At 46.9% G+C, this 276,801-nt stretch overlaps 10 protein-coding genes across 32 annotated transcripts; 5 read left to right on the top strand and 5 right to left on the bottom strand.

Moving 5' to 3' along the window:
* The first annotated feature begins 2,923 nt into the window (after positions 1-2,923).
* NTMT1 (N-terminal Xaa-Pro-Lys N-methyltransferase 1) lies at positions 2,924-6,735 on the top strand. The gene is made up of 5 exons (XM_069873198.1): positions 2,924-3,021; positions 3,952-4,016; positions 4,770-4,965; positions 5,185-5,437; positions 6,242-6,735. Exons 3-5 carry the CDS (start codon positions 4,804-4,806, stop codon positions 6,496-6,498), a joined length of 672 nt encoding a protein of 223 aa, XP_069729299.1. The 5' UTR covers positions 2,924-3,021; positions 3,952-4,016; positions 4,770-4,803; the 3' UTR covers positions 6,499-6,735.
* Positions 6,736-7,331: 596 nt separating this feature from the next.
* ASB6 (ankyrin repeat and SOCS box containing 6) lies at positions 7,332-13,222 on the bottom strand. The gene is made up of 7 exons (XM_069873197.1): positions 13,184-13,222; positions 11,648-11,881; positions 11,033-11,214; positions 10,580-10,686; positions 10,105-10,213; positions 9,521-9,607; positions 7,332-9,345 (listed from the first exon to the last, which is right to left on the bottom strand). Exons 2-7 carry the CDS (start codon positions 11,758-11,760, stop codon positions 8,669-8,671), a joined length of 1,275 nt encoding a protein of 424 aa, XP_069729298.1. The 5' UTR covers positions 11,761-11,881; positions 13,184-13,222; the 3' UTR covers positions 7,332-8,668.
* Positions 13,223-20,142: 6,920 nt separating this feature from the next.
* PRRX2 (paired related homeobox 2) lies at positions 20,143-44,370 on the top strand. The gene is made up of 4 exons (XM_069873357.1): positions 20,143-20,395; positions 42,584-42,768; positions 42,934-43,112; positions 43,660-44,370. The coding sequence occupies exons 1-4, from the start codon at positions 20,149-20,151 to the stop codon at positions 43,793-43,795; spliced, it is 747 nt and encodes a 248-aa protein (XP_069729458.1). The 5' UTR covers positions 20,143-20,148; the 3' UTR covers positions 43,796-44,370.
* Positions 44,371-52,117: 7,747 nt separating this feature from the next.
* Positions 52,118-59,302, bottom strand: PTGES (prostaglandin E synthase). Its single transcript, XM_069873235.1, has 4 exons — positions 59,204-59,302; positions 58,568-58,749; positions 57,063-57,145; positions 52,118-53,919 (listed from the first exon to the last, which is right to left on the bottom strand). The coding sequence occupies exons 2-4, from the start codon at positions 58,673-58,675 to the stop codon at positions 53,670-53,672; spliced, it is 441 nt and encodes a 146-aa protein (XP_069729336.1). The 5' UTR covers positions 58,676-58,749; positions 59,204-59,302; the 3' UTR covers positions 52,118-53,669.
* Positions 59,303-76,434: 17,132 nt separating this feature from the next.
* On the top strand, positions 76,435-81,538 carry TOR1B (torsin family 1 member B). The gene is made up of 5 exons (XM_069873276.1): positions 76,435-76,628; positions 77,428-77,693; positions 78,598-78,773; positions 79,297-79,424; positions 79,527-81,538. Exons 1-5 carry the CDS (start codon positions 76,448-76,450, stop codon positions 79,802-79,804), a joined length of 1,029 nt encoding a protein of 342 aa, XP_069729377.1. The 5' UTR covers positions 76,435-76,447; the 3' UTR covers positions 79,805-81,538.
* Positions 81,539-83,561: 2,023 nt separating this feature from the next.
* Positions 83,562-88,114, bottom strand: LOC138729256 (torsin-1A-like). The gene is made up of 5 exons (XM_069873316.1): positions 87,874-88,114; positions 87,050-87,315; positions 86,338-86,513; positions 86,119-86,246; positions 83,562-84,912 (listed from the first exon to the last, which is right to left on the bottom strand). The coding sequence occupies exons 1-5, from the start codon at positions 88,073-88,075 to the stop codon at positions 84,662-84,664; spliced, it is 1,023 nt and encodes a 340-aa protein (XP_069729417.1). The 5' UTR covers positions 88,076-88,114; the 3' UTR covers positions 83,562-84,661.
* A 2,007-nt stretch (positions 88,115-90,121) lies between these two features.
* Positions 90,122-96,096, bottom strand: C20H9orf78 (chromosome 20 C9orf78 homolog). The gene is made up of 9 exons (XM_069873355.1): positions 95,958-96,096; positions 94,560-94,619; positions 93,863-93,914; positions 93,597-93,667; positions 93,323-93,400; positions 92,719-92,916; positions 92,198-92,334; positions 91,358-91,456; positions 90,122-91,117 (listed from the first exon to the last, which is right to left on the bottom strand). The coding sequence occupies exons 1-9, from the start codon at positions 96,038-96,040 to the stop codon at positions 91,026-91,028; spliced, it is 870 nt and encodes a 289-aa protein (XP_069729456.1). The 5' UTR covers positions 96,041-96,096; the 3' UTR covers positions 90,122-91,025.
* A 4,499-nt stretch (positions 96,097-100,595) lies between these two features.
* Positions 100,596-117,941, top strand: USP20 (ubiquitin specific peptidase 20). 3 transcript variants are annotated; one of them, XM_069872965.1, is made up of 24 exons: positions 100,596-100,714; positions 101,105-101,158; positions 101,763-101,825; positions 101,970-102,101; positions 102,971-103,067; positions 103,258-103,327; positions 103,919-104,032; positions 104,992-105,070; positions 106,380-106,821; positions 107,743-107,880; positions 109,136-109,248; positions 109,701-109,873; positions 110,315-110,409; positions 110,813-110,846; positions 111,307-111,352; positions 111,622-111,802; positions 112,229-112,355; positions 112,456-112,625; positions 113,252-113,333; positions 114,016-114,124; positions 114,492-114,594; positions 114,857-114,928; positions 115,939-116,123; positions 116,477-117,941. In XM_069872965.1, the coding sequence occupies exons 1-23, from the start codon at positions 100,634-100,636 to the stop codon at positions 116,097-116,099; spliced, it is 2,736 nt and encodes a 911-aa protein (XP_069729066.1). In that variant the 5' UTR covers positions 100,596-100,633; the 3' UTR covers positions 116,100-116,123; positions 116,477-117,941. The 3 variants fall into 3 exon arrangements, with proteins under 3 accessions (XP_069729066.1, XP_069729067.1, XP_069729065.1); XM_069872966.1 differs by having other exon boundaries at positions 116,709-117,941; XM_069872964.1 differs by having other exon boundaries at positions 115,939-117,941.
* Positions 117,942-125,328: 7,387 nt separating this feature from the next.
* On the bottom strand, positions 125,329-220,077 carry FNBP1 (formin binding protein 1). Of its 20 annotated transcripts, none has more exons than XM_069873217.1 (19): positions 219,867-220,077; positions 187,562-187,677; positions 182,968-183,024; positions 180,369-180,516; positions 167,892-167,954; positions 166,994-167,098; positions 154,553-154,681; positions 152,698-152,844; positions 147,541-147,738; positions 146,003-146,185; positions 140,808-140,894; positions 137,621-137,635; positions 137,433-137,468; positions 133,652-133,761; positions 130,750-130,882; positions 129,574-129,695; positions 128,974-129,113; positions 128,396-128,554; positions 125,329-125,674 (listed from the first exon to the last, which is right to left on the bottom strand). In XM_069873217.1, exons 1-19 carry the CDS (start codon positions 219,888-219,890, stop codon positions 125,640-125,642), a joined length of 2,007 nt encoding a protein of 668 aa, XP_069729318.1. In that variant the 5' UTR covers positions 219,891-220,077; the 3' UTR covers positions 125,329-125,639. The 20 variants fall into 20 exon arrangements, 13 of the variants coding, with proteins under 13 accessions (XP_069729318.1, XP_069729317.1, XP_069729316.1 ...); XM_069873216.1 differs by lacking the exon at positions 219,867-220,077 and adding an exon at positions 193,788-193,877; XM_069873215.1 differs by lacking the exons at positions 137,433-137,468; positions 219,867-220,077 and adding an exon at positions 190,217-190,342.
* Positions 220,078-226,604: 6,527 nt separating this feature from the next.
* GPR107 (G protein-coupled receptor 107) lies at positions 226,605-266,045 on the top strand. 2 transcript variants are annotated; one of them, XM_069873582.1, is made up of 18 exons: positions 226,605-226,721; positions 232,304-232,429; positions 233,253-233,303; positions 233,552-233,640; positions 235,218-235,381; positions 237,028-237,062; positions 237,266-237,322; positions 237,942-238,052; positions 239,535-239,668; positions 240,539-240,614; positions 241,581-241,654; positions 242,222-242,339; positions 243,285-243,415; positions 245,276-245,319; positions 252,192-252,241; positions 252,937-253,020; positions 253,875-253,999; positions 260,417-266,045. In XM_069873582.1, exons 1-18 carry the CDS (start codon positions 226,611-226,613, stop codon positions 260,511-260,513), a joined length of 1,677 nt encoding a protein of 558 aa, XP_069729683.1. In that variant the 5' UTR covers positions 226,605-226,610; the 3' UTR covers positions 260,514-266,045. The 2 variants fall into 2 exon arrangements, with proteins under 2 accessions (XP_069729683.1, XP_069729684.1); XM_069873583.1 differs by lacking the exon at positions 260,417-266,045 and having other exon boundaries at positions 253,875-254,003.
* Positions 266,046-276,801: the final 10,756 nt, after the last annotated feature.

Genomic DNA, 276,801 nt, shown 5'->3' on the forward strand with positions numbered 1-276,801 from the left:
CCCTCCCGGCCACCACCAAGGACTTGGGCAGCAGGGAAGGATGGAGAGGCTGAAGCTTAATGGAAAGGGTCTGCAGGAACCCCAGTGCAGTGTAGTGAAAAGAGGATTAAAATGTCTTTTTTGGGGGGAAGGAGGGAGGAAACACTTCAGGGTCCTGCAGGGAAGAGGTGATGCAGATGGGATGTGGATGCTCCTTGGCCTGCTTGAAAATGCGGGCGATGCCCAGAGCAATGCAATGGCCACTGGTGGCTTCAGGGAGAGAAAAACTATTGGGTTTTGATCATTAAGGTACCTGTGCACGGGGGGCATTCAGCATCACCCCATCCCGGGAGCAGCTGCGTGCCGCTGCCCTGCGCTCAGCATCCCCTCCCAGGGATGACAGCCTCATTTCTTTAAAATTTAGAAAGCAAAATGGGGTAAAAGCAGTGCTGCCTGTGCTTAGAGGTGCTCTTGCTGCATCCCCAACTCCACAGCCAACTAATCACGTGCTCCCGGCTCCCCAGCATCATCCCCCCCACCTTGGAATGCTGCTGGTCCCAGTATTCTTGGATCTTTTGCAGGAATTGGGGGGACTCGGATGCCCTAAAGCTGCCCCGGGGTGACAGCTTCTTACCCAAGAGTGGGGTTTGCTTTCCACAACGGCACTGTAGAAGGACGGCGAGGGGCTCAGGCACTGAGGCCACATCCTGGTCATGCCATGGATCTTTGGATGGCTCTGGGATTCCTACAGGTTTATTATTAATGCTTCCCCCAAGCATTATTCCAAGCAAGATAATGCTTGGGGGAAGGTAAGGGAGGGAGTAATGCCTTGCTGAGGGAACGACTCATCCTCTATTAGACACCAGAGAGTCCACACTGTCCTCCTTTTCCCCAGGGTCCCTGCAGCGATTCCTTCCTGAACACCTCGGGCACTGCTGGTCCCTGTCCATGGAGACGAGGGGGTATCAACCCGGTCCTGTTGGGGCTGGGGCACAGACAGGAGGAGGTGGTGGGGAGGGACGGTCGCCCTTGAGCAGAGACCATCACAGGGAGAGAGTGAGAGGGAAGGAGCTTCCCAAAGGGGCAAAGCTCAGCTGCATCATGGGCTGCCAGGGCACCGTGGGGGTGGGAACAGCTGCAATGAGCACGTCAGGTCTCAGCTCCTCGCGTTGGTGCCGCAGGACAGGATGGGACAGGGCAGAACAGGGCACGGGAGAGTCGGGGCGAGGGGCAGGAGCGATGTCCCCGCCGGGGTGGAGCGGCAGTGATGGGAACGTGTGGGGTGGGCACAGGGCTGGTACCCGGTGCGGGTTGGGTTTGGAGCAGTGCCGGGTGCGGGATGCAGGTGGGTTTGGGGCAGGTACCTGATGCAGGGTGGGTTTGGGGTAGGTACCCAATGCAGGATGGGTTTGGGGCAGTGCCCTGTGTGGGATGCAGGTGGGTTTGGGGCAGTGGCTGGTGTGGGATGCAGGATGTGGGATGCGGGATGTGGGATGCGGGATGCTGGGCAGGTTTGGGGCAGTGCCCAGTGCGGGATACAGGCAGGTTTGGGGCAGGTACCTGCTGTGGGATGCGGGGTGTGTTTGGGGCAGGTACCAGATGCAGGGTGGGTTTGGGGCAGTGCCCAGTGCGGGATGCAGGCAAATTTGGGGCAGTGACCGGTGCGGGATGCGGGATGCTGGGCGGGTTTGGGGCAGGTACCCAGTGCAGGATGGGTTTGGGGCAGTGCCCAGTGCGGGATGCAGGTGGGTTTGGGGCAGTGGCTGGTGTGGGATGTAGGGTGCAGGATGCGGGATGCAGGGCAGGTTTGGGACAGGTACCCAGCGTGCGGTGGGTTTGGGGCAGTGGCCGGTGCGGGATGCGGGATGCAGGTGGGTTTGGGGCAGTGCCCGCTGCGGGATGTGGGATGTGGGATGGGTTTGGGGCAGTGCCCAGTGCAGGATGCGGGATGCAGGGTGGGTTTGGGGCAGTGCCCGCTGCGGGATGTGGGATGTGGGATGGGTTTGGGGCAGTGCCCAGTGCGGGATGCGGGATGCAGGTGGGTTTGGAGCAGGTACCAGGTGCGGGATGGGTTTGGGACGGTGCCTGGTGCGGGATGCAGGCGGGTTTGGGGCAGTGCCCGGTGCGGGACGGGTCTGGGGCAGTGCCCAGTGCGGGCTGCGGGCTGCCGGGGGGTCTGTGTCAGTGCCCGGTGCGGGCTGCAGCCCGGCGGTGCCGGTGCCGGGAGGAGCGGGGTCCGGCCGCCGCTCCCCCTCCCCGCAGGACGCGGCCGAGTCCCCGCGGCGGCGGAACGGCGGGACAACAGCGCCCCCGCGTGTTCGCGGCGGGACGGACCCCGACACCCCCCCCTTCCCGTGCCCCAACCGGGCTCCCCAACCCGTTCCCCAGGACCCCAGCGCCGTGACGGGACCCCCACCGGGTACGACCCCCCCCCGGGGGCCGCTCGAGACGAGCTGTGGGCTCGGGACGGGGCCGCTCCCGCCGCGACCCCGTGTCCCAGTTCACCCCAGTCTGTCCCAGTGCCCTCCACATCGAACACCTCCCTCCTCCCCACCCCCCCCAGTGGGGTACCCGGTGGGACAGCGCGGGGCCACGCCCCCTTATAGGCCACGCCCCCTTACAGGCCACGCCCCCTCGTATAGAGCCTCTATGGACATAGAGAGGCTCCGCCCACTCCATAAGCCCCGCCCCCGTTGAGACCACGCCCCCCCTCGGGGGTCGCGACAATCCTCTGCAATGGCCACGCCCACCCGGCCCCGCTCGCGAGAGACCACGCCCACTATGAGCCACGAGCCAATCAGGGCCCCGCCCGCCGCCGTAGCCACGCCCACACGTAGACCACGCCCCCTAAGACATGCTCGCGCTGTGGCCACGCCCACACCCAGCCATGCCCATATATGGACCACGCCCATTATGAGGACGGCGCGAACCGCCGGGCCACGCCCACCTCTTGGCTCCGCCCACCGCGTGACGTCACGGCGCCGGCGCCGCCGGGCTGGCTGTGGAGGTGCCGGTGCGGGGAGGGGGCGCCGCGCGGCGCAGGTAACGGCGGGGCCCGCGGGCAGCACCGGGCCCCCACCCGGCCCCTCCCGTGGTGAGGAGAGGGAGGACGGGCCGCGATGGGCCGGGGGGACCCGGTACGGAGCCACCGGCAGGCAGGGCTGCGGCCTGCGGGGCGCCCCACGGAGCAGGCCTCGAGCGGGGGCGGCAGCGGGGTAACGGCCGGGTTGGGCCTGGGGGCGCCCCGCAGCCCACGGGCCGCGGTGCCCCCTCTCACACTCCTCCTGGGGACCCTCTACCCCCTTCTCCTTCCCAGTGGCCCCCGTGGGGGTGACCCCTGCCCTGCTCATCATTGGGACCCCTCCGGCCCCTCGAGGATGGGACCCCAGTGCCCCCCTGCCACCCCCACCCTGAGGGGATGGCACCCCAGTGCCCCCCCGCAATCCCCTGCCTGAGGGGATGGCACCCCAGTGCTGCCCTGCCACCCCCTGCCTGCGTGGATGGGACCCCACTACCTCCCTGCCTCACTCATCCTTGGGGACTCCTTCCCCCCAAGAGGATGAGGCCCCAGTGCCCCCGTGGTGGTTCCCCCCTCTCCCACTTCTCCTGGGTTCCCCTTTTCTCCCCGGGAATAAGACCCTAGTGCCCCCCATAGTGGAGTCCCACTCCTCCTAGAGAGGAGTCCCACTCCTCCAACTGAACCTGGGGATAAAGAGGGGGCTACACTGCCAGGAGGGTGAACAAGAGTGCCAGGCCAGGAGATCAAAGCTGAGCCTAACCGTCCACACATCCACTGCCCCCATTAAGGCTCAGATTCCCACCAGCTCTTGCCCCCCAGCAGTCCCAGGATGGTGTCTGTGGGGTTGAGGTGGCTCTTACCTCTGGCTCCTTAGAGCTGTGGTTGGCCTCAGTCACATTGGTGGGACTAAAAGGGTGATTTGGAGCTAGAATCCTTATCTTTTCTTCTTCGAGATCGCAGCACAGACTGGCTCCTGGCACCACTGAGCCAAACTGGATTTCAACTGGTGATCTGTAAGGTGAGATGCTGCGTCCTCTGCTCCATCTTCAGGCTCTTCAAGACCACGCGGGGCCACTGAAGCTGCCTAAGCTGTGATAAAAAAGGCTTTGTGTCTAATAGGATATTTGCCAGGAAATTCCAGCCACGAACACTGTATATTCCTTTATTTGTAAAGGTGTTTGAAGTCCTTCAATTTACCCTTTGCCCACCTTAAATCCAGTTTCTTATCCCCAGCACGGTTAATCAAATCCTTAGTGGTTTGAATTATGAGATGTCTTCGGGGGATTTATAGCTTGTATTGCTGATTATACCTTGACTTTATTATATTGCAAACACCTAACTTATGGTCACGGCTGAGATTTACAATCCTCAGGTAGGTGCTTAGGGTAACTTTTAACAACTCCACATGTAATTAGAGGTGACTGATGGTCTCCACAGATAAATGTGTAATCTGTAAAATGTTGAGATGAGGAAAGAAGAGGCAGGATAGGTGAACAGGGTGGATCAGCCTTAAAAAAATATATATAATTGTGTGTAATGCTGAGCAGGGCTGGGGGATGCTGTGGCTTCCCTGCCTGAGAGGGGGTTTGGGGCTTGTTGGTACCAGGATTTAGATCTTGGCTCCTTGCTGAAGGTTTTTAAAGTTGGAAGTAGCCCTAGGGAAGGAGTGATGAAGAGAAACTGGGGTGCTCAGAGCTGCCTACCTGGTTTGGAGGGGCCTCTGTGCCCACGGCTCTTCCAAACCTGACCAGCGGTTTCTACCCTCTCTCAGAGGAGCAGCGAGTCCTGCATGCCCCTCCGCCAGCATGACGAGCGAGGTGGTGGAGAACGAGTTTGAGTTTTACTCCAAGGCAGAGAAGTACTGGAAGGATGTGCCTGCCACGGTGGACGGCATGCTTGGGGGCTACGGCCACATCTCCAGCATAGACATCAACAGCTCCAGGAAGTTCCTGCAGAGGTTTCTCCGGGTAGGTAGCACAGTCTGTCATGCTCCCAAAGCCCCATCCTTCTCCCAGCACTGAGCTGGGCTCTTGCCTCCAAGTTGCTCTGTGGGATCCTCCATTTCATTTGTGCTGGGAGGGTTTTGCTCTGTAATAGGTCCCTTTACTCCATCCCACGTGGTTGCTCCGTTTCTTCTCCGTGGATACCTCATGGTGGGATTCAGTTCTTTCTGGTGGTTGTTTCAGGATGGCCCAAATCGGACTGGGACGACCCGTGCTTTGGACTGCGGGGCAGGCATCGGCCGGATCACCAAGCGACTGCTGCTCCCTCTCTTCAAGACAGTAGACATGGTGGATGTGACTGAGGACTTCCTCACCAAGGCCAAGAGCTACCTAGGAGAGGAGGGCAGGCGGGTGCGCAACTACTTCTGCTGTGGCCTCCAGGACTTCAGCCCTGAGCCCAACTCCTACGATGTCATCTGGATCCAGTGGGTCATTGGTGAGGGTCGCTCAGCTTCGGGGGGTCTCACCAGCCTGTCCTCCATCCAACTTTCCCTGCCAAGGTCCCCCACGCACTGCATAGAGCTTTGGGCAGGAGAGCTCAAGGTCGGCCTTAAGGGCTGGAAACCTGATCTCTGGGGGTGGGATCTTTTCTCCCAAGCCCTTGGAGGCCAGGGGAGAGGTGTGGGTTGGACAGAGTTGGGTACAGCCTATGGAACACAAGTCAGACATCCCCAAGCTAAAGCTTTCACCTGCAAGTGGCTCAAGTATTTGGTTTCTGGATCAGGAGGGATCCCAACCACAGCTCCCTGTCTTCTCCTCTCCGCCAGAGTGTCCAGAGAAGAGCAACAAAGCTGGTGAAGGGGCTGGAGAACAGGCCTTATGAGGAACAGCTGAGAGAGCTGGGGGTGTTTAGCCTGGAGGAGGCTGAGGGGAGACCTCATTGCTCTCTACAACTACCTGAAAGGAAGTTGTGGGGAGGTGGGGGGTGCTGGCTTCTTCTTCCAAGTGACAGGATGAGAGGGAATGGCCTCAAGCTCCACCAGGGGAGGGTCAGGCTGAACTATAGGAAAAACTTTTTCATGGAAAGGGTCATTGGGCACTGGCAGAGGCTGCCCAGGGAGGGGGTTGAGTCACCTTCCCTGGAGGTTTTTAAGGGACGGGTGGACAAGGTGCTGAGGGACATGGTTTAGTGATTGATGGGAATGGTTGGACTAGATGATTCGGTGGGTCTTTTCCAACCTGGTGATTCTGTAATTCCCCTGCCCTGCTCACCCCATGCCCTCTAATCCTGCCTTTCCAGGACATCTCACCGACAACCACCTCTCCGACTTCCTCAAGCGGTGCCGCGCTGGTCTGCGGCCCAACGGCATCGTGGTCATCAAGGACAACATGGCTCAGGAGGGCGTGATCATGGACGATGTGGACAGCAGCGTCTGCCGGGACCTGGATGTGGTCCGCAAGATCATCCACCGGGCTGGGCTCCACCTCCTGGCTGAGGAGCGCCAGGAGAATTTCCCTGATGAGATCTACCACGTCTACACCTTTGCCATGAGATGAGGACGGCCAGCAGCGGGAGGTCTCTCCAAGGCCAGCTCAGAGCACAGGGCAGCACGGTTGGTTCCTGCCAGGGCCAGGAGGGGTGAGGACCGTGCCTTCACCAGGGGGTGGTGGACAGTGGCGAGGGCGTCACAACTCTCTCTCTCCAGGGCTGGTGGCGAGGACGGGGCTTTGTCTTCCAAGTTGCTGCTGTTTGTGAGAAGAGGTGTTTGCCAAATACATTTTCCTGCTGTAGCACTTCTGCACGTGGGCTTTGTTGGACACAGCGTTGGCTTGATGCCACCTTTGGGGGCTCTGTACATGAGCACTAGGGTCTGCCCTGCCAGAGTTATCCTCTGTGGGCACCAGCAGGTTGCTGACTGCAGTTGCACGGAGCTCCTGTTGGTGAACAGGAGCTCAGAGCACCCGTGACAGTCTGGGCTCTGTTCCTTGCTTGCAGGTTTGACCCTTTCCCCATTCTTGAACTTCTTGTTCACTGCAGCAAGCTGGGTAAGGCAGGTGGGAGAAACCTCTCCTGTTCCCCTCTGGTGGGCTGGAGAGGCAACACCACGTTGTGGGCTTTGCAGGGCCTCTCCATTAAACCCCCAAACAGGTCTCCCACACGTGCAGCAGAAGTGGATGGGGAGAAGGGTAACCAAGAGAAAGCCTTGCAACCCGCTCTGAGCTCCTTCCAGACTCACCCTAACGCAATACAACTCTGCAACACTGGCCCAGCAGCTTGCCAGGAGGGTGAGAAGAGCCCAGAGGCAGCAGGTCCCTCCAGCCAGGCTCATCCGATACTCCCCCGCAATGCCACAGAACCCTCTCCTCCACCCCATCTCTTCCCCAGAAGAAATGATCCCCTCGTCATTATTATAAAAGGCCTCATTTAATTGCTCGTTCCCCATTCCAGATGACTCCAAGGGAGTATTTGATGACATTAATATTCTTCCTTAAGCATCAAGTCATCATGGTGCACAGCTCCAGTTCCACAGGGTGGGAGAAGGGAAAACACAGCTCCTGCCAGGAGGGCAATGGGGGCAGACAACTCTTCTGCAGCCAAACTGCCCATGAATCCCAAATCCACCTGCCATAAACTGTACCAGCTCCAAAACAGATTTTTCCTCTTTTCATCCTCTTCTGCATGTCACTCACAACAAACAAAAACCAAACTATAGGGGGGCTCAGCACCACAACCTGTTGTTGGCATGTCAGGAGGAAGCAGATGCCTAGAAAGGGGAGCCAAATGACTGTGGCGAGGCTGGAACATGGGACCTCCACGTGCAGCCTCAGGGTTTGGAGCTTCCAGTAACAGGTTGGGAAGGAACCCATGAGTCCTGCTGCAACTTCTTGTCCTGGGAGCTGCGGGCAAGGGAAAGAGCCAAAAAATGGGGAGGGAGGCACAAAGCATTCAGCTGCCTGTTCCTTGTCCTTGCACAGGGAACACAACACAGAGTCAAGAAACATCCATTTGTCCGGTTTGGAGCCCAAGATTCCTTAGTGGACAATCCTCTGTACTGGGAGGATGGGGCACTCCCAGCAGAACCTCAGAGGGTGCCGAGCAGCCGGCTACTGCTGCCAGCCCTGCTTCCCCTCACCCTGCCCCACTCCTGTTTCAGGAGCAAGCAAGGAAGTCATCCACATCCACAGGGAGATGCCAGACCTGCCTCCACCACAGCTGCTCCCACCACCAGAGCCCAGAGGCAGGAAACCAAGACACTGATATCAGCACTCTCCTGGTGCAGGGAACACCTCCCAGCACGCCAAGGCATCTTACTGCTCACCTAAGGCACTGCTTCACCCACCCCAGACCCCACAGGGCTGGAAAGAGAGGAGACAGGCTGCCTCTCCCCTCACACCACCCCAACCATCTCATGGTCCTGCCCACCAGGCCTTTCTTTAAAAATCCATACCCAGTATCCAGTTCCTGGATGCTCCCCTGGGGAGCCCCAGGGCTTCGCCCACCTCCCCACGACGTGCCCTGAAGTGACAAGGCCTCCACAGACACACGAGTGGCATCATGTCCCTAAAAGCACACGCAGAGGGGACACTGTGGGCAGCACCGGCCAAGCCCTGGGCACTCGGACAGCAACACCGCTTGCTGTGGAGCAAACTGGCCCAGAGCAGAGGTCTGGTGGCTGCAGGCACACGACGACCACGGAGAGGGAAGAAGCAGAGGCATTAGTCAGGCTCAAGGGTCCTCGTGCCCGGCAGCAGCGTGGTCAATGAGGAGGTACCATTTCAGCCTGTCTGGAAGAGGTAGAGCCTTGATTTTGACATCTACGGGCCATGGTTTAAGGCGCTGCCGGATAAACACCCTGCAGAGATGTTTCAATGCCTGTGGGGAACGCTCCAGCTGCTTCAGAGAGGAGAAGAGAGTCCTGATCTTCTCCCCGTGGTACCTGCAGCTGCTGGTGTTGACCTCAAAGTTGCTGGGAAGCTGGATGGCCTGTGAACTGGCCATCATGAGCTCCAGCAGAGTCTGACCCTTCTGGATGAGGTCTGTAGAGAAGCCATCATCTTCGGAGACACTGAGGTGTGAGCAGAGGCACTCAAAGACGATGTGGAAGCCTGACCAGCAGGAAGGACCGTGGAGGGAACAGTTGTAGGCAGCACCTGACTCCAGCAAGAAACGCAGCAGTGGGAAGTGGCATTTGAAGCTTTTGAAGCAGAGGTGGGTGAGGGACTCGGGGGCCGGGCACTCGCTGGGGTCAGCACCATGAGCCAGCAGCAGCTGTGTGACACGAAAGCAGAAGCAACTGATCACCTGTGCCTCCTCAGTGTTGCTGCACACCATCTCTCCCAGTAAGAAGATGATGTAGGTGAAGACGGTGTCACCATCTTTGGTGGTGGCTCTGACATCTGCACCTGGAGGAAGGGACATGGCAGACAATGAGGTTAGGACAACACTAACTCTAGCATCACCAGGCTTTATGTGGGAACAGAAAAGAGTTCCGAGGGCAGCACCTGGTTTTGTACAAAGAATCAGCCAACACTAGGCCTGGTGGGACTGTGCACGGAGTGGGGAGAAGTTCATCCTCACCTCCTTCCAACAGGAGACGGATGCTCTCAGTGTTGCAGATCTGGACACCGTCACTGCTGGCCAGGGCGTGCAACAGTGCTGTCTTCCCTGCAATAGAGCCATTGGTCAAAGGAAAACAGGGCAACACCCCAAAATGCAGGAAGGAAAACAAATCAACCCTTTCAACCAAATCACCAAACATGAGGAGAAACAGCCCTTCCCCCTCCTGCTGTCCCCATCATGCGGCACTGCCGTGGGGACAGGGTTACAGGCCAAACATGCAAGGCTGGTGATGTCCCCAGAGAGAGAGCACATGTGCCATGGCAGATTGGGTATTAGAGCACATGAGCACCCAGGGCTATGAGGTAACACCACCATCCCCTCTCCTGTGGGCCGCACAGAGCTGGTTTCAGCCTCTTTGTGCATCTGATATAGCCAAGATGCCAGGAGAAAACACAGAGTGCCAGGAAAGTTCTGCAGCCTGCACCCAACTTCCAAACCAGTTGGTAATCAGAGAGATGGAGGGACACAGAGTCTGTGCCCTGCTCGTGTGGGCTAAGTGCTGGAGACACCTGGGCTGAGGGAACCAGACAGGGCACACAGACCATTTTTGTCAGCTGCGTTGACATCAGCTCCCAGCTGAAGCAGCCGCTGGAGGCACGGCAGCCGCTCAGGCTCCTCGCTGGCCAGATCGAGGGGACTGCTCTCATGGATCTGCACAGAGCAAGAGAAAAAAAAACTCTATTAAAGACTTTGAGCCTCTGAAGAGTCGCTACTGGGACTTCGGCACGGCCAGCGTAAGATTGTATTTCATCCCATCCTCCAAAATCAGAGTGAACCTTCCCTGGTGCGTCCACAGGGAAAGGTTTGTCTCCCCCAGCCTCCTCTCACCCATCACTCCATGACAGAAGCAGGTTTGCTCAGCCAAAGGCAACAGCATCAGGAGGTTGCTGAGGGGAAGCAGCACACAGCAAGGCCCGGGAGGTGGCAAGCAGGGAGGGCTGCCTCCCCATGACTCTCTATCACAATTAAGTCCCACGGGGGCTCAGCTTGGCTGTGTTCAGGCAGCTAAACGCGTACCCGGTCTCTCCGGTTGATGTCAGCCCCGTGGTGCACCAGGAGCTCCACCATATCTGGCTGGTTGCGGAGCACTGCGATGTGCAGGGGAGTGTAGTAGGTGACTGGATCTGAGGACAAAAAAAAACAGAGTCAGAGACAAGCAAGGGTTTCCCCATAATGGCCCAAACACCCACCAAAAGCAGGAAGGGGCAGCTGGGTGGGCCCTGAGAACAAAGCAATCTCCATAAAAACCCACGTCCTGCTTTAGCAATAGCTCCACCTCTGGCAAAAATCCTCAGAGGTTCAAAACAGCCCCCAGGCCCCTGGCCACCCCACAGCCCATCCCTGCAGCTGCATCTGGACAGGAGCTGCCACAAAGCAGATCCATGCTGCCCCAGCAGAGCGGGGGCTGAACAGGCAGCACCCCATCCTCCTGCCCCAACTATAACCATCTCCCAGGGCCACCAGCCTTACCCTCAAAGCCAAGGTCAGCTCCAAACTCCAGGAGAATTTCTGCAGCAGGGACAAGCCCCAGCTCGATGACCTTCAGCAGAGCATAGCTCACACCTTCCTGATAAAACGGGGAGTGGGTCTCCCTCTCCAAGACTCGTCTCACAGCGGAGAGCTGGCTCCTGTTGCCACCCAGACAGGCAGGGCTTAATACAGAGAAATGGCCAGTTACTCATGTGAACGGCACACATCTCAGGTGTTTGCAAGGGTCAAAGTAGCCCCAGGGAGGAAAGAAAAATGTCCCAGGGTCTCCTCTTGTCTCTAACATGTTGACTGTGGGATTATGCACCAGCAGGTCACAGCTTAACCCCAGTTCAGGTTTTAGTGCCATAGATCAGCCAGAAAGGGCTGTTCCTGGGGAGCACATGCAGACTGTGTTTGCTCTGCTCCACCTCCATCTTCCCAAAAAACAGCACCAAGAAGAGGGACAGGGACCATGGGACAAGCTGCTCCCCGGGAACAGGGTTTGCTCCCAGCCAGCGCTATGTCTGGCCTCAGTTGCATCGCTGAGCTCCAGCTCTGACCCCTCAAACACCAAAGCAGAGTCCCAGAGCTCCGCTCGCAGCCTTGTCTCATTACCTCTCAAGGGTACTCTGCTCTTCTGTGTCCTGTATCGCCAGCAGCCCCAAGATCTCGTCTACCAGGGGCTGATACTCGAAGATGATCCTGCGGAAGCCGTGCAGGAAAGGCATCGTGCTCTGTTGTGCACACAGACCATCCAGGGGCCTCCAGCATGGCAGTGGTGTCTTCTCCCACACAGGGTTCCAGCAGGCAGACCCTGGCGCCGCCTGGTTTCTAAACGACTCTTCCCTCCTGTTAAAACAAACAAGCCCTTCTAGCAGTTTTATACTTCGAAAAAGCACAGCCTTCTTTCTACCTTCCTTGTGTGTTTCTAAACAGCAATGAAGACCAAAACAGGGACCTCCTCCCATGCACCACAGGGCATTCAGATTATCTCCTGCACACAGAGCCACAAATTGGAGTTATCTGTGTGCAGGAAGAAAACACACCAGGCAGAGCCCAGGCTCAGGGCACACCCCATTTTCAGAGGCTCTGCCACAAGGACCCACACACTGGGGGAACTGAGGGAGTACCTTCAAATTGGAGAGGGGCTTGAGTGCTCCAGGGTGCCTGCAGCCAGCAAGGGGCTACCTGCTCTTTCAGGAGGTAGCAGGGCGGAAGCAGCCTCCACAGGGCTGGGAGCCCCGTAACACCCTGTGACCCACAGAAACCAGCCCGGGGCCACCAGCCTCCCCCTGCAACACACAGAAACAATTTGGGGCCACCAGTCCCTGCCACTGTTACCCACAGGAGCCAGGTGGAGAAACACCAAAACCCCCTCTGTGACACACAGAAACCAGCCCGGGGAACAGCAGCCCCCGCTGTGACCCACAGGAGCCAGCCCAGGCACCACCAACACCCCATGTGACCCACAGAAAGAATATAGGGCCATCAGCCTTCCCTCTAACCCACAGAAACCAGACCAGGGCCACCAGCCCTCCCTGTGACCCACAGAAACCGGCCCAGGGGCCACTAGTCCTCCCTGTGACCCACAGAAACCGGCCCAGGGGCCACTAGTCCTCCCTGTGACCCACAGAAACCGGCCCAGGGGCCACTAGCCCTCCCTGTGACCCACAGAAACTGGCCCAGGGGCCAGCAGCCCTCCCTGTGACCCACAGAAACCGGCCCAGGGGCCAGCAGCCCTCCCTGTGACCCACAGAAACCGGCCCAGGGGCCAGCAGCCCTCCCTGGGACCCACTGAAACCGGCCCAGGGGCCAGCAGCCCTCCCTGGGACCCACTGAAACCAGCCCAGGGGCCAGCAGCCCTCCCTGGGACCCACTGAAACCGGCCCAGGGGCCACCACGCCCCACTGCACAGGGTTACAAGCCCGGGGGGGCCGAGAGGCCCATAAGCCTCACTGCAGCCCACAGGGACGAGCGCGGAGGCCGATGAGCACCCTAGCAGTCTGAGGGGGAACAACGCCAGGAGCCCCCAGGCCCTTATCACGACGGCCTCAGAGGCCTCAGCGCCCCCACGCAGGGGTCCCTCAGCCCGGGGCGCCCGCGGTAGCCACGGGGAAAGACGCGGAGGCCGCCAGCACGCCCGCCCCTCACCTGTGCCGGCGCCGCGGCCGGAAGCGGAAGTGCCGGGACCGGATGTGCCGGGCGGGGGCTCTCGTATGGGCGTGGCTTAGTAATGGACGACGCGCTCTTCCTTATGGGCGTGGCTTCCTGCGGTGGGCGTGGCGTGTCCAAATATGGTCGTGGGGCGGGGCCTCAGCGCTCCCGGCAGGGGGCAGCACGTGGCTGGCGAGCGGCGCGCCGGGAGCGCGCGGGGGCGGGGCGATCGCTGCTGGGCATCCCGGGGACCCCCGGTACAGCGGGGATGGGCACCCCCGGGCACAGGGACCCCCGGTACAGTGGGTGTGGGCACCCCCGGGGCACGGGGACCCCCGGTACAGCGGGGATAGGCACCCCCGGGGCACGGGGACCCCCGGTACAGCGGGTGTGGGCACCCCTGGGGCACGGGGACCCCCGGTACAGCGGGTGTGGGCACCACCAGGGCACCAGCATCCCCCATACAGCGGGCATGGGCACCCCTGGAGCACGAGGATGCCCAGTACAGTGGACGTGGGCATCCCCAGGGTATAGGCATCCCTGGTACAGCGGGTATGGGCACCCCCAGAGCATGGGTATCCCTGGTACAATGGGCTTGGGCATCCCCGGGGCATGGGGAGCCCCGGTACAGCGGGCATGAGCTCTCCCTGGGCATAGGCATCCCTGGTACAGCGGGTGTGAGCATCCCTGGGGCACGGGGACCCCCGGTACAGTGGGTATGGGCTCTCCCGGGGCACGGGCATCCCTGGTACAGCAGGTATGGGTACCCTTGGGTCATGGGTATCCTTGGGTCATGGGTATCCTTGGGTCAGGGGCATCCCCAAGGCACAGGCATCCCTGGTACAGTGGTTATGGGCATCCCCGGGACTCGGGAAGTCCCGGTACAGTGGTTATGGGCACCCCCAGGGCACGGGGACCCCCCGGTACAGTGGGGATGGACACCCCCAGTGTGTGGGCATCCCCAGTGTGTGGGCTGGGCATCTACAATGTGAAACCCCAGAGTGTGGGCATCCCTGATGCATGGAATAGTTTGGGGTGGGAGGGACCTCAAAACCCATCTAGTTTGACCCCCCCTGCCATGGGCAGGGACACCTCCCAGTGCATCAGGTTGTTCCAAGCCCCATTCAACCTGGCCTTGAACACCTCCAGGGATGGGGCAACCAGGCTGCTCCCACCCACACAGGGTGGGTTGAGGGTGCTGGGGGGTGGCTCCCCGTGGCTGTCCCCTCCCCAGGTCTCCAGGGGTTGTGGGGCTCAGGGCATCAGGAGGCTCAGATGGTGCTGCCCACGGCACACCCGGACCCTTCCCTGCTGAAAGAGCCACTGGGGAAGTGTTAGCCCTGGATTTATTGATACCATTATCACCATCATCATCATTATTATTATTACGGTGGAATTTCCAGACGCGGGGAGCTCCGGGGAACCGGCAATAGCTGAAGCCGCCTTGGGTTTCCTATTTACGTATTTATTTTATTCTGGTGGAGCGCTTCCAGATTTCAGAGGCAGCCGTGGCCCGGGGGCAGAGGGGGCGAGGAGACCGTGCTGGCTGGGCATTTTTCTGACGTGCCATCACATTTTCCCCTATTTCCCACCTTCCATTCCCTACACAAAGTGAGGTGTCCTGGTGAGGGACCCCAATGCCCACAGCCCCCCTGGTTCCAAATCCGCCTCCACATCAGGGCAGGGGGTCCCAAGCCCTTTGCTTTTGGGGACTTCATGGCATCTTGGTGGGCAGCTGGTTGGGGTCTCCCTTGAAACCTGGTGGCCCCCGTGGGTAGGATTTGAGGGGCATCATCCTTGTGTTGTCTTGAGAGGGAGGGGTAAAAATCCTGTCCATGCACCCTGGGCAGGGACCGGAGGGGAATGGAATCATGGAATCATAGAATCACCAGGTCGGGAAAGACCCACCGGATCATCGAGTCCAACCGTTCCTATCAAATACTAAACCATGTCCCTCAGCGCCTCGTCCACCTGTCCCTTAAACCCCTCCAGGGACGGTGACTCAACCCCTTCCCTGGGCAGCCTGTATGATCCTCCTGATCTGGGTAAAGCCCAAACCCTCCATGGTCCAGGAAAACCCTGGACCCTCCACAGCTGGGGCGGCAGCGCCAGACACAGCCACTTTCCCCAGGTGCTTGGCACTGCTGGAGTTTGTGTGGCTCCAGCCCTCCATCAGATACTGTTTTGGGGACAGTCCCCCCTGCATTCCCCACTGTTGGCAGGGAAAGGAGGGCTGGCGAGTGTGGGTCACCCCATTGCCACCTCCAGCCCCTGTTGCCTCAAAACGCCCCACCAGCCCCAAAGCAGAGGCTTTGCCCCCATCCCAGTCATCCCCTCGGCTGGAAAGGGTGCAGCGTGGGGCCAAACCTGGCTCAAAACCAGCCCTGGGAGGTGTCAAGTCCTGAGACCCCAAGACTTGGCTTTCTCTCCCTTGGCTTGGGTCTCTCTTGACTCCTCCGTGGCCATCAGCGCGGTGAGGCTGGCGAGGAACGAGGCTCGTGGGGTCCTGTCCCCAGAGCATCCCTGCCATGACCTCGCTGTGAGCCGTGGCCTCCGGGGAGGTGACTCCTCATCCATGCATTTTTGGGGTGAAAAAGTCCATTTTGGAAGCGAGGATGTCGCTGGTGCGGTCGGCTAAAATAACAGCCTGGGGATCTGCCCCTTCCTCCCCGTGGCCTTGGCGGGGAGGACTAGGAAGAATGTGAGTTGGCGATCCATCAGGGAGACAGAGCAAGAGCCAGCCGAAGAAAGAGGGGCATTTTAGGAGGAAAGCCAGGGAAATTTGATCATTAAGAAATCCTCCTGGCTGTCTGGGGGAATTTAATTAAATTGCTGGAAAGGGCTGTAAGCACATCTGGATCCAATATGTGCAGCTTTGATTTTTTTTTTTCTTTCTTTCTCTTTTTTTTTTTTTTTTCAGTTCACTCTTTTCCCATCTCGCTGTGGAAGGGGAGGGGGGGGAATAAAAGGGAAATAGCTGAGCCACGGAGTATTGGTTCATCTGGGACTGGGATTCCTGGCAGGGAAAGAAAGAGAGGGAGAGAAAGAAAGAGCAAAAGAAAGAGGCAGGAACAGAGGGAATAAGAAAGCTGGGAGAAAAACCTTCTCCAAGAGGCTGGCTGGGGTGTTTTATAAATGCCACCGGCCACAGAGACGACGAGCTTGGAGGGAACGGGGGTAGCTGGGAGAGGAGCTAGGACAGAGCTGGAGGGAGAAAGAGGAATACCAGCGGATAGAGAAATACCATTCCTGTTGGGAGCAGCAGGGCTGGGCACGGGGAGGGCTCCTCCAGCGAGAGCTCCGGGCTGGAATCCCTGCGGGAAATGCTGCGCTGACCCCTGTCCAGCCTGATGCCCTCAGTGCCAGGGGCAGGACGGGCATGGACCCAAGCAGAGCTGGCGATGCTCTGGTCACCGGACCCGAGCAGAGCTGGGGATGCTCTTGTCCCTGGACCCAAGCAGAGCTGGGCACGGCTCACATTTAATCAGGCAGCCCTCTTACCCCAGCGCTGGGGAAGATATTGACCCAAGAGTGGTTGCTGAGTCCTGGCAGGGCACCATCAACCCCCATCATCTCCCATAGTCTTACTCCTTACATCCTCCTTGAGGGTTAGTGCATCTCCGTGTTAAGAAGACCCCTTCCACTCATGGGGTTGTGGGCAAGCCAGCCGTGTTTCTCTGCACGAGAATACACCCAAGGCAAGATTTGGAGAGTATCAAGGAGAAGAAGAACCTGGGAACCAAAGGGAGCAGCACCAGCCCAAGCAGAGCTCCAAGGACACTGCACAATCCCATCCCAACCACCACCATCGACGTCTGGGGCAGGGATATCCAGATCTGTGCCGCAACGAGAGCTCTGGAAGCGCGAGATGTTATCACAGCATGAGAGGAATAGCAGGAAACCTTTAGGACACAAAGCGAGATTACAAAAATAAATATATATATATATAAATAATTTTTTTTAAATTCTTTTTTTTAAGAGAGGAAGATGAAAGGCTGGCAAACACAAATACGTTCATCTCAAAAGTTTCAAGCTGCAAAGCTGACGGGCTCTGGCTGGTCTGATCCTCGCTCTGAAGAGCCTGGCACAGCCCTTCCAGTTTGATGCTGCTCTGGGTCATCAGCCCAACAGCTCTGGCTCAGCAAAGCCAGACCCCGAGCACCCACCCAGCTCAGCAAAACCCACGCGCTTGGTGTCAGGCAAACAAACCCCTTTGGTTTCCCCTCCAAACCATCCATATTTTACCCTAAGCATGGCCGAGAGTCACCTTGCCAGCCCCCAAATCCATTTTTAATCACTTAAAACATAATTTTTACCAAAAAAATAAAAAGGGAAGCGCTCAGAAACACCAGGAGGGTGGGTTTCAAACAACCGGGTCTCGCATCGTGTGGCTGGTGGAGTTAAAAAAAAAACATGCTAAAAAAAAAAAAGGGCAAATCCTAGAGCTAAAAAGGAAATTGCATTAATACAGATTGTTTTATTTAAAAAAAGCAAACCCTGACCTCTACTTCAAAAAAGTCATTAGGCATTCTCCTTCTGAAAGGCCGACAGGGGATATTACTGAAAGGCCAGTTAATTTCTCAATGACTTACTGTTCTTGCTCTGCTCATGGAAACGTGTAAAGAGTCGGAGGGTAATTTAAGGCACCCTGCAGAAAGGTGTGTAAATCTTTGCATGTCTAAAGAAACTTTACCAGACCGCTAGGATTGGGAAAAAAAGAAAATGCTTGCCCTCTTTTTTTTTTTTTTCCAAATGTTTTTTTCTTTTTTCTTTCTTTTTTTTTTTTTTTTACTTTCCTTTGGAACTCTGATCCCCTTTGATCATAAAAAAGGTCATATTTCACCCAAAAAAATATCAGCAATCACAGGGCCCGAGGAAGTGCGAACCCAAGGGGGTTTCGCCGATGATTATTCCCTCCATTTAATTATTTAATGCTGCGAAGTGAAGGGAAGCCGTCTCCCCTGGAAAAGCCAGACAGTTCAAGAAGAAGGTCTGGCTGTGAACGAGGAGGAGGGAGAAGTTTATAAAAGGGACCAGGGCTGCTCCGTCCTCCCTCCCACCCTCGCTTCTTCATGGATTGAGACCAGCTCCCCCAAAATAATCACAGCAAGATGTTCCCAGGGGCCAAAGGGGAGATGCTGTCGGGGAGGATGAGGGGGTCTCACCACTCCAGTCCCACCACCAGCCCCAGCTGGCCAGGGAGCATCTCCATGGGTCACTGTCCTCCAAGGGGAATTCTCCATCCCCCGGGCTGTTCCTTGAGTGTTTTCTCCAGGATGTGGTGTCATCTCCATCTGGGAAGGGACAAAAAGGTGGGAAAAAAAGCAGGATGAAGCAGGTAGCTGGATAAGGAGAGGTGGCACAGGGCTGTGCTGGGTCCTGCAGGGTCTGGTGGTCCCGGGGATGATGCAGGCATCTCCTTGCCAAGAGCACGGGGCTGATGGCGAGGTGGATAATCTATATTCTAATGCCCAGCATCGCCCTGGCACCACGCGCTCATCCAGCTGGGTGCTGGAAGGAGGCTAAACACTGATCCAACAAGAGTGGAAAGCGGTTTGACACCAACCCACGATTTACATGGCCAAGGGTGGCAGGACCAGACTCCGAAGCTGAATCTTGAAGTTCTCCGGGGTCAATAAATCGGAGCGGAAGGACCAATAAATGAACCCCCCAAGAAAAGAAAGGGGGAAGGGAGGTTGGGCTGGCTCGTTGAGCCCCCCGCAGGGTTGGAGAGAGCCAAAATCTGCCTTCAGCTACACCCCTTCCAAGCTGGAGAGCTCTGGGAAGCTGCTTCCCCGTCAGGAAGATCGGATTTGGCAGCGCTGGCTGGCTCCAAAATCCGCACGCCTCCGACGCGAAGGGGAAGAGAGCGCAAGAAAAGCTTTTGACAAATGTTAAAATAACTCAGCCAGGGGTTTGCCTCCCTCGGCCGCGCTGGATGTTTATGAGCTCAGAGCTAGGGTAGCAGCGGCCGAGCTCGCTCCCTCGGAGGTTTCGCGTGGAAGCCTGCGTGTGCAGGAGAGCACACTGGAATCACGGGGAAGAAATCATAACTGTTAACCTCTTCCATTTCTGCTCATCACCCCACTCTCAGCCCTCGCCGGACACCGCCACCGGCCCCAACCACCAGCTTTACCCCCCTCCCTCCCATCGCCTCCTCCCCGCATCTGTGCGTCTCTCTACATAAATATATATCTAATTTTTAAAGAGGAAAAACTCCCTTTTTTTCCTCTCCCGGTGGCTGGTTTTCATTAGGGAGGTTTCTTTCTAACCCCAAGGGAAACAGCCTATGAGTTTTTAACTGTGGTGCAGGACGTAATTATCTCATTAAGGCGAGAGAGCCAGGCTTTTCCCAGGAGAGGTGACCTTGCTCCGGGGTAGATGGGGACCGGGATGGGGGGGTCTGGAGGTGGAGGGGGGGCCGTGTCCCCCTCTAACCTTCGGGTCACCTCTCCCTCCAGCCCCCTTCGGGCTGGAAATCTCCTCCCCACGGGGCGCAGCCACTTACACTTGTTGATAGAAGCACTTAAAGGTTTGGGGCGGGGTGGGGGGGATGCGGATGGGGGTGAGGGGTTGGGGGGAAAGCGGGTCCCCTTCCCTCTCTGCCCCCCCCCACCTCTTTTCCAGCTTGGCAGGGGGGCAGCTCCCCGAGCCGGGGGGGGTGGATAGAGGGGCCGCCCCGCTCTGCTCGGAGCAGGGGCGTTTGTTTGAACAGCTCCAGAGCAAAGAGCAGGGGAAGAAAGTTTGGGCTGGGAGCGTGGTTTTTTTCCCCAGACGTCAGCATAAGGCGGAACAGGGGCTGGGGAGGGAGCCGGACTCACAGGGCAGCCCTGATTTTTTTTTTTTTCTTTCCCCTATTTTTTTTTTAATAGTATTATATTTTATTTTTTTTTTTTAGAGGGTGGTGGGATAGGGGAAGGGGTCCGGGAAGCGTCCCGGCACCTCGGGGTGGGCTGGGAGCTATGGACTCGCCTCCAGCCTTCGCGATGGACAAACCCTTCGCCCCCAGCGCCGCCGCGCGGGGTGCGGAGCCCCCCGAAAACCCTCAGAGCCGGAAAAACTTCAGCGTGAGCCACCTCCTCGACCTGGAGGAGGTAGCGGCCGGGATGAACGGGACCCCCCCGGCCGGTCCCCAGCCCGCGGGGGGAGCCAAGGCCACAGCGGAGCCGTCGGGAGGCAGCAGCGGCAGCGAAGCGGCGCCCCAGGACGGTGAGTGACCCCCGGCCCGGGGAGGGACAAGTTGGGGGGGGGGGGGCACAAAGGGGACCACGTCGGGGAGGTCTGAGGGGGTGCCGGCACCCCGACTGCTGGGGGAGAGGGATGGAGCAGCGGGGATGCGGAGAGGGACATGGCACTGGGGGGACTGGGGTGTCGCACCAGGGGAGAGGGACATCCCACCGGAGACAGGGATGTTGCACTAGGGGAGAGGGACATGGCACTGGGGGGACTGGGGTGTCGCACCAGGGGAGAGGGACATCCCACCGGAGACAGGGATGTCGCACTGGGGGAGAGGGACATCGCCCTGGGGGGACTGGGGTGTCACACTAGGAGAGAGGGACATTGTACTGGAGACAGGGATGTTGCACTAGGGGTGAGGGACATCGCACTGGGGGACTGGGATGTCGCACTGGAGGAGAGGGACATGGCACTGGGCGGACTGGGATGTCGCACTGGGGGAGAGGGACATGGCACTGGGGGAACTGGGATGTCGCACTGGGGGACAGGAATGTCGCACCGGGTGAGAGGGACATCGCGCCAGAGACAGGGATGTTACACTAGGGGTGAGGGACATGGCTCTGGGGGGACTGGGATGTCGCACGGGGGAGAGACATCCCACCGGAGACAGGGATGTCGCACTGGGGGAGAGGGACATCGCGCTGGAGGGACTGGAATGCGGCACCAGGGGAGAGGGACATCGTACTGGGAGGACTGGGATGTCGCGCTGGGGTGAGGGATGTCGCGCTGGGGGGACTGGGATGTCACAGCGGGAAACAGGGATGTCCCACCGGAGACTGGGACGTCGCACCCAGGGAGGGGACTGGGATGTCGCACCGTCTGTCCCCCCCCTCGCTTCCCTCGGGGCTCCCCGGCTTGGTTTGCTGGGAGAAGGACCGGGATGCAGCGGGTCCTCTCGGGGCCGGTGGCACCGGCAGCACCGGGGCCGGGAGAGGGGACAGTCACCTTGTGGCTCTCGGTGCTGGCAGGAGACGCGTTTTTAACGGGAAAACCCTCCCTCCCCGGAGGATCCGCGGCGGCCCCGGTGCGCGCATCCCTCCCCGGCGCATCCCTGCTCCGGGGCCGGGAGGATTCGCCCCCTCCCTGCGGAAAAAAAGAATATTCCGGAGGTAGCCGGGGATCCCCAGAGCTGAGTGTCCCCTCGGGGCACAGAGGCGGAGGGGAGATGGGGATGGAGAAATGGAGAAGGAGGAGGAGGGGGCAGAGCGCAGGGCGGAGATGCCCACCCCGAGGGGACCCTGGGGGTGGCAGCCCCCAAACCTGCCTCTGGCTGAGCTTTGGTCCCCCAGCTTGTCCTCTGAGCCCCAAAGTGTGTCCTGCGGGGGACCTGAGCCGTGCCCTGGGTGCCCAGGCTCCCAGTGGGAGCCCCCCCTGCGCACTGGGTGCTCTCTCTGTCCCTTCCCATGGCTCCTGCAATGAGCACAGGTCTGAAGACTCTTTCTTCCTCCCACCTCTCGCTCCCTGCACAACCTCCTTTCTCCATGGAGAAGCCCCCCCGAGCCCCCAGTCTGGCCCTGCTTGGGATGCTGAGGGCTGGGTGAGGCTGGGCGTTGCTTTCCGGGATGGTATCTAGTATTTTTGGCGTTGTTTTCCATCCTCCCTCCCCTTCCCTTGGGTTTTGTCTGCGCTCACATTGCCTTTGGGACAGCGTGCCGTGTAGAACCAGAGTTTGCGGAGAGCCAGCTCATCTCCCAGGGCTGTTCACAAAACAGCAGAGAAATTACCACCTAATGCACCCCAAAGAGACTCAGTGGGGACCAGGGGTGTTACAAGTACCAGAAGGAGAGGCAAGGGGGCTGGCTGATCCCAACAAACTCATTTTTCACCCTAAAAGCCCATTCGCTGTGTGGTTTGACCCGCTGATCCCAGCACCGCTGGACCAAAGGGATTTTTCCCGTTAGCACTTGTTTCTGTGAGGCTGCAGGGATGAAGACACTGTCAGCATCAGAGATGCTCCAACGACACATCCAGGAGTGGAAGCATTTCCCCCATGACCCTCCCTGGAGAAAGCAAGAGGATCTGAGAGCAGCGAGCAAGAAGACAACAAGGAAACAGAGAAGAAAACCCGTGTGCATAAAAACATCGTCTTGGGAGACCCGTTAACCACTGCCACTGCCTAAATTGGCACGCAATTTTCTAAATTGGGATGGAGAGGCTTGAAATACCAGGCAAACACCCTGCTAGTGCCAGCATCAGCCTTTTGCTACACATCTGCAAGGCTTTCAGCATCAGTGTGATGACAGCAGAGGAACTTTTACTGGGAACGCTATCTTTTATTGGCATCCTGAAGTAAAACAGCCTCTCAGCATTTCCTCATCTTCCCCTTTACTATTGTAATTATTCTTTTTTTTCTGCCAGATGCGACTTCAGAGCCCCACAAGTCACTGGCAGCGGGTTTATTATCAATGCCACCAGCCCCTGGTACCCAAGTGTTGCTCTGCGGGATGCAGCTCTGTCCTCTGGCTGGGAAGCAATTAACAGGGTCATCACTCCAGCACGCTGGAGCAAAAGCAGCCCTGTGCCTGCTGCGAAGCTGCTGGCACCCCCTCCACCAGCCAGGGTTCACTGTGGTCCGAGCTGATACAGGGATGCTTTAGGCAGCCCCAGGCTGTGCTCAGCAAACTGTGACCCCCACAAAATCCTCTCCCTTTCCCCAGGGAGCTGCAGCAGGAGGCAGCTTCTGTTCCCGGGGCTGGCAGAGCCCGAGAAGCTCAGAGCAGGGCATTATTCTTTGCAGAGAGGGATTCAACCCCCTCCTACCCTCAGTCACCACCCCCGCCCCTCAGCTTTCTCTGATGGGGAGGGATGCTGGGGTAGTTCCATATCCAGCCCCTGAGCACAGCTCTCCTCCAGGAGCTCCAATAGTCCCTCGCACATCCCTTCTGCTGGCACCGAGGATCACAGCCATCCCCTCTTCCCTCTCCAGCCCCAAACTGGCCCAGCCTGTCCTCACTGGGGACAGTTGCAAACATCGGCTCTGCCACACATCGCTCCCATGGCACCCAAAAATGAAGAAGCAGAAATCCCACAAGCCAAGCAAACAGCAAGGAAACACCCCCAGGGTGGCAAGGGCTCATCCCCATCCTCATCTTCACCTTCCTCCTCCCCCGGAGCCGTGCAACTGCCTCTCATGCAAACCTTCCGCACAACTTCTGAGGTCTTGAAAGCTCGTTCACCTCCTTTCATTAGACTAACAAATAACGTGTAACGTGAAACATCTGTTAACAACAGCCCTTAATGTTCTCAAGATGATAAAGCAGGAGGGTAATTTTAGCCAGCAAGTCTTGACTGATGGTTTTTCAAACAATGAACTTACTTTTGGTGCCGCCTGGGGATGGGAGAGGGAGCCAGGCGCTGGCTTTGGCAGCTGCTTCTGGGCTGAAAAACTCAGAAAGAGCAACTTTTGTCATGGCTGGGCTGAGAGGAAGACCTGTGGCTCCTCCAAGGGTATCTTCCAGCATGGAGCAGGCACTCATTGCCCCTTCAGCTGCAACCAGCAGGACTGGGTGATGGGATGGAGAGAGGTGGTGGCTCCTGGATATTCTATTTGCAGGAGAGCTCCTGGGCCCCCTTCCTCACCTCCAGGGTGGCTGGGACCCTCCGACCTGCACTAGGGCTGTGTGGATGCTGAGAAGTGATGAGGAGAGGAGCAGCTGCACCAGAGGGGGCAGAGGGATTAGGATGATGTTACTGCAAATTGGTTTTAATTGCTTAAATGATGACAGTTGAAAAAAAAAAAAAAAAAAAGGAGAGGTGAGGTGGGGCAGGGGAGGAAAAGGGGAAGGAATTTGCTTTGAGGACAAGTGGTGGCTGGTTGCCCCAGGCAGCCCAGAGCTGCTCCCAGGGCTTGGGCACCTTCCTTAGACAGAGCCTTTCCTTGGTGAGCTGCAGTGATGCCCATCAGACACTTCTCAAAGCCTCTTCTCCCTCTGCGGCTGAGCTGGGGTGCTGACATCCCCATCCCTCCCCAGGAGGCCACCCAGAAATTGCATCCTTGATGTCCCCATGTGGTCCAGCCCAAGGGCTGTGCTGGTTCTGGCTCTCAGGACACCTTCTGGCTCACAGGGCACACTCTGGCTGTGCTTCTCTGCCTCCCCACATCCCACTCATCCCAACCAGACGGGAAACACGACTTGGGGACACCTCAGCCCCTCAGGCTAAGCAGGCAGAAGGCTGTCCTGTAAGACAACACCACTGGAAAAGGGCTGGAATGTGCCCATGAGGATCTATCTGCCTTCCCTGGGACATCCATGCCGGTATGTGGCTCAGCTGTAATTAAACCTAGCATCATTAACTCATGTACTTGGCTCAGGACAACACAGACCCGCTGAGCCGTGGCTATGGGTAGCCAGATGGGGTCCCCAGAACCACCAGACCCCTCTCCCCAGCACCCATATGCTTTCTGTGGCCCAAAAGTGATGCAATTCCCCTGAGTCCCTCTGCCCAGGAGCCTTTCTGCAATTTCTGGGTGGCCTCCTGGGGAGGGATGGGGCTGTCAGCGCCCCAGCTCAGCTCCCAGAGGGAGAAGAGGCTTTGAGAAGTGTCTGATGGGCATCACTGCAGCTCACCAAGGAAAGGCTCTGGTGCTTTTGTCCCGCAAAGGAGGGGACAGCTGCTTGGGTCCCAGCTGCTCGGGGTGGCCTCAGGATCTGCTCGTCCCAGCCTGGGGAAAGAGGTTGGGCTGCACCAGGGTGCGAGGTCGAAGTGCGGGGTTCACAGCACCCGTGGTCCCTCTCCATTCCCCAAAACTGCAGCAGCTGAGGGTGCCTGGGTGGAGGAGTCTGCATCCATGGGATCCTCCTGGGCTGGTAACCTCCCTCCTGGAGGGCTTTGAGGGCTGCAGACCCCAACACGAGGGGGTTTTCTCCATGCAGGGACAGCACCCATGGGGCTGCTGGAGTGGGACTGTCCCCAGGATTAGGGGGACAGCACAGCTGGGCCTTGTGCCCAAGACCAGTATTTTCCCAGTGCCCGATGCCGGCGGGTCCCCGGTGCAGCATCCATCAGCGCGTCTTGAGAAAGCACCAATTAATCCAGGCGGGAGCTCCCCGCCCCTCACCACCTCCCGGCCTCCACATTTGTTTGCACTTTAGTGCAAGGCTGGTGACAGGCAAGGGATAGATGAGGAGCCTGACGTGTCCCGGCTCACCCAGACGCTTTCCAGCCGCTCGCGGGGAGCCCAGTGTATCCCAGTCAGGAAAAAAAGGGACTGCAGGGAGAGGCTCACGCTGCACCCCTACAGACTGTCCCAGGGGACAGCCCCAACCTGCAGCCTGAACCCTCCAGCCAGGCTTCCCCTCCCTAACTGTCTCTGTCATAGAATCATAGAATCATAGAATCACCAGGTTGGAAAAGACCCACTGGATCATCGAGTCCAACCATGGAACCTGCTGTCCTGCATGTGGGGTGTCCCATCCCATGGATGGGACAAACTGGTTCGTTAGGTCTCACCCATCTGAAAACCACAGGATGAATGGGAGCGATGCTTTTCCGATGGTGCAGGTGAGGCAAGAGGCTGAGTTAGCTCACAGCCCTGCCAAAACGAGACAGGGAGGGACCCTGGGGTGGTGGTCACGGCTGGGAGACCCCAGGTCTAATGGGGCTTCAGGCATGGGGACCACCCTGGTCCTGCTGCTCTGTGCTTCCCTGTCCCCTCCAGCCCTGAAGGGTGACACCTGCTCACCATCCTGCTATTCCTGAAGGGTGACACCTACTCACCATCCTGCTCCTCCCGTGGTGACTCCTGCTCACCATCCCACACCTCCCTGTGCACCAGGAGGATGCTCTCCACCGATGGTCACAGACTGAGAGCACCTCAGCTCCAATTTGGGGAAGATTTACCCCCATGATGGGCTGAACACCCCAACCTGGGCTCCAGGCTCCCCCCCAACCCCAGCTTGGGGGGCTCTGGGTTGGAGCAGGGGCTTTTGCAGCCACGGAAAGCAGCCCTGCTCGCTTGGAGCCTTCCCCAGGACTAGAGGGAAAGAAATACCAGCACGTATTGTGCTCTGCGGGGTCCCTGCACACACTCTCAGCTGTGCTGGGAGAGCTGCTGCCAGAAGGTAAAAGGAGAAAAAAAAAACAAAACCAGGGTCTGGGGATGAGTCCCCACTTTCTGGGGGAGACTTACCTGCGCCAGGAGGGCAGGAAATTTTTTCTCCCCTTGGTGCCCCCAGCAAACCAGGTTTCTGGAAGGTATTTCTGCAGGGGATGCTTGTTTCCACCCCGTCTTTCCAGCAGGGAAAGGGCACAGGAGCTGCAAAAGTCACCCCTTGACTGAGTCTGGAGGGGATAATGTGGGGGTTCCACATGCACTGAGGCCATGGGGCTTTGTTCTATTCCCGTGGGAGCCCCAGCAGCACCCACTCATGAGCTTTAAGCCCCAGCAGCAGCTCCAAACACCTCGTGCCCAGCCCTGGAGGGTGCCAGGGCACAGGGACACCTTGCCCAGCCCTCCCTGGGGCTGTTATGTCTAGCTGAACCAGGAACAGCTCAGTGCAAGACTATTTCCCCTCTTCTTTTGGGCTGTTATTTGAGGGAACAGGGCTGATTCACAGGAAAAATATGAAATTTTGACTCCGTGCAGCCAAGATGGGTGAATTTCAACGAATCAGCATTTTAAGAGAGCCTGGGCGTGTGTCTGTAGCTGGGAGGCTGATGAAATGATTTGGGGCTTTGAGGCTGCCTTGTTAGAAACCCTCCTCTCTCCCAGGGAGCGGGGCTGATCACCCCTTCTGCTGGGGCTGATTTCCTCCGGCCACAGGGAATTGTCCCCCCTCCAGAGCTGTAAAATTATTGACACGGAGGGATGAGGTTTGAAGCAGGATGGGATCTTTGGGGCTTGCAGAGGCTTGGTGTCCCCCGGCTGGCACCTCATCCCCTCCCTGTGGCATGAGGAGCAGCTGGAAGGAGTTATCCTCCCAGGATGAGATCCCTCAGCTACTAGGCAGGCTCAGAGCATCCTTTAAAACGTCGGGGCAGCGTGTTGTGGCCAGGCTGAGCCAGAACTGGGCAAGGGTTTAGATAAGGGTTAATGCAGGATAGTTTTTTCCCAGCTGGAAAAAGTGACTGGGAAGAGGGTAAAAGTGTGATGGGCAGAGACAACCACCCAGTGCCAGGTCCCAGTGCCTGTGCGGGGCCAGCCGGGGCAGGGAGGATGGGGAAAGCAACTCATTGTGGTATGGAAGGACTGATTTTGGGTTTCGAAGTAGTTTTCCAGCTGCTGTTGGCCAGGGCTGCCCCAGCACCGCAGAACCGGACGCCCCGAAATTTCTGAGAATTTATAAAAATATCCCACCCTTATCCTTGAGGCATTCCCAGCGTTTGTGTTCACCCGAGGGACACACGGCTGTGGGCAATGATTTCCAGCGTAACGAAACACCCTGTCCATGCTCAGCATCCCGCGCTGGATGCTTCCCTGCCCTGTGCTTCTCCTGAGAAAACCAGTCCCAGTGCTGGGACCTGCTGGGGGCATCACAATGAGGATGGGGAGGGGGCGTGGGGCGATGGAACCAGCCTGTGGGGCAGCCCCTTGCCCCTGGGCTCTAGCTGCAGGTCCCATCGCAGGGGGTAAATCATAGAATCGTAGAATTCTATGATGCTGATGTTGGAGAATCGTCCCAACTCAGGGACACCCCCCTCCGCATCTTTCTGAGGATGTTAAGGGGGCATATGGGGACCACTTGCCGCCCCCCACATCCCTTGCAGCTCTGCTGGGGACTCCAGCTGGTGGGTGCAAACAGCATCTTGGGCGATAGGAGTTAATTGAGCAGGAGGTGTAACGAGGCCGCGGCATTTCTCCTTCTCCCAGGGTTGGGGGGCAAACAGCTCCTAGGAGCCAGAGCAGAGCTGGGGGGCAACTCAGGTCCCCCAGGCTACGAGCCTTCAGAGAGAGGCAGCCACCAGCCCCCTCCCCTTCCCTCCTCATCCCCCTTTGGAGCGCGTATAATAAAGCAGCTTTTTAGCTGCGGCTGCAGTGATAGATCAGGAAGAATTGTATGAGTCTATTAAAGTCTGTGTGTCTCTGAATGGAGACTGTGGCTAAGCCAGGCGCCAGGCTCGCGCATTGAACCAGATGTGGAGAGGCGCCATCCTTTCCAGCCACTGAATCTGAGAGGCTGCAGGCTTCACACGCAAGGAAACTGGAGTGCACATGGCAGGGGAGCCGGGGGAGAGCCAGGGAGCACATGGCAGCGCGGGCGCAAGCGGGTGCTGGGGAGGGGGCACAGCCTGGGCACTGGGGGGGGGAAAGCCCAGGGACAGAGCTGGAGCAGAGCTGGTGGCTGTTTGGCACCCCAAAATGTGTGTATTGGGGGGCTGCATTAATCCCCAGGCTGTACAGGGCAATGCAATGTGTGTATGGGGGTTGCATTGCACGCCAAGATGTGTGTGGGGGAGGCTGCATTGATCCACAGGCTGTACAGGGCGATACTGTGCGTATATAGGGGGGCTGCATTGCACCCCAGGCTGTACAGAGCAATGCAATGTGTGTATGGGGGGGTTGCATTGCACCCCAAGATGTGTGTATGGGGGGGCTGCATTAATCCACAAGCTGTACAGGGCAATGCAGTGCATGTATGGGGGGGTTGCATTGCACCCCAAGCTGTACAGGGCAATGCAATGTGTGTATAGACGGTTGCATTGCACCCCAAGATGCGTGTATAGAGGGGCTGTATTGATCCCCAGGCTGTACAGAGCAATACAATGTGTGTATGGGGGGTTGCATTGCACCCCAAGATGCGTGTATAGAGGGGCTGTATTGATCCCCAGGCTGTACAGAGCAATGCAATGTGTGTATGGGGGGTTGCATTGCACCCCAAGATGTGTGTATGAGGGGCTGGATTAATCCACAGGCTTTACAAGACAATAAAATGTGCATATAGGGGGGTTGCATTGCACCCCAAGCTGTACAGGGCAATACAATGTGTGTATACAGGGTTGCACTGCACCCCAGGCTGTACAGGGTGTTTCGTGTGTGTATTGGTGATGGGGTGGGGGATTGTTGCATTACACCCTCAATTATGGAGGAAGGGTTCTGTTGTACCCCTGTTTCATGCAGCGCATTGGTTGGGTGGGGATTTCATTGCACCCCGAGCTGTACAGGGCATCACGATATGTGTTTGGGGGGGTTTGCATCGCACCCTGAGCTGTACAGGGCATCACAGTGTGTTTTGTGGGGGGGTTACATTGCACCCCGAGTCATGCAGGGGTGCTGTGTTGTCCCCCAGGTCAGGCAGGGCACGGGATGCTGTGGAGGGGACACGGGTGACGCGGGGCTCAGGCTGGAGCCGCCACGCTCCGATCTCACCGATTTCACTTTCTCCGCTGGGCCAGCCACATGGCTGTAATTTGGGGGTTGTAAATACCTCAGGGGAATTTTTCGATTAAAAAAATAACTGTTTTCATTTAAATTAGAAGACGCTGAAGCATTTCTATTAGTATTAGAAGAGGTTTATAAAAACCTAAAACAAATGTCAAAACTAAACTACCAGGCACCGTCCGCTTGGCAAAGCCCTTTGCGTGTTCAGCACAACCTGGTTACCCGTCGGGGGTTAAGTTTTGATGGGATTTGTATGAGAATGCCTGGAAGCCCCCAACCCACAGCCCAGGACCCCAAATATCGGTGCCCCCACTTTGCTCCTGGGTGGCTTTGGGGACCTCAGCCAGTCGGGTGCTGGGGTCACGGTCTCCAAGACTGGGCTCTCTAGGGACCTGGAGAGGATGAAGGCTCAGGGTGATGAGGGTGAGGGTCTCAGCTCTGTTGGGTTTTGTAGAAGTAGGAGCTAGATGCAGCTGCTCCCACCCTGACACCTCCGTTGTGTCCCCTGGTGCCCTCCCCACGGCTGGTACTTGTTCCCATCCGTGCTGCCTCTGCTGCCCCTGCCACCCCCACCCTCCCCGTGCACATCTCTGCTCTAACCTGGAAACAGTTAACCAGGCTAGGTTGAAGGAAAAAAAAAAAAAAAACCGAAAAGATACAAGCCACTTATTAAAATGAATGTTTTACAATAAATTTGGCAAGAGGCCACCGACCTCAAATGAAAACCAGACCGGAGGGCAGCGAAGCTGCTCGCTGGCGAGGGTTTCTGGGATGTCTGTGCATACATGCACCCACGAAGGTGCTCAGAGCTGCGGTGGGATGGGGGCCTGGCCAGGGGCTCGTACACCAAATATCCTGGTGTTCCTGGCGCAGGGATGCTGGATGCAGCCACGGGATGGGCTCTCGGCAGGTGGCGGAGCTCGCTGACAAGATGGGCACTCGGTGGCATCTCATCCTGGGTGTGAAAACCACCCAGTTGGCCTCAGAAAGGAGAGGGGAGTCGGGTCAGTGGAAGGAGGGGACACCACGGGCGATGCCACTGTCCCCTTTGGTCCCTGCGCATCCTCCACTCTTCCCTTTGGCAATGACCCCGATGCCATAGGGTCTGTGCTTTAACCTGGAGGGCTGGGTTTCAGCGCCAGACACCACCAGGGCTGGCTTCCTATGTGCTCTTGCTTATTAAATTTCAAGAAACCACCTTGTTTGGGTGGTGAGGGTGGGGAGAGGAAGGCTGGGATTGCCACGCCAGGGGTCCCTGGCTAGGAGCCATCCCTCTAGGTGGCATTCTTGCTCTGCAGCCCTGGCTGATCAGTTTTATTTCTAAACACCGTGCAAAAGTCAGTGAGCTCTGAACACCGTGATGGTCCAAGGCACCCGCTATCCCGTCCCCAACCCTCCGTGGAAAAACACTTTGCAGTTAAAGCTGAGTTTTTGGTAGAGCTCGGTGAGCGCAGGCGGGTGCTGCACTCAGGGCCGGCGCTTGCCCAAGGCTCATTAGCGCTAATTAATTACATATGCCCCGTGTCCTGCTGGGAAACTGTGTAACCTGTTCTGTCAGGCAGCTGTGTGTGAGCAACTCTGGCACCGCGGATGCACCAAATGGTGCTGAAAACATTTGCGGGATGGGGAGAGAAGCAGCATCTGCCGTGCTCAGCCCTGACGCGGGATGGTGGGGTCCGTCCATCCAAACATCCATCCATCCATCCATCCTGGCATCGTTCATTCCCGCATCCCCTCTGCCTGGACACCCTTGCTCAGGGCTGACCCAAACCCCAGAATTTTAGCACCAGAGGCTGGACCAGCCATTTATGGTTGGACTCGATGATCCGATGGGTCTTTTCCAACCTGGTGATTCTATGATTCTATGATTTCCCCGCGCCGCAGCAGCCCCTTCACACATCTGTTACCCATCACCACACTGCACTCAGCTATTTTAATGCATGGCAGAACCAGGGAGGCTGCTCTCAGGTGGATGCCCAGGGACTTCATCCCCAGGAGCATCTCGGGGTGCTACAGCCTGAGAACTGGTCTCATCCCACCTTGAGAAGGTCTCCTGGCTGGGAGATGAAAGCAAACCCCCTCGGCGAATGCCTCCTCGCCGGGGAGGCTCCGGGCTGCTGGCAGCTGGGGGAGAGCCAGCGCCTTTTGTTGGTCCCCAGGCCCCCACGGCGGGGCTGGCAGATACGCGGGAGAACAAAATTAAAATTCCTGCTCCCCCATCGGTCGGTGCTGCTCTGGGCTTGGCCCTGCTCTGCGCTTCAAACCCACCACGGTGCCTTTTCCCGAGGCGCTTGGCTGTGCCGTGAGGGCTTCCCAACCGAATGACTCCTACCACCCCACAGCCACAAGCATCTGCCTGAGGAGCCTTCTGGTCTGACACAGGCTCTCTGAGCATCCCTGGGCAATGCTGGGAGCCACGGCACAACACCCACCACGTTCCTACATCCATCCTGTCTTCCTCTCTCACTTTTTGGCATTGGCAGGGAACATCCAGAGGGCTGGAGCCCCTCTGCTAGGAGAAAAGGCTGAGAGGGCTGGGATTTTTCAGCGTGGAGGAGAGAAGGCTCTGGGGAGAACTTAGAGCAGCTTTCAGCACTGAAAGGGGCTGCAGGAAAGCTGGGGAGGGGCTTTTTACAAGGACATGGAGTGATAGGATGGGAGTGAATGGCTTTAAATGGGAAGGGTGAACATTTAGATTAGACATTAGGAAGAAATTCTTCACAATGAGGGTGGTGAGACACTGGTTGCCCAGGGAGGTCATGGCTGCCCCATCCCTGGAGGTGTTCAAGGCCAGGTCGGATGGGGCTTTGAACCCCTGATCCAGTGGGAGGTGTCCCTGCCCATGGCAGGGGTGGAACTGGATGGGTTTTAAAGTCCCTTCCAACCCAAACCATTCTATGATTCTATGATTCTATGATTCAATGATTCCAGACTGGCAACATCGGAGGTGAGTTTTTAGAGGCTTGGTCCTCATTTAAGCAAAGGGTGACCCTAGAGGAGGTGAATCCTTTGAGTTTCGTGCTTCCCATGGTGACCGGGGATGATGCCAAACCCTGGCCAGACCCCAACCACACCAAGCCAAGTGGTGACCACCGCGGTGCCACTGTTCCAGGCAAACTTGTGCAGACCTTTCCTGGGAATCTTTTTTCCCTCACCCTGGTTTAGTCAGTGAGGAGCAGCAGCCCAGCTTGTTCCCAGCTTGGCTCCTCAGCAGCTCCATCCCCACGAAGACACAATGGAGGCAACGGCAGCGCTGGAGCCGGGACAACCCATTGTGTCAGGCTGTGGTTGCAGCCTCCCTCCGAGCACATGGGATGCTCTTGGCAGCTCCTGAAAGCCCTCTCCCAGCCTGGGGTCACACGCTGTCCCTTGCAAACACAGCCCTGGGAGGGAATTCTTCACTTGCAAGTCACCCAGCCCAAGGGATGCGCTCGGTACCCTGCGTCCCGGGCTGGATGCCCTGGGCTGGTGCCACCCGTCGGCAGGCGCAGCCAAGCTGTCTGAGCCCTGCAGCCCTGCACAATGGTCCTGGTCCTGTCTCCCAGGGCTTGTAGGAGCCAGGTGGGTGGGAAAGTGCAAAAAGAGGCTTTCTTGAGCCCCGCGCCAGGCGCCAACACCATTGCATGGCTTTAAAGGCTGCTTCTGGAGCAGTCGTTTCAGGGGATGCTGATGGTGCCAGGCTCAGCAGCCTGGATCCTGCTGCAGGTTCAGGATTCTGGGATCCATCCTGGAGCTGGTGAGCCTGGCAGCAGGGTTTGTCCATGTCGCCTTTTCCAAGTCTTTGCCCACAGGAGGTGGTTCCCACCCCGTGTAAGAGGTTGAGTGATGGCACCATCTCCCCCAGCTGCCTGGGAGAGCAGAGGGGAGTTTCTTGTGCTGCTCAGCCCTTTCCCACTGGAGCTTTGTGGCTAAAGATGTTTCCCAGCTCCTTCCCAAGGTTTGACAGCATCCCATCAACCATGCCTCCTCCTTCAGGGAACACGGCTGCAATTAATTAATTAAACACTTCCGCTGACGCAGGAGCCGGCTGTGCCAAAACACCATTCCCAGGGCCTGGCCTCAGCAAGGCGAACACGCTCCTGGGCTACTCATGAGCCTCAGGATGGGGCAGGAGGCTCTGGCATGGTGGGAAGGGCTATGAAAAGTTCAGGGAATGCTGGGCATGTCAAAGCCTCTGGGCTTCACCTGCAGCAAACGACTACGACCCTGTGAATTTTACCAGCTTTCAACTTTCAGGGCATCTCTCTAAATCACAGATCACAGCACATGACTCAGCTGGCCTGGTCCTCACCTGGCTCCTCCAGCATCTGATTCCCCTCTCTTCACCTCTTTCTTCCTTCATCCCCTTCATCTGAAAGGAGGTTGTGGAGAGGAGGGAGCTGGGCTCTTCTCCCCAGTGACATGGGACAGGACGAGAGGGAATGGCCTCAAGCTCCGCCAGGGGAGGTTCAGGCTGGACACTAGGAAAAAATTTTTCGCAGAAAGGGTCATTGGGCACTGGCAGAGGCTGCCCAGGGAGGGGGTTGAGTCACCTTCCCTGGAGGGGTTTAAGGGACGGGTGGACGAGGTGCTGAGGGACATGGGTTAGTGTTTGATAGGAATGGTTGGACTCGATGATCCGGTGGGTCTCTTCCAACCTGGTGATTCTATGATTCTATGATTCTATCTGTGCTCTTCCTGCCCTCCTCACTGTGACCTCCTGATCTTGTCCTTCTCGCATTCTTGGGTTTTGCAGCAGATAAATCTTTGCTGCCCTTGCAGGAAAGCCGGTTTTGAATCTGCTTGCGGCTCTCGACAGTGAATTTGGTGGCTGCTGCTGGGCTGGGACTGTCCCTAAGAGAGGCAGCATCCTGCAACACAGGGCTCCACCCTTCCAGGTTCCTTCTGGTTCTGAAACCCAGCTAAGCATCACATTCCCACTGCATTTACTGCACTAAAGATGGGGACCAGCCAAAAAAAAAGGGTTTCAGTGCCACCATTGGGTTGCAAGCATGGGTTGCTCAGATTCAGGGATGATGCCAGCTTGTCCGGCTCTCCAGGACCTTCCCAGCTTGCTCAGGCTTTCAGTCAGACATGCCACAATGCTCACCTGGACACCTCACACCATCCCTAGCATCACTGCTGAGCAGTGATTGCAGATCCTGGGGGTGCAAGAGGAAAAGCTGTTTGGGTTCAGGGGGTGCAGGCTAGAGCATCCCCATGGTCCTAGCACCGCTGGGCAGGATCCTCGCAAAAACTGGCCATCCACAGGGCCAGGGGCAGCAAACCGCAGCGCTGGGTGGTTTCTGGCTGGTGCAGCAGCAGCTCTATAACCATAAAACAGTCTGCTGCTGCCTGTCAGTGAGCGCAGGCTAAGGCCCTCCCGGGACAGCCTTGGCCTCTTTCTTGGTCCAGGCTTTAGCTGCTCCTTTTAACAGAGACACTTTTCCCCCAGCGAAACTGGCAGCCTGTAAAAACGTGTCAGCGTTTCAGTTTTTTCACAATTAATGAGGTGAAACATCCTCGGAAACATTTTGCTGTAATGTTTCTCCAGTAGCTGAGGCTTGCCCCTCTCTTAAATTTTTCATGTACGCCACTTGAGCTGAGAAAGTTTCCTTCGGACTCAGCACATTTGGACCCCCCCAGGTTCAATCCCTCCTTCTCGGAGCCTCTGGCCTTCCCGGGGTCTTTGGAAGGCTGGGGATGGGTTAGGGAGAGGGGAGAGGGAGTGGTGGTGGCTCACAGCAAGGAAATCGGAGCCCGCTCCCGGCAGTGGGGAAGCCTGGAGAAGGGCTCCAGCCCCCGTTCCCCCAGGGTACCCCGATTCCCATGCCTGTGGGTTGTTATTGGGATGGGATTGGACCTCACAGCATCGTGGGACCAGCACCCTGTGGGCAGGGGTTGGTGGCTCCAAGAGGTGAAACCGAATAGCGGGGTGAAAACACCCAGAAAATGCAGTTCATAGAATCATAGAAGATGGTGAAGGGGGTGGAGAACAGGCCTTATGAGGAACGGCTGAGAGAGCTGGGGGTGTTTAGCCTGGAGAAGAGGAGGCTGAGGGGAGACCTCATTGCTCTCTGCAACTACCTGCAAGGAGGTTGTGGAGAGGAGGGAGCTGGGCTCTTCTCCCAAGGGACAGGGGACAGGACGAGAGGGAATGGCCTCAAGCTCCACCAGGGGAGGTTCAGGCTGAACATCAGGAAAAAATTTTTCATGGAAGGGGTCATTAGGCACTGGCAGAGGCTGCCCAGAGAGGGGGTTGAGTCCCCTTCCCTGGAGGGGTTTAAGGGACGGGTGGACGAGGTGCTGAGGGACATGGTTTAGTGTTTGATAGGAATGGTTGGACTCAATTATACATTGGGTCTCTTCCAACCTGGTGATTCTATGATTCTATAGAAAATGGAGTTGTGCTGATGTGGTTTTGCCCCTGAGCTGTGAGGCTGTGTTGATCCCCTGCCCCTTGGCTGGGCTCACTGCGCAGGCACCACAGTTAGGTGGCACAGCTTCCCAGCTGCTTCTCAGCCCCTCAGGCTAATGATCTGGGAAGATTAAAGACCTGCAAGAGCATAGGTGGCTCCCACCATCACTTCTGTAACAAACCCTGTGCCACCTGTGACCACAAGCCCCATTTTGGCACGTAGAGCATCCATCCCTCCTTGCTGTAAAGGCCCAATGTGAGCAGATTAAAACCTCCCTGCTCCCTCAAATCACTCCCGGCTTTGGGTGTCTCAGCTCAAGGTCATGAGACAAAAAAGGGCTGGAGCAGGCAGACATCATGGAGGGGCCGTTCCCAAACCCCAAAGTTTTGCTCCGGCGCTGCTCCGAAGGGAAACGCTTCCTCCCCATCGCATGATTTAGAGCGACGAGCTAAACAATTGCACATGAAACTCTAGTGGACGTCATTGCCGGAGCTCTCCTCGCTTCCCCTGAGTATAGAAAGGGATGAAGGGAGTCCACATGTTTACTGAGAGAGACCATGGGAGAAACGAAAGACATTGTTTTTCCAAAGGATTTCTTGGCTGTAAAAGGCCTCCACCACCCTGCGGCTTCCCTGATGAAGGCTCAGCGTTAATTTGTTAAATCCACATCAAGTGCCCGGAGAACCCGTTGTTTATTTTTGCTAATTCAGCTGGCCGAGATCAAATTGGGGTTTTATTTGTTAAGGATAAACCTTAATTAATAAAAGCTATTTATTTGGTTAGAGCCGGCCGCAGCCTGAGGGTCAGATATGCCACGATCATTATTTCAAGTAAAACAAACCCAAAACGTCTCTCAACAGTTTGAAAAACGTAGAAACTTAGAGGGCTGAATTTATTTGTCTTAGGAAGAATTTACAGCTAATTCCCTCCAGGCTATTTCAACCCCTAAATTATACCCGAGAAGAAGAAAGGGGGGGGGGGAAAAAGTGCTGTTCCAGGCAGAGAAGGGAAGTAAACGGTGCAGCAGATTTGATCATTTGGCTGGGGAGGGGGTGAAGAATTTAAAGCTTAAAAGGTCTTTGGCAAACTGCTCGCAAATAAATGGAACGCGTGAAATAATTTAACAGCAGAAAACTGTTTGGGGCTCAGAGGTCCGTGGCGCAATGGAAAATGAAACACTTTGGAGATGTAGCCGGGGGGGGGGGTTTGCAGCAGAGGGTTGAACTCGCTCCCCTCTGTCATGACACCCCAAAGGAGGGGGGTATTTGCACCCCAAAGCTCAGTGGCAGCAAAACCTACCCCAGGACATAGAATCATAGAATCACCAGGTTGGAAGAGACCCACCGGATCATCGAGTCCAACCATTCCTATCAAACACTAAACCATGTCCCTCAGCACCTCGTCCACCCGTCCCTTAAACCCCTCCAGGGAAGGGGACTCAACCACCTCCCTGGGCAGCCTCTGCCAGGGACCAATGACCCTTTCTGTGAAAATTTTTTTCCTAATGTTCAGCCTAAACCTCCCCTGGAGGAGCTTGAGGCCATGATAGTGCACACCTGGGATTTGCAGCATCAGCTGGAGGTAGATGATCTTGCAGCCACCTGAGGTGGCTTGCAGGGACAGTGCAGGGCGAACACCGAGCTCTGGAATGAGCTAGAGAAAAGGAGGCTGAGGGGAGACCTTATCACTATCTACAACTGCCTGAAAGCAGGTTGTAGCGAGGTGGGTGTTGGTCACTTCTCCCAAGTAACAAGTGATAAATCAAGAAGAAATGGCTTCAAGTTGCGCCAGAGGAGATTTAGGAAAAAATTCTTCACCAGAAGGGTTCTCAGGCTCTGGAACAACTGCCCAGGGAGGTGGTTGAATCACCATCCCTAGAGGTGTTTAAAAGATGGGTAGACAAGGTGCTCAGGGATCTGAGTAATGGACAGGTGTGGTTGGACTTGATGATCTCAAAGGTCTTTCCCAACCTAGTGACCCTATGATTTTGCAAAGAGGCACCCCCAAACCAGGCATGCAAAGGGGAGCCACCCCCGCATCACAGTTGGTGATGGAGCCCACCAGCAAAAGCCATCCCATGGGATGAGCCACCTCGCTCGAGCATCCCTGCCCGGGGACATCGCGCTTCCCTGGGATCAGACGTGGGAGCAGCTGGGATTTTAGATGCTGGTTAGGTCTGGATGGCAGCTGCACGGAGGTCGTTTCTCGCTCGCTAATGGAGGTTGCAAGTCAAAGCCGAAGCCTCGGTGGAAATCTAGTGAAAATTACCTCTTTACAGCACTTGGCGTCTGCTGCGTGGGAGGCTGGGGGCCCTGCCAGCACGGGGCCCCCCCTTGGCAAGCCCCACACCCGGGCTTCAGCAGCCGAAACCCCTCTGAGTCCTTCCTACTAATGGAAGCACAGCGGGAAAGGGCAAGAGCCGGAACAGCGGGCTCGGTGGCTGCTCAGCTGAACCTGCACGGCTCTGACCCAGCCGTGCGGGGACTGTTGCCTTTGCAAATGGGGCAGGACCAGTCGCTCCCCAGTTCCTGGTGGCGAGGCAAGCCCCAGGTTTCCCAGCGTTGGTGCTCCCAGATGGAGAAAGGGTTTGGAGTTGACCCTCAGCATCCCTGAGCATCCCTAGGGCAGCGCTCAGGCAGGCAGCATCGCCCGAGGCTGGAGGTCACCCAGGCTGCATTCAGCACCCCAAAACTCATCCACGTCATGGGTGGAAAGATTTGTGTCTTTTCTAACACACTGGGGCAATTTAAGGCTTTTTAAATGAAGCACACTGGGCCCATCCTGCTCTGCACAAAGCCCCAGCGCCTCCCTCTCCCCATCCTCCCCCCATGTCACCTTTCATTATTCAGTAACGTTATCCTTCACGTTTTCCCCCTTCCCCTGCAATTTTTTTTTTCCCTTTAGCGGAAATTGTAATCAGTGGAAGATAAATACGCTGAAGGCGGCTGAGGGAACGGCTCAGGAGTCCCCTCTGACCTCAGGCTTGGACAATCCAGCCGATGCCTCCAGCCACACCTCAAATGAGCCCCTAAGATTCAAACTGACAAAGGGAGGGGTTTGCCTTTCTCCGTAACCTCCCCGAGAACGGCTTTAGGGCAGAAGAAACACAGCAGCAACCAGTTTTAACTTTGCACGAGCACAAACTCTCATTCCTGGAAGCCTACGACTGCTCGCCCCGTTGAAGTGCCAGCGAATCCAGGTCGATCCCATTCCCATGGATGGGTGCAGGGAGATGTCAGGGAGTTCTTTGGGTTTGATGGCGCCAGTGGCACAGGGACATGGACCCAACTCATCTCCTTCAGGTACCGCAGAGTGCTTAGCGAGGCTTGGTTTGGTAAAGCTGATTAAAGCTGTTATTAAAGCATCTTTGATAGAAGCCATCCAGCCCGACTTTGCACGCTGTAAACCTGTCAGATGCACGCCACCAGCAATTAGGGTGGCATTTATCTGGTCCCATAAGCCTGTGATGCCGGAGCTAATTTGGAAAATATGTTGATCCGTTACTAAAATTTGTCTTTGAGCAGAGCAGAGGATCCAGGCAAGCTCCCCAGGCATGGAGCTGCCTCTCTCAAGTATGGAGATGGAGTGGAAATTGGGGCGGGAAACGAACATAGTGGACAATTGAGTTGAAAACAAAAGGTTTCTCAGGGGAACTGGGGACCTCTGGGCTATGCTAGGGTGCAGCGTGTTTTAGGGGAGGTTTGAACATGTGGGGAAGGGGTTTTGATCATATACATCCTCCAAAAAGCTCCCTGGAGCTTCTCAGGGGGGTTGTGATGCAGGAGAAGGTCCCTCCGTTAAAACCAGTAACAGGGGCTAAACAAAATGCCCCAACCCAGGCACTACCCAGGGCTTGCAGCTCCCCAACCACCAAGAAAAAACAGCACGTGGATGCATCGTGACCCAGTTCTGGTCTTAAATCTCAAGAGCTGCCAGCTCTGTACAGGAACCAGCTCTGGTGGCCATTTAGCTGTTGACTCTGCAGGTCTGGAGAGATGGAAACGAGCCAGAAACAGAGCCAGATCCTAGGGAGGTGGGCTGAGAGTTAACTTAAGAAACCTTTCCTCCTCGCTTTCAGCCAAATTAGAAAGGGTAAGAGAAGCCCTCACTTATGGAAAAGTCCTATGGCCAGAATTTAAATTGGGGATGAAACCAAAGGAGGTTTATAAATTTTATTTATACATTTACTAGAGTTCTGCTCAAATCATTGCCAGTTCGGTGGGGGGCAGCGGGTGCCCTTGGTGATGGCACTTTTTGAACAAAGCCCCAGTCTATAATTTCCCCATAAACCCCTACAGGGTGGCCATAAATCTGCAAGGAAACATCTCTCACCCTGTTACATCCTGTAGCTCCTTCCCAGCCTGATGGTTCCCATTTTGGTCCTCGGCTCCTGGAAAACCCAGGGACAACTGTGGCTGGACTTCATGTATTTTAATCCAGCGGCTCGTTAGCTTGCTGAAGGAAAACAGGACCAAAAAAGGAGTTTAAGTAAAAGGGACAACTGGAAAGCAGAGACTGGCAGAACATTTGAAGCTGCAGGAACAAGGGCTGGAGAGAATCTGGAGAATTTTATTTGTGAGCCTTTAAATACGAACAGCGGCAAAGGGCAGCCTGAGATTTCCTGGCCGGGGAAAGGGCTTCAAACCCACATGTATTCAGGGAAGGCGCCGTCCATCCTGTCTTTACCCTACCAAGAAGGCCGTGTCCCAAATACAGCAGCACGGGCTGTTTCCAGCCCAAGGAATGGTCAACAAAGGTCCAAATGCATCTACAACACAATAAAAGACCCAGAGAAAAGCCGACAGCTGCAGCGAGGTCCTGGGAGATAGACGGAGCTTGTTTTCCTTCCCTTCCCATCCAGGGATGCTCTCCTCCCACCAAGGTCCCATCCTTGTTACAATGATGAAGCATCTTTGCATGTGCCTGGGAGATGGGGAACGGGGCCAGTGGTGGCACCCAGGTCCCAGCTCTGCAGTAGCTCTAAGTTCGGACCCTGCTTTGGGTAGAAGGCATCTAGTCTCAGGGACAACCTGCCAGCAGATACTGGGATTTCTCTGGTCCTCACGGCTCATTTCAGGATGGGAAAACCCTTGAGAACGGTATATTCAGGCACAAAGGGACCTTAGGAGCTTGATGGAAGACTTGCTGGTGGAGGTTTCATGGCTTGAATTACTCAGAATTAAGGTCCAAGGAGGTTTTTCTGGCCTTAAAGATCTTGGAACCTGTAGTTACCTCCTGCTCAACAGCTTGGTGGCATCTTGAAGCAGAAGAGTTAATATCTTTTCCAGTAGATTTTGTTTCTTGCTCAAGTATAATCTGAAAACACTGCACGTCTATTTAATAAGTATCAAGATAGCTTATTAGCAAGTATTTATTTCTTGACCATATTCAGGGAGTGGTAAGTCCTGCCGTCGCGGCTTCTGCAGTGATACAGAGCAGAAAACCCCAATATAACCCCGCTAGGAATCAGAATGTCATAAAACTATTAACATTTCAAATCATTCCAAAATACTTTCCCACCAGTAGGTACAGATTAGATCCAGATGCTTTATTAACGGAAAGAATAATTAACCAATACCTCCATAAGGAAGAACGACAGCGAGATGCGTTCCCCGTGAAGCCTTTGCAGGCAGCTGACGACGTATCTCAAAAAAAAAGACTTCATAAACTTGCCTAAACCTGATGATATTAGTGACAAAGAGGAGATTAATCTCAGCCTGGCTGAAAGCCCAAGATCAATACTGAGAAACCAAGCTACACCCTCAGCTTCATGTTTCCATGAGCCAGCAAAGCCAGAAATAAACACTGCAGAGGCTGAGCTCTGCAAGACGCAGAGTCGTTCATTCCTAGCTCTGAAGACCAGAGCTGGATGAGCAGATGCTTGGCTGCAGCGCTCTGTCACCTCGGGGACACGCCACAGCCAGGGACGTGGGATCCGAGACCCGCATCTCAGAGATGCTTTGGTCTTGAATTTCATAGAATCGTAGAATCACCAGGTTGGAAAAGACCCACCAGATCATCGAGTCCAACCGTTCCTATCAACCATTAAACCATACCCCTCAAATTTCCATCGCTGTCCATGAAAACGTGACCTAAACCCTTAGCAAGAGCCAAGTCAAAGACACCCTGTGGATGTGTCCCTGTTGGGGGGGTGCGAGACACAGTCCCAGCAGTTTGTGCCAAGTGCTGCCCCAGAACGGTATTTAAAATCGGGTCCAGGTGGTTTTAGCCAGACACAAAACCCCCAAAGGTCTTTGTAAATATTTGGTTTAACCCTAAGCTCCAGCAGGTCCTGAAAGAGGTTTTCATCCTCATGGACCCCACAGGGTTGCCGGGATGCTGCTCCCTACCGAGAGCCCCAGGAGGGTTCGAGCCCTACTGGGACCCCACGTGGGGTCTCGCGTGAATCTGGCTCATGTGGTCTCCTCTGTGCTTTCCTCTCAGGTGAGAGCCTGAGCCCGAGCCGCGGGACAGCCAAGAGGAAGAAGAAGCAGAGGAGGAACCGCACCACGTTCAACAGCAGCCAGCTGCAGGCGCTGGAGAGGGTCTTCGAGAGGACGCACTACCCTGATGCCTTCGTGCGGGAGGAGCTGGCAAGGAGGGTCAACCTCAGCGAGGCAAGAGTCCAGGTGAGCAAAGGTTTGTGTGGGAGACAACTACACCCTCTGCCTTGTCTCCAGGACTGTCCCCTCTCTCCCTTCACCCCGTACATGACCACGATGGGTAGGACAGGAGGTTGGGACATCCCTGCTCGCATCGGGTCCCCACTGACCGCCTTCCCTCCCCATGCACAGGTCTGGTTTCAGAACCGGAGAGCCAAGTTTCGCCGCAATGAGAGGGCTATGCTGGCCAACAGATCAGCATCGCTCCTCAAATCCTACAGCCAGGAAGCAGCCATTGAGCAGCCCATGGCACCACGACCCACCGCGTTGACCCCAGAATATCTCTCCTGGACCAGCACCTCCCCGTACAGGTAGGTGCAGGCGCTGGAGGAGCTGGGGAGGTGGTGGCCGTGGGACAGGCTGCCTAGCTACAGCCCCACAACCACAGCAGCACAGCCCTGTGCTGAGGACACAGGGAGTTCAAAAGGAGGGTCCAAAAGGAGCTTGGCCGGCTTTGCTTTGGGAACCCATTTCAGCCCTAAGCATCCCCTGCCTGCTGCTGAGCAGGATTCTCTGTCTCCATGGAGAGAGGGCCTCAGGGCTGGAGCAGGGTCCTCGTATGAGATTCTCTTGGCCTTGTGCTGACCCTTCCCACATCTTGGCATGGGAGGTGGCATGGGTTCCTTTTGGATCCCAGCCCTCTTGTCTGACAGCTCAAGGCAGGGCCCTCTGGTGCATTGTTTGAGGGGTTCCCACATGCATCCAACCACACAAAAATACCGAAGCCTTGACTGCTCTTGTGGGAGATGCGTTAAGAGGGAACGGCCAGTCTGGCCTGGGAAGCCAGCAGGACTGTGCAGGGCATGAGGACTCCTCCGTGGGCCGTGCCTCACTCCTCCACTGCTCCCCTCCCTGCAGCACCGTGCCCTCCTACAGCTCCAGCGGGACTGCGACGCCCACCCAAGGGGTGAACATGGCCAACAGCATCGCCAGCCTGCGCCTCAAAGCCAAAGAGTTCAGCCTCCATCAGAACCAAGTGCCGACTGTGAACTGACCAGGGCAAAGCCCACCCCATGGCCTCATCCAGGATACAGCGTGGAGCTCCTGTGCCCGTCCAGGACGAACCCACTGCCCACCCAACCCATATGCCACTCATCCAATGTCTCAGCACTTCTCCTCTCCTCTTCCCTTTTGAAGGTAGAGTCGGTCCCAGGTCGAAGTGGCGCACAATTATAGCCACATATGGAGCAAACTCGGTTAGAACTTGCTTTTCCGTGCACCCTTATAATAAAGGCTATATATACACACACATACCCCCCACGCGCTCGTCAAGGACAAACAGACTTGCCAAGGGAACAAGAATTTGCTTCCAAACATGGAAGGATCTTGGACCATTGGATTTGACCAATTTGGGTATCGCGCCCAGAGAGCCAAAGAGTTATTGGGTCTCCTCCTCCTGCAGGGACCGTACGCAGCGGTGGGAGGATCATGAACCCCCTTTCTGTTGGGCTGCGACTCGTGGCACTCAACCCCGCATGCCGAAGCCGACCCACACTTTGGCTTCTTTGTGCATCGCCAGCCACGGTTCTTGAGAAAGACTTTGGGAAGCTGACAGGGGGCTGCACGGACAGCCCTCAGCAGCCTCCTGTACTACACCGCCTGCCTTTAGGAATTGCCTATGTCAATGGCATCAGGTTTTGTTCCTTCCCAGAGGGGTGAGGAGGGCTGGAGCATCTCAACAGGCTTGCTTGAAGGCTGTGAGCTCTCCCATGAGCCCGGCGGGAGCAATGCTGGTCCCCAAACAGGCACCGCTGCCCTGCCTCAGTGGTCTTGCCAGCAATTCTGCAGAGCCCCAGGTCATTGAACCATCCCAGGGAAAGAGAAAATTGGAAAAAGCTGTTGGATTTCAGCTGAGTAGGCGGCTCCCAGTGCTTTGTGCCAACGGCAAAGCAGGCTTCGCCTTCCGGAGGCACAGCCTCCCCATCAGCAGCTCCACAGATGTGTGTGGGGATCCGGGGCTGGCGACTCCGTAGGGGTGGGCTTTTTTGGTTTTGCAGAAAGGAAGTGGTTTCCCCCTCATCCCACCCTGCCGTGCAGCCTAATGAGGTTGCAAAGCGGAATGTTCAGGGGATGGATGCAGGGTAGGCAATCTTGCCTCAGGCTTACACCACCCCAGTCCTTCGCCCGTGGGGCTGAGCCCGAGACAGACGCACCCTCCACCTTCCCCTGCTGATGCTGCAGCAGTGGGAGACGAGCCAGAGCGATGGAGGTTTGACCTGTGGATAAAGTCCTGTGGAAACCAGACCACCCTTTCCTACCCGCTGCAAAGATCCACCAGCCAAGCGTGGGGACACCACCAGCTCAGACAAGTGGCTTGGACAGAGGAGGCACCGGCCCTGCTTGCCTAAAAGGGCTTAGCCTCGCCAGGGATTGTAGTGGCAGAACCAAGGACAGACACAGCAATTGCTAAGGTGCTGCCTCCAGATGAACACCCTCCAATGTGTGATGCCAAGGCTGAAAGTGCCCACCAGAGTCCTTCCTGCTCCCAGAAGCATCCTCTCCCTCTCCCAGCAGGGCTCTCGCTGCAGCAGCACGTGGTACCCAGAGGCTGCAATGACACCAGGACCCTTGGATTCACCCACTGCCTGGAGCTGAAGACTCAACGGAAGGACCAGGAGAGGAGCGAGTGACTTCTCCAGCTGGGGGTGAACCGGCCCCTCCATCCTTCCCCAGATTTCTCTGCTCTACTTCACACAGCCCCCAGTCAGAAACACCTTCCTCCTCCTCTCCAAGCATGGAGAGGGAACAGCCCAACCTCACCCAGGGAGCACAGTCACCCTAAACACCCATCCTGTGCTCCCCAACCCTATTTCCAGCCCTGTTTTCCACCCCCATTTGCCAGGAGGGGAGCACACAGATCCCCAGACTGCAGCGAGACACCGCACAGACACCTGATAAAGGTTGAGACATACCAGGCTAGGGGGAGAAGACAGATTCACTGTGGATCAAATCATCCACCATGAGAAACGCCGCTTGGAGTGGGAAGACGGGGCTGGGGGGGTCCTATTCCCATGGAAAGCACAGGGCTCTTTCAGTTATACAAGAAGAAACCACAGGGATATAAATGTCGCTGCCTCTTTGAGAGCATTAATGAAAATAAACCCATTTAATAGTTTGCAGATGCCGTTTCTGCAAACCTAAAAAAAGCAGGGAATAAATATTTCTTCACTAAATATCTATATGTGTATATATATTTGAAAACATTCGCTCCTAATCTTAGGGCCCCTCCTTTGCTGTGCTCTTGGCAGCTCATCGCAGCTTGTCAGTCAACACTGAAGCTGCACCGAGACGAGATGCAAATTGCACCCAGGGAGGGGTAGAAGGACAGAGGGATTATTGTAATCCAAGCTCCCTCTCACCCTTTCTATTTGTACATTTCAATTACTTGTAACAAGATCCACGGTGGATTTTTTTTTTGTTTTGTTTTCTCTTCTGCATGTCTCTGTTTTGGAAATTTTTTGTAAGGTTTTTGTAAAAACAACTCTTGTGAAATAATGGAGGAATAAATATTTTACTGAGTAGAGATGTGTTCGTGCATGTGACAAGGACGTGGCTCTGCCTGGTGGGTTCCCCACCTGCCCTGGACAAGCAGCATGGGCAGGGGACGGACTGCGCTGGGCAACGGGATGAGAGACCACCCTCTTCTCACCCACTGCAAAAATCCATCAGCCAAGCCCGGGGACACCACCAGCTCAGAGGGTTGGCTGGACAGAGGAGGCACCAGCTGTTGGTGCAGCTACAGCCACTTCAGTGCTGCACCCAGCAGAAAGGGAGCAAATCCCTGTGGTTGACATTATCCTGAGTTTTCGTCTCTTCCCACCCTGTTTTCAGCTCTAGGAGAGGGAGAATCATAGAATCACCAGGTTGGAAAAGACTCGTCGGATCATTGGGTCCAACCATTCCCATCAATCACTAAACCATGTCCCTCAGCACCTCATCCACCCAGCCCTTAAACCCCTCCAGGGAAGGTGACTCAACCCCCTCCCTGGGCAGCCTGTTCCAGTGCCCAATCACCCTTTCCATGAAAAATTTTTTCCTTATGTCCAGCCTAAATCTCCCCTGGTGGAGCTTGAGGCCATTCCCTCTCGTCCTGTCCCCTGTCACTTGGGAGAAGAGCCCAGCTCCCTCCTCTCCACAACCTCCTTTCAGGGAGTTGTAGAGAGCAATGAGGTCTCCCCTCAGCCTCCTCTTCTCCAGGCTAAACACCCCCAGCTCTCTCAGCCGCTCCTCATAAGGGGGTAGCAACAAAATGAAAGGCTTGATAGGATCGTGAATCCTCCACAATGCAGCCAGAGCTCCTCGTGTCATCCCTGAGGCAGTGAGTAAATTCACAGACACCAAGATCTTGCCTCAGAACTTTGAGCCAAGCTGGTGCCCAGGACTGTGACTGGGTGCTGGGACTCAGGGCATCCCACACACGATTTATAGATCTGATCTGTGGGACGTGCAGCCCACTGACACGTGTTGACCCACTCCAGCAGCCACGGTCCCACACACCAACAGCTTAACCATGCCCATTGTTCTGCTCCACTACTGCTCTGTAAACATTTATTCATTCAATAAGGGAATTGTAGGTTATTAAGGTCATTTGCCCACCCTTCTGCCTAGCCACAGGCAGAGAATATCACCAAGCAGCATCCTCATGTCCTCAGCATGTGGCCAACGCAGAGCATCCCTTTGGAGGTCATCCAGCCCAGAGTCAAAAGATCCCTGGAAGTGAAAAGCTTGTAGATCCTCAGGCAGATTCTTCCAGTGACTCATTACTGTTAACCGCTGGAAATATGTCACTTATTTCCTGCCTGAACCGTCCCAGCTTCAGTTCAGCTCCCACTGGAGCAGAAGTTCTCAACCCATGGTCCAGCAGCTCCCAGGAGTTGATGGGCTCGTTCTGCGAGCCAGAAGGAAGCCCCGAGAGCTGCAGCTCACCTGGCAGGGTCTGCACTTCACAGGGGAGGGATGTGCCGGGGGAAGGATGCCAGCAAAGAGCTCAAAGGCACTGTGCTACCTCTTCTCCTCCTCCAGCACGGGGGAATTTTTCCTCCTAGGAAGCAGTCTATCACGGACACATCCATCATCGGAACAGATTTCTGTAGGAGAGCTGCTCGCCCTCTACACACCACGACTTCAGGTGGTTGGGGGAGATTGTAAGAACATCCTCAGTGAGTTGCGCTTCCTTTCTCGAAGCAGCAGGACTTCAAGCAAAGGGCAAGTCTCAGCTGACGGAAGGACCTCCCTGTACCCCGTTTCCATGTTTCTGACCCCACAGCCCAACACTCGTGCGCGGGTTTCTGACTGATGAAAACAGAAGTTTGGCCCTTGCAATATTTTAATGAGAATGTAGTTTTTTTATTGTCATCACTGTGAGCTGCCACAGCAGTGAGATGAAGCAGCGCTCACATTTCCCAGCTCGCAGGGATGCCAGCCTGGTTATCCCTGTCCAGAATGAACTGTACAGACACCCAGCGGTTACTGCAGCCTCCTCTCCCGCTACCCTTGCGCTGAGCCCTTCTCCCTCTGGTGGCAAGAGGAAGGTCTGGAGACCCTCCAAGCCTTGCTGTCACCACCTCCGATCTGCAGAAATGTATCTACATATGACAGCAACATGTCACCTCCCGGCAGCTGATCCCCTCCTGTCCTGGTCACTCCAAACTCTGCACTTCATCAGGAAGGAGCATCTCCTCCCTGCGGCTGATACAGCATTTTACTCACTGCTGCTTCTTTCCAAACCCCAAAAGGAATTAACCCAAGGGCGCAGCAAAGCATTGGAGAAGCTGGCTGCTGGGGTGAAGTGCTCTGCAGTAATTTGGGAAGCAGGGAGGAAGCAAAGTTCACTTTGTAGTGGGTGTTAAAAGCCAAGGGAGAGTTATTGCACACAGATGCACAGCGTGGCCAGGAGAGAGGCAGAGCGTTGTGTCTGCCTGCTCCTGAGAGGCTGACGGGCACAGGAGCAGATATGATCCCCTCAAGGAATCATAGAATCGCCAGGTTGGAAAAGACGCATCAGATCATCGAGTCCAACCATTCCCATCAAACACTAACCCATGTCCCTCAGTGCCTCGCCCACCCGTCCCTTAAACCCCTCCAGGGAAGGGGAATCAACCCCCTCCCTGGGCAGCCTCTGTCAGGGACCAATGACCCTTTCCATGAAAACTTTTTTTCCTAATGTCCAGCCTGAACCTCCCCTGGTGGAGCTTGAGGCCATTCCCTCTCGTCTTGTCCCCTGCCACTTGGAAGAAGAGCCCAGCTCCCTCCTCTCCACAACCTCCTTTCAGGTAGTTGTAGAGAGCAATGAGGTCTCCCCTCAGCCTCCTCTTCTCCAGGCTAAACACCCCCAGCTCTTGGAAAAAGAGCTCTAAGTTCATTGAGTCCAATCATTAACACAACACCATTAAACCATGTGCTGAAGTGCCACGTCTACACGTTTTTTAAGCCCCTCCAGGGATGGTGACTCCACCACTTCCCTGGGCAGCCTGCTCTGATGCTTCATCACTATTTCAGTAAAGAATTTTTTCCCTAATATCCAGCCTAAACCTCCCCTGGAGCAACTTGAGGCCATTCCCTCTTGTCTTAGCGCCTGTTACTTGGGAGAAGAGACCAGCACCCACCTCTCCGCCCCCTCCTCGCGGAGCATCCCTGCCTCCACCGCCCCAACCCCGGGGCTGGGGGCTCTAGGGACAACCTGGGGACAACCAGGGGACAGCCTGGTCCCCCCGCAGCCACACGAGGGAGCTGCAGCCCCGCTCAGCGCAGCCCTGGAACCCCGGCTGGGTCTGGGGTGCAGAACTGAGCTCCCTGCATCATCCTGCTCTGCTCCACATCCTTCCCCGAGCCTGGGACCCCCCCGTCCCGCTCCCTCTTCCCTGCCTGGAGCTGGGTCTGGCATCCGCGTCACCTCATAGCTCAGCTCCGGAGCCAGGAAGGGAAAAATCAGGTGGATAAAGTTTTCCCCGTGCCACCTTCATCCTTGCTGATGCCACAGAGGAGCTAGGGGCAGGGGGCTTATCCAGGTTATCTTTTCCAGGGGACTAATCGCTGCGTTGCCTGTGCCTGTAGAGCTGGTTCTTCTCGCTTTTCTCCCTCTGGGAATCCCAATTCCTCAAGAGGAAAAAGGGATTTTTGTAGCAAAACCTTACAGCACAGAATGGATGAGCCCTACACCTGCTAGAAGAAGTGGGAGATTTGGGGAAGGCAGAGTGACTTTTGTCAGAGGGAAGACGCTCGAGTGTGGATCTTCATCCCAGACCCCACAAAAGGAAAAATTTGGATGAAGACAAGACCCCCAGGAAGCAGCATAGGAAGGTTAGGAAGGGGTAAGCCCAAAACTCAGGGGTAGAGGCGATCCTGGGGTTGAACTGGCTGGAAGCGCGTGGGAGGGAAAGTGGCTTGTGGTGGGTCTCCGCTCACTCTCCTCCCACCTCCAGACACCTTGGGCTCAGCAGAAGACAGGAACCAGCAGTGTGAATGAATCGTATTCAAATATCGGAGCACCAGCCTCTGAGCTCTTCAGCCCCAGGTGGGTTTTGCAGCGTTACCACCTCAGCTCTGAGCCAGGTGTGAAAACCAAATACATAACAGACCTCAGACACATCTCCCCCGTGTTCCGAGGCCGGAGGAGGAAACTGGGAGCTCTGGGCTTTAGGATATTGCTTGGGAAAGGGAAGGGGATGCTGTAGCTCATCAGTTGTCCTGCACACAGCAAACACTCCTGGCAGTCCCACCAGCCTTGGTCCTGGGAGAACCCTGATGGGGCTCGGACTGGCCACGCAGCGCAGAGCGAGCTCCCTCCTGCCGCTCTCCAACCTCCGCAGCGCTTCAAATTAAGCACAATGCTTGGGCCTCTCTGAAGTTTGCCTCGTGGGATTTTTCTGTTTGTTTTTCTGAAGTTCACATTCCCAAGCTTTTCCCTGCAGCCAGTACAGCAGGTTTGTTTTTTTTTTAATAAAAAAGAAGAAAGCGGAGCTCTGCACATAACCTTGGCTTCCCTGAGCAGGGAACCAGCCCCAGGCACCAATCAGGCTGAAGGAGCTGGCAGAAACAGGGGCTGGGGGGTTCTGCAGCCCCATTTCTTCCTTTCCATGCCAATATCTCAATCCAAGCTCCATCCCTAACCACAGCAAAATGTATTAAATATATTGGAGAGAGTCCCTTTAGTCTCTACCTTTCTTATTTGAAAGCAGAAAGCATGAAAGAAAGAAAAAAACCTACCAAATGGAGCTATTTTGTCCATCTCAACCAGCTAACACAGACAATAACAGGGCAGCATCACCTAAACACCAGCAGTTTCAGGAAACAGGGCAAAACCAGAGAAATTAAGCTTTTGCTCCCCAGAGAGCTACCAGGTAAAGGAGGGGACTGCTGAGCTTGAAAAACACAGGCTTCTTTGCAAGTCATAACCACAGAAATGAGAGCAACCACATCTTACCTGAACTTTTCCAGCCCTCCAGGATTTAAGCGCAAGCTTGACCTCTTGGGGAAGAAGCACCTGGCTGAGCACAAGGAGGGTGTGAAGAAAGCTTGTGAGGACAAAGCATGTCAGACCTGCTTTGCATAAACTGGGATAGAGGAGGAATAATTGGACACCAAGCTTCGTAGCAACCTGCTACCTTAGGAAGGAAAGGAGCACAACTACTTCATTAGCTCCAGTTCTGCTGAATTTAAAGGATTAGCACAAACAATGCACACCTGGGAAAGAGCTTCCTCTTCAGGGTACATAGACCAAGAAGAAAGGGACATCTCTTTAGGAGTTGTGGGGCACTCCAGGCTCTGCAATGGGGCTTAGCGAAGCGCTTCGCAGCTGGAGAGCCGTCCTGCTGGGGCTGGAGCCAGCTGCTACCCAGCTGCATCTGCTGCTCCCGAAGGAAGGATGTATCAGAGAACAATGATTTGTTTTTATTGGGAATATTTGCTTCCTGTCACCAGGATGCATGTGCAGCAGCAGCAAAATGTACAGGAGTTCGGGACCTGCACCATGTGAGGCAGAAAAGGCTTGTTAAGAGGGGAATTTATTAGCCAGACATCTGTTAAGGCTCTGTTGGCCAAAAGCAAACTGCAGAACCTGCAGTCCTGCTCACTTTCCATACACAGTGGGCCCTGCATCCCCCATCGGAGAGCTGCGCACTCTGCTCCAAACCTCACCAAAGAGCTTAGCCTAAGGCTGGGGTCAGGAGTTCCTGGTACAGGAGCTGCTACCCAAGCCGGGCACGGGCTCAGAGCATCGGTATGTGCTGATGTCTCACCTCACGCTTTGTGCACACAGGTGTTAAGTGAGTTAAAAACACCTCTGAGAACAGCAGAGTTAAAGGAACAGCTTTCGTGCTTCGGACACGTGGAAAGGGAATTTATTTTCTGCTCATTTTGGTTTCCTCCTGTGATTTTAGCAAACTCTGTGTCGTTTTTAGAGGAGAGAGGAGGCACTAAACAGCAGAGCCTTCTTCCTGCCTTGTCCTCCAAAGGGGTTGCCTGGACCAGCCCTCAGCTCTTCATTACAGCTACACAACAGGAGCTCAGGAGGGTTTGTCATCCTGCGATACTCTTGTCCCAGCCTCTCATCTCCATCCTGACGGCTTTCAGAGCAGTGGTATCCTCCTCCTGCCAGGAGGTTCAAAGCCACTCTGCTCCTTTCCAGAGCTTTCTGCAAACACCAGCTAATCCAGGCTGCGCATGGCTTGGCAGCAGCGGAGACCAGGAAAGAGCTGAAAGAAAACACCCCCAAAGTGGTCACGGCACATTCCCCAAATTGCAACGGGCTGTTCTGCGGCCAGAAAAAGGCTACAAACAGAGCGAGAGAAATTCAGTCTGCTGCCCTGGGAGTGTTTTTAGGCACCAGCAGCATGTGAACGCGGACACCGCCCCTGGGAGAAAGCTCTGTCTGCAAACAGCAAACCCTCTGTTTTGTGTGAGCATCTCAGTCTTTCCAGAAGTCCCAGAGCTTTGTGTCCGACTCTGTACGCAGGGTAAGCGATTCCTGACGGCTGCTCCAGGCACATCCCTCTGCATCTTGCCACGGCGAGGCTGAGATGGAAAAGCCACAGCTGCTGCTGGCTGGGAGCTGCTGAACACTGGCCAAGGGGTGTTCTTGCTGGGACAGACCAGCTCGTGCCTGCAGTGAGGCTCCCAGCAAGGAGCTGTGTCGTGTGGCGTGAGCTGAGGCAATGCTGGGAGCACTGAACCGCACCAGTGGCTTTGCAGCATCACCCCGGAGATTTTGACTTGCACGTCACGCTGCCTGGCAGGCACCTGCCTCCTGTCCTCCTCATCATGGGGAGAGGGAATGGTTTAGAGTTTGATAGGAATGGTGGGACTCGATGATCCAGCGGGTCTCTTCCAACCTGGTGGTTCTATGATTCTATAACCAAGGGACCCTCCCCTCTCCACAGACCCACACAGCCAGGCAGGAGGAGGCTGGATGTTTTATAACCCCCCTCTGCCATCACCCACCAAGAGATTCTATGGGGCCCTCGTGGCTTTCTCTTCCTGATTCACAGGGTGAGTGACCAAGGGGAAAGGGCACATCTTCCCCTTCCCAGTTCCAAATGCATTTGGGCCAGAAAACATTCTTTTCTTCAAGGAATCCCTTCCTCGAGGGGCAGTCTGAGTGCTTAGTCCCACTATCCTTAGCAGAAGCAAGAGAAACCTGCCTCCTCATCCCTTCCCCGCTCCATGAGGAGACACGTCCTTTCTCTTTGGTGACTTCCTTGCTTGGTTTCAATAGCACAGGGACTTTATCAGGGCTGCACTGAGCATCCCTGGGGTGCAGGTGGCCTCCCTGGCAACCTACCACATGCCCGCACACATGGACCACCCGGTCCAGCCAGGGAAACCGGCTGAGCGCAGCACGAGGGGGTTTGGAAGGCTGGTTTCTTTGGGTGTTACCAGTACGGGGTGGTGGCCAGGAGAATCTGCAGAGCCATGGAGAAGCAGGGCAGCTGTGCCACGCTGTAAGCTACCGAGCGCGTGGGCGCCTTCAGCTGCAGGAGGTAGGCGATGGTGTGGACGATTCGCCCCGCGCAGAAGATGAAGAAGTGGATCCTGGCCACTGCAGGACTGGGATCCAGCAGGGAGTAGACAGCTCCAAGGAAGAGGAAGGGAAAGATGTTCTCCATGTCATTGCGGTGGGCCCTGAAAAGGGAAATAAGATTGCTCCTTTTCACCAGGCTTCTAGCCAGAGCACCAGCCAAGGGTGCGGCTCCATCAGACAGGGTGGATGCAACCCCCAAAGGAGTCAGATCCCCTAAAACATGCAGGCAGCGGGATTTCACACCCGTTGTCTCTCGCTTGGGATGCCGTGCTACCAAAGGTTACCCTCCATGACTGGGACACCTTTGCCATAACGGATGACATGACAGCTCCAAAGTTACTGCTTTTAAATAAACAAAGTGAAAAAAGACCCTGCAAAGCTATGAAAAGCTCAAAGCTGGTGCGGTGCCAGCATGGCACAGCCCCAAAACCGACCACGTTAAACAATAACGAGGCGGTTTCCAGGCTGTGATTTCTCCAGAGGAGAAATTCCCAGGATGAAAGGGGTCATGGCTCTGCTCCAAGGGACTGGGGAGGAGCACCCCAGACACCCGCTGCACCATGCCAGCACCTAATTGCACCAGAGCCAGGCGGAAGGGATGGCAGTGGCCATGCGATGACACACTGACGGGGCCAAACCTTGTGCTCTCTCTAAACGTGCACCTGCCTGGATGTCACAGCATCACCTGCTACTGCCCACACCACAACCGCTACAAAAGCAGGAGTGGATCGTGCCATGAGCACAGGCTGTGTCCTTCCTCCCCCAGGTACAGTCACAGAATCACCAGGTTGAAGAGACCCACCGGATCATTGAGTCCAACCATTCCCATCAATCACTAAACCATGTCCCTCAGCACCTCGTCCACCCGTGCCTTAAACCCCTCCAGGGAAGGGGAATCAACCCCCTCCCTGGGCAGCCTCTGCCAGTGCCCAATGACCCTTTCTGTGAAAAATTTTTTCCTGATGTTCAGCCTGAACCTCCCCTGGTGGAGCTTGAGGCCATTCCCTCTCATCCTGTCCCCTGTCACTTGGGAGAAGAGCCCAGCTCCATCCTCTCCACCATCTCCTTTCAGGTAGTTGTAGAGAGCAATGAGGTCTCCCCTCAGCCTCCTCTTCTCGTCCTTCGAAGGAGGAAAACTGCTCTCCAAAGCAGTGAGGCTGCCCTCGCTTTCCCACCACTTCCATGTCTCCTTCTTTTTCTCCAAGAGCTGCTTTCTGCAGCACAGACCCTGGCCCCGTGCTTTGGTGAGGGGGACTCTTGGCTTGTGTCCTGGCTGGTGGGTTCAGATCTGGGCTGGAGAGTGACCCAGGCATGAGACTCAGTTGCCTTTTCACTGTTATCTCTGAAGGTCTGAGAGGCAGAGATGAAGCCTTGGTAAGAACTGCAGCTGCTTCCCCATTCCTGCGCCCCAGGACATTTAAATCTTCACAAAGCCCAGAGAAAACCGTAAGCTATTTTCTCCCTGAAGCAAAGGCCAAGATGCCTGCGCTGCTCTTCTGCACAAGCTGAGAAGTGGCCAGAAAGTTTTAGAACGTTCAGTTACAGCTCGTTAGTGCAGACACAGGCTGGGACAGCCCTGGCTGAAAACTGACTTTGGAAAAGAAAGAGGGCTGTGTTTTAACTGCCCCACCAAACACTGGTTTCTTCAGGCCAAAAGCTTCTGCGTCAGAAATTTCCAACACCGAGTGCCCTGTTCTTTTTGAGGGTGACTCTTGTCCCCAGGCAGGATCCGTCTCTGTGTGACGGAGCAGGAGCTGCAGGGAAGGGCTCCAGTCTCCCAGGTTGTGCCAAACTACTCGTCCTCGCTGTCTAGCCTGGGGATGGGGACATGAACAAGGCTCCAGGTCCAGCAGCTGATTCACATCACCATGTCACACAAAATGACCCGTGTGCTGAACTCCAGCATCCCTTGCTGCCCCCTCCTCACACCAAAGCCCAGGCCAAGGCACCTGCTGCTAAATATTGTACCTCAGCTCGTTCCATCCCCAGCTTTGCTGAAACACGAAGGGAATGCACAGGCTGTTGTACCCCCCAAAAAAGCTACTCCGAGGGCTTTCAGCACCCCACCATCCCCACAACAAGGGGCTTTCTCCTACCTGCTCTTTCACCTCCACGGGGAACAGTCCCTAGCTTAAAAGCCACATCCCCAAGCAAGGGGATGAACATGGCAAGGAACATTCTTAAAACCCTATTTCACTTGCTCTCTGGGTGTGATTTTGGGACAGCACAGAGGAATTGACCTGGAGAAGACATTAAAATGAGTCCTGCTGCTGTAGGAGGACTTAGTGGGAATGAGCTGATCAGAACCCAGGCTGTGAACAGGCCAACAGGGACTGTCCCCGAGTGCTTTAACTGCACAAATCACATCCCAGATTTCCCCAGGTCTTTAATGCAGCTCTGGTTATTTATTTTTACAGAAAGTTTTTCTTCTCTGACTAGTCAAAGTAAGTTCATGATTATTATTACTACTATTATTATCTTTTTCTTCACAAGGGAACAGCTTGTTTCTCCTTTTCCTCCCTCTGCAAGCCCACAGATTAGGTGGCACTGGATGTTTTCTAAAGCAAATCTTGCAAGCAGTGAGAAGTGAGCAGCGTGGTCCCCCACCTACAGCAGAGCTGGCAGCTGAGGGTTCAGTGCCAGCAGGGGACGGCTCCAACCCCTTTTCCCACACATCACCAGCCCGTGGAGATCCAGCCCAACCTCCTGGGGAAAGGGGACAGCAAAGCAAGCCCAGGGCTGAATACCTGATATAAGGTTTGCCCCATTAGGGAGACAAAAGTTATTGCCATGGTGTCCAGCCTCTTCCCAGACCCCTAAATGGAGGACTGTGACTAGTCACATACTTCCAGTGATGGCCTGGTTCTCCTGTCCAAGCTGTGCAGAGATCTGGGAGGGTTCAGGGTCCTTCTGGAGCAGGGCACGAAGAGCCTGTGGATGTGGGTATGGGACAAGCTCCCTGAGGCTTGCGGGATTTTGCCTATCTAGGAGGGAGTTTCATAGCGTCCGAGTCAGATTCCAAACCCAGCTCCTTCCACATATCCTCACTCCAGCACACACCATGCTTCCATACATTAAATACACCATACATTAAATATTAAGCTGCCACAGTGTGCAGGGTCCTGCAGCCGAGCTCCAAGCATCCAACCCATCGAGGTAATTACTTCACTAATGAGCCCTTTAGCTTCCCACTGCTGCTTTGCCAGCAGCTACCAGGGAAATGCCAGCCCCGCTGCGTACTCGCCTGCGGCACCGCTCCACATCGGGGTCCTCACGGTAGTACTGCAGCCCCCCGTTCCGCAGCGCGTCCTCCGGGTTTGCAAACACCTGCAAGAGAGAATCCCTGTAATAGATGTGCTCGTAAAGTTCTCAGGAGCTTTACAGGTAGAAGCTTTGCCCCAAGACCAGTGGGGATTTCTTCCTGCCCAAGGAGACCTTCCAGCACCTGTTTCTCACCACTCTTCACAAACACAAGAGCAACTTCACTTCCATGTGTATGGTCCTAGAGGTTAAACTCCACAGGGTTTCTCTTATTCTCTGAAAAACCCAATTCTGCCTGCTGAGCAGATCCCAAATCAGGGGCTTCAAAGGAGATCCAGCCTCACCCCAGTCTGCTTCTCCCCATGAAACCCATCAAAAGGAGACTTTGCTAGCCACCAAGTGAGATTGTTGCCAGCACCAAACACCAAACGAGGCATCCAAAAGATAACGAGACTGACAGATTACTTCACCCTATAGAGAAAGAATATTCCCCAGCTGGCTTTTTAGCAGTGATGCTGTGCAACTGAAACCAGCCCTGGGGAAATCGGATCCTACACTAACAAACCTAGAAGTGAAAATAATTTATACAAGCTCCCCATCTATGCTCAGAAGATACCACAGGGACCGGGTTACATGCAACAGCTTCACTCTGCAGCCTGGCAAGGATCCTGGTGCTTTCTTTAATCCCAGGGCCGGAGCATCACTCAGATACACAAAGGGAGAAGCCAAATCATCCGTTACAACGATGCTGCAGCACAGGAATAGCTCTTTGTATTTTATCTGAGAGCAGAAACCTCTCCCTCTATTTCATTGATGCAGTCAGAAACTCCTCAACTACCTTAAAACAGATTTTACAGACAGCTGAATTTTGCCATGAGTTCAATTTGGGTTGCGGGCAATAAAAGGTCTGGTTAGCCCCGTTTCCAGACGGCATCTAGAGCTCCTGGTCCTCCCTGTATTTCCCCTTTGCGCCCCAGAAGTATTTCCTCCAGCTATGTTTTTATTCTCCATAACTTCCCGCTCTCCTGGAGCATTGACACAGCGATTCAGCCTCTGGAAGCACAAAAACTTTCTGCTACATTGCAAGAAAAAAAAACGACCATTGCAATAATTTGTTCTTAAACCTTTTTTTTCTTTCCTCCTTTTCTTCCCGACATGGCAAACTGACTGTAAACAGTCTCTTGCCAGAAGCAACTCACCTGAGTGGCATTTTAGATCTGAAATTACTATTTAGATTAGGATACTGAAATTATAAACATCAAGCTACAGATGGTAGAAACAAACAAAAAGAACCAAAGAGGAGCGAGATATTTATCTGCCACAGAAATGAAACAAGTTTTGCTTTCAACTTAAGTCAAAGAAAACTCAACTGCCTTCTGGAAAAGTTTGTTGGCCTTTAAAGCGAGGAAAAAAAAAAGGAAAGAAAAACCACAGGAAGCTAAGGAAAATGCCAGAAAGGGAGAAAAAGGTAAAGGAAACAGAACTTACCTTCTTTCTGAGTCTCACTTGTCCCGTAATGATAGCAACCACATACATTTTTAAAATCAAGATCGTGCTGTAGAATGTAAATGACATAAAGACTGTGTTTTCCATCATTTTCGAGGGAAGGTGCCGCTCGGTCGCCTGCAGAACTTAGGCAGTGGAGATCTTGCTTGGGCTGCGAGAAGGCTCTGTGGGAGAGGGGGCAGGAACATGGCTAAAGACAACACAAGCCACCACTGTTTCCTCAGCAAAAGCCCAAGCCCTACAGACCCTTTCGTGCTGGACAAGAGTAAATGATGCGGTAAAACTGCTGGTGAGTGAATCCCAGATGGGGACACGGAGCAGGCTGCTCCCGCTCCTCACTCCTTGCACCCACCAGCTCCGCAGGGATGCAGTCCCCAAGCTGGGATACAACCCCCTTGACTGTGCAGACCCCAGCAAGGCTCAGTCTGGCTACAGCTGGAATTCTTGCCTCCCTAAACCAGCTCCTCAGAATTCCCCTGCCTCAGCTCCCCTCCAGTCTGTGCCCATGGGACGGAGCTGCACAGAGCATCCCTCGCTCAGCCACCCACTGCTCGCCCAGGGGCACAAGCCACCCTGCCGTGGGAGAAAGGAAGAGTTAGGAAGAAGGTAAGCACCTACCTCAGCACCTCCAGCCCTAGTGCTCCCTCTGTCCCAGATCCCTCAGCCCACTCCTCTGTGGCAGCACTCCCAGTACTCCCCAGTCCCGCCCAGTGCAGGCTGCGCCCTCCCCTGCACAGCCACCTGCTGAGGGACGAGGCAGAGGGGACAGAGCTGTCCCTCGCCCCACCAGCACCCAGCAGGCTGGCCCAGGAGCTCCCAGAGTGACCAGTCTGGAAGCACAAGCAGGCAAGTCACAGACCACAACCCCAAACCTGCAAAGAGAAATAAACACCAGCCTTGTCCAGCCCCAAAGGCTCCTCCTGGTTTCCTCGGAGAGAGTGAATCAGGGCAGTTGGGGCGTAATTCCGTCCTGGGTCTAGGAAGCAGTGTTTGAATTTGGAGCTGCCTTTTCCATAGCCATCAAACCCTGGTGAAGGAGTGGGATCTAAGCCTCTGCAGGCAGCTGAGCTGCTCTTCAAACGCAAAACCTTAACTCCTTCTTCCCCAACCCTGGCCCCAGCGCTGCCAGCAGCAAACCTACGGGGAGCCGGCAGCTTGGAGCTCTCCAAATTTATTAGAGTTGAAGGGCTGGATTTGGTTCCTTTACACAGAAAAAAAACCAGCCCACGCTTATTTCAGACAAATGGAAGCTGTCGGAGATTGAGTGGAAAATTAATGCTTTGAAGATGCAAACAGTTTTTTAATTCACCGACATGTTGGAGTAAAAACTTTCATTTCAAGCCACAAAAAAAAGCCCCCAAAACCCAAAGAATGGAGTATGAGGGTTTGTCATTTACAAAAGAATCCATTGAAGGGTTGATGCTTCTAGGACTGGTTTTGTTTTTCAGGGCTTTTGAACTTTTTAACAGTCATTGAGCAAAATTAGCCCTGTCTTTTCCAAGAGAGTCCATGGTAACCCAAGAGGAGGGGGTCCAGTCGTGTTGCTATAGACCCTGCTGCACAAGGACAGGTTTGTCCCCAGCAACGGGAGGCTGGTGGCACCTCACTCCCCAGGGAGAACAAGCTAGAGGAGCAATTTTCTGGGGTGCTGCTGTGGGTTCCTGCTCTGGGCACAGCAGCCCTTGGCCCAGCTCATACAGAGAAGCCATCGATGTGAGCGTGAGTCCAGTCATATGGGTAGATCCGGAAGGTCAACTCATGCTTGGGGAGTTAGCCAAGAAGGAAAAGAGTCACTCTCCATCTGGGTAGCATTATCCCACCAGTCCTGACCAGAAAGACCCTTCAAGCACACGATTTCCCTTCTGGCATGGAGAGCTGCAAATTCTTTGCATTTGCCTCTGAATCTCCCTCGCCACGGCTGTTCTGCTCGGATGCTGCAAACCCAGAGATGCTGCACTGCTCATTGCTCAGCCCCATGATGTCTGAGTGTGCAGAGAGCCTTTGGGAACCCTGAACACATGGCTTCAAGGTGGAGATGCCTGTAGCTGGTCACCACCACCTTGGCATCAGGGAGGCTGCAGAACAAGCCCCAGTGGAGCTCTGCAGGGAACGCTTCCATCGGGCTTCTACCACAGAGGTGGGAATGGGGATACCAGGACACACAGCAGCCACATGGATTCAAACACTGCAGTAAGCGCTGGGGTGTTCACCCTGGATCCCAGTCCTGTGCTGCCACCAAACTGCATCCCTGGAGCTCAGCAATTACAAATGCCATAATGCCCAGCATCAGCAGCTGATGGCAGAGCTGTAGGCATAACACCTCTCCAAACATGATAGGGAGCAAACTCACACTGAGGAGGACTGGGGTGATGTAAGGGCCAGACCAGCCCCACAATGAATCACAGAATCACCAGGCTGGAAGAGACCATCGAGTCCAACCATTCCTATCAAACACTAAACCATGTCCCTCAGCACCTCATCCACCCATCCCTTAAACCCCTCCAGGGAAGGTGACTCAACCCCCTCCCTGGGCAGCCTCTGCCACTGCCCAATGACCCTTTCTGTGAAAAATTTTTTCCTGATGTCCAGCCTGAACCTCCCCTGGCGGAGCTTGAGGCCATTCCCTCTTGTCCTGTCCCCTGTCACTTGGGAGAAGAGCCCAGCTCCCTCCTCTCCACAACCTCCTTTCAGGTAGTTCACAGAATAACCAGGTTGGAAGAGACCCACCGGATGATCGAGTCCAACCGTTCCTATCAAACACTAAACCATATCCCTCAGCACCTCATCCACCCGTGCCTTAAACACCTCCAGGGAAGGTGACTCAACCACCTCCCTGGGCAGCCTGTTCCAGTGCCCAATGACCCTTTCTGTAAAGAATTTTTTCCTAATGTCTAGCCTAAACCTCCCCTGGCGGAGCTTGAGTCCATTCCCTCTTGTCCTGTCCCCTGTCACTTGGAAAAAGAGGCCAGCACCCTCCTCTCTACAACCCCCTTTCAGGTAGTTGTAGAGAGCAATGAGGTCTCCCCTCAGCCTCCTCTTCTCCAGGCTAAACACCCCCAGCTCTCTCAGCCGCTCCTCATAAGGCCTGTAATGGGGATGATCCTTTCTCCAGCAGCCCCTTCCCCAGCTCTTCCAAGAGCCAGGACGAGCAGCCAGACCCTTCACCAACATATCACACCCTGCATGGAGTCGCTCCCAGGTTTACCAGCTAAGGATCCAGCCTGCAGGCTTTTCAGCAGGGAGACCTTTTTCTTTTGAGCACCTTCTTCTCCTCCCGAGGCAGCCAGCACACCTCACTAGGCAGCAGGAATACACATAATCTCGATACCACCTGCAGACAAGCCAGGACTTCTGCTACCCAAACAGACTTTCTCTTCCTCAGCACTTTTCAAGCTCGGGCAGGAAGCCCTAGACAATTTGCACCAGCAACTGGCAGACACTTAAACTAAATGAAGTGATCAAGAAGCACAGTTTATTTAGGCATAAGCCCCTGGGACAGATCCAGGCATAGGTGCTGTATGTGCTGGGCGGGCTCCACGGTCTATGAAAACCACATGAGCAAAGAAAGTTGCTTTTTCCCCATGTTTATGCATTTCAGACCTTTTCACCATTACTCAGAGCTGAATCCCAGTGGGGAGGATCAGCATCTACATGGACGGGGTTAAGGGACAGAAGCTGCCTGTGAAGGCAGGTGTGATGCTCCTGGCATCCCAGCTTCAAGTTTACGGGTCTTGCGCTAGGTAGGACACATCCACAGCTGCATCTTCCTGGAGTTCCTGACCCAGCTGCCAGAAGCTTCTTCAACCATCCCATTAATCTGAGCGGAAACAGACTGATATTAATGGTTTCATCCTCCTCCACGGATCATATCCTGTTAGGACAGAGTCATTGCTTGAATGAGACCAGGTCCCAAGGGCAGCATGTCTTTAAACTAAAGCCCACGCCCTAAACCTTAAGCACAAGAGGTCTCAATTTAGGATAAAACCTACCCTAAACCAACACTGCTAACAAAAAAAATACTGGTGTTTTTTTTTTCAGAAAAGATTAATAAGAATCAGGATCAGGCTTTGAAAGATTTAGTCCACAGGTCAGGTTGACCCTAGGAGCTGAGGGGAAAAGGCAGAGGGTTTTGTTGGAGGAGGAACTGAACTGCAGCAGGCAGAAGGAATGACAAATTCATGGGAGACGCTTGAGAAAAGTACTTAAGAATAGAAGCCTCTAATAACAATTCTGCTTTGGAAAGATTATGGACTAAAAATCACTCTCTGTTCCTACATGGGTTATTTATTTGAACAGCTGAGTTACACTACAGTATTATAACTGCATGTTTTCCACTATTGCTATGCTGGGGAATTTCCTGGTGGCAGCGAGATGAGAAGGTTGGTTGTGTAATAAATCCTTGCCAGCGGAGCACAGGCATGTTTGCTGGGGTGGCACAGCCTGGGCTCCAATGTGATCTCAAAGAGCAGCAGGCATTTTGGGCATTTACAGCTCAGATTCCCCCAAATTTTCCCAAACAGGCAATTACATCCCACAGCCCGAGCTGAGCAAAGAGCCCAAGGGGACTTGCTCCAGCCTGGAGGAGACAAGCAGACGGGTGGCACTTCTCCAGAGTGCTCCCACGTGCAGGTGGAGAAGGCGCAGAACCCAGCTGGGATTTTGCCTGCCCTGGTGGACCTGCAGCTCAGCCCACAGCTCCAAGCAACGCTGAGCCGCTTTCCCAGTTTGTTCCGATACCGCCGTAGGCGCCGGTGCCCTCTTTTCCTGCCATTTCTACCTGCTGTTGCCAGCACAAAGCCTTGGAGCCTGCAGACATGCCCTGCCCCAGTGATCACTTGCTCTTGGCTGCACCCAGCCCTGGGAAATCCAGCTGCTCACGGGAGACTGCGCTGGCTCAAACACAGCTATGTAGTCAAGTAAAGGCATGAGCAGTTTAGCTATTTATTAAAGAGAAAGACGTTCCACCTGCATTCACTCCTTAGCCTGCATGAAATCACATTACCATGACACACCTTCTCCCCGAGATGAATGAAATCCCACTGCTCCACCTGCAGCTCCCCATCCTCCAGCTCCTGGGCTCCTCACTGCTCTTTGCAGGGTACAGGACAGCAGAAGATACAGCAAAGTCCTCCAGCAGCAAAACCACCAGCATTAGCATCTCCTGAAACAAATGGGATGCTTCAGCCTTTGGCAAACTCGGGCAGATTTTGTCTGGTTTGCATTTTAAAGTGACTGCCCTGGCTGAGCTATCCGAGAGGCCTCAGGCATGAGGAATGTAGAATCAGACTCTCCCAAGCAGTCCTTCACACTCAGGATCACCAGATGCAGCAGGAGAGGCCCCAGGAAGGGGCAGGACTGTGGCAGCTCCAGGTCTAAGGCAAAGAGGAGCAGAGCGAGCTGCTGCTCCTCAGACAGCCCTGGGACAGGGACCAGGACCAGGGCCAAGTGAGAGACAGTGGCATCTCCTCCTGCCTTCTCCCCCCAGCTCCATTCACCACCCTTCCCTGCTCCTGGGCTGCTGCCCTGCTCTCAATCTCCACACCCACTCTGGTTGCAAGGGAGTCACTGTGTTCCCTGCGACAGCAAGGAGGTGCTGGAAAAGCATCATATCAGGCAGTGAGCATGTGGGAGACAGATTATTTTCTCTTATTCTGAGCATCACATGGATTCACGCCTGGGCTTTCTCTAAAGAGGAAAGAATTCCTTGGCTACACTACTCTGTGCCTTCAGGGATGCAGCCCAGCTGGAAGAGAGGCTGAGGAAAGTCATTTCTCCTCTCTTCTGCTTTCTCCCTCTGACCCAGCTGGTGTAAACAGTGGCTTTAGGCAGAGCTGCACCTGCCACTGTTGCCACGGGGCAAAGGTGGGAAAGAGGGATCAGGGCTTGGGGTGTGGCAGAAACCAGCATCTCTCTCACTTAGCCACGCCACAGCAGCTTGTGATGTGTTTCTTTTCCCAAGAACCAAGATTCCATCTGTAAACAACAGCAAAACTCACTTCTGTTATTGCCCAAAAAAACGGACTTTCCTCGCCAAACTGGGAGAGAAGAGAAACAAATCCTGCTGCCAAAGAAATGTCAGAATTGGGAAATATTTCCTAGGCTCCAAGCATTTGCAAAACTACAGAGTAAATACAGGTTCCTTAGTGGGATGCTCTTGAACAAGAGCAAAGGTAAAGGATGCTGCATGATCCTGTCTCCATGTGCTGGAGGAACGGGAACCAGGGAATGTTTTACAGCATTAAGAGCTGGTCCTGGGAGCAAAGGGGATGTGGTCCTAGATTTCAGTCTTATAGAGATCTGACATTTAACAGCAAATGAGCAGCTTCAAGGAGAAAAGTAGAAAACAAGCCAAGACGAGCTTTCCTTTATGCCTTATCTTAAAGCTTCACCTACCACAAAGCTTTCTAAAACACAGAGCTTATTTTTGAAACCCTGCGTTCTCTGCATCCTCCCCACCACCCCTAGACTAAACAGCAGCAATTCCTCCCACCCTTCCTTGTAGGTCACCGTTGTCTAAATCTCTTTATCACACATGCTGATCTCTTAAATGCTCTCACTTCTCAGAGCGACATCGTCAGCAGCAGGAGGGTGGCTGGGCTTCCTAGAACAGCAGATCAGGGCCTCCTTCTCACAAAACCTGACACAGGCAGAAGTCAGAGCTTCTCAGCAGTGACGTTTTTGGAGTTGAGTCACTTCTCAGCCTGTAGCTATGCTCCAGATGCATGTTAGAACTTTCTTTTCCCTGCACTGGGTGACGCACAAAGCATCTTTTGGACTTGCTTTAGCATCTCATTAGCCAGGAGAAAGGTGGGCCAGGTCTCAACTCTGACGTTAATAATAAACAGCTTCCCCATAATTAGCCTGGAATGTAGGGAGTAATTTACTTGCATTATTTACAGCCCCCGTTGCCTTGAAGCTTTTTATGGTGTCATTATCTCAGGTGCCCGCATGCTCATGGCAGTGGGAGCACTCAGAGCATGACCCAGGATGGAGTCACACCCCAAGGCAGCAGAGAAGGAGATAAAGAGAAGGGAATGAAGCTCAGAGGCCCTTGCCTGGATGTCAGATCAGGGATAACATACCCTGTGCAATGCCACGTCTACTACACTTGAAAGTTAGAAGTCAGGGCACATTTCCTAAACCCATAGGGAGGAAAGGGAAGGGGATGAAGGACCATAAAACTTCCCAGAATTAGTTTATCAACACCAAAACCTGGCCTGAGTGATGCAAAGTAGAGAAGCCTCTTCATGCTACTCCACAGGCAGTGATTTGAACTAAGACTTCTTGCCCTCCTGAATGATCCATCAGCAGGACTCTTCAGGAACCTGCCTGCTCCCCATGCTTTGATTACTCTCCTGATTTGCAGGTTATGTCCTCACATCCATGATGTGTGCCCAGAAATGTGTTCCACTCCGTGTTTATCCAACCCTGACTGCTCCACACAGCCCTCCAGGAGGAAATAAGTGCTCGTTACAAATATTTACAAAGCAACAGAACACATCTGTCTAGCACAGCACGTTTCTGATGACAGTGCCACCAACTTAGCCAAAACTGAACAAGAAGTGTTCTCCCATTAGCAGGGAAGAGGCTAGATCCTGGTGGGAAGGCAGCTGTGGAATGGGTGTAGGGATGGGAGGCTACCAGATGTTAGGGCCACATTAGAAGAGCTAAAACTGGCCCACAAGGAGAGTCAGGCAGCAGAAAAGGGGAGGGAGATGCCCCAGACCACACTGGGGGAAGTTTGTGTGTGTGTTCTCTGGTGGAAGGGAGCTGCTGCTCTTCAACAGGAGCAAGAACCTTGCTGGGCTGTACCAGCGCTGAGGCTCACTGTGATTTCAAGGTAGGACAAGCCTCTGAGGTAGCTAGCAATGGACTGAGGCTCTCTGACCCTATACACCCTGGTTCATCCAGTCTTCAAGAGTTAGAAGTTAATTTAAGCCCTGGATCACAAGGTTTAATTCTCTTTCTTGCGGACTTATTGTCATACATGACAGTAATGCTTGATAATTGCATGCATCAAGTCACTGTCCTGAGACAATAAATTCCACAGTGAAATAATATTTAAATTAAGATGACAATAGTAATAGTAATCTTCTTATTGGATCTCCAGCCCCTGTTGTTCACATCACAGAGAAGTTTAGGAAGGACAGCAGTTCTTGCTCAGCTTTGTCTGACTTACTCCTTTGAGACGTGCCTGTGAAACCACCTCTTACTCAGCTTTACCACAGCCCCATCCACTTTCATCTCTCTTCAAAGGAGATTCATCCAAGCTTTTGATTATCCCAGTCATACTTTCTCATTTCGTCCAACACCAAAGGAAGCAGATGACCAACACATGACTGCCAACTCCTTTCACCCCTTGCACTCCAACCATCCTTTCACCTCCTAACAGCTCATTTTTCTTTTAAACGCCCCTGAGACCTCACTGAGGGGTCTAGGATGACTCCACATCAAATTATTACATACTCTGGAGGGACTACTCCCAAACCGAAGGAATTCCAGCTATGTTTTTATAGAAGACAGATCTGGGACACTCAATCTGCAGCCATCTGGCAATAGATCTGGGTTGTTCATCTCTGTTCCTTCAGGGCCTTTCCTCCAGCACGGTCTCCTCTATTAGCATGGACTTAACATTGTTCTTTGTAGAGCACACCCATTCTCCTGTTTTCAGCTCACTCCAGCTCGCTGTTCATAGAATCATAGAATAACCAGGTTGGAAGAGACCCACCGGATCATCGAGTCCAACCATTCCCATCAATCACTAACCCATGTCCCTTAGCACCTCGTCCACCCGTGCCTTAAACCCCTCCAGGGAAGGTGAATCAACCACCTCCCTGGGCAGCCTGTTCCAGTGCCCAATGACCCTTTCTGTGAAGATTTGTTGACCAGCAAGAGCTGGTTCCCAGCTCTCAAACACCCATTTTAACAATAGCTGGAAACTAAAGTCCTGCACACAACCATTTATTTTAGAGGAGTACATTTTATTTCCTGTTAGATAACATATCTCCTGGAAAAAGAACCTAACATTTTCAGATCCCTTCCTGTTCCTCCAGCCTTATTTAACATCAATTAATCTGTCTCCATATCTAATGTACGAGAATGACACTTTCCAAGTCATTCAGAGTAAGAGGCATTAACAGATCCTCGTGGAGCACTTCAGCTGGACGCTGCAAAAATGAAAGGATTCAATAGCTCTCATCTGGTTCCACATGAATAGAAGGACTCATTTCTGAACACTGAGACCTAATGACAACCGCTTATTGTCCCGTTTTCAGGAAATGTCACCTAACCCCCTGCAGGAGCAAATACAGACATGCCTCCTCCAGTGCACTCGTACGTGGCCAGCCAAGCCTGGGAGTGAGGACCTGGCCTGTCAGAATACATGCAGGAACTACCACAGCAGTAGTTGCTTTCTCCCAGTAAACCTACTCGTTCCTCAATGCTGGAGCTGGTCAAAAGCAGGCAGAGGTCTTTATTCAAGCATGAGTTGGAGCAGGAATAAGAGAGGCGCCAGTCAGAATAGCTACCTTGCAAGGCTAATTTTAGTGACCTGTATTTATGGCACTTCCATAGTAGGCGGGTGAAAGAGCAACGTGTTTAGTTCTGCAAACCCCAAGCCAAGCGCAGCCTCCAGTTCCAGTCCAGCCAAAACCTACTGAGCACTTCTAAGTCCTCTTTCACCAAAGGGTCCCAAAGCATTGGATGGGGATGTCTGCCTAATAACATCACCATTGTATGTAGGTTGGATGAAATACAAGCCACTCGCCACATCAGAGCCCATGACTGGAGCAAGGGCACAGCGTTACTCATGCCCTATAAACCTCTTCCCTGCCCACAATGCAAGGATAGTGTTTTCTGATTTCATCAGATTCAGGTTTCATCTCGTTCACACGGCTTTTATCCCTAAATTATTATTTACAACTGAATTGAAGTTTTAAGATAGAACATGAGCTAAAGTTTCCTATTATTTCTTGCTCTCTTCGTGAAATCTATTGCTACATACAAACAGGCTCACACGAGAGCTACTCCATTCCAGCTGCTTCCAAGCCAGCCTGAAGAACAAAACCAGAAAGCAGATCCCAGACCTAGACTGGAGCCCAGTCAAAGCCAAACAGGAACACTATCCAGTTTCATATTCTGGACTCAATTTTAAAATGAAGGGGGAAAAAAAAATCCAAGAGCAGGATTGAAGCCAGTGGAAGCCAAGTCTCACAGCATCCGCATTTTACCAATGAGGAACCTACAGCACAGATACTGTGACTTAGCCCATGTGGCTCAGAGCTGGGTGACGGCACCTTGGCTTGACCCCTGGAGTCCAAATGAGTCCCCAGATCTAATCACTAAACCACAGAGAACGTCTGCACTGTGACTGTTTAGTTTACAAGTCAAAACAGAGTCTAACCGCCAGCATCCAAGTGCAACCTGATAGCCCATCCACTGGCTCTATCACTACCACTTCATAGTAACTTTATCTCGATCTTGCACAACACAGACCCTGAAATCAGAACCCAGAGGCAATTAGGAAGGAGCAGAGCCAGCTCTGTGGCAGCAGCACTGAGGAGTGAAAAGGCGAGGCGGGTGGAACACCAGTCCCCACATCCTGCTTTGCTTTCCTCAGTTCCTGCCCCAAGGGTGCCTCTCTCTGCTGCCAGCCCAGGTGGATTTGCATGGTCCAGAGGTGCCTGCTGCTTATTTGCACCTGGCTTTGGGTGGTACCATTAGACCCTGAGCTACTGTATCCTCTCGCCCTGCAACAAGAGCCACCCAAGCCACCACATAAAACATACACCTGAGCCCAAGTCTCTTTGCAGCACTTGGTATTTTCTTTATACCATAACATCTTCACTCCTGGCACAAAACCTACACAGCTTGGAGTGTGTCTATGCCATAAAAATCCATTTTAGAAATGGACACCTGTTAAGACCATCCAGTTACAGATGAAAAAAACCTGTTCTCCAAGCCTGTCACTATGGCAGCCCTGGCATCTCCCGTTCAGATGAACAGGATCCTCTCATTTTTTCCAAAGCCAAAGGGCTGCCTCTCTCCATCCCTTCTCCCTCCATTATTGCTTGAGGAGTGGGTATGGCAGAAAGATTAAACAGGTTTCAGCACCAGGTCTCACCATATAAAAAGCAAAGCAGTTCCCAGCCAGCTTGTCACCTTGCACTTTTATAGATAAAACATTAACTTTCAAGGAAGTTCTCACAGGAGGCAAGAAATGTGAGACAACCGCTTCCCTAACCCACATTGATGCTGTTGATCAAGCATGGTTTTAAACACCTCCTCTTCTCCACCTTTCTCCTATCCCTACCAGGTAACATGACCTGGGTAGTTCCACCTGCTGAAAACCACGTGATATCAGATTAAAAATCACATTTTTCTCCCTCTGCAGAGACTGTCAGAGTTCACCATGGCCAAAGGGCATCAGCAGCACTGATAAACCTTGCCTGATGTTTGGCTGCTGTATGTTGCTCTGGGTAGGGGCTGTGCCAGTGTAAAGCAGGCAAAGCTCTAGTCTGGACCCCTGTTGGATCCAAATGCTGTGAAGTCCTTAGAGCTCATTATTCATTCTGTTTCTACAGCACAGTGAGACTCTAGCCTCTGACTGCAATACAGGTTCAGGAAAAAGGACTTTATTGTTGGGCATCTTGGATGGGAAATCCTTCTGTTCTGTTCTGTTGCAGGCAACAACTTCTCAATTGTTTTTTCTAAAGACAGCATCCAGACCAAAAAAAAATTTTAAAAAGTAACCTACCGATATATCAGAATTTCACAAGGGTTCAGACATGCTTAAAAGAATTATTTCACATGGTCAGATTTATTTGAATGTGTGTGTGGTGTTTCACTTCACCCAGATCCCAAGCTCATCCATGGTTTTCCTTGTTGGCGTCCCTTTTCACACACCACAGGCTGACACCAAAAACTCCAGTTTCAGAAATCAGACAAGGATTCTTAAGTCTGTCCAGGTTAAATAATGCTCAAGCACTTGAGTAAAGATTTTAAAGACACAACAGAATTGCCAAACCTTTTGTTATGAACTAACAGGTTAAAAAGAACTTGCATCATCTATAAACCTCAATTTTCCTACCTGCAAGAGAAGGATGACAGTCTTTTGACTCCCTGGGTGTTGCTAGGATTAGACAGTGTTTGCTCAACATTAATGTGGATTGCGGTGTCTTGTTATTGCTACTGTCACATTATAGAAAGGTCGACGAATGCATTCCAGTGAGTCACAGCCTTCCCACAGCGTTAATGTCCTCCTCAGAGCTTAACCAGGCGCTCTATTTGGATAAAACCCATCACAATCCTACCCCGAAAAGATCCCAGTATACGTCAGAGTGGCAGCCCTTTCCTGTCACTGTCTCATCTCTATGTTCAGGATAAGGAGCACTTGGAAAATGATGCTGAAATTGAAGCAGGGAAAGAAAACAAACCAAACCACGTACGGGGGAGGGCAAAAATAAACTGAACTCCCCTCACAAAAACTCTGAACGTTATAGAACAACTAGCCAGAGTCAGAAGGCAGGGAGAGAAGAGATGCGGACAGAGACATATTCAGATGGAAATTATACTGAACATTGGGAAAAGAGTGTCTCCCACTTCTCCAGTTAGAAACCTTCAGTGAGAACCTCTTGCCAGCCCAGCACCTTGTGTAAAACAGCAGTCATTACCATTCTTTCATAGAATGGTTTGTGTTGGAAGGGACCTCAAAGACCATCCAGTTCCAAGCACTTGGAAATATTGAGGAGCTTAAACGTTCTCCAACAAAAATACAGACTTTTTCTGGGAAAAGCACTCTCTGACCCTACAATTTTTACCTGGAAACCTCTTGCACTCTGTGAATTCAAGGCACAGCTGCAGCATTGATTCCTAGCACCCCGTCCCCTGGCTGGAGGCTTTATATTTCTTGGCTCCTCAGCCAGCTGTGAGGTATGCTGCCTCGTGATCAGAAAGCCATGCTAACCAACCATATCCCAAATTCTCTAGGCTCTCTGCCATGGAGCTGCAAGCCCTGAGAACGTGGACTTTAAACCAACAACGTAAAAATCAGACTGTGGGTGGGTGACAGACTATTTCAACACACCAAAAGCAGAGCAAGGCCAGGCAAAGCTCTCATCTGGGACTTTCTTCTCTCCTCACCCTTGGCCGCAATTACTCCATCTCTGCATCCCTTCTCATAGAATCATAGCATGGTTTGGCTTGGAAGGGACCTTTAAAGGTCATCTAGTCCAAAATCCCTCCAGTGAGCAGGGACATCTTCCACTTATTTCTCCCTTTGCTACACACCCACCCCATATCCACTACCTCTCCTATCACAATAGCTTTATCACCCACTCATTGCAAACAGCCCCTGTGCCCCAGCGCATACTGCTGCTCCCCAAATCCGCACCTTCTCTCTTCCTATAATCCCCCCTCACCTTCTCATCACACCGCTTCCACTGCTCATCAGCATCACAAATCACAGACACCCTGAACCAACTACTGCAGGCTGATTGCTTTTTGAAAGTTCTCTGTTGCAAATTTTCAGTTACCTTCAGCTCGTGGTAGTTGATTCAGGATGACCCACTGCTGGCTGACTGCCACCACCCCACGTGCTGGTCAGGGGGACCGGTGTGAATACATAAGAGGATGTCCACTCTGTGCCCAGGGCACAGGAGGGCAGTGAGACCAGAAGAGCAACTCGCTCATCAGCACAACACGACAGGCAACAAGACATTGCTCTGTGGAGTGTGTGTTGCAGGGTCTGTGCTCCACTTGGAGCTTCCAGACAGCTGTTCAAGGAAATTGCCATCAATGTCAGCCTCACCACTGCTATTAGACATCTCAGCTGTGTCCAGGCGCAGCTTGAACCCATTTAACTTGTAAGGGATAATGAGATAACAGCATGACATGTTGCAGCTGAAGGTTATTTAAACACCCATCTGGTACCTGTTATGCAGCATACATCCTATTGTTGTATAGGAAATATATGCCACCTCCCTCCCACATGGAAAGATGATCTATAGATGTGTCCCATGCTACCCCTTCTTTTTGCATAGATGAAGTAGTTCTCCTTCTCTGTGTTGCTTCTAGCATATCACCTTGCATTTCCAGTCTGCATTTTGGAAGATGCAATCCCTTCCAGGCTGGTGAGACCTTGTGAAAGGATAAAGAACACAATGAAAAATTTAATAGGGACATCTCATCATTCCCTTGACATATTAGTCAGAAGAGGCTCCACAGCAGATGGGTTTGAAAGGGTGGATGATAAACTGTGAAAGTGATTCATTCTTTGTAAGGTACAACGTGGCACAACACTTTATCCTAGGGAGATTCCTGCTGACAATCCATTTCAGCATTCATGGGACAACACTCTGTTTCTACAGAGGAATGGTGAAATATCCACTGAAGTCTGAGGTGAGCAACACAACCTGCTTGCAGCTTTCATTCAGATGCATAGCGAAGAAAATCTACAGATCTCAGCTAAACAGCCTCAATTCTTTATTCAAACTCTCCATCTTCCTTTGTAAGGTAGCTTTGGCTGCTCCCTGCCCCTGCTGAAACTGCTCTGTGAAGCCTGAGCAGCCAGTAGCCTGGGTTCTGTGCTGTCCCAAGGAATCCTGTTTCATAACAAAAGTGCTCAGTTCTGCAGATACATACGCTCCTGTTTTACTCAGCTATGACTGACTAGCTTTTCAGCAGAAGATTTTTTAGCCTGCAAATCCTGGACCAAACCCTTTGCCTGAAACCCCATCTAGTGTTGGGCAAAGACAAACGCAGAGGAAATCAAGGAAACAGAGTTGACTGGAAATATCCCAGCATTTTTTTTTCAGTGGTATTAAACCACCTTTGTAAAAATATCACTTGAGTTGACTTCAGGAGAGCTCTGACAAGAGTCCAGGCAACATGTAAACCTGCATAGACCACTGTTAATTCCTTCCTCTGGCTACAACGCAGCTTCCACATCTCCCAGTGGAGAGATGGCAGCAGGAAAGCTCAACAAGCTCAGGTGTTAGTTCCTCAGCAGTCCAAACCCTGGGGCTTTGAGGACACCCCTCAGTATGTGAGTCATCTGGAATAATGAGCCAAGAGTCCAAGCTGTGTGCACTGCAAGACTCAGTGGCAGCTGACAGTGAGGACTCTCTCAAAACAGGGAACAACGGAGCTTCCCAGGTGCTTAGCAGTTGGCAGCACACGTGCTTGTTTCAAGAGAGACACCAAATCTTGAGCATGTATTCTGAATCTTAAATAATGCTGTTGGTGGTTTTCCAATGAGATTTTAAAAATCAAATGAGAATTACTTAAAAGTGCTTCTTCATAGTTTGTAAACAGTGAATAATATGGGGGGGTCCCGATGCTGCCAAGCCATGACTAAACCATGTCCCTAAGTACCACATCCACATGTTTTTTAAACCCCTCCAGGGATGGTGACTCCACTGCTGCCCTGGGCAGACTGTTCCAATCCTTGACAACCCTTTTGGTGAGGAAATGTTGCCTAATACCCAATCTAAACCTCCCCTGGCATAATTTGAGGCCATTTTCTCTCATCCTATCACTCATTTCTTGTGAGAAAAGACCAACACCCCTCGCTACACCCTCCTTTCCCAGAGCTGCAGACACGGATGAGGTCTCCCCTCAGACTCCATTTCTCCAGACTAAACAGCCCCAGGTCCCTCAGCTGCTCCCCATAACCCTTGTGCTCCAGACCCTTCCCCAGCTCCATTCCTTTCTCTGGGCACACTCCAGCCCCTCAATTTATTTTTTGTAGTAAGAGACCCAAAACTGAATGAAATATTCAAAGCACAGCCTCACCAGCTCCAAGTACAGGGGGACTGGTCCTGCTGGCCACACTGTGGCTGATACAAGCCATGATGCTGTTGACCTTCTTGGCCACCTGGGCACACTGCCGGCTCACGTTCACCCAGTGTTGACCAACACGCCCAGGTCCTGTTCCACCAGGCAGCTTTCCAGCCATTCATCCCAAGCCTGGAGTGTGGCATGGGGTTGCTGTGACCCAAGTGCACGACCCGACACAAAGCATTGCTTAACCTCGTACAATTGGCCTTGGCCTATCGATCCAGCCTTTCCAGAAGGATTTTTCATTTAAAAAAATGAGAACTTGGTTTTAATAACACAGCTTTCTGGCACGTTCAGTCCTGTGAGTTGCTGAGCTCCAGCCACTGCTATGGAAATCTTTGGGCTCTGAGATGCGAGGTGCAGAACCCACTCTGAACTAAGTCCAAACCAAGCATCGCTATGGTCTTAGTTAATCACCAGACCAATTAGCATCTTGGTTAAGATGCAGTGAGGTTCCAGTCCTGCTTCGCTCAGCACTGGCATTGTTCTGATGAAACTCTCACTCTATGATGATACCCTGTTCACAACACTTTCAGTTCTCAAGGAGGAGCGTGATAAGCCTGTTAAATCATTAACACCTCCAGCTTACAGGAGACTTCCCTCCTGTTTAATAGCCTCAGGCCTCATGCGACAGAAGTTATTCTGCAATTTCTGTTTCGCTTTCCATTCATGCTGAGCCAGGCTGGCTTTTGGTTCCCACTATGAAGCTTCTGAATCCTCTTTATTCTTCTCCCCGCTTTGACCCCTGCTTTGGACCCTCTCAGCACTGCAGTCTTCGTGGGCAGTGCTGCTGTCGCTTGGCAGCTCTTCTCCCCTCACTCCTGGCTCAAGTGCAGTCTCCCGGCGTGTTGCAGCGTGAAGGACACGCTGAATTTATCAGGTGAGGCAGTGTCAGTGAGACCAGCTGATGGTCCTTCCCAGGGTGGTGAGATCCAGGGTGACCGCCAGCACTTTTTAAGGCCATCCTAATAGCACTCATCCCACAGGTGGGATAACCTGCTTCTTCATGACAGCACTGGAGCATTTTTCTTGCTGGCATCTTGCTTTATCATAGAATCACCAGGTTGGAAAAGACCCACAGGATCATCAAGTCCAACCATTCCTATTTATGTTGGCAGACGCAGGAAAATTCTGGAAGCGATTTGAAATAAAAACCATTAATAAGTACCATTCTCACTAACCATTCTCATCCAGTCACCCTGGATCTCACAGAAACCACACAGAAGTTCAGCATCACCATTCCTGCCTTACGGGTGTGGAATCCCAAGCACAAGGGAGGAGTCTGGGCTCTTCTCCCAAGTGACAAGAGACAAGACAAGGGGGAATGGCCTCAAGCTGCGCCAGGGAGGGTCAGACTGGATATCAGGAAGAAATTTTTCACAGAAAGGGTCATTGGGCACTGGCAGAGGCTGCCCAGGGAGGTGGTGGAGTCCCCATCCCTGGAGGGGTTTAAAAGACGGGTAGACGAGGCGCTCAGGGCTGTGGTGCTGGAGCACGTCCCCTATGAGGACAGGCTGAGGGAGTTGGGCTTGTTCAGCCTGGAGAAGAAAAGGCTCCGAGGAGATCTTGTAGCGACCTTCCAGCACCTGAAGGGGCCACAGGGAAGCTGGAGAGGGACTGTTCATATAGGCTTGTGGTGATAGGATGAGGGGGATTGGATATAAACTGGAGAGGGGCAGCTTTAGGCTTGATATAAGGAAGAATTTCTTCACCAGGAGAGTGGCGAGACACTGGACCGGGCTGCCCAGGGAAGTGGTGGCTGCCCCTTCCCTGGAGGTGTTTAAAAGACGGGTGGACGAGGTGCTGAGGGGCATGGTTTAGTGTTTGATAGGAATGGTTGGACTTGATGACTCGATGCGTCTTTTCCAACCTCGCCTCTCTGCGAGGGCAGCGAGGGCGGCCCCCGGGGCTGTGACGTCATCAGCCGGGCAGCGCCGCCATGTTTGCCCTTCCCAAAGATGGCGGCGGCGGCGCCCGCGCGGGCGGAAGCAGCGGGGGGGGGGGGCGGGGGGCGCGGGAGGCGCCATGCGGCGGGCGGCGTTGCTGCTGTGGCCGCTGCTGCCGGGGCTGGCGGCGCTGGAGCCGCTCAGCGTGGGCCTGGCCATCGGCGTCGCCTCGGCGCTCACCGGCTACCTGTCCCACCCCCGCTTCTACTGCCGATACGTGGAGTGCTGCCCCGCCGCCGGCCAGCGCCTCAACGCCACCGGTACGGCCGGCCGCGACCATCACGGGGACCGCGCCGAGCCCAGCCGGTGCGTGGCTAGTGACCAGCACCCATGGGTGGCCGTGCCGAGCCCAGCCGGTGCGTGGCTAGTGACCAGCACCCATGGGTGGCCGTGCTGAGCTCATCGGTGCGTGGCTAGTGACCAGCACCCCTGGGTGGCCGTGCCGAGCCCAGCCGGTGCGTGGCTAGTGGCCAGCACCCATGGGTGGCCATGCCGAGCCCAGCCGGTGCGTGGCTAGTGACCAGCACCCATGGGTGGCCGTGCCGAGCCCAGCCGGTGCGTGGCTAGTGACCAGCACCCATGGGTGGCCGTGCCGAGCTCACCCGGTGCGTGGCTAGTGACCAGCACCCATTGGGTGGCCATGCTGAGCTCACCCTGTGACTGGCACCCATGGGTGGCCATGCTGAACTCGCCTGGTGTGTGGCCAGTGACCAGCACCCACAAGTGGCCACGCTGAGCTGGCCCATAGTGAGGCTGATGACAGCACCCATGGGTGTCCATTCTGAGCTTGCCTGGTGCATGGTGGGTGACGGGCACCCAGCAGTGGCCTTGCCAAGCTCACCTGGCATGTGGCAAATAATCACCACCCGTTGGTGGCCATACCTAGCCTGCCTAGTGCTTTGCTGGTGACTGACGCTCACCAGTGGCCGTGCTAAGCTTGCCTGGTGCATAACCAGTGACCAGAATCCTTTGGTGGCCGTGCCAGGCTTGCCTAGTGCGTGGCCGCTGACCGGCTCCTGTTGGTGGCCACGCGATGCTGAGCTCTCCCTGTCCCCGCAGCACTGAAGGCGCAGTTGGACACCAAGCTCTTCGGACAACACTTGGCCAAGGATGTGGTGCTGAAGGCAGTGATGGGTTTCCAGAACAACCCCAGCCCCAAGAAGCCACTGACGCTCTCGCTCCACGGCTGGGCCGGCACCGGCAAGAACTTCCTTAGCCAGATCCTGGCGGAGCACATCCACTCTGCCGGCTTGCGCAGCAAGTTTGTCCACCTCTTCTTGGCCACCCTGCACTTCCCACACCACAACCAACTCCAGCTCTACCAGGTGAGGAGGGATACGAGGTAATCCAGTTACCCCAACTCCCCTAGGATGGGGGTTTGGCTCTCTGTGCTCCACGTGTCCCCTGGAAGCCTGAAGTGGATGCGTACTGCTGGGTATTTCCAGCATTGGTGCTTAGGAGAGATGGAGGGGGGAATGCATTCCAGAAGTGAAAGAGAAAGGCAGCAAAGTGAGAGTAATTCCCTTATGTGGTTCTCACCCAACGCCATCCGCTAGACTTCCGCAGTGCTTCCTGCTAGGAAAGAAGCCGGTCACTAAAACTGTGTGTGTGAGTTGGCTGGGATGGAGGTAATTTTCTCCAAAGCAGCCCCGTGCAGCGTTTTGTATTTGGGGCCATTAATTTTCTTATTTTTATACTTTGTCCTCTCTCCCCTGTCCTGCTGGGGTGCTTGGCTGCTGGCTGGGTCAACCCACCACGCACTGTGTGATGAGGCGTAGCCTGCATGAGAGATTTTTCAAGTCACTTCATTCATTGTAGAATTCTGGTCTTTGTGTTTTAATGTTTGAAGGTACCTAGAACTGATGTTCTGATAGATGTCGTTTCTGTATGGAAGAGGAAACACTGATTCTTCTTTTTAAACAAACAGAAAGAAGCTTTCTCTTCTCCAGGACTTCCCATCCCAGACTGGGTTTTGGGCCTTATCCATACACTGAGCAGAAGGAATGAGAAAGTCTTTCTGTGAGCAGAAGAATTCACATTTAACTTCAGTTCATGTGTTAAAGGGATCAATTGCAGTTTATGGTCCTCTCTTCAGAAGAAAGTACAACCCAGGAGTCTGTGGGATGCTGACATCTGAAAGGGTGTCCCCAGGGTCTGTCACATACAGGCGTGTTGCAGTACATCCCCTAAAGACCTTGTTTTTCAATGTTCTTCATCCTCTTGTTCCAGGAACAACTGCAGAACTGGATTCGGGGCAACGTCAGTGCCTGTCCCCAGTCTGTCTTCATTTTTGATGAGATGGACAAAATGCATCTAGGTCTCATAGATGCCATCAAGCCGTTCCTAGACTATTACGAGGAGGTTGATGGGGTGTCCTACAGGAAAGCCATCTTCATCTTCCTCAGGTCTGTAGTACCTATGTCAGTGGTTTCAAGATACTGAGAGAAATCTGCATTGATGATGGCCAGGGGAATATTGAGTACCATATAATGTCATGCTTAGCAATAAAAACTGGGGTAGAGAAAGGAGGAGTTTTATTTTCCAAGGTGATGGTTCTTCAGGTGTTGGTCTGATTGGGGATGAGTGAGTGTTTTCGCCCTTAGCTTTCCTTGGCGTTTTTTTCCTCTACCTATTAAACTGCTGTTATATTGACCCACGAGTCTTCTCACTTTTGTTCTTCCCCTTTTCTTCTTCTGTCCTGCTGAGGCAGGAGGGAGGAAACATGCTGTGGAGATGCTTGGCTTCTGGCCAGGATCAACCCACCACACGTAAGAACTGGAGACTTTCCTTCAGTTTTGCCCTATGGGTTTCTGTTTTGGCGATGGGTTTGACATCAAGAAGACAAGCAATACATGTAACTGGCTATAAAAGAAATTCTTGTTCAGTTGTGTCTGTATTCACTGCTGTACATTTTTCTTTTGTGAACAGCAATGCAGGCGGAGACTTGATTAATAAAGCAGCTTTTGACTTCTGGACAATGGGAAAGCAGAGGGAAGAGATTCAGCTGAAAGACCTGGAACCCATGCTATCTGTAGGAGTTTTCAATAACAAAAATAGTAAGTCACTTCCCCCTGAAAATGGGAAATTCCTCTTACTTCATAACATGAGGTTCATCCCTTGACGCTGCCCTGCTTTTCCCTGTCCTCCAACTCCTCCAGGTGGACTGTGGCACAGCAGCCTCATTGACAAGAACCTCATTGACTACTTTGTCCCCTTCCTGCCCCTGGAGTACAAGCACGTGAAGATGTGCGTCAGGGCTGAAATGGTAGCCCGTGGCTACGCTGTGGATGAGAAGGTGGTTCAAGCGGTGGCTGACGAGATGACGTTCTTCCCAAAGGAACAGAAAATCTACTCTGATAAAGGCTGCAAGACCGTCCAGGCCAAGCTGGATATTCACGAAGACATTGCCATGAGATATACAAAAGCCAAGTACTGACTATCCTTCAGGTCTCCAAAGCACTTTCAGAGCTTTTGGAAATCTGTATATTTGCACTTTAGCGTTTTTACTTGTTACAGGGAGTTTGGTGAAAATACCAGTGAGGTGTGTGCTTTTAAACTTCTTTTTTTTTTAATATCCTACTGTTCTCTGAACTAGCTGGTATCCACACGCTGCCCCCTTTATTTTTTCTAACCTACAGAGAATTTCTGAGCATAACACATTTATAGCACTGGATACACCCTCTCCTGGGGTTATGAAGTATTCAATTCTTTTTTCCACAGAAAACTAGACTAGAGCAAAGGAGAACAGAGGAATTCTTCCAGGCAGTCATATTCCCCTCCTTGCACACAGTCTTGTTTGTGGGCTGGTGAAATGAAGGGATGTGTGGTGTGTTCGGGACCACGATAAGTGTCTGCAAGGGTGAATACCTTGATGTGTTGTGGTATGAAAATGGTATGATGGAAGATTTACCGTCCCTCACAGCAGAGTGCGAGATGAGCATCAGCTGTTCAGGGACAGAAGTGTGTGATTATAGTTGAAGTCTGAGCTGTGGCATCGTATCACATCTGCTACAGGAATATGGAAGGTCACGGTGAGCTCAGCAAAATCCGTTACTCTATAGTAGAGAAGGGGGTAGAGGGAAGTAACTTCTTGTCCCTGGGCTGCTTTGGGGACAAAGAAATTGCCAAAGGAAGTTTATATTCCTCTAAGGGGGTAAATGAGTTTCTGTGGTTACTCCAGGGTGTTTGCCTAAGCAGCAGCCTGAGCGATCTGACTGTTACAACACACTGGGCCAGTCTCCTGTTCTTAATCATGAAAGTCTCATGAGGATTCGACTGTTGCAGCTTTCAGGTTTGTCTGTGCACAGGCCCCTGTGCCTGAAGGCTCCAAGACCTGTAGCAGTCCCTCCAGCTGCACTCAGTAGCCTAGGAGTGGGCAACACTACTCTTACCTTGCTTGGAAGACGTTTTCATGGCAGAAGTTATTTTTAATAGTGTATTTTTATACTGAAGCATAAAGAACAGCAACACAAAGCTCTTCCTAGAGAGCCACGGAGAAGGGAGTATACCATACTCGCTAGATAAGTATGTTTTATAGTAGCTTTTAACATTGAAGAATGTCTGTGTGGAAGGGTGAGCGAGTCAGGGAGCTGGGAAAGACTCATTTTTTTAACCTTCACCCAGTTGGTAAGGCTGGGGTTTAAAACTCTTGCAAGCTTTAACTTCTTCATCCATCACTTGTGGATCAAGTATTATAGCGCAAGACAGAAGTGCCTCTCACTTGGTTGATTGTAGTGTGTTTTTTTAAACGGGTATGAAGGATTGGGCTGTTCTTGGGCTGCAGCATCTACTCCCCCACTTACGTACTTTAAGATGAGATGCGAAACTTGTAGATCTCAACACCGCTACGTTAATTCAAATCACAACAGGAAGCTTGGCATTTATGTGAAGCTCTAAACTGGAAGTGTCAACTGCCTTTCACAACCCCTCCTGGAGTTTGGCAAACCACTCACACTGATGCAATCGCCAGAGCCAAACGCTGGCAAGCCGTTAACCTTGGGACATTGGACTGTTGCTTTTCACATATAATGTTTTGCCTGTTAACCAACTTATTCATAGTTGTAAATGCTGCATCCAGTTTGAGTTATTCTGAGTACAAAATACTTGTGCAGTTTCAAAACACTAAGTATTACCACTGTACTGAAGTTGGAATAAATCTTAGCTCACTTTTTTCTCTCCGTTTAATCATTTTCAGCCATAGGAAGGTAGTAGCTTATGTAGTTTTATGCATAAGCTGCGCTGCAGCTTTCTGTTAAACTTCCTTTGCTCTTAAAATTTTGACTATGACAATAGATAAGCAGATTAAATAGCCTGTTGATATTAAAGCATGTTGAATCATCCAACAACAGAGTAAGGTATTCAGCTGTTAAAATACAGCTCAGTAGAAACAAAACACCTATGAAAAAGTCTTACAGTGTCTGCCTGCTCTGCTTCATAGCTATTAAAAGGTATCTCCTACCATGCTGCCAGGCAGCGCAGGACAAATAAGCCTCGGGTAGCTTATTTAACTACTCTTCCTCTCTGTGCTGTCTGGAAAGCTGTCATTCGAGGCAGCTCTTCACCTCTCCTCTAGCTGGCAAAGGCTTTCATCCTGTCTCCATGGGCCAGAGCATCTGCAGCCTCTCCAGCCCTAGAAAAAAAAAGCCAGTGTGAAAATAACAGCCTGATTCAAGCGAGGTGCAGCTGTTGGCAAGAACCCACACCTCACTGAAGAGTCCATTGTTCACACTGTTGTGAACCATGTGTTGTGCTCTAACGATGCACAAGGAAACTCATTAGCGAGCATATACAGGAAGTGTAAGCTGCCTTGTTCATCAGGACTTTGCACTGTGCCTGTGCAGCACTGCACACACGACAGCTTGAATGTTTGGCCCCAGACAGCAGGCGGGTGAAGGGCCAGACTGTCTCTGTCTCAAGCAGCACTTACTACATCGCTGTATTTTAACCACGGCCTCTAATTTTATGAGGATGGCCTGAAATCCTGGAATATTCCCCACAGAAGGCAGCTGAATGAAAGTAGCTTGTACTGGACTTTATGAAGAAACACAGCTCGGTCTCAGCTACTCTCCAATGGACTGTGCCTCTGTATATAAGATCTCTCCCCCAAACTGACATGTTCTCTTATGTTGTCTGACCCAGTTCCCAGTGTCCTGTTAAAAACAATAACGGCCAGTTAACCAGTTACAGCAAGAAAGTCAAAGTGAGGATCTGAGCTCTGAAACTGTGCAGCCTAAAGGGGAGGGATAATGACAGGATCGGGGCTGGGAGTGATTTCAAGCATACGTTTTTCCTTTACCCAGATACAGGAGATGCTCCCAGCCACATCTGCTGTTTTCAAGGACAGGAGAGATTAAACAGAGGCTGTCTCCACTCTGTCAGCATAATTTCTGCACCCTCTAGAGGAAGTTCCATCCATTCTAAGCCATCTAGGGCTACACTAACATTAAATACTTGCTACCAATGCACGTCAAATGCTAGTATTGATGCTGCAACAGTACATAAAGCAGAACTGAGAGTGTAGTGAACACTAAAGAAGCCCCAGTACTGCTTGGGTGAACAGTTTCTTTTGATGAGAAGGTATTGGACAGTAGTAAGAGTTAATCAGTTTTACATCTGATTTTTCCATTAGCCATTCATTTGCTATAGTCAGGAGATCAAAGAAATAGATAAATACCTGAGTCCAAAGCACTTATTTGCTTATTTAATGATAAATACTAGGGCTGGTAATTTGCATATTACACAACTTCAGAGCAGAACTGGACCCCGGAAGTCTGACTCTTTTTTTTCTCCCTCTTGCAGAGAAAACTTCAAGATGCTCCCAGTGAAAACATGAGTGGCTTAAGTCAAAGCCTGCAGGGTGTTCAGGCAGTGGTACCACACTGAGAGGAGACAAGAAGCAGGGTTTTAACTAGGCTCTGGAATACAAGTTTATCTTCATGATACTGTTCAGCACATACACGTGTAGAATGTCTGCCTCTACAAAAGCCACGGGAGCATTATTAGTACTGACAATCTAGAAAGACTGTTTCCATTATAAATCTCATTTGTTTCCCTTTCACCAGGTAGCAGAATTGCAGCTCCTCCCAGTTATCTATTCCCTTTGAACTCAAGAAGGGAGATACTGCGTACACGCAGCGCTGAACACTTCAGCCAGAAATGCAGTGTGCAAAGAATACCAGAAGGTAGCTGAGAAATAGATTTCTCATGAAAAAAGTTTATTTTTAATAGAAACTGGAGTGAAAAAAAAAAGCCTCTGCAGTGCTCACGTGGAGAAACAAGTCTGACACTCCTCGCAGGAACTTCAGTTGACACATTTCACAGTTTTTCTCAAATGCCTTTGGCTCTGTCTTCACCCCTGACTTGAAGGCACATGGCATTGTGAGAACAGGAAAAAGGAAGAACCCTAAAATCTGATCCCTAGATTCCACAGGTAGGGGAAGAGCAAAATCCTCTTTTCCATTTCCTTGGTTTAAAACTTAACCTGTATGTGTTTCCTAAGTCACACTCCTTCCACAAAGCTGACTCACCAGTCAGCACACTTTCTCCTTCCTGAGATCACTCCCTGGAGAGCACCCCAAGGGCAACTTTCTATGTAAAAAATTACTAAAAATAGGAACCACCTACACCAAAGTGGTATTCAAGAATTTAAACTCGTTTCCTCATAGTATTAAGTCTGCCCTTTGAACACTGTTCCCACCAGAGAGTTTAATATTCCTGGTTTGACACATATGAGGCCAATTAATATAACTGTTTTGAGAAAGACAACGGTACATCACAACATTGGAGAGAAGACTCTGGATTAATCACAGAATCCCCTCCTTATCTTTACTGGAACCAAGCTGTTGATGGGGAAGAGACATATCCTGCTTTTAATGGAGTTACAGGAATATTCAGCCCCATGGAGGCTTTCACAGACACAGGAACTTTGATTAAAATTCTCAACATTATCTAGAGATCACCCACATCAAACCAACATCCAATTAAAACAAGGTCATAGTCTCAGTCCTTCTACACGTGCCAACAGTCTGCCAAACGGTTCTGATGATCAACACACGATCTGAGAGGAATCTTCAGCACTGCAGACACAGACCCCCACATTCGCAATCCAGTTCTTTCTTACCTTGGCAGCACAAGCCCGAAGTGCTGGGGAACCGTGACCAGTGACAGAATATTTACACACCAGCTAAAAAACAACGTTCCTTCCTTTAAAAAGTGCTTAAAATTGAAATGTCTTGGGTTCTCCACTTTGGAATTAAATTAAATTAGCTTCTTTGCAGATTGTACCAATAAAGCATTAGAAGTCATAGTAATAATCCAGCTTTGCATCCACAGTTTTACATCCTTTATCTGAATAAATTCTCTCTTCTCTAGGGAAGTAGGTCATTTCGTCGGCTACTCTGGTTAAAATGTCTTCATCCACATCATAGCCACGTGATTCAATCTCAACCCTGACACACATTTTCACATGTTTATATTCCAGAGGCAGGAAGGGAACGAAGTAGTCGATGAGATTTTTGTCAATCAAGGTGCTGTGCCAGAATCCACCTGCAAAGGGAAAGAGAAAGGGCTTGTTTAACTTTTGTAGTTAAACACTACCCGAGATAGAATGAGAGCAAGAGGTGTATCGTAGCTCTCTGAGTGACAGTCTCACACCAGTGAGAGTTCACTTGTGGTTTTTGGGCACTATAATGGATAAGTAAGTTTTTAGGACAAGAGGAAATGGCCTCAAGTTGCACCAAGGAGGTTCAGATTGGATATCAAGAAATATTTCTTCACTGAAATGGTTCTCAGGCACTGGCTGCCCAGGAATGTGGTTGAGTACCCATCCCTGGGGGTGTTTAAAAGACAGATAGATGAGGTGCTTGTGGATGTGGTTTTGTAGTGGACAGGAACGGTTGGAATCCATCTCAAAGGTCAAACCAAATGATTCTATGATTCCAAGTCCAACTACAAGCTCTTTCTCATGGTACTTTGTGCATGAAGTTTTAGAGAGATGTGGTCCACAGGAGCTCAAGGAATGAGTTCTGATTGAGCACACTTAAGCCTTGTTCCCAAAGCGTTAGCCTCATAGCTTCCCCTCTCTCCTCCAGAGAACAGATTTTCTAGGTATTATCAGCTCTCCCAGACCAGCATGTCCTGCTCCTTTTCTCAGGGACTGCATCTAATCTAAAAACAGCAGGAAGTTGTCTTCCAATGCTAATTTTGGACCGTAATGGTGTTAAAAATCCTTTTCAACAGAAGTTCTGTGCGAGGAAACCTAGAAGCACTGGGCTGCCCACAGCAGGGCTGGCATGTCAGCTTGTTCCCCATAAACTAAATAACTGCATGAAGGCTTTTAACAGACTGAGGAAGACAGGGTAAGCGCCCTGGGGGTGAAGGAAGTGGTTTCCCCATTACAAAACGTTTTATTGGTCCAAGATTTTTGAGCTGCTGCAGTATTTAGCTCTACTGTCAGGATTTCTGTTTGCTTTCCTGGTAGCCCATCAGTACATCAATAAAAGCACAGCGCAGACTTCCCCGAACAAGTGTGATCTAATGGAAAGCAAACATGCCGGTAGCCACGGTGCACACAGAACCTTCATTTCATCTCAAGAGCTCTCTGCAGGTCCTAAACCTGCTTTGTGGCTCCTTGCTAGCCAAAACCCAGAGGCCACATCAAGTAGGAGCCACAGCTGTAAAAAGGCAGCAAAACGCAGCCCATCCCTTTTGTGGAACATTCACCACCTCAAAAGCAATCAGGGTTTTACTCACTATTCTTGTTATTGAAGACTGACACAGACAGAGCATTTTGCATATCCGTGAGCTGTATATCTTCCCTTCTCCTCCCACTTCTCCAGAAATCCAGCGCCACTTCCGTTATCTTTTCAGCTCCTGCATTGCTAAGGAAAGAGAAGCCAAAGATTGTAGCTGGAAGTAGTTTTAAAAAGCATCGAACATACAGAATAGCAAACCTAAAAGATCGCTTCTTACCTGAGGAATAAGAAGATGGCTTGTCGGTAAGACACCCCATCCAGAAACTCGTAGTAGTCCAGGAATGGCTTGATGGAGTCAATGAGTCCTGCGTGCATTTTATCCATCTCATCAAAGATGAAGAGCGATCTGGGACAGATGCTCACATTTCCCCGAATCCACGACTGCAACTGGTCCTGAGTGACATGGAAATAAAAGATGCTGAAAGAGTTCAAGCTGAAAGAGTTCAAGCTGAAAGAGTTCAAGCTGAAAGAGTTCAAGCTGAAAGAGTTCAAGCTGAATTGACAGTTTATCACCTAAGCAAGGAAGCCTGCTGAATCATGCTTATCTTTCAGTCACATGCTTAAGCAAAGCGTAAACTAACAACAATTAATCATATAATTCTTCCCTAAAGGAAGGTTTTTTGATTTTGATAGGAATGGTTGGACTCGATGATCCGGTGGGTCTCTTCCAACCTGGTTATTCCATAATTCTATGATTCTATGATAAAGAGAGGCTCAAAACACACACAAAAAACCTTTACATTCACAAGAAAACCAGTCCTAATAGATGTTAGGGTTTACCCAGCTAAGATTCCAAAACTGGCACAGGCTACATTTTACAGCATAAAACAACACTGAGGTTTCTAGCACCAAACGTGCTGTAACATTTACAAACCAACAGTGCAGCCAAGCTGTGCCCCACAGCCACGGGTTCCCCAGCACACTCTTACCTTGTAAACATTGATGTTGTGAGCGTGGGGGAAGTGTAAAGTTGCCACAAACTGGTGGACATATTTACTCTGCAAACCTCTATTATAAATGCTTTCAGCGATGATCCTACTGACAAAATTTTTGCCTGTTCCAGTCCACCCATGCAAGGAAAGGGCAAGAGGCTTTTTGGAGTTGCTGTTGTTCAAGAAGCCCTTCACGGCTTTCACGACCACCTTGTTCACCAGATGCTGGCCGAACAGTCTCTGGTCCAAATTCTCCTGCAGAACTGGAGGGAGAGAACACACTGTCAGTGGGAAGAGGGAGATGGGTGTGAGGTCCTGCTGGCTTCTGCCTCGGATCCCACCTGGGTGTGAAGGCTGCCAGCGTTAGGATGGGGTGAAGGGCTGGCTGAAATGGAGCTGCAGTCCATGCAGGACCCACGAGGAGGGTCTCACGGGGAAGGGGCCCACACAGGACCCACGAGGAGGGTCTCACGGGGAAGGGGCCCACGCAGGACCCACGAGGAGGGTCTCACGGGGAAGGGGCTCACGCAGGACCCGCGGGGGAGGGGCCCGCGGGGAAGGACTCCCATAGGGAAAGGCCCCACGGGCAGGTGGCCACAAGCGAGGCCCACGGGGAGAGCCCCACAGGCAGAGAACCCCACAGGAGGGACCCCGCGGAAAAGGGACCCCCAGGAGAGGCCTCAGGGGGAGGTGCCCATGGGGAGAGCCCTCGAGCAAGGCCCACGGGGAGGGTCCCCAAGGGGCGGCGGCTCACGGGCAAGGGCCTCACTAGGGGAATCGAGGGAGGGAGCTCGGAGCCCAGCCCGGTCCCAGTCCCGCACCGGCGGCGGCGCGCTGGCCGTGGCTCTGGAGGCAGCACTCTTTGAAGTAGCAGTAGAGGCGCGGGTAGGAGATGATGCCGGTAAGGGCCGAGGCGGCGGCGCCCGCGATCGCCAGCCCCAGGGTGATGGGCTCCACGGCGCCGGCCGGGCCCAGCAGCGGCAACAGCGGCAGCAGCGCCAGCGCCGCCCGCAGCCCCTTCATGGCCCGCCCGGCCCCGCAGCCCCCGCGCCGCTTCCGCTTCCGCTTCCGGCTCCGCCATCACGGGTGCGGGCAGACGCGGGGAGGCGCCATTTTGGGCGCGGGCAGAGCGGAACCGTAGGTGCTGGCAGCGATGGGGCCGCCATCTTAAGTGTGGGCAGAGACAGCGAAGTTGGCTCAATGGCGGCCCCGTGTGACCCCCGGAGCAACCAGGGCCCTGGCTGTCAGAGACGAGGGCGATGAGAATTGTTAGTTTAGGATCTTACTGAACTGAGGGGAGACCTCATTGCTCTCTATAACTGCCTGAAAGGAGGTTGTGGAGAGGAGGGAGCTGGGCTCTTCTCCCAAGGGACAGGGGACAGGACGAGAGGGAATGGCCTCAAGCTCCACCAGGGGAGGTTCAGGCTGGACATCAGGAAAAAATTCTTCACAGAAAGGGTCATTGGGCACTGGCAGAGGCTGCCCAGGGAGGGGGTCGAGTCACCTTCCCTGGAGGGGTTTAAGGGATGGGTGGATGAGGTGCTGAGGGACATGGTTTAGTGTTTCATGGGAATGGTTGGACTCAATCATAGAATCATAGAATAACCAGGTTGGAAGAGACCCACCGGATCACTGAGTCCAACCGTTCCTATCAAATACTAAACCATGTCCCTCAGCACCTCATCCACCCATGCCTTAAACACCTCTAGGGAAGGGGACTCAACCCCCTCCCTGGGCAGCCTCTGCCAGGGACCAATGACCCTTTCTGTGAAGAATTTTCTCCTAATGTCCAGCCTAAACCTCCCCTGGTGGACCTTGAGGCCATTCCCTCTCGTCCTGTCCCCTGTCCCTTGGGAGAAGAGCCCAGCTCCCTCCTCTCCACAACCTCCTTTCAGGTAGTTGTGGAGAGCAATGAGGTCTCCCCTCAGCCTCCTCTTCTCCAGGCTAAACACCCCCAGCTCTCTCAGCCACTCCTCGTAAGGCCTGTTCTCCAGCCCCCTCACCAGCTTTGTTGCTCTTCTCAATGATCCAGTGAGTCTCTTCCAACCTGGTTATTCTATGACTTCTACTGAGACGTGGAAGGGTTTGCATTTCTTTAAACCCTTATGCAGGGGTGAATCAATAAGCCGTCGCTATTACAAAACATGGAGAATTTTAGGTTCGAGCTAAAGCAGAGTCAGGTTTCATTGAAGTAATCATGGTTTTTGGAAGTTAGAGAGAAAGTGCCTCTGAGAGCGTGTTTTATTTCTGTTTTTCTATTTGCTGCTCGTTCTTTGGCAATGATAACGCCTCCTGCTCAGCGTGATCTGTGCTGAACAGAGGTGGCTGCTGGAATTCCTGTTTGCAGCCCTTCCCCAGCTCAAAGGCGAGGTCAGGCACAGCTGGAGCCAAAGCTCCAAAATAAGAGATCTAAGAGTTGTGAAGTTCATAACAACATTAAAATGAGCCCTTGGAAGCAAGAGAATATGTACAAGATTTCTGGGGAGATTTATCCATATGCATGGAAGTGGGAAATAGATCCTGTCCCAGCTCATGTCTCGCTGCACAGGATCGATGGGGATCACTCCCTCACCTGGCCCAGGCCTGAGAAAGGGTACTTGCTTTCTGAAACACCAAAACAAAGCTTACAGAGAGAGATTTCTTTGCCAGCATTTTCAGTGTCAGTATCATAAAAGTGCTGAAAGAACTTTGCAGTTCCTGAACTGTTCATGGCAGGGTGGGTGGAACTGGGTATCTTTTAGGTCCATTCCCACCCAAACTATTCCACAATTCTATTCTATGATTCAGACCCAGAGGCAAACCCGTGCAGTTTCCTGGCTTAGAGGTTTTTCCCCTTTTCTGGAAGGAAAAAAAGTAAATCCTGGACTATCCCACCCCCTCCCTGGAGTCTCCACTCCAGAGCAAGGGGACAGACACCAGCACAGCCAGTTCCACCCCATGCCACAGGCAGGGACGCTTCCCACTGGATCAGGATGCTCAAAGACCCATCCAGCCTGGCCTTGAACACCTCCAGGGATGGACCACTCATCACCAGTTTCCACTTGGACATTAAGCAGTTGACCACAACACTAAATGACAAAAATGTGTTTTACTATCACTTAAAAAACACTTTTTATTATTTTCAAGTTCCAAATCTTGCCTTCAAGTTCCCACACATCACACCTCCCAGGAAGGTGTGGCCAACGCTGGCAGTGAGGCCTCTGGCTTCTTCACCAGCTCCCACACCGACCCTGTCCCTGGAGCTGAAAATCAGATTTTCCTCCAGTTCAACTGTTACAGCCTGATCCAATTTTCTTCTTCTTCTGAGCTAAAATAAAATGCAGTGAACTGCTACAGAAATAAGCCTGTGGGGGCAGGGGAGGGGAAAGATACAAAACAACACAGCACATGATATAAAATCCCCAGCGCTGCACACCTTTCATTTCTTGCCCTGATGATAGACTCAGTGAGGCAGCTCTAGGCACAGCCACCACACCGTGGTTCCTCCCAGAGCACTTCTAATCCAGGCTGAGGAACAGCAGCACTGGATAAACTACACAGCAAAGGCTCTTGGGAACAAATAAGAAACCTCTTACAAATTATATTCAAGCAAACAGACTTTAAGCCTTCCTTTTGTAGTCAGAAGGCAAACAGCACTGCTGCTTTTAAAGGATCTCTTTTTTCATACTTTTCAAGAGGTTGAAGGAATCTGTAAAAGCAAGTCTGTTTTCTCACTAAAGAATGCCAACCATGAAAGCCCATGTTCTCATAAAATAAGTTTTATAACTGAAAATAAGTTATATACAAGATTTTACCGGCCACAGAGTTCACAATCACCTGCAAACTGATTCACTACAGGATCACAAGAGAAGCTTTGTAGGTAACACCAGCACGTGAGGGTAGTGACTCTCCCCGACTCCGCTTCAGGTCACGGACACAAAATCCCTTAATCCTGGGGAACACGAACAACTGCAGAGACTTTGGTTCACATCCATCAGTATCGCCTGTTCATCTTCTTGAATTTCTCATAGTGATAATCATCTGTTGCTTTTTCATTGAGGGGCCGTTTGCGATTTGGAGGAGACCCTTCAAAAGGAAGGGAAGGAAATATTATTTCTCTGTTCTTCCACAGGAGACAGTTAACAGAGGGCTTCATGTGTGACCTAGCAGATGCAACAGCCTCTCACAGACCCAGATTGCTCCCGCCTCCCACCATCTCTGGGCTCCCAGGGAAGAGAAGGTAGGAAGAGCTGGATCATGTATCTGTGCAAGACCCCTTAGGAGTTTTGGTGTCTCTCCTTGTAACGTTTCAGATTAGGAACTCACGCTCAGGTTCTGGCCTCTCTGTATCCCCCACTCTCAGCGGACGAGGCTTTGGCTCCTCCTTGTTCCTTCGCACTGGTGCATTGAGCTCCTCGTGATAAACTGAAAGAAGGAAAACATCAGATAAGGAGTATTACGTTGAGCAGCGTTATTCAAATGGACGTATTTCCGTGGCATTTATTACAACTGATCTTTAGGAGAAAAAAACAGAACCTCAGAACAAGCATTCCTGCAATCAGTTTCTACAGATAATCAATACATACAATACAGCAAATTTCAGTAGCGTTATTTCATCAGAAGAGGCCCAAAGACTCATAATTTCCTTCAGAATACACAAATCCGACTCCAAACCATCCCTGCAAGCGTGGTTAGAGACAGCAGAAGGCTGCCTTTCCTCCAGATGGCTGCAGTATGAAAGCTTCTCCCGGAAATTAATTCCCATCTCCTGTCTAGGAAGGTCTATGTCTGCATGACCACCTGTCTGCTTTGGCAGCCTACAAAATGGATTCTCTCAATGATAAACCATCATTTATAATCACAGGCCAGGCGGGCATTTCCAGCACACGCTGAAAAAGTCTTGGAATTTATGAGGCAGCATCAGCTGGGAGCTGAAGAGCAGAAAGTTAAGCCACAAGTAATATGTCCTTCTCCTTGCTAATGGATGGGAGAAAAAGACCAAGCCAGATGGGGTCTATATAGAGTCCAGAAAAAGGAACGAGGCAGCTTTTCATGCCGATCCATGAACTTATTTCTCCCGCTTCAGACTCTGAGCTGACAGAAAAGCTGACTGCTTTTCTTCAGCAGAGTTGAGAATCACACCTGAGTCAAGAGAGCAAGACTTACATCTGTTGTGCTGGACATAGTTAACAGCCATGTTTGTGGGAACAAAGGAAGTTTCGCTGTCTTTCTTTTTGTTCTGCTGCTCTGCCAGCAGCTTGGCCTTGGCCTCTTCAGTTGAGATGATATTTTTTATTTTTGCACTAGAAGAAAAACAAAGAAAAAAAGTATTCATATTTAGTAAGGGTAATAAGCCTAGAAGTGCTAAGTGGGTGGGTTTGGGGCAGAGTAATAGCACTGCTATGGTATTTGATGTGGTTTTTTTGAAAGAGGGGGCATAAACCAATCCTCCAGAAAGCTGCTAGAGTTGAGTCACAGAAATTAAAAGCCTTTTCCCAGAAGTCGTAGGATGGAGCTGCACTGGAGTCCTATCCCTGTGCGGAACATGCTGTGCTAATCCAAAACAAGGCTCAATCCCATCACAGAGACAAACAGGGGCTTTATAATCCCACCACACTGCTCTGCCAACCAACAGCTGCTCATCCTGGCAGTTCGGGCCATCACCAACAGATCCAAGAACCACATACTCAATTCCTAGGTCCACTTCAGGAATGCCGCTCAGCATCTGGTTGGACAACATCTCCTCGGTCTTCTTGGCAGAAGAGACACGGATGTTCTCTGGCAGCTCGTACAGGGAGTCCTCGGCGTTCTTAAGCTTCACCTTCTGCTCCTCATTCTCCACGATCCCCTTTCTCTTCTTCAGCTCCGTCTCAATGTACTTCATCCTAAACAGCAGCACACCAGAGACACACTGTATTTAATTCTGTTTTCTGCACCCTGTCCCACCACTGCTGGGCACAGCTAGGAGAGAGGAACGAATAATCTCTCCGAAACAATTCAGCTAACATCAATTGCAAGAAGCAGTTCTCCAAAAACTGATCCTTCAAGCTCTTTCACAACCCGCAGGGAAGGCTCCCACTGGCATTTAATGTCAAGTTAGCCAGCTGGAACCTCCTATCTCTGTCCATGAAAAAACCTTCTCAAGACTAGCAGCCAAAAGGTGAAAAGCAAGCGAAAAGTTCAGCGAGAATTGGGAAAATGTTCTGGGACTCCTTGGTACCCAAGACAGAGAGAAATAAATTGTGAGAGAACCAGAATTCAACATCCCAGACATGCTACAGCACAACTTACATGTCAGCATCTTCATCCCGCCTGTTCGTTTCAGCTGAGAAAGATGTTCCCAAGTTTAGATCTTCCTCTTCATTAATCCTAAATGGAAACCACAATGTTTACTATCTGGGGGCTGTTTGGTTTTTTTAATTAATTTTACAAGTTCAGGTAAGAGTAACTGGCCAAACTGCACTACATTAAACCCCTCAAAGCAACACAAGATCTAGTTACTTCATTACTAACGGTCACTCAATACCAGTCCAGGGAGGGATCTTCAGAGTTCATATGCACCCACCTGTCCTTGCCTCTTTCTTTCAGCTTCTTCATGTCCACCATTCCCCCAGATTTTATCTTAAAAGGGTCATCCTGGAAAATAAGATATAATGAGAAACGCCGAACCTTCCTTCTAGTTCAACACCAGTCTTTGAGATCTGGATAAAAACACTGAAGTGTTGAGCTGTGACCTCAGTCCTACACCAGGCCAGGCTCCTGCAGTGACATCAGAGGGATGTTTGCACATTATATTTTAGTGCTGAGGTGATGAAAGTGCCTAGTACTTACCACAAGTGTTGCTTCTTCTTGCAACTTCTCTCCCACAAGCAGAGCTACAGCGCTGGTCAAGCAGAGGAAGAAAGTAAATAAAATTCAGTGGAAGGAACCGTATTACCAACAACACTGTATTGCTTTATCCTTCTCTAAATCCAGCTCTCAAACGCTAAATTTTCAGCCTTCCTAATCCCTCCCCAAGGATAGAGGAACTGTTATTGTTTTGGGGAGATAAGAGGTTAAGGCAGAGCGTACTTCCTTACAGTAAATCACTAAAAATAAGGAACAAAGTTCATTGAATGTGAACATTTCAACTAGCTCATGAGCTAATTGACCACACCAGATGTGAGGGCAGAGGGCAATCAGGATGAAGCAGGTGTGAAATATCTATTTAAACCATGTGGGCAGTACAACAATCTGCTGAATAAAAAATACATTTCATGGTAAATCCCAATCTTAAATCTTTTCCTTCGTGGCTGGGACACAGAACAGACATTGGTTGCTGTAAACTGATGCTGTGCAGGTGCCTGTATCAAACTCCTCCCCTTTTCCATCCTCAGGCTTTAAGGCAGAAACTCTCTCAAGAAGGTGCTTTTGGCACTATCCAACAGGTAACAGTTTCTACTGAAAGGAGGCGCATGATAGAAATTTACTGTTACGTTGCACCATCAGGCAAAACACAACTTTACATCCTTGGTGCTGCAGCCCTTACCTCACCCCATTGGGTCGCTTCCTGAGGCTCTGGACTTCTTTGGCTTCTTCAAGTTTTAACCTGAAGAAAAAAACATTTGACTTAGTATCTGATGCTTTGGTTTTAATTATGAAGTTAACACAGCTTTGCCCTAAACTTCTGTGTATTAGCGTTTATTTTAACAACTTTCCAGTACTGAAAGGGGCTGCAGGGAAACGGCTCTTGATCAGGGAGCGCAGGGATAGGATGAAGGCATCGAGTGCACCCTTAGCAAGTTTGCGGACGACACTAAGCTGGGTAGAAGTGTTGATCTGCTGCAGGGTAGGGAGGCTCCAAAGGGATCTGAACAGGCTGGACTGCTGGGCAGAGTCCAATGGGATGAGGTTTAACAAGGCCAAATGCCGGGTCCTGCACTTGGGGCACAACAACCCTGAGCAGCTACAGACTAGGAGAAGCCTGGCTGGAAACTGCCTGGAGGAGAGGGACCTGGGGGTGTTGGTTGACAGCGACTGAACAGGAGCCAGCAGTGGCCCAGGTGGCCAAGAAGGCCAATGGCATCTTGGCTTGGATCAGAAACAGTGTGACCAGCAGGTCCAGGGAAGTTCTTCTCCCTCTGGACTCGGCACTGGTGAGACCGCTCCTCGAATCCTGTGTTCAGTTCTGGGCCCCTCACCACAAGAAGGATGTTGAGGCTCTGGAGCGAGTCCAGAGAAGAGCAACGAAGCTGGTGAGGGGGCTGGAGAACAGGCCTTATGAGGAACGGCTGAGAGAGCTGGGGGTGTTTAGCCTGGAGAAGAGGAGGCTGAGGGGAGACCTCATTGCTCTCTACAACTACCTGAAAGGAGGTTGTGGAGAGGAGGGAGCTGGGCTCTTCTCCCAAGTGACAGGGGACAGGACGAGAGGGAATGGCCTCAAGCTCCACCAGGGGAGGTTTAGGCTGAACATTAGGAAAAAATTCTTCACAGAAAGGGTCACTGGGCACTGGAACAGGCTGCCCAGGGAGGGGGTTGAGTCACCTTCCCTGGAGGGGTTTAAGGGACGGGTGGACGAGGTGTTGAGGGACATGGTTTAGTGTTTGATAGAAATGGTTGGACTCGATGATCCGGTGGGTCTCTTCCAACCTGGTTATTCTATGATTCTATGAGGAGGAACGGTTTGAAGCAGAAGGGGGGGAGATTGAGATGCGATATGAGGGAGAAACGTTTTCCTGTGAGGGTGGGGAGGCCCTGGCCCAGGTTGCCCAGAGCACTGGTGGCTGCCCCATCCCTGGAGGGGTTCAAGGCCAGGTTGGATGGGGTTTGGAGCCCCTGATCCAGCGGGAGGTGCCCGGGGCAGGGGCTGGAACCGGCTGCAATAGCACAGGGGTGACAGGACCCCGCTGCTGCGCTCACGCAGGCCCGAGGCCGCCTCCCGACCCACCTGACCTCCTCAGCGAGCTGCTCGTCCTCCTCCTCCTCCTCCGAGTCCTCCCTCCGCCGCCGGAACGACTTTTGAGCCGGCATCACCCCCCAGCTCCGCCGCGGCCTCCTCGCCGTCCACAGCCCCCGCGCGTCCCGCCTTGATGACGTCACAGCACCGCGCCGAAGCCACGTCCGCCAGCACCTTGGCCTGGCACAGCCCGCGTCACTGCTTTTTTCCTCCCCTCCGTCGCGTGTCGATGACGTCACCTCGCCGCGCCGAAGCCGGGCGGCGCCCCACGTCCGCCAGCACCTTGTCTGGGCAGGAGCCACCCGCGACCCCTCGGTGCCTTCTGCTCCTCCGGGACCGCCGCCCCCTCCGCGGGGCTCGTCTCCCCACCGACGGCCCCGACAGGTGTGTGCGATGCCGGGTGCAGTGGGAGGGGGGGCTGCCGCGCCCGGGGCGCCGCCGCCTGCTCTGGCGGGGGTGCTGGGGGGTGGGGCGGCAGCCCCAGCGAGGAGCCCCTCTGCTCGGGGAACCCCTGGGGAGACCCAACCTGGGGCCCCTCTGCTTGGGATGACTCTGGGGAGACCCAACCTAGTGTCCCTCTGCTCGGGGGGACCCTGGAGAGATCCAAGCTGGGGCCCCTCTGCTCGGGGAGCCCCAACCTAGGGCCTCTCTGCTCGGGGAACCTTTGGGGAGACCCAGCCTAGGGCCTCTCTGCTCGGGGAGACCCTGGAGAGACCCAACCTAGGGCCCCTCTGCTTGGGGAACCCTTGGGGAGACCCAACCTAGGGCCTCTCTGCTCGGGGAGACCCTGAAGAGACCCAACCTAGGGTCCCTCTGCTCGGGGAATGCTGCTCCTTCGCTCTGGGGAGCCCAGCCTGAGGTGCCCCTGCTTGGGAAGCCCAAGGGGGTCCCACCCTGAGGTCATTCTGCCTGAGTAGCCCCTGCCTGGGGATCCTCAATCCAAGATCCCTCTGCTTGGGGAGCCCCCAGGGCACCCCTGCTTGGATGGAATCATAGAACGGTTTGGGTTGGAAGAGACCTCCAAGCCCATCTAGTTCTATCCCTGCCATGGGCAGGGACACCTCCCACTGGATCAGGGCTCCAAGCCCCATCCAACCTGGCCTTGAACCCCTCCAGGGATGGGGCAGCCCCCACTGCTCTGGACAACCTGGGCCAGCACCTCCCTGCCCTCATCAGGATTAAATTCCTCCTTATGTCCAGTCAAATCTTCCCCTCTCCAGTTTATCCCCATTGCCTCTTGTCCTATCACCACAAGCCTTTGTAAACAGCCCCTCCTCAGCTTTCTTTTCCTCAAGGCCAGGTTGGATGGGGCTTTAAACATCCTGCTCCAGTGGCAGCTGCCCGTGGAGCAGGGGCGGGGTTGGAACTGGATCGACTTTAAGGTCCTTTCCACCCCAAACCATTCTGTGATTCTATGATTAACATCGAACTCCACTTGCAGCCACAGCATCTTGTGGGTTTTTTTTAGGGGGTGCTACTGCCCTGGGGAGCAAGGGGGGTGTTCCCAAAGGTGTTTTTTTGCTTAAAAGCTAAATCTCTGGGTGTGCTGATGTGTTGCGACCTCCAGTAATAAATCTGTGTTAAAACCTTGTCTGTTCTACATAAAACGCCTGGCTTTCCCGTACGTGACGTGGTGCAAGCATTCAGGTAAAAGCCAGAAGTGCCTGGTTCCTGGTTCTTGTCAGTAAATATTTCTTTCTTCGATCTCTCAAGTATAAAATGTCGCCAAGAGCAGCTGCAGAGACTCCTTTATGTCGGGAGGTTATGCAAGATGAGCGAGCAGACCTGGTATTGTGTGGATGAGCAGTGCTAGGATTTCTTTTATTCATCCAAACAGCTTCTCCACAGACGGTGAATCTTGTGGCTGACGTTCCTGGCAGCTGGATGTAGCTTTGGTAGAAACCACACAAGTTGTTTCAAGCAAAAAAAAAAAAAAAAAAAACCCTTGAGAAGTGTGTTGCTGTAGCAGGCAGAGGCAGCGGGTTTGGCAGCGGTTTAAGCGACTGGAAGTAGGTTGCAGTTACAGCTGAATTGTTCTGACATGTCCGCGTGCTGTTTTCCCACAGCGGTGTGCTTGGAAAAGACAGGCTGAAGGACTGGTTTTAAGGTAACTTCTTTTCCTGTCATACCCAGTGCGTTTTGACAAGTGCAGTTCAGTTTTCTGGCAGTGCTTCCACTGAATTCCTGGTTTCCCGAGCTGCGTGTGCTTTGATTGGATTCTTGGTTTCCTGAGCAGCCTTAGAGAGCCGAGTGTGCCAGCTAAAGCTCTTCGGGCAGGGTCGTGGGGAGGCAGGGATTGAATACTTCCTTCTCAATGCTTACAACTCAAACCTTTTCTGATGCGTTCAGTCCAGGCTGAGGGGTGAAAATGAGTTTTTTGCTTGCTTTGTAAGAAAAGAGAAGATCAGTATCCCAGCAGTGGAAAGTTGAAAGGCACGGGTTTGATTTTGAGTGGAAGGGTGGTCCTGTGGAATGCGTTAAAACCACCCACAATCACCTGGCTGTGCTTAACACCGCGTGCTCCAAAACCCGTTCCCGGTTAGCTTAAGCTGGTGAAGATTAAGGGGTCGGGAGTTAATTTTGAAACAATATTTTGTTCATTAGGTTTGCTGGCAAAGGGATGAGAAATCGAGGAAGGTGGATGAGCAAGCATGGCATGGATGATTTTTTTTAACTGGACTAGCTGATGCATTTGGGAAAAGGGGTCGGCTTTGAGGAACTCTAAGCCTGGAAGTATTATATGTTAGTCAAAGACACTGCGGTCTTGTGACTTGTCTTCTAAATCAACATAGAATCACCAGGTTGGAAAAGACCCACTGGCTCGTCGAGTCCAACCATTCCTATCAAAAACATTTGTTACATGATGCTATTTTCCTTCTCTGTGAAGCTGCATGAAGTCTCCCCATTCTTTGTTAAGCATCTCTTCAGAAGTTACTGAGATCCTGGTTACAACCACTGCTGTGTTTTCTAGTATGAACATATGATTCCTTCCCAATCTGGTTTTGCTTTGCTCCTCCAGTTTAGTTTATTCAGTTCCAAAGAATGCTGGAAAAACACTGTTACGGAATTATCCTTGAGGTTTGTCTTCTGCCAAGCAAGGTGCTAGGCAAGCTTTTCAGCTCCCAAGATAAGTGTTGCTGATATGGCTTATTTGTTTATCCAATTTCCCCCCCTTTTCTCCTCGCTGTCAGTGATTCAGACCAGATAACACTGGGAATTCTTTCAAATGTCCTCAAAATGTGAAAGCAACAGAGAGCAGCAGCCGTGCTGCTGGAGCTATTAACGTCATCGGATTTTTCCATTTCTTTTTTGTAATGATGTGGGCTTTTCATATCTGCTTCATTTCCAGCCAACAGTAATATTGTGGAGCCTGGTCTGTGTTGTTCGTATCACTTGTCTTCTTTTTTTTCCTTTAACTGCCACAAATGAGGCTGCTTAAACTATGCTTAAGAAACACAGATTCTTTTAATCTCCTTTTTTTTATAGCTCCATGTTACTGAGACATGTTTAAAGTCTTATATATATCCAGGGACCACCATGAAAGTGTTTATTGTTCTCAGAAGCACGCAGCTATGAAATCCTCTATGCTTGTGGTGTTTGGATGAACGAACTGGATGGAGCAGCGTGGTTATGTTTTATACAGTCTTCGAGAGCGATGTGGCTCATGTTGTTCAAATCTGTCATCATACGTTAAATTTCTCAGAGAGTGAAGACTGTTTATCAGTGTTACAGATCATTTAAGTCTAGTTCCCTCTCACCCAGTTTCATTTACAACAGCAATTGTATTTTTAATGTTTGATAAGGCAATGTGATAGCTAAATGTTAGATTCAGGTCAGCACACTATGGGTAACGTGAAGCCACTGAACACCATAAACTAAATTCTGGTGTCCTGGGCTCAGTGCCCTTTTGCTTTTGATCCAAGTTTTATGCCAACAAGCTAATTAGATTTCTATCTGTCCATGCTGTGCGCGTGTTGGCAAGGGGAAGTTGGTTCCAGACCACCACGTTTGTTTTCCCACCCTACCTGCAGAGCCAGCCCAGAACATCCAGTTTCCAGGGGGCAAAGCATAGCTCATCGGTCAAGTTGGGTTCCTGGAGGGTTGGTGGTGTTGCAGACCAGTTAAGTTACGTATGTAAGGCATGTGTGAGTTAATGGCAGTGTTTATTGCATTATTTGGAGGTGCTACATGGTCCAGACAGTCAAGGATTAAGAAGAGAGTGTCGGTGGGTCACTGAACCGCTGTGTTCATTTGGAGGCTACTGCAAATCCCTTTCCTGACCCTGAGCTGACAGCCGAGCTGCTGAAGCTGTGCCTGTGTACCGAGCACCTCCCTGCCTTTCCAAACACACATTCTGCACTGTAGGAATTATTAGCTCTATTTATGTTTCCTTCTCCTCCCCCTCGCCTCGCTCGCTTACCTTCGATACCACAATGCAGCCACTCAGCCGTGGGTCAGAGCTGTGCTTGTTAACAGGACTGACTCCAGATTTTACGTTTGTTCTGATCACTGAACGTTAAAGATGGATATCATAGTCTCTAATACACAGAACATTCTGATTTATCCTCTTGCCGTCTGTGAGAACGGATCTGACACGTGACTGAAAGGAACTATCTGTTCTTGTCCTAGGGAAACACCCCCAGCCCCGCAGGTGAACGCTGGTGAAAATGGGGGATACAAGAGACATCTGTCCTCACCTGGATTCCATAGGAGAGGTGACCAGGGACGATCTGGTGCTCAAATCCAAGGTACAGGTTGTCCTGGTTGTCAGTGCTTTCCCTTTTTGCTATTGTGCATGGGTTTGCACGTTTGCTTTCTGAAGAAAATGCTGCCTATCTCCATAGCGGAAGGGCAGAAACTCTTCTTCCAGTGCTGAGGAACCCTGCGTATGTCCCATAACATAAAACTTTGTCGTCCCCATCTGATCTATTTCTCACTGTCATTTTATCCTGCTCAGATGTGTCGCTTTGCTAAGATGCTGCAAAGCATATATTTAATTGGCAGCGTAGTGTTAAGAAATAAAATACTGTGAGCTGCAGGTTGGCGAGGCCTGTCTTATAGAGCTTTCCACTCTTGAAGGACTAGGTTACTTAAAAACCAACCAAGCAAACAAACTTTCTTTTATCATGAACACACAGGGAACTTGCCAGTCTTGTGGAGCTGTGGGACCAAATCTCTGGGCTTGTCTTCAGGTAAAAATGACTTGCTCTTTGTCTGCATGATATGGGAAGCAAAGAGGGGGTTCACAGTGGAACTATCCACCGCTTTTTGATGGATTCCAAGGAAAAGACTCCCTAGATTAAAGGCTGTCACTGTCAGAATGTGCCAAGATGGAACAGTTCACTCCTCATAAGTGGTTGCCCCCTGGTAGTCCCAACAGGAATCAGTAAAATTCCCAACGGTGGCTGTTGGCTGGATCCTGCCTGTGCTGGCAGCTGGGTCCTCAAAGATGTTGCTCAGGGCAGTGAGGTGGGAAGGAACGACAAGGGGCATGCAGGCAGGCAGGGACAGTTTCTTTACACTGGAACATCCAGGTGTTTTGAGTCCACACAGCTGGCTGCCCGTTGCAGCAATTGCCTTGGAGTGGAGCCTTTATCCGAGCACAAATCTGGCTCCAGATCTTCTTTCTTAAATCAAACCATTCCCATTTTTTTTTCATATTATTCTGGGCCCTGAATAAAAAGCAGGTTTGGAAACTGGCAAGATCAATTCTGAAGTTGCAGTCGCTGGTGAGATTGGAGACTGTTTTGCGAAGGGTCTGATTGCCTGAGCCTCTTTTCTCTCTTCTCTCACTAGGTTGGGTGTCCTTATGTTGGTTGTGGAGAGTCCTTTGCTGACCACAGCACGCTTCATGCACAGGTGAGCTTATCTCTGTTGTCCACCTTAAGACAGAGGTGGATTCTTCCCATTTCCTAATCCTGCTTTGCTTTGTTCTGGTAGCCCCGGGTTTCAGCATGAGCCAACTGTCAAATGAGACTCGTTGTTTCACCTTTGAATTTTTAGGCCAAGAAGCACAACCTGACGGTGAACCTGACCACTTTCCGCATCTGGTGTTACGCGTGTGAGAAGGAGGTGTTCTTGGAGCAGCGGCTGGCGACGCACACGCCGTCACCGCCAGTCAAGTTCACTGAGCTGGTGGGTCGGTGTCAGGGTTAAACGCTTGACCGGGGGTTCGTTTATCTGTTGCAAAATTAGCCAAGAGGTTTCTGCTATTGTCCAGGCTTTTGTTGGGATAAGAACCCATTCACTGAAAGTGGCTACCTGTAGTCAGAGGATCTTGTCTTACTGGATCTCCCAGCAAGACTCCAGGGAGACCCAACAGCAGCTTTCCAGTACTTTAACCCCCTTTAAGTATAGGAAAGCTGGGGAGCTGTTTATCAGAGAGTGCAGGGATAGGACAAGGGGGAATGGTTTTAAGCTGAAAGAAGGGAGATTTCGATGAGATATTAGGAAGAAATTTGCTACTGTGAGGGTGGTGAGGCACTGGCACAGGTTGCCCAGAGAAGTCGTGGCTGCCCCATCCCTGGAGGCACTGAAGGCGCTTTGAGTAACCTGAACTGGATGGGCTTTAAGGTCCCTTCCAACCCAAACCATTCTAAGAGTCTAAGACTTCAGATGACTTGAATATCCATTTCTGCTCTCTTTTTTAGCCTTTCCTAGCCTCTTCATTGGGGCATCTGTTCCTGGCAGGAACTACACCAGCTGTCACATCTTAATTTTCAATGCATCGGCCATGGAAATTTTAGCTGTTGGACCAGAAACACATGTACTTGTGACACTGCTGCGTGTTCTTGATGGCTCTTTTATCGTGTATACTGGAAGTAATGGTACTATTTCCACTCCCTTCTTGCATTAATGAGAAGAGTAGACAGTGCAACTGGTTCTTTCTCTCCAGAGTGCTTTTCTTAAAGGGTGGCTTGATTTGTGTGTAAGATAATCTCTCTCACAACTCCTCCTTTAAAGCTGGCCTCTCAGTGATGCTTATTTCTCTGTCTTTAATCTAGGATTCTCCATTGCCTGCTCACCCTTTGAAAGCTGTCCCAATTGCAGTGGCTGATGAAGGCGAATCTGAATCAGAGGATGACGATTTGAAACCAAGAGGTAACTCTGCATTGAGTTGATGAAAGGGCTGTGAAAGTAACTCTGCAGTCTGTAGGACCTGCACTGAGAGGTTCCTAGGAGCAGAGTGTGGAGATGGCCTAGGAGGGGCTGAATTCCCTCTCCACTGGGGAGGAATGTAGAATGCAGCACGTCTGGAAAGTGTTTCATGCCTCTCTTGTTTGTGCTTTAGGCCTTACTGGAATGAAAAATCTTGGGAACTCCTGCTACATGAATGCAGCACTTCAGGCTCTCTCTAACTGGTAGGCATTAGGGCCTTTCAGTAGAGTCTTTGCGAGACTTCACTAAACATCAAAAGTGACGCCTCTGATCTGAGATCTTCATGAGTCGTGCAGAGAGAAATCAGCCAGGCTAGGTGCAGAAAGAGGAATATGAAACATTGAGTGTTTGTTTAGGGCGGCAGCAGTTTTACAGTAGGAAACTGAGTGACCAACCAGCCAGCTTAGGGCTAAATTCATGTTTAGATGAGTGCTGGGAGTAAAACTTCATCATTTCTTTTGCAACAGAAATGTATTTATTGCACGCGAAGCCATGTCACGTCTCACTCTTCTCCTCAGCAATACCTAACAACTTAGGTCCTAAAATATTCTCTAGCCATCCTGCTGAGAAGTAATTCCAGGATTTCTTCTCCATACTGGGAACAGATTCAGATCAGCCTTTTTCATTTATTTCAAGTTAGGAGTCAAGTCTGCACTTGGAATCACTTCTCTTGATTTAAAAGCAGGTGCTGAAGCATGGTTTCTAAAAGGCACGCGTTTCAGTTTTGATAAACCGTGAAACAGAAGCAGAGGAGAAATTTCTGCGTACTGAATTCTTCTCTTTTCTTCTTGTAGCCCACCTCTCACACAGTTTTTTCTGGAATGTGGTGGACTGGTCCGTACGGATAAGAAACCAGCACTGTGCAAAAGTTACCAGAAGTTGGTATCTGAGGTTTGGCACAAGAAACGGTGAGTGCTCACTCCCAAATCTAATTGGGACAGGTTTCACGCTTATGTTAGTTCTGAAGTTCAGCATCAGCAAAGAGGAAATTTGATCTTTAGGGATAAGAGCATTGTCTAAGCCAGTTCAAACTGGCTTAGAGTGGCTATGGAGATGGGCATGTGAGGATTTCCCCGTATATAGAAGATCCCATGTTCTGATGATGATGATAAAGTAGCATTTAATTGCACTGCTGTCAATTAGCACAGGGATTTTGGATGGGAAAAACGATTCAGACATTTTTACCAAAGAGAGAATGCAGGTGATGTTTTAGGAAAGGTTTGGTATTGGTTCAGATTCCAGACCAGTTCAAAGGGCAGTGTGAATGCAGCTCTGCATAAATCTGAGGATGTCTGCTCTGTGCAATCAATTGGAAAAAATCAAACTAGGAATTTAAGTGGCATTGCATGTTCTTTTTGTGCTAGTTATTAACAAAGGATGAGTAAGATACACAGCAGAAGTGAACTGTGCCTTTCTGGAAGAGAAGACTGTAGATTTTGAAGCAATACAGTGTCATTTGAATATTGGTTTTGATTTACCTCAATTACTGTGTGGCCAGCTCACCCAGATTTTGAGACAGATGATGCTGCAAAATCAAACCAAGTAACTAATTTTAAAACTCTGCTCTGGAAAGAATCATTTGAGACAATTCAAAGTGTGGACAGAGCTTTAAGTTAAATGTGCCCTAGGGAGGAGTCTCTCTGGTAGGACAGGCTGAAATGGCTGAGAGGTGCTTTCTGTATCTTAATTTGTGTGTCATCCAGCTAATAGAGAAATACATGCCCAAGCTTTTCAAGTGCATAATTATCTTTTGTCTTTTTTAACTCATTACCACACCCTGCTCTATGGCTTATTAGACAAACTGCCTCCAGGCCTCATAAGCAAACTAACGTCTTCTCTTTTTTTTTTTTTTCCCATATCAAAACAGCCCGAGTTATGTTGTTCCCAGCAGTCTATCCCATGGAATTAAACTGGTCAACCCCATGTTCCGAGGCTACGCACAGCAGGTGGGGCCTCAATAAACCCAAACCATTATTCCAAAGATGGTGGGATTTTTCTTCCTGCAGCGGTGGTGCTTGCTTTGAGAAGGAAGAGCTTGAGCTCAGGGGTCGGGTCATTCCTGTTTTGTGTCAGTGTTAGTGATCTGACAGAGCACTTGGGACCCAGGAGACCTGGATTCTGCCTCTGGCTTGCTGGTACCAAATCAGTGTGTTTTCCTCTGTCGGCTTTCTCACCTCTGAAATTATGAAGGTTATGTCCACTACAAAGGGCTTTGAGATGCTGTATGAGAGCTGCATAATATTTCTTCACATCAGAGCTGAGAAACCTGGATAAATCTATTACCAAAAAGTTAAAAGATATGACTGTTCCATATTCTTTTTCTGGGGAATTACAGCAAACTAAATCTTATTTAAAGGTATCATCCTTTCTTTTCTTTGAAGTTTTTATCAGCATATCTCTTGTGTTTATTCTTTAGAATAAAATGTAAACATCAAACTATGATTAGAAAACTTACAATGGAAGTGACAGTGCGATACTGACAGGAAATCAGAACAGAGGGTAGAAATAATGATTAGTGAAAGAACTTCCATATTTATCTTTGATGTGAAGTACGTTGGATTGGAAAGCTCTAAGCTGTAAAGAGATAAAGTTGAAAGGAAGACAGGGCAGGCTAAAAGCCAGACTTCCATAAAATAACAGAAACATCATAATTAGCTTCCTGCAGTTGTCAAAAAATCAAGTTGCTTTCCAGCAGGTCCTTTGAAGCCAAATGTATCAGCTCTTTTACTATGTATTTTGAATGAAGGAGCTTGCACCTTGACTCAGTCGTCTTTGGTTTCTGGTTACATCCCCTATTTATTAAAGATTTCGATCTGCTCTCCCTAAGAAGGTTTGCGATGAGCAGAAGTCAGTGTTCATGAAATTTCCTTTGTGGGCAAGAGTCTGTTCTCTACGACTTGCTGTCTTTATTTGGTTTCTCCTTGTCTCTCGCCTGTTATCAGTGGTTAAAACCCCTGATAAATGAGCTCATGGGTTGCATGCTGCGGCTGCTCTCTGGCTCTTCAGTGTCTTTTGAGTTGAAGATGTTCTGATAAAAATAGAGCCTTTTATCATTTAGGAGTTAAAAACATTTATGGAGCAGAGAAGCCTCCTGGTACATCACCATGGTGCTCTCTGGTGTGGTTGAGTCTCCTGGTGTTGCAGAGGTGGCTACAGCTCGTGGGCAGCATTTTTTGAGAGGCTGTGAGTGCAGCTATTTCCCCTCTTGCCCCATTTCTGGTTAGATACTAACGTGGAATCGCTCCTGGTTTTCAGGACACTCAGGAGTTCCTGCGGTGCCTGATGGATCAGCTTCATGAAGAACTGAAGGAACCAGTCGTTGCAGAGACGAGGGATTTGGATATCAGTGACCAGGATGACAAGCGAGAGGGAGACCGAAGTCCTTCGGAGGACGAGTTCCTCTCGTGTGACTCGAGCAGTGACAGGGGGGAAGGAGATGGCCAAAGCCGGACAACAGGGAGCATGGGCAGCAGCTCCCTGGCAGAGACAGAGTTGTTGATCCAGGATGAAGCAGGGAGGAGCATCTCTGAGAAGGAGAGGATGAAGGACAGGAAGTTCTCCTGTGGCCATCGGCGCAGCAACTCGGAACAGGTGGATGAGGATGCAGATGTTGATACTACTATGATGCCAGTTGATGGCAGAGCCTCACCTGAGATGCTGCCAGCTCCCCGTCCTGCCAGCCCGTGTCGGACACCAGGTATAAACCTCTTATAGTTGAGTTATTTCTGAGAAGATGTTATTATCTTACACAAGGACAGTGTTGTAAATCAGTGGGGCAAACAACACATAATGTGACTTTTCCTTCTATGGGTTTCAAAAGGTTTTGCATACAAGATTTTCCTCAGTGTCCCTGGCAGCAGTTCTGCTTTTGTGCACAATTGCTTCTGTATGGAAGTGAGCCAGAGGGGCGCTTAGCCAGGCTAAAGTGCTGTGGAGCTGAGGAAAGGCTGCATCCTGAAGGCTGAAATAGCTGCCTCTGCCTAACTTATAAATTCTGTATTTATACCATTTCCTAATGTAAGAAAAAGGCTTTATATGTGTGTGTGGCTCTATCTGATAGGCTGGCCTGGGGAAATACCTGCTGTGGAAAAAGCATGGAAGAAGGTATTTGTTAATGTTGGACTGTGGGCTTTGTGGAGAGAAAAGGGAGATGCACAGTGTGTGCGTTTCTGTGTCTTAGGGGAAAGAAAAGAGCAGCAGTTTAGACGTAGGAGTGGAGTCACCTCAAACTGAACATATCCAATCTTTCAACACTTCTTTATGTAAGAGTCTTACTCTGCCAGCTGGCACTGAAGACAGCAGTGCTGTTAATGTGGATTAGGGATACAGGAGCAAGCTGTAAAACCTCATTAATCATAAGTGTGAAAAATGGCGTGGGGTTGTTTTTTTAATATAATTATTAGCTGTTCATTATAGCTCTGTATGCACTCTTATCCGTGCTCCGAGGGAGCGACATCTGCCAGCCTGTGCGAGCAGGACAGTTTAGACACTGAACTGTGCACCCTGTGCAGGATTCTGTGCTAGACCCGCAGGGCTGGGCTGATGCCAACTGCCACGGGGTTGCCTTTCATCATGAATTTTCACCACTGCTCTTCTCCTTCTCCGTTTTCCCAAACAGAACCTGACAACGATGCCTACGTGCGGTGCTCCTCACGCCCCTGCAGTCCAGTCCATCATGAAATGCACTCCAAGCTCTCTAGCAGTCCTCCTCGCTCCAGTCCTGCCAGGCTTGGACCTTCCTACGTACTCAAGAAAGGTAACGCCAAGAGTATATGCTGGGAGAGAAAGAGGGGAGCACGTGGAGGAGGGATTCATTGACAGAAGAGAGAAGGAACCCATCATGACTCTTCATTAACTGTTTTAAGAAACACTGATTCCCCTGGACATCAGTGCTTTCTAAAATAGGACTAGGCAAAGACTACAGTAAGTCTGCAGGTAAAGTCAAGCTCTGGGCACAACAGATGTTCTAGTATCCTCTTGTATTTGAGCTTGAAATGATTTTTGTGTCTGCATCTGCGTGCTGTGTTTGTTATCAGTAAAATAGCTATGAAGTTCTAGGCTCGAGCTCTGTCTCTTTAGAGGAGTGTGGAGCTGTGTAAACACTTCCCCGCCAGACCTGAATTTCGTAGCTTGAGGGCCAAGGAACTGAGAGATGATGTTACCAAGAGAGTTTCCTGCCTTTTGGACATCATGGGCTCACAATAACAGAATTCAGGCTGCAGGTGTCAGTCCAGTGCTGGGAGCATTGTTAGACTTCGGAGTGGAGCCTGGCTGCTGTTGTTATCCAACTGGTCTCCTCATCCCAAGCAAATTGCAAATCACAATCCCTTAGCATTGCATAGTCCGCAAACACAATGCCATGTGCTTCTGCCACTGTCCCTACAGCTGTGCAATAACAGAATTCTTTCTTCTACTGTGTCCCAGCCCCCTGGCTGAGGTTAGCGTGGCCGCAGATGTTCTGGCTGGATAAAGAACACTCTGTCTCCGTGCACGTGTGCGTGGGGACGAGGGTTTGTTATAAAACTGTGTTTGGCCAGTCCCTGCTGTGGAAAGTCCTTCCCAGTGCAAGACACCTGGGGAACACGGAGCAAATGTCAGAGGGAGAGAAAAAGGACAAAGTACCCAGGCAGGTGAGGGGGAGGAGGAGGTAGAAGTGTAAAGCTTAGTGCAAAAATATTGCAAGACCTCAGAAAAGCGGGGATTCTCTGGCAAGGCAAGCTTGTAAAGAAAGAGAATGGAAACAGGAATTCCAGTAAGCTAATTTCTGACTGCTGAGAGCTGGCATGTTAGTATTGGTTCAGCTGGCTACCTCTCCTTTCTTGTGCCACGCAAAGCAGCAGCGTTCCTTGTGTCTGTTTACAATGGGCTCCACTGTCTCGGTGCCGTGCAAGTGACATCTGAACACGCAGGACAGCGTTTGTCCTGTATTCTTGTGGGGCTGCATGGCTCCACTGAGACAGGAGGCTGGGAAGGAGTTACTACATGATGGGGCTTCCTTGTCTATCTTTCAGCCCAGATGCAGGCTTCTGGGAAAAAGAAGAAAGAACTTCGTTACCGCAGTGTGATTTCTGACATCTTTGATGGCTCCATTCTCAGCCTGGTGCAGTGCCTCACCTGTGACAGAGTGAGTTTTCTGGTGGCTTTCAGTCAAGGAGAAAGGTCTGCTAGCTCATAGATGTCTTCGTAGGAAATGGCACTCCTGGTTGCAAACACTGGGATGCTGTAGGCCTGATAAAATGTCAGTAGGTGGGTGTGTGACAACAGCAGGAGGTGTGAGAAACCCACCATGCTAACAAGTAGTATTTCTCCATAGGGGTCTGTTTGCTTCTCTGTGTTACCGAGGTGACCGAGTGATATCACATTTACTTTAGAAAACTGATTCCAGTGCTACCGAAACCATGATGAAAGTCGTCCTGCTGACAGCAGTGAAGAATAGCCAGAGCGCGGTACTCTTAGTGCCAGCTCAGGTTTCTAGCCTAGACAAAATCCAAGCAGTGATAAAAGGTGATGAAGGTCAGGTTCCAGCTCCATTACACGCACAGGAATCTCAGACCTCTTCCTCTTGGATATTTCCAGGTTTCTACAACAGTGGAGACGTTCCAGGACCTGTCACTCCCCATCCCAGGGAAGGAGGACTTAGCCAAGCTGCACTCTGCCATCTACCAAAACGTGCCAGCTAAGACAGGGGCATGTGGGGACAACTATGCCTCCCAAGGCTGGATTGCTTTCATCATGGACTATATCCGGAGGTGTGTTCTTTATGCAGGATCTCTTTTTCTAGGGTTGCCCTGCAGTGCAGCTCTCCTTAATCACGCAGAATGTCAATTGTAACCATTCCTGTATGACAGCGTGTGGTACCTCACAGGTCTTGGAGTCTTTTCATGTAAACCACTTGCTGCTGTTCCTCTGGTTCTGTCACACATCTTGAGAACTCTTGTCCAGCTGATAGTCCTTCTGCCTTTAGCTCAGTCTTGCCTTCCAGAGCAAATCAATTCCTGGTGTAGTTTTACAAATAATTTCCAGTTCGAGCGATGGAAGAAGGAACATCATGCTTTCCCTGCTCCTATGGGATGTGTGACGTGCTTAGAACCTACAGCTAGAAGGAAACCCATTAATCAGTAGCAGTTTTGTGCACCAGTGTCCAGCTGTTTCATGTGTAACATTTTCTCTTCATCCCTTCTCTTCCGCAGATTCGTGGTGTCCTGTATCCCTAGCTGGTTTTGGGGTCCTGTTGTGACGCTGGAGGATTGCCTTGCTGCCTTCTTTGCAGCAGATGAGTTGAAGGGTGAGTGTTCCCAGTGGGGTCTGACAGCCCAGAACAAGGAGGATTTCACGAGGCAGATAAAATCTCCTGGAAATCCTGCCTCAGCGTTAGAGACTGCCAGTACCAAAGGTTGACAGTTCAGCATCTCTGAGCAGAAGCAGGTTTTCCCACCTGCTCAGGGTGGTTTTCTTCCTTCTGAATCTGGGTGTGAATGCATTTAGTGAGGAGCAGACGTGGCTGTTTGATGGTTGTGTGTGTTGTGGCTCCCTAGCCACCTTAGTTTCTTCACTTTCTCCATCCACTCCACAAGCTCTAGAGGATTTAATTTGCTACTGAGGAGGAAATCAGCTCAATCACAGCTGAAACCAGGGCATGCAGCCATATCTGAGTAACTGCAGAAAGCCTTTATTCTCTTTGTCTACAGGGGACAACATGTACAGTTGTGAGCGGTGTAAAAAGTAAGTTTGCATTATCTGTATTGTGTTGTATTTCTAGAACTTTATTTCTCTGTGCTGCTGTCAGGCATTTTGCTGTGCCCTCTGCATGGAGTGTTCTGCTGAGCAGCACGTAGAATCTACCTTGCCCTAAATTAGAATCCTGATCTTGAGAAGTCTCTGATCACAGATAGGAAAAGTGCTGTCTGTGGATGGGAGAAAGAAAGGAAGAAGGATATGAACAGGGATGTAGCTTGGCAGTGATGGAGCTATTGTATTAAAAAGAAGAGGCATGACAAACTGCTCATGCCATGCTTCATTTGGGAAGGATGCTGCAAAGAGTCTGAATTTGTCGCTATGGGAATACAGGATTTGTCTTGGATTTCAAAACGAGCAAGGCCCAGGCAGAGCAAGAAATAGCCATGCCTTTTGGCATCCCTTTGCTTTAGTGATTGCTTACAGCTAGTTTCTTTTTCTCCCTCAGATTACGGAATGGAGTAAAGTACTGCAAAGTCCTCCGGCTACCAGAGGTAAGTAAAACCACCCTGTTTCTTAGATTTCTTTCTCCAGCCACTGAGAATGTAAGGAGGCCAGAGGCAGAACTGAAACAGCAGTTTGGTTTGGTGGTGAAGTCCTGTATCTAGAACAGAAGAGAATTTTCCGTTCTGAGCCAATGAGCCAGAAGGATTCATGGCTAACAGGCAAAGAAATGCAAACATCAGGTGCATGGAGATGCGTTGTAGGGTCAGAACGCCCCCAGCAAAACTTTGCTTTGTGTTTTTTGTCTTTGGTCTTTTAGATTCTTTGCATCCACCTGAAACGGTTCCGGCACGAGGTGATGTATTCCTTCAAGATCAACAGTCATGTCTCCTTCCCCTTGGAAGGGCTGGATCTGCGACCTTTCCTAGCCAAGGAGTGTGTCTCCCAGATCACCACCTACGATCTCCTGTCAGTCATCTGTCACCACGGCACAGCAGGCAGTAAGTCCTCTTGCAAGCACAGGTAGAGGTGAACAGGAACAAGAAGGGCATGAGCAAAGCAGAAGTATATTCTGGGACTGGCTGGCACCTTGTCTGGGGTGAAGTGCCCTCCCAATCCCCGCTTTGCTCAGCCTCTACCCTTTGAAAAGCGAACCTAAATGGTTTCTGACAGATGCCCTGCAGCTATTTCAGCCCTTTCCTGATGTTCTATCTCACTGAGCCGCCTTTTCCAAGGAAGGCGAATCAGGGTGACGGCGCCAGGCTCCCCTGCTCCTGCAAAGCTTGCCTCAACAGGAACCGTGCCTTCTTTCTTTTGACTCTCTCTGCTCTCTGCCGCAGCTAATCCTGTTTGTGCTGCTGACGTTATCCCAAGGCTGACGTCTGTCTGCTCTCCAAATCCCAGCAGTGTCCTGTTCTCTCTTGCAGGTGGGCATTACATAGCCTACTGCCAGAACGTAATCAACGGCCAGTGGTACGAGTTTGATGACCAGTACGTCACCGAAGTCCACGAGACCGTGGTACAGAATGCAGAAGCCTATGTCTTGTTCTACAGGTGAGCAGCAGCCCCTTGCTGGTCACCGAATACCTAGAAATCTGCTTGGAAAACTACATTTTCAGGAATTGCTGATTTTCGCATCCTTTCCCTACTTAAGGAAAAGCAGCGAGGAGGCTGTGCGAGAGCGTCAGAAAGTCGTGTCCCTTGCCAGCATGAAGGAGCACAGTTTACTGCAGTTCTACATCTCTCGAGAGTGGCTCAATAAATTCAACACCTTTGCTGAGCCTGGTCCCATCACCAATCACACCTTTCTGTGCTCTCACGGAGGTAAGGCAAGTGCTGCTGGACCTGGGAAGAGCAACTCCCAGCTCTACCTTATACTTGAGCCAAAAAAATTCCACGTGTCATCCATGTGCAGTGTGAGCTGCAGTAGGATCCATGTCTTTGGCAGAAACTCCAGCCTGCTCAGGGAGAGATGAAACAATTACCCCACTGTCCTGCTGATTAGAGGGCTGGAGTGATATGTAGTGCTGAGAAACAACAGTTTTCAGTTCTTTGTATTTAAAAACAAGCCTGTAGAAAGCAGATAAGGCAGCATTTATCTGTGTAGCTCCACGAGCAAGGTTGGCTTTCGGTGTTTGTTTGGAGAATGCAGCACGTGCTCCTGAAGGGAGCGGATGCCACGTTTTACTGTTCCTATTCTTCACCTGTCATGCTGGGCAGCCCTCAGGTTTGTAAATCACCAACTCGAAATGAAGCACTTGATTAGAAATTGAGGCCATGAATTGAGATACCATCGCAATTAATGAACTCTTGACTGTCTTCCATTAGCAGAGGAAGCAGATTCTGGAATCAGAGTTTTCAGCAAGAAAGATCTGCCTTCTTTTATTTGATGCTTTACCCAGCAGTAATGAGTTCTCTGGTTAACTCTTCCTCTTGCCTTTCCTCCACAGGGATCCCTCCTAATAAGTACCACTACATTGATGACCTGGTTGTGATTCTGCCCCAGAACGTGTGGGAATATCTCTACAACAGGTGAATAACACTACTTCGTTCTTCCTCACAGTGAGTTTTGGCTTTTGTTTCACGCCTTGGGCAGTGACCAAGACACAATCCTTTCCCAGGGCACCTTAAAGGTGTGCAGTGCCTGCTGCGTACTGGGAAAGACCTCTTTCTGGTAGACCCTCCCAATCTTGCTCTCTCCAACTACCTGAAAGAAGGTTGTGGAGAGGAGGGAGCTGGGCTCTTCTCCCAAGTGACAGGGGACAGGACGAGAGGAAATGGCCTCAAGCTGCACCAGGGGACGTTCAGGCTGAACATTAGGAAGAAGTTTTTCACAGAAAGGGTCATTGGGCACTGGCAGAGGCTGCCGAGGGAGAGGGTGGAGTCACCTTCCCTGGAGGGGTTTAAGGGACGGGTGGACGAGGTGCTGAGGGACATGGTTTAATGATTGATGGGAATGGTTGGACTCGATGATCCCGTGGGTCTTTTCCAACCTGGTGGTGATTCTATGATCTTAACCAAAATGAGCTGTATCCATGCACTGTGACCCGCACTGCATTGAGTAAGCACAGTGGTTTCCATTCAGAAAACAGTAGCGGTTGCATCTCACCAGTGTCTATAGTACTATAAAAATCCATCTCTGTAGGATTCAGGGCTGGGAAGCACTTCCATTCTCCTGCAATTCTCCATTCCCCTCCCTCCCTTCCTGTGCCAGGTTCGGGGGTGGCCCCGCTGTGAACCATCTGTATGTGTGCTCCATTTGCCAAGTGGAGATTGAAGCGCTGGCCAAGCGCCGGAGAATTGAAATCGACACCTTCATCAAGGTTGGTACGGGAAGCATCTGGAAGCCACAGCAAAGGGCAGAGGTGGGGAAATAGTGACCTGTCACAAGCAGTTAGTGGAAAACACTTGCCCCTGTTCCCCAGAACGTGATCTACAGCACGGACAGATTGACCTTGAGGTTCTCCAGTGGTGACTGTGGGGATGTTGGCTGGGACACAATAACGTTGTGTGTGGTTGCATGCAGACACAGAGCTTGAAACTATCTTGGTCTCTCATCTGCTGTAGTGTGCAGGAAGTGGTGGAATTACAAGGGGCTCTTCTGAAGGACTTAGAGTTAATGGGAGGGGCTCCCCCAGAGCTCAGGAATGACTAAATCCTTCCTGCATGTCTCTATTCCCTCTCTCCCAGCTGAACAAGGCTTTCCAAGCAGAGGAGTCCCCAAGCGTCATCTACTGTATCACCATGCAGTGGTTCCGGGAGTGGGAAGCCTTCGTCAAGGGGAAGGATAATGGTAAGAAGGCAGAAAACTCTGGAGTCCGTCAGGGGTGAGACCTGGAATGGGAACAAGTGGATTTGCCAGGTGGTGCCTCCCAGCGAGCACCTGACTGGAATGAGCTGAGGCTGAATGGAGTTCAGACCCCACCACTCAGACTGCCCATAGGTCCCCAAGGGCAGGGCAGAAATAACAGGAGAACCAGCTCAGGAAATAAGCTGAATCTGGTGGCAGCGTGGGAAGCAGAATGGGTTTTGAAATGTTTGTTCTCCTCTTACAGAGCCTCCCGGACCAATTGACAACAGCAAGATCGCGCTCACAAAAGCAGGAGGCCACGTGCAGGTTAAGCAGGGTAAGGCTTGTGCTTGCTGTCTTGGGGTGTTCCTGAAGGCTGAAGGAGAGCGCTCCCCTGGCTCTAGCTGTCCACAGAGAAGCAGCCACAGGGCAGGGGAGGATGGTTTTCCGCACATCCCTGTGCCGAGGGCCCTGAGTGAGCTCTCTTCGCTCCCCACTGGCCGCTCCACTTGGTGATGTGGCTGCAGGCCCGACTCCTGCTGCTGCCCCAGCCCCCTCCACCACTCCCCTTTGCACAGCTTTCTAGCTCCGAGGTGCGTGGCTTCTGACTTGTCTGTACTCAGCACCTGCTGTGATCCAGCTTGTGAAATAGCATTGCTTGTGTGTTCTCTCCTGCCAAACAGACACAGGTTGCATCCGTATCTTGCATCTGTATCATCTGTATCTCTCAAAGCAACCTTTCCTGCATTCCCTTCTCTGTAGCCTCTATGGCAAAGTTCTCTGCTTCCCCTGCTTTGCCCACCTTGGTTGTCCCTCCTAGGGCTGTGTGGATGAGTATTCCCAGTCTCCCCGAGGCAACACAAACCCAGGTGACGGAACTGGTGTGTTTCTGAGTATTTCTTAGCCTCTTGGGCTCTTGGAGCTCATTCACTGCTGTGCACGAGCAAGGGGCCGGGCAGGCGCTGGTATCAAGGGCTGATGCTGCTCGGTTCCTCTCAGGGAAAGGCACAGGTGACCCCAGAGCAGTCAGCGACCTTTAATTCATTGTGTTGAACCCTTAACCCATCACTGCTACCTCCACCACTAAACTATGTCCCTGAGCACCACATCTACATGTCTTTTAAATCCCTCCAGGGATGGCGACTCCACCACTTGCCTGAGCAGCTGCTGCCAGTGCCTGACAACCCTTTTTTGTGGATTAATATTTCCGAATACCCAATCTAAACCTCCCCTGGCAAAACTTGAGGCCCTTTCCTATCACCTGTTAGTCAGGAGAAGGGACTGACACCCACCGTGGTGTACCAGCCTTTCCCTCTGACAGGTGATTCCTGCTGTTGTCCCTTTTAGGTGCTGATTATGGGCAGATTTCTGAGGAGACCTGGATTTATTTAAGCACGCTGTACGGAGGGGGGCCGGAGATTGCCATCAGACAGAACGTGGCCCAGATCCAAGAACAGGAAAACCTCCACGGGGAGCAGAAGATTGAAGCGGAGACGCGGGCTGTGTGATCTGTGCGGATTGGGGCAGGGAAGGTACGGCGCTGACACGTCCGTGTGGGGAATCCTGAGGAGCCAAACCTCTTCCGTTGCTGGCACAGGAAGGCGCGCAGGGCTCCCACCACCATCCTTCCATGTGGCTTTGAACACAGAGGTGGTGCTGGGCGAGACTGGGAGAAGCAGCTTCTCTGCAATTCATCTCTGGATAAAGCTCTGCTAGGAGATTGCAGCCGGATTCACGTTTTGACCTGCACCCTCTCCCTTTGTTTGCTTACAAGGAACCAGCGCTCCCAGCTTGTCCCCAGTGAACTGAGTCCCTACTCCCTTGCAGGTCTTGCTTTTAGCACTTAAAATTAACTCAAACGTATAAACATAATTTATGTTTCCAGCAAGAGAAACCCATTATTTGAAGCTGACTTAAAGCCAGAAGGGCTCCGGGTACTTTTATGCTGGTGGGGCACAGCTGCCACCACTTCCTTATTTTGCTCTTTATCCAGTTCTTGCAAATTTGCTTGCAGTCAACTAAGAAATGTTGGAGGAGGCCGTTCCTCTCTCTCCAAGCCCACACTGTTGTGGTCCTGCAGAATTTTTTTCTCCTTGTATCCAATTTCCTGCATTCAGCACATGTTCCGAGAACAAAGCTGGAAGATGATGACTCCTTCCCAATGGCTTCCTGCCCTACTCTTGCCACTACAGCTCCTGGTGGCTTTGTAGTTAACAGGATGGATCCCTCCACAGGGTTAGAACCCCAGCAGCTTAAACTCCAGGCTGGGCTGAGCAGGCATTGTTGGAAGACACAGGGCAGGCTTTGGGCCTCCTGGTTCATCACCCCCTTCCCAAACTGACCCTGTTGGAAGCCTGGATCTGTCTCCACATCTGTGAGGAGAAGCGAAGGGTGCGTGAAGGAGGAGAAGGAGCCTGTTTCTTGGCACTGAGGTTGTTTGGAGGGGTTCAGCCTTGGGCAGGGTCGTAACTCAGTGCTGGGGAAGAGCCCCAGGCTGGCGAAGCACCTTTTTGGGAATGAGCTGCTTTGTGCAAACAAGCCCCCCCTGGTGTGCTGAGGTCATTCCAGCTTCTCTTCACAGATGGCGTTTGTGTACACAGTGGCTCATTTAATGAACAGAAATAACTTGCTCCCCAATCTACTGCTGCTACCGCAGCCACAGAGCCACCCAGCAGCGGTGAGCGGAAGGAAGACAAAAAAGGCTAAACGCTACTTTATGTCCTTTTGCAGCACAATGTGCATTTGTCATTCATCTGATAAAGTCAGCCAGGCAATAGTGAAGGCTTGTGCAACTTTACAAGCATTTCACTGCAATTTATGGAAGCTGAGCAAGGCTGAAGCAGCTTCTCGGCTGAGGAACCAGACTCTTTTGGGGCTAGGACCTCCTCAGCTTCTTGTGTAGAAGAGAAGGAAAGGCTGCTCTTTGACTTAAGAGCCAGAAAGCAGAGAAAAGTGGAGGATGGGAGAATTTGCAAAGAAAAATGTGGCCTTCAGATTTTATTTTTTTTTTTTAGACCAAATGTTTGCTGCAAACAGCAACTTCTTTCAAAAACCATCTGTAAATGGTTCCGCGTGTTTATTTTATGATCCTGTTTATTGGATGCTTGTACAGACCCAGCCGGGCCCCAGGGGAGGTCAGCGAATGAGCCGCTGTTGGGATTTCTCATTGTTTTAAGCCGTCGTCGTTAGTCGCTGCAGCCGCCTTCGGATCTGCTGCAGAGCCTGTAGGGCTGCATGTCTGTGTCTTTTGTGCTGTGCGGAGGTTGCTGTACAGATCGTGGTCACACTCCTGTGCTTACGTGTTCTACCTTGTGCTGAAACTGTGTTAAAATAAACACCTGTGCATTCAACAGGCTCTTTTCTCAGTCTGGTGCTGGCTGGAGCCATCAGTATTGCTGTAAATTCACCTCCCTGGGTAATAGACTGGAGAAGAGCAGGACACGCTGTGCTCTTGCGAGCCTGTTACTGTGGCAGAACGCAGTGAAGCAGGGAATTTGGAGTTGCTAAAGCAGGCAGGTGCTGTGAGGCCAAGAACTGTTCTCTGCCACAGTGGTGAATGACACTGCGTTAGCTGCAGCCTGAAACCTTGAAGAACCCATGCTCGCCTTGGGTTAATGAGAGCGCGCTGCTTGCTCTTTAGCTGCTTGAAGGCAACCGTCAAAACCTGCGTCTTGCAAACAAACCCGTCACCTCAGCAACCACAGAGCAGCTCCCAGGCTCCAGGAGGCGTTAAGGAACACCCTCCCCTAGGAAGAGGATTATTCACTGTCCAGACAGCTCAGGCAAAATCACAGTTGTACTTTTTGTTATCTTCTGCCCGTTGAAATGTAGTGAAAGTTTAGTTCTGACTCTCTATTTCATCAGGAATCCAACTGCAGCCCTGCTCTCCTCCCACAGCCGGCAGCGACAGCATTTCAGACCCATTGCCCCTGTAAGCTAAATTCTAGGTCACAACTCTTAAGCTACATTTGTAAATCACCTCATTATCTCCATATTTTATCAGGTCCTTTGCTGATTACAAGGAAAGAGAAATGAAGGAACTGTTCAGGCCCTGGCTGGGTGGTGCTAACCTGCATTAGTTTGGGTGCCTGCTCCCTCCTCGCAGCCTCCTAGAAATAGGGGGGGGGGGGGGGGTGTGTTAGTTGACCTGCGCTGCATCCTTGGAATCCCCAGGCTCCAGTTCCCAGCTTTCATTCTCTCCTTTGGTTGTGCTGTTCCTATTTAAAATTAGTGATGCTTATACTGCTAAATAAATCAGTTAGAGCCAGCCAGACGCCCCCTCCCATCACCGCTCCTCAAAATGCAAAGACTGGCAGCTTGTTCCACCCCCAGTGCTGCTCCGTCCTGCGCTGACAGGGATGTTAATCATCGCTGGCAAGGAACATGAAACTGTTTTAAAAAAAAAAAAAATTAGCAATCTGACCTTTGGAAAAAAACTCTCTAGAGCTGCTCCAAATGAAATTATCAGGTATCGCTGCTAGAGCTGTGTGACTGCAAATCCTGGTGATTGCTATAGGCTGGTTCTCATGAACCAGACTGACAGGGATGGAGAAGCTGTCTAGAGGGCAGCCAGGAGGTTTGTCTCTGCTGGAGACCCATGCACTGTTCACCAACCACGCACATTAACAGGGAATTGTAAACATCCTCTCCCAGACGTACAGAAAAGTGTCTGGGTTCCAGATTATTCCATGATTTCAGACCATTAAGGTATTTCACACAACCACGTGTTGCACATGCACAAATGCAGTATTTGCTGGACTTGCAAGAGATTTAGTTTCAATACATAAACAATCCGGATCAAACCCATCTGCAAAGTTTTCCAGTTAAACCAGAGCACCCTGTGGGCGTTACAAGGCAGAGCTGGGTTAGAGGAAATACCTTCCCCACGCTTCCAGTTCTTGTGGCCTCCTACCAAAGTGGGAAAAGCATGACCCTCCTGTCCTTCCCAAGTACCCAGCAACTCCAACCAGAGCAATGAGTTTCTCTTTCTCCTCAAATGACCCCATAAAAGCCAGTTGGAAACATAAAATTTGGCTAAAATCATGTGTTAAGAGTGATGTGATAAGAACCAGTGACTCGAGGCAGTCACCACAGGGACAGGCGGAGCTCAATTTCTACTCAAAATACCTGGAAATTCTAGCATGAAATAAAAACCAAAACAAAGCCCCAAGCAGAACCATGCATAACGTCCTCCAACACAGCCTTGGGTACAAGCACCGCGCTGGCTGCTTCTGCTTACTCCCTATGAATTTAGACACGAATCCGAAATCCATCCCACAGCCACGGAGAAGAACGACGCACAAGAGAGCAGCCTAGGGGAGTTCCAGGCTGTAGCATTAATATCTGGCTGGCACATCAAGTCCCAGCTAACTTCCCATTCCCCACTGGAAACATCTCTGGAAGAGCAGAAAGCCCACTGGGGAGCCACAGATCCAATCCCTTTATCAATGAGAGGAGCCCCCAGCTGGTTTTATTGGGAAAAAGAAGCAACAAAACCATTTTTATTCTTCCCTGGGTGATCAAAGGGACCCAGTGAAATCGTATTTCTGGAATTAGATGTTTATTTAAATATGTGGATGACTTTCCTTTCATTGTTACAAGGTCAATATTCGCTTTCCAATGGAAGCACTTTATTTGGTTGAATTCTGTCTCCAGAAATGAATAGGCAACACCAGAACCTTTTACATTGGCAATGAAGTCACAACACTGAGATGCCACCAAACTCTAGAGATCAGTGCTCAAACACACATACACACACATATACAAATAAAAAAGTGCTCGACATCATCATGTTAAAATAGAATTTGGCTTCTTTTAGGACTTTTGACACTTTAGGCAGAAAAAAAAAAACAAACCCCAAAGAACAATACGCATCAAACTAAAACTTCTGAAAAATACTCAGCATTAAACACAACTTTCAGTATCAGTAAATATGTTTCTTCTCTATTTACAGGAGTTAAGAAAGGGCATTAGAGACTTTGGCTGGGGATCATGAGATTTTGTAGGATGAGTCCACGCTTCTGGGCGAGATTAGTAAATTCAAGCAGAGTTTTGATAAACCAGTCGAGTTTTTAGTCCTGCAGGTTTTGCAAAAGGTAAATTCTACAAAAACGACTCCTTCGTTACCCGAATGAAGGCAGCGGAACCCGGGTGTTGTAGGCTACGCGACACAACTGTCGCTAAGATTTCTCTTGCCGTAGGATTTAAGATCCAGGCACTCAGGAACGAGTTGCCGAGTTTATAAAAACTCCAGACATGGCTGTTTACTAAAACTTTTGAAGACAATCAGTCAGCTAAAGCTAATGCTCTTTCTAAAGCGCTGTTTAGCGACACCGACATTGCAATACTTCAAATGTTCCACAGAGGCTGACAATAATATACTGTCCACCTAGATTAAATATAGAAAAGCAAACTTTATCTAACTTTTTTTTTACATAGATGGCACAACGAAAGGTGAAAACGAATTCTTCCATCTGCTGATTCAACAGTGCATCAACACAAGAGTAAAAATACTGCAGCTAAAAATATATTAAAGATACTTTTGCAGACCTGTTAGTTGCTTAACCGTTCGGATCCCCTGATTGAGAGTTGTTGGTTGTGCACGGCACCAAAGTCTTTGCCGTAAGAGCCAACCACGGGGATCACATTCCGCTTTTGGAGGCTCGTGGATCTAAATGGTTAAGCCCCCACAGTAGCAGCAGCGATAAGGATGGTTTGAGTCCCTGGATGATGCCCTTTCCAGTGCCCCTAACACTGCAGCTGAACAGCCTCAGTGTTGGCATCACGTGCGGCTCAAAGCAGGCTCCTGAGCCACTGGATTAAAGTTAAAAACCAACCTTTTGCTGGTTGACACGTGCAGATATTGAGCACCATAATACAGCAGCTACAGCACTGACTGTAGGACTGAGGGACTTCGTGCTAGTAAAAATAAAAGCTGGTATCTCAAATGGAGAGAAAGGGACAGAGTGATGAACGCAACATGTAACCCAGCTCAAAAAACAACTTCATCCTGAGCAGGGACAACCCCCAGCATGGGGAGTGCTCGATTCTTGGACAAGATCTCAATATACCAGCCCTGCACAGCAGTGCAGGAGGCAGCAAAACAAAACACATGTTTGTCAGCAAACTAAACCTGAGAGGTTTCACTTTAGGGTCACTGCCTGGAGTGGTGTCCATATAAAACTGATTTTCTCAAAGTCAGGGATTTTTACAGAAGAAGCTGAAGTTCCCTAAAGGCGAGCAGCTGTCCCCAAAGGATGTGTTGATCTAGGAGTAAATCAAGCTCTCAGGAGCTATTATGTAGTAAACAGGGCTCAAATGGGTGCAAGATCCTATCAGTGGTAACAATTCAGGGGAAACCCAACAGAATACAGATATTTAGAAAAGCACTTGACCCTTTCTTAGGCAGCTGAGGTCCTGATCATGCGATATTTGGAGATTTACAGCTCTCTCTCCACTGCATGACACAACAAAGTGCAGCATCACTTATCATGCTACTTCTGCTTCAAACAAAACTATAGGAGAACAGGATGGCTGAGGAATAAGTCACAGTTCCTGTCTGGCTTCTGGGTTGAGGTCCAGTCCATGACAAGGTGGGAGAACGAAACAGAGTGTGGATTTTTTTTTCTTTCCTTATCTCTTTTATTTTTCTAAAAAAACCTCTGTTACTCAGACATTAACTGATCAGAATGCACACGAGGTCATGCAAAAGGGAGAAGGCAGGTCTGAAAGGCTGAAAAAAAAAAAAGAAAACCCAACAAAAGAAAACTGCAAAGAGATTAAACAACAAGGAGCCACAAAATAACGTGACCCTCGGGAAGGTGGGCGCAGGCAAGGCAACAGGGCGAGCATGCAGACTGAAACGAGAGCAAAACGGAGGCGTTTGTGATGAGCAAAATGGGGCTTCAAACCAAAATGCCAGTGTCTGTTTGTGTGTGTTTGTGTGTGTGTGTGAGAGAAAGAGGAGGGGGAAAGCACAGAGGGGGTAAAGAGTAGGGGGCAGAGAGAACAAGCAGGAGAACAAGCGTACATACGTGAGCTTGAAGGCTTTCGGGAAACAGCAAGGTCATGGGGATTGAATACTTGGTGCGAGCATCAGCCTAGATTTAAAGAAAAATAAAGGCTGACAAGTATTAGCGACCTCTGGGGGAAAGCAGAACATTGCATAATGCACACAGGTCAGATTTTCCACAAATTCAGAGCCCAGTCCAGCTGCTGTAGCACTGTTCCCAGGGGAGGCTCTCCAGGCATTCACCCCCCTTCCCAAGCTATTTGATGGGTCTACCTGCAGGATTAGCACTAAAGGCACCGTGTGAAATGCTGATGGACCAGTGCGTACGTTCAGATGGACTGAGGGACAAGGGAGGGCAGAAGACAGACCAGGACACGCGTGGGATGCTGGTTACCCTCTGCAAAGGGCAGCCAGGTCATCAACCAGTGTTGGGAGGAACGGCACAGGGAAGGGTGTTGGGTAGGTTTTACGGAGGGGCTGTGCCAAACCAGCAGAAGAGTGGGAAAGGCTGTTAATCTGAGCCACAAGCAGCATGCCGTGAAAAAGAGCAAGCATCTGGATGGAACTGGGATGAAATTTAGGTCTGATTTTTTTTTCAAATGGGAACTCCAGACAAGACTGGGAGTCTGGCATTCCATAGGTGTGTTTTTTAACTGCCTGCAGGGTAAACAGACCATTTTGTTTCTCCTTCTGTGACAAGCTCGCCCCGAGGTTCTTGCACCAGCACAAACACCTTTAGGAATCTAAAACATAAGAAAGACAAAAAGAAAGAGACCGGATTAGAAAGAGGATGGGGAAAATGGGATCCCTTAAGAGTAGCACTGCTTGCAGGAGGTTATAAGGAAATAGAGCATCCAAGCATCTACCAGGTTACAAGGGGTTAAGGAAGGTGCCTGAAATCAGGAATACATTGCCAGTACTCAAACAGTAATCAGTCACCCTCAGACTGGGGATGAGCATCACTGGGACACCACTCTCTGGAGGATGAGGATGTCAAACTCTGGAGCAAGACCCTGCCAGCACCTTCTCAGTGCAACAGAGGCGGCTTTTCAATTTTCATTCTGCAAACGAGAGCAGTATCTGTTCAGTGACAGCTCCACAGATTGCAAATGATACACAGATCGCAAATGATAGCAAAGAATAACAGCAAGGAGTAAAACCAAAGAATTTTGCAGTTGAATCCAGACTGACTACCTGTTCCACAACACAATGCAAAGATCTTTCATCTTTAAAGAAAGCCCGGAAACAAAGAGGTGAGAGCAGCCTTCACCTCTAAACCCACCCTCTGTCACATTCCTGCACCCACAGACTCTAGTCGAGTGAAGTCTTCTCTGTGGCCAAGTGAAACCACAACCCAGAAGTGTGATTTGGCCAGAGAGGCTGCTGTATCCAAGGGAGTACAGGATGAATCAAAGCTTCCCTCGCGCTCAAGAGAGATGGGGATCCTCCTAATCCCCCTTGCACCCGCTTCCATAAAAAAAAAGCCTAAATGACAGCACGAGAAAGTTTTCACAGAGACAAAACGAAATTTTTCCTGAAAAGGAATTGCATTTGTACTTGGTGGGGGAAGCAGCTCCGGGCCATTTGCTCTCCATTAGTAAAGTTACACTAAACTTAAATGCCATTAAAAAGAAAACTCACAGGAATGAGAAAATATAACGTTTATTAGAAGAACACACCAAGGTACATCAAGCTATGAAGAGATTCCTGACAGATGATGATTCTTTAAAAAATAAGAATGGAAACGGAACAACCACACTGGCCAAATTTCAAACATTAACACAAACCAGAAGTTTCTACGCCAGTGCAACCAGATGCAGGCAGTGAGTAACCCAAAACACTTAACATCAGAGGGACTGAGCAGTTACCAAAACAACAGCTAGGTTACGCCTATAAAACCATTTATATTTGTACATATATAAAAGGATAAAAACAATTCAAGTAACTTTAGTTTTTAAGTTATGTTATATACAGCTTTCTTTATACTGGGAGAACTAAGGGCAAGTATTTAACAAAAGGATTTTAAAAGCCATAGTCCAGTTTATAATTACTGTCTCCTAAATAATTTGGCAAGCATTAAATAATCAGATATATCCTAGATAAAAAGTGCATCAGTGTGGTTAACTTTCACCTATTTATTTATTTCTATAAGTCAAGGCTCTGCACAATGGTTGCAGCTGCAACACAGAACCACAGAGCTGTCTGCAAGGGTTTGTTGATAGAACTGGGGTGAGGAGGAACAGACCCAGAGCGGCAAAGGAGCCAAAAAGCCATCAGCCCACAGCTCCAGAACTTGCATTCAGGAGGTTGAACATCACAAACCAGCCCCTATTCCTTGCGTCACCCAAGCAGCCGGTCTTGCTGGGAAAAGCGGACACAGCATTTGTGTTGGGTGCAACAGAGTTTATCTAAAGCTGGTCATTCCATGCACATTCTTTTGGGTTTGCCACTATTTCAGAACATCCTGCAGTGAAAGAGCTTTGCTCCCCAGCAGATTCTGAGGTACTACAGTCAATAACACAGCGTGGTCAGCCCAACGAGTCCTGGTCCCTGTTATCAACCGGTGTCAGCACCAGACACTCAACAGGGGCAGAAAAACCCTGCAAGAAGCTACACCCTTTGTGCAGAGGAGTTTTCTTCCCCATCCCCTAGCGGTCAAAGATTGGTATATGACCCAAAACACAAGTTTACATCCAACAGATCCAATTCTTAGTCTGTATGGGCTATTTATAGCATTTGTAACAGTTTCCTGCATGCGTCACAAAGAGAATGAGTGTGTGGCTCTCATTTGTACTAGGAAGGACAATAACGCTGTTTACAACTAAATTCATACAGTCAGGCCAGTGCTGTCATCAGCAGCGATGCACATGGAAATTTCAAGAGGCACCAGCTGAGCGAATGGTACCTAAGAGTCTTTCTTTGCTGGAGACAGGACATGTGCATTCATCTCTTCTAAAGAAAACCTTCTGACACACAGCTCTTAAAACAACCGTAGCAGCAAACCAGAAGAACAAAAGGTGGACAGGCCTATGCAAACCTACTCAGAGATTTTCTGAAGTGATTTGTACCCATCTGGAAAAAAAAAAAAAAAAGGCAGAACAAGATAGACATTACTGTTCTTTTTGTGATAGGGTTTGCTAACACCCTGTGACTGGAGAGCTGCTGTTGTCAGCTTTATAAGCAACCCTCGATTTTTATTTTTTTTTTGCATTTTTTTGTATTTGCAGGAGCACGCAGACCTCAAGCAGGAGGGTGACTGCAGCACACGACTTACCTGTCCTGTTCATCTCAGGCTGGGGAGCAGAGCCCTGACAAGACAGGATTCAGCCGACTGGAAAACTCGTCAGCTGCAAAGCAGCTTTTCACAAAGCCTTTAGTGGCTCAAGCAGTGCTGCCTTGAGCTCACGGCACAGCCCGGGCAGGCAGGTAAAGCCCAACCAGCACTGATTCTACCACCTGGGACCACCAAAGACTCAGAGCTGGTGTGGATGCTCCCACCCTTCAGTAACAAACCTTTAGAGGTACCAGCCGCTTCAGCTTCTTCCCCAAACTAGAAAGTTTTCAAATACACTCACAGTATCATCTTCAGGTAACTCAGTTTCCATTTTAAATACATGAGGAGTGAACAAAGTAACTTCTACTAAGGTATTAAAAATCAAATGAGAAATCTGCAGCTTGCTACAAGGTTTGCCTTTCCAACACAGCACTTGCCCCAAATCTTTACGCTGCTACCGAGACATTTCATGGGAAGTTCTCTCGTAGCTTTTCTTTTTAAACAGACAACTAAGGAACAAGGGAGGCAAATCTCAGATTTTTGCTCCTAAAGTCCAGCAAAGTTAATGGAAAACCTTAAAAACCTCCATCATTGCCACAGAAGTGGCTGTAACTATTTCAGCCTTCTCTGCCAGCACCAACTGCATTTGTACGATCGTTCAGCAGCATCTCACAAGTTAAATGGTACCATTTAAATCACAGATTCTATGATTTAAATGATTTAATCATTAAAAAAAATCATTAAATTTAAATCACAGAATCTATGATTCTGAGTTACGTGCTAATGCGATTTCCTGGCGGGTATTGCAATGCTCCTGCCATAGTCTCTCCAGATGGGTAAGTTAAAGACAAACTACCATTGCTGGCAGGGCTGTGTTAGGGTTTCTCACCCAACCCACAGATCTGCTTTGCTTTACTTCCCATCCAAACTCCTGCTCTGCCCATAAGGAGGTGATGTGCTCTAATATTCCACTGGTGTGAACCACGCTGCGTATCCAAGGGCTGGAGAGCCACGCTTGTTACTTAAGACAGATGTAGCTGCCACACTGATTTAGCTCTTTCAAGCAGCCTACACTGCCCAACAACAAATTTTCCAGCAGAATAATAATGTTTCTTTCAGCTCTTGCCACACACAAAGCAAGTCAGTCTCCAGAGGGGAGAACACTGGGATAGGAGATGGGATCTCCCATTCTGTGCTTTCTGCCTCATTCTGAATATGAAGGAGAATGTAAAATCCATATACAATCCACATTCCTCTTTCAAAGGTTAGTAAAAGCCAACAAAGAGGCTGAGGTTTTTGCAGTCTTCTGCATCCTAACTAGTCCTGTATTTGCCAACACACGATTACTGTATTATGGCAAAATAAATCACGATCCCAGACATTCATCTGCAGCAGACAAGGCACTCCACTGTTTAATACTGAGCCCACGCAGAGCTAACAGATGAAGTTATAGGGTTTTACTGAGATGGTAGTACTCCTCTCTTCACACTTCCATAAAACCCAAGAATTGTTCAGTTTTCTTTTAAACTGGATGAGGCAGCTTGTTTCACACCGAGAACTCTAAAAGTCTAGGAAATGACAATAACCTGAAGGATTGAGTGACTGAAAAACAACTATAAACTGTTTAACAGTGGACTTCAGATACATCCAGATTTGAAACAGGACTAAAATCTTTTGATTTCTCCATTTGTCATATAACTAGGTTTTCATGGCGCAAGCATCTATTCTATCCAGGATTCCCCTGCAGCACCACTTGCTTACACAACATACCTGGCTGTGAGGAGTTAAAACAACAAAACAGAAGATTGCCAAGTCTAAGCTCCAACTGTCTTCATTGATGTTGTGTGAGCAAAAGATTAAACCATAAATTACGGTCATCTGAAACAGTAAATGCATTTTCTGAAATGTATCAAGGTAGGAAAGAATAGAGGATCTTTCTCAATGTTTTACCAATTTATCAAGGACCACAGAGTGCTGTGCAGACAGGTTTTGGCAAGATCTCTCCTTCCCATTCCAAATGCACTAACTACAAGACAACCAGGTTTCAATCTCAAAGGCCCCCAGAACACATCAGGCTCTGAAAAGCTACCACACTGAGACACGAAACAATAGTCTAAATATTTCCTATATAACATTGCACTGAACCAGTCTGGGACAAAGATGTGACTCGTGAGTATGTCTGAATGCCACCTGGATAGCTAAGGAGAGCCCGTATTACCCCAAAAGGCTTTGGGTTTCCTGCTCTAAGCTGGGTGTGCAATGATAGTGTCAGCTGAACAAGCACTGTCTAGGAAAGACTGTCTTTCCCCTCCAGTTTCACAGTCTACCGCACTACCTCTCTCTGATCAATAAAAAGCAGTACAGCAAGCCATATTAGTCCACGTATGGAATAATGCACTTTGTGGCATTGTACAGACTTTTAAAAGGCTCTATCTGTAACCCAGAGCAGTTTCAGGGTTGGGTATCTCTGTGAAAGCAAATAAAGTAATAATAATAGTATTAAATATAAGTCATAGCACCTTTGGCATTTTTGTCCAAATAGACTTCAACATACGACGTAGGGACATAACCCTCCTCATCTTCGTTCCTTCGGATTCGTGTCCACCCATCGCCTTTGTCTTCTTCTATTACATAGAGCATTTCTCCTTCTGCTACAGAAATTGTTCCTTCATTCTGACCTGAAAGACACAACAATGAAGATATAGTGTGGAGTTCAGGCTGTCTGGTACAGCGGGAACCACAGACGCGGGGCGGGGCGCTCAGGGCACCTTCAGATGATGTGCTCACACAACCCTGGTTGCATCACTAGCAATATGAAAAAGAATGTGTGATTCTGGAGACAGTGTGTGCATGAAGAATCAAATAAATGCTGCCCTGACATCAGTTTTGAGGTTTTTTTTCTTGTGGAGCCCATGCATAGCAGGAGACAAATCACTGTCTCAGTGCCCTTCTAAGAAAGAGACTCATGCCAGAGCCTCACTTGCCCTATCATTGTCTATTTAAGCACTGCAGGGGTTAAATGCATGTTTCCCATTTGTGCTTGGTACATGAATTAAATAAAACAGTAAGCAAAATCAGAGCAAATACTGAGCGATACCTTCAAATGTGTAGAGTGCTTTACATGTTCCTATGGTGGGTAGTGGTTCTTCATCATCAAATTCATCATCAAAATCTGTTGCTGGTACTTTCATCTCAGTCTCCTGACTTTGCTCTTCCGTGTAACTGCCATCTGGGCTGCTCAAGAGAGGAAAATACACAGCAACTATAGCAACCAGTCTCACGAGCAAAGAGAATGACTTGCTTATCAGACACTTAAAGCAAGGTGAGCAACTGTAGCAGCTCAGCAATTCCCAAGCACACTCAAAACTGGCTGCTACGCCAGCAACTGTTACAAAGTGATGGGGAACAGCTATTTTTCCCCTAAAAAGCTGTGAAAAATGCACCTATCTCCCTCACCTTCCCAGCAGTGAATGCAGGGGCTATTTCACAGTTCATCAGATTCAGAAAAGCAGCTCTTTAAGCTGCAATCTTTCATATGCTATAATCAGTGCGTAAAAACACTTCATGGATTGCATGCATTTAGTCTGGGTAGAGAACAGGTTTCTGAATGCTGGAGAGCTGCAGTTCTGAAGAGCAAACCAAGGAAAGCAGCTCCAGTTATGGGTCTGAGCAGGCCAGCTCCGTACAGATACTGTACCTCTCCCGGTCCTGCGCGCAGCTGTTCACTGTTGACGTGTTCTGGGCTTCGTAGAGTCCGCTCTGCCGCCGCGCCTGTTCCGTCCGCGCAGGTAACCTGCCCTCCACCTCAGCCAGCCAGCCCTGCAGGGAAAGCAGCCTCATGCATCTCATGCTTCACCTTGCAAGGGGGGATTTATAGTGCTTTTACTTTGCTGCGTCATAGCTGACATTCAGACTAAAATCAGTTTGTAAACCTATTGAAGTATTTTCCTTTGGGTTGCAATTGTCTAGGGAACAGCTTCCGTACTCTAGGTGTATATTAAATCTATTTGTCTTGCAAAACCCCCCACATTCATTGAAAACTCTGTTCTTTTTTGATACTAGGTGCTGAAAACACCAACCTGAGATGCAGCTCACAACAGCTGTGGGGAGATGCTGCTGCTCTAGTCACAATGAACCGAAGTGTGGCAGCTTAGAGCAGTCTCAGTAAGACCAGAAACAGTGATCTCAGTGACTGCTGAACGCGTGAGGATTAAAGCCAGGTATGAACAAAGAGCCAGTGATTTTCAAAGTAATGGATATTAGAGACAACAATTAAGAAACATCTCAAATTAATGGGTTGTATCTATTTTTGTACATAGTGCGACTTTGAGAGTGAAGTCTTTCCTCAGCCCTAAAATCCTTCTGGTGTAATTATAATGGCTTCATATATTCCAAATACTCCTTACACTCTTGAGATATTCCCTCTCTAAGATGCTTCTTGTTCAAGGCAGGTTATTCCTTGAAGTATGTTGCAGCTGATGCCTCCTGGCTTGCTGTTAAGACTATAAATGGTGCTTCACATGGATGTTCTTTGATTTTCCACAGACATCCGTAACACAACGCTTCAAATTGTTTAATCAAATAAGCATCTGAACACTCCCTAGGCAGCCCAGAGAGCACATCATCTCTCATCCACCACTTACACTGATTTATTTTTGGTGGCAAATCAAACAGCAGGATCACTGGCTGACAGTCACAAGAAATGGTGCATCTTTACATCCTACAAACAGGCTCAGAGCTATCAACTAACACAAGTGCTTAAAAAGCACTTACCTATACCTAGCAAGGAAATGCATCTGGAAAAGCAATGAAGCATCTGCTTGGAAATGAGCATGTGCTGAGCTACTTGTTACTGAACTCTCTCTTCCCATACCTCAAATTTCTGAACTTCTAATCGTAGCTTTTCAATGTTCTGTCCAAGCTCTGCTAATCTGTGGTCCACACTCGCTGCATCTCCCATCTGTGGGTTCTTGATATACACGTCTTTCATTTTTGTTAAGGCGTCTCTGAAAGACACAGGAAAAATAGAACATGTGTTAGTGCAGCTGAGGGAAAACACCTTTCTCTGAGGGCTAATGAAATTAAAAATAACTGCCTCTTTTTTAATCTGGGGTTCACACCTGATAGGTTACAAAAGTAACTGAGAACATACAAGTAATTTTGCTCTGCACAGAACCAGTCATTAAAAACAACAATAAAATCACTCGCCAGAAGAGAATTTACACTGTCACAGAGGGAAAAAGCAAGGGACACCATCACCTACAATGTGACACGATAGAGACACAAACCAAACTCTTCAAGACCCTACATGAAAAGGAGCTCCTCGCTCTACAGGCAGCTGATGCTGTTGCTTCGTGTGAGCAAGGCTGGTGGGAGCCTCACCCATGGATAAGGAGGTGAAACAGAAGATATACTGTGTTGGTACAAGCACACAAAACATTTAGACCAAATGATCCAAGCTCCGTGCGCCCCACTTGAAGAATCCTAGCAAAAAAAATGACTGAATTGTTGGACAGTGGCTTTTTGCAAGGCAAAAGGAGGAATTTGGTATTGACTTTTAGCCTGGCACATTCTTTTTTTTGTACTACAAGTTCTACTTGTTAACCCTGGGGAGAAAAGAATTAATTAAAGAAAAAAACCCTCACAACCATTGCAATGAACAGCTTCAGCCTTCTAGATTAATATCATTCCAGTCTTTGGAGCACAAACAGTTGCATCATCCTCCATCACGGGCTGAAATCCAGTTGAGAAACTGGGACAAAGAGCTGGACGTGGACGTATTAATAATAAAAATGGAGTGCGAACCAGAAATTCTCACCCAGCCTCTTGCAGTTTGTCTTTTGCAACCCAAATAATTCACAAGATATTTATTTCACACTGTTTAAAATGAAGCTCCATCCAGATGGTTTACATTTGTCACAGCACAGCAACAGATGGACCTCAGGCCACATAAAGCAACCCTCCATCCTGTTAAGTTTTTTACCAGACTCTTCCTTGGAGATGTCTAGCCACATGCCAAGCACCCAGGGTTTCAGAGATGTCAATTTTAAGGACTTCTATGAAGCTTGTGGTACCATAAGACAAAGATGAAGGTAGCACACGCCTTCAGGAGCTCCCCAAGGAAAGCCTACGAAGCGCTCACTCGCAGAAGGGCGCTGCCGTTGACCCGAGTCAGCCTGAGGCTCCACTGAAGAAAATCAGCTCTCTGCGTGATGCTGAACATCTCGGAGCTTAGAAAAGCTGATTTCTGAGCTGATTTCCTGTATTACTGGCACAGCTATTCAGCTTTTCTCCAGGCATTAGCTGGGGGAAGAAAGGTTAATGCGAGTCCCACGACTCAAGTTAACACTCTTTATATTTTAGAGTTTCCCACCAAACTCCTGACAATCACAATCCTATGCCGGCCTTTGCTTTGTGTGCCTAGAAAATGGGAAAAAGAGTGGGTGGCAAGGAAGTGGGACTGCTCTGTGGCTGAAGCCCTAAGGGACAATATTGCAACCATGAGTCATGATTAGTACTATTTTTTTAACTCTTATTTAACTGCTGATGCTCCTTCCTCAATTGGATACTATCTTTATTTAACATAACTTCATTCTGCTCTGGTTTCATATCAGACTTTGGTGCTGGATTACCTCAGAAACAATACAGAGCAAAAAGAAAATCTGAGGCAAATATAAGTGCAAATGTAAAATTAAAGCAATGGGAAATCATGTTTTCCTTCATGATTTAAACTACAAACTAGAAAGTTTGGGTTACTACACCAAATAAACAGGTTTTTCAAAGCAAGTTAGCAGAACATATAGGCACATCTGTACAAAGGTGAAGCAAGGACAGAGGAGAGGAGAGGCTAAGTCTTGAAATCACTCAAGGAAGAAGAGTTCTGCCTCTTGCAAACAAAACATGCTGAATCTTTATTGCAGCTGCAGAATGCAAACAAACACAAAGCAACACACAGAAGCTGCCAGAATCAATAAAAAATGTGTAACTAAAATAGTCTTATTCTCAACCAGAATGATAAAAGAAGCCTTGTAGAAAAAGCACCCACAGAGGCACAGGAGTCATTATCTTCCTGCTTCCAGGAAACATAAGCTACAGCTCAGAGAGTCTTAAGATACACACCGATCAATCAGCACTTCTGATGATGCTGTCTTGCTCATAATAGCTTCTGTTGCTGGGATCTATCCATGTCCATCACACAGTAATAGGTGCTCTGCTTCATGCTGAAAGGCCTACGATTGTACCTTTGACTAAGACTGTATTGACATCCTGAATTTTCCCAAAACCATGTTTAGAAATGGCTCCCACCAAAAAACAAACTCAGTGTGTCTAACAGCAATGTTAGTCTGCTTTCCCACAAAAGCCCAAGAAAAGAAAAGGAAAAACTGCCTCTAGTTTCTTCATTTATGTCATTCCCATCCTTACATCAGGATCTCCTCCCGAGACAGGATATATTACACTAAGGTGGGGAATGGAATAAAGAGAAATCCAGCTTTTGCTCCAGCTCTGATGTACAACAGTCAGAATTAAATAACTGACTTCGGAATCTGAGTTGTGCAGAGCCTTGCATCACTGAGATGTTTTTAATTGGATGTAACCTCTGGTTGGTTTTTTGTCTTGGAACAAAACTTTAGAACAAACCTAGAACCTTGCCCTTAATTGATCTTTCTTACATATAATTTGTTTCTGTTCTCCTACAGGACTCCTTGATTCATAGAATCATAGAATAACCAGGTTGGAAGAGACGCACCGGATTCATCTTTCATTGGCTGACATACCTTTGATCCATCTCCTTCTGAATGTCTTTGTTCAGTTCATCAACTTTTTGCTGAAGTTTCTTTCTTCTTTGCTCTGGTGGGAGGTTGCTGAAGTCTTCTGGCCCTGCTCCCTGCACAGTGGGATGGAAGGAAAAAGGGAGAAAAATCAGAGCCAGAAAGAATCTTTCAGGATTGCATTTTGAAAACATCTCGCAAAAGTCTGTGCAATATTACAATGGTCTGAAGCACTGTTATTCTTTGTACTGAGTTCCCTGTTAGCAGTTTGGATGCCCTAGGGATAATCTCAGGACCACATCCTGCTTTCATACCAAATGGACGATGCGAGATCAACTAAAGAATGCCAGAACCCAATGGCAAAGCCGAGAATCTGTCTTTATCCATAGTTATAACCAGATGTTACTTAACAGAATAACACACCCATGCTGATCTTTCCTGCCTTCCCTTACTCCGCTACATGGTTTAGTGTTTGATAGGAATGGTTGGACTCGATGATCCGGTGGGTCTCTTCCAACCTGGTTATTCTATGATTCTATAGCATCCCCATAAAGCAATTTCATGCTCTTACTCATGTGTCGCAGTCATGCTTTTAATGTTCACTATTAATCGCTGGCTCGGTCTGCATAGCTTGAGTGCCGGTCCAATACAGTTAATTGTGTCAGGGCTCTCCTGAATGCACTAAAGTAACAGAAGTGCCTCTGCTGGCCCTCTGCAATCTAAAACTACGCTGCATACTTTCCAGGATGCACATTTGATGTCAAAGTCTCTCAAATACTCCCCTCTCATTTGCTCTAGCATAACAATCAGGAGTTGTATCAAAGCCACAGACTCAATCAATCTGAAATCACAACCGAAGAATACAAGTGAAGACCACAGTGATTACCTTTATGCGATTCTGCTTGAAACCCCCTTTTCTGCCTTCAAACAGCTATGCTTCTTCTTGATTACCTCAATTTAATATAGCACATAGATGACATAAAATGTATCCATACTATTTTCTTAAAAAAAATCACCCATTTTTGTCTGGCAGGAGGACAAGGGGGACAGTTTGGGGGGGCTATACTGAACATACATCAATACCAATTAGTTGCACCACAAGGGAATGAGGTTCTTGTACGTTATCTTGAATTTATACAGGTTTTTCTTGGTTTGGTTTCTGCTCATTCCACTCATTTCTAAGGGGGAATACCAGCCTATGGGAGAAAAAAGGGTAAAAACACAGAGCTGAGTAACCAAATCCAGGGCCCAGCAGCTTACTGAAAGCTTGTGAGCAGAACTGCTTACTAAGATGCCAAATCTCTCTCTGAGGACCGTGATTTAGTGGACACCCTGGCACAAAAGCTGCCCATTAGACCCTTTCAGCTCCACACCAAATGTGCTCTGAGACAGAGAGCTCTTTCTCCTGCATTTGCAGAACAAGCGGTTTAGCAAGAGAGCATGTGGGTGTCAGAGGGATGGAGAACAACTACAGACAGGTCACCATCTCCTCTGGTCCAGCCATTTCAAAGCAACAAAACAGGCAAACCTAATGAAATCGCTGCCACATTGATTTTCACTAAAAGACGACATATACGTCTCATTAAGGCTTGACCATCTGTGTAATAACACGCTTATAACTTCATTCCATGAGACAATGAGAAAGCAAAGAGAAGATAAATGAAGGAAACATAAGTTACACTCATTCTAAAACTGTAACCACGTGAAGTCCTAGCTGTGCTTTCACTACTTGCTGTGTGTGGTACAGGACAGATATATTCTAATTCAGTCATTAATAATATTTTGCTTGACAGTAACTCCCACATCACATCAGACATGAGAATGATTCAGTATGTTTTATGGATAACCTATACACTAAAGCCACACGTACCTTCTAAAGACAAGGCATCTGGATGTAGATTTGTAAATAAACAATCACTCACAGGTAAGACTATTTAACATTCTCAATTGTAACCAGAAGAGACTGGTATGCTTGAAAATACCCTCAGCTATACATTAGAAGAATGCAATAGATGTAGTGAAAACGATTTAGAAAAGCATCTTGCTTTTCATCTTCACCTTCATTCAAAAGCTCTAGCCTGGACTAAATTCAGTGTCTTTGTTCACAATGCTTCAGACCAAAGCATTTGTGTTGCATGCCTGAGACTGGGAGGTGATGTCAGACTATTCCATGCTCAATAATTCCCCAATATCACAGAGGCTACAGTTCCTCCTGCAAAAGGAAGCGTCAAGGAACAGTTTTTGCACATGCTGGGCACGTTTCATGCTCCCAAGCAAAAACACAACTGTGCTCTCTCTGCTACAATAGTGAAGTGGGGGAAATCTGTGCTCTTTTTGATGTGCTGCCACAGGGCCAGCAGAGCCAGTGCTCACTAGATCTCCTCGCGTAAAGATACTGGGATTTAGGACACAGAGTCCCAAGATGACAGACCATGAAAAAAGAGGCCCAGTTTTTGGGCTGAAGCAAGATACAGGGAGAGCGTGGGGTTTACCAGCCCCAGTTCTGGCTCTCATACAGCTAGAGGACACGACAAACAAGCCAATTCCCTCCACCTGAGGTACATGTGGGTCTCAGTCCCCTGCACACCTTTCTGATCTGTGCAGTTCTTGGGGAACAGCCAGGTCAATAATTTATTTTGGGATGACTTATTCCTACATACAAAGGCTCAGCTCAGCTATGGAACACACTCACACTGTGACCAGGAAAAAAACAAATGGAAGTTCCTGCTATAAAAGTGTCTGACTACCAGGATAGGGATTTGGCAAAAGCCAGAACAAGGCTTGCAAGTAAGCAGCGCCTTCCATTGCTCCTCAGGCCCACCAGAGATCTTCAGTGAGGAGCAATATTGCTAACAGAGCCCAAGCAAGTCACTGTTGACAGGGCAGCAGCAGGACCTGAAACCTCTAGAGCTACAGCAGGTAGCTTCCACAGCCTATTTCCTCCAAATAAGTTATTATGAACAGATCAACAATGATAGATCCAAGAACAATATATGTGTAGGAGGAAGAGAGCACCTAAAGGCACCGACTGGTACGGAACAAGAAAACTTCCAAGCTAATGCAGCTAAGGTGCTACTGCAGATCCTCTCAAGCTTCTCCAAAACCTCAATCAGTTATTTGTGGCTCTTGCATGCTGGCATGAAGTAGGGCAGCAAACCAGTCCCATACTCCTTGTGACTGGGCTCTCAAAGGGCAGAGGAATGCAGACAAGCTGTCGGGAACAAGGTGTGGAGTATCTCACACAATCCAGTACCTTGTGTATGAAGTTGAGCACATAATTTGCTTTCCCAAGTATGTTCATCCCTTCCCCTTCCAACTCAGTAATATATTGTCTTACCGTAGTTCAAGAAACCTTCCAAGCTGCATCCAAGATAGAATTTAGGATTCATATACATGGATATCTCTCCAATTGCGAATTCAAATCAGATTGAGTTAACCTCGTTGGTTAAGGTTTACAGAACTTGAATTAATATCATTATTAGTTATTCTGAAGAACTACATAGGGCTGTAAAATGTAGGTGATAATGAGGCAGATTTCCAGTAACATCTGGATAAGGAAAGCAAACTTTGCAGCTATGTTACACAGAGACATGCATTTCTCTCTGGAAAAGGTCCAGCAAGCAAAGAGATATTTTTTTTCTCTTTTAATGTTTTTATATATAAGGTAGCAGAATTACTCGATACTGTTTTTCTACATTTTCATAGCCCTAGATTATAAAAGTGAAAACTAAACTATATATTAGAGTTAATTTTTAGCAGCTTATTAGAGAGACTGAATTCTGATCACCTCTATTAGACTCCAGACCTGTGTATTCAGAGTTATCTGATAAATATCAAAAAAAAAGCAAACACAAAGAAGAAACAAAATTTAACAGTTAATTTCAGTGTCATCTCACATGTGGCACAGTGCACATTAAAACACACACAGCAAATTGTGATTAAAACACAGGACAGGCATGCTAAAAATGTGCTTACCAGCTTGAGAGAAAGCTTCATGTAAAAATTGGAGAGATATGGGGTGGGGGGTGGGGAAGAAAGAGAAAAAAACAACAGTGCATCAGTAGAAGAGGAACTTGTTCAGACTGACGGTAACAATAAAACGACACACAACCCCCTTGCTGTTGGAAGGCAAAATGGGAAACACTAACAGGTCTCTGCGAAAGTTCACAAGATGGGCCAGTGCTACCAGGCGGCTGCCGTCTGCTCGATGGAAAAAGAACCTCTACACGTGGGTGCTGGCCCCGCGGGAGAAACCCAGCCTGGGTCGCCTCATTTCCAGCAGCTACAACAGCAGCAGTGGGTTTTCTCATGGCAGTAACAGTTGAGGGAAAGTCCTCAGAACTTGCAAATATAAGTCACTCCAGGTCAAAAATGTGCGGTGATGAGCACCAGTCGCCTCATGCCAGAGCTTGGGAGGAGGGTAAAACCCAGCCAAATCCAGTGACAAGGTGAGTATGGCACTTGGCCTCCCGTGGGAAAGGGCACAATGGGATCTTAAGTGATTTCCTAGCTCCTAGTCCTACATCCAAAGACAAATTCCCCAAAAGATCCCTGTTGATTGCACACAGTGCTGCCCAGGCAGTCATTTAAAGTCATTTCAAGCTCTTGAACAGTTCAAAAACACTCAGTCTCAGATGCACTTTGGCCACAGTCAGGACCAAGAAGGAGGGAAATAAAAATCTTCTTCTCTTAACACTGAATTGATTTTATGACAGCACACTAAGACATTATTAAGCTCCTTAAACAACATACACGATCTAATTCTTCAAAGGTTACTTGGTAAAGAGCCAAAATACTATGTTTTAGTTACTCTGGGAAAATAAGGCTAAAAAGAAGCATATGCTTCAAGGGCCTGCACAGCAGCGTGGCTGCCCCTGTGCCTGCTTCTGCCCTCATCAGGGTCAGGTTCAGCTCTCAACAGCTCTGGAGGAACTCCAAAAATGCTCAGAGAAAAAAATGTGAGTGGGTAGCTGAGCACCAAAACTACCAAAATACTGCAAGACATCACCACAGTTGCAATTCCAAAGGTTTTCCAAAAGCAGGGAGGCTAACGGTGCTGCCGGGCTGTCCTTGGTCTGTGCCAGAGAGCACAGAGTAGCTGCTGCTCAAGGTGAAAAATCAGATTTTAAAGGGAGGATCATAACCACATGGTGCTGTGCCAGCACGTCAGGGGCAGTGGATCTACGCTCCAGCTACAAAACAAACCGGTCAGGGCAAAACCACATGGGCTCAGTGCTAGAGATGCGAGAGCTGGGAAACGCTTCTTGCTCCAGGCAATGGTCTGACCTGTGAGACTTCAGAACCTCTTTCCATTCCAGAGATCTCAAAGCAATTTTACTACCAACAGCTCTCAGGTACAGCGTCTCAAACACATACTGTGCTTTTAGCAGAAGCTCAATTCTTTATGATTGTATTTAAAATCAAGTTGGCTCCGCTCCTATGAATTTTTTGACAGCGTGTTTCAAGAAATACCCATTTTCCAAAAATAACAATTATCATGAGTTACCAGAATTTGCACAGTAATTCGTGCCAACCATTCAAGAAAAACACACAGCCTCGCAGTAAAGAGTGAAATACTCCATGGGAACTGATGCATTCAGCAGCAGCACAGCGGTTCAACTTCCCTCTGAAGTCCAGTCCATTAGGAAGTCGAGACATGATGATCATCACAGTGCAATAAAGAAATTCACTCTCTCCACTACGAGGCCATTAAAAAAGGCAAACACAGCCAATCCATTTGAGAGAAACAGCATACAGGAAGGAGAAAGAATGAGCTAACATATGCTGCTGAGGAAATTCAGTGCAGGCGGCTTTTGTTTGCATAATTGCTTTAGCGCTCCTGTGAACTTTAGCATAGACATGATCAGCACAAATTGAGATCCTTGTACATGTATAGGACAAGACTCATGTTGCAGAATAAATATTTACCTATGAAGCACTCTATAAAAGGCACAAATGTCAGCTACATGCGCTAGTTTCTAAACACTACTCGCTCTAAAGGCACTAAACTACTGCGGGGCATCATCTGCATCAAGACTATTCTTTTGCTGTAAATTCAGCAAATTGGAAAGGGGTTATAGACACTGGATGCCAAATTCTTATGCTGTTAAGTAGGACAAAAATAGAGAACTTATTAATAGCATTTACAAATAGTACATCAGGGATTGTTATAACCAGAACAAATAACAAAGCAGATCATAGATCGGAAACAATGAAATGCTGAAACAAGTCATATTCAGTTTTCCATTTCTGAAATGTATTCATAATTTTATGTGACAGCAATTCAGTTTCTGTAACAAATATAAGCAGATTGAGAATAAATCTGCATTAAAGACTAAATAACTACTTTTGCCCTTTCTGTTGGGTTTACACAGCTAGAAACTTGCTCACAGCTCCTAGGAGAAAGGGGCATTTTTCCCTTAAGTGATCAAATAAATTACATTTCTTCAAAATGAGCAAATCCGTTTCAAGCTGTCAATTTAGAACAAGTCTAGCTTAGCCTTGCAAGGGGAAGATGAATAGTCTAAGAGCCACAAGCTACAATAACACATGAGATAGCATGAAAGCCAGCAAGTCCATGTGTTATTGGACAGTCACGGACACTAACCTCACTTACAGAAAACAGGGTTGAAATAAATCACTGGACTTCCATACAACCAAGAGGTCATTTTCTTTCTTAGTGGTCCTGTAACCATCTTCCCATACTGTGCTTTATCAGGGTATCAGATTTAGAGGTCAAATATCTTGATTTCATGAACCATCGCTGTTACAGAGCGTTCAGGGAAGTCTCAGAAAGCTCCATGGAGTGCTCCACGACCAATGCACAGAGCGTGTCACTGCACTGCTGTAAATCAGGGTAGGCTCACGATGCTCAAGACCGCATTCATAAAATAATTCGGAATACACGCATGGAACCTGTTTGTAGCACTTGCAGTGAATTTCACAGGTCCAGCCACTTGAATTGTGCCAATTTCAGCATTTCCAGGGCTATCAGACACTTCTTTCCTGCACATGGCACAGTAAGCTGAAGCTTGCCTCCCACCAAATTTTCCTTTTTCTCTTTTACGAAACGCGTTTCCACAGCACACACTAACGGCGTTGTAAGTGGGGTTAGCGACTGTGCAGCAACGGTATGGGCTGATCACACCATACACGGACTTACAACATATTCCCTAGCCTCAATGGCACACGTGGGTGTCCCTAAAGTCCTCTTCATGAGTTCTTTGTGAATATACAAAGACTGTGTCTGCTGCTGAGTCAGCAAGAGAAAACACATCCGTTACACTGGAGACGAGCTCGGCACCTCTGTGTTTACTGCTTCTAGAGCTTGGCGTTTAACTAAGCCTGTAAGAGGAGGTTTCCTAGAAACTAGGCGAATATTAAGAGTTTAGCATTCTCTCAATAAAGCAGCAAACACCTTAAATATGCAAGGTCAGAAAACATCTCTCCGTGCTAGAGTAAATCATGGCTTTAATGACCCCACCCACCAATAAGTCTTGGTCTTGGCACAGATTTATACATTTATGTTAGAATAACAAGAATTTCCAGGGGCAGTGAATGGAGCGGGTAGGAGAGGGAGGAGTTTGATTTGTTTGCTGTTTCTGCATGCTCACAGAACAACAAAGCGCTGAGCATCCAGGCAGACCAACAGCTGAGTATCTAGGGAGAAGACTGCACGGTGCGTCACAGAGGCAAGAGGGGATGATAAGGGAAAACCTTAATGGGGCAATGGAAATAAAATCATGTTGTAATGAAGTCAACAATTTCCACCAAAAAGGAAACCACAGAAGTCCCTCCTTATGCCTTATGGAATCGCTTGGAGGCTGGAACTTGGGTAAGGACAGGAATAGCTGCATCCCAGCTCGCAGACCCATCCTTCTCTGCTTAATCAGAACCCAGTTTCCAAGGCAAGAGAGAAAAGGCAAGTCCACAGAATGCCACACAGGGTAATTAACAGGTGTAAGTTCTGCCCCTGGATGTTGTTAGTTCAGGAGTATTGCTCTTTAAATAAAGGTGCTGATGTTACTGCCGCTATAGCAATAAAAGAACACAAAATTAATATCAACTAGCAGGATCCCGAGTCTTCTTTGTCCTCAAATGGAATTAGAAAAAGCAGAGCAAGCATAAATGAAATTATGACTTATGTAAGCAGTTCCTCATTTTTTGTACTCTTCTGACTTTAACTTCCCTGAAGAGACAGAGTTGATTTCAAGTGTTCTACTACATTTACTCTGCCTTTTGAAGAGTTATTAGAAACAGCACTCAAAAATGGTATGAAATACTTCTCCCCCTCCTTTTCCAGTTCTGATCCATGACAAGTGCTAGAATGGACATTTTTGCTGTTGGGGTTATTAGAAAGAAGCTCTGAGGAACATGCAAAAAATTTGATTAGAAAAGCACAGACAGGACTCAGCACCTATAGCTTTAAGCTTTTTTTTTTTAACCACACTAGAATTTCATATTGGCAGCAACCACTGATACCGGTATTGCTGCCTCTACATTAAACTTGCATCTGTTGTAAATTGTTCAGGCATCTGATTCCTTCCATGAAAACAAGATTTATTGGATTTTTGGTTTGGAAGCAAAATGAAAACCAGCCTGGGCACATGACATATCATTACTAATTATATAATTAATTTTAACAGCCACCAGTGAGTTTTCTGCTTCAGCGTTGTAACTTCTCTTTCCAAATGCAACGTAAGACGCTAAACTAAAATTTTCAAGGGAATTACTAAAACATGCTGCCTCTCTAGACACGTTCAGATATCAAAGATTTCATGGTAGGAGTGTATGGGAACCAATTCACTCTCATTTCAAGGATCAATTACAACATGCAGTTCTGCTGGTGGCGTTCATCCTGTTAAGGTCTAGAATCATCCACATTGAGTAGTTCCTTTCCATGCACTTCTTGAAGCCAGTGCTAAAAGGGAGTAAGATCCAGTCTCCCCTGATATAAATAATTTGCTACCCTGGTTTGTATAGGAGTTAACAGCTCAGTTTATCATCAGAGCTGGGACTTGCTTGGCAATTGGGTTGAATACTCTAAAATAATCCTTCAATGCCCTGCACCTCTACTGCAAGGTGTCTGGGGTGAGCAGATTTTTGTCTCTGAACCAAACCAGCAGTGCGGAGACAATATTCAGAGCAAACGACATTATTCTGTGTCCAAAGACAAATGCCTGTTACATTGTGCTGCCCTACTGGCTCCCTGCACGACCTTTCCAAAAGCTCCTTCACTGATGTATTTCTGTACAGATCAAATGTTCTTCTGTATAGAGAACACTTGCCCTCTACGTCCTTCTAATTTCTTCGGTAGCATCACAGTCCAGTATTCATAAATCACTGCTGAGGCTACTGAGCAGAATTCAGATGCTTGCAGATTTGGCAGGACAGGAATTCAGGAAATCTTATAAAACTTAATATGGTAAAAGCAGAATTAACAGTATTATCTGGCTATACTGAATACAAAGTGGGTCACATCAACCACATCAGCTGAAACAGATGCCAAATGCTTATTTTTCATCTGATAAATTAACAGGATTTGGGGGTGGTTCTTGACTTATTTTTCGCCTGGTTACAATTATTTTATTTTTGAAGGTTGTAGGGCATTTTCATGATCTTTCAGTCTGGCCATTTGTATAACAAATCACCAAGGACCTATGAAACGTGAACTTGAGAAGTGTTCAAATCAGCCAAAGCAAGCTGCCAGAGCTTTGCAGCCTCTCCGACGCTGTATTTCTGGATGAACCAAGCAGCCTGAATTCGCCTCTCTGGAAAATCAGACAATGACCTGATCACTGGCCTCCAACTCTGCAGGAGGAGTCAGGCAGGAAAAGTATTTACATACAAACATCCTGGTAGCTTATGGGGGAAGGAAATGAAATGCAGATTTAGCAATAGCATTTCCTTGCACATTTTTAATGAACATGTCAGCAGAAACTTGAGGGATTCCAGAGGAGTCTATAGGAAATTACTCTCATTATTTCATTGTTCACACAACCCAATTAAAACCAATACGGCACACAGGATTCATAAGACTTGCTTGGACTTCTCAGATAGTTAATACATAAAATGAAAGACTTGCCTTGGGAAATATTAAAAGCAAGTTCAGCCTGGAGAAGAAAAGGCTCCAGGGAGACCTTAGAGCAGCCTTCCAGTACTTAAAGGGGTTACAGGAAAGCTGGGAAGGGGCTTTTCATCATGAGGGGAAATGGTTTTAAGCTGAAAGAGGGGAAATTGAGAGGAGATCTTAGGGAGAAATGTCTTACTGTGAGGGTGGGAAGGCACTGGCACAGGGTACCCTGAGAAGCCAAGGGTGACCCATCACTGGAGATGTTCAAGGCCAGGTTGGGTGGAGTATCCCTGATCCAGGGGGAGGTGTCCCTGCCCACGGCCGGGAGTTGGAACAGGATGGTCCTTTGAGGTCCCTTCCAACCCAAACCATTCTGTAATTCTATAATTGCTTATACAGCCAGGCACTTACTATATAAAAAATTGCACACGCAAAATACAAACTTGAGAAGTGCCAAACTACAACCAAGGGAAGGACGTACATTTACAGAAACTGCCTCAGGACAACTTAGAAACTTCCCGCTTCCCCAGTGAAAAGCACCAGAAACGGGATTTTGCGGGTGTTCTGAATGTCCCATTAAATGACAACTCCCTAGCAAAGAACCGCAAACCACTCTGTATAAAACATCTTTTTTTTAAATGTATTGTCTGTAAGCAGATGAGACAAAACATGGTTTCTAGCGCTGTTCTCAATTCTCTGTAACTAACCACTGAAGTTCCCCATTGAAATCATCTCTACTTTAATACAGATCCAGCCCTCGGCCCTAAATGTCAGTGCAGTCCCGGGAGCAGAATTTGGGCTTTTTAAAGCAGTCACTTCCTTGCTGAACAGCCTGCTCCAAAAATGTTATAAAACACTGAACACTTGTATCTGCTTCCTGTAATTTTTATAGAAGGAAATAATTCTAAGGACCTTAACCTAGGAGACAAAGCCAGGCTATGCCAGCAACTCCTCAGCACAATTGTGACACGTGCAAGCTACTGGGAAGATAAAGTCTTGGTTTGCTTGCAAAATGGAAGATGTTTATCTTGGTGATCGGTCATTTTATTTATATTTGATCAAGATCACCAATGAGAGCACTGAATTCAATTAAACTGCGTGCGTCACAGCAGTGGGAAGTGAAAGTCAGTTCAGAAACCAACAAAATCCGTGGGCTTAATGGGAAACGTCCAGAAAAAGACCCACAAGCCTGAAATTCTACATGCTCTTCTAAGTAGGGAAGGCTGCAAGGACAGGCTAAACACAAAACTTGGAATTTTTCCCTAGATTCACAATGGTTCATCAGATAATGTTTATCAAATTCTTAGATAACATCTCTCCTCCACTGATAAACACTCGCTGGGAAGGTCATTTACAGGAATCAAATGAAACCTTCCCATCTTACTGAAACTTCATGCTACAGGACACAGTTCAGGTCCTGGAGGAGTGTCAGTCCCAAATATCTAGAGCCAATTGCAATCAATACATTCGGGTAGCTGCAGGAAACTTTAAACTCCATGTGCACTCCCCAGTCTCCACCAACAGGGCAGACCTGGTTCAAAGAGCACACGTACCACGAATAACTTCATTATCAGCTATAGTCTTTCACACCTGACCTGTTGTTTTATCTTAAGACTCAGACTTACTAAGCAAGTGAACACTGCAGCTTCTGAAGCACAATCTGAGGCAGAGTTCCTGGAGAAGTCCCACACAGAGGAGTACTTGGCCATAAAATACAGGGGAGTCCTCTTCCCAGTACAGAAAGAGGGGTCAGATCTCTTCAGGGAAACATCTGAACTTGCAACAACCGAGGGCTGAACTATTTTCTACAATGTCTCCTAATTTACTCTCCTCCTCCTGACACCGATATTGACCTGAACCCACCCTGCAGGGAAGAAAACTTCTCTCATCAAGGCAGACAACGTGCAGCAAAGCTCTGAACGGTGCTCCTCCATACGCACTCTGCCACAGAAATATGCAGGGCTACTAAATTAATTACTCTGATTTCTGCATGACTATTACCTAATGTTCATCTCTTCCTTCCATATTTTGTATAATCTCTCCTTCCCCAAAAAACAGAATGAGTATTTTTCATCAGCAACTGTACTTTTTGTGGTTTCATTATGGGTTTTTTGACTAGAAATGGCTTCACAGGTTGGGATTCCTTGGATTTGCCTACATGTTATGATAAAACACAATGGATTCATTCACAAAACAAAAGTTTTACGTAACAGAACGTGCAATAAAAGCGTAAGAAAGCAAGAAAGGAGAAACAAAGAGAGAGAGGTATCCAGAGGAGAACTTACCCCGCGCTTTAGGCTCCTGAAGCAGTGGATTTTGGGTTTGGACGTCATGAACTCGTTGAAGCGATGGGAGAGGGGTTCCTTTTGCTGCTTGGGAGACTGGGGGCCGTTGGGAACAGCAGAGGGTGAGGCAGAGGCAGGGGGAGGAGGAGGGGGCTGATGGGGGGATGTTAAAAGGGACATAAGCTACGTGTAAGAGATGGAGAAGTGACAGAATAAAAACCAAAATAAAAAGATAAAACACAAAAAAAATAAGCATCAAAACCAATATTTGAAATCCAGAGGAAAAAAACCAATCAAATAATTAAATTTTAAAGGCCATGGTTCAAAAGAGGGGGAAGCAGTATTTAAGAGTTTTGTTAAGTGAAGAATGTAATGAATGGAAGTTTTAGTAAGTGATGCAACAGAAGAATAAGGCAAAGTATTTTGACAGGAAGCTCATGCAGACTCTTCCATGCAGTGCTATCCCCATAAACTGCCCTGCTCTAGCTCTGTGGACAGCTCAGAATAATGCATATGGAGAGAGCTTTCAAATACCTGAATTTAAATGGATCAGATAAGGAAGGTACCTTAGTGCCCAGTAGAGTTTCTATTATCTGGAAAACAACAAACCACATTCCTTCCTGCTTTCATACCTCTGACACGTGCATCACACTTCACTTTTACAAGTTATTGTATGAATTTGCTCAGGAATTAGCCCTGGGTTTTGTTTCTGGCTACACTGATGCCAGCACCAGACAGCCCTGTTCACCAGCACAACAGGAATAGCCTGTTTTGACCAGATTTTTTTGATTCTCTGATAAATAGAAGTGGCTTGGTAAGGGTCAGAGCAAGGGTGAGATCAAAACAACAAAGCTACTCTGGGCTTCCATCAGTGTTACTGAAAACCAATTCAGTCCAGTCACCCTGACATGTCTGGTAACCCCAGATAAACGCTGCCATGCATTATGGTGTAAAATATGACAGTGAAATGAAAAAGGCTCAATGGACACATAAGTTAATATGGTCTTTTAAGAAGTCAACTGCTCGGTTAGTTATGTTCCGTTAGTTGTGCTTAAGAAGAATGAATCACAGCAATTCCTTGTTCCCAGCCACCCAACTGCTGAACCCAGTGCACAGACTGAAAAGATAACGCAAATGAAAAGCCAGGGAGAGTTTTAGAAGTGTCAAAACAGAAATGCCACACAAAAGCTTCCCACAAGTAACACCGTTAGTTAGCACACGTGGCATTAGATAAGTGGTAAACAATTCTTTCTCTGAGTTATGAACAGAAATGGACCATGGCAGAGACATCACAACTAAAGTTAAATTAACAAAAACAGCAATGTAATTAAAGAAACTATATAAGAAAAAAATTTTAAGATAAAACGAAATGTAAGTAACCAAAGACTACAACAAAACACCATCATTAAGACATCAGTTATTAACTTGCTGAATCTCAGATGCTCTTTTAAAAACTGTAATTGCCAGGATTACTCAGCAAGACAGAAGTTATCGACTAGACACAGGCTAGCACTAAGCTCAAGTTTGCAAGTCAGTACCTTATTTTTCTTGATGAATGGCCATAACTTGCCCTTGGACTTGCCACCAAACTTGGGCTCAGACTTCCCATCCCCTCTGGAATTGGAAAGGCTGGATTCTGAGATCGTTCGCTTCATTGGTTGTGTGTAGTCCTCAAATTCAACATCTCCTGGAGGCTCGAACCCTGATTTAAAGGCTTCTATTACCAGCTGTGAATCCTGAAATGAGACAGATCCAGCACAAGTGTAAACATCTTGGGTCACTGACTGCATGTCATGCTCCCAGATACTAAAGTGATAAAAGCAGTTAAGAATACAACTACCACCCTAGGCCAGTCAGAAGGTATGACAACTGGGAATATAAATCTCAGTTTCCTAATAGATCTTAAAATAAACAAATTAGATATGGAAATAAAACAGGTGAGCTTTAGTCTCAAATAGTCCATTATTCCTGTTCTGAAATTCTAGTTCATTTTCCAAAGGCGTCGCAGAGACCAGTCAATACTCGAAATATCAATTGACATGAAGCAGAGGACTGTGGTCTGTTTACGAAAACAAAACCAACATATCTATGACTAAAGCACAGATCACTAGCTCACTGAAGATGATACTTTGGAGGAGCGAACTCTGGTCTCCTGATTGCAGCCTTCCACCAAGTTGCACGACCTCAGAGTCTGACCCCAACCCAGCCATGTTTTCATCCTCTTTGTTTTGTTTCCAACACAAATCAAAATTGCGATACAAACCTCTTCTAAAGGCTTTTTCTTGTCTACTGGGGAAAATCACTAAGAGTTTATTACTGTTAACTTCACTTACTAGAAAAACAGCCATACTCAGTAAAGAAGCAGACAAGTGACTCATAACAAAGATTCAAGGTATGGAATTGCTGGGCACGCAGCTATAAGGAAGCTACTGGAAAACCCTGATAAATACTCCCATATAAAGGAGCTCTTGAGTGATCATGCTGCCACAAGTTGACATGTTGGTGCTTGTGACCTCGGGTACCATAAATGACAGAGGTTTATGAGCTTTTATGAGATTTACCCAACACCTGAGCAGTCTAAGGTCATGCAAGAAGCTCAACACCTTGGAGCAGGCACAGGCTGGGAACTTTAGGCACTGTTGTTAAAGCCACATTCCCTTTTGGCGCTACTGGGAGTGAGAGATGCAAGTCAGCCACACACTAGCAGTAAACAAAGGTTTTGTTCCTTTTTTTGACAGAGGGAAAAGGAAAAAAGAAATGAAAGCAAGAACGATCCATAGCATTTTCCCCAGTTAGGTCTACAAACACTATTAATTATACATAAGTTCAAATTCAGACTACAGCTTGCCAAATGCATTTAGATCTAATGGATTCAGAAAAAACTTATTTGAACGTAATTCTTATCTACTTGACTCCTTGGGAAGAGAGCTTTTTATGTTACTGTTCTAACAGTTTTCCTCCAGGATCATTAGAGAAACTGTGCCACAGCATACAACTATCTCATTAGTCTCTAGAGAAGAGCATCACCAGCCCGTTCAGATAAAAAAGATGAACTTGTTGCTTTGAAGGCATTTCACAGATTCTGCTTATGCCTGTAGGAAAAACATGATTCATGAGAAACCTAGTGGGATATGAACATATCCAGAAGCCAGGCTCAATTGAGCAAAACAGATATAGGAAAATCTTTGAGGAAGTCTTCATGGAATTGTGGAGAAAATTAAGGTTTAAGATCGTCAATGTATCAGGGGTACTGTGAAATTCCTACACACTTTTCACAGAGGCAGACAACACTTGCCATTTTTTCTCATCCTAGTTTGACATTAAAACTTCCTGAGATCTAAACATTTGAAGAGATTTTTAATAGCAGTCATAAAAGTAAGATGAAGAAGGAAGAGAGAAGACACTATAAGCACACACAAGGTTACATTAAATACTCCATCAGTATTTTATCCTATGCATGGGGCTTGTAATATTTTCCTCTCAGTTCTACACCATTCCTTCTATTTAGTCAAACTATCCTTCCGCTACAACGGAGTTAAAAATAACCAGCATGTTCCATATATCACAGAGATAATGTCATAACAGGAACTCCAACATTCATAACAAATTAATTTTATCTACTGCAAGGGCCTTCTGAAGCAAGTTCTGCAGAGGTTCACCTAGCAGCCACCCCAACATATCCTTGCGACATGACCTCTGTGTTGTCCAAGTTGTTAAAAAAAGCAGTACATTTACAACTGCACTAGAAATACAGGACCCCCCAGCTAAATCCAGACAGTTTTGATGGATATTACTGGGAATTCTACGTGCTTGAGTGAGGGCATGAAGCAATCCTATTTACACAGTTGCAAATTTAGTAACTAAGCCTGGAAGACTGACCATGTTGCAAGAGGGCATGAGGAAAAACTCTGGGATGTTTAAGCTGCAGAGAATATAGAAAACATTAAATCTGTCCCATATGTCATTCTGCTTTTTAACACCATCCAGCAAAACAGGGTCTTGTGAAGAAAAATGATCTTTCAGAATCCTGCTAGCATCCGCAGAGGGAGGCAACACGGAGCTGGCTGGGGAAAGGAAACCTGTTAGCAGTCTGCACTTCCACCGTTTCAGACTCACTGCAAAAATACATCCTTCCTCAGTATTGTACTACACGATTCTGATGCTACAAGTCATATAGCAGTTCAGCCACCATACAAACCCTGCCCTCCTAGGCCAATGTTTGTAATAAACTCAGCCAAAGATGAAAACTGATGATCGAAAAGCTCTGAGGTACCTACACGAATTGTTTTTGTTTCACACAGTAACGCCTTAGCATCCGCTGGGCTTATTTTACTGACAGCAAAAAAAGAAAGCTGCACAACTTGCAGGTTCTCACATCCTTGCAGCTGGTGGTGACACACAGTTTAGCGCACACACAGCTAGAATTGGTGTTTGCTCTATTTTTTGTTCTTTCTGACCAATTCAGCTTCTATATTTAAGTTGTGGGGTTTCCATTTAAAGCCCTCGTTTCTGAACGGAGGTTGCTATACAAAGAGCAGAGCTTTCATTTAACCTCTCCCCTTCTTCAGTAACCCTGCATGTGATCTCTGGGTAGAATGACAATAAAACCAGACAATACCAAGAGCTGAATAAGAACTCCAAATGCATCACTGCCTTTTGTCAGTGTCACCGTGACACTGACCTTACGCATTTCAAGTTTGGTGATCCTGTACTTCTGTTTATGATTAGTGGATCCTGGAGGTCTCTTCCCAGCTGGGAAACACATGTCTGCGTGGGCCCAGAGTTTCACACAAAGCTTTTCCTGCTCGGCAGGCTCTCGGTTTTGCTCACCATTGTATAAGCTATATTATCACCAGCTGTCCTTGCATTCAACTTCCCTGGAATCTGACCTCATGTTCAAAGTTGACCGCAGCACAGATCTAGTTGACTTTCCCATCCCAAGTTTTTCAAGCTTGAAAAGATAAGTAAAGGAGAATATTTAACCTGAATCTGATGAGAAGAAGGAGAAACTCTCCCAATGGCAGCCTAAGTGAGCCCAAACCTGCTTAGAACATTACGGGGTGAGAAAGGAAAAGTCTGTTAACTCTTCATGAGTGGCAAAAGCAGTACATTATCCCAAAACACAGAAAATACAGCTTTTAAATCGCTACTGTGTGCATCTGTGGCCATCCCTATGAAGCAGCAGGACCTGCACGCTGAAGAAGGGCAGAGTGAGAACATCGCCTTCATCAGAATTAGAAATTACTGCTACAGAAATAAAAATAAATTTAAAAAAATCCTTCATGATATTTAATAAAAATCCCAACCCTTTATGGACATAACTGTTTTCCAGGTAGAACACAATAGTCTCTCTGTAATTGCTTCAATATAAAAAATTTGTTTAAATACATTTTTATTAGCGTGGCATTCACAGGAGACCCCTTACTTATCAGTGCTCAAAGCTACCATTTCCTAATGTCATACTTCAGCACACGAGCCATCAATCTGAACTATCTGCGTGCAAGAAAGACTAACCTGAATATGAAATTCACAGTGAGTCAAACACCCACCTTAAGCCTTGTGGGTGTTCTAAGACCTCACTTGAAGATTCAAACAGATTAGAGGCTTAGATATGAATCTCCAACACAATTTCACCATGCAGCACCAAGAGCTGTACCTCAAGAAGGGTACGTTGCTAAACACTGCAATCTGCACCCCAATTGCCTCTTCTCCCAACGTGAAAAAGAAATTCTCCGATTCCTTGGTTTCCCAGGCTGCTCTTGAAGAGAACAATTGCTGAGCAGAAAGCAGTGGATTCATTTCAAAACTTCAGCCCTAGGCTTATGCTGCCAATTACTGGAGTCTCCAGGCTCTGGGCTCTGAACAGCTCAGGAAAAAAAACGTATGGGAAATTCAAACCGCCAGCAAGACACATGCTGTTTGTATTTGAAAGACTAACATGATCCATGAGAGAGGCTCAAAGAGCAAGCAGAGACTTCGTTTATGAAGGAAGAAGATAATTCTGAAAACAAAACAGAGAACACATTTGCCTCCATGCTAACTCAGGAAGCTCAACCAAACTCTTTATCAGTCTTGTTAATCAGGAAGGCTTGTCTTGACTCCTACAATGATCTTCAGAAATCAAGACTCGCAAGAGCTCACTTACAGATCGCAAGGAAATCTCAAGTCTGCATAGGAAGAGTTTAAATTAAAGTAGAAATCTCAAAGTTGTCTGCAATAATTTCTGTAGCAAATACTTAAAATATTTCTATTACTATAGAAGTAAGTAGAATGACAACATTCCTACAACATCTGGTTTTCTGACTATTACATACAGAATCCATCTGAATAAGAATTGATCATTATTAGGCATCTGGAATTATGTCCACCACCTTCCATATTCTACACAGAAGCTATTTTTCGATGACAGCATTTAAAAATATTAATTACCCAGCAAAGGAGTGAATATTCCTAAAAGAGGAGAAAAAAATATAAAACTAAAGTTTGACAGTAGAGGCGTTTCTTACTGTTAGGTAGATTTAGGAAATAATCTGAGCACAGCCTTTCTCAGTAGCCTGACACAAGAATCTAGTCTTTGTTTTAGTTCTATGACTATAAAGTCCTCATGTGCAGCCTGGATCCAGGATTTAAGTCTCCATACAGAGGTGATGAATACTAAAGATGTCAATCAACAATCCAAACAGTGCCACACTCACATTCTTGTGATCGATTGATTCCGCAGCCTTCGTTATTTCATCCAGACACTTTCCAATGATAGGGATCACTTGGCGGTCGACCTCTGCGAAAGTTTTCATGGATTCACCTATCCTCACGATTCTTCTTTCCTCCATATCTTGTATTTTCTAGAACATAACATTTAATTCAGGTCAAATATCAAGATAAAATTCACAGTTTCAATCGATTTTTTCCCCCACCATACACCAGCTGCTTTAAAATTTATGGTTAAAAGAAATATATTTAACAATATAAAGAGCGGACAAACTAGAACAGCTGTTCTCATGAAGGGACCAAGTGATGCTGTTCCCTCAAAAATCAGTGCCATTCTAATCTCTGTTACTACAACTGCATATTTTTAAATTAAATTTTTACATTGAAAATTGCTCATATGTCAAAACTCCAGCTTTAGACTTTTGTAAGGATGGCTCCTAAGGCTTTCGAAAGCATTTCTGCAACAATATATTCTTTCATTTTCTGTGAATGTTCTGAAAGACCTTAATTTTCATACCACTGCAGAATCCAAGCAAACAAAAACCTCGATGTGCGCTTTCCTCCTTTCCCCTAAAAGGTAATTTTTGGTTTACAGGCCATCCTATACATCACACATTGTTCACATCAGGGCTTTCCAAAATGTACTCCCTGTTGCTCAATGGATTCAGTGCCACAATCCCCACCACCTATTCCATAGGCCTCTTGTTTACAAGAGAGAAAAACTGAATGTTGCATAGGGCTATTATTTCAGATTATAACAGGACACAGAAGGGCACGAATAGGAACTGTCTCATATTAGACTAAGGGAATCTTATGAAGCATCATCAGTTTAAAAATCCCCATTTTCTTGAGTGATCCACAAGAAAAATTGTTCACAAACCAACTTATTTCAACATCTAAAAGAAAGCACTAGAGCTCACTGGTAGTGAGAAACGTACATCTGCAGTACTTTAAGCATGTTCACCTACAAATGAAAGCATTTACCAGATCTACTATTAAACACAAATACTTCACAAAAAATTCATATCTGGGATAATTTATCTCAAGACATTGGTCTAAAACACCATGAAGAAAAAACGGAGGTGTCCATTTAGTTAAGAAGTTCCAGTTAAGGATAAGAAAACACATATTTGCTATGCCAATATCAGTGATTTCTCATCAGATGAGTATGTGACACTTTCTCCCTTAAAGAGGTTCTATTTTCCACTTCTGATGCTGATGACCCATTACAATGGAACAAGCATTTAGAACTTCTGTTCTGCTACATTAACCTCTCTCTCCATTCAGTCAAGCACAAACTCAGGTCTTCAGTCAATACAAATCTGATGGCTTTTTTGTTCTTTCTCTTTAGACACCCTAAGACATGATCAGCAAGCTTGCTTACACTCTTTGACATTCACTGCTGCAGAATTATTATGGTTTAAACTGAAACATCTGTGAAGTCTAATTTGAAGGCAGCTATAACAGGCTGTGAGGCTTTACAGATGTAACACTGCCCAGCTGAATCCTGGCCCAACAATGCAAATAATGCTCTCATTCCCCAGCTGCACGGACACAAGAGTTTAAACTGTGAGGATTCCAAAGACTATCATAATCTGAGTGACAATTCAACATGATTTTCCCTAGATATTATTGATAACTTGATACCTAGTCTTAGAGAAAGGGACAATTCATCCAACCAAGCTCTCCATCTCTTCTGTTGGCAGACAGCATATAAAATTTGCTAACAGAGAAGATAATTGCCCAAAAGTAAAGGACAGGGTCATAAAACTGAGGAGACGTGCAATATGCCCCAAATCACAAGATTCTGAGCCACTGTGGCTCAGTGCCAGCGACTCTTACCTGGAAGATGTTTGGTATGTGCGTGTAGTAATGATCGTGCTGCTCACTGTTGAACTTCTGTAGAGTGGAGGAATATTCCGCTTTGCTGTCTTCTGCCATTTGATGTCGCAGCTGGGCTTGCTGCCTTGCCTAGAGAAATGCCAAGAGAAATTCATAATTTAACATGGAAAGAAACTGCATTTCTTCTCATTTTACTATCCTTATCATTAGCATATGGATCTCTGAACACTTCAGCTTTTAGTTTACTCCTGTATGTGAAACAGTTCATCTACGTCAAGCAAAGCCTGCAGCGTGCACGCTGGTGCTGTTCTGTTCTTGGGTTACAACAGGCCATTCCCATGAAGTGTTCTGCATTCTGTGAACGCCCTCTGTCCATACTGCATTTAAAACACCAAAATAAGTTTGCCCCTCTACTATCCTGCTCAGGCATTCACGTTCTCTGGATGCTTGTGGATGCTCCTCTTGCTTTGTCGTATGCCATGCTGGATGGCACTTGCTTTTCCCAATGAATTATTTCCCTGTTGAATAACAGTATTTTGCGGGGTGGAAGGAAGCAACAAAAATCCCTACACAGTCAGTCTCGTTTCACACGTCTTAGCCAACACAATCATGGCACATCATCTCGACTGGTGCTCCCGCTGTGCTCTCTGCAGAGTCCTTTATCTGCTCTTCCTTCAATAGTGCTGGCATGAAAAACACAAGGAAAGGGGAGCCTGAGGAACAGCCGAGGCACAACTCCCTCCTTATTTTTACCCACACAGATGATTTGCTTTGCTACCCAGCATAGCAGAGCGCTGGACAATTACTCTCACTTCTTTCCCTAGAACAGTCTGTCCTCAAGTGACCCTTCTGCATTTTCAGACTCTTCCCCTTACCGTTCTGCTTCCCTAGGCCTTCTGTTACCCATTTCGCTGCCCAATATCATTTCCTTACTGCCTATCCCATCTGTTCATTGCAGTTGCCTTTTCCTTCCTTGCTGCTGGCCTTCAGACAGCAGCTCTTCCTTCTTCTGCTTTGCTACCAAGCTCCCTGCAGCCAGCTGCCTTTACTCCCTGTGCCCACTTGTTGAAACTCCCCTCGGAGTTCTGCTGCTCCCACACACCCTCCACCTTTCCCACTCTCACCTGGACCACAAATGTGCTCCTGTGAGAGCTTAGGACTTGGTTTTGGGAATCAGAACAACTATGGGTTTGCACTCTTTCTTCAGGCACCCACAGAGCCTCCTCACCCTTTGCTGCTGACCCAGCCCTGAACAACGTTGTGAGCATCCAGAAAGCATCATGTTCCCATCACACTCTCAATTTCATAATAAATCCATTAAGAAAGAAGAAAGACTGCTTCAAAGTTATGTAAAGCATGTTGAGGTGTTTCAGGAACAACAGCACAACAAATAATTCCGGCATCTTCCAACTGGGCTCTCCCTAAAACCAGTTCAGAGCAGGGTTACTCTCTGAACTGTTCCAGGCAGACAATAGTTTCCTGACAATAAATCCATGAAACACCACATCATGGAACACTTTAGTAATCCTAACTGGAAGGTAACAAATTCTGCCAGAAGGTTTCAAATCTCAATTTGCAAAAAAATAAGCTTCCCTCCCATCTGTCCAGCTCGCACATCTCACCTAATAATTTATTTCATCTCAATTCAGCTACTTCTCTTGCAAGTGCAGTCAATTGCAGGAATTTCCTAGACCCCATTTCCAGTCTTTCCACAGAAATAATTCAAGTGTAATGAGTAAATGTTGGGCACTGAGCGCGTAACAGGAGACGAAACAGTAGCATCAAATGGAAAAGACACTGACCATAACCAAACCAATAAAGCCAACAGACTTCCAACTTTTCCTGTTCCCCAAGATTTCTAATTGTCCACCAGCTCTTGTAAGGGATGCTCGTATAACTTCAGAGAACTGAAGTGAAACTCCAAGAAGCATCTGGCATTTTCCTGCTCAGCACTATACAGCTTATTAAACTTTATCACCCGCACACTCACATAGAGCTACACTAAATAAGCATAGAAAACAATACAGCCTTGTACTACAAACAAATTTACCAACAAAGCAGCATCAGCCACAGAAAGGCTGACAGCTGTAAGAGAATCATGTACTTCTCTCCCAATCCCTTCCCCAAGTTCCAGCTGCTACAGATCAATATCCATTTGTGATGCCCGTTCTCTCCTTCTACCTAAGAGCAACCCATTGTCTGAGCTGACTTCTCCAGCAGCTCCAGTCCCACTCTTACAGCTGTCTCTTTCACAACTCAGGAATTTGTCCCTTGACTCTATTGTTGAAGCAGAAAAACAAGAAATCCATTATTACGCATTCCCAGGCAGATCCAGCAAACTTTAAGCCATCAGAGTTCATTTCCATGAGTGAGCTCATTGGTCGGATATGAGAAAAGTGACTCTGAGCTAAATGTATACAGGAGTAGATGCTCAGTTTCCAAAACGATCTTAACTGGCCCCAAACAAGAGGCAGCAGCAGATGAGTAAGTAAAATTGGGTACACTCCAAAACTGAGAATTTTTGTATGAGAGCCTCAGTGATGTTTTGTTTCTCCTGGCCATTTAATGCATTTGGCAAGCTTTAAACAGTTTAAATATTTTTCCAATGAGGTATTTGGATCTTAAAATAAAAATTAAAAAAAAAAAAGTCTAGAATTACTTCATTTGAGTATGTCACTCAACCCAGCTGCATCACTTCTGGTATTACCACAACCATATTTTATAGCTAGGTTCCTGCACTCTGCTGAAGCACAGAATGATAGAAATGAGCTGATGACATTAAGTTTCACATACAGAGTAAGGGACGTGGTGGGCTGGAGCTGCACATAGTCACAGGAGATATTTCAGGGGCAATTTACAGCTGAGCTATACAGAAAAAAAAAATTGCCTTCTTTACTGTTCACTTGTGCCTGCAAACAGCTTCAGAGAGAGTGTTTTTAGGGCTTCTTAGAGTTAATGTTAAAATATTTGCTTTGAACAGTATTTTCAGGAGGAAAGGCTTTGGAATGATTTGTCTCTGGAAAACCAGATCATGACTTCAGATAGATGAGGATGATACTGTGACACAGCTTTCAGTCAACACACTCTCTCATTTAACTGGAGAGGGAGGACTGAGCAAGAGCTCACGTTTCTAGCATCACATGTGAAACCCCAATCCCGATCTTCTACAGGCTGCCAGATTACTCAGTTCTAAGAGATGTCAAGGCGAGGTACTCACAATGCAACCAAAAATCCCCTCCAGTCTTGAAAGGAAGCAAGAATGAGGTTGCCTTTCAGCATCATAAGAAAGCAGAAAAGGGTCTATATATTGGAGGGATTTGTGGGCAAAAGCAGACCAGGTCTTCTGCATGTTTGCAAAAGATAGATTTTGCACACATACCCCCCAGCACGTATCTTTGTAGCATGTTTTTGTCCCCAAACAGCCTGTTTTTGTCAAGGCAGCTCTTCTGAGCTCACATGGCAGCAACAGACCCAAAAGGTCACCTATGGCAACCCATGTCTCATCAGAAAATGCACTTCTAAGAATGAACGACAGCCCGGTATTTGAGCACCATGAACTTCACAGCAAGCATAGAGGTAAATATCAGATTTCCACTGCTCGGGCAATCAGATTTAAACACAAGCACAGCAGAGGAGTGTTTCCTTGCTCGCTGATAGGGCAGAACGCAGGGCAGCAGCAACTGCAGGGCATTATAACTGCTGAAGTGCTTATTCTTAAAAAACAGTAGAACTATGGCTGCCTTCAAAAAATTGAAATAATCAGGCCTTAACAGCACTTATCTTATGCAAAACCCAACGCTAAGCTCAATAGCCACATGAACTATCAACAGGCACTATGGATTCTATCTCATCCACAAGGTAGCAGAAGAAAACAAACATTATTCTCTCAAGATTTTTTTAACCACATTTCCGGCACGTTTTCTACCTAACCACTGAGTTGCAAAAAAACAGACTTTCAACCAGCATCAAAAGTTAATTCCAGATGTTTAAATGATTCCACCAGGAATCCAGAGATGGCAGGTTTAAGCTACATGATGGATACAAGGGTGAGATGTTGATGCTCGAAAATCTTTCATGAGTGATGTACATACAAAAGTATTTATTTCCCTTTAAAATAAGCAATTTGAAGGACATTAACCCCGCAGCCCTCTGACTCTGAAGTAACTTGTGTAAGGGACATACATTTAGTCTGAAACTTCTCATCAACTCCTTGAGAAACCCTGCACTATAGCAATACAATGCAATTGAAGAATCACTGCCCGTCTTAAAGAGAGAAAAAAGGTTCTCCATGGTCCTTACAAACACGCAGGATTAGGAAAGTTTTACATACTGATCTGAAATCAATCCTAGCACTTTATGCCTTTGACCAGCAGTCAGGAAAAGAAATATTATAACAGGGTTATAGACATCTCTTATGATGGGCACTGTTGATCCTGAAGGAGTGAGGGAATGTTAGCAAACTACTGTGCCTCTCAGAGAATTAAAAAGATCAATCTCTAGAGTATTACTTACACACCCCTCACCCCCGCAAAATGCAGCTCAATAAGAAAAGCAACTGGTGATCAAGTGTAGGAGAAATTTCTAAAAACCAAGTAGACCTTCTGCCATTTCAGTCTCCAATACAACCAAGAAAGAAGGATATTTTGCTGAGAACAACCTTCTAAGACACATTCCAGACACAGCAAGAGGGTCAATAGACATACTGTCTTCTGGGTTTACACAGACAAAAAATGCAGCTCCTCAGGGCTGTTATGGTGGGAGTGATATGAATAACTGAAAAGGGCAGAAAAAAGCTTTGGCTGCCATTCAGCTGATCCACAGCGAGTGAAACAGTTCAACTTCTCAGCAGTTGCTCTTGTCCAGAATGGCAGAGTTTCCAGTCAAAACTTTGGCGTAGTTTTCTTTCTTCTTTCTTTTCTCCCATTCCCCCTCCTTAATTTTTTTTAAACCCAGACAGCATGTGAGATGCATCACTGCCAGGCCACTGCCTGCCAAAATAGATCCATCTTTGGTAAATCCAAGATCAGACTAAAATGCAAATACACACACACACACACAAAAAAAAAATATCACTCCTGCCCCCTTCCCAACCACTCAATCCCTTCAAAATAACTTAATGATAAAGGCAGACTCAGAAACACTTCACCAATTTCAGGAATGCTTTCAATTGCTCACAGATTTCTCAGCTGCAGGCTCTGACCCTCCCTCGCAGCCAGCCTCACGTTGCTGCGCTCTGCTACACGCGGGCACCATCGCGGGTGCCTCTTGGTAGCGACAACACTGGCAGCGTTAGCAGAATTATTAATAACAGTGGGAAACGTGCCATGGACTTGGAAACAGAGCCAGGATTTCAGGCTTTGATTTATACAGCCTCCAAATCAAGCCCCATTGTTTACTATTGTACAATAACCAGTTTGGTCTCTCTGAACTGGCAAGCAGAAAAAGGGTTTGAAATTTGCTTTCCTGGAAGCAAGAAGATAGAATGGGGGGTGCAAAAAACCAGACAGGACAAAAGCAAAGAGAAAGATCCTTACTTTTAATAGTAGAAGAGGTGAGTAAAAAGATTTTAGAATCTGTGGATTCCCGAAACCCTTTGGCTGAAAATAACACACAAATGAACATAAAGCTGACAGGGGATGGAAAAACTTCATCACCAGATCTCAGGAACTGCTTTAGGGCCATCTACACGTGTAAGAGAAGGACTAATATATAAGAATTAACAACAGCAGCGAGTGCTGCTGCACCATCCTCTAGAGAAGTACCTCTCAGCATGTTTCTCCAAGGCTTTAGAGAAGGAACTGTGTCTTGTATCCAAAAGTTTGTCTCCTTCCACTGCCATTCACATGTCAGGAATACTAAATACCCAAACTGTCTGGCTGAGCAAACTGCAAATCCTTGTTAAGATCCAGTCGCTTGCCACTCAGCTCAGAGAAATGTAGTGCCATGAGGATAAAGAAGTTTATTACAAACGAGTGAGGTGTTCACGGTGGCTAGAAGGCTGTGTGGGTTTGAAGGAGGAGATAACTAGACAAGATGTATTCCAAGCAGTGCCCAACATCGTTTAAATGATTTCTGGAGATCTGTTTAGTTGTACTAACATAAGCAATCAAATTCTGCAGCACAGAAATGCAAGTATTGAATACAAATAATGGAAATTATTTCAGGACTGTAGAATAGATTGCTTAGTTCATACTTTGAATACTGGGCACAGCTCTAGTCATCTCTCTCTAAGAAAGAATTTACAAACACAGCCAAAGGAGAATGGATAGTCAGGGTTGAAAAAAGTTCCAAGTATGAATCTGCCAGCCTTAAACCAAACTTAATAAGTAGCATACACTCACTTAACTAAACTTACAAACAACAAGCTCAATTCTGAGGTCTCTGCTTTGTTTTCTCTTAGTTCTTAAGCAGGTGAAGATACCGGTTCTAATATTTTGACAGAATATGAACGACTATAAAGTTTTCCTACTGTATAATACAAACTAATTGCTCTGCATTAGCTAAGATAATAACACCCTGCATTAGCTAAACTGGTTATATTCCACTTCTGATCCAAACTGCAGTTGATACTCAGTTTGGAAATTGCTCTTAAGCCTTCCGTTTACACCCCGTTTTCCCTCCTCTGTCTCCTTCAGCAATCTACCTCTAACAAACAGGGTGGTATAGTTACCCAATTCAGTCAAGATTGCAAAGCAGAGCCTTACTGCAAAGGAACAGGCTAAGAGGAAATGTAAGCTCAGCCGGATTTCCTTACCTTACACTTCAACTGACTGGTGCTTCTGTTCATTGATCTCTTACCACCAAACACAGTGTATGCATGGGATACATACGGATGTTTATTAAGTTTTCAGGCACTTCTGCTGCAGTCATTAACTCTTTATTGACTAGAAATCAAACCTCCTAAATTAGTCATGATTCCAAAAGGGAAACAGCTGCTATAAGCAGTGTCACAGACAGCAGGTTGTAAACAACACTTAGTCTTCCAGAAATGCAAATTAGTGTCCTGAGGGCCTCCCGACATTCACACACTACTTCATCCTTAGGAAGGAAGCAGTTCAGGAAGGAGATGGAGATCTGCATAACCCAGAGAAATAACATTAGTGTGACTCTAATGGCCTTAAATCACATTACCAAGACAGGATTGTGTTTGAATCGATGGGAAATTTGACCCAGACAAAGACAGAGAAGGGTTCAGCCAGCTCCATCTGTAGAACTCGCCACAACGCAGAGAACAGAAAAATCTTAGATGATACCTAACTCTCGAATAAGAAATGCACAGGCCAGGTACATGTGCACAGTGTTTGGGACTGAGCCTTACACACCTCACCTGCGTGTTGCACTGAGACACTGCTGCTTGCTGCACTAGCTCTCAGCAGAGCACAGGAAAAGCAAGTAGTATTCCCCATATTAATGACACAATGTAGGGCTTTTCCATCTTCTAATGTTACCTTTGCATGCACTACATTGTCCAAAATACTCATTATGCCTCCAGGTAGGCAGGAGAAGGAGAGGGTAAAACAAAACCTGCTGCTACAGGGCAGCTCCCAAATAGATGAGCCCATTAAGTAGTTAGGTCTGCAGAAGGGAGGCACCCACAACCTCAGGTTATGCTACAGTCTCTTCTGCTGACAGTCCCAACTGACTAAACCTCAGTGACACACGATGCAACAAAGCAGCACTGAGCTGGAAATGTTCCTCTATGGTTTCTCTGTGGGGTTTCGGTGATGCACCCTGTATCCAGCTCTGTTGTGACCTGCCTGCTGTTCCGACACAGCACGCTGTAAACGTTGTTTGCAGGGTGGTGCTGAAACACAGATCAGAGATTTCTCTAGAGCCCAAACAAAAATAGCTCAGTGCATGCACCCTTCCTTATGAGGATGCGTAAATTCTTAATGAAGAGATTTGCACCCTGCAGCGCAGCAGCCTGAAGGCTGGAAATGCAGTTTGCCACTTGACAGCATAACTGCGCTTGCACAGGAAGGAAGATCAGCTTATTCCAAGAATCATTCTAAGTAGCAGCATTTCTACATCTATGTCCGGTAAGCCTTTGCCAGAGGTTCAGCTTGTGACCAGCACCCAGGGAATGTGGCATAACAGAAGAGAAAATGAAACTTCAAGCATGAAACATCAATATCTCTCTAATTATATATTTACAGATGAAAAAACTAACGTCATGGTGATATTGTAATATGAGGTTTTATGCCTTTATGCAAATGATAAGCTATTCTGGGACTCCAAAAATTTGGATGCAGCAAACAACCTGATCCAGAAATCACAAAGCACTGGGGAAAGATCCTAGAGATTTCAACAAATGTGAGATTATTTCTATTCCACTCAGCTTCTTCCTCCTCAGAAACAAAATAAAACCAAACAAATAAAGGTTAGTACACCTAAAACTAGTGAGTATCTCGGGGTCAGCACAGGAACAGGATCAACAACTTGATTTCTCTTGTTCTTAGCTATGACGTAGGATTGTGCACAGAAGAGAGGAAGGAATGGAGTGATAATTCTGTAACAATAATTTTGGATACAAGTTTGCATAATCTTGGAGAGATTTGATTTCAGAGTGACCAGCTGACTTGCAACAAGCTCAAGCAGCTGGAAGCATGTGAGAAAGCAAATTCAGCAGGAAAACTCCTCTGCCCCAGAAAAGGTGTCTGAAAGTTACAGGATATATGTAAAACCTTAACAACAAGCTTGTCCTTACCAGATGCAGGTTGAAGACTTTACTGAACGTGAGTCCGTCAAAAACCCACAGCAAAAGCAACATAACCACCCCACGGTTGTAGGACTGGCAGAAACTTCTTGACTTAGGGGAGTTCAGGTCAAATTTGCACTTCATGCCTTTCAAAATCTACTACTACTAAACTACTCTCTAAATCCACAACACATTCATCTCAAAACCACTCAAGGTGGAACCCTCCTAACATGAGAGGAACAAAAATCAGAACAAGATGATGAACCCTGGCCTCAGGACAGCAGTTTGGGGAACTCGCACAGCTCCTTTTGCACTGCTCAAAGCTGTCGTTGTCTTCCAGCAGAATTATTACCTCAGACACCAACATACGACCGCACTGCTCTTCAAGAGGACAGATCCTGCCTGACACCGAGCACCTCAAACCACCACCCTCTCCCTCAAGTGCTGTGCAAATCGCGAGGCAAAGCAGCCACCCCTTCCATGCTTGGCCTCAGCCACTTCCTCTTTAAAAACAGATTCTGAAAAGCCTACTTTGAAAATAAACCTTTAGAAAAGGCAGCTGATTTGTCTTTTTAATCACAAGAAGCCTGCAAAGGCACCACTGGGTACCACGCCATCCCATAAAGATGTCAGTGTTTTAGTGATTACAGATCTAAAGAGAAGGAACAAACAATGGAGCGTGTTTCCTTATAAGTCCACCAGCTCCGTGCTGGGGACGAGACCGTTTCCCCAAATGGGCAAAAACTGAAGCAGCTCCACAGTGATTTCTAAAAGAGAACTGGAACTGCTTTAAAGCACAAACCCCACTGGCATCCAAATGAAGGTAAAGCTCACAGCCGCACCTACGAGGCTCCCCAGTACCAGGACGCTGCACTATTTACTTAGTTGATACAGATTTTTCCACTGCATGGCTTTCTGCAACACCGTACAGCTCCTACCTTGACTCTGGTAACCTGAATGGTTAAAACCTTCATGCTAAACTGCGCTTTATGTCAACACAAACATCTCTCTGGAAATGACAGCTGCTGGTAATTTCAAGGCTCCATGCAAACCCAGGAAGGGAGCTCAGGGGCCCCAGCCCATTCTCCTCCGATTCCTGCATAAAGCCCGTGGCCACAGCAGAGGCTAAACACAGCCCTTGGCTCCATGTTCCTACCACCAAAAAAGGAGACAGGAGGAAACAAAGCCAATCACCCTGCACACTCTGAGATCAGCTACCAGACTCGCTGCAGAGCCGATCGAGCCCACACTGGCCACAAAAGTGGCACAAAAGGCATGTGCCCTCCATATATCAACCTGACCTGGTCCTAAGTAGTTTGGACTTAGGTGCAGGACATAGATATTGCACATCCAGCCCTGCCTCTAAGCACCCGCCTGAGGCACTTCACCAAACAATCTTGGAGAAATAAGGAGGAACCTAACTCTTAATTTGTTCTCTGCCACTATTCTGGTTACATAATCCTAGCAAACTGTGATACCAAGAGTCATCCTTCAGGCAGGGCTGTTTTAATTGCTGGTAGCTCTGCCACAGAATTTCCTGCTGCAGTTGTCAAAGCCTGCAAGGACTTGAAGATTGAGGGATGCGAGCATTTCTTGGCCTCATACAGCTCAGCGTTAGGTGCATTAGGGAATTGCAGTGATATATTCTTTTGATTGCATGCGTCACTGTGATAACTGCAGAATTTTAATTCCATTACTCTATAATGCATGATGCATGAAATAGCCCTGGTGTCTGCTCCTATTTGCTGGTACAAGCTCAAGGTAGCCAAGGCGTCAATCTCAAGCAGGAGAAATGAGGGCAACTGATCCCAGTGCTGGAAGAGCACCTCGTTCCGCTAAAGTGAATAGCCTTGGCTCTGAACACAGCCAAATTGTCTGCTTTCCGGGCCAGACAGATTTTTGGGACCTTTTGGGAGTAGGAGTGCAGCAGCCAAGCCATAAGGGGCAAAAGAAATCAGAACTGCTGCAATAGGAGGAGGTAAAAGTCATCATACTGCTTCTTTTGAGGCTGAGCAGCTTCTGCATCTCCCTGGAGCAAGTCGGCGAGAGCTGCCTCCAGCAGCAGCGCAGAGTTAAACAATATCCTATTTTGAACTGGGAGTTATGTAAGAGCAGGCCCAGTCACACGGGCAGAGGGAAGGAAAGAAAGGGCATTATTCACAGCCTGACATGGATGAACCCAGTTTAACACATGCACTTGGAAAACACTGTTCTCTCTGTTCGGTAATATTATTCCACATTCCACTCGTTTTGATAACCTTTTCCTTCTCCATCTACCCCGCTGACTGACTACAAAGTCGACTAATGCCTTCTCCAGAGATCAGCCAACACATAACTGCAACAGATTGCTCTTTCTTCCGCCTCTTAAGATAGCACTGAGCCTAATTTTGCAATAAATAATTTACAAACACATACAATAAAAAGCTAGAGAAATTCAGAAGGGAAGCCCCTACGCTTCACTTCACAGGGAAACAGCACCAGGGTAGGGAATGCTTCCCAGAATTTGCCTAACACCATCAGATTGATGCAACCAATACACAGCCTTCCACTCTGACTAGAAACAGCCAGCCTTAAAAAGAGATGTAGAAGGAAAGAGTTTAGCCTTCTATTTCAAACAGCGAGTCATGTCTCTGTAATCCTTTGACATGGCCTCAGCTTTGAAAAAAAATCTAGGGCAAGTCCTAATTTTATCTATGAAAAAAACCCCGTATTCTAAAATCACTTTATAGAGATAAAGCAGAGATGATCCTCCTCTGTCAGAAAAATCCACATGTGGTGTTACATCTTAAACAATCCTGTACGTGCCTTCATCTGTGAAGCGCCCTGGCAAATCCAGAAGGCAACAAAGGATCAAATCTGCATGGTGAATTTGCAACTAATAGCCAAGCAAATGACAAGACCACAGAGGTGTTTTTTCCTTTGGTATTCAATAGCACTGCAGGGAAATTTTCTGAGCCTCTTTTACATTTACTGTTCTCATTTCTAACAGCAAGTTTAATGCTACGCAACCTCCCTGATGCTCAGCACAGCAGAAACATCTTAAGATTGTATTTGATGGTTGCCCAGGATTGAATTAACTGAGAATAGATTGACGAGGTCTATGATTCTACGAAGCAGACCTCCTGAGGAGCAAAAGCTACAATTTACAAGGGCTATCTTAGACTAGAAAAGACTCCTTACCTATAATTCACTTTCCCTTCCTGTCCTTGCATCAAAATGTTTGGTATATTTTAAGCTTCAGCTGTTCTTTCCCTTGCTTTTTTTTACTGCCCTTTTTTTAAAAAGAATCAAACCTTTTCCAGTGTTCTGGCTATTTTTTACCGATGTGAATCAAACACAGGAAAGACAAAACTGCCCTTACACATTGTAATATGGTGTTTCTGATGTACATTACTGCACCTTCTGAGCAGATACAGACCACCAAAAAGAGATGCAATTTAAACATGCTCTCACTCTCAGAGGCTGGACTGTCACAGAACCTGAGGCGTTGGTTAAAAGTGATTTTGCATAAATTCATTTACAGCCATGTCAACCACATCAAACTCAGATACTGCCTTACTGAAGAAAAACTGACTGTATCTGTTCAGAATTTCTAGGCAAATGTGATCTCCCTGTTAGTAATTAACCTAGAGACTGACTTAAGCGAGGCATTAAGCCTCAATGGCTTTATCCTACCAGAGGGATTCAGGTACTAAACCCATCACATCCACGTTTACCAACAGCCACGCCACCCCCTCGCTTACCTTTTCAACATCTGCTTTTGTAACATTGATGTCAGCATCCATTTTCTCAAAATACTGCTGTGCTCGATCAGCTTCTTTGCAATCTCGTTCAAACCGCCTCTTACTCTGAAAAGGAAAAATAGGAGCCTTCATTAAGGGAAAGAAGCACGATATGAAAACCTACCTCAAATCAATACTTGCCCCTAAACTGATCTGCTGTAACAACCCTTGTTCTCCCTCACTTACATAGGAATACATTTCCATACCAAAGAACTTCAAAAAACAAAGTTACCAGAAGCATATTCTTGGTTCCATTCTTCAGGCTGCTTGATTCGACCAACATCACTAGTGATTCAATATTTTTCCCTCTTAGCATCTCCTCTCCTCTTGTAGACAAAATCATTCCCTTCTCAACACTTACCTCCTTCATTTCTATAATGCACAACAAAGGAGTTGCTAGGAGTCATACATTTGCACGTAGAACTTCTGGTTACTGATGTCACTTTTCATTGATCACATGAGTGAAGATTCCAATGTATTTATTTTTAGGAAACTGCACCTTACTCAAAAGATGACCCCGTTCAATTTATTCACACTGTATGAAGCTATTCAGCTTACAATGGAGTATCTGAATAGGACCCTTCAGTACTCTGCATTTCCAGCAACACTGATCACACTTTTCAAGTCATATCAATTTAAAAGCTACTCATGATAGACACAGATCCCATAGAAAGCCAAATTCACTCCTAACAGACTTCTTTGTGTCGACTAGTGTATTTAAGACAGCGGAGCTTTAAAAATCCTGTTTCTACAGCTTTTATCTACACACCCATTATTTTTCAAAATATGTTTGGAACCATGTCTACAAAAACAGTATAAAAATTACTTAAATATCACATCTGAGGAAATTTTGACTTACTGCTTCAAGCTGTTTCCAGCAAGTTTCAAGATGCTGTTGTGCCTTTCTGCCATCATGGAAGTGCTATTTAGAAAAAGAAAAGAGGAGAACATTTTGAACAACAAAAGAACAAACAGCCAATTACGCTCAAGGAGCTCCAGAAAAAAACCCAGATATTATTCCGTCAGCTGTGTTCTATAGCGCGGGTAAATTGAGCAGGTGGAGGATGACTGTCTGATGTCTCAGCAGGCTGCAGATGTATTTTTGCATCAATTATAGTGGTTAGTTAGACTAAGGCTAATTAATCCCTTTAGCAATTCTACCTTGTATTGTTCACTGTATCTCATAATTATTGGTTTCCCGTACTACAAAATCTAAAGCACTTTTATCTGAAGAGTATTTCTTTGGGTACTGACTGAACACTAGCTCTAAATTACAATTTCTCTCTACACGGAATTTACCAAGATGCCTTTGATTGGCACATTCTAACAACTGATGTTTGTCCTGATTTTCATTCAGACTCGCTATAAAACCCTCTTCTTCCCGATTCCTGGCTGTGCGTGAGGCCAGCTGTTCATTTCTCTTGAGATGTTTTCAGTTCTTTGGGTGCCCACAGAACCGCCCTCTCCCACACGCTGGGACGTGACAGAGGCACATGTTGGTCTGTTCGACCAAATAACAAGTGATAGTAGGAGAGAAAATGGCCTCAAGTTGCAACAGGGGAGGTTTAGACTGGATATTAGGAAAAAATTGTTTACTGCAAGAGCGGTGAAGCACTGGAACAGGCTGCCCAGGGAAGTGGTGGAGTCACCATCCCTGGAGATCTTTAAAAAGTGAGTAGATGTGGCAGTTCAGGACATGACTTAGTAGGCACAGTGCTGGTGGGCTGACAGTTGGACTGGATGAGCTTAGAGGTCTTTTCTAACCACAACGATTCTACGATTCAAAATGTTCTGTTCAAATACAGGTATGATTTCATGCAGCAAACTTGAAAAGTAAAGGTCTGCTATTACCAGATAGTCCCACTGCAGCTCATTAGAATTCCTGCATTCTCAGGCCTGCATGTAATCAGATAGTAGATAGATTTTAAGCAACATGATACCAACAGTCTGTTAGGGTAGAAAAGCTCCAACTTCAGAAGAGTAGCCTGTGACAAGCTGCCAAAATTAGAAAAAGCGTGCCTGAGAGCACTTGATAATCAGTAGTCATTTGTTTTCCTGCATCTTCCACTAAAGCAACTGGTATTTTCCCATCTGAAGCCAGTTTCTGGAAAAAACATTCCAGTGCCATTCCCTAGCTGCTTCCCTGGCTCCACTAGACACACCAGTAAAAAGCCCCAAGACTGCAATTCTCCATGGCAAATGGGCTTGTATTGCCTTACAGGTCACAAAAACCTTCAAACTGTCTGTGAGACCACAACATCGCGAGTGCTCTGGACACAATTCCCTGCAGTCCCAGATAGTTGCTGCTAAGGATGCTCACCTATTGTTGAGCCCAGAGGCACTGTTGAACATTCTCATAGCATTTACCTCTGCAGAAAAACTCCTGAAGCAGGAAGGAACAAAGTCAGTAACACTTCTAACTCCTTGGTATGTACTGTGCTCAGCTCCAGCTCTGCTCCTGCCTACTGAGAACGGAGAGTGGGCATCAGCGAGGTGACTGGTGTGGCTGCACAGGGACACCTTGTGCCACAGAGTCTGATGGAATATAAGCAGCTCAGACATCCGCCCACCACACTGGGCTCCTCCAAAAACACAATCACTCCATTATGACATTAAAAAAAAACCCTAAACATAACTGTAAAATTGCTGGGGCAGAGGGAAAGGCTCCAAGCTGATCTCGGTTCCTTTTGTAGATTCCCATTTCCCTTCAACTCGGTGTGTGACAGATGCTGCATCTTCTTTGCCAGGGGGCTTTGAAACACTCCCCGTTTCAGGCTTGATTTTGTAATTAAGAGTTTAGAAAAACAGGCCCAAGAATCCACTGTAATGTAACACTACATTTTTCAACATTTTGCTAATGAGCGTGAAATATGTGAAAATCTTTAACCGTGAAGCTGCAAGGAAAACATCTTGGCTGTCTTGACATCGCACTTCAAGCTTCCACCAGCCCTTGTTTGTGTGCTTCCCTCTCTCGGTCTCAAACTTTGCAGGAGTGCAGGAAGGGACTTGATTTGGGAACAGCTGGCCTGCGTGAAACCTAATACTGTCAATGACCCATAAACCTCAGGAAAACAAGATGCTGGGTTAACAGAATGCAATTGTAAGTAAAGGATGAACCAAAAGGATGAATCAAAAGCAGATCAGATACAAGGACTACCCTGAGCTCACATTTTAAACCACTCTGTAGTTAAATGATGTAATTTTACTTTTGCACCAGCAATCCCTATAATTTCCAAATTTGCCCTCTCTATAACATGAGCTCTACAAGCTGCTGCAAGGACAGATGAGAGAAGCTCTAACCCCGAGTGGCATGGCTGCATCTTGTTCAGCTTTTATTTCCTAAAAGCTCTTTTACAGAAATGCAGCTCTGAGGTGTAAAACAGGCATCATCGAGCATTATTAAACAGTGAAACAGAGGAACTGTTGTAGAGTGACAGTTTGATAAATACAGATGCACCACATATTGGAGATTTTAATACATATTGCTTTTATTAGTTCAACCACTTTCTAAATATATATATAACTCCCAATTCTTGTTCTATTATCCCATATATAATCCTTGTTACGAGAGATAAAGCCACATATGGTAACAGACTTAATATGTATCAAGAGAACTTCTGCTTTTGCAAATCTTTTGCCCTCAAGGGATTTCTGCCTTTGAAAAAAACTCATCTATATATAAAGCATCGAAGTCATACCTTGCAACCATCTGTAATTCTTCTTCACCCCCATTTTACAGCTATGAAAATCGAGACAGTAAGGTTAAGTGATGTGCTCAAAGTCATACAGGAAGCTTCCCGTTTCCTCAAACCCTGTACTAGATTCAGCTTCCGCAAACTCATTTCCTTTACTTGAAAAATCTTCTTTAACAGCAAGTGTCTTTTTAGGTCCGCTCCCCAAATTTAACAAGAATAACCTTAAGATCAGCTCTTCCTTGATAAGGTTCCAAGATACAACTTCAAATTTAAAGAAGATTGGTTTTCTAATCAAATGAAATAACTGGTTATTCCACACCTGATGAGTCAATAATGGGAAGATGACAAATGATTTAGCAAGTCATATGGAAAAACACCGTTCTTAATGAGTCACACACACGGCATCAGCTCTCGGTGATGAATTCAGAATAGTTGATACAATCTATATATTATTTTTTTCCCCTCAAACTGAATGCCTAAACTAGTGCACCCCAATAAGAATTCCTATCTAACAAACTCAGATTATAAGCAAGATAGTGGATTCACGAATTACACTTCAAAAGTGTGAGGAAGATATGTGCAGCAGTAGTGCTGGTTATTCACCTGCCAGGATTTCCTTCATGCTTTTCAACCACATCCACAGCATTCAAGGCACACAATAAAAACACAGTAAAATGAAAGTTTTGTCTTCACTAGCGGTCCTTACTCAATCTCCCTAAAGCACATTTTAATCCATACTGTGGAGTCTTAGGTTAACAATCACCACATCAACTGTAAGACTTCCCTGAAAGATATTTTATCCAAGCACCTGACCTGCTAAACAGCCTAAAACACAGCAGCATCACCCAAACCCAAGTCCTACTGGCTATGTGGCTGCAAATGTCCTTTCTCCTTACATTAAATAAACAGCTAGGATGCTGCAGGGTGCTCTGAATAATCCATAAGTGGTTCAGTTTTGACTGGAGGTCTCCAGCCAGGACACATACACCTCGGTTATTGGGATCTCATGAGAGTTGATAAGACTTTTCAGCACAGTATATGAAGACTTTGGATTAGATCAACTTTTTTAAAAGCATTCAATGTATACTAAAAATTTCCAATTCAAGAATGCTCCACTACAGTAAAGGAAGAAGAGTTTCAGAAAGAGCAGGAAATCCACAAAGACATGCTGTACACGTGAGTTTTTCCCTTTTTAAATCCGGTTATACCCGTGGGTGTGCTCTCCTCCTCACCCTGCCGACCACGTTCCTAACAGCTGGGCAGAAACTGTGGATGCTGCGCAGAGACAGAACTCTCATCGACTTCTGTCGGGCTCAGATTTCACCCGTGCTGATCAAAACACAGAGCAGGGAGCGAGCTACCTACACTACAGCACCTGCAACCACCAGCACCATCACAATACGGAGCAGTGGGATGTCCTTCCTTGGTATGGAAAGAAGATGCTGACCCCATGAGAATAGGAGTGGAAAAGTGAGATGTAATAAAAAGCTTCTTAAAAAGGACAATATAGTCCAGCAATTCTAGTAAGAAATTCCTTACCATTTTTAAGTGAAAGCATTGCCTGAAACGTGTAGGGCACCAGCATGGCAAAAGAGCTGCTTACACTGCATCAAAACCTGACCACATGGAACATTGCATTTAAGAAAGGCTGCAACCAGACATCCTTAATTTTCTTAAGGAAGTAAATAACAATTGATTACACAGTTAAATGGAAGACCTGCACAGCTGTAGTCTGCCTATATTAAAAACAGTCAGAAAAATAACCTTAGTTAATTTATATGCATAGGATATTGGCTCATTTGACAACATCCTACTCAAGAATTTTCAAAAAATGTGGACAAGGCCACTTCAATTTTGTTTTCTGTTTTCAAACTAGATAACACACCAAAAAAACCCAGCTCCTTTTGACTCCCATCATTGGCACCCTCAGCTCAATCAATACAAACACAGTCCTAGCAACATAGTGCTTCCTCCTCCAACTGAAACTCCACTTTAATTGCTGTTACAAGCGATTCTTAAACTAATAGCCAGTGATTAAAGCCCACCAGAGATGGAAATTAAAGAATATGATCTTTTTTTCCTCAATTTTCTCAACTCAATTCACAAGAAACCTCGTCAAATGTTTTTCTTTCCCTGGTTGCAGAGACAGGAAACAGTCTCCTCAGAATTAATCTTTTGTTTCCAAGAATAGCAACATGCTCTTGAGGTCTTATCGCTCTCATTTGTAGTAAGAGTAGCCCAAGACAGTCCTGTGCACACTGACATGAAACACATGACTCTTCCTACATATTCAGTGCTCCTGGGGATAATCCTGTTCTGCTTTGCAACCTTCCACGTGAACGTTAACCTTAACATATACCTGTCAACTCAAACCTGAAACAGGTTACACAAATATCTGTTTGAAGTTAATTTCATTTGAATTTTCTCCTCCTGAAGTGGTGCATTCCAAAGGAAATACAGCTACAAGATCACTAGGACCAAAGTTGCTCTAGGTTCAAAGGCCAGATCAGATGCACAAGACAACCAGAAGCTACTGCTTGTGCCTACTGGGAGATGTCACAAAGAATGACAACGATTAGCATAAACCCAAAAGACATTGTGGTAGTGATATTTACAGTAACTTGCTGTTTCATACTGCATCTGACAGATAAGTCCTTATACTGGGTATTGTAGCTCGGAACCAAGTAACTTCTCAAGCACAAACACAACCGTGTGTTGTGCTCCTCTTGCAGCAGGTCAGCACTGTAGTCCTAGAGCTTAGAAGGACAACTCCATGGGAGCAGAGCTGCAGGGATCCTGGAGAGCACTCCGCTGCACAGGCCAGCCCTTTGCATGGTCCTGCTGAACCATCTGGCTCCAAGGCAGCAGGCCAAGGGGCTCCAGTTTCAGTGAGCACACACACGTCTGACAGGTTGGTTTGAAAGCACATTTGCTACTCAAATCCATCCTTGGGGGCTTATCATAGAATCACCAGGTTGGAAAAGACTCACTGGATCATCTAGTCCAACCATTCCTATAAAACACTAAACCATGTCCCTCAGCACCTCATCCACCCATGCCTTAAACACCTCCAGGGAAGGGGACTCAACCCCCTCCCTGGGCAGCGTCTGCCAGTGCCCAATCACCCTTTCTGTGAAAATTTTTTTCCTAATGTTCAGCCTAAACCTCACCTGGCGGAGCTTGAGGCCATTCCCTCTCGTCCTGTCACTTGGGAGAAGAGCCCAGCTCCCTCCTCTCCACAACCTCCTTTCAGGTAGTTGGAGAGCGCAATGAGGTCTCCCCTCAGCCTCCTCTTCTCCAGGCTAAACACCCCCAGCTCTCTCAGCCGTTACTCATAAGGCCTGTTCTCCAAGCCTCAAAAGCCCAGCTGTGCCAAAGTCCTCTCTGAGAGCAAATCAATGGGCTTTCCAAGTGGAGATACAACATTATTACTAAAAACTAAAGCATGAAGAGCAGCTCTATGCTTTTAAGAGATAATAAAGAAGCAAGCTACTCTGGCTTCCACCTCTTTTGAGTTCCCAGCCTTGTCACAAAGTTTCTCTTCCACTGACCCTCTTTCCAAAGAGTCTTTCTTCTCTCCATAGAGATGGTCTGAGTGTCCAATACAGCTCTCCCAGCAATACACAGAAGATGTACAAGTTAATGCCTCAACAGGCTAAGAAATTCTTATTTAGGTAGCTGCAATCTTCTAGTGTTTCCACAGAGCCTTTGTGTATGTGGACACCTCCATATGTATTAAGACCTGCATCAGATTCATAAAATGTTAACTGAAATGCCAGCTAAACGTTCCCATGTGAGTCAAGAACCTCTGGCCTTGGGTAAGCAGCACTTGCACACAGTTAACGTACGCTCTACCACTATAGATGTATTACTGCTCCTTGATTTTAAGCTGATATCCACGCTGTCTGGGTAGAGCACAAAGGGAAATACACGTACATGGCCAATGCTCGACCTCTCTCGCCCTCAGGCATTTCACAGTCATGTACTGAGCGATAGAAAGCATCTCTCATCTCGTCCCTCTAACGGGCTGTTGCTCTGCAGCACAATATTCACAGAAAACAATTATATTTGTTTGTAACCAAGTTTTGTTTCAGAATCCTCCAGGCAGTAAGCAGAAGCCAACTGATTTATTTGAACTATTATTTCATAATGCAATGTACCCATTCAAAACTGGGAAGAACAGGTGATCAGGTGCAGTGGTCCCAATTTTAACCCTGCTAAATCCAAAGTTCATGTTATACTTATCAGCTGGATAGGATATTATTACTATTATTCCACACAAAAATGTTTTTGGAAAATTTCGTAATAAGCACTTGCTTTTTCCATCCCAGAACAGTCATTCACAGCACCAGTTGATAATACATACAAATATTAAGCATAATTTCACTAAATTTGTGGTAGAGTTTGGGGAAAATCAACAGACATCTAGCAAGAATGCAGGGAATTTATTATGACCTTTCCTACACAACTTTGTGTTGTTTAATTTCTTACATAGCTAGAACCTAACGCTCTGCTGGTACAATTTAACTGAATGAAATACAGCTGAAATAACTTGCAGGAGAAGAGAGTTTGAATGTGTAGGGTAGGATCTTTGTGTAGTGTATTTAACAAGCAGAACAACACCTCCCATAAATCACTAGTTTTCTTTCTGTTCATTAATAGCTTCTGCAAAGCTTCTACCTGGCAACATAATGGTTTAACACTGTATTTTTTTATATCTTTATACTTAAATTAAAACTAATTACTTCGAACTCCATCCATGGGGCATTAAGCTGGAAGAGGGCTAGTCACAAGAGCTAGAGAAAGCTTACTTGGAATCTCACAAATCCCAAATCTGAAATACAGCAAATTACTTCCTTTCCTTGTCTCTCTTTTCCTCTTCCTACTACCCACTTTGCTGTTTGTCCTTTCCAAAAAGCAGCAAGGTCTCTTTGTACCTCTGCAGCACAAAGCCCAGCTGTGCTCCAAACACACAGAGACCTTGAGGCACATCCAACACGCAGCACGGAAAAATCCATTGTGCACTTGACAGGGTCGTATTCTGCCATCCTGTCTCAGGCTGACAGGGTGCACCGCGCCGTGAGAAATCCTGCTGAAAACCACAGGACTATTTGCAGAACAGGGCACTATTCACAATCAATGAACATGGCAGAATTCCTCCAATTATTTACTTTTCATCAACACCTGGGAGTCAACAAGAAACAGCAAGTTCTCTGCTCTGCACCCCTGGATGAACACACACGGGGAGGGCACACACCATGAAGAACCAGACCATTTTTGCCTCCACAGTACCCATAAGGATGCATTCATTCCCCAGTCCCCTCTTATCCTGACACAAAATGGAACATATTGACATCAGGTAAATTCTCTCTCAACCACAGAATCCCACTGCTGCACCAGTTCAGTCTGCAGCAAAGCTCCTGGCTTGTCCTTGACTCCCATGCCTGGTTGTACAGAGCCAGCTTAGCCCCGAGGGGAGGCAGAGGTGGAGGTGAAAGCAACAGCAGTAATCAGAGGGATAGTTCATGACTCCCAAAGACATTTTCAGCAAAGCTGACACGAGCAACGGCTACACAGAGCAGCTGCTGCCAGAGGAGACCATGAGTCAGATCCAGTTTGTGACCACAGAAGTAAATCAGATTTGTACCAGGAATTAATTCTTGAATTTTTATCCAAACCAGCTTCAGTGCTAAGAGTTTGACTAAGCCATAGTTGAGAGGATATATCTAAATGAAACTATTTCCTATTAATAAATAAAAAAAGGCAATTCTCAACGTTTGGGCTGCACTGGTGACATTTCCTCAGAAGTCCTCTTAGATAGCACACCAAAAGAGGGTAGCAAAAAGTGATCAGTGCCTAGGTGTTTGCATTTTTTTGATAGATCAAACCATGCTGAGTAACTTGGCAGGCACAGCAACACGGAGAAGCAGATTCCCTCACCTAAGCAATCAAAATGCTGGTGTTCTCTCTCTCATATGGAGAAGAACTGGTCTGCTCAGGAGCCTCTGTCACAACCAGTAGCTGCCAGGATGGGTGGGAGAGAACAACTCTTGAGAACATTACCAACCTGGAAATGTTTTACCACTTAATGCTTGTGAAGTTAACTCCAAACACTGTTCTTGGTATCACCTCTTCTTTTGCCACAGAGAAGCAAGATTAAGACCTGATTCTGTAACACTGCAGGACCCCCAACTCAAACTCAACACCTTCCACAGAGACCCCAGAGTAAGGTTTTGATGAAACTGAGGTGGCAGAAAGAATGACGGCAGAAGCAAGGTCTTTCCCAGAACCACTCTGAGAGGCAACCCCCAACTATGTGTGCGGCTTGGTGACACCAGCCCTTTTACAGTTAAGGGGAATTCAGTCGCATGCATCTGGCCTCACTAACCTCAGGAGGAAGGCTGGATGGGGCATGAATTTCACATGTAGCATAGAAGTGAAATTTCAGCTTTGAAGGAGCTAGTAAGATCCTGGCTGAAGATGAGAACTATACACAGGAGAGCAAGGACACACTAAGATCAAGAAAATACAAGAAGAAGTTGAAGTGAGGAACTGTACTATAAAGAATTTCACTTCAGTAGACAGCTGGGAAGAACTGAAACAGTGCAAGTTCTCCCTCCCTCACACACACACACTCCGTGCGCAAAAAGCAGGCAGAGTGTACGCCCAACATCAGTGACCACAAGGGCAAAACAACATCTGGTACGGTGATAACATCAACGAGGGCCAGTCTAAGGAAGAGCAATGTGTAATATGATAAAGTTCAATGCAGCAATTCACCTTCGTTGCTAAATATACTCAGGTTTCACAGAAATAGTCTTTGCCTGATCTTTCTTACCACTTTCTGATGATCAAAACCTCATCATGCAAAGTGTGATCTGTAAAAAACATAAAGGCAACCCAGAACTCTCCGGAGCATCAAACCAGGCCAGAGGAAAGAGGAGGTTTCCGTCCTGTGAACAACTGTGCCAAACCACCGTGAATTTGCACATCATTGCTCTTGTCCAAGCTTCAGACTGCCCCACCTGTCTCTACTTGCTGCTTTGTCCCTTATTTTCACCTTTGGCAGCCGTTTTATATGGAAAAACATGACATGGGAAGCCATCAGTACACTTTACATGGTAGTCAAACAAATCCAACCTATATAAAAATTGCATGCCACAAATTTATCCAGCATAAAACCAGTGTAAGGCTTTGTATGCTATCAAGTTCTGCTCTGCTTACGGGCTGTGGGCTTGTACTTGTCAAGGAAAAACAAGCATGACTTATTATTGTGCAAACCCCATCTTCTGCTGGTGCAATTCCACTTTAATCATGAGCTAAATGTGCATGAGAACAGAGTAATGCAGGCATGTATCAGATCCCGTGTTTTTCAAGATCACCACCTTCATAACTATTAAATGCACAATTCCTACTGCTTATTAAACTAGGTTCCTCTGGGAACAGCAGCTCGTCTGATATATTTGCTTGACCATTTTCTGCTGTACCTGAGATCATCTTTACACATTTACCCTTATGACACCTGCGTGCATCACTTTCCACTTCCAGGTGGGAAATAAATATCAGAGCAGCAAGGGAGCTTATCTATCTCTGTCATACTGACATAACTGGAAATTTGTACCATTTTACAGGTATTTGGACACCTGAATGACTTAATTGAAATTATAGAAGACACTGTGGATATGGTTCTCTCAATTCCCTAGCCCCAGAAGCGATCACCTTTTCTTACAGCTTAAAACAACTCTTGGTAATGTTAGGCTAATGGTTGGACTGCGAGATCTAAAGGGTCTTTTCTAGTCTAAATGAGTTTATGAATTTGAAGCAGAACAGCTGACAACATATCAAGCAGTCAGCCTGAGAACTCTGCTGGCAGAATTTCTGGAAATACCAAGCCATTCATCATTTCATATCAGAACATTTCTCCAGTGCATCAGGCCTCTGATATTTACACAGCAATCACCTTCCCCTCCTGCAGATCCCAGAATGATTGATGCATTTCTGTTTCACGGTATAAAGCGAGAGGGAATGTATGAAAAAATGCCCGAAGGCAGAAGCAGTTCTCTTTTCAACACCATTTGCTGATAAATGAGAAATCTACAGTAATCAGACAAGGACACATCATTCATGTAGTTTATGTTCATGTTACAGAACAAAACAACTGACCATGACTGACAACTGTTATCTGCTAAAGGCCAGGAATTACCAGCAGCAGCAGGTAATACATTATCAACTGGATTTTTTGCTGTTCCCATGCTGTTATCACTCAACTAATATTAAAAAAATGTTCCTGTCATTCACCCACTGCTTACATAAGCCCTACTTACTGCAAAAACCTACAACTAAACCAAAAAAGCAATACAGTTACTGCTCACCTTCTCTACAAGAAAGATAGCAAGTCCTCTTTCATTGTAGTTAAAATGTCTAGTAAAGATTCCAATCAACTCAAACACCCATAAAATTGAAATAGTAAGTAAAAACATCAGAAATGACAGAAAAAAGTCATACTAGAATGCTTTTTTCCTCACTTTGTTGAACAAAAGGTCATAGAACTGGCTGAAAAACGTGCCTGTCACAGCTGAATGTAAAACATCCTTTCACGTTGTGCCAAAATATTCTGCAAATCATTCTGTGTATGAGGCCTATATATATAAGGGATGCCTAGATATTCAATTCCTCTGTTGACAGATGTACCATACTAATCCTATACTTAGGAAAAGATGGTGATTTGCAGGACATTGCTTCTGCAGAACATTTCAACGCATGGTTAACGTTTATTGGGACTATAAATGGATTAAGTTTTGCCAGAATGAGCAAGAAAACTTTTGCACTTTCCATAGTGGAGCAACAGGTTGGAAAAGAAATGCAGTACCTTGATGTTTCTTTGCATTGTTGTACTTTGCTTTGTCATTTTATACCTACGCTATGAGTGTTTGTAACAACAATGCTTATCATCATTGTTTTATGCCTACTCATCCCAGAGATAAAAGGATTCAAGGCAAGGAAGAAAAATCACATCTCAACTACATGCTTTTCAGAGCTGGTGACATGTAAATTAATCAGCTTTGAACGTTCTCTGTAGCAGTCACACAGGTTCCTAAACTAGTAGCTAAAATAGAATACAAACATAAAGGTACTAATTCTACCAGTTGTGAAGGACAACAGGTTGAAAACCAGATTCCCCACCGTCACAAAGCAAGACAAACCCCGTATTTCCCATTAGAATCCTTTTATAGAAAGTTCTGTTGATCAGATTGGCTGAGAAGCAGGACAATGTGAACCGAGATCCTAATAATCTTTTCAATCAGCCTCAGTAATACAGTTTCTCTGTTTATTTCAGGCTTTACCCAGTGCCGCTGGACTCTCCCCTGAACAAGCTTTTGGCGAACAGAGCCTTAAGCACAGATGGGTTTCTGACCTTATTTAGCAGGGATTCTCCTGAAGGCATTGCTGTCTGATTTTATAACATTTGATTCAAATGGTTCAGTGACTTGGCCACAGCGTGTAACCCACTTTTTAACCACTTGGTTCATTAACAACGCTCATGTTTATTAACTACAAATAAATTTTGCTTAACACTGAACTCCCCTAATTATCTGACTTAAACAGCAGCTCATCGTGAATAATAAAAAATAATCAGTTACCGATTTCCTCTCTTGTTTCAGCTCCTGCACATAGCGTGTTAACTCTCCAGTGATAAGAGAGGTCATGTTCTCTGAAATGACCTCATGCTGTCCGGCGTAGTCATTCATTTCATTTAAAGTGGCTAGGAAGGCTCTAGTTGATGTGTACCTGCAGAAGACAAACACACAGTTTGCTTTTAGTCCCCTTCTTTTCAGAACAACACACTGCACCAGGGGACATTTAGTATTGCTACATAAAACTTAACACAGATTAGCGTAGATTCACCTGCAAGAGTTTCTCAAAAGGAAGCCTATCCCCCACACGGACAGTTGTCTGATAAATTAATCTTGATTTAAGGTTTGACAGTGGCTCTTAAAATATCACAGTTTTGGCATGCCTGGTTTTTTATCAGCACAGTTCTGGAACTTCAGTACTCAAATCTCTATTGACCAAACACTACTAGTTACACTCTCAAGCCCCACAGTTTGGTGCACCTTTACCCTACATAGCAAAACCCTGTCAAGGTAACCAATTTCTCAGCTAGCACAGTGCAGAAACTAACACTTCTAACAGTGTAAACTGGGTTTCGATCACCTAGTTCTACAAAGTTTTCAAAAAGGCAGCAAGGTTACTAACCAGGTGCTCATAGTCAACCTATATTTTCAGTACTTTCCATCACAAGGTTTATTTTTTGTATAACAATCTCCAATACAACATTCCATGTGTTTTTAAAAGGAAGAAACACATCTGTGCACACAACGTCCAAACATCAGATTATGCCACTAGCATATTCTGCACCAACAGAGCTGCATTTAAAACAACCCAGCTGGCTGGGCTGGTCACCCAGAGAACAGCAGCTTTGAAGAACCACACTTGTACATACTAGAAAAACTACTTATATAAATGGTAGTGGTCTGTACTGATAACACCATCACCTTAGGCTAAAAAAGCAAAGAAAAGAGGAGGAGATTTAGAGGAAATAAAGAGGGGTGATATCAGGCATCAGCATAAAAACAGAAGGAAACTAAAGAAAAAAAGACAGGGGATCAAGACCACAGAACTAGAGACTAACAAGGAGCTTAGAAACAGATCCTTTTTAGGTAGTCTGTCTCAAAGCAGTGTCTGAGGCACCCAAAGGTCGCGTGGCAAATCCCCAGATGTTATTTCAAGACAGGAGGAACCTACACCAAGGTGAACACAGTAGTTAAAAGGGCAAAGGATACGCAGGATCTTCTGTGCCACAACACATGAATCATTTAACTCCAATACCCTTTTCCAGCAAAGAAAGATGTGTCATAAAAGGTTGTAGTAAACTCACGATATCCATTTATGGTATAACTAACTACCCAAAGGCAGATTTATTCCTAATCCCGGGTACAGACCAAAACAGCCGATATGCTGGTAATGTAAACTCCCTCACATAAATATTGGTATCTCAGGAAACAATGGCATAAATAACTGAGTCCAAAACAACATTACTAAAAATAAATTCAGAAGAAAATGGGAAGCTCTTCTCTTATTAAGTGCTACTACAGCAGCTGTACACAGTAGCTGGGGGGTCTGACCCAAAAATCTAAATTCATATACAGTTAAATTTATATACAGTCTAACCGCATAAAACACAATTGGACTCGTATCCAAACTCTCATGAAATGTTTCATATTTCAAGGTCAAGGGACCGAGTCTGCTGCTGGGTTCTCCAAATGCAGCGAAGCCCCTGGCATTACAGGGCTGCAGGTCGGACTCTGCAATGCCTTCATTCAAAGCTGATGCATTACTAAACACTGACATTGAGAAACCTGAGTCAGAATGCTCTGAGGAAAAGATTCTCACTGTGGCTTACAGCCTGCCTGCTGAGAAGCTCCTCTTCTAGAAAGTTGTCTTTAAAGAACATCTTTAATTTCATCAAGGGCAGGAACATGCTTAAAGATATGTAGTCTATCACCTTTATACGACTTAGTGAAGGAGCTGTCTGCACTATCTGCAAAGACATTAGTCCCTTGCTATAAGGAGACAGTCCAAATACACAAACCAAGAGCAGGTAGATGAGGCCACATGGCATTCTTCAACAGCAGTGAGGCATGTGTCCATCCATCCCAAGATACTGGGAGTAAAAACCACCTCCTTCAGACCTCAATCTTCAGGAACCACTGATTTCTCTGTGGTGCTTTAACATCATCCCTGCAGTGGTTACTCATCTCTGTGGTCAGTCCATTTGAGATATTCAATACTTAGGCAGACTGCTCAAGTTTCATGCTAAAATTAACAACTGTTTGTGTTGCTGCTGAAAGCAGTGAAGAGTTAGGTCATTCACCTCAAAGGGCCACAATCTTACAGTCTGGCTTAAATATTTAAAGATACATAAAAGAAACAAAAGCCATCAAACCAGGCATCCAGAAGCCATAACATATAAAGGGAACTGAACAGTTACAGACCAAATTCAAATTCTGAAATTCTACTCCTTAATATCTACCATATCTGTGTTTCTGCATCTATGACTTGTATACTCTTCCATTTGACTAAAATCTTTGGTTTACAAGCCAAATTCCAGCTGATAACCCAACTTTTCACCCTTCCTCCATCATCACATGCTCACCCAGCAGTGGATCATGGACATACCTGTACTCTTCCTCTTCTTTGGAGTTCTTTTTGGGCTGGTATTTCTTTGAAAGATTCCTAAAATTAAAAACACATTTATAAAAAATTCAATTTTAAATGCCCTTTAAATGAACTGGATCATATTTGCACACATACACACTATGTGAGGCTTCAGCTTTTGTTTACAGCAACTAGACACATTTTCAGAAGTACATCTGCAATTTGGCTTTAACTGCGTTGTAGTAGCACTCAAAAAAACAGACAGATAGTGCTTCAGTCTCTAACTGCAATAACACAGAAGACTCTGAACTGAGAAGTAGATAGATTAAGGTCACGAAGCCAATACACCTGAGTTCTGGTTCTGCTGATGCACAAGTCTCCTTCGCCTGATCTAAAGGACAGATCCTTTTACAGTGTTGATGCTGCTCCTTGGACACACTGACACGCTCTTTGAACTCTACCTAGAAGGCACTAGTCCATATCCAAAGGTCAGCAGCTCCTTCCAGGGTGATTTGCTGCAGCAGATGACTCTTGAGGCCAGGCAAATTTGCCAGCCTCTAGCAGGATGCTTCCAAGGAAGAGAAAGCTGTGGGAAGCTGCACTGAGATGACACAAGAGGAATCATTTTAAGATTATCAACTGATGCTGGGAGAAACATGAAATGTGATTATCCCAATTAGCACAGATGCTTTCATCTCTAATTATCCCACATCCAATTAATTATTTTATTTTAAAATATTTTTATGCTCTCCAAGTGATTATACCTTGAATAAGAAATTTGAAGATAACTCTGGTATCACATTTAATAGTGTACAGCTTCCATCGTCCTGCAGTCTCTTTTACCCTACCGTGAAAGGGATGTCATTTGTTTCACCTTTCACCTTTACAAAGTTATTTCAGTGATTAAGAATAGCATACAAGTGGTATGGATGGGATCTTTGTCTGACGGACAACCAAGTCTCATTGACTTATCCGTATAAAACTATTTGGAAGGCTCTCAGCCTGCACCCAGTTGAAAACTAACTGCTTTTTTCAGAGGTGTAGTCCATTCCCCATTGCATGCTGGTTTTACTGCTGAGTGGGAGGCAGGAGGGCCTCATCTCATATTTCTTATTCCTTTTGTTCTCCTTAAGGAATTAAGCAGCATCTGCCCAAACAGAGGAGTAGCCAGAACCCTGCCAGATTATCACAGACAAACATGTGTTTCTCAAAATCTAAGTATCTCTGCTGGAAGGGATCCAAATGAGCATCTTTCCCAGTCTCTCCCTTCTCTGAAAAAAGGATGCTCTGAAACAATGGACTTGTCTCTAGTTTGGCGTACAGCAGCTTCAAACGAAGAGCACCAGCATGGCAAGAACCCTGCAAACCGTTCTGTGGGATTGCAGTGAGTGTTAGAGCAGTGTTCCATGGGAATAGTTCCCTCCACACTCCTGCTTCAAGAAGAAAGGGAAAACCACATGAAAACAGGCACAGATGACCACATTAATAGCGGATTTTCACACACACTCAAAACACACGTGTCCCTTGACTGTCATGCTGCCCAATTAATGCTGACATACAGAGCTATTGTCATCTTGTGAACATTTAAAGGCATAGGAAATGCAACAGAACCAGGGCAAAAACATCCAGACAGTTGGCTTTCACAAAAAATAAAGATTCTAAAAGCACGTAAGGATTAGCATCTTGGTTAAACATTTTATTATTTTCTGTGTATTTATAAACCACAAAACACAGACTATAGCTTTGAGTTCTTCAATAATTTTCCCCCTCTTTATTTTTTAAATCAGAAACAGGTGTAGGGTTTTAACCAGGATGCACACAAAAACCAGTAGTGATACTGAATCCAAAAGGATTGAAGTTCAGCACAAACACAGCACCGTGACCAGAACCACCGGCACTTCCCAGGTTCACACTCATGAAGCCCAGCAACTTCAGAGCTCTCGGTGATTGAAGAGGGAACTGAACTAACACACAAGAACAAAGACCAGTAGTAAAATAACAGTTATGTAAAGACCCTGTGCCAGCCTGTGCACCTGCCTCCAATTCACACCTCTATTTGCGTTTCAGTCTGCATCATTTTTTCTGCTTTTCCAACTTGTTTCTCTGCTCCCTTGCTTCCACTTATTATCCCAATTCTCAGATTACCCAGATATCTTAATCTTTCTCCTTCCCTATACATCTTCCTGAAGGCTACCTACCCACTGTCACACCAGACAAGGCTTTGGCACACAAGCTCCCCTTCAGCACTCAGAGCCCAGCATCCAGCACGTCCACATCCAATGAAAGTTCAAAACAAGATGCAAGAAAAAGTGAACACACTGCTATAGATCCTGCATCCCTTCCTCCCCAGACTAGTTCAGTGACAACAGTTGTTTCAAATCCAAGCTATACTCTCAAACCAGGACTGGCTTTAAATGGTACACGCAGGATTTGAACAGTGCAGGCACAACATGTGAGGTTCATGACCCTGGGGAGTTTCTTCCACTGGTGTAACCAGATAAAATTGATGCATCTTACAGGTTTGTAGATCTAACTTAATACTTTTAAGGCAAAATATTACATGTACACACCTCTTGCAGAAGAAAATACACTATAAATAAAACTTGGAGTTACATCCACAGGCATATCTTGTGTTAACCTCTACCTTTTCATTAGCACATCTGCACATTATGACACACAGCAATCTGCTGCAGCCTTTTACACCAAATTTATGTGATACAAGAAAGGTTTGTACCAGGATCAAAGAGACATATTAAAAACAGATGCATGATTTTTTTTTCTTTTATAATGTCCAGCACTGTTTTATCTCAACATTTGAGAAGTCTAAATTTTTGGGTTTTAGTTTTATACCTCTAACTTTTTAGATGACTCCAAAGGGCTCTGTTGTTTCAGAGCTCCTCAGGGATTTAATGTATTTGACCTCTAATCATACCCAGGGTGGTGCGGGACAAGCACAGCTTTGTGTGGGGAATTAAAAGAGAGAGAAGACACAGATTGAGCAACTTTGTTTTGGAAGTCTAGGACAGAGTAAGAAACAAAACCCATGATTTCAGAGTTTATAGATCATCACAGGTAAAATGTTTCTCCCACTTTCCTTAAACATGCTGTTTGTGGGGGTTTTTTTCATATTAAGCTCTTTAGATCCCCAGAAATTCCTTGAGTCGAGTGAGTGATTCTTCCTAAGACAGGCCTGCTCACACAGAGACTCTGCTGGGGTTTCCCATTCCAGTCATATTCCTTCTCTTCCAGCTCATTTTGCCTCTGTAATTCAATCTCTTCTCATCACCATAGGATGTGAGCAATTTGTCCCTGCAGAAATCATTTTCTATTTCCTGCTTGCCTACAGAAAAAACCTTGGGGAATCCTCATGGCAGTCCCCTGAGAAAGGACATAACCATAAAGACAGAGGTTTAACAACTACAGCTCCTTGCAAATAAAAGGCCACGGCGTGTCTCAAATCCATTCTAACACAAGCACTGAAAATTCTCAGTGATTTTTTTTTTTAAATAGACATGGTGCTTTAGGTACATACAGCTAACTAGAACCTCAGATGTCAAGCTCTATAAATACTGAGAGGATGGAAGGAGTTCTAATATGTATTACAGTAACAGAAAAAAAAGATACAGATTTACTGGGTTAGGAAGGATTAGTCCCACACTCCTCTTCCCAGTTAGCTCCACCACTTCCAGTTTATCACCCTGGACACCAGGGGCTGCCAACAATATTGCACCACAGCCTCTGTCAGCAGCAGCAGAACTGTCTGTGTTGCATCCCCTTCCAAACCCTATTCATCTCTTTTACTCCATCCTACTGGGAAAAGCAGGGTAAGAGCTATTCCTTGTGGGACTGTTTCTCTAACTAAAAAACTCTAGAAAATTAGATTTCTCCTTATCTCTACCCTTTCCCTTTTTTACATTGGCTCTGACCTCAAAGTCAGGGTCTGGTTCACATACATGCGTCTCTACCTATAGCGTGATGGTCAAGCCAGATGTATAGGAAGTACTGAGCAGAAATTTCCAGTAATTTAGCTACTCAAGATAAATTCACAGGGTCTCCACTCTGCTCAGGACTCACATTGCAAGATCAGTGGCAAGATTATAAAACTGTCAAAATTAAAATCCAGGGCTAATACCTGGCTAAATACAAAGATAAAATTTCTGAGAGAGATTGACTTTCTGACCTGCAGTTTCTCCAACACGTCTTGAAATAGAGCCTGAATCATGAAAAGAAACCCTAAACCCTGCATTACAACAAGTGATCATTATTCTCCAGAATCCTTAACCCCTTCAGCATTTACACGCAGCAGTCCTGATTTCATAGAAAACACTGTGATGCTGTCCTAAACGTCCGAGCCATTAATCACACTCAAATTGTGAGCAAGCCCCAGTACACTCGTCAGTCACCTCAATAACCTTTCTTTTTGCAAGCCATATGATTTTTAGCAGAGATAATAAATCAGTTTAAAATTAACAGCAGCTTTCCACTCTCTAAATTAAAGCTATTCTCCAAAAGCCATTATTATAAACCAAATTAGCACTGAAACAGTGAACTTAGAGATAATAACAGGCCATGAGCAGACGTGGCTCACAGTCCAGAACTTGACATATCAACTTACCTAAGCTGCTTTGCATAGCTGAGTTCAATCTCTGTTCTTTCTTTGACAAACTTGATGTACTTCTCCAGAACATCAATACCCCACTGTGTGTGTTTTTCTAAGTTGTCAAACTGGTCCTGCAATGAAGCAAAAAAAAAAAAAAGTTTAGTCTCGTTGAACACAGAGATAACTAAAAATAATTTCCAACCTGCATATTGCCACAAAGAAAGTGTTATTCATATTTTCCATTACCACAGTTAAGACATTTGTGCACTAACACAGGTTTTTAATCGACAGAAACGTGTTGTTTGAGACTAATTCAGTGACATTCTGCATTCCTCATTTCTGAATCAGTTTCATTTTGGAAATCCTGGCAAGTCTACTGAATACAAGCTTCTAATATAGAGACAAAAAAAGAAATAAATAGTCCGACAGTATTTTATTTTTCTCTGAAATTTAGGGTCTACCCCCAATGAATAATTCCAATTTTTGTCTGAAAAACACAGCCAGTCCAGCTTTGTCAGTGTTATGAATGTAAAATATCATTTAGAACAGCTAACAATCCTTTTATAGGACAGAATTTACTTTCCCTATAGCCCGTTTGGTCTAAAACAGAAAGCATGCTAACAAATGATACCACAAAAAAATTATGAGCTGTTTACAGTGACTTTTCTTGTCTTTCTCCATTTATATACAGATGCTACTTTGTTCTTCAAATATTGTTGCCCTCAAAAACAGAGTCACACATGTTTTCAATAAAATCCTTTCCAATCAAGAACATTCCACAAGTCAGTTTGGGATTTGCAAATGCCAAAAGAAATTAAGCAACTCTAAATCCAAATTAATTACCCAAGCCAGCTTATTACTATCTGCAGATTTAACCTAAAATTACCTTATTTTTCTTAAATTTGGTTCCTTCAATAACCCTTAAATTCCACAATCACCCGTTCCACCCAGCATTCCAGAAGTTAATGTTTCTACAAGACCTGAAAAATACTTCTTAGACTGTGATGTGCTGAATACTTATCCTGACAGAAGGAGTAAACAAGGTCTTTACTATCAGCCTGACTTATTTGGAACCAGGTTCCATTAAGGCTAACGTGGAAAATAGAGCATAAGTTTGAACATCTGCAGTACAAAGGACAGATTTACAACATTCTCCACAACTATTGTATGTGGCAATAGATTCATGTCGGATGCTCAGCTGCGATGTTTCTATCTGCCAAAGATTTGGTCTTGTCTTGGTCTGTCTTCATTTTGTGGAGCTATCACCGCATGACATCGAAGCGACACGAGCCACTTCCTGAGCTGCACGGAGCAGCAAACTAACAGCAAACCTACAAACCCCAGATTATGAACACACTTTGCTTTTAAGTCAAATACCATTTCTGCTTTGTAGCTTATCTGGCTCTGACAGTTCGATCTGTATCAGGAGAGACTCTTCCAGCACTGAACGGAACAGTCACGCACACAGAAGCTGCTACTTGCTACCAAAATGGCTTTAACTGTGTTTTGAAGCGGAAAAAAACAGAAACCATGCTAGAGGAGGAAACCTGCAAAATCCTAGCAAGCAGCAAGTTAAAGCAGCAGGTAACACACATCAAATAGGGGACATGAAGTCTGTGTATTAGCATATTTGCTCTGGTTTAGCATAAGGTACTGTTTTAAACCAAAACAGCCAAACCAAACCAGGGTTCGATTTCAATTATGTCAGTTTTGGTCAATTAAAGAGGCACTGGGGACAGAAGAACAAAAGGGCAGAAGCATGAAGTTACAGAAGTAGTAAAGAACTTCAAAGCCTCATGCTTTAGGAGCTAAGAACAGCGGTTTAAGGGCAACTAAGGAAAAATTTTAAACTAGAGAGCAAGAGCCAGCCTTCCAGCAACATAAACGACCCTTAAACCAATGTAACTCAAAGAGAGAACAAGTGTGTTCTGGAAAGGGAAGACATGGACCAAGCCAGTATGTATTTGCATATAGACAAATCCTTATTTCAGACAGTTTCACAGCTGGAGAGAATACAAAGGTGATAGGGGTAACACCACAGACCTCTCCTCCTCCCTGAGGGTTCAGATCAGGATGGAACAGTGTGTGCTCTCCAGAGCAAGATGCCTGTAAAACGAGGCACCTTCTGTTTCAAATATTCCACCTCTACATCTCCCAGATTGCGCTGGCATCAAGAAAATACTGTAAGCATGGCCTTTTTTACGTTTCAGATAAAGAAGTCTTACAGCTACCCTACTCTTCCATAATTTACACTACTTAACATAAACACGAATGTAAAATAAATATCCCACCAGGCGGTCCATTCCTCACAAGTTTACAGGCTTTCACTTTCAGCCTTGAGTAGGGAATCTCAGGAGGGAAATCCACTCCCTAATCCCCGTAAACAAATAAAACCATCCTTATCAGATACATCATATTAGTAGCAAGAAACTAATATAGCATCCTAATGTAACCCCATCCAAAGAGGAAGGGTCATAGTTTCCCAGAAAAAAAGAAAGCCTTCCAGGAGATCCTGCCCTTCAAGATAATCCTGCTGCTTTCACAGAGAGAGCAAGGTCACCCTGGAAAGGTGACCTTGGTGGGTCAAGAGGCTTGTCCAAACCTCTTCCACCACCATCCTGACTCAATTCCCACAGCACCATTTAGATTAGAGCGTGAAAAAAAAAAAACCTGAAAATGGCTCCATGTAGCTTCCTCAGTTGGGTTTGTTATCCCACGGATGGATCTGCTGGACTGTTTCAGTGACTTCACTACATCAAACTTGGTGAAAGAAAACTCCATGATGTGCAGAGCAGAGGCGAACGTACTGCAATGCAGCTGTCGGACAGACCAACTGTGTGAAGATGCTACCTTCTATTTATAACGTGAGCAGAGACACTTGTCCTGCACCAAGCTGCAACCAGAAGAACCTCAACAGGACAAACTATAAGCAAGTAAAGGCAAGGGAAGGTGAAATTTAGCTCCCTTCTGCAGACTTTACTCAAGATAAGAGTTTGTATCCTGTTCCGGACGTGGAACAGTTCTGGCCCAAGTGCTGTTTTCACTGAGCAGCCAACGCCCCACAAGTGTATTACACTGGAGTCATGTATTCCATTATCCATTCTCCCTTCGGTGTTCCTTAAGCATGAAAAAAAGTCAGTAAAACTGGCAACACCATCACTTGCAGAGCGTGAGATTCCAAAGGAAGGCAGTGCAGCCGGAGACACCCAACAGACGGACTATCCTTGTTTTATGTGTCTGTTCAGCAAGCTGAAGGTAGGCAAAGGCTGAGAAAACAGTGATAGAGTACAGGGAACATTTTGCTCATAAAGCATAACCCTGAACTCGTAGAACCCTGAAGTTCAGGGACACACACAATGCAAAACCAGAGCTTCTAAAAAGGAAACTTCTGACAGTAATTAGCAGGAATACCATCCTGTCAAAAAATCAACATATAAAAGATCTTATCAACTATTTCACTGTTTCCAAAGTTTATTAAAAATGAATTACCACTTCAGATCCTAGAAGATAAAAAAATACCTCAACTATTCTGTAGCAAATTTGTTCTAGTTTTAGTATCCTGAACCTTGTGAAGGTTTGTCCATCTCAGCTCTGAAGGAACTCGGCTCTACAACCAGGAGCTGTCTAACCAGAGCAGCGCATGGTGCGCCATCCCCGCCAGGGATGGATACACAGCACAGTGAGCAGGTAGAGTGCCCCAGTGTGCAGGTTCTGTCATCAGCTGGAAGCTGGATCAGGTATCTCCACAAGCTGTTTCAACGTGCACATTCTCCTGTGTTCATTTTTGCAGCCTCCTCACCCTTCCAGTCATGGATAACACGAGAAAACAAAGAATTCCACAGGGCTTTTGCATTCTTCAGGAGAGGCAAGGAAACAAGACCAGAAGCATGAGAGAGTGTTCAGTGAGAATGCTCCCACCAGACCACAGCGAGGGGGAAACAAAAGGTCACTTTCCACCTGTTTTCTCTGAAAAAGAAACACCAAAACATTTTCTGGAAGCATTCACTACTTTCCTCTGACTCAGAGGCTGGTTTACATGTAAGAATACTCTTGAGATAAACACTGCAGTGATGATGAGTCCTGTTTCTCAGCAGGCTCCTACCACAGCCTTCACCTCGTTGTCCATGCCCTTTGGCCTTCCAACTCACTAAATCTCATGTTATCCCATTTTCAAGTCCCTACCCTTACTCACTGTGATATCAACAGATCGTTAACAAGAACAGAACTGAAGATCAAGATGTGCACATAATTAAACCATTCTGCAACTTATTCCTCTCCATCAGATTTCACCAGCTTCCCAAAGACAGCAGTGTCACAAACATCACACCTTCCCCAAGCGATGGAGGAGGTTGGATATGCCCCACCTGACTTCCCAAGGGTGGGAAAGCTGAGCCTCTACTGCACACAGCTCGAAACCAACAGTAGCTTCATCTTTGTCCAGAGCTTAACACACTTTTGAGCACGAGCACAAAAATTCAAGCTCCAAAGAAGAACTTCAGCCATTAACTTGAATAGGAATTGGACATCCAAGTACCAGCATGCTTTGAACATTTTATCCCTAAGGCAAAGCGTGTTTCTAACTTCATTTGTTTCCATTAATTCTCCCCCAAATAACCTCACATTCATGCATTCTTTCTGAAACTCGGCTGCATGCTTGTTACACTGACAATGCTTAAAATGGAAATAGCACAGCCTATTTGCTTTTCCTCGTTTTAATGGCTACTTTAAGCTGTCAAACCCCCTCACTTCTCAACTGTTCTCCTAAAGTCACATTTCCCAGCTATGCAAAGTATTTTGGGAATAAGAAAGTTAGCCATTAAAAACAAAACAAAAGAAAAAGCTTTGTTCCCATTTCCCAGCCACATAACATGGAGTACAACCAATTATTGAGCAATAAAGAAAGTGTTATTCATGCGGTATTTGAAGATCAGCTCAGTAAGATATTCCTTCCTCTTTCGAGAGAGTTTCCATCTATTGCGAAATAGTCCAACCCAAGGCTTTTTCAGATCCAGTGATGGATGGGACCTTAATTTGCCACCAAGGGGCTTCAGCTTTAACATCTGCAGCATCGATGGGGTGTTTTCCCTCGTCTCGAGTCCCAGTCTCTCTGCCTCCAGACGACTCACTTGGGTCCCTGCACTAATGTCTGGAAAGCCCTTCTCACCATCAGACTGGCTGATGCTGTGGAGACGGACTCCACCACACAGCTCGAACAAAAGTCCTGTGGTTTCTATTTGGTTTCAAGTATAAACAAAACATGGATTCTGGGCGACTTTGCCAATTAATTTTGCAATTTTAATTGTTTTCTCAGACCTACTCAGACCAGACCAAGGTGGCAGTGTTTAATACAGTATATATCGGTGCCCAGGCTGAACTGTCAGTCTTTCTGCTGCTTCCACAGGTAGCAAGGCAGCAGTGCTAAGTTAAAAACACTCATACAGGGAAAAGTAGCAAAAGAATATACAGAAAACTCAGATGCTAATAACAGAGAAACAAAGCCTTTATATTAACCATATTCCTCCTATTTTTCTAAACCAGCAAGATGATAAGACTCATTTTTCTTAAATGTTAAGAGTATATGAAGACTTTCTAATGCCTGGTTCTCCACGGAGTTTGATTCTACTTCCTCTCTAAATTACTTGTTATTCATTGTCCTCAAAACAAAAGTAGGAATAGAGGAATTCAATGTCAACTTCACATCTGGCTCACACATCTCCTTTTAAGCACTCTCACCCATTTCCATAGGCAAAAAAAGAACTAAAGGGAAGATCAAGACTATATTACAGTGCTCAAATACTAAATCACTTTCTTTTTTCCTTTAGATTTCATGGTTTAACTACTTGAAATTATGAAAATAATTAACAAAATTACGAGACCTTCATAGGCTCGGTCAAGTCCCATGTGGCACTACAGAGCTAGCAGAACACAGGAGAATTCAGATCACAGATCCTTGGAGCCCTACAAGGAAGCTACATGCAAATTTAACAGTCTTCAGGCAAATTAATAATGAAAGAAAAAGCATAAAGCACTGGCTAGCACTGCAAGAGCTTCCAGAGAAGAGAGGAGCAGAAAATATGAAAGCATTTCAGCATTTGTTGACTCAGCCACTAGTGATGAGAGAGAACTTCCCACACAAAACTTGTCAGCTGCAGTCAGTGAAATCCTGCTAATGACAACCAAACAAACATCCATGTTTATACATCAAGTATGTTAAGTACAAAATAAAGCACAGGACGCTAACCTTCGGCTTCATGCAGCACAGACAGGCAGGACTAATAGCACCACGGAAGACGTACCAACGGGACTGAGAAACCATCTCTTTATGGTTTACATCCAAATGATGTTGTGGCTTTATGAATCTGCCCTTGCATTACCCTGTGAATCCGGTTCTCACCCACAAAACTTATGTTCACCTATGTTGCTCATGAGGGTCTCCTAATACTCCACATGTTGAATTTCATTTTACCCTTTAAGTATTAAGTCAATCCTTCCTGACCTTTCACCTTGAACAGGCATACTCCTACTCAAACTGAATAATAAATACTCCAGAAAAACCCATCCTAACTCCATTTGCTCTTCATTTTCACCCTTAAGCACATTTTCCATAAAGCCCAAGAGGTTTTCAAATATTCTGTTATCTCTTTTGATTCACCTCAGAACTTGATCTCATTAGGAGAAAACAGACAACAAAGATTTTTTGCTGCATCATTGAGCAACTGAGTGCATTTCATACTGGAGGGTGGTCCCAGAAATCAAGACTAGAAACAGACTATGTTTAACGTTGCAATATCATTCAGGTTGCTAGATAAACTCACCTCTAATTATCCTACTTGTTGCAATAAACATGATGAATTAAGCAGTTACTGGTCTATTATTCACCCTTGAAATGCTCACTGTCTTCAGCATTCTGCTGAAACTGTAAAGCAAAATATGTTCTAATGCTCATCCCAGTTTTAATTTGTATTTAAAACAACGTTGCCACAGTATAATAGCAAGGCCCTATAACAGCAAAGGTTAGCAGCAGGGAATAAACCTCTTAGCTTACCAACCACCTATCCCCACCCAGAAAACCACCTTCCATAAACGCAAGGGTGACCCCTCCTGCTGATGACGCAGAAGTGCTGTGTCACAGGCAGGTTTTGCCCTACCCTGAGCCTACCTTGATGGAAACCTGGCTGAAATAAGACAAGAAGCACTAATGGGAAAAGCCCCTTCAGGCATATCGTGCAGCAGCCAGCACCAGGAGAGCAAAACGAGTATCAAAATGAACATCCCAGCCACACTGAGGTACAGCCGGGTTAACAGGGAACTAATTAATTGCAAAATCAGACAAAAAGACTCACCTACAGTAAGGTTGTACCTACATCACATCCCCCACTAACTCAGCTGAGCTTGTCTTCATACTGGTGTAGGTAAGGACCTCATAGAGAGGATGATGCATAGTACCAGACCCTATGACACCAAGAGCAGGACAAGGAACAGCACAGCAAAGCCAACCAGAAAGCTCTGAACACAAGGAAGGGAAGGAGAGCGACTCCCTCAGCAGCAGCATGGAGCATCGGGTCAGCAACCGGACACCTCCGCCTGCCTGACAGGTCACTGGGCACACAGCCCAAGCCCTCGTGCTGGTGACCCACTTTAACACCTATTATGGAAGCCTTGTAGAACCTGACACCTGGTTCACGGGAGGACGCTTCCCTGGGTGAGTACAACCGGTGTCATCAGCTGCCAAGATGTTAACACACACACTTACAGCAACTCTCAATGTCTCACTCTCTCTGCTAACAGATTAAACCATGAACTGAAACTGCTTCTTCCTGCGGCAGCCAGAGGCTTCTGAGTCACTGCTGCTACCCATCTGTGGGTGCAGGAGCAGTGAAGCTCCAAGAGGAGCAGGTGCTCCTGCAAGAAACCTCCTGGTCTTGGTTCTAAGCGTTGCTCTTACCAACACAGCAAACAGCTTTCTACACCAAAGCCCAAATCTCCATCTCTTCCATGCTGGTGCCAAAACAAGTCTTCTCCTCCCCCTTTGCCTGTTGTATCCTACAAAGGATGTGGTAAAGCAGAACTTGTGGTCCCTCTATAGCAAGAGGACAAGTGACAGTGCTAACACAGCAGCCAGGAAGGAAGGTGAGGCAGGATGTGCCATATGAGAGAGGATGTGGTTGCTGGTGCTGCAGTAGCTTTAAAAGAAGATGCTGCGAGAGGTAAGAGAGAAATCATTAATTCTGGGGAGTGGGAAGGCAGGAGGACATGAACAGCTCAACTGGAGCAAGACAGAGCTGATAAGCAATAGGTGATTAAAAGAAACAGCAACCAAATCAAAAGACATTGGATAGTTACAGACAATACGACAGCCCTTTTGCACGCAAAAGGCTAACAGGAAGCCTGGTCTCTTTGAACAAGGGAGATAAAAAAAGAGTAAAATTATGCAGGTTACATGTCCCAGATGGCACATGGAGAAGAACAAAAAACCACCTGGCACAGAGCATTACCTAGGTGCTGTCTCATTAGTATTCAATTACCTGAAAAGGCCATACAGAGGCGTTCGAGACTTGGCACAAGTCATCTGCTGCTATTGGTTGGAGATGCTTCTAAGAAAGTTGTGTTACATCTCTTGAAAGAGGAAATGTGCATCTTGGAGGTGTCAAAAGTTTCATGCTTCTGAAAATGAATTTATACAATCTATATTTTTCTTTCAATAATGGAGAGGTAAGGCTCAGAAAACATGGTTTGCAATGTCCAAGGATACTTCTCAGATGGGCATGCTGCAGCACCAATTCATTTCCTTCAAATAAGTTTATACATGTTGAGGTTTGAGGCGCTGCATGACTTCGCCACAATGAGAACCATCTGTCATAAGCAGACCACTCAGAAATGAACACTTCTCTTCAAGCGTACAATTCTGCTTATAAAATACATGCAAGAAACCCCAGAATGGGACAGAGTTTTGTTTCAAAATACATTATAATGTGCAAATTACAACCCAGGATATTAGAAAGCTCTTAAAGAGCAAGATAATAAGAGAGAAAACTCAACTAATGCCAGATTTAAGGTCAGAAATACCAAGTATTTTCACTGAAGGACTGAGTGCATTTCAACTCTTATCTGTACACGTTCAGTTATTTAAATGGAATAGATACAAACACACAGGCTGCTACTCTTGAACTTATTCCTACGAGGTATGGGTACAAACAGCAGAATGTAGACCTGAAAATGCAGACTCATTAGCTAAACAAAAGCTAAGCAAAGACAAAGGCTCCTAACTACTGAAATCTACTGGAGCCCAGACAGATGATGCATCTCTACCATTAGCATTAATGATACCCACAAAACTCATTTAAAAAACAAAGAAACAAAACAAAGCTATGCTAACCTCTTCCTTCTGCTCATCCTGAGGGAATAGGAATGAACATGGATATGGTTTTTGCTGACAGTATCCAGAGCTGCAGACTGAAAGCTGCGAGGACCCACAGGGATTCACTGTTCTGTTCTGTGTGTTATAAACAAGAGCTTTGAAAATGAGCAGATTCTGGTGTGTATCACTCTGCTGCCGGGATGGTATAAATCATGAGTTGCAGCAGAGCTCCAGAGCCGAGCTGCCTCCCTCAGGACTTGCAGCATGGTAACAATGCTAAATATATGTTCTTGTTGTTCCAGTACAGTTTTTCAGTTGACAGTGTTGCAACTTTGGACTGTTCCCCAGCACCATCCAACTTCCCTGATTTAATACACACCCCTTCTTTTATTCTGAAATCATTTGAACAAATGCAATTTTAGAAGTAATTCCCAGTAAATCTTTTGATGCCTGGATACATCTTTGGATTAACTGTTGATTGATTTTCATCCTCTTTTTTCCACTCTACAAAGCTCTCCCTTAATAATACCAGCTGTTAAAACAAAGAGCAATGAGATCTTTTACCCACACAGTTTCCCCTTTGGGCAGCTCTGTACTAATTATTAAAAATGAACCACAGTGTTCCTGCTTATTGCATGGATAACTACAATAGAAAAACAAACAAGCCTGCTGATCCATTTAAAAGAAGACATACACACGGAAAAAAGCAATTCTGCCCTCTTATCCAAAACCAAAATGAATTATAATAGTAGAATCTTATCCACAGGAACAATACTTCAAGTTGTGGGAACGTATTTTGGGGAAAAAAATAGCTTATTGCCCAACTTCTTCATAAACCAATGTCACATTGGATTTGTTGTACAGACTATCCAAGCTGTTTATGCATCCTCAAAGCGCACAATTTTGTCACTAACATCAAACCTTCTCCAATACAACATCGCTCTAAGCAGCCAGAGTTTAGGAACTCGTGAATTGCAATCCCATTCTATTGAATTCTTTGAAGGAGTAACATTTGGGTGAAGGTTTTTTTGGTTTGGTTTTGGGGGGATTTAGTTTGATAATTTTTATGCAACCATTTAAAAAAAATATCAGTGCCATCATTAAACTCTGCACAGTAAGAGCTCTTGAACTCTCTATCTGAACACAGCCCATATGGGCTGCATTTAATATGGTCTCACCAGGTATGCCCAGTATTCTCAATAGCAAACCTTCTGATCTTCTAATCCCCATTAAATAAATCACCTGTTCGGTGTAGAACTCAGCACACACGCGAGTCTTTTCTACAAAGATGTATTTATTTATTAAACAGAAAAGCCTTTACTCCTCTGACTCATTTTCACCTCCTTCTGAGAACTGCCTACCGAACTCCTCTGCGGGCATGGTGTCCTTATGGGATGTTTATGTAGAGGCTGGGAAAAGAAAATTGTTGTAAAACTCACTGTAATTCTGCTTAGCTTGAGGATGCCTCCTAGAATCATCAGAGCAATTGCAATACTTGGGGTCAAAAAATATCCCCTGCCAGCACGACTACAGCTTTTCCTTTAAGTTCAAATGAGAATTGAAATCTCTAAAATGACTGTTCCCTCCTCTCTTTCCCAAATTAAATGAAACTAACAACCAAAAAAGATGAAGTAACTCTTGTAGATGGGGTTCAAAAGTATTTATTATCTTAAATATCAGGACATTACAAATACAGCCCTGGATTTTTCATGGGCCACTTCACACTCAGGACTAAGTAAGATCACTGCTGTGCTTTAAGTATTTCTATCTGCCATTCCATTCCATTTTTAACGCAGAAATTAGATCTGCTCTGAACCAAGGAAGAGTTAAGTTTCCCAAACAGGAGACTCCTCAGAGAGGTATGATTCAGAAAATCCAATGCAATAGATAGAACGACACTGCAGTTGCACATACGTAGTATTTTAAATAGCTGCAAACCTAAGCATAAATTCAACTTCAATTTTAAATATGCAAAGCTGACCACTTCAAAATCTGCTAACAAACTGGAGTTTACCACATAGCTTTTTTATTACAAGACGACCCAACTCTTGTACAGCTATGAGAATGGCAACCAAGATATTCGGCTAACATCCTGTCAAACATTTTCTTATTACCTACCACCTTCCTCATCTCACTTCTTCAGCTAAGAAACACTTCAGAAAAGGGACTAACCCTGCTTCACACCCTGTAGGACTCGCAGAGTCAGGCCATTTGTCTGTGTTTGGACAAGAACATTGTTTCAGACTGATGCCATTTGCATAAATCACTCAAAGTTTAAGCTGAAACTTGCCATGCCTCTGCTCTGCAAAAGACAAGATCATCTTTATGGCCACAGAATTCATCTACGGTTATAAACTAAAACAGGGTCAACCCAAAACTTTGCGTGGCAACACACTGGGGATCAGTGAGTTGCATCAACATACACATGGTTACCAATAGATAAGGATTCTCTGATAACTTAAGTTTTTTTTTTCCACTTCAGGGAGAGAGCACACAATCATTCTCAAACACTCAATTCTATTCCACTGCTAAGAAGTTAAACCTCAGGTAACAATTCCCATTAATTACAGCGTGAACTTGTGTTAAATCAAAGTTTAAATCTGAGGAAAAGTAGTCACATTTCCCTTAACCAAATAATCACTATAATGACTCTCTCCAGCTCCACTGGGTTCTCCCCTCCTCCCAACAGAAGCCTCTCTCAGCTCTCAGTAATAAAATTGCAGCAAAAAATAAATGAATGCATTGAAGTAGGTGGAATAAAGAAGGGGAAATATTGTGCAAAATGCTGACCCACCAAAAGCACACAAAGCATTTGTTCAGCAGACAACAAATAATTTAACCAGAGGCAAATTACCAAACACACATCAATTAAATTACATGCTAGAAAACAAGAAAGTCTCCCACACACATTGCAGGTTTCAGAGTCAATAGCGTGGCACGCACAGAGCGGAGCTGCGTGCTCTGGGGGCTGGGATAGAGTCACCCCACTACTCGCTCACAGATGCCTGAGATGCTCCACAGGACAGGAGACAATCACAAGCATCTAAAAAGAAAGAGGTAAATTTAAGTCCATCACACAAAACAAACATTCATACAAAAAGAGATATCACGCGTACCAGAGCTTTGAAAAATGGGAAGAAACTAATGTCACAGCAAGGTGGGAAACATTGATTTCTTCCCATTTTACACACAGAACTAGAGATTTATAACACAATAATCTCTACCATCTGTAAACTGAAGTGCCCCACCACCTGATCAGAGCATGCTGGAAGGAAGTTGTAGCAGCAGCAAAGCTCCTCCAGCCCCAACAGCAGCTGCATTGTGCTAAGTGCTGCCCGCACACCTACTGAGCTGAACTGGGGACCAGTTCACAGAGAAATCAGAGACAAGCAGGGACCACAGCACAGTGAGCAGGACACGGTGAGGTTTGCTGGCTGCCCAATAGAGAAGCTGTAGTAAGGCCACATTCTGAGCCCCAACGGGCACAGCTCAGGTTCAGAGTGCTACACATGCTGTGCTGATCAAGATAACCTAAAATTACAGCTTCTAGGAAGCTGGGCATCTCCAGACTGTGCAGACCCAACCCAGCTCCTCGCAAAGGCTCCAGCCTCTCAGACTAAAACCATCAGAACATTTTATGGAAACAGATAAGCAAATACACTCTCTTTTTGACCAAGATGTCCTAGAAAGCTAAGGAATAAATGACGTATTGCTATCCTGAGCAAGAAAAGCAACATCCTGTAAGTAAAGACTGTTTCCCTTGGCAAGGATACTCCACTCCTAAGCTGGATGGGCGAGTCTAACCAAGCGAAAGGTGTAATTCAGTTTTATTATGACAATAATCTCATATCCTTGGGTTCCAAAAAAGCATGCAAGTATTTTATCATGCTATTAACAATGATGATAGTACCATGACAGATTTAAGCCTTCAAGACACTTGAATATGCATGCATTTTCACAAGCCTAATGGGAATTGCATCAGTAAACAGTAATCTTCTATCAATCTCATTTTTAGACAGAGTCACAAGGAAAAGCACTGCCCAATGTAAACCAGTGCCTGTGGCAGCTCACACTAAAAACCACATGTATGTCTCACCAGTCCAACCAATTTCTTCCACCCAGCCCACCTTCCAGTACTACATATTTGCCTATTCCAGTGAAACAAAACACAGGACAAAATGTTTTAAGTTTGTTTTCTTTGATACCATTCCTAAATTCACAACTGTGATAACTTTACATTCAATTTCCAGTTCTGAATGGTGAATCAATATCTGTTCATAACCCCCAGATGGAATTTCTGCTGTAGCAGGCAATAACGCTGTATTTACCAAGTTACACAGCTTTCACCAAAATGTTTGGGTTTAATCTCTGAACAAAAGCTTCCATTTTAAGACCTTAAAAATAGGTTTCTAAGGTTTGAAACTTATTGTAGTTTTAAAAATCCATTCATGTCCTTTTCTCTAAGAGGCTGGGGCAAGGAAGGTGTTGGTTTACTACAAAAAGATGAAGAACGCAGAATAGATCAGTTCTGCTCTAGCATTTAAACATCAGCTAAGAACTTAAAATGAAATACATAATACAGGCTGACAGCATCCAGCCTCATTAAAACCACATTATTTTAGTTTACTTAACTGTAAAGGTGACTTTTTTCTTCAACATAAATCCCACACTGTTCATTGAGATTAAACGCATATCAACACATGTAGTAAACGTATTTGTTGGCAGCTAGACAAAAGCACTAACAGGAGCCTCATACAATAGTGAGCTGTACAGTAAAACCCAGAGCACGATGAAACTCCAAGACAATTAATACTACCAGGAAAAGATCCTTACTAACTTTGCTAAGCCTAGGACGTACATTTTTCAAATACAGATCTTGAAATTCTTTATAAAGCTGGTAAGACTACAGCAAGCACAGAAGAATTTCAAACTTTCCTCTAAGGAGTTTAGGGCCAACAAAGGTCCTGGTATTTTAGTGACATTGCAGGCTCTTGTAACACTGCAGGCATTTAGAAGTGCTAGCAAATTAACATGCTGCACCAACTCATTTGCTGAACAATCTCATTCAGATCTTAAGCTGCTTGTCCTGTGTTCTGAATGTGTTACCATGCTGAAAAAATCTGAGGCGCCAAAGATATTTTGTGAAAGGGTGCTACAGTTTTTCCAAGTGCAAAGCTGCTTGCTGTACTTCAGACTGACTGCCAGGGCAGCGATAAAAAGCATTTTCAGTCTCAAAGACAAACAAAACCAGGACCACTACACCTCAGAAATTGTGATGTTATTAGTTCGAGGACTAACAAACTATGGTTCAATGTTATTAAAATCTTCCTAACAGCTGCTGGTCAAGTTTTGAGTCAGTATTATAGTACAGCATGTTTAACAGGAATAATACTTAATAAATTGCCTTATCGTGTGATAAGAAAATTGCGCTGTGAAATGTGACTAAAACTGCACCATCCTGATTTCCATTCTTCTCACATTCTTAGAGGATCAAGCAGAAGGCACACAAAAAACATTAAAAAAATAAACAGAAGGAATGCTTACATTATAATGTGCTACTTGTGTTTTCCTATGACAGCAATAACAAACCACGGAGTATCAAAAGAGGATGGTAAGCACAGTGCTGCTCTTTTCTACCGCTCTTGTGGGAGGAAATCTAACAAATGTTCCCTTCATTTCCACGAAGTAATGGATTCCCCGACTCTTAAGTCTGTTTGGAATAAACAATGCCCACAAATGACATGCAAATCTATTACAAATTCACTCCTCCATAAGCCTGCCATTCAAAATAAGCAGCTGATAACAGCAATAGCAATAAACCCCACGAGTTCATGTATCGAAGCGTTGCCAGTCTGCTGCTCTCTTGCATCCCGCAAGAGATCCATCAATGTAGGTCAACTCCTAACTGCGCTGTTCAGCGGCAAAACAGGAAACAATGCAATCTGCAGAATAAGACGTTGGGCACTTGGGCTCCTTCTTTCTTGAGGCAAGAGAAAAATGACAGCCCATTTTCACTATTACCTCTCCAAGGTTGCTTTGACTGGAGGAGCTGCATGCAGAAAGGTGGAGACCAGCTCATTCCATCCAGGAAGCGGAACCTCTCTTCCTGGTAACATTCAAATTCATAGTGCAAAGAGAGATTAAGCTGTTTCCTACACTTTAGTGTTGAACAGGGCCACGTAGGACATCTCACAACTGCATCTTTAAGGAGTAAGTAATTAACTCCTTAAATTAAAAGAAAACAGACACATTCCATCCTCTCTATTTCAGGGATGTGTGAGCATCACTCCCACACAACTTCAAAAGTCATTTTAAGCAGATGCCATTAAATATTGATGGTGTAGCTCACTTTGTCTGACTATCTATTTGAAGGGAATTAATTAGTACATTGGAAGAATAATTCTTTGAAACATGGCTGTTGGACACAGACATTTTATATCATTTGGTGAATGCTGTAACTCTAGCACAGAGAATCTATTCTGGGTATCTATCAGCATACACTACTGATCTTCAATGCAAGAAGATAAAATAAAATTGATGTATTACTTTAACTTAGCCTTAAAGTACAGTAATCAATAGTCTACAATTCCACAACACACAAGAGCTTGCACAAACATGGGTGGGAGAGAAATTACTGTCTTATTCCCCAGAGTGGAAGAGACATGAGAAGGGAGAGGCTTGGGATTTGTGTTCTATTTCCACATCCTTGAGTGATATGCACTCCATCCTTCCAGTCTGGCTTGTCTTTAATTCCTACCACACAATCAGCACAACAGGGCCCAGGCCCATCAATGCCTGGACTGCTCAATGCCAACATAGAATCAGGGATGGGATCTCCATCAACAACTGCTATGACAGCTCCTCCCAGGTTCATCAAATAAATGAAAAAAACTATATATATATATTGGCCTCTTAAAGGGGGCTACGGCAAATCTGGGGAGGGGCTCTTGATCGGGGAGTGCAGGGATAGGATGAGGGGGAACGGTCTTCAGCTCAAAGAGGGGAGATTTAGATGAGATCTTGGGAAGAAATATTTTGCCATGAGGATGGGGAGGCCCTTGCACAGGCTGCCCAGAGGAGTGGTGGCTGCCCCATCCCTGGAGGCGTTCCAAGTCAGGTCGGATACACCTTGGAGCAACCAGATCCAGTAGGAGGTGTCCCTGCCCATGGCAGGCAGTTAGAACTGGATGGGCTTTAATATCCCTTTCCACTCAAATCATTCCATGATTCTGTGATCATATTACAAACTTGTTCTGCTGCAGAACATCAGAAAAGAGAACATTCATTACACTTAGGTAGAGCTCGGGACTAAATTTTAAAGCATCTGCATGTACTGGGGAAAAATTTCTTAGTGGGGATACCAGCGAAACAAATGCTTAGGAAAATATGTATCTGAAATGAGACTAAAGGTTCTGAACATCACCCTGCCTCAAACAGACATGGATGCAAACAGCGACAGATGTTCAGAGAGCAGAGTCAGCGTTACCAAATTGAGCACAATGATCTAAATTTCTTATTAACCTCAAAAAAAAGAGCCGAGGACATAATGCAGGCAGACACAATGGATGCACAAACAAAAAGACCAGGGCTCTTGTCTCTTATATCTGCACTGAAATAATTGGAATGGCTCATAAAGGTAAGGGCTGAACAATATGGTTCAGTCTTACATAAAAAGTGATTTGTTTGAACAATGGTACAAAACACAAGCAATTTCTACAACAGCAGATGTAGCGATAAAGAGACATAGTCTGAGCAACATTTTACATCAGCACAGGTGCTCTGCAAGATGAAGCTTATCATAAGGGCCTCATATTAGAAGCGACAGTGGTGGTAAGGTAATAATAAATCTCTTGAGTTTATCCTCTCTCTAAAATTAAAAGGCTGTAATTTAAGCAAAAATTACAAATTTCCCAATAGACAAAATCCCTCAAGTTATACAAACTTCTCATAGCTTTGCTTTCTTTTTACCTCTAATTTCTACTCCATTCTACTTTTCTGTCTAGATTGAAGAAAAACATGGCCTACAAATTTTAAAAACTTCAAAACAGATGTTAAGTTAACATATTGCGTCTCGTTTATACAGCAGTAATTAACATTTTATCTTGGGGCAGGAAGATCAAAAACATACCCCTTGTTCTGTTTTGTTTTTAATATGAATGCAAAATATAGATCAATATCATCTTCCAAATCTGGATGTAAATATAAGTCTGAGGTGAACTCAATTGCCTTAAAAAAAAAAGGGGGGGGGGGCAGGCAAAAAGTCCCAAAAATCAATCTTCAGAATGCTCCTGCTCGGAAATGTTTACCCAGAAAGGATTTCAAGAAATCAGAGCATCTCTCATATCCAAAATGAATGAGTCACTATTATAAGCATCCGGCATTACCATCACAAGCAACCCAGAACAGTCACACAGACTAAAATGCTCCCTAGGACTGACAAAGGGGAGTTTGGATTTTCCTGACTCTCCTGTCTCTACATCCAGCTGTTCCTTCTGACAGAAAGCCTGCCAGTCCCTTGGCAATTGTTATCAACTCCCACTATTAAAAATAGCAATGCGCTAGCCTTCCTCCTCCTTCATTCTCCATCGTCCTCGTAGCGATGCTTTGCTTACTTCAGCTTTCATCCTCCACTACATTGCCACAGCTTCATCTGTTGGATTAAAGAGCACTCAAATACAGAAGAAATGCCTTTCTTTGAAGAGGAACAAACAGGAACCTCCTGTCCAACCTCTGACTTGGATGGATCAGAGCTCCTGATCTTCAAACAGCAACTGGAGCTCCTGGGCACAGTTCCCTGAATATCCCATGACTCCCCAACTATCTTATAATACAGGGATAGACCATTTGCTCGATGAGCAGTTGATTCATCTAGAAAATATGAAAGAGGATATTGCCTTGGGTCTACTAGATGCTTTATCTGCCAAGCAGGGAAAGCAAGCTGGCCTCTGAACACACTGATACAGCAGAGGAGGAAAGGGGAAAACAACTGCATCCTTACCTATGTACGCAGAAGGCAAGGGAAAGAAAGGGAAGTTCTCACAATTTGACGTGAACAACCCCTCCCACCACAAGGACAAGATCATTCGGTGCTCTTCAGTTGTTATGAACATGATACTTTCCACTTGAAACACTCTTCCGTGACTACAGCTCTCGTCCAAAGGCTGAATCAAAACTGCTACTGCTCTCACAGCCAAGACAGGGGAAGTAAAGAGCTTATTTTTCAGAAACCCACCTCCCAGAAAAAAGGTAATTTTTACCTACATGCAGAAAAAAGGAGTTTTGGCTGCTAACTCAGACTGGTGGGCCTTGAACTGCAGGACCAAGGAAGATGCTTTATGGTAGAATACATTGGCAGAACATCTTTGAAGTGGAAGGTCATTAAGATGAGAGCATCTGCCTGTTTCCACCAGGGACATTTAACATGTCTTCACATACATCATCAACAAAGAGTCACCCTAAAACATTCCAGCTTTTACAAAGTCCTCAGGCCGCCTAGATGTATTTGTAAAGGATTCCAACACTCTGCAAATAGAAAATTACAGCTTACTTGGCTTGGTGTGTGACTGAGATGAACTGAGACAAAGCAGCTAAGAACCAAGAGTAAGACTGAAGAAATGCCATGGGGTCCACCTCACTTCTTATTTAGCATCCCTGTATATGAAGGACATTCCTAACTATCAGTAACTGTATCGAGCAGGGTTACTGACACATAATAGTTAATTCTTGCTTATAAGCACTTAATATACAGACTAAAGCGCAGTCACAATGTTTCATTCCTCATTCAAGTTAATGAAAGGATTTCAAAAAAAGCTGACTGCAACCATGACATTTTATCCTCCAGAAACTCAGGCGTAATTGTAGGCTTGGTAAATGCATGCCAGGAAGCACAATCTTAAATTTTTGCAAAATTAAGACATAATACAATGTACACAGGAACCCAATTTTCCGCAGCAGGGACTGCTGTTTAAAAAAATCTGTGTATTTCCTGACTTTAAGATACTTAATTCTACTAATTTAATATTTGTGACTGTATCTATTTTTGGAATGGCTATGGAACACATATACAAAGGAGAGAAAACAAGTTATCAATGCAATGCCATGAACAGAGCTACATAGTTCATGCATTTTCTTCTCTTCCCTAAGAGAATATGAGCATTAAGCACTGCACCACACAAAGAAAATCTATTACAGTCCCCCCTTTTAAGGGTGGTTTGTGCCTGTGGCTTTTTTCTTTTAGTTTTGGTTCATCTTCTGATTATTTTCAAAATTCTCCTTATCCAGGAAAGCCTCTTGAAGTGCATTAGGGCTTACACATTAGCCCCCAGTCTGTTTAATTTAGCCCTAATACCTTGAGGATGCTTCATGATGGATTGTTGCTATTCTGATTAAGGAATCAATCTCTCCCCCTGCTGAGAAGGTTGGATGAATGCCTTGCCCCTAGAGGGAAATCAATATTGCTCCACTGACCAGCAACTTCCAAACACTGCATGTGCCCATGTACTATGAAGAAAGAAAAAAAGCACTTAACTCTTGCATTCTAGTTACAAAATAGGGTCTGAATTTCCACTATTTTGACACTTGTTTACTTGTGCAACTCTCCAAGAAGTATAGATTCTAGCTTTTCACTACCCTGTCAATATTCCAGATTATTTTTTGCTCCCAGAGATTAACCCACAAGCAAACCACTAAAGATAACCACACCAAGCCAACAACAGATTCAGCATTCTAGGCAATACAAATTGCTGTAATCATAGGCATAAAAACCATACATACTGCACAAAAGAGCAGATCTTCTGACCTTTGTGTGAATGGAGTACACCACTTTGTCATGTTGTTCCTAACCATCAGGTACTTTAATAACTGCTGATAACCTAGTTAAATATTTATATTTAACTCAACTAAGGCTTTTTTTAGCTGAACAATTCAGCACACTCCCACAAACATTAAATGTTGGCACTATGATACACAAGCTTTCTGTTCAAGACTAACTATTTTCAGAGTACCAACAACTACGCAGATCCAGTCTCCAAAGATGCCTAAATTAGGCACGTGTGTCTCACAACAGCACATTTCTTGCAAATATTTACTTACTTAATTACAGATTTTCTATTTCAAGACATTTTCATGTCAATCGTACTGAATCTCTGGAATAGGAGCTTTCAACAATTTTATACATAAAGCAAGTATAAGGATGACACAGACGAGAATCAAAGCAAAAACTACAACATGAAAAGTAAACACAGTCCACAATTCTGCAGAAGGAGGCGCAGAGGTGCTCACAGTTCAAATCATGCATTACCAAGAATGGACACGTGCTTCCAAGGCTCCTTCCTGGGCCACTTCACTGCATCTGGGAAGACTGCCTGCAGTCCCATAGCCAGAGACACATTATTTTGTCTTTAAAATAGAGCTGGAATCTAGCTATCCCCTCCATTCCAAAAATAAGGCTGTAAATCCCCAGGGCACCGATTTAAATAAGACCCAAGTCACACATGTCATGTGCTGTGCACTCTCATTACCTAAGGGACAGGCTGGTGCATTTGCTCAGCTTACAACTTTGGTTTTCAGGTAAAGCACACAGTGATCATCTTGAAGCGCAGAATGCCCTGACCACCTTTCTCATCAGCTGATGACTATGTCTGAGCAAAGAAGCTACTTACCAACATAGACACTATTGAAATGTTTGCTTAAGAGGTTTTTTGCACATCAAAGACAAGTAAAGCTGTGCTACACAGTTTTTCAGCTTTTACATTTAAGTTAACCACATGCCAAAAAGCATCCTCTGTGAAACACAGATGCTTCACGCTTTGGAGTTACAAGAAAATAAAGGCTCTTGACTAGCACATGCAACCGCTCCTCTCACCCTTCTTTTTTAGGCTTTTCCAGTGACAACACACAAGCAGAAGCATCCCAGACTGAGACGGGGAAGAGATAGGCAGGAGGGGTAAAAAAACCCAAAAACCACAAAACATTGATTTAGCGCTTCATCACAGCTCCCCTGGTTCATCCAGTGCCAGGTTTTCCTTTTACTACAGCAAAATCTTAGTTACACATTCTTAGTGAATGCCACTCCTACAAGACCCACATTTGACAAATCAACAGCCCTCAAGAGGGCAAGAAATATTTCCCTTCCCTCATCTAACTTTTGTTCAAGAAAACACACTTCCATTCACTCAATGCCACGTGCCAGTAATTTTTTTCCTTTTGTAAATATAAGATAAACGTGTTAAAGTACTTATCTCTGCACAGGAGAAAGCACAATGCAGAGTGAAAAACATTACCTACATGCATTTTAAACCTATCTGCTAAACAATTCCTCAAAGTTTTCTGCACAGAACGGGGGGATGAAAAACAGAGTGCACGCTTCTGGATAAAGTTCTCATTTGGGGATGTGGGCAAATATTCTTCCACAGCCAGCAAAGATGCAAAATGCAGCCACAGACATAAACGTACAGGGATTCAAACCAGTGAGTGGTCTTTACTTAAACATTACATGGAAAAGGCTACAGTAAAATAGCAATGCTTCAAAGCCAAGCATGCACAAGACGACTGCTAGGTCCCTTCACTACTTATCTGTTGTATTTCTCATCAAATCTTCACCTTTTGCTCCACACTTGTTTCTCCCCGTGCAGCCACTATACTTTCTCCTGATCCCATCAAACTCTTGATGCTGTCCCTAAGGTACTAAACCCAGTGAGCATCCTGTCTGACAGCAAGGCAATCCCACCTGTCCTACCTAGAGTCCAGCCCTGCTCTCCCCACGCATCCTTTGTCCATGCTACTTCCTCTTTACTGGTTTCCTTGCCTTTTTTGTTTGAACTCCCTTTCTCCTCCTGAGCTCATTTCAACTGTTTCCTTTACCCATTTAGTCACGGTTTTCATTCTCCCCAGATTCATGATCAGAACTGCCAATTTGAGTTGCCTCTCCTCAAACAACCCCAATCCCATAATTCTTGGTACTCCAATCACAGCAACAGTTCACAAACAAGCAGCTCCAAGTTTCTGTAACTAGATCTTAGTCTGGCCTCTGCCATATTTAGCCACTTGAATCAGATTGGTTTCTCTCTGGCCACAGCATCTCTTCACCCATTCCTCACACTTGGATGAGCATAACAAGAGAAGAACCAGTCCATAACAAGAGAAGAACCAGTTTGTCACCATCAAGGGAATGTTAAGTGGACAGATGGACCTTTAGCATCACTGTGCAGTTTTTCATATCTTCTCCCTCCTAGGTGTAGTTCACATTCTCCCAACTCCCTGTCCCACATTATCCTCCCTTAACATAGTCCAGACTCAACGCATGCTGGACTATGTTCCACAGCTCCCTCCTCCACCCTGCTGGGTGCCAATATAGGGGTTTGGGAGCAGAAGAGGCCACCTGGCTCCACCCTGGCCTCCAGCAGCCACAACACGGACAGTCTGGCTGTGCTCTCGCAAAAACCTGACCGAGGAACATTCAATTATTCTGTGGGTGACTGCATCATCCTGCCCCACAAAAAACCCTCCAAGGCCAAAACGTACTCAGCACACACTGGAACTTCTGAAGACTTCAGCATTAACATTTTCACCAAACATTCACAAAGTGGTGTTTTTCCAAAGACAAGTTTGCCTAATTTGGACAGATTTTTCCTAGAACAGCAGAAGACTCATCCCAGCTCCACAGCTATTTGCCTATTTCAGGTCCTTGCTCCAACAAACGGGAGCACGACCGCTTCCCAAAACCAAAGAGGAGTAATGTTTGGGGTGTGTGCAAGACCCAAGCCCTGATGACAACTGAATAATCCAAAACACAAAAGAAAAAAACTTGAGGAGGGTGCAGAAAGAAATAAAACTGCAGTCTGAGTACACCAGCTTGGGAAAAAAAATGAGCAGCAGAAAACAGGTGACTCCTGTTGAATGTGTTAAATAAGCTTCATAATAAGGAGAGCTACCAGCTCAGTACAGAACATAGGCTGAGACAGAGAAAACTGCCCAAGGCACCCTGTAAGCACTTTCTCAACTGCAGCTGAGCATCAAAATATCCAGGTTTCCAGTTTCCAACAAGTGGTAACTCCAACCTCTCTGTAAGAATGTCATTCTCATGTCACATCAGTAAAAATCCTTTACCAGCATACTCAGAGACATAGTGCAATCAAAGTTTTGAACTATAAAATGAATAATTTATGGGAGAAATCATGCCTGCTGTTAACAGAGAAGTAGGTGTAAACACTTCCAACTGCCCTTCCCCTTCAGATTCCCAAGTGCTACGGACAGCACTCATCCTGCCCCACCAATAGGGTGGAATTAAAGAATTTGCTTTAAAACATTTTTAGGTACCAAGCAGAAACACTTAAAAAATACTGAACAAGATTCAGCCAAGAAACACATTCAACACAAGAAACCCATGTTATTTCAGCTACAACAAGAGGACTGATAATCCGCTATGGCATTTCCTCAGGATTAGGGACTATCTGGATGATTTGGTAGCTCGCTGGGGACCATCTTTCCAAACCAGGCGTTAATTCCCAAGAGGCTCTGTTTCAAGCTGTATTGCCTCATTGGGTTTCCAAGGGCATCTGGGCGATTGCCGCTGTGCTTTTGGTTGTTTTTCAAATTAGGTTGACTCTTCCTCAAATAAATTAAGGACAACGTTGCAACAGAACTGCTTCTTTACGTGCTTTACAACATGCACGTCCGCTTCAGTGATCAGCAATGAAGACTGGGCAATCAACATTTCATTCTTGCACTTTAACTACACTGCTCTGTGCTATAAGTAACCTCAAAAACGCAGGGACAGTTTACCATGTTTAGATACAAAAAGGAACATTTTATTTAATAACGCAAACAAACTGTTCCTAACAAATTGAGCCAAATTATCAATCAGGATAATAACAGCATCATAGAATGATTTGGGTTGGAAAAGATCTCAAAGATGATCCAGTTCCATACCCGCGCCACAGGCAGGGACACCTCCCACTGGATCAGGTTGCTCAAAGCCCCATCCAACCTGGCCTTGAACACCTCTCCAAGTACAGGGCAGCCACCACTGCTCTGGGCAACCAGTGCCTCACCATCCTCCCAGGAAAACGTTTCTTCCCAAGAGCTCATCTCCATCTACCCAAAGGAACCCAAGTCATCCCTACCCCACCTGCTTGAGAAGACTAAAACCAAATCCTGTACACACATGCATGCATATATACACAACACAAAGCCCTTTTCCCTATTTCTTATTTCAGAAAACAACAAAGACTGCAATATGTCAAGAGACAACACTGTGTTGCCTCTCTCCAATTTAATCAGCTTATTGTTTAAAAAAAAAAAGTGAAGTGAAATAGAAAAGCAGAGTTTCGCAGGGCTGAAGGAGGAAGAAGTTTCATCTGAAAAGCATACAATTATATTGAAGGGGGAAGTTACTTTAAAATATTTATATAAACACTAAGGAAACTCAGAGCTCTGGATTTTGACAGCTGGATTGGATTCAATCTATAACCAATCTCAGAAGCGTTATTTCAAACAGGATGAAAGTGAATTTCCAAAAATTCATTAGCAGGTTACCTTTCCAGCAATCAACAAAAGCAATAATGTAAGCATGTCATTATGTTACAGTGCAGCAGTGGCTCCTACTCTTCTTGTGGAGTACGGCTTTTGAAATTCTGCTTTAAAAGAATGTTTCACAACATGAGTAACACTAATGAGCTGCAAGGAGCCCAGAAAAACATCTCTCATGTATGACTGCCTTCCCATATGGTTCACAAAAGCTGGGGATCTTGAACAGCCACAATACAAATGGAAAGAGTCTGTGATTGAAAGGAAAAAAGATATTCTGGAGTCTTGACTCATGCTGAGAGATTGTAAAACCCCCCTTTCTTTAATGAATAGGTAGGAAATACAAGGATAGGCAGGTGACAATATCATAGTAATCCTCTTTTTCAAAGCAAAGTGGAATTGTAAACAAAATGACTCAGATGTTCATACATGAAAAGACCCATCAGGTACCAGAAAGGAGGCTTTCTACTCCTAGTGCCCAGGAATGCCGAGGGCTGTACGCAGGGACCCCTGACGTAAATCCATTCTCCCACCAACCAGACCCTGCCAGCAGCAGGGCAGCATCTGCCCACTGCATCTGAAAGTTTAAAAATAAGTTACTTCTAAATGAATTAAAAAGACTACGGTAGCACTGATGCTAAAATTCAGACTCTTAGAGGATGCAGCAGCCTGGACTACCATCCCGGGCTGAGCTAAGGCAAAGAGGCATGCAGTGCAGAATTAAGATACTGTGCAGTGATTCAACTTCTACAGTTTCTCACTCAGTGATCCACACAGACAGGCTGACCACTTTAAACAGGGAGCCACCCGCTGTGAAATGAGGACATGTTAACGTCTGACAATTTTGCTACCTCAAAACTGCCCAAATAACTATGGAGAATACTTAGTTAATGAAAAGCGCCTTTTGCTTTGAAGTGTCCATCTCCATCCAGCACTTTGCCTACAACTTTTACTCAGTCTTAGAATACCAAGCCAAAATTATAAATGCGATGCATTTATTCCTGACCTAAGCTTTTTCTCAACCTCTCGCTGGATTTGCTTTCTGAGAGTATATTTTTGCAAGTGTAATTTCAGCCTCTTTGAATTACACAGAAGTTTTAACACATAACTAAACGGAAACCAAAATACTACTGAATACAAAGGGGTCAGGGATCCACAGCTCTGCCTCTAGAAGCTGCCTGAATGATGCCAAATAAGTTTCAACAATTCACAGCCCACTTGGAACAAACCCCACTTTTCAGCAGAGCATTCGCAGTCACTACAGAAGATTTTCTGAGCTGTAGACAATTCACCCACCCACCTTTGAAGGCTGGGCCCATTACTGTATAGAACGGAAACTCTCAACTCATGATCAGGGTTAACCTGTGATTCAGCACAAGACTGAACACTTCTGTGTGTCCTTGTCCCATCAGAAACCAGCTCCTGTTCCTTTTGGTTTTGGGGAGTAACAGTTACCACCCAGACTCAAAGAACTGGCAGGAGGGGTGAGAATGGGATGGGTGGGATGACACAATTTTCTATTGTACGCTATCAACTACAGTAGGGCTCACAATAAAACTACATGTTGGTTTAAGAATCAATACATCAGATCTAGCTCTGCGGATCCTCTTACAGAGAACAAGCTGACAAGAATAGAGCTGAGCATTTAAGCTCACCCTTGCCTACAGTGCCCAGATGATGCCACCAATGCCAAGAGCACTCAGGTGCTACAGAGGGTTTCTGAACACAAGTCACCATTAGATGCAACACCCACGCATTATACACATTATTGACTAACAATACTGCATTCAAGCAAATTGAAGAAATACAAGTTTACAGCTGTTTAAACACAAATTCTGCTGATGAAATAGAGACATGAGTAACGTAAGAGGAAACAATTTATCAGTTACAGATAGCAAGCGGGGCCTTCCAGTTCTGAGTCGTACCTACGCTTCATCGTCCAACTATGAGGATGTAGTTAAGAGAACATGGTCCACAAGAAAACTACTTTTTATTTCTGCAAATTAAGAAATAACCATTACGGAGAACAAAATGTTTAATGGCAATTCCCATTTCTAAGTGGAACAAACTTTTAAAGGTAAAAATAATCATATCCACAAATTGTATTTTTTGTCACACACTATAAACAAAAGGCACAGTGCCCAAAGTATCAGTCATGCAAGGAGTTGGCCATCAGAGCCCTTTGCAGAAGGACAGCAAATTAAGTCCTTCACACATACAGAATATTCACGTTCTCACAGGCCAAAAGGACAGTGACAGCTGTAAGCGGGCACGCAGCTTTCCATAAAGGGCAAAGAAAAAGCTTCTTAAATCACCCACCTTCCTCTCCAGCCTCTTTACCTTTACACTGAACAAGGAAAAGATGAATCTTCTCACATTTAATCATTTCACTGCTTGCACTTGCCATGCTGTGTGACAGAGCTCTGAAGAAACAGTTTTTCCAAGACCACTTAACCACAAATTTACACGTAGCTCCCCCAAACTACACACTGTACCAAAACTCATCATCAAAACAGTTCATTCCCTTCAATATACTGACCATGCAGCCACAGCTTTTTCCACTCAAAAGACAAGGACCTAAGTGCTGAGGTTAGTTTTAGCTCAATTTGCTATGTAATTCCTACCACTTGCCTTACAGGCTTCATACCACACTGGTGGGAAGTGAAGCACACAGCAGCGTTTTACTAGCTGCAGAACAGCTGTATGTGCCATACACTGTTATTCCCCATTTCCCAAGAGAGGAAAAGGGTGAAAGAGACCCAAATGTGCTTTTACAGCCGATGGTCCCCAAAGCGTAGCTGATGGAAAGTACAAGATGGGTCTGTACGTTGGTACATATAATCTTTACCACTTAAAATCTAAATATTTAGAAAAGTTTCCCGAAATTTGCAATCAGACACAAAATAAGTATCTACCACTCTCAAACCTGTTAGCCGTTAATGACGCTTCTTGGAGGGGAGTGAGAAACAAAATGGTTCAGTCCTGTGCCTGCCATTTGTCCTTCACCCAACTCTTCTTCCTCCCGTTCTTGAATATTTTGAGTTTAATGGGCTGAAAGAGTTCTGCAGGGGCTGGGTAGATGGACAAACAGCACAGCACACACAGCAGTCGCTGCCATCCTGCTCTGCACATTTACACACAGGAAACTCACATGAGACCTTCAGGTTTTTCTCTGTAACACTGATTGCTCAGAGGCCCCAGATGATCTCGTTATCCCAAACACTTAACCTTATATAGGATATAAACACCACATTAGTACCTCTAATAATTCTGCTGGTTATGGGTCCATTTGCAGTCACAGGGCCCATCCTATGAACTCAGAAGTCTAGGTTTGAGTGAAACATCAATAGGAGCTTTGCAAGAGGAGTTGCAAGCCAGAGGCACGGAACACACTCACATCACAGCACAAGGCTGAAAGTCTGTCTAGGGACTAACTCGCACGTTGCCGAAGGGATTTTAGTGCTTCTGAAGTATGAGGCTTTCTGCAACCAGCTTTTTTTTTTTTTTCCAGGAATGAATAGAAATTCCACATAATTCTATGCACATTAACATTCTACACGCTCCAATGAGCAAGCTCAATTTTACTTCTCCTTTGCTACATTTAAAGGGGTGAATCATGAACATGCATCCAGCCTGGCAGATCAGCACACCACACAGACACAGGGTGCAAGCTGAGCCTGATCAAAGCGAATCTTTCCAGCCAATTTCAAACTTCTAAACTACAATTGGAAACACTTTTTACTGCCTCAGCTTTGAGTCCATCAAATAAATGGTTGCATCTAATCACATACCAGCCACATCATGAAACAGGCATTCGTTGCTTACAACATTTATTCCTAAATACGCATTCTCCAACTTCCTAAACCAAATACAAACGTCTACGGTAAACAGAAATTTAAGTTTGTTTTAAAAAAAGCATGCTGTGATCAACAAAAGGAGGTAGCATATAATAAATACAGGTTGTTTGTGTGGTTTCCTTTCCAAGTGAAAGGGAAAACATGGAAAGAAAACAGTGTTTTGGCCTAAATACCCAGAGCACTGGAAACTGATGTGTTTTCAAAGCTCTGCCCAATTTAAAATAAACCAACTCCTGCCAACTTGGTATCCAGAATCATTTAATCTATTGGTCCAACCCTTTTCCTCAGTAACCTGCTACACTACTCTAAGTACTGCACTGAAGCTCCGAAAAAATAATACTTTGATGCCGCTGAAGACAAAATTTTCACCAACAAAAATCTTCAAGGAGAAAAAGTGTTACAAAAGCATTTCGCAACTGTTACAGAGGACAAATGTACGCACACCTGCAGAGATTATATAAAATAGAAGCAACTATTTATAAGCACTCTACTACCACTCTTCTAGTGTAGAAACCTCTCAGTTTGCACTCTAAGAATGCACAACTAAGTCCATCTTAACTCAGAATTTTCCTGTCTCAAAATTGCTTTGCTCTCTCTTACTTGAATTTCACTCAAACGATTTCATCAGCCCCCAAAGCTTTCAAAATGCAGAAAAATAAGGTAACTGCAGATTTTCCCATCAACACTCCCATGCAGCAGAACCATTTATATACCAATGAATCAATACAGCATCAAAATGATGTGGGTTGGAAGGGACCTCGAAGCCCACTCAGTTCCACCCCCTGCCATGAGCAGGGACACCTCCCACTGGATCAGGGGCTCCAAGCCCCATCCAACCTGGCCTTGAGCATCTCCAGGGATGGGGCAGCCACCACTGCTCTGGGCAACCTGGGCCGGCACCTCTCCACCCTCACAGGGAAACATTTCTTCCTTAAAACTCATCTCGATCTCACCCCATTCGGCTTATAACCATTCCTCATCGTCCTGTCGCCACTGTGATAACAGAGATAGAGCATCACTACAGTATTTCATCAGTATCCATCACCTCTTTCTCTGGACTGGACAAACACACCACAACAGCCTCTCAGCAAGCATTTGCTCCCTAATTTGCTCTCCAGTTCTGACCAGATGGAGCTGTAACTCCAATGTCACAGCTAAACGGGATGCTTGCTTAACTCTCTGCCAGCACAGGCCTGTAACGCACCCAGAGAGAACAGCAACCAGCACACCTAAAATAACCATTTCAGTGCAGAGACAGATTGAAGAGCTCAGACGCTTTTACAACTTAACTTGCACCGGTTCCTGGCCACAAAGAGCTGAACGCAGGAGGGAAACCCTGCAGCGCTCCACAACCCAGATGACCCCCTGCCCCCCAGGCCTGACTTCTCCATTCAAAACACAGTTTCCGTTTTCCTCTTCTCCCCCCCATCGGTACACAGATTTCTGCAGGCTTTGCCTCGTCTCCCCCTGTCTTTACACGAACGAGCAGCCCGCAGAGCCTCCTGCCCGCTGTCCCCGGCCTCGGCAACCGGTTTGGCTCCTCAGAGCTGCCAAACATGGCTGCACCATCTCCTCTTTGTGAGGGAATATCCACATCCCTGCTGCTTCCAGCTCCTCTTTTACCTGCCCACCCTTATTTTCTCAGGTTCGGGAGGGACCGTTTCAAACCCGCTTTTCATCCCCTTTTCAACAGCTCGACGTTTTCCAGGCTAAACCAAAAGCGTTTACACTTCCCAGGTTCACTTCAAAAACAACTCAGGAGCTCTAGACACCGAAATCTCACCACCACCCCCCCCTACCCCCTCGTTAAACCGTGTTTATTTACGCACAACAGAACACACAAAGCCACCTCCATCCTTCAAACCAAGCCCCTTAACCTCAGCGAAAAGGGGATTTTGTCATTCGGCTGTTCCTCCCCGCAGCTCCCTCTCCTGAAACTGGACCCCTTGGATATAAACCCACCTCCTGCAAGAGCCACACACACAGAAACCACCCCAGTTTTCGCCTCCCCCGCCCCGCTCTCAGCCTCCCATTCTGTGGGAGCAATTTTAGGCGAAGAAAAATCAATAAAACCAAGGAGTCTCCGCTGGGATCTCCACGCACGTGCGAGCTTCCAGAGCTGGGGGACCCACAGAGCGGAGCTCCCCCCAGCACGGCCCCGAATCCCCACCCCACAGACCCCCCCCCCAGATCTGCCCCTGGACCCGGTAAGCTCCCCACCTCGGACCTCAGACTCTGCAGCTCTCCTGGACCCTGCACTGTCCCGGATCCCCGCACTGCAGCTCCTCCTGAACCCCGCACCGCCCTGGATCCCCGCACTGCAGCTCCCCCCAAACCCTGCACCGCCCCGGAGCCGAGCGATGAAGCTCCCCCCGGATCCCAAACCCTCCAGCTCCCCTAACACCGCTCCAGACCCCGCACTGCAGCTTCTCCTGGACCCTGCAGCTCCCCCTGACCCCCCCCCCCAACCCCAGACCCCAAACCCTGCAGCTCCCCCCAGATCCCAGCATCCCAGACCCCAAACTCTACAGCCCCCTCCCGGACCCCTACAATAGCCCAGACCCCAAACCCTGCACCTCACCCCGGGCCCCTCCACCACCTCAGACCCTGCATCTCCCCGGAGCCGAGCAATGAAGCTCCCACCGGACCCTGCAGCTCCCCCCGAGTCCCCTCAGACCCCAAACCCCGCAATCCCCCCTCGAGCTCCCTCCCCGCCCCAGACACCAAACCCTGCAGCTCCCTCCTAGCTCCCCCAATGGCTCAGACCCCGAAACCTGCAGCGTCCTCCTGCCCTCCCCCCTCAATAGCCCAGACCCCAAACGCTGCAGCTCCCCCCGAGCTCTCCCCCCTCCATCCCAGACTCCAAACCCTGTAGCTCCTCCTGGACCCCACAGCTCCCCCCGACCCCCCAAACCCTGCAACTCCCCCCGGAGTCCCCACATCACCCCAGACTCCAAACCTTGCAGCTCCATCCTAGCCCCCCAAATAGCTCAGACCCCGAAACCTGCAGCCTCCTCCTGCCCCCCCCCCAACAGCTCAGACCCCAAACGCTGCAGCTCCCTCCGAGCTCCCCCCCCCCCAATCCCAGACCCCAAACCCTGTAGCTCCTCCTGGACCCTGCAACTCCCCCCGGAGTCCCCACATCACCCCAGACCCCAAACGCTGCAGCTCCCCTCGAGCCCCCCCCCATCCCAGACCCCAAACCCTGTAGCTCCTCCTGGACCCCGCAGCTCCCCCCCGACCCCCCTCAAACCCTGCAACTCCCCCTGGAGTCCCCACACCACCCCAGACCCCAAACGCTGCAGCTCCCCCCCTCCATCCCAGACCCCAAACGCTGCAGCTCCCCCCCTCCATCCCAGACCCCAAACCCTGTAGCTCCTCCTGGACCCTGCAGCTCCCCCCGACCCCCCAAACCCTGCAGCTCCCCCCGGGGTCCCCCCATCACCCCAGACCCCAAACCCTGTAGCTTCTCCTGGACCCTGCAGCTCCCCCCATCACCCCAGACCCCAAACCCTGCAGCCCCCCCCCCCCCCCCCCCAGACCCCGCAGCGGGGCTCCCGCCGCAGCCCCCCGCACTCACCCACAGCTCCGTGCCCCAGCTCATGGCTCCGCCGCGGGTCTCTCCGTGTCCTCCCCCCCCCACCCCGGGCTGCGCTCCCCGCTGCACGGAAGCCGGTGTGTCTGTCTGTCTGTGTGTCCGTGCGGAGGCGCGTGCACGATGCGGAGGGGGCGCGCGCGCGGGGCTCTCGCTCCGCCGTTTCACCGCTTCATCGCGCTGCAAAATGGCCCGAGCGGCGGCGCGCGGGGAGGCGGCGGCGGAGCGGGGGGGGGTGGGGGGTGCGAGTGACAGCTCCCGCGCACGGCGCATGCGCGAGCCCCGCGGGAGGGGCCGCGCCGCGCACGCGCCGCCCCCCCCCCCCCCACAACCCCCCCCGGCCATGGTCCCGCGCCCCCGAGCGTTCCCCTCACAGAGGCGCCAGGCCGGGGGAACCATTTCGTAGAATCACCAGGTTGGAAGAGACCCACCGGATCATCGAGTCCAACCATTCCCATCAAACACTAAACCACGTCCCTCAGCACCTCGTCCACCCGTCCCTTAAACCCCTCCAGGGAAGGTGAATCAACCCCCTCCCTGGGCAGCCTCTGACAGTGCCCAATGACCCTTTCTGTGAAAAATTTTTTCCTCATGTCAAGCCTAAACCACCCCTGGTGGAGCTTGAGGCCATTCCCTCTCGTCCTGTCCCTTGGGAGAAGAGCCCAGCTCCCTCCTCTCCACAACCTCCTTCAAGTAGTTGGAGAGAGCAATGAGGTCTCCCCTCAGCCTCCTCTTCTCCAGGATAAACAACCCAAGCTCTCTCAGCCGCTCCTCATAAGGACCTCGTCTACCCGTCTTTTAAACACCTCCAAGAACGGGGACTCCACCATCTCCCTGGGCAGCTTGTTCCACGACCCAAGAACCCCTCCTGTGAACAATTTCTCTCGTGATACCCAGTCTGAATCTCCCCCGATGCAGCTTGAGGCCATTCCCCCTCATCCTGTCCCCTGTCACTTGGGAGAAGAGCCCAGCTCCCTCCTCTCCACAACCTCTTTTCAGGTAGAGCAATGAGGTCTCCCTTCAGCCTCCTCAAGGCTAAACAACCCCAGCTGCTCCTCATAAGGCCTGTTCTCCAGCTTCATTGCTCTTCTCTGGACTCACTCCAGAGCCTCAACATCCTTCTCGTAGCAATGAGCCCAGAATTGAACCCTTGCTCCCCACCAACTCCCACTGTCCACCCCACATGCTGCTTCCCGGGGCAAGGTGGGGTTTTCTTAACCAAATATTCTGGTTTTGACTGTTGGGAATTGGGGCAGCCACCCTACAGAAGAGGAAAACCCACCTTCTAAATCCAGCTGCAAGGGCTGCCTGCTTCAAACACAGCTACACATGTTTTGAAAAGATGGGTGGATGAGAAGCTCAGGGACATGGTTTAGTGGTTGATAGGAACGGTTGGACTCAATGATCAAAGGGGTCTTTTCCAACCTAGTGATTCTGTAAATCCTAGAGATACAAAAAGTGGAATATTTTGGTTTACAATGAAATTAAGTTCATCTAAGTAATTGTACTTTCAAAAGGGGTTTAGGTTGCAAGGGACATCCAAAAGTCCATCCAGTTCCACCTCCCACTGAATCAGGTGGCTCCAACCCCCATCCAGCCTGGCCTTGAACACCTCCACGGATGGAGCAGCCACCACTGCTCTGGGCAACCTGGGCCAGGGCCTCCCTGCCCTCATTGTGAAGAGTTTCCTCCTAATGTCTCATCTAAATCTAACCCCTTCCAATTCAGGGTCGTTCCCCCTCATCCTATCACTCCATGCCCTTGTAAAAAGTCCCTTCCCAGCTTTCCTGTAGCCCCTTTCAGTACTGGAAGGCTGCTATAAGGTCTCCCGGAGCCTTCTGTTCTCCACACACTCACACTTGAAATAACACAAATCCAGAAATATTAAGCCTGCCATTTGTCACCAACACGCTCAGCAAGCGGCAGGAAAATAACCAAATGGTCTGGCTTTGCATAAATGTGGGTGGTTGTAGCAATTGCACAGGCCTTACAGAAAACAGCCCATTACCTTGCCAAAGAAATAACATTTGTTTTGTGCACATCTTCTTCAGCATTTATTTGAGCTGCATCACTTAATCAGAGTCTACCTTCCTGTTTTTTTAGCTATAAGACATGTAAAAAGGTCTTTATACTGATTTGATATTGTTGCATTGGTTCATGAAAGGTTTAGTAGACTGACAGATTCTATGGTCTTAGAGGTCTGTTGCAACCTCAATGAATCTATGACTTACGTGGAGAGAAAGAAAAAAAAAACTGAAAGCATATTTATTCACCTGAGGAACACGGTATCTGCTTAGAGAGGATGGGGATCCTTTTGATGTCAGAAGATTAAAAAAGTGACCAGCTGCTACAGCAAGCATTGTCTCCCCAAGATCAAGGTTTTTCTTTCACTGAGGCTTGGCTATTCACCTACATGATAAAAGACCAGAAAAGAATAAGTTATTAAGCAATTCCAACGTTTAGAACAACAATGAAAACAAGTCTTAGGTTAATAACCAAAGTGCATTTGTTTTTATCTTGGTTCAACTGATTTGAACCGCAGTAGAGGGCTGCTCCTCGCACAGCAGTCTTTGAAAGGAGACAGAGGAGAGGCAAGTCTTTTGTTCATTATTAAAAGTTGTTACTTTTAAGTACTGACTTCACAACAGCTGAACAACACTGTTCAACTCATTTTACAGAGTGCTTCTTGCTGCTGCCAACACATTTAAATATCTGAGCCTGCCATGCTGCTATAGGCACAACCACAACCTTCCAAGGGCTTGTGCTTCCACAGGGAAGGGGCACCAATGCCCTGCAAAGTTGTCTTCAGACCCACATCCATCCAGAACACATTGCAAAACCAGACAATACGCTTGCATCATGACTTCTTGAGATCTTAATCCATAAGCACTTGAGCTAAAAAAACGTATGGGGCCCAAACAGAAAGCAGCATTGGTATCATCCAAGGTAAATTTGCTGCGGAATTTCCTTTTGCACAAAGAGCTGGGAGGGGAACAAGGCAAACCTGTTGCACCGGCACAGGCAGGGAAACCTGTTCGCACCGAAAGATAAAAATGCTTAACCGGTTACAGAAAGATAAAGGCCAGTAGTGCAAGTTTTGTGTTATGATGGTACATTAGCATCAACCACGCCAGAACATATGGAAAATTATTGAAATGGGTACGGACAGAGGTTTAAGACAAACACTAAACAAAATTAATCCTAGATATTTCTGGAAGGGGGACTTCTTCATACCTTAAAGCAGAATTTAGCCAGAAGCTCTTCAAAGCAGCGTTTGCCACATACATTACTATTTTCAGCCATACAAAAGCCAAACCAACAGAGCCTTCAGCTTAGTTGGTCCCCAATTACTAACGCAATTAGCAACGATGGGAGGATGGGAGCATTAAGAGCCCTTTCTGCTGAAGTATAATGCTGGAAAGCTCAGTAGTTCCCAGCCTCAAAACAAGAATTCAAAATAATGCTTAAGCTATGTTATCTATTACTTTATCAGCTCATTCACACAACGCAAATCTGAGCGACACAGAAACCAGTGCAGATCTGTTATCTATGGGCCTGTTCCTGTAAATTCTCACGTTTACCTCTCCTGTTGTTGTGATTCAGAGCACTCCCAGAGATAGATCCTAAACTTAAATAGAAGTAATTCCCTCTTTGAAAGACCAGAATTTTGTTTAGGAAGCCTCAATTCCACTTGAAAACAGCCAGATTAGCCGCTAAATGGTGTAAAAGATATTGAAAGAAGATAAAACAAATCCCTAAACTATAGTTCAATTTAAGTCCTTTTCTCTGAGTTTGTTTACTCATGCGAAGCAGAAAAAAAAAACCACCCCAACTTCCAAAACACGTACAAGCATTTTCATCATCCGGAATACAAAAGGAAGAGGACCCACCTTTCCCCCCTGGAGTTACCACTTTTGCAGCTGCTTCCCTTTTAGTTTTATAACTCTACTCAGATCATCCCTATCCAAGACGAGGAACCTACACGTTGCTTATAACCTCTCATACACTGGCCCTGAAACAGCACCAGGAAAGGAAGAGGACACACCTTTCCCTAAAGCCATCACAACTGCTTCCTTCCTGCTGTTATAACACTGCAGGGATTCTTCTAAAGGACAACTGAGAACCTTAGTTCTCTTTAAATGCCCTGTCAAGGCTCAAAGGGGCCTGATTAACGTCTAATTAAGACCTGATAACTCCCAATAACCCCCTGATAAACCTTAATGGCCCTGGCCAGCCTCACCTGTGTCCCCCACCCACACACTCTGACCAGGAGCCTCATTTAAGCTTTGCCCTGAGTGTTTCAGCAATGTTGTAGGGGTTTGTAGCTTAGCTATGGTTCTGTCTGGCTATAGACCCTGTTGATAATACAGCGTGACTTGCATCTGGCTGATCTCTAGACCAGTCTTAGTCTTCTGGAGCTGTTTAGACATCGCTAGGTTGTGTCTGACCTTGGTTATCATCATCTGAACTACAGATAGACTTCTAAACTTAGACTAGCCCTTGCCTTGCCTGGTAACATGGACTTTTTGGGTGCTCCCAGGTGCCATCCCTTGTCCTGCCCTGCTTGCTTTGCTTTGAGACTGTGCACCTAGACCCTGAATAGTGAGGCTCTTGCGCTGTAGTCTGTTATCATGCATACCTCCCAAATCCGTGTCCCTTGGGGAACAGCCAGCCCCTGCTACTCTACAACATCCCCATACCTCATAGAGTACATTGATAAACTAATACTTAATCTGGCTCACTCTCTACTGAGGTAACTGTAGACTGTCCCTATGCCAAGATTTTCCAGATATTGCTAATGCCTTCCACCCAATCTCAAGAGCTGCCCATGATATGCTTTAAAAAAAAAAAAAATCTGTGAAGGCTGCTAATTGGATATTTGTGTACATGTGAAAATGTGATGAAGGAGTAAAGGAAGAAGATATCCTGACTAAATATGTTCAAGCACAGCTGAGAATAACTGTACTTGCAAGGAACAGCACATCAGCACATCTGGAGCCAGGCAAATCTTGTCTGGAAGCTACAGTAAAACATACCAGTGTAATGATGAGAGCTGCTGTGATAGCATATTCATTTCAGACAGCTGCCAGTTTGCATATTGAGAGGGATGTAAATGTCAGTATAGACATCTCTTAACATACAATTTCCTAGAAAAATGCACAGCCAAAATAAACATGTTATAAATTCCGACTTTGAGATTATTTAGCCTTGGTAAGTGGGAAACTTACAATATCCTAATAGTTGGCAGAGAGTTAAGTGAAAAAAAAATATAAAGCTCTTCAGACAGTTTCTAGTCTGTGGTATAGAAACCCCTGACTGTGATTAGGAAACATCTTCAGACTGAGAGGCTCTTCAGCTGAACCAATACCTTGAATTACAGGGGAAACCTCTTGCTATTTAACCACTGAAGTAGTCAAAATGTGCCTGATACTTAGCAATGGAGCAAAGCACGAAAGCCTGTGCTGCAGCTGTGGTTGGAAGCAGCTATTTCTCAGGAGTCAAAAATCCACTTTCCCCAGGTGGCCCATGCACAGGAATGGTAATAATTACAACACTAAAAATAAAATATCTGGATCAGACTTATTTTCTCAGAATAAATAATCTGATGCTAATATATTAGGTAGGATTCTTTCGATCCACGGAGTGTAGCCGGGTGCATGGCAAGGTCTGATGCTGACAGGACATCTAGTGGCACACGTCAGCTATTGCCCAGAGAAAGAATCCTCCCAGTGAAACACAGGCTGATTCCAGATATTTTCTGGTACCAGTCCAGATTTCTTTGGCTGATGGCATCATTTCTCTGTTTATTTTATTACCTAAGAGTATAAAATAAAATAAAGAGGAAATGGAAAAGAGGTAAATTCTGAATCACCTCTGTACAAAGATGTGACATTCTCCATTGTCTTGCTAGTATAGTCAAGACTATTGATTTTTCTCTGCCTTTTCACCCTCATTTGCAGACTATTACTTGCCTGGTCCAATCCAGTTGTTTATCTGGCTCTAGATGAGGAAACTTGCACAGCTGTTACTCCATGGGAGTACAGGGAACATAATATTTGAGTTCCAAGAGCTGACAGTACAGGACTCCCCAGTGACCATTTACATTTATTTACATTGACGCTTCCCATTGCATAGTCTTTCAGGGCTTTTTAGCAATGTTTTAGCCTAAAAGCCATTTTAATTGTTGCTATTTATTTGTGTTTGCTTTGTTTCTTGTGTTACTGTCAGTTTGAGCAACAAAGAAGTCACTGGAGAGAGGCCAAATGTGCTTTTTGCTTCCTCCAGGCATGGGTGGACGAGGTGCTGAGGGACATGGTTTAGTGTTTGATAGGAATGGTTGGACTCGATGATCCAGTGGGTCTCTTCCAACCTGGTTGTTCTATGATTCTATGATTCTATAACTTTCAACAAATACAATCACTTAGATGAAAATTTACTTTTGTTTAAATAAAAAAAATTCCACTTCTTGTAGTAGGCGCTACTTCTTGTATAAGGGGGGTTTAAAAGACGGGTAGATAAGGTGCCCGGCGTTTAATATTGCTCCTTCCCCACCAACCCCTTCCCTGACTCCAAGACAGAACAACCCCGCCTCGGTCACGTGACGCCGGCCGAGGGCCACGTGACACCGGACAAGGATCACGTGACGCTGGCCGAGGACCACGTGACATAGGTCACGTGCCCCGCTGACCCGGAAGCGGAGCGGAAGAGGATGCTGACGCTGGAATAAAGATGGCGGCCCGCGGCTCTGGGGCTCCACTAATGCCGGCTGCGGTGGCGCTGGGGCTGGTGCTTCTCTGCGTCGTCCCGGCCGGCGCCCGCGTCCACCACCTCACCCTCAAAGTAAGGTCTGCGCCGCCTTCCGCCCCTGCGGGCTCGGCCTGCCGGGCGGGCTGAGGGCTGCGGCTGGGGCCTGCCCGCCTCCCTGGGCCAGGGCTTGCCTGGTCTCCCCGCTCCCCCAGCTGCCTTCTCGCTGCACTCCGTCCTTTTCCCTGCTTTCCCTGCCTTTTCCCTCCCCCTCACGGACCCTGTTGTGTTTGTTTTTTCCTGTTAGTCTCGTGAGACCCAGTTTTGAGTATTGTGTCTAGTTCTGGAATCCCCAGCGTAATGCTTTTCACTGGGAAAGCGGGAAGTTTCTAAGTTGTCCTGAGGCAGTTTCTGTAATTGGGTAAGAAGGATAGGGAGCTGTTGGAGCGGGTCTAGAGGAGGCTACGGGGATGATGCGGGGGGCTGGAGCACCTCCCGTACGAGGACAGGCTGAGAGAGCAGGGCTTGTTCAGCCTGGAGAAGAGAAGTCTCTGAGAAGACCTTATAGCAACTTCCACTACTGAAAGGATCTGCAGGAAAGCTGGGGAGGGACTTTTTACGAGAGCCTGTAATGCTGGAACAAGGAGAAATGGCTCTAAATTGGAAGGGGCAAGATTTAGGTTAGGCATTAGGAATAAATTCTTCATGATGCAGGTGGTGAGGTGCTGGCCCAGGTTATTTGGGGAATGGGTGTCTGTACTATCCCTGAATGTGTTCAAGGCTAGGCTGCGTGGGGCTTTGAGCACCCTTACCCACTGGGAGTTGACTGTGACCGTGCCCATGGCAGGGAGTAGGACTGGATAAGCATTAAGGTCCCTTCTGACGCAAACATTTCTATGATTCTTTCTCCTCCCCCATCTTGCCACATTCTTTAGCCCCTGTCCCTGCCTAGGTGGCCGTCTTTTTTCATTAGTTGTGGGGAAAGTATGGGAAAGGGCCTTAGAACTGCAGTTGTTTGAAGGTGTAAGTGCTTCACTGCCTGCTAAAAGCAAGATAGAAAGTTCTGTGTGATAAGAGAAAGCTGATCATGGCATGCAGGGAGGCTTCTGAGGGGGCTTTGAGATCACTTTTGCTTTTAGTGCGTGCTCTGTGGCAACATTCATTTCTTGACTGCTGGTTGCTCGACTCTGAAAGGCTCATGGCCATATTACTGGCCTTCTGCATGTAGTTTCTTCACGTTAATTAAGCAATCAGTAGAGACAGAAGAAGTTGGTGGTGGTAACAGCTGCCTGGTTTTGATTTAATAGACTTCTGATTGTGCTTCAAAAGAATGTTGTTGTCTTGTCCCTATATTTAAAAAAAAACTAGTTGTTTGGGATTGTTGATGGGAAGCAGTGCAGGTTGTGGTGAAGACCTGCAGCTCCATGGTGCTGCTGTCTGTTGTGCTCTAAATGAAGAGCTGCACAACTGGGTGATAGGGGTGATGCTTTTGGGGTGATGCTTTTTAAGGGCTTCTGTGTAACTCAAGAAATGCGTTGTAAATCTTGAGAGTGCGATTGTTCATTTTCTTCCTTGCTGTCAACACGCAGAAGCTGATAAACTGCTATTCGATTAGGACTGGTGTTACTGTGTTCTTGTTAGGGAGATTGGCAAGACTTTGGAGGAGCTCCCGTTTAGCCTTGGGGTTGCAGGGAATGCTGGGAGACATTCATGATTTATTCATAGGGAATTTTCCAAACTTATGTTATTGCCTAACGTGCAAAGGTTTATGCTGGTCATGTTATTGCTTTGAGGAATTTGTGACCAGAAGCTGAGTGCTGGAAAAATTTCTCCTGGCGTAAGACTTTTCCTTTATATAGAAAACTTTCAGAGTGGCCTCAAGCAAATGATCTCAGCAGCAGAAGTTACAGTGTCTAGTCACTGTTAGAGCCTCTCTTAACTGCCTGAATCAGTTACTGATCTGTATGTGCTGATTTTTATAGTCAAAGTCAAGTATGGTTTTTGTTTTGTCGGTTTTTTGTGTGAGGTGGAACACCGACCTGCCAAGCCCGTGGAAAGTCAAAGTGCGTTAATGTCTTTGTCCACCTCCTGTATAAACACAAGCTTTATTGTTGGAGCACAGTTGCTCCTTTTCTACTTCATCAGCCGCTTTACAGCGTTTTATGTAAACATCAGGCTCCAACAACTGTACCCTTTCACAGCGAAATCTCCCTTCTAGAGTTCTTGCCATTGGCTCCTTGCTTTTAAGTGTGCTTTGACGCTGTGCCAGGCTCAAGGCCGTAAGGCCGTGGCTTTGTGTGAGTATTTGGTATTGGGTTTCCTCAAACAAGGTGCTATTGCTTAGATTAGAATAGCCTCATTCTTGAGTCTTTGTAATTAGTATGCTAAGGTGAAGCTTTTTTTATTGTTGGGAAAGAACAGCCACAGTCTGAGAGGTGTCCTGTTCTGAAAAATAACTTTTTCTTTATAATATAATAAAAATTATTTATTTCTTCTGAGTTAGAAAAAAGACTTCTTTGAATCTGGCTGTTAGACTAACCTTGTTAAAGGAGACTCTCTTCCTTAGTAGCAATTGTTATCAACTTTATTAGTTTAGGAGTAAAAAACCCTGAACCCTACAAAAATTGGTGTTATATACATCTTTATTTACAGAAATAATTTTCAGAGTTTTCCAGAGGTAGCTGGGATATTTCCCTTGACCAAAAATAAGGCTTCTCTTGTCTTAATAGTTGAACGATGTAGCATGGAAGGCTTATTTTGTGTAGTGCAATGGCAGATTGTCTCAGAGAATGAGCAGGGTGGTCTAAACAAGGACTTAGTCAGGCATGCAGTTATGTTCAGTGCTGCCGAGCAGCTGATCGGACCAGTTTCAAGAAGAACCATCCAACGGATGGCACTGTGTGGCAGCTGTGGTGTCAGTTTTTGATTGGAGTGATTTTCCCAATTAACCAGCACCCAAAAGAGAAGTAAGACTGCTCCTATTTTATGGATTTGTCAAGATTGTTATTTGAAAGATCTTATTTTTCAGTGGTTGGTTGTAAATAGTTGTGACCATTTAATATTGGTTGGTCTCAGGGTTCAGTTGCTCAAGGTGAAAATACCTTTCATGATAATTCATATACTCTTAGACAAATTTTGAGTCTTGCTATTAGTCTCACACAAATAATGAAGCCATTTCCATGTAAGGGTTAGTGCTCTGATGAAACTTTTACTGTTCCTATAGCGTGATCCCAGTTAGATTTTGGGGAAAATGGTAAAGAATATTTTTCTGCCTCTTCTGGTCTACAGAATCTTGGGTACCACTTTCCTATAAATGTATTTAAATGTTGCAGCATCAATTTTTATCTCAAAGAAGTGGGGGAGATGTATTTATTAATTTTAATAGAAATAAGCTGAGAAGCTACTGACTGTGACCTGTTAGTGGCAAGTCCCAGATCCTCCCTTCTCGGAGGGGCAGGCTTAATCATTAAATGCATTCTATGTAAATTAAAATAATATGCATGCTGATAACTCGGATACTTAAGCATTCACCTGTATGGGTTCACACCTTTGTAAAGTTACAGTTGAGTATTTCTGAAGTCAGCAGCTGAGTGATTATAAATACAAGCTGGATTCTTCAGACCTGTTAAACCTCCTGTAAGAGGTGAGACAGTCATTAGTAAGCCGGCGTGGTTAAGCTGTCAATGTCTGGAGTGGTCCGTGTTCCTGTAGAGCGCGGTGTTGCTTGGTGGCAACCTGTGACAGAGCAAGTGGGAGCGTGTAAAGCTGCAGGATTTGTGAATTAAGTCTGTAAACTCCAAGTGCTCAAAGCTGAGATAAAACCAGGGAGGAAAGTATGTGTGTGTTGTTTATTTATTATCTTTTTTTTGGTGAGGAGAATATTTGTGAGCTGGCAGGGGAAATAAACTTAAGTGGAACTGAACAGCTTTTGCAAGTGCTCTCTATTAAGCTGCTGTCTCTGATCGTGTTTACAAGGTACAAAACACCTTCTGGCAGTGTGATGCTGCATCTCCCTCCTGTTCCCCTTGACCCAGTCGCAAGGACAAGCACTTCTCTGTCCAGATGTGGTTAAATACTCGTGGGGTACTGTGTAAACAGCTGGTATTAATCTTCTGTTCTGATTGGGCAATTATATTGCAACAGCATTAAATGGACCAGATGGGCTCTTGTTCAAGCACATTAAGTGACCTAGAACCCGAAGTCAGCACAGCTCTAATACTCTGTTGAACAAAGCATCTGCTGTAAGCCATGTGTCACCAACTTTTTTTTCCCCTTCTGAGCGTTAAGGGTACCATCTGGTTATTTGCCAGGTTAACTTGACTCTATTAGGAAAATCTTATTACGGCTGGATTACAGGTTAGCTGCATCGGGTTTACTGTCCTGCTGTTAGAGTGATATTTATGCATTGGGAATGTTTTATGCAGAGATGTCAAAATTAGTGCTGGAGGTACAGGAAGAGAGAACTTATTGTACTTCCACAGTTTTTAGCTCAGGCTTCCAGTACCTTGTCTAGGACAGTTTGTTTGCCTTCAGCTGCTGACTTTTTCTCCTTGGAGTATTGTGCAATTTGATTGTCTTCCCCTAGAAGAAACCATTTTCCTATTTCTAATGGGAACTTGTAAAAGTACCTTAAGCCGCATTTTAAACTTGCTTTTCAATTTCTGTTGCTCTGTTTCTGCTTTTCATCCAATTAATGATCCTGTAGAATTGAGGGTCCAACCGCATTCCAAGTGCATTTATTGGTTTATGGATGCAAGATAACAGGGATTTGACCTTTCCTCATCTGATGTGGCAGCTGTGTAATGTTTACTACTTTTCATGTGAGGTCCTTCATGACCTGCTTACTTAAATAAAAAAATTCACTGTACTCGAACCTTTATCAGCTGAGTGAAGCACAGAAAAGGATCAATGCCTATAATTTCCTTGGCAGAGTGAAAGGAAGTACGTTATTCTGCAACAAAGGCTGGGAACAGGGGACAGGACTAGAATTTTCCAGTCAGAGAAACAAACACAAGCAATTCTGTTTAAACCCATATAACCAGTTTTCAGTCTTTGTCCTGCTTATATGACACAAGGCCTTGCCAAAAAATCGTTTTGAGGAATGGGACTACATAAGAGATATTCTAATCTGTCCTATAAACATAGTTTTCCAACCTGTTAGGTGTTTGACTGTCCAAACATTGGCCCTGCCTAACAAGGATCTGATGGGGTGACGGTGCACTGTGATACTTGTTAAACATTTAGCTAAACCCCATCTCTCTTGGTTAGGTGAGATCGCTGTAGTTCAGTCTGTTGTGGTGACAGTAGCTGGTGTTCAAACAATAGTTGTCTTGAGTTGTTTGCAGTCTGGTTTTTGGTAGCAATAGTTTCTGATCAGTGATGCCAGATATTTAATTCTTTCCAGACTTCTTTTTGCGCGTATTTCTCAGTAGTATAGCCAGCTAATTACTGATGACACATTTATTTAACGTTTTTGCTGTTCAGGGTATTAAAGAGCTGGTTGATTCCTGTGGCATTATTGGTTATGTCTGAAGGTATCCTGAAGGAATTTGCTCTTGGTGTGGTCAGATGTTTTGCATGAATGCTTAAGTGTCAATCTCTGTCACCCTCTATCCTCTTTGACTGCCGCTGCAGATGACTCTGTATGTCATTTGTAAACTTGCTTTCTTTTTGTACAGGATGATGTGAGGCAGAAAGTCCACCTGAATACCTTTGGCTTCTTCAAAAATGGGTTCATGACAGTCAATGTCAGCAACCTTTCACTGAAGCCACCTGTGAGCCCTGATGACAAGAGCAGCTTGTCGGTAAGTTGCTTGGAGTCCAGTGACTGTGACATTTCATAGACCTGGGAAATTGCCCCTGAACTGGATGCCTTAAGTTGTTTGAGGGACGGGATCCTAACTGGTGATGCTGTTGGCTTTGCTTTCCATGAGCCATTTATGAGGATACGAATATTGTGAGACTTATCCTTGAGCACTAGCCTTTCTGCTTTAAGGACAGACTTTAACTTCAGTTCCTCTACTGAACTCAATGCATGCATTTACGAGCTATATTGAACACAGGTTACCTAAGCAATCCTGTGATGTGGGATTTTTACATTGCTGTCCTGTTATGTTGTAATGCATTCTCTGCTCATCATATCAGTAGATTTCCAGAACAGTGACTCTACTAATTGTTAGATGACTTTAATGCTACATCTTTAGCACATTACGTTGGTGATCTTAATAGAGAAACTGTAATGCTAGGATGCAAAACAGACCTGTGTCCTTACTCTTCTGCACAGTTCAACTTCTTTATTACTAAAAGTATTAGACATTTTCCTCAAGCAAAAACATCTGGAAAAATACTGAAATAAATAAAAACCTTCAGGGGCAGATGGTACTCCAAATTAGTTTGGGTTTGAATTGGTATATATTTTATTTTTGATGGGTGAAGCAACAGGTTTATTATATTTGAATATTTTTTCAGTTGAATTAAGTAATGAGAAAAATACCTGGCTTCTGCCTTAACTGTAGGTTAACTTATTTAGAGAGTAGTATCTTTGAGGTTCAGTGGTGGTTTGGCTTCTGATAGTAGGGGAGCCTGAGCTGTTCTGATTTGACAGATTGTTCTCAATTGTCTTTGTAGGTGGGGTTCAGCTTGGATCGAACGAGGAATGATGGATTCTCTACTTATCTGGTGAGAATGAGATGTGAATTTGCTTTTCTAAGCTAGGGACATCCTGTAGTCTATCTTACTCCAGGAATGGTTGGAAGAAAATAAAGGACAACAGGGGTGGCCCTTGTATATGGTCAGGTTGTTAAGGATAATTCAGTTGTAAAATTTGCTGGACCAAGAATGGTGACGTCTCCCTGGGGTTGAGGGGAGCATGTCCAGTTCCGTATAAACAGAAGGGAACTTAAAAGATGTTTTGCTTCTATTGCCAGGATGAAGAAGTGGATTACTGTATCTTGAAAAAGAAACCAGAACAAGATGTCTCTGTTGTAATCTTACTTCTGGACTTGGAAACAGAAGTGTGAGTAAATAGCGTGCACTATATTTTAAAGTTATTTCTCCTGTTGAAGTTAATGTAACATTTGTGAAATTTCTTTATGGGCTTCTATAGAATCATAGAATCACCAAGTTGGAAAAACCTCTTGAATCATCAAGTCCAACCATTCCTATCTGTCCCTAAACCATGTCCCTGATCACCTTGCCTCCCCGTCTTTTAAATGCCTCTAGGGATGGGGACTCAACCACCTCCCTGGGCAGCTTGTTCCAGTGCCTGATGACTCTATCTGTGTAAAATGTTTTCCTGACATCCAGTCAGAACCTCCCCTGGTGCAGCTTGAGGCCATTCCCCCTTGTCCTGTCACTTGGGAGAAGAGGCCAGCTCCCTCCTCTCTACAGCCTCCTTTCAGGTAGTTGTAGAGAGCAATGAGGTCTCCCCTCAGCCTCCTCTTCTCCAGGCTAAACACCCTCAGCTCTCTCAGCTGTTCCTCATAATGCCTGTTTTCCAGCCCCTTCACCAGCTTTGTTGCTCTTCTCTGGACTTGCTCCAGAGCCTCAACATCCTTCTTGTGGTGAGGGGCCCAGAACTGAACACAGGATTTGAGGAGCGGTCTCCCGAGTGCCGAGTCCAGAGGGAGAAGAACCTCCCTGGACCTGCTGGTCATGCCGTTCCTGATCCAAGCCAAGATGCCCTTGGCCTTCTTGGCCACCTGGGCCACTGCTGGCTCATGTTCAGATGGCTGTCAACCAACACCCCCAGGTCCTTCTCCAGGCAGCTGTAAAGCCACTCTTCCCCTCGTCTGTAGCTGCACAGGTTTGTTGTGCCTCAAGTGCAGGGCCCGGCATGTGGCCTTGTTAAACCTCGTGCCACTGGTCTCAGCCCAGTGGTCCAGCCTGTTCAGATCCTTTTGCAGAGCCTTCCTGCCCTCCAGCAGATCCACGCTTCCACCCAGCTTAGTGTCATCTGCAATCTTGCTAAGGGTGCACTCAATGCCTTCATCCAGGTAATTGATAAAGATGTTGAACAGGACTGGACCCAGCACTGAGCCCTGTATGTGTAGTTTATTTTTTAAGGGGTTACAGGAAAATTAGGAGAAGCTGAGAGAGAAAACATCTGCGGTATAAAATGGTTCAAAAATTCCTGTTGTGTGTTGGAGGGGTAAGTGAGCATAGGGCAGAAGAACTGTACCTTAATTGTGCTGCTAACATGAATCTGAGTTCATAGATCACTTTTGCAGCTCTTTGCACTGAATGTGCTGTTTTACTGCTTGTCTTGGATTATTTGTTTCATGGAAGTACTTTCGAGGCTGCGTTGCTTTCTTTTACAAGAAAAACTATAACTGTGTGGAAACATTATTCCTTTTTGGTAACCAGTGTTTCATTAGAAATAACTAATTTTTCTTCAGCTGCTCTTGTATTTGATGTAAACGTATAGTGCGTCTTCATCTCCACTGATCAGTTCAGTGCTTGCCTGTTCTCTGTGGTAAAATAAAAAAAACAAGTCAAGACAAGTTGATTTTCTTTTATTGGGTGTGTGTGGGCTTTGACAGCCTTATTGTGAGTGTTGATTTGCTCTCAGTTTGTTTGAAATCTGTTTTTTAGGGTGAAGGTACGGTTCTCTGCAGAAGCTTCTTCTTTGCCTAAAATTTCCTTCATATCTGAGGCAAATGGCCCTACCTTAAGTACCACATCACTGAAAACTTCTGAGCAGAGCAGTGATTCTGGTAAAAATCCTGCAAAGGTCAATCCAAGTACAGACAGTGAAGGTAAGCCTGCTAAACCTGATCTCTATGTGCTTCCGCTGCTAGTTCCTTGTGGATATGCATCCAGCAGCGTGTTGTGGTCACATACTGGAGTCCTTTTGGGCTGGAACATGATGCACAGTCTTGTGTAAACCTGCGTGCAGAGCTGCCTTTTGTGTTGGAGTCTCTTCTGCTTGGTGATTTGCGTCAATCGGGTCTGTTGATGCAGCAGAGACCTAACGTGGCTATTTGAGACCTGCAGTACCTGTGAGGTGAGGTTGAGGGACATGGTTCTCCTTCGTCTGGCAAAAAGAAGGCTAAGGAGGAATTTCCTTTCAGGTTTTACTTTGTTAAACAAAATCAGGGCCTGTGTGATACAGTGTTGACACTTGGCATGCTCTGAGTCAGAGGCTGGACTGAATATCCAGAGATGCTTTCCAGCCAGCATTTGTATGAATCATAGAATCATAGAATAACCAGGTTGGAAGAGACCCACCGGGTCATCGAGTCCAACCATTCCTATCAAAAAGGCCTTGATGATGAGTTTGTATGTATGTTTCTAAAGAGCTGATATCTAGTCTGTCACGCAGAAGCTATGGGGATGGAGAAGTAGCTCTACCAGTAACTTCTCTTGGAGGGACAAATCTTTGTCTTGGCTTCTAGACCAGTAGGTGAAAAGATTTTATCATCTTAGCCCTGATGGGATTAACTCTAAACAGTTTGTATTATCCCTTCCTGGACTTCAGATCAGACTGCTCAGCAGTCTGAGTAGTCTGAGTCTGTCTTGGCCTGTTCTGTTCACAAGCTTTGTCACTGAAAATTTTGTACAGCCATTCTAACAAGTCAAGAACAAAGCTGGGTGGCATTGAATAGAATTGGTCTGGCAGCTCTAGTTTTGTTTTTTCTTGCATTAGAAAGTATATTGTGTATATGAACTGCACTGAGGTATGGGAGCCAAAAGGAAAGCTTAAGTCTTGAACTTCTGCTTCGTGGTAGAATGGGATGAACTTATGTTTGAAAAGCTGCTTATGGGAGCAGAGTGAAACTGTGAACTTGGCATGCTGCTGTAATGAAGCCTCCTGTCAAGTTAAGTTTCTTAAGTTTGGAACAGATCTTGACTTGGCAGGGCACCTATGCTTCTGCGGTTGTTTTCTTGATGTTTTTACTGGGGCCTTGCTTAGTAGGGAGCTGAGAACTTTTTCCTTCCCCAGGGCTAATGAGGACTTCCATATGTTTATGGGGCCATGTATAAATGTCTAAATTAAGATTAGTCAGTGAGATTAACAGTATTTGGCTGTAACATTAAAAGTCATAGCTGTAGCCTGTATAAAAAAAGGCTATAGCCTGCATCTGGTATAGTTCATCTGCCTCCTGCATCATGTTAATTGCAGAGGCTGGAAAGCTTCATTGGGTAGGTTTTTGTAGAAGGTGTAATGGTAGAGAAATCTATCCTAGTATTTGCATTTGGAATGAATGCTAATTGTAGGAAGAGTCCTGGGAGAACAAGGAGAGACTGGGAAAGAACCTGTGTTAATCGTTAAGGAAACTGCCATGCAGACAAGTGTAGGAAGATTGGAGTAAGGTATTGGCAGTGTGTAAAAGGTGGTAAAAGGTCTATGAGGATGTCTAAATGCAAACACTAAATGTACAATTAATATTTTTATCTCTAGATAAGAAGTCTAAACGAAGTACAACATCCTCCCAGGTAAGAAACTATCTGTTCTCTTTCAGAAAGGTCCTGGGGCACTACTGCAGTATAAGCAGAGCCAGGGAGTGGAGAGCAGTGTTTTCTGTTGCTCTGCTTCCACTGTAAATATACGGAATGCAGTTTTGATTGTCTGGATGATGTAGCCAGGTATGGTAAGTTACCTGCTTAAAAAAAATCTGTATCTCTTTTCCTTTTCCCAGAGCATAGTAGAACAGGAACATCATGTTCACAGCGAAAGAGGAACTTTTTCATTTCAGGTGAGGCATCTGACAATGTAGTCTTGATGTGTGCAGACTGTTCCTTCACTGTACTACTTTATGAAAAGTAAAACTTAGTTGCTCCCTACAGTAATTAAAACTCTTAATAAATGAATAATTGCTGGAAATCTTTCTTCATTAAGAGGGGAGCTGTTTTAAACTGTTTTTACTGTGATGCAGTTCTTCATCTTAGGTTGAGGCTCACAGGTTTTTCATGTTTACTGTGATGCAACTAGTGCGTACAGGCTTCTAACAACAAATAGCTGTGACCTGGTTATTGGCTCACTTATGAGGGATGATATTCTATATGAAACCAGATTAACGCTTTGTTTCAGCACATTGGTTCACTTGTGATTGTTGGTTACTGTAAAACAAACACTTTTTAAGTTCTGTTATGTGGCACATCTCATCTCCATAACTATCACAATTTGTGTATTTGAGGGAGGAACGAGTAGCTCTTTGTGCTTTAGGGTAAGTGTGATCAAAATTTTGTGCTTCAACATGTTAGACGTACAACACTTCTTGTTGCTATTCTCCTTCCTTGATAGAAATGGCTTCTTACCATGGTGACCCTTTTATGAATGAAAAGAATGCTGACTTTCCTATTTTTTATTTTCAGTTTTATTTTAACATCAGCTCCGATAACCAAGAAGGTCTCTACAGCCTGTATTTCCATAAATGTGTTGGGAAGCATGGGCCAGCTAATGATAAGCAGCTATTTAGTCTTGATGTAAGTATAGCTTCTGAAGTATAATTAACTCATCCTCTTAGACTGAAATTTGCAGGTTTCAGTTCTAGTGTGTGTACTGAGCACACACTGCACATGGGTATATATATGGGGTGGGAAGGGATCCAGAGTTGTGCATTTCATCTCTGTAGTGGCATTTCTGAAGGAAGCAACTGCAGTAAGAACAACTAAAATACTAGGTTTGGAGAAATGTCTCAATGTGAAGACTGTGTGTGGGCTTTGTTCAGTCTACACAGTTGTGACTGGATGCTGTAACGAGATGGGAGCTAAACCAGCTGTTTTGTGTTTCGCTGTGCTCACAAGATCGCATTCTTTTACTTAAATTAAGGCTATTGCTGCAGTATAAATTATTGGTATTTGTGAATTTAGTGTTTTCTTCTTCTGGCATAATTAAAGATGTGTTTTTACAGTGTTGGCTGCATATCTTAAAGGCAATATGTTATAACAAATATCTCTTGTAACACCCAAGGGTTCAGCCCTATGCTCTTTTGAGCCAGAGTGCGTTATCACAGCCCAGGCTTTCCCTTTTTTCTCTTTTCTGTGCTCGTGCTGGCATCTGTACTAGTGTGTAGTGAGCTGTTCTGTGAGGAATCCTCTCATTGACCAATGTAACTCAGCCAGATCAGACCATTGAACTGCTTATTACGTGGTTCTGCTGACACTACTGCAAGGGCATGTGTAGGTGATAAAACTTAGCATTGCTAACTTAACTCAGACTGGACTACTTAAATTCTGCTTCTGAAATTGTGTGTTTAGAAGGCCAAGTTTTTGAATTGCTGTTTGTTGCTTTGACCCACTGAAGAGACTGGAAAAAGAAGAAAACCTGGAAACAAACCTCTTTGGTTGTGTTCAGAGATGCAGGACAGCTTCAGTACTGCAAACTAGTTGTGATGCCTTTTTTTAATGAAGTTCTAGCTGTTTAGGGGCATAAATAGGATGTTAAATACAGCTTCTGTTTTTCAAGTCGCAGGGCAATAGGCTTGCCAGCCGAATGTTTCCTTGACAGGTGAAGAAATCCTTTGTCATAAATCTTAGTGGGTTTCTCAGCTATGTCTGTCTCTCTCTGCACCTAAAATCAGGACTGTGCTAAAAAACCTGCTTGTTTACGCAGGATTGTAGATACTATTTCTGAATCAAACGTAGGCAGGCTCTGAAGTTTGGTATAGAGAACAACTATTGTTTGGGAAAATCACTTTGCCTTTCTGAATTATCTTATGTAACTGAAGCATGGAAAGGAACCTCTGTTCCTTTTTGCTTTTCAAGGAAATTGTTGGGAGTGTAATTGTGCAAAATATTTTGAGATTCTTGAGGATGAAGAGCTGGATTCACTTTTAAGTTTCTCATAAGCCACCCCTTCAGAAAACCAATTTTAAATAAGAAAACTTAGTTGTGAACAAGAATTGTTAACTTGATGCCCTAAAGTGGTTTTTCAACTGTACATGTAACACACTTTTCAATATTCAGATAGAAATTACGGAAAAGAATCCTCAAAGCTACCTCTCAGCTGGTGAGATCCCACTGCCAAAACTTTACATTTCGATGGCAATCTTCTTTTTCATATCTGGGACTGTATGGATCCACATACTTCGTAAACGCAGGTAAGTGGACTAGTTCAGTGTCAGTAACAAGTATGGACCTACCTTGCTTGATTTTTATCTTTTATTCTTCCTCTCCTAATGCCCAATTCATGGTCAGATTTAATCACTTGAAACTCCAAATCTGGGTCAATATTGCATGCCTAATACATGCAGCTTCTAGTTGAAAACAGCTACTTTTGCCAGTATCATTGTTACAGATCATTGTTGTAAACTTATCAGGTCTTGCATTAAGAAATCCATTGTATAGTGTACGTATTCAAATATTTTGTGGCAATGAATAAACAGGAGATTCCTGTAGATGACGACAAGAGGAGAACATTATTTGAAAATGACTCTAAATAGCAAGAAAAACTTGAGTGTTTTTCCTGTATTGAATGGGAGCTTGTGGTAGTGGAGAGCCATAAACTTTTTGATTATAGCTGAAAGTGGTAGGAATTATGAATTGAAAACCATGCTTCTTAATAGTTAAACCATTGCAACAGAAGCCAAGAGCACCTATGATTCCATTCTGGCTTTTCCTCTGACTTAGTCTGGAGTTCACTTGGTGTGGTTTAGTGACTTGGGGTCAGAGTGGTACACGTGTGGATTATGTTCAGCAAGTATTTGAACAGTTACAGTCGATACAAGATGTTCCTATGAAGTGTTGTTTTTAATTAACCCAGATATTAAAAATCAGAGTTCTAGAACATGTAGTTGATACGTTGTTCAGGATATTGCAAAAACTTGGACTGCAGCATTAAAGGGAAACCTACACTAATAGCTCAGCCCAGGAGTTACTGTTTGACATTTATAGCTTCTAAAAAAATACTTGAGCTGAGATTTTTACTGCTATCTTTCAACTGATGCTGTTCCCTCATCTTATCTTCCCAGGAATGATGTCTTTAAGATTCACTGGCTAATGGCAGCCCTTCCTTTCACGAAGTCTCTGTCCTTAGTCTTCCACGCGGTATGTATCATGTCTCTGCCTTAAGCTGTTTAGCTAGGAAGTAGGAACATGGGAATGCTGTTAGAGAAATCTGCTTTGGAGGGGAGAATCAGAGAGAGAGAGAGAAGTGTTTGGTATTGAAGCATTGGAACTGAGCTGCAGTTGTTTGGTGGAAGTGGTTCAATTTTTCAATCAGCAAATTCTGACTTTGAATACAATTGAGATCCAAGTGAAGTGGTGAAGCAGCAAGCATATGAGGGCTGAATGAGTTCCATGAGTTGTGATGTTTTAGCCATTTGAGCCTGGTGTGAAAGCTTGAGCTGTGGTGCTGCTTCAGCAATGTGGCTTATAATAAATGTTAATAAATGGTGACCTTGATGAATGTTTGTAAAATTCAAGAGCACTACTTCAGATGAACTATTATGGTGTGTTGTAACAGACCTAACATAATAAGCTTTAATGGTTTCAATACATAAGTGCCTGTTCAATTGAATTACTTTGCCTTTCCACTGGAAAGGCCTCATAAACAGAAGTAGTGACAACGATTTAATCCTTCAGTGTTTCTGCCAGCCGTGATCTTCACCTTCACGGTCACGACAGCATAACTGCCACGAACATTTCTGTAATGAAATTAATTGAATCTGGTTTCCAGTGAAAGCAGAAAGCCTCTAGTCACCTGATGCAGCTGAGTGTGAACAATGAGTGAATAAATAGGTTACAAATGCAGTTGTTTGAGTGTGGGAAGGATGTAGATTGTGTGTGAGATCCTCTAATACTTAGAAAATACAGTAAATGGAAATGGCCTCATTGCTAAACAAAACTAGAAAGTGGTGGGAGGAACTATTCTCTAAGGTGCAACAGAGCTGAGTTTGTACACACTGTTTGTGAAGTGAAACTTGAAGTAGCTGTCAGGCAGACCTTTTATAGGCATGGGTGGGGTGCTGATGAGCAGCTTGTCAAGTAATGTACTGTATTTTCTGCTTCCAGATCGACTATCACTACATTTCTTCTCAGGGATTTCCTATTGAAGGCTGGGCTGTTGTTTATTACATTACTCACCTGTAAGTGTGTCAAAAGATGATGTGATAGATTGAAACAATGGAATTTCATTCCCTGTGGGGCTGACTGTCCTGATCAAACTAAAAAATTGCTAATTCTTTGGTGCTGTTTTCTGAATGACAAGACAACAGTCAGCCCTGTGGGAAGGAGAAAGCTCTACTAATAGAGGGCAGCTGCAGAGAATTGGCACTAATGTGGGTGGAGATGTAAAAGGATAAGAAATGCTTTGCTTTTCTTTGTTCATACTAGTATTGAAGTATCTAATTTGCTTTTGGTATGAATGGTAAGAGGGTGCAGCTGCCAGTGTTTTCTCCTGTTCACAGTGGTGAATGGATGACTTCCCCAGGAAAGGCTGCATGTATTGACAATTGTGAATAAAGCCCAATATTGCTGTGTGATACACAGTTGTAAGCAAGTGCATCTGCTTCACTGTTGTAGGCACTTGCCAAAATTAAGAATAGCAAGGCTATTGTGTTTGTGGCTTTACTGACTGTAGGAGAGAACCTGGGTAGAAGATGGAGTGTGATAAAATAAAATCTCTCACTTGCAGTGTCTTGTTTCTCTTTCAGGCTGAAAGGTGCTCTTCTGTTCATCACTATTGCCCTTATTGGCACAGGCTGGGCTTTCATTAAACACATCCTGTCAGACAAGGACAAAAAAATTTTCATGATTGTCATCCCACTTCAGGTGAGGACTGAGCAAAGTCAATACTTGCTCTCTTGTGGGAGAGCTGCTTGTGGAAGCTGTAGAGGGCTGTGAATCCTTCACAAAATTTGCTGCGGTTGCTGCTTGTGGAAGCCTGTTGGTTACAATTTCAGTTGAGAGGGGATTCCTTGGGCCAGAGTTACTTTCATAACTGTCTCCGCCTTTTTCCCTATATTGAGTATGAGATAAGGGTGAATGGTGTTGGGAGGTGAACAACTAGCTGTAATGGAGGCTCAAAACTTGAGCTACAAGCCAGTATTAAACTACTAAGAGGAGAAATTAATTCCAAGTGGTCACACCTGCAATGCTTGTGAAATGGGCTTAAGGAAAAAAAGGGGAAAACTGACTTAAGTCTGTTGGGGAAACTCAACCAGTGTGTTCGAAGTGATCAGTGTTTGTTTCCTACTCCAGGAGCTGAGGTAGATAGGAGGGCAGCACTTGTGTTTGTTTTTGATAGAACAGCTTTTCTGCCTTTCCCGGTGTGCTTACATAGCTGTAAAACCAGAAGTATCTAACTTGTGTTGGAGGCTCTTACAGAGCTGAGGTGTGGAGTACAGAACGTGATTGATGACCAGCTAGAATTATCAGCTTACTTCAGAATAACGTGTTTAAATTTTGCTGTATGTGTATCTGCGGAGTCCTGTTCCTATATTTTAAAAAAAATAGGTTTTGCTCTTTTATCTCTACTGATACGATAGATTCAGTAGAGTATATAACAAAAAGGGCCACTTTTGGGCTGTCAGCAGAAATGAGTTCCAGTCAGTCTTATTTCTGTAAATCCTGTGAAGATGGTGCTGAGCATGTGGCTTTCTTGGCTGAAGAATTATTGGTTCTGCAACCCTGGGACAGCTTTTGCTGAATCAACAGCCTGCATGTAGAATCTCCTAGGAAAGCTTCTGAAACTATTAAGTGTGTTTTGTCCTGTAGGTACTGGCAAATGTGGCGTACATTATCATAGAGTCAACAGAAGAGGGGACAACTGAATATGGACTGTGGAAAGAAATTCTCTTCCTGGTAGACTTGCTATGTTGTGGAGCCATCCTATTTCCAGTGGTGTGGTGAGTCACTGTGTGCGTTGTCATTTGAGCACTGATGGCTTGAGCTGCTTCTGAGCTAGTATTGACTGCTAGTTAGAGCTAAGGATACTGTCAAAGCAAGAAGAGTTGGTCCTTTGGAATCAAACATTCTGTTAACTGTTTTAAACTGTATTAGTCAACAGTTCGATCTCACATTGTGGGAGATAGTTGTTCTGGAGATGCTGAAGTGGGGCTAAGGTAAAGTGGATGGCGATTTAAGTGTGGCCAGCACAGCACAGACTGTAGCTGCTTTTGAAACTTGGAATTTTGCTCTTTGACAAATCACATTTTGCTTTACTGAATGAGGTTGGAAACTAGGCTGTTAAATTCTAAAACAATCCTGCTGTTTAAGATCAGTGCTGCCTTCAAGCAGAGTAGCTGCTTTTTTACTTGACTGTTTAGAAGAAATAATCCCACAGGGAGCATTTCTCTGCCCTTCCTTCCACTCTACTTGGCAAGGAATAATGTTGGTTATGTAAAACTTGAGTGAAACACAGATAATGCAGATAAACAGTATTGCTTCTTGCCAGTTAGTCAGAACATCTATCTTCTAAATTCATTTTGGTCTTAATTGGATAAACAGCTGGGTTTAAAGGAGGATATGAAGGAGCTTTTGACTCCTTGGTTTGTAAACACAGGATATTCTTTTTTTTTCTCCAGTATTTATCTCTGAAATACAGAGTGAATATAAATGTCTGTCTAGTGAACAGGTCATTGCTCTAGAGTGTGTAACTCCTTGAGTGCTTGAGAGAATTGTTTCATATTGTGTGTGTTTGAATAAAGGCACACATACATGTTGCTCAGTAGATGGGAGTGAGCTTCAGCTTGTCTTGTGAGGGTGAGTTTCAGCTCTTTGTCTTCCCAGTCATCCTCTCTGTAAGGGCAAATCCCTACACAGTCTTGATGGGCTTCTGCCAAGACTAGGAGCTATCTTCCAAGAAATTTGCACTACCCACTTGTCCCTTCCCCTACTACAGTCAACATGCTGCAGCTCTCTAAGGCTGAGAGTATTTGGGTGTGGTAAATAAAATTGCAGAGATATTCTATTAACTTTAATTGTAGAGAAACTCTGATTTCCATTGATAAAGGTGACTTTTACTGCCACAGCTCTTACTACTGAATGCTAGAATCGATACATCAGTGATATGCTGGTACAAAACTTGCTTTCCCTAAAGGAACAGTGTCTGAAGAACAAATATACTTGGGTGAGCTGTCCTGTAAATGTTTATAGTGCGCAACCAGTGTTCCTGCATTGTCATGGTACTGGCATCAACTGGCTGTGAAGCCCAGGACATAAGTTCTTACCCCCTTTTTCATCTGGTTAGTGTCACTGCAGCTGGTGGGATGACTCATGTGAGCAAGGTGACTAAGACTTGGCCCTTGTATTTACATTCCTGCAGGGTAGCTTCTGTTACATAAGTTGCCTATGTAGACCTGTAAGCTGTAATCAACTATTTAAATGGAAAGAGCTTAAAAGAGCAATAACATGCCAAATACTTGGCAGCTCTCTGAAGAGTAGCTCAGCTTAATTGTGTGAGTGGAAGGCATTATGCTGGAAAATGCCCCAGTTTCTCACTCTGCTCCCTCCCTCCTACAAAGCTTTCTGTGGGCTGAAGCAGGCTTTAGCAATCCGCTTTTTTAATCACAAGGTGATACAGATACTCGAACTAACTGCCAAGCTAGGGGGATGGGGATGAAATCTATGCGGTGCCAAGCACACTAATCCCAGTTAATTACGAACATACCCCAGCCATAAAGAGCTAACGAAACTTGTCGGCATTTGAGGGCTACAATGACAAGAGAGTGCAAAAATTATAGCTTATCTACTCCTTATTTTTTCAGGTCAATAAGACATTTACAGGAGGCTTCAGCAACAGATGGGAAAGGCAAGTAATCTGTCATGTTTTTTCTGGTTTATGCTGTGTGCCATAAGATAATGCTAGAATTTCAAGCACATGGTGCTGATTTGAAATATGTAAACTAAACCTGCCAATCTACCCTATGTTGCTGTCACATTATTTTTCCTCAGTAGGCTTATGGGAATAACTTCTGGAAAATGACCTTTCTTATGTCTTGTGCTGACTATTAGAGCTCATGTGTGGAACTCGTTCTCATATTTGCACAGCTCTGAGAACCTGAGCTGGACATGACATCTACAGCAAATTGTCCTGACAGATTTTCTGCCTTTTCTCAGACTTGAGTGTTCAGAAGCAGAACTAGAAATGAATTGTAGAGCTGCTCACTATTAGTCAAAATAGCTGCCCTTATTTCAATTTCTGCAGAAATCTGTGCCTGTCAGAACAGAAGGAAACAAACCTCATTATGAAACAAAACATAAATTGGCATTCAGTGTCACACAGTTCTTGAGTTGCTTTCCTGTAACTACGGCAGAACTGCTGGGTGGCAGTGGAGCTTGTGATGATTCTGATGCTGAGCGCTCAGCAGCCAGTGTGGGTAAATGAGACACAAACCCTCACTGGCTCCGTGGCCTCAGGTGATCGCACTGTGCCTACCTTGCACTGGGTACTTCTCATCACAAGATGGTGCCCTGGAGTTTGTTGAACTTCCCAACATTCAGCGAAGGGGAAAAGTAAGCTGGCTGACATCAAGGATGTTCAGTATAAAGACTGGACCTGTCCACGGTTCATAGCAATGGATGGAATCCAGAGCTGAGTAAAACCAAGTAGTTATGAAGGCTATATGGAAGTGTAGGCTGGAGGCAAAAAAAAAAAGGGTGATCGAATACATGGTTTGTGTCTTTACAGCACGTCTGTGCTAGGCACAGTAGCCCCTGAAGGACTGTTCAGAGTCCTCTGTTTTGCGGTGTTCTCCATGGGTAACAGTGCTTCTTATCATAAATGTTGCTTGCGGACCTGCTGCTGTTACTATGCTTTACCTGCTGATGTTACCATCTGGTTGTGCAGATCCTGCACGTTCAATTATTGAGTGTTGGGAGGCACTTAGCATGCTACATGAATAGTAAAAGAAGGTAAGGAAAAATTTTTTCAGGGAAAACATAGGCACTAAATTGTGGCCAAGGCAGACACAGTGCTGGGACTCATGGAATACAATGTGGTTGGAGTGTTTGGGGGCCCTTGATAGGAGCCCATGGGGAACAGGTGAATGGCAATGGGATGCCAGGAGCAGAATGTTACCTAATGATGTCATTCTGCTAGTGTGCCTGGTTGAGAAAACCAGAACTAATTTGGTTGCGCTATAATCAAGTAAAATCATTCATGTTAGGCTTATCAATGAGTAGCTTCAATATCCTAGTGGTGTTTCCTGACTGTGTTGCCCTCTTTTAGGTACTTAACAGCCTGTTTTTAGATAGCGTTCCCCTGGGTCAAGTGCAGCCATGACTGTGGTGTGACTGGACTAGAGATGAAGCAGAAGGCTGGTCAGACCTGTGGTCTTTTAGTCTTACAGCTATATTTGTCATAGGCCTTTGTATTAGCAATATACAGTTATTAAAATGGCTTGTTATAAGTAGCAGCGATTTGGAGTTACTAGGTAATGGTCACTTAAACTTATTTAGAAAATCGTCTTTAAAAATAAAGTGGGAAAGCTAGAGGAATGAGTTTAAAGCCATAACTGTCCCAGAAGACAGTTATGCTGTGGATTGCTGGTGAAGAGTAGGCATGGCACAGTGGTACAGCTGAGTTTGAGCTGCCTGGTTGTTTGATTTTTTTTTCCCCTTGAAGGTGACGTTTAAAGCAAAATACCTGACCTACACAGGCTTTTTCATCTTGAACATCCCATTTTTAGAAGCTTTTTTCTTCCCCTTTTAAAAGGGGAAAGAAGTATCACCTTCAGACTCAAGCCAAGTGCATAGCTGCAGCTCCGTGCTCTGTCACTGTCTTTTTATTTCAGTTGGGAGCATACTTTCTAGGTTCTGCATTACATTTGTAGATTAAATGTTGTGCACATTTAAGGAAATCAGCCTTGTAAACTCAACTAGAACTGTTTGAGCTGGAAAGCTGCTCAACTACCACTGCTTTGTTTACAGGCGGTGTGAGAACTGGAAGAGAGGGAGCATGTTGTGGTAAACATGGTTATTGTTGTTTGAAACTCTTAAGTTCTCGGTCGCTGAATCTCTTGAGTCTTATAACCCACTTGTGTGTGTCATGTCATCTGTTTGAGGGAGGAAGCACTGGAAGCACCACTGCAGGTTTTGTTGGTTTTGTACCTCTGAGTGTGGTGAGGGATGTGAAACTCGGTACAGTCTGATTGCGAATGGTTAGCTGTTCCCCTGAAGCACTGTCTTGTGTCATAATTGGCAGCAGGATTAAGGAGAATACATTGTGCTGTGTAGCTCGCAGGCAGCTTTCCCTGCACGCTGTGCAGTGGGCAAATGATGATTAATGCTTTCATGCTTGCCCCCATGTCAGTAAAAAAACATTTGCTGTATTTAGTGTCTTCCTGCTTCTGTACCACAAAAATGCTGTGAGCAAAGAGCCTGGTCCTGCGTGGTGCGGAACACCTTCTGCTTAGCTTAGCTCAGCAGACGCTGGAGGTGATGGCTCTGTGGAGACCCATGCTAAAACACCTCCGCAGCTCTCCAGTGAGGAGGAGGGGGATAGCGTGGGGGTAAACATGCCCGAGGCAATATGTGGGCATCTCAAACCTTTAGATAAAGCTCAGCAATATAGATGTCGAGACCTCAGTGGATAGCACTGGAGAGCTGAAAAACATTGAGAAATAAAATAGGCCAGTTATGTCCCAGTGTGCCACTTCCAGCCCATCAGGATGGATGTAGCAGTTACGTGTTGAAGATACATTCCTTATCCTGTACTTTGGACTTTTTTCTGACCCTGGTGGGGAACTTCAGTGCTAAACGGCTGATGTGTTTCAGAATATTAGATATTAACTAGTGTCCGTGCCACCTTCTCACGCGACAGAGTTGCTGCATCTGTTTGCTTGACCTCTTCTTTCTAGTACAGGAATACTTTTAAGCAGAGTGCTGTGGAGATTATAGGGCCATACTCGGTTTTTCCTGGAGTGGCTTTTTGAAGTTAGATCTACATATATGCTTCATTCTTGGGGAGAATAGAGAACTTCCATTTACTGTTAGGTAATGGCAGAGATTGCATCTTAAATGCACTAGAGTTCGCACAGCACGCAAAGCATTGTTGAAATATTCTTAGCTGTACTTCACCGTGCTCACTCAAGGTGCATTATGGTTTGCCCTTGTGTGCTGTATTTTCTGGACTTGAGCTCCCTATGCCCTTGGCTGCGGTGCTCTTATTCCGATTGCATACCTAGTCTAAAAAAGGTGGTTTTTTTCATCAAAAAGCCATTGCCTGACAGTGTGCAAGGCTATACTGGATGGTCTGATTTTCTTTTTCCCTATCTCATAGACTGTCTCAGCATTAAAATTAGCACAGGGGGGCAATCTGAAAAAGAGACTGATTATCTGAATTGTGTGGTGTGATATGTTTTGATTGCTGCAGATCAGGCTATTGCAGGTACAAGCTGTTACAAATGGAGGTAGAGAGGGGAAACTGAAGGAAGCAAGGTATAGATGTTATAAACCTTTCTTGGAGGATGGCTTTTATCTTTTTAATTACTTTATGAAAGAGGTGGAACACAAGTATGGATTAATTTGTAAGAACTTGGTATAAACTGTCTATTTTTTTTTTACCTTCTCTGTAGTTTACTTTTCCTTGAAGAATGGTTATCATACTCAAAACATAAATTTACTCAACCTTCACTGCATGCTGTGGTTGCTGCTGTGTTATCACAGCTTTACAGGTTGGGACTGCAAGTGATTTAAGTTGTACGTGATAGCTGCTGGCCCAGCCTCTCTGCTTGCAAGTGTCGCTGTTGGTGTCTGGACTGCCTGGTGAAGGTGAATCAAAGTATAAAAGTGTCCAGCATAGCAGAACTCAACTGTTACTGCTTGGAGCACATTCAGCCTGTGAAAAAGGAATTCACAGGCTGCTGATGCCAAGCAGCAATGATTCTGGACTTTCTCCGGAACAGTGTGTGCTGTAACTTTGAGCTGTTTGAAAAAAAAAACCCAAAACTGCCTGAATTTTGTAGACGTGCATTAATACTGACTTTAGTATCTGGTAGTGGAGAGAAGTATTCCTGAAACTGAGGCAGCTACAGAAGAGCAACTAGTTGTGATAAATAAGCAAGCCAGCTCGTAGAGGTGGTTCTTTAGTCTTTCTGCTTGGTGATGATTGTCTTTATTTCTTTTTTCTTCCCCCCTCACCCTTCTTTCCTATGCCCAGCCATTCTAACTCTCTGGAAGTACCAACCTATGATACGTTGGTATTGATTATCACAGTGAGTGGGTGAGATCTTGAGCTGTGCTTCATCAGCTGGGAGAGGTGGCATTGTGACACTTCGGTTGGCAGCCAGATATTTGGCTTCGCTATCCTTTCCTCCTATGCACTGCCTGAATCCAACAGGAGTCACTCCCCAGCTTAGTTGTTGACTGCAAAGCCTTGATGGACTGGCAGTTTGAATCACAGCTGTTGAGTTGGTGTTCCTTTAACTACAAAGCCTGGTAATTCTCATGGCCTGTCATTGCACCAGTTGGTGGCAGTTTTGAAGATGAATGCATTGAGTTCGAAATAGATCCTTCTGTGTGCAAACCGGTATGCGGTAAATCACAAGATCTTCATGGTCCCACTTAATGTAGCTCTCCTTTAAATAGTACAATATTGCTTCCCTGCTTCATGATTTAATGAGTTTGTCCTACATATTTATGCACTTTAATCTTTCTCCAACTGTGTTTTGAAAAGCTTTTAATGTTAGGTTATGTGGTAGAGCACTAGACCCATGAAAATCCATAAGTTTTTGCTATTTAAATGTGGAAACCTAGCTTTTGTGAGGAATAAAAATGAGGGAGAAGTAGCTAAACCAATGTCTCAAGGCTAGATTTAGCTGGGGATTTAGTCAGATTGTTTTTCTGACAGTTCCAGGTTTGGCCATCTGTTGCCTAGGGAAGTGCTCTGTGCTTAACTGCCGATATTGTACAGATGCAAATGTAGAGCTTGGGCACTGCTTTCTGGAGTCCAGAACTGTATATTGCAAAGTAGATGCTATTCTATATTTAGCGGTTCATACTGCAGTCCAGAAGGGAGATTCCTGGTGCTCCTGTGCTGTCTTGTGCCCCCATGAGCACAGTCTTGCCCAAAGCCAATGCAGTCTGGTATCTGGATGAGTGGTGTGCAGTGCACCTTAAGCTGTGTGGAAGTAAACCTGGTATTCCTCCACAAATAAGGTTTGTTTTTTCCCTCTTGAGCTCTGGCTCTGCTTTCTCTTACTGTCATTCCCTGTGCTCTGTCAAAAGCTAAACATACCATTTGGAAACACGTAGAAGCCACTAGCCAGCTCTAAATCAAGCTCTTAGCTTAGTTTTATCTACCTGTCAGTCAGTTTATGCCTTGTGTTAGTCAGGTACCGTTGTTATAGTACATCTGCTGGAGGAGGGTTTGTATCTGTCTCGAGGTGCCTGTAGCTTTCAGTGGTTTTGCAGGAACACTAAAGGTAAGTTTTGAGAAGTTACTCTTGATCCCTGGATTGTGCAAAGTAGGTCTATGACAGAATGTTGTCTTTTCACTGTAGCTTATGTAGTGGGAACTGTAACAGTTTGACATCTTTCTGTAAGAAAAGCTTTTTGTCACAGAAAGTGAAGCATTTTTGGTAGCTGTCAGCCTTCCTTTTCCTGGTGTGTAATAGTGTATTTTGCACTGTTATGAACCTGGAAGAGTTTACATCTGTAAATACATGCAGCCTTTTATAAATGTGCTTCTTGCAGTGGGCAGTTTGTTGGAGGGGGTGCAGGTGACCTTAGGCATTATGTGTTGCACTTCCACATCTGATTAAAAAAAATCATGAGGGCTTGAGGGAAGTACCAGTATGTATGTGACAGTGCTTTCTAACCGGCAGCTTGTGTTCATTGACTCTAAACTGCATCTCTGTAGGCTGTCAACATATCTTGGACTCTTTGCCTCTCTTGTTGTCACAAAACCACCAGGAGTCTGTATTTGTAATTCTGCTGTGCTTCTCAAACCTGGCTCTCAAACCAGAGCTGACAGCTGTTCCATCAGCTGCTGACCTCTGCTTGTTCACATGAATATCTGCTCTGTTCCTCAAGAGCCGATGTAATCGGTCCTGTAAACGCAGGTTAGCCCGGGGCCTTAGCTCACATCATTTGTGCCTGAAACGTGCGTTTGCTATGAGCTGACTTGCCATTTCACTTGTAAGTTATGACTGAGCCATAAATGACAGAGGATGCTATGTAGACGTTAAAATATTTCTGCTACTGTTCAACGAGATACAGTGGTTCCTAGAGCTGCAAGCGCTTCAAAGTCTCTTAGGTCAGCTGAGGACACAAAGCAGGTCAGGAAGTGTTCTAGAAAGGACCTGGATTTTCTAGGAGGTGTTGTCAAGTGCTGTGTAGCCCTTCTGGCAGGACTGGGGTGATGGCATGTAGTTGGCTAGCTACAGATAAGCATTAGAGAGAGGTTTTATATTGTAGAGTGCATGCATGTAAAATTTAGTGTAAAAGTGATCTAAGAGTTACCTTTTTAAGAGGGAGTTCACTCCAGCCTAGGAGCTGCCCAGTACCTAGAGAAGCCAGATTGGCGCTCCTTGGAGCCCAGTGGGTTGTGGGGCATACCTTCTATTCTGGGGTTACTCAAGTCCTACTTTTGAGCACTTACCTACCTTATAGACAAGTATTAAAAGAAACTTTGTCTCATTTTAATTAATTTTTTGATGGACTTTTGTGTTCTCTTGATAGCTGCCATTAACCTAGCAAAGCTGAAGCTTTTCAGACATTACTATGTTATGGTAAGTAAAACATCAGTACACATACATACAGAACATTTAGAAGCTGTTCAAGCCTTTTGATGGATTGCTTGTTGGAAGTCACTATATCCAGTGGATGTGGTGGAGATGTTCCCAGTTCTGTTGCAGTGCTGTCCTTTGGTACTTAAAATCCTCACAGCAACTTCCCTTCACTCCCTTCTGTCTATCTTTAATTTGGTTCCATCTATTTGTAATGCTTACTAATTTCCTCTGGAGACAGCTTGAGCTGCCAGTTGAATTGATGGGCTTGAATAACGTACTGTAAACTTGCTAAAAAATAAACTTGGGACCAAATGGTGCCTTGAGATGCATACGTGCAGTTTCTGGTTAAGTCCATGGGAGCCGTGAGCTTACCTCCCAAGAGAGCACAGGCTTCTTAATGATTTCCAATGGCCTCATTTCAGACTCTTAGGAGTGATAAGATAAATTACAGTCTTCTAGTTCTACAAAATCTTAATGCTTAAAGCATTTTTCAGCTGTAAGTTAAATAATTTTAGTTGTTTGTATGTTCAACAAGCAGCAGAGCCCTCAGACTATATCTTCCATGCTTATCAACGAGCATAGTAAGACTAATCTGACATGATGAGTTGTATGGCAATTGTTTGAGCTATTCTTCTGTAAAAGGTTCTATAAGGATGCTATTCTTCTCATTCATGCTTTCTCCTTTTCCTTCCCAGATCGTGTGTTACATTTACTTCACGAGGATCATAGCAATTTTCATAAAGATTGCTGTTCCATTCCAGTGGAAGTGGCTGTACCAGGTATTTGCCAGCAAAGCAAAATGCATCCACTCCTTGATTTGTTGGGTTTTTATTTATTTATTTGTTTGTGATATTCTTTAAATATGAGTGTACCAGAGAAAGATCCATAAATTGTTCCTTGTGTTGTAGGGACTCTCCACCCTCACCCTTGTGTTCCTCATGTAGTAGAACATCTCAAAGCCCAATGCTTTACCCCATCTTCTCCTGGCTTTTATCACTGATGTGCCTAAAGTGGCAGGAATATATTTTTAGTTCTGTGTTTGTCCAGCAAGGCTGCTGGATTATACATGAGATGTCTGAAAGTAATTGCATTATTGATTTTTGTCTTTCAATTTAAAAATGTCTGAAGGAAATTAATCAAGAACATACAAAGGAGAAAAACTAGTTGGATTTGCCCTGTGTAATTGAGGCCCCCGGGAGCTGGTGGAATAGGCTTTCGTTCTTCATCTACAAGCTGTATTTGCCAAGTGACTTTTAAATACTTGATTTCTTAACATATAATCCAAGTAACTGTGCAGGGAGTCATTGGAATACATTAACTGTTGAAAATATTGAACAACTTGGGGATGATTATTTTTTTCCCCATTTAGAAGGCAAGCCTTGCTGTAGTTATTTCAAGTCACTGGAGTGATGGCTAGAACTGTAACTGTATTTAAAGTGATGGGGAAAGTTGTAAAAACAAAGGTTGACAGACTTTAGCCTGGGATTAATGATACCAGGATATGGATTACTTTATTTCTGCTGTGGCACTGGCTTCTTGGCCATTAAATCTTGAACTTTATGAACGAGGAGAAACGTTTTATGACCATGAAGGATTACAGGACTGGACTTCAACATTGTCTTTTTACTTGCAGCTGCTGGATGAGATGGCCACACTTGTGTTTTTCGTCCTCACTGGGTACAAGTTCCGTCCAGCATCAGACAACCCCTACCTACAGCTTTCTCAAGACGATGAGGATGACTTAGAGATGGAAGCTGTGTAAAACCCCTCTTCTTTATTTGTTGATTTTTTTTTTACCTCTTCACTTGATTTGAGAAGATGAATGTTGAAAAACGAGTGTTTAAGAACAGTTTACTTTAATCTCTCTAAATCCTTCTTTGAAAAAGATTAAGATCTGCCCACACATTTAAGGATCAGGTGTCTATTTGATGTGTATTAAACTACCAAAGAGATACGTGATATGCATAGGAGCCTCTGAGCTGGGTTTTGCAGTAGTGTGGAATAATCTGGTAAAGCTTTTCGTGAGGCGAAGAGATGCCCATGAAAATACCAGTTTAAAAAGCTTCTATTTAATCTGTTACTGAACACCAGTGAGCCTTGCAGATTGTCACTAATGCTTCATATTTAAAAAAGCAAACAATCAACTAAACCACTGACAGCAGTGAACTACCAATCCACAGAATATGGTGTAAGGTCACTTCTACCCTGAAGTTCAGCCTGTAGCTTTGCAGAAATTTATATTCAGTAACACTGAGCTGTGGAGGTGGATTTTTATTGACACTCTACCCTGTTCTATTCCTTGCGGCTAAACCACGAGGCACCACAAACACAGCAGGACCCAAGATAGTCTGAAAAGTTCATGTGAGGCTCAACCTAAGTCCCTGTCATTTTCTTTGCAGTGGTTTTCTGGGGATTTAAAATGAGTGGCATTTCTGAATCTGTAATAGAAACTGCCCTCAGAAATTCAGCATGCCAGGAGTGTTGAATACAGCTATAATTGCCACAGAATCTGTTGCCTTAATAGGAGCTGAGCTAACCTAATCTTTTCAGTAGTTACACACTTCATGCATAATTGCAGTTCATGTACGGGCTCAGAAGCCTGTTCTGAAGAGTTGATTTCCAGTTTGGCAAATCTCTCTTACTTCATTTTGGATGAAACAAATCAATGCTCCAGTTTTTATTGTGGGGGAAAAGAAAGTCAGAATGTGTTTGTCCTCCTAGTTAGCTCAGAAAGAAATGGATCTTATTGGGGAGTTTCCTCAAGGAGGTATGAGGTAGAATCCAGCCCAAAATCTTGTAGAATCTTAGAATGGTTTGGGTTGGAAGGGACTATAAGGTCATCTAGTTCCAACCCGCTTGCCATGACACCTCTCACTGGATCAGGTTGTCCAAGCCCCATCCAACCTGGCCTTGAACACCTGCAGGGATGGGGCAGCCACAACTTCCATGGGCAACCTGGGCCAGTGCTTCCCCACTCTCATCGTGAAGTAATTCTTCCTTGTGTCTAGTCTAAATCTGACCCTCTCCAGTTTATCCCCAATGCCCCCAGTCCTATCACCACAAGCCTTTGTAAACAGTCCCTCCCCAGGTTTCTTGTAGCCCCTTCAGGTACTGGAAGGTCACTCTAAGGTCTCCTTGGAGCCTTCTCTTCTCCAGGCTGAACAAGCCCAGCTCTCTCAGCCTGTCCTCGTATGGGAGGTGTTCCAGCCCTCTGATCATCTTTTTAGCCTCTTCTGCACCCGTTCCAACAGTTCCATATTCTTCTTATGTTGAGGATTCCAGAGCTGGGGACACAACTCCAGATGAGGAGTCAGGCAAGGAGTTTTATTTTTCACCAATCTCTCTAGTAACAAATGTTTCCAATTTGTAGTTATTTTTGCTTTGGATCCATAACATCTGTCCTTGTTGGAAGTAGAATCCAACTGGTGGGCAGTGACCCTAAAAGCACTATCACTTAAAAGCACTTAAATGGCTTATGTAAGAAGTTGATTTCAGTCTGAGACTTGGAAAGTAAGCATCCACATTAGGAAGACACTGTCTGAACTCGAAGATGTGGCAGGATTTGTGATCGTATAGAAATGAGCGCTTTTTTTTTTTTCCTTCTTACAAGATTGCCTGTTAGAGTGGATTTCAGCTTTGCGTGACATGCTTAATGAAATTGTACTTGGGTTTTCTTTTTTAGGACTAATAATATGGCACCTTTCACATGTAGCAATTTCAGTAAATTGGAGAAGCTGCTAAATTTAACACAATCTGCCAAGAATAAGCTGGAGGAAGTTTAATGACCTAATGAAATTATTTACATCTTGCTGTAGTGAAACCATTACCAGAAACTCAGGAATTGGAATTCCTTGTGAGATTTTTCCCAGTAAGGCATTTTGCTCTTTGCCATGGGAGTTTCCATTGTTGTGCTTTGTGGGTTTGTTCCTCTTAGCCTGGCTTGAATTTTTCTGATCTGATTCACTAGAAGTTTTACTCCATTTGGGCACTTGGCAGGGTATAATCTGCAAGAGTCCTGTTCTTCCATCCTCAGCTGCCTAAGGGAGATTCAGTGTGCACGCATTTGAAAAGTGTGGTGTTTGCACATTCTGTGACAGGTGAAGTGCTGCAATCAAAGTGCATTCAACTTCTCATTGACTTGGTCTTGCTGGTCCTATTTTTGCTTTTATAAATGTTAAAGGTTGTTTCTGTGGAGGAAAAAAAATATTAAGGCTTGTTGGAGCAAGTGACTAAGTGCCTGACAGCATCCTGACTAACCATTGCATGAGTGTGCTTTATCTTTGATGTGATAAATACCCTTCCCTTCAGAGGCCATTGCAGAAGTTAAAAGCCTGCAAACTTCAAACTTCTTGGTGTTCTGCTGTGCTGTACTGCTATGTTTTATGGTGGTATTCCTCTCCCAGAGGGGTTTTTGTTAAAATCAGGCTCTTGAAAGCATTTGCTGCAGAATCATTCTCTTCCTTTAGACTCAACGCTTGTATGAAGCAATGGAGGGGAAAGCCACGAGATCACCAAGCCTGCTTTCCAGGCTTGCATGCCTTCCAGTTAAAAAAACTCACCAAAATATTTTAAGTGCAGCCTTCTAGTTCATGCCTCTTCTCATGCAGTGCAAACTATACAAAACTCAGTCTGGCAGTAAATATAAATATCACTAAGGACAGTGTGGCAGTCTGCAGAGTTTCAAGACAAACTCAAAGACGATGTGTCTGTGACAGAAGCAATGTAAGGCACAAATCCTCCCTCTGTAAATCCTTGTGACTCTTAAAAATCAAATATAAATCAAGAACAGCAAAGGTAACTTGTAGTAAGTCTTTTCAATGAGCATGCCTCTCTCTTTCGGAGAAAGCATCCACAAATGCTGTAGGACTTTATCTTCACTTATACCCGACTCAATAGAAGTTGTCCTGGTGGACGAGAGGTGGGTGTGACTAACCCTCAACTAACGACTAGTCTGTTCTTTTTCAAGAAGGGCTGATAGCCATTTGTCACCAACAAGGTGGCTTTCTGTGTGTTCTGTGCTGGGTGGCCTCTTGAGCCTGTTCTGTCAGGATGTGGGCTCGTCTCTGACAGTTTGTTAGATTCCAGTACTCTGTTTGAAAAGGTGCAGCTACACTTGGCAGAACGAGTTGTCATGCAACCAGTCCTAATGTTGTTTCTGGGGCACAAACAAATATAAACAGTTCAGTAGATAAGGTTAAGTGAGGAAGGGGAAGGGAAGCAGCTTGGGGTTGTCTTTAACCCCGACAGTACGTGATTCCATTAGCTTGGTCTGTTTGCCTTAAATGTCCCCAAGTTCTTTGCTACAAATCTTGGGTATGATGTTCATAGGTATGTGTGAGGCTGAAGTAGTTCCACTGGAGGAGGAATTGCAGGAAAAGCTATTAATGGTTTTGTTCTCAGTTCAGAAAATCCATCTCACTCAGTGCGTGGAGACTGATGTTGTTTGTTCTTTATGCCCTAAACAGCCTCAACACAGTGAACTGTTGTGGCAACACTGATCTATCTTTGCTTACGCCTTTGGATCTGGAGTTTCTCACTGTGTCATGAGGCAACCTGTTCTGTGCTGAGACTTGAAGTCCTGCTTGGTTGCTTTTCTCTGCTTTCTCTCAGGCTGTGCTTCATGGCAGACTGATTCATGACACTCTTCATTAGAAGTGATTTTCTTTATCTAACACATTTCCCATGCTGAGATCAGTTTTTTGCTCAGTGAGTGATTGGTTTTCACTCCAGTTTGCAATAGCTTAGGAAGGGTGGCTGCTGCCAGTATTAGTGTTTCTTGTTGGACTATAAAACAAAAAAAAAAAACAAGAGAAAAGACAGCTGAGATCCACCACCATGGAGGCCTGAAAATGCTTTTGAATGCTTGGCATTCCTTGATATCTTGGCCACAACAGCAGGACAACTTGCTTGAGGAGTCCAGCCCAAAATCTCTCCCAGTTCTTTGTTGTTGCAAGACGAGAACAATAAGTGGCCTTTTGGGTAATGAATGACATGACTTGACCTGGCTGTAATAATCAGTAGGTAGCTGATCATTTTTTCCCTTCATGGTAGCAGTCTTTTGTCTCTTAGCCATGATCTCCAATCTTTTTTTGTCATTGTCTTGGTGTGTAATGGGTTTGTAATTGTATTAAAGTACAGTGCTAAAATCTCGACTGTGTGCCAGGTGGGCTCTACCAGCCGTGAGTCGTGTTAGGACCACTTTGGGGTTGTGCACATGTGAAACTCCTGTTTGCATATCCCAGTGTGTCTGCTGTTGCACTGCTATGTTAGTGGCTCACTTTTGGTTTGTGATCCATTGTAGTTCTCAGCTTCTCCCTGAAGAACTGATACAGACCCCGTTGGTCTGGAATTAAGAAGTTGATTATTTCTGAAGAGTAAACTTTGTAGCTGTCTTGCTGTGTTGTCCCATATTTCTCAGATGATTGCTTCGATTTGCCAGAATCCTTCTGTGTGTAGTCTTGTTCTCAGATATGTAACTCTTAGTGCTGCAGATTTAATAAGCAAGTTCTCTATTCCATTACCCAGGCAATTACTGAAAATACGGAGTAGAAGTGAAACCAGGACAGACCTCTCTGGAACTGAGCTCAATGTTCTTTCATTTTTGACAGGAAACCATTAAGTCCATCTCAATATATGCTTTTCCAATTAGTTATGCATCTACTTTGGTGACTTTGTCTAGTTCATGTTTCCCTGGAGTTTTCCTATGTGACTGTGGGGAAAAACCTTTGTCAACAGGGAGAACTTAAGAGATCTACAGCTTCTCTGTGCTGATAAGCTTCATGTGGTCTCTTCCAGGCAAATGTTTATTAATTCCATCTTCCTTGTTTAAGCGACCTGCTTACTTTTCTTCCTCCCCTCCCTTTTTTTTTTCAATTCCAATAGGCAATAAAGTTACTATTTGATGTGTTCTCTTCTGACCCTTTCCCTGTTGCCTTAAACATGAGCTCATGTAGCTAAAGTGTCTGAACCACTGACAATCCCAGCACTGCCACGACTGGAGTCGCTGAACATGCCAGTTTGAGTAAATTACTTCTACAGTACATGAGCAGAAGCTGATATCTAACGTGGAACAAAGGGTATTATCAAAGAGTGTGAGATCATTAGAAGAGTGAACATTACTTCTCCTCTTGGGTGGTACTGTGGCAATGTTGTTAGCTGGTCTGATCAAATGAAGTATTCTTGCGTAGTAAACAGCAAGGGGAAAGCACGTGCAGACTAGCAGCAACATCTTTGAACAGGACAGTTCTAGCTGTGCTTCCAGGCATCCCTTGTGAATGCTTTGAGCTATTGGCACTCTTACTTTCAGCATCCAAAATTACCTGTGCAGCACACTTGTAGGGAGGAAGTACCTGTGTGGAATGAGAATCTTATTGTGCAAATGAATAAAGCGAATGTCTTGTGCATGCGAATAGCCTGTTTTGTATAGCAACACAAAAAGCTACTGAGCTGAAAAGCTTGTTGGGAGAGCCAAGGTAGTTCTGAGAGGAGTGATGCTGTTCTGGCTGGATGAACAGTTCAGTCTGCCTAATGTTTGAATGGTATGAAGTTGTAGATGTAGTTGCAGTGGTCAGATTTCCATGCAAAATTCGGAATTGGATGCCATAAGAAGGGTGGCCTCTCTCTCCTGTTTTGTGCTGCTCATTGAATAATTTTGCTATTAACAGGAGTTTGTGTGCATTAAGCTAATAAGGTTCATTTGTGGCACTGTCCCCCATGTGTGCATTCAAATAATACGTTGAACCTATTAAAAGCAGTGCAAATGCTGAAGAAACTATGTAATGCACAGAATTAAGGGTGCTCAGTTGTATACCAAAATGACTTTTAAGCAAGCTGCTCAAACTGTAGCAAATGATCACCTATTTTAATTATCCCTACTATCTTCTTTCACATATCAGCAAATATGATTTGCTCGTTTAGTTTAATGATAGATGAGGGGGGGCTTGATGTTCTCAAGTACAGTAGCCTTGCTTCCACCCCCTATCAGTATTGTCCAAGATGATACCTGGCCCTCAAAATGATAGTGATAGGAAAGGCCAAACCTCAAGAGGGTTGAGTCTTGCTTGTGAGGAGCTTGAAGTGTTATTTATTACGCACAGGAACACAATTCTGGGCTATTGGTCAAATGGGTGTCTCGGTTCAGGTTGGAGTCTCTGATGTTTCTCCCTTCTCTTCCAGGGTGACGACTTCTGGAGTGATGGAAGGCATGAAGAAGGTCAAGAAAGTGGTGAATGGTTCGGCAGAGCTACGGGGCGAGTGGGAAAGCACGGCATGACGGACTGGGCTGAGGCAGCACTTTCAGAGAAACTTTTTTAATTTATTAATATTACTCTCAGTGGAAAGGGAGCAACTGGCACTTCCCAACACTGAAACTGTGGCGTGGGGTGTGTCTAAGGGGAGCAAAGCAGTGCAGAAATACAACTCTTCCTCTCATCATAAGAAAATGGGATCTCTTGGTACCTGCAAAGAGTGTGAAGCTTTCCTAGGGATTTGGGGTAGCTTATTCTTTTTTCCCCGCTTTCTGGATCGATTTGGTATTCCGAATTGTTTGCAGTTGCATTCTTCAGAATGTGGAATACTAATATGGAAAGAGACCTGTAGTGTGTATCTAAAGTATATATTTTATATAATGCTTATATATATCTCTGTACACACTTCCTATGTAACATGTATGCTGGGAATTATGAAGTATTGGAAGGTGGGAAAAGAAGATAAGAGATGTAAGTATTTATACTGTTTTTCTTTTTTTTATAAACCCTTCTTTTGGCTTGGACAAAACATTGCAAAACAAAGGAATAGAAACAACTGCAATTATTTGAGAGAGTAAATGGGGTATTGGATCAGATGAGTTCTGCCGCTACTCGCATCAGCAGGAAGGCTGATAAGCATCTTCTTGTCTTTATCCATGCAGGTATCCACTTGAATATGTCAGGGTTTCAAATGTATTGCTATCCAGGGAGTGAGTAACTGTTCTTCCCTAAAAGCACCGGCCTGTAGTGCAATCAGCACTAAGGTAAATTTTCCACTGTTGATGGAGTTGCTCTTGATTCACACCCACCTGACAAGAAATACACAAGAGGTGTAAGACTGATGCTTGCTTTTTTAGAGGTCTGCCATGCTATCTTAAAACATTTAATTTCAAGCTGTGACCCAGAGCACTTTGATCTGCTCTATAAGATATTTTCAAGGTATTTTAAAAAGATGCTTCTTTCTGGCACAGTACAAACAGTACCAAAATCTCCAGTGGAAGTCTGTCTAGCAAGTGTAATGCAGCATATGTCTCTAGTTCACCATTATCCTGATTTCCTTAGCCTCCCTGGGTGATTACTTGTACCTTTCTGGCTGTGTAGGATTAATGATATTGCTGTTTGAGGTGAGCTGAACTTGTCAGCATAGTATTGCCACCAAAGCCAGGCACCTGCAGTTTCCAGTCCTAAATGTTTTCTGTCAGGGAAGGAAAAGATTATGACCAGAACCTCAGTGCAGAGGAGTACAGAGGTCTCTACTATTACCTGCAGACTTGCAGTGGAGTCTTTTACAGACGTGTTACAAATGCCACACGTGTTTTATCTGTAGTGCCCTGGTATTGTTGGTAAGGCAAGCTGGTGTCCGTAGCTATAGTAGGAAGGCATAACAGATAATTGTTAATCTTGAGGGAGATGGAAGTGGCTCACTGATGTAATGAGGGTGAGCTTTAAGAAAAATAAATCAAATTTAACTCTCTGACCCACTGAAGCCTTAATGTTCATGTAGAGACATTGACATATAGTGCTGTTGAGCAAAATGCTTCTGTCAGAGTGGCAGGGATAGCCATCGGCACAGAGCTGTGGATGTACCGCAGCTTTTACAAACTCACTTAGGAATTGCTTTTTTGACTGAAGAGACTAACCAGTTGGGCCCCAGAGATGTAGAGGACTGTTAGCAACTAGGGTTTTTATTCTTTAAGTTTAGAAGGGGGACTTTCTTTGGAACCTTGAACCACTTCTTTCTTAGCCTTGAACAGAGTTTGTAGAGCTCTTAAATGAGCAGTCCATACCAAGATTTGCTGTTTGATGAGCAACGTTGTTTTCTCCAGTTGCTACTTCTCTTCCCAGGTGTTGGTTCCTGCTTTGATACCTGGAACTGTTTTTTTCTTCAGGTAAAGCATGAGAATAGCCCTCTTCTATGTCTTCCTCCCCAATTTATAATGTTTAGTGATCACAACAGTGATAGTTTAACTTCTGATGTCGTTGTCTTGCAATGATACAGTTTTAGTTCAGGGAGCCTGCACCACTAGCAAGGCTGTTGCGTGACCTTTTAGACCTCCTATGTGAAGAAATGTTCTACCTATTAAGTAGCTGAAGTCTGAGAAATTGGACTATAAGCAGACATCGGCAGTCCTAGCTCTTTTATACACTTAAGAACAATATGTGAAAAACTCATTCTCTCTTGTTCTACACAGTTCTGTGTGGAAATGTCACTGTCTGCATCCCATGGGCCACTCAAACAGGCTGCAAACTTTGTTTGGAGTAGTTATCCTGGAGACTTGAAGCCTGTAAGGGATGAGGATTTGCTGTCAGGAACACAAGTGCAGCATCGCTGGTAAACTGGGCACTGTGCTGGCGTAGAACCTGTTCATGCATTTTGCAAAGGAGATGGGAAATTCTGATGGATGCGGCGTTTCACCTAAATGCGTGAGAGACTGTTCTGGGATCCCAGCCTGTGCTAAGCTTGGTTCATACAGCTACCAACTTCATACCTCAGCATCGGTGGAGTTGCTGATTTGGCAAGTGCTTTTACCTTAGTCTTGGATTTCTTTTCTTCATATGTACTTTTTTTCTAAAATTGTGTATGGTGTAGGTTTATCTGCCAAGTCCCTGGCTCAGTAGTCAAAGTCCAAAAAAAGGATGATTTTTTAATATTTTTTTTTTCTCTTGGGATGAAAAGCCATGGCAGTACTCTATATTTCGGAAGAGAGTTTTTCCAAGTTCAGACCTGAGCTCAGCAGTCTTCTATACGGAAGACTTGAGCTGGCACTTAATGCAGGATGCTAACCAGCAATACAGCAGTAGCGAGTCAGACCTTAGCGTTAGTAAAGAAAATGAATGTGGATGTACCAGTCAAACGCAGAGTGACAGAAGGTTATTACTGCAGCCATTTCCAAAGTAAATTTCCACTTTCTCTGGATTTCCTTGGAGCGGGTAAAAAAAATATTGTTTTATAAGTTTGTATGATGGATTGGAGGGTGGCTGGGGTGTTGAAGGATGGAGAGAGTGGCTGCAGTTGTGCTTCTCATGCAGCAGTGTGCTGCACCGCAGAGCATCAAAGGGAGGGCTGCTCCCTCCCCTTCCTCCCAGGGCAAACCTGCATCTGCATGACTGGCTAGTGCCTGACATTGTATTGCTAGGAAAAAGCAGCAGCTTCGAGCTTACCAGGCAGGATAATCACAATACTTGCCTTTCAAATGCTGAAGGCTGTATATCTGGTAGGAAGCTCCTTCCTTCACAGGGAGGGAAAATAGAAGAGGTACTTAACGGCTTTTACAGATAGTTTGGGGATGCAGCCTTACTTTCCTGTCTCTGCCTTTTACTGAAGTGATCACAGATCAACCTGCAAGCAGACAGCAGTGTCCTGATGGAATCCTGGAAACGCAGGCCTGGTGTGATTCCCAGCAAATGCTTTTGAATGCATTCATGTATGTTGCTGCAGTGGAGTGCTCGGCACCCTCTGCAGACAAGAATGAAATAAGTTCAGTTTTCAGTTGTAATGCAGGTTATGCCTCAATAAATCCCTATTGATGATGACATGCAAATGCCACGGATGCACTCCTCCTTCCTGCTGTAACTGTTCAGCAAGCTGTCTTCCATAGGAAACCTTGTCGTGCAACTGCCAGAATCTTGCTTTCTCCAGGCCTAAAAATGTTTTCCTTGATGCTTCATCAAGACACGTACTAAAAGATAGCAAGACATAATGGGGTCATCTGGAACGTTGCTGCTGCTCGCTCGGATTGTAGCAGTTCGAGTTGAAGAAGCCACATGCTGTCCTATTAAGATGCTGTTTCATGTTGTCATCTCGCTCAGCATGTCGTGATCAGTGCAATGCATTGTTCGGTTTCTCTCCAGCTGAGTGCCCTGTTCCTGGATTTCCATGCTGGCATACCCTGCGAGCATGTTGTAAAAATTTGCTGCATTGCAGTATTTTGTCTTGGAGCTAGGAATGTGGACGGTGTATTTCTCTAAGCTGAGTGGACTCTTTGAGCATGAATGTGCATCCAGCATGTACCCTCAAGCACTGTAACACTCCTTCTAGCTGTGAAAAGGCATGTTCTGATCACTCCAGTGTGTGCATTCATGAAACTCCAGTGGGAGATTTTTAGGATGTTAGATCTCCTTCATAGTGTGCTCTCCTTAGAGAAAAGAAATGCAGCCTGACTAGTGACAATCAAATTGACAAAAAAGGGAGGGGTTTTTGTTGTCTCTTTGAAAGTTGCCTGGCTGCATTTGAAACAAATGTTGGGAGTTTACATGTTCTGTTGAGCTCTGAAAAGAATGAAGTGGTTTAGCTCTTAAAAAAACAATTGAGTAGTAGCGTGGGTATAGAAGGGAAGGAAATTCTTCCTCCTTCACTCTGCCTGGTTTGTCTCCCTCAGTCTGACCTGTCATGATAGCTAACGAACTGCTGTTACTTTAAAGCAAATGTTTTATTGATTTTGTGTCTTGACCTCAGCTTCAATCATAAAATGTTTCCCCATCTTTCACCTTTGTAACAAGAGCAGGAGCTCTGGGCTGCAGCAGCAGCTGGAAGGTGCAGTGATGTTTGAAACATGGTGGGACTGACGTGCAAGGTCATAGGTTTCAGACAGTGTAACTTCAGTAACCTCAATGTTTCCTGAAAACTGAGGCAGGTGCTGCCCAGAGGCCCTTGACCAATGTTTCTTTGTGTTCCCTAGGGTTGATTTGCTGGAAAACATTGTTCTAAATTGGATTAATCTGGCTTTCTTTATAGCTGCTGGATATGGTGCTGTATTGGGCTTATTAATCACCTTTACTTAGCAATATTGGGAAGCTGTGTGTTTTCCCCTGTTGTAGTTCCTTCCTTGGCTGTAGCAATGATCCTGTAAGAACTCCGTGTTGCGAACTTGTAGGTGCCAGAACAGGTTTTAAGAAGAACATTGAGATACTTCTTTGTGAAGTAACAACACCAGAGGTACGTGGCTGGGCAGAGTCACTCCTTGTAGGACGACTGGCTCAAGAACCCATTTTTGTTCTGACTGCAGTGATCATTTAGAAAGGACAGTTCTTAATAAATATTTCCCTGTGGGATTTCACTTGGCGTTCTGCTCTCTGTATAAAAAAAGTGGAGCCCGACCTCCACATTATCCGAAGCACTTCATCTTGTAGCTAGGGTACCGGGGCGTTGGGTTGGTACCTGTTCTGTCAAAACAGAGTATGGGTCAAAATAGCTTCCCTTTCACTTTAGTAACTATTAATAATTAATTCTAGATCCTCCTATGTCATTAAGCAGCTTTAGGACACCTTGTATAGTGTAGCTTTAAATTCATTTAGTAAATGATCTCCAAAAGAAGTCAAAAAGACTTCCCTGTGTACAGCAAGGTCCAGTTCCAGGGGTTTTGGTGACCTGTAAATATCCTGTTCCTCAGTTCATGTTCAGATGTACAAATGGATTTTTTTCAGTATTTTTTTAAGCTTTAATAAAAGAACAACCAGTATTTGAAGAGAAGCAAGGTAGATACAAATCAAGATGGTATGTGTAACTTGGTTTCCCTGCTGTGATGCGAATGTGTAAAATAAAAATTGACCAGAAAGAAGTTTAATGCATCTCATTTTCTGCTTCTGAACTGCTAGCAACCAAGCTGACCCATTGCTTCTGAAGTCTGCGTTTCCCCATCCCTGCCTTCCATTTGCATTCATTAACATCTGCATCATGGATATAGGGTCAAAGCATAAAAAAACTTGTGCAGGAAAAACTAGGGGAAAAGCTTTGCTGTCAGTGGGATTCACCGAGGTGCCTTTCCTGGAGCTGAAAGTTCTCCAGGTCCTACAGCTGTGCTTGTGTGCACTTCAATCCTCTTTTAGTTTTGTAAGCTGAACTTCTGGAGTGCTTTATAGACTCTCTCAGGTGAATGGAAGCATTTCCTCATAGTCCTTTTTTCCAGTGCCTAGTAGTCTCGGGCAGGAGGGCAGGCGTAGGCAGAGCTTGTTGCTAGTGGTCTTATTCCACAGGGCTTGGTGTCAGCTTGCCATGCAGGGGAAGACAAGGAGCCTGGTGCTTTGAACCTTGATGACCAGATACAAATTAAGGGTTGAAACTTGCATCTTAAGCAATATCCTCGGTGGATCAGGCCATGTTATCTCAAAAGGGCAAGTCCTTGACTTGTTTGTTTTAGACTGGGCTGAAGTTGATCTGTGGCTTTTGTAGTTCTTTTCCTGAGATGTTGGGATCTAACCATGCTTCCAGTTGGCAGGGATGAGAAGGGCAAAATATTTCTGTGAAGTGTTTTTCCTGATAATCCCCCACATCTCAAGGATGTGTCCTTCATCACAAAATGTAGTTCTTCAAGATGTTCCTTCCACTTCAGCCTGTAGTTCTCATCCTACCACTGAGGGGTAATGCCAAAAATAGCCTCTGTTCTCTACCCTGCAGATCCCGAGTTCTGCGTTGCCTGAAGCCTTTGGGTGGGTGTTGTTTTACCAGGGAACTAAACTATAAAAAGGACATGGGTCTGGGGCTTATGAACACCCTGTGGTAGAATAAAACAACCTTCATGTGATGAAGGTGCTGATGGATGAAGGCTACTGGGGGGGCCTGTATCTGTTTCATACAGGTAGTTCTCAGATGTTCAGTTCCTCCAAATTGAACATACTCTGCTTTTTCTGTCTGTTGCATATTTGGCCTTAAAACCTCTCCCTTTAGAGTGACAGCAGCCAAACTCATCCCTGCTCAAAGCACGCAGCGCTCCAGTGGAGCTGGCTGCACTGGGCCAAGAAAAAAAAGGCAAAATGTGAGGGATGGAGTGTGTGAAGTGGCATAAATTGTAGGAAAACTTATTTGAGATTGAGACTAAATATAGGTTGTGTGGGAAAAAGATCTTGATTTCTGACTGTCTTCTCAAAGGAGAGGCAAAAAGCGAAAAACCCTGTTTGGCACAGAGCCCCTACTATAGAAGGTCTATTGCAAGCAGAGATTGTCTGGTTGACTTAGGTAGGGGAGATAATAAACAAAATCAGTGCCCTAATGTGGCTTTCTTCAATGTGCTGTGCTTGGATGCGAGTTTGTAGGTCCAGAAGAGGTAAATTATTTTACTCTAAGGATTATCTTCTAGTGTCTGAAATCCTGAGCTGTCTTGGTCACTTGGTGCTCCTTGTTGCCGTCTGAGCTGCTTGCTGTCAATGCTCTTGCTAGAGCAAGATTATTTTCATGACTGCAAAGAACTGCCTTCTCTTTAAATCTTGTTTTTACCTTCCTTTGCCTTCTGACTGACAGACTGTAATGAGCAGGAGCGTGCTGTAGTGCCCTGGATAGTGAATGGTCAATAAAACCAAATTGCTTTGTACAGAAGAGGTAATAACACAACTTGTATTGGCACAGCTGATCCTGATAGCGGGATCCCCAGTTAGGAGACAAGGGCTTTCATGTGTCTTGAGTAATAAAAAATGCATGTCATCCCTCTTTTCTCTCCCCTTTTATCCATGGAAAATAATGTAACTTGGGGTAACTCTGCTTTCTTCTGACTCTTTTCTAATGTGGAATATTTTTAGTGGGGTAGCTGAGATATAATGGATGAGATAGCTTAGGTTTATGGTTGGACTCAATAGTCTTAAAGGTATTTTCCAACCTAAATGATTCTCTTTTTACTGCTCCCTGTTGGGGTGATTGTGCTGAGCTTGGCAAGAGACTTCCAGCAACCTCGATGAGAGGAGCTGTTAACAACATAGATCTCCTGCGGCAAGGGTAAATTTATTAATACAGGGGTTTTGTCCCTGAGGACACTGTTCTGATCTGCTATTCTGCAGTCCTGAGTCAGTTCTGTAGGGTGGCACGATGTCCTGTTAGCAGCCTGTCACCCTAAGGATGTATCTATGCCCATGGCTCGCTGCGGGGTGTTCAGGAACGAGTGTTAGTGCCTTGCTCAGCTTCTTCGTGGCTGGAAATGTCTCTTTGGCTGAGCTGCTTGGGATGCTTTGTTCTGCTGGAGCTTTGAAAAGTCCTAAGGAATCCCACACGCAGCAGGGTGTGAAGGTATTGATGTGCATCCCCTGGGAGAAGCCAAACTTGTTCATTTTGGGATGTATCTCGTACCAGGAGGCAGCAGCCAAATTGGAGGGGCTACAAAGAGCAGCTGCGGTGACTGAGAGGAGAGAATTGGGCAATGACAGCAGATTACAAGAATTAAAGCTGTAAGCCTGACTAAGTGATGATTAAAGAGAGCCAAGAAGATGTAGGATGCTACAAAATGGCTGCATTGGGGGGGCGGGGGGGGAGACTGCAGAAATGAGTGGGGAATTAATTAGCGTGGCTCAAGCCTGAGCTGTGGAGAGGTGAGATGGAGGCAGAGGAAAGCAAGATGTCAGGAGAAGCCCTCTGCCAGTGAGATGGGTTTGGCTGCGAGCAGTATCCCTGGAGAAGCAGAGGCAGTTCGGTGTCATTTTGTATAATGAACACCAGACTGGACAAATCGCTGCTAAATATACTGTAGGGAACGACCCCTTATCGGCTGAGAGCTGGACTGAACGCCTAAGTCGTTCTTTTTCCATTTGCTTATCTCTGTGTGAAGTACATCGTGTGCATAATTTCTGGTTTGGGGATTTTTGTTTTGCCATTAAACCTCGTAGATGCCTCGAGTGAGCTTGGCCGCTCCATAGGAGGAACGTTGGAGTCCTACGTTGAATGAAGCTGGCACGTGTGCGCCCTAATCCCTATTTGTGGTAAGTCGGGTTTTGCAACAACAGTAAAACCCCTGAGCAGAAAGATCTGCTGGGATTTACCAAGCGCGTGATGCCTCTGTGTTGCCATGAATCAGAGCAGCCGTGTGGGACCTCTTATGGCAACGCAACTTGAGAAATAGAATCATAGAATAGTTTGGGTTGGAAGGAACCTTAAAGATCATCCGGTTCCACCCCCTGCCATGGGCAGGGACGCCTCCCACTGGATCAGGGGCTTCAAGCCCCATCCAACCTGGCCTTGAACACCTCCAGGGATGGGGCAGCCACAGCTTCTCTGGACAACCTGTCCCAATGTCTCACCAACCTCAGAGTGAAGAAATTCCTCCTTACATCTAGTCTAAATCTGCCCTTCTCCGGTTTATACCCATTACCCCTCATCCTATCACACAAGCCTTTGTAAACAGCCCCTCCCCAGCTTTCTTGTAGCCCTTTCAGGCACTGGAAGGTTGTTATGAGATCTCCTCAGAGCCTTCTTTTCTCCAGGCTGAACAACCCCAACTCTCTCAGCCTGTGATTGTACGAGAGGTGCAAGTTGATTTTGTGTGGTTGAATGTTTTTTGAATTTTGGAGGTTTTTTTGTTTGAGAGTTTATTCTAACGATTGCAGGTGGACGCTGACACTGCAGTTACAAAACCTGAGCAAGAGGCTTGTGTCTCGTCATAAAACCAGAGCAGGTCAGCACTGACCAGCCCTGGCTGCTGCTCCTTGGCAGTGTCCCTGGTGGGGTGGCTCACGCTCCACGCACCGAGAGGCTGATGATGCAATGTGACTCATGAGTAATCTTTGAGAGAGGCTGACTTCTGTCCGGCTTATGGCATGGAAACCACCGTCACGACTGCTCCCCGGGGCCTGCTGTGAGTGCTCACGGCTCTGCAGTGGGTAGACAAAGACACCAACCTACTTTCAGAGCAAGATTTGGGCAGGGAAGCAGCTTTTCCCTTTATTTTGAAGGCTCCTTTGAAGGCTCCTAGATATACATCCGCATATATATATATATACGCATATACAGGCCTTATGAGGAGCGGCTGAGAGAGCTGGGGGTGTTTAGCCTGGAGAAGAGGAGGCTGAGGGGAGACCTCATTGCTCTCTACAACTACCTGAAAGGAGGTAGGACAGGGGACAGGACGAGAGGGAATGGCCTCAAGCTCTGCCAGGGGAGGTTTAGGCTGGACATTAGGAAAATATTTTTCACAGAAAGGGTCATTGGGCACTGGCAGAGGCTGCCCAGGGAGGGGGTTGAGTCACCTTCCCTGGAGGGGTTTAAGGGACGGGTGGACCAGGTACTGAGGGACATGGTTTAGTGTTTGATACGAATGGTTGGACTCGATGATCCAATGGGTCTTTTCCAACCTGGTGATTCTATGATTATCTATATATATGTGTGTGTATATATATTTATAACTTTGTTCTGCTCCAAACCCCAGTCTTGCAGTTTTAGGGCCACTTCTCTCAAAGAGGGATTTCTTCTTTGGAGTAAAATCATCTGCTGAAGCTGGGCACTTGAACTGATGAATGGTCCTCGAGTATCCTTGTACAGTGCATCCCTCGCGGTGCAGAGAGCAACCTCTGCAGCTGCTCCTTCAGCGCAGGGGGATGCTGCGGGGTGGCTTTGCTGCCAAAAGCTGCTGCTACTGCTGCGCCTGTGATCTTATCTCACGCAGACACAACTGCGCAGCCCTTGCTCGGTTGTCGTTATGAGGAGTCTTTTATTTTCTGTCCCCGAACAAATGCGCCGCCTGCTTCTAGCGTCGAGCCTTGCTTGAAGGCTCTGCAGTTCCTGTACTGCAGGAGCAGAAAAAGAAGGTGGCTTCACAGTTGCCAGCTGTGATTCGTGGTGCGCGCTGAAGGAAGATCGCAACACCTCCTCCTGCTTGGCTCTGTCCCAACCAACTGCTGGCACCACAGGCAGGAAAGAACAGCAGATGAGTTCACAGCGCCCTTTCCAGGGTCTGGCATTAGCATAACAATTACAGCCCCAGAGGCTGTAAAGAGAATATAGTCTTTAAAAAAATATATATACTAGAATTTAACGGAGAAATGAAGAGCGTAGCAAATCGTAATGCCTAGCGTGTCGGCTGGGTGTCAGTCTTAAAAGCCTGGGAATATTTGTGCTCATTTTCAGACCTTCTTGGCCATCATTTCAACATCTGCAGTTCTGTTTCCTGGGGAAGGAGCCTGCAGGGCACCATTCCTGCTGCATTTTACCCAAAAACCTGGTCTGTTTGCCTTCTGTTTTCTCTAAAGCCATCCGAGGTATTTGCACCAAAATGCTGTGGTAGCCGTGGTTAATTTACAATAACGATAGGCAGTAGGACTGCTGGAGCCTCAGTGTTTTGGGTTCTACACCTTAATTTCTGAGGGTTTTCTCATTTAATTGTATGTAGCTCTGTTCTCAAAACAATTACAAGGGTATCTGCCAGCCCTTGGTGTTTGCGGTGAAACAAGAAACAAAGCAAGAACAGCACCACTCACATCTTGTTGAGCTTCCAAGACCTTAGGAACCCAGTGCTTGAGGAGTTTGAGATGTGGAGTCCCATTTCAAGCTGCTTGCCGTCTTGAAAGCATCAATGTATGTAAAATTATTGTAATCTGAGATTAGGGTGATGCCTGGGAAGCCAAGACACGGGTGAGGATGATCCTGGGACTAGCTCCTGCATAGCCCAGGTTGCCCAGGGAGGTAGTGGAGGCTCCATCCCTGGAAGCATTCGAGGTCGGTTTGGATGGGGCGCAGAGCAACCCTATTGAGTTCACGATGTGCTTGCTCCTACAGGGAGGTTGGCCTGGATGACCCATAAAGGTCCCTTCCAACTAAAGTTCTATGATTCCTGCCTGCTCCCTTTGTGTCTATTGCACCAGGATGCTGAACTCTCTCTACTGGCATCTTTTTTTTTTCAAAACCTCTTGAAAAACAACTATTTTGGTGGCTCTCTGTGCCAGCGCTGACCATGGTTTGTCTGGAGGAGCAGCCAGTGCTGATGCCAATAATTTCTTTGGCTTTTTTTCCGTCTGGGTTGGCTCACTTGAGCATTAACCTTAAAATAGCCACTATTTTTGCAGCTGATATAATTAATCTTGTGTATGTGTCTATTTTCCTTCCCTGTTTTAGGCTCTGAGGATTCACCACCCCCTGCTGACCGACTCCCTGCTTTGGCACCAGAAAGCTCTTAGCAAATCTTGGCTTTTTCACCAATAAAAAAAAGGCTGTTTGCCTTTTCTGCTGCCATCCCCAGCGCCAGGTTCCTCACTCATGCAGTCAATTGTTTTTGGAGCACCTTCTCAATCCGTTAGTGGGTGGGTGGGTGGATGTGGAAGGGGGGATGTTCACAGGTCTGAGGGTAACATTGGCCACGAAGACAGCAGTTAGACTGATGGATGTGTGGGTTTAGCAACCTGTTAGGAAAAAGGGTCTTGGTGAAGCCTGAAGGCATGGCCTCATCCAGCCCTGAGCAGGGGAAGAGAGAGGCAGGGGATGGCTGAGTTAGGGCACATCCAAGAGTACAAAGATGGGGATCCTGGGTACTACCCCATCCTCCATTTCCAGCCCCAGTCACTGCTCCAGCTCTACTGGAGGTGGAGGGCAGAGGGTGCTGTGCTCTGGCTGTGTTTTAGTGCTGATTTTTCAGGTCTGAGCCCATCAGCAAGAAGGAAGAAGGGTGAAAGAAAAGATCTTTTGCTATGAAGCACAGTGAGTGCGCTAGAGCGGAGGAGCCAACCTCATGCTTGCACGCAGCGCTGTTCCCAGGAGGTGGCTGTAATCCCACCAATTAAATCAACAAGGACACGTTGGGGAAAACCCCCGTGATGGTGTCTAAAGATGCTTATTAAGTGCGCGCACGTGGAAAAAAAAAGGGCTGCGTGGCTGAGTCCTGGGGAAAAAGAGCTGAGTGGTTTTGTTAAATACTTTTAAGTAAATACCAAAGGAAAGGAAAGCTTTTTGCAGACGCAGCCTCGGCTGCACAGCCCACGCAGCTCCCAGCTTTTGCAGTCGGAGCGTGCAGCGTCCTCGGATCGCATCCCAACCTCCTGGTGTGGCAGGAGAGGCAGCGGCTTCCCTGGAAGCGAGACCCAGCTCTGGCTGCGCTGGAGACAGCGAAATATCACCCAGGGAATGATCATTTCCATGGCAGCGCCTTGCAATATGGTGAACAGACGGAGGATGCAGGGCGAGCAGCACATGCCGGCGCTCCGAGAAGAAGCCACACGCTCCTGCTGCGCTCACCGGGGGCAAGATGCGAGCACGTCTGCCTTGGGAGAGAGGTGCAGGGAGATTTGCAAAGGAAAACTGTTCTTAAGGGCCGACTCCGAGTTGGATTTTCATGTCTGAGCAAACCTGACCCCGTTCAGCTGGACAGGATGGGTTTGTGCCCCACTCACTGTTCAGATTTCAGTCCTGCCACCCCTCAGAGTCCTTCCAGGCTGCAGCTCTGCTCCTCTGGCTTATGGGGCCTTACAAGGAGCGGCTGAGAGAGCTGGGGGTGTTTGGCCTGGAGAAGAGGAGGCTGAGGGGAGACCTCATTGCTCTCTACAACTACCTGAAAGGAGGTTGTGGAGAGGAGGGAGCTGGGCTCTTCTCCCAAGTGACAGGGGACAGGACGAGAGGGAATGGCCTCAAGCTCCACCAGGGGAGGTTCAGGCTGAACAGTAGGAAAAAATGTTTCACAGAAAGGGTCATTGGGCACTGGCAGAGGCTGCCAAGGGAGGGGGTTGAGTCCCCTTCCCTGGAGGGGTTTAAGGGACGGGTGGACGAGGTGCTGAGGGACATGGTTTAGTGTTTGATGGGAATGGTTGGACTCGATGATCCAGTGGGTCTTTTCCAACCTGGTGATTCTATTAAAAGTCACTGTCTCCCAGAAAATGCCATCAGTGGTGTTATTTAAGCAATAATAGGGTTAGAGCTAATAATGAGCAAGAGAAAGTGACTGGCTTGCACAGTTTCCGATTACTTTTCTCCTCTGTGTGATCTGAGCTCTCTCTTCAGCGTTCCCCACGGTGGAGGCAGGGTAGAGTTTTAAATAGAATTAAATCCCTTTAACATCAGTTTTGCATCCAGAGAGCTTGTGCTAAAATGCCTGTGCTGTGCAGGGAAGGTTTGGGACATGATCCTCGCTGCTTGCCTAGAAAAAAGGAGGCTGAGGGGAGACCTTGTTGCTCTCTACAATTGCCTACAAGGAGGGTGCAGGAGCCTCACTGCTCAGGGAAGCTGTGATTGCCCCAGCCCTGGAGGTGTTCAAGGCCAGCTTGGATGGGCTTTGAGAACCCTGATCCAGTGGGAGGTGTCCCTGCCAGGGGGGTTGGAACTGGATGAGCTTTTAGGTCCCTTCCAACCCAAACCATTCTGTGGTTCTTGCAGCCATGTGCTGCAAACCCCCACTGGCTCCGCACCGTTACCCTGTTCATCCCCTGGGTGCCCGAGCTGAGATGCGGTGATGGTGTTTTTATACTCTTCTGCCTTAACGAGCTTGTTTGGGGAGGGCTGGCTAGCAGAGGACTAGGCATTTCAGAAACATCTGCCTGGGGAACGTATCCCAGGAGAAGCGAGTGTCAGGCCACCCTTGGCTGGTGAAGAAAACAAGGTGCAGGGACCAGTGCTGCATCAGCTGTGCTCCTTGTCCCCTCTGCAAATACCCTGTCTGCTTTGTGTTGTGCTCTGCAGCCTCGCAGACAGGTTTTACTGTATCCAAGCAATTTTTTTTTCCCCCTCCTTGGCTGCTACCACAGAAGTCCAGGCGTGCCTGGGCAGCTCCAGCAGGGCCTTCGTTGCAACACAGGCAGGAAGAAAACCGTGTTTATCGCGTGCATTGGTACAGTTAATGAGTGTGTGCACACATACACAGAGAGCTTTTGTAGAGGCATAAAGCAACCACATGGTTTTGTGGTGGAAAAGAGCTGAGTGCCACTGCTCTTAGCACTGGGATGGTTTCCTGGCTGCAAACCTGCTGTGGGTTAAATCCGTGAGGCTTTTGAAGAGGTTGAACTTGGTCTCTAAGTGCACATTGCAGAGAGTGAATGAAGGCTCGCAAGGACTCTGGGTGAACAGCAGGGTCCTGCCTTCAGCTAGGGGCAGCCAGGAGGTGGGAGATGCTCCTACAAGGGAAGGTCTTGGTGTTCTCACAAGGTCACCCTGGTGCCCTGGGCCCTGTGCTCAGCCTTGCTCCAGGCTGCATGTTCCCACCATGACCGCCCTTCTCTCCCCATCCTCCTGCTGCCCATCACCCTCCAGGCAGCTCAGCATCTGCCCCCTTTCCTCCTCCACCTTTTCCCTGCTCATCTCTCTGGAGCAGCTTGTGGGTGGGGGGCAGCCTTGTGGGTCTCCCTCCCATGCAGATCCCCTGCTGTTTGGGGCACAGTGGCTGTACCTTCTCATCCCATCCTCATCTCCCTGTATCCCCCCATACTCCCAGAGTATCTTTCCCCAGTATCCCATCCTCATCCACCCAGTGTCCCCTCCATATCTCATCCCCACATCCCACCCTCATCCTATCCCCCTGTATCCCAACCCCTGTATTCCATCCTCATCCTCCCAGTGTCGTGTCCTATCCTATCCCATCCCCATTCGATCCCCCCACATCCCACCCTCATCCCAGCCCATCCCCCTGTATCCCATCCTCATCCTCCCAGTGTCCCATCTCCATCCCATCCCCATTCAATCCCCCCACATCCTATCCCCATCCCATCCCATCCCCCTGTATCCTAACCCCTGTATCCCATTCTCATCCTCCCAGTGTCCCATTTCCATCCCATCCCATCCCCATTTGATCCCCCCACATCCTATCCCCATCCCATCCCCCTGTATCCCATCCTCATCCTCCCAGTGTCCCATCCCATCCCATCCCATCCCCATGCGATCCCCCCACATCCTATCCTCATCCCATCCCGTCCCCCTGTATCCCAACCCCTGTATCCCATCCTCATCCTCCCAATGTCCCATCTCCATCCCATCCCATCCCATCCCATCCCCCTGTATCCCAACCCCTGTATCCCATCCTCATCCTCCCAGTGTCCCATCTCCACCCCGTCCCATCCCATCCCATCCCATTCCATCCTCATTCAATCCCCCCACATCCTATCCCCATCCCATCCCCATCCCATCCCGTCTCGTCTCGTCCCATCCCCCTGTATCCGAACCCCAGTATCCCATCCTCATCCACCCAGTGTCCCCTCCATATCTCATCCCCACATCCCACCCTCATCCTATCCCCCTGTATCCCAACCCCCGTATTCCATCCTCATTCTCCCAGTGTCGTGTCCTATCCTATCCCATCCCCATTCAATCCCCCCACATCCCACCCTCATCCCAGCCCATCCCCCTGTATCCCATCCTCATCCTCCCAGTGTCCCATCTCCATCCCATCCCCATTCAATCCCCCCACATCCTATCCCCATCCCATCCCCCTGTATCCTAACCCCTGTATCCCATTCTCATCCTCCCAGTGTCCCATTTCCATCCCATCCCATCCCCATTTGATCCCCCCACATCCTATCCCCATCCCATCCCCCTGTATCCCATCCTCATCCTCCCAGTGTCCCATCCCATCCCATCCCATCCCCATGCGATCCCCCCACATCCTATCCTCATCCCATCCCGTCCCCCTGTATCCCAACCCCTGTATCCCATCCTCA

This window comes from Phaenicophaeus curvirostris, chromosome 20, assembly GCF_032191515.1.
Source record: "Phaenicophaeus curvirostris isolate KB17595 chromosome 20, BPBGC_Pcur_1.0, whole genome shotgun sequence".
Lineage (NCBI taxonomy): Eukaryota > Metazoa > Chordata > Aves > Cuculiformes > Cuculidae > Phaenicophaeus > Phaenicophaeus curvirostris.

Excerpts from the sequence above, each read along its gene's own strand:
- C20H9orf78 (XM_069873355.1), bottom strand. The coding sequence starts at position 96,040 with ATGCCGGCTCAAAAGTCGTTCCGGCGGCGGAGGGAGGACTCGGAGGAG. Across the intron at positions 92,917-93,322 it reads CGGGATGAAGATGCTGACAT|GATGAAGTACATTGAGACGG; the intron begins GTAAGTTGTGCT and ends GCTGCTGTTTAG. Across the intron at positions 91,457-92,197 it reads CTATGTCCAGCACAACAGAT|TTTATCACGAGGAGCTCAAT; the intron begins GTAAGTCTTGCT and ends TCCTTCTTTCAG.
- GPR107 (XM_069873582.1), top strand. The coding sequence starts at position 226,611 with ATGGCGGCCCGCGGCTCTGGGGCTCCACTAATGCCGGCTGCGGTGGCG. Across the intron at positions 237,063-237,265 it reads GAAGTACAACATCCTCCCAG|AGCATAGTAGAACAGGAACA; the intron begins GTAAGAAACTAT and ends TCCTTTTCCCAG. Across the intron at positions 241,655-242,221 it reads GTTTATTACATTACTCACCT|GCTGAAAGGTGCTCTTCTGT; the intron begins GTAAGTGTGTCA and ends TTTCTCTTTCAG.
- PTGES (XM_069873235.1), bottom strand. The coding sequence starts at position 58,675 with ATGATGGAAAACACAGTCTTTATGTCATTTACATTCTACAGCACGATC. Across the intron at positions 57,146-58,567 it reads AAGTGAGACTCAGAAAGAAG|GTGTTTGCAAACCCGGAGGA; the intron begins GTAAGTTCTGTT and ends TCTCTCTTGCAG. Across the intron at positions 53,920-57,062 it reads GATGTGGAGCGGTGCCGCAG|GGCCCACCGCAATGACATGG; the intron begins GCGAGTACGCAG and ends TTCCCTTTTCAG.
- LOC138729256 (XM_069873316.1), bottom strand. The coding sequence starts at position 88,075 with ATGAAGGGGCTGCGGGCGGCGCTGGCGCTGCTGCCGCTGTTGCCGCTG. Across the intron at positions 86,514-87,049 it reads ACAACATCAATGTTTACAAG|GACCAGTTGCAGTCGTGGAT; the intron begins GTAAGAGTGTGC and ends CATGTCACTCAG. Across the intron at positions 84,913-86,118 it reads AGTCTTCAATAACAAGAATA|GTGGATTCTGGCACAGCACC; the intron begins GTGAGTAAAACC and ends TTCCCTTTGCAG.
- USP20 (XM_069872964.1), top strand. The coding sequence starts at position 100,634 with ATGGGGGATACAAGAGACATCTGTCCTCACCTGGATTCCATAGGAGAG. Across the intron at positions 109,874-110,314 it reads ATCATGGACTATATCCGGAG|ATTCGTGGTGTCCTGTATCC; the intron begins GTGTGTTCTTTA and ends TCTCTTCCGCAG. Across the intron at positions 110,410-110,812 it reads TGCAGCAGATGAGTTGAAGG|GGGACAACATGTACAGTTGT; the intron begins GTGAGTGTTCCC and ends CTTTGTCTACAG.
- ASB6 (XM_069873197.1), bottom strand. The coding sequence starts at position 11,760 with ATGCCTTTCCTGCACGGCTTCCGCAGGATCATCTTCGAGTATCAGCCC. Across the intron at positions 10,687-11,032 it reads AGCTGACCTTGGCTTTGAGG|ATCCAGTCACCTACTACACT; the intron begins GTAAGGCTGGTG and ends TTTTGTCCTCAG. Across the intron at positions 9,608-10,104 it reads CAACGCAGCTGACAAAAATG|GGAAGACAGCACTGTTGCAC; the intron begins GTCTGTGTGCCC and ends GCTCTATTGCAG.
- NTMT1 (XM_069873198.1), top strand. The coding sequence starts at position 4,804 with ATGACGAGCGAGGTGGTGGAGAACGAGTTTGAGTTTTACTCCAAGGCA. Across the intron at positions 4,966-5,184 it reads TCCTGCAGAGGTTTCTCCGG|GATGGCCCAAATCGGACTGG; the intron begins GTAGGTAGCACA and ends TGGTTGTTTCAG. Across the intron at positions 5,438-6,241 it reads CTGGATCCAGTGGGTCATTG|GACATCTCACCGACAACCAC; the intron begins GTGAGGGTCGCT and ends CTGCCTTTCCAG.
- PRRX2 (XM_069873357.1), top strand. The coding sequence starts at position 20,149 with ATGGACTCGCCTCCAGCCTTCGCGATGGACAAACCCTTCGCCCCCAGC. Across the intron at positions 42,769-42,933 it reads TCAGCGAGGCAAGAGTCCAG|GTCTGGTTTCAGAACCGGAG; the intron begins GTGAGCAAAGGT and ends CCCCATGCACAG. Across the intron at positions 43,113-43,659 it reads ACCAGCACCTCCCCGTACAG|CACCGTGCCCTCCTACAGCT; the intron begins GTAGGTGCAGGC and ends CCCTCCCTGCAG.
- TOR1B (XM_069873276.1), top strand. The coding sequence starts at position 76,448 with ATGCGGCGGGCGGCGTTGCTGCTGTGGCCGCTGCTGCCGGGGCTGGCG. Across the intron at positions 76,629-77,427 it reads CCAGCGCCTCAACGCCACCG|CACTGAAGGCGCAGTTGGAC; the intron begins GTACGGCCGGCC and ends CTGTCCCCGCAG. Across the intron at positions 78,774-79,296 it reads GCCATCTTCATCTTCCTCAG|CAATGCAGGCGGAGACTTGA; the intron begins GTCTGTAGTACC and ends TTTTGTGAACAG.
- FNBP1 (XM_069873216.1), bottom strand. The coding sequence starts at position 193,862 with ATGGTTTCTCAGTCCCGTTGGTACGTCTTCCGTGGTGCTATTAGTCCT. Across the intron at positions 180,517-182,967 it reads AAAGAAGAGGAAGAGTACAG|GTACACATCAACTAGAGCCT; the intron begins GTATGTCCATGA and ends TGTCTTCTGCAG. Across the intron at positions 147,739-152,697 it reads AATCAATCGATCACAAGAAT|GATTCACAGCTGGTAATAGA; the intron begins GTGAGTGTGGCA and ends GTCTCATTTCAG.